This window comes from Acanthaster planci, linkage group LG07 (genome assembly GCF_054643075.1).
Source record: "Acanthaster planci isolate LZ-2023a linkage group LG07, COTS_SCS, whole genome shotgun sequence".
In the NCBI taxonomy this organism is placed as follows: Eukaryota; Metazoa; Echinodermata; class Asteroidea; order Valvatida; family Acanthasteridae; genus Acanthaster; species Acanthaster planci.
The window spans coordinates 8,999,938-9,288,295 of record NC_141783.1 but is presented as its reverse complement, the minus strand read 5'-3'; the positions used below and the strand labels follow the sequence as shown (position 1 = coordinate 9,288,295).

The window sequence follows — 288,358 nt, the reverse complement described above, 5'->3', positions numbered from 1 at the left end:
TTTCTGTGTACCTGCTTTCTTGGCATGGTCTTTCAGCACTGAGGGAAATGTTCTCACATGCGGACGGGTGGGATGTTTCTTAGAATTACCATGAGGAGAGATAGATTCCTTCAAAACCACTTCTTCATTACCAAGGTATTGTATCAAAACTAATGTGCAAACCAATGCAAAGAACCAATTCAGGAAGCATCTGAAACTGGTCTATGAAATCACCAAGTTAAGTACGTACATGTACATGTTGTATAACCAGCCAGCCCTTTAACTTCTCAAATTGCACATTGTTCCTCACCTGTGCAGTATCCTTTTTAGTGCAGCACTTGCACATTGAAAGAGGGACATTTTTGGACATTAAATCCCTGTACATCTTGTGAGGATTTCTGTGAACCTGCTTTCTTGGCATGGTCTTTCAGCACTGAGGGAAATGTTCTCACATGCGGACGGGTGGGCTGTTTCTTAGAATTACCATGAGGAGGGATGGATTCCTTCGAAACCGCTTCTTCATTACCAAGATATTGTATCAAAACTAATGTGGTTGGACCATGCACTATCTGATATGCATGCCTAGTAACAGTGTCTGGACCACCAGAAGAGTACATGTACCGGTAGGTCGTACCTACGGCCTACATGTACATACATGTATATATGTACGTGACTTTTGTAGCATTGTTGAAAATGATCAGAAAACATAAATCGGAGTGTTGCACTTTAATTGACTCTATTTAAACCATTACATGTATACATGTGATTGCTTTTTTGTGTGGAAGACTTCAAATTAGTTATAAACTATGGAAAAACTGTAATTCTGCTGTGAGCTTTGTCCAACCATAAATAACCTAAAATACGGGACTGTACATGTACATGTACATGTATTTCCCCAAGAAGATGTACAACTTGTGGCCCTTAGGAAGTGCAGACACTGACAAATTGGTATCTTTGCTAAAAACTCTATGATTCCTGAGGTCTTTTTGGGTTGAGTCTTGACTTGGTTGCCAACCATTTGGTCTTCAGTCTTCTGTTACAACCAGTGGTCTTTATTGATTAGCCTTTTTGATTACAAGATCTTGGTAAATGATTTTTTTTTTAAGTAAATGATTGAATCTACTGTAATTTTCCATTTTCTACCTAGACAGCTGTTAACAAGTTAACATCCAGCCTTTTCCTACTTATTCATCTCTTTGCCATCAACCTTTCAAGATGACATCACTAACTGATTAAGAGAAGAGTTACAATGTATGCATCCAAAAATTGGTAAGTTTGTTTCCATTTCTGGGCAGTGTAGGATTTTAATTACAGCTCATATATGAAAAGTATTCGAGTTTCATTAATGAATCCTGAAAGTTTATTTTCCCTTTGTCTCAGTCACAAAATTAAGAGGGAAAAGTTTTAATTTATTATATTTTTGGTCAGTTGCACAAATTTTCCTTTGTTCCCAATTCATCACACTTGCCTTTCTCATCTTGAGAAATGGATAACAGCTCAAATGATCTCAGAGGGATGTACTGTTTTGGCTTGTGCATCTCAACCAACCCTGTAAAATCATGCTTCTGATGTGTTAAACCGTGCTTTGTAGCATGGTTGGCTGATTTAAATCATGTTGGTTTAAATCACTGATTTTCATCACAATTTCAGTCCAGTGACTTATTTGAACAATTACTGATTTAATGCACTCTTTTGTAAATACCGGTATCTCCTTTTCCAAAGCAATTAAACCAACCGACTCCTTCTAATTGCCAAGTACAACATGTTATCGACACATTCAGATATCCTTTCATTTCATCAGCATTTGACTGAACAGAACTTTGGATTTGAACAAAGTTGATTGATATTGTCCCAGTAAATGTTTGAAGGTCATGTGATTATCTGTCAAGCCAAGTGCCTCTTGGAGAGACTGTGTATGGAGAGTGAACTGTTTACACTCAAGCATGAAATGCTACTAGTACCAAATATCTTCAGTGGTACGGCATTGAGGTATTTGTTATGGAGGAGTTTTGAGTCCTTTGAAGCCTGTACATGTACTGTTACATGTACCTACCAGTACCGGTAGACAAAGTCTATTGGGCAATTCCATATGGGAATTGAGAAAAATGACAAATGCTACAGCTGATGGAATAAAAATTAAATTTACTGTGCGTTGTCAATAAATGTACACCTGGAATGGAGCCAAAAATGTTTTTGAAAATAAGGCAAAGTAAAAAAAAAGTTTCGCATCCAGATTTTTGAAAAAAACAAAGGAAGTGGGGCTTTTTATTTCGTATTGTTTTTCGAGATAGCCGCCATTTTAAAATTTCCTGCAACCGTAAGTGTTTCCACTCTTCAAAGACATGTTAAAATGAAAGACAAGTTGGACAAAAGAACTGAACATAATATTTACAGTGTCATTTAGTGTTGGATTGGTCTACAATGAACAGGTTTAGATGCATTTGCTTTAACAGCCAAAAGTCAAGATTTATTTTGGATGAGTAATTTTACAGATAAAATCAAGCACCAAATGTCAACTCTCAAAATCTACAAGTGTAAATGCCAAGCTATAGATAAAAATGTGTTTGTGCTTTTCCATAAACATGTGAAGATTAATTGAAAATATTTGAGGTAATTTTTTTCTTTACATTTTTGTCAGTTTACTTTTGGAAGTCTTATTTTTCTACTACTGAGATTTTACCTTTGGAACATGCCCCAGAGGTTGGTTCCACAAGGTTGACTAGACATGGTCAACTTCATGTACATGTACCTTGCATTCGAATGTGGTCAGTCCAACTGTTGTTAAAGTTCTACACTTACACTGTACACGTACACGCACATGTACATGTAGATATGTTTGAGATCAAATCACTCTAGATGTCTGCATTGTAGTTGACTGCATTCCAGTTCTTGATTGTAATAATACATACTGTACATGTTGCTGCATTGACCCATACATGTACATGATTTTAGTTTGTGTAATTCCGTTACCGTGTTTAATGTACATGTACATGTATGCCGTTGGATACGTGGAACAAGTCCTACCCCACACAGTGAAGCAAGATTAAGCAGTTTGAAGCTGACAAATGTATTTGAAGCAACTGCCTTGTTTCTGATCACAACTCGGGGTTCAGAAGTTGGAAATTTCATGTTCTTTTCCAATACACCCTTGTTGCTACATGTAGGTGTAAAAATTGTAATAACTTTCAGATAGGTATACAGATGCATTGTTTTATGGTTTATGTTTAGGTATTATGGTTTATGTTAGTTAAAGCTAAAAAACATGCCCGGATTAAAAAATAAGAAAGATCGCTATTCAAGTGGTAACGGAATTACAAAAAAAGGTAACGGAATTACATATGTGAAATGTACTTGTACATGTACATTGAAAAATGCCAGTGATGGAGTATGGAATATTTGTACGTACCGGTATTGGCCCAGAGAAGTTGAGAGGACATGGGAACACAGATTTTGGGTAACAACAAATACAAATGTTATGGATTTACAGGAATTGCTATGGGGCCCCAGAAACACCTTGAACGATACACAAGTAAAGGCAACAATAATACATGTACTGTAGCTATTAGCAAAGTACACAGTGTTAACAATGTAGCACCGCTATAACGGAGAACTTCTCCATAGCGTCATGAGCAAGAGACGCCGGGTTTAACGACGCAAAGTAACGGGCAAGAAACGCCGGATCTTGTAATGCATGTGTAACGGGCAAGAGATGCTGAAACTCTAACAAATAGATAATGGGCAAGAGATGCCAAACCTTTAACTGGTGGCCAGTAACCAAGAGACTATGTATGCAGTAAGTCAACAGAATGTTTGCCCCCATCCCAACCGCCCAAGGTACGGGGGGAGAGGCCACCCCTCGACTGGGGATTTTAGGCCCAGAACAGGACATGACTTGAGCCAAACAAGTTCCGACATTAGGAACTTGCCCAACCCCCCTCCCTTTTTTGATCTCAAGCCAGTAACAACCCCCACCCCACTTACGAGGGAATAACAACATACGGACAAAGGTGCACATGCTAGGGCTTGGAAATGCGAGGTGGGTGGAGGAGGGCCTCAGGGTTGTGTTTGAAGAAGGTTATAGCGGCAACTAAGTTCTGGCAGAACAATTTGTTGCCTAGCTGTAAGCCATCTCACCAGAAGATGCAGTGTTGGCTAGGGTTGATACTGTCAGAATGAACTATGGCATGGGCCTTTCCCAGATGTCTGCACAGCCTATGAGCATATTTATTAAGGGCATTGACATTTCTCTGGCTCATTCCAGGGCGTTCCTCATTAAAGTAAAAAAGGCGCAACAGAATGTCTGACCATATGATGATAGTGTTGGGGAGCAAATGACGAATGCCTTTGAGGCCCTCCTCCATGCTCTCCCGGATCTCCTTCACTGGTGTGATAAATAGATAATTAGCCACCGCTTGGGGGTGCTGTCGCGATACATCACTGGTGCTACTTGTGCTTGAGCATGGCTCGGGCGCCCGTCGGGATGTGCCGGATTGTAGGCCGAGCAGACTCCACAAAACTCGCGACTGGGTCCTGGTTTGGCTTGAAGGCAGAGACTTCCTGCGTCCCGCTTGGTCTTCCTGGTGCTTCCTTTTCTTCCCTCGGCCTCACCTGTTAATACGGCCATGGAGGTGTCAAATTGCTGGAAATAACAGGTAGAAACTGGCAAGCGTTTTTTTTATTTCAAACTGTACACGCTCGGCGAAAGAGGAGAAGTGTGGCAAACTTGCCCAAACAACCAGCCAGCATGATGTGTGCAACGTCTGATTGGTTGCGGTGCAGCCGTTTTGGGGAATGGGCTAAACTTGAGCCGCACACGCAGCACGAGCAACTTCACTGGTATCATAAATGCTCTCACCCCTCTGACCCAAAGGGGGATCCCCGGAGACAGGCTCCTGGGAACCGTATTAATACTGTTGCGTTCCCCAAATATCATGTCGATGGCAGCATGGACTTTATCAGTGTCTACGGGGTGTGATATTTGGGGTCAACAATTTATTAAAAGGTGGACGTGAAATAAGGGCTTTGGGTAACAGTCAAACTGTATTGTTGGTTTATTGCTCTCACTTCTCACTTCTTTTCTTCAAAGTTCAATGTAGGTTTGAAGAAGGTGTAGCTTTACATAATCATTACCAGCACACTGTCGTAAAAGTTGGTACCTTAATACTTCTACACAAACACCCCTTTCACAAGGGGTTTGTGCACAAACCCTGTCAGACCGCAAGTATCTACTCCAAACCACGTTCAGTTAACTCGGCAGCCACAGGGGAGTTCAGAGTCAGTGACTGCTGAAACCGCAGAGTATGCTGAACACAGTATACAGTACATTTGTTTATGCATGCTCACAGTGCACATTGATTATGTCGGTGACCAGGATGGTATCAGAAGGCTGTTTCAATCTCTTCTCGTTTTAACCCTCCACTTTTCTGTCGGTTGTAAAAAAATGTAAATGCACGATGTTTCGTCATGGGTGTGGACAGTTACTGTTAAATAAACTTCATGCAGCGAGGATTTTCTGCCAACATTTTCACCAGCTTGATTGCCCCAACCTCGTTTGTCACAAATCATCCTGTTTGTTTTCGTTTAGTTGTATTTATAATTTACAAACCGTGATCACAGAAATTTATGAACATTATAACGCCAACTTTATTAGTTCCTTATCTCATTATCTCAAGATCTCATCTCAAGATCGAAGACGACGCAAAAAAAGGTTGGAACCAGCTTGATTGCCCCAACCTCGTTTGTCACAAATCATCCTGTTTGTTTTCGTTTAGTTGTATTTATAATTTACAAACCGTGATCACAGAAATTTATGAACATTATAACGCCAACTTTATTAGTTCCTTATCTCATTATCTCAAGATCTCATCTCAAGATCGAAGACGACGCAAAAAAAGGTTGGAACCATTTGACACTTTCAGAATCAAGGACTTGTTGCAAAGGAAAATTTTTTATTCAGGCAAGAACGCCAAAGACGAGCAATATCGCTGACAGCCTTTCTAAGATGATTGTTTGGAGGTAATTCCCTCCAGAACGATAGCAGCGTTGCAGAGTCAGAAGACGTTAAACAACGTAGAAATGCTGTAAAATCAAGATGTATACGTCTTCTTTCATTTTCAAAAGAGCCAGCAGGTAGAGACTTTAATAGCGACCACGAGACAGGCCTATGAATGATAAACCAGCCGAAAATTACACTACGCCTAACATACAAAACGAGCAAGAACAACAAGGTAGAAATGAGACTGATCAGCTGGTCACCTCCGGACAGGAGAAGCACGTGATGGTGAGCAGGCCGCAAGAGAATTCCCCGACAACAATCCCCTGCTTGCAGAAATAGAACATAATCAAGCCATTCTTGACAGCTACAGAGTTCCAAGTTGGAAATGGTGCACTTCCACCTCACATCAGAAAGCGAGGCGCAGAGAGGAAAAGCAACAAGTCATTGCATAAGACAGTTACCGGTATTGAAAAAAAAATGTGACAACCCAGATCCCCGAAACTGTGACTACCGATCCAGAGAAAATGCCAAAAGATTACGGCAGTTTAAAATGTATCAATTTAAACTCTGTTTAATTTTTAATTTAGTTTGGAAATGTAAATTCAGTAAAACCTAATGTTTAAGGCGTTCACTTTTGCTGCTCTCTCAGCCCACTCGAATCCCCCTTTTTCTCCGCCAGCCAACTCTGTCTTACACGGTCAATCCGGCAAGGCAATTCGCATTCATTTCTCAGCCCACTTGCATCCCTTTTTTTTCACCAGCAACCAGCCCCGTCTGACACGGTCAATCCGGCGAGGCAATTCGCATCCCTTTCTCAGCCCACTCGAATCCCCCTTTTTCTCCGCCAACCAGCTCTGTCTGACACGGTCAAACCGGCGAGGCAATTTGCATCCCTTTCTCAGCCCACTTGCATCCTCTTTTTTCACCGGCAACCAGCCCAGTCTGACACAGTCAATCCAGTGAGGCAATTTGAATCGCTTTCTCAGCCCACTCGCATCCCCTTTTTTCACCGCAAACCAGTTCTGTCTGACATGGTCAATCTAGCGAGGCAATTCGCATCCCTTTTTCAGCCTACTCGCATCCCCTTTTTTACCCCCAACCAGTTCTGTCTGACACGGTCAAACCGGCCAGGCAATTAGCATCCCTTTCTCAGCCCACTTGCATCCCCTTTTTTCACCGCCAACCAGGCGAGGCAATTTGCATCCCTTTCTCTGCCCACTCGCATCTTTTTTTTCACCGCCAACCATCCGAGTCTGACACAGTCAAACCGGCGAGGCAATCAGCATCGCTTTCTCAGCCCATTCGCATCCCTTTTTTCACCGGCAACCAGCCCAGTCTGACACGGTCAAACCGGCGAGGCAATTCGCATCCCTTTCTCAGCCCACTCGCATCCCTTTTTTTCACCGCCAACCAGCTCTGTCTGACGCGCTTAATCCGGCGAGGCAATTTGCACCCCTTTCTAAGCCCACTCGCATCCCCTTTTTCACCGGCAACCACACTTCAACACAATTAAACAGAAAATGGGACTTTAAAACTGTCCACAATTAAAGGAAGCCTTAATTTCTTGAAATTGGGGACCCGGTCAACTGAGTCCTATTTCAAATATATAATTTGGAACATTGTTTTGCAAGAAAAATCCCATATAGATTCCATAAATAAGGTCTTTTGAATGAATAGAAACCGAATATCAGGAGTTGTACAATAGGGAAAACCATGTGATGAATGAGAACTTGAGATGTCAAAATGTAACAAATTTGACTGCCAGTTTCAGTCCTAGTCCTTTGTAATTACAGTCTTCAATCGTCATTGCAAGATCCTAATGGAATGATGTTCTTGTAGCTCTGTGAATGAAATAAGTCCCTCTTAATTCAGAACACTTTTACATTAAAGCTTATTTGATAAATTTTTGGACCCTTCATTAAAACCTTTGACTATACAAATACATAGTTGGGGGATGAATAACTGAGGCCCATACAGCTTTATAGAATTTATGTCCCCAGCGGATTTCAAATATTTTGGTATGGCAGAAACAGAGCCTTTAGACGGCCTTTTGCGGCTTTAGATAATTGATACAAGAAAAATTTCACTTATATTCCAATCCACGAGACATGTGGGTTTGATTCTCTTTTTCCATGCAATATACCGGTAGATAGACGGTTGTTTAAAAAGTCTGTTTCCTGGCAAATTTTTCTTTCTTCCTTAGTTTAAATTAATTTCTTTCTTTGCGTAGTAATTTTTTGATAATAATTTATCACATGTACAACCCACCAACATAAGAAACGTGTTTTGCAATTAATGAACAAAATTAATGCCAGGCACGATTGTATCATCGACCAGTCATCCAAGGCTAATTAGTGAATCCGTTCTTGTATCAGTATAATTGTTGATGTTTGTTATTAAACGGCTGCCAAAGAGAAAAGGGAAAGCAGTTTATACAGGAAAAGCGACCATGTCTCGAAAAGAGTATATATTATAAATCAATGTCACACCATGTAGTATGGGGGCAATGTTCATGATAAACATTGTACATAAAATCGTCAAACAGAATAGCACATTAAAATCATGTTACAAATCAACTTTTTTGCTCATCACAAAAAAAGATGTGGCATGATTCCACGGCCCATCATCCCACCACCAAAGGTGGGGAGATATATAACCTACCCCCTCAGGATTTGTGTAAATGAGAAAAATAAATTATTGGCAACAGTACTTTCCAACATTACTTCAGTCTGAGGCCCGCCCCCAGGAAACGCTGCGTCAATACTACGGAGGTGACGTTACAACATTCTGTGTTGACCGGTCACTGCTGCTATACCCATTTCACTTTGTTAACCAATCAACTGTGGCGACTACCTGGCCGCAAACAACGTGGGCTACTGCCCAAGGCAGCCTGCAACCCAACCCCCTAGCTCTTGTGTTTTTTTATGACAAAAACCGCAAAACCCAGTATAAAGAGTAAGTTAGGGCAGGATTAAGGTACCAACTTTTACGCCAGTGTGCTGGTAATGACAACACACAAAAGGCAAAGTTGTAGAGAGGCAGAACCATTGGAAATGCAAGTGGGATGGAGTGGGCATGGTACAGTACATTGCGATTGAAAGTTAACACCAAAATGGGAAAATTGTCCCCATTTTTTCTCTTCCCAGGGAATTCCTTTTCATTTCACAAATTGTGAAAAAGTGTGCCAAAAGTGGGAAAATATTTTCACACCTCTTCACACAAGTGGGAAAATATTTTCACGGATTTTCTCTGGTAGTGGGGAAATAATTTTGCAAGCTTTCTTCATTAAGGAGTATTTGTGCATGTACATGTGGACATCCGGAAGTTTTTGTTCTCTGTGGTTTTAAACATGCCCATCTCTGAATATGGAAAGTGGAGGAAAATCAGTCTGAGAGAAAAGTTCTTCAATTCTCAGTATTATTCAGATTATTTGAGGAAGACGGCATTAAAATTTCAGCACAGTATGTTTCTTGGTTTTGAGCAAAATACAATGCGACAGGAGAAATCAAAGCTGGCTATGGTGGAGGTTGGAGACAAGCACTGAACACCGAACAGTTGAATTACAGTAGATTGCCGTTATAGCGCTCTCTTACACATCTTTACATACATGTAGCATTTACATGTAAATTAACCCACTTGGATGGATGCTCAACATGTGCACCGCGTGTGTGCACATGTACATGTATCCACATGTCGTCATGCATGTGAATTACGTTTAGATGTATTGGCAGATGTATGTACCGTGATTTCAGAATAAATGCCTTGTATCCTGTTATCTCGACGTTTTCGTGACGCCGATCAAAAAATGTTACCAAATCTCTCCAAAAACCGCCACGGGACCTGGTGCATGCTGCACCGCATCGCGAATCACACACTGCATCTACACCTACCGCGACATCCTGACTGCTACTGCTTGCCCATTCATGGACAGTCCAATCGCTGACTTTTTCCAATAACCATGTGACCACAGAAAGTAACATGTCATCAGAAACCCAAGTGAAAACAGACCCAATATGTCACACCGAACACAATTCGGCGAAAAGACGATATTTGCTACATGAAGATACACGTACAATTTAAATAGTTGATTTGATTTGTCAATCGAAAGAAACCTTCTGGTAACAAAATACTACATGTAGTAGTTCAATGTTGATTTTTTGTGTGCCAAACTACACCACGAGAATAAATAAAAAGTGGGCAAATAACCCATGTCACCACAGCAGAGCAAGTTTTAAAAGTTTGTTGTAATACACACATTTCATGTGCTTCGTGACTGTTTTTTCGCACGTCGTTTGTCCCTTTCGCATCCCATTTGCTGCAAATTCGCGAGGGGGAAAAGTTGTGGTCAAAATGCGAATGCAAATTCCTTTCACTTTTTTCCCATTCCTTTTCGCAGCGTTAACTTTCAAATGCAATCGCACAGCTAGGCTACACTCGTTGGGCCAGGCTGTGGTGGAAGCTGTCCTAGACCACCACGGTGACTAGCAAGGGCTGGACCGGGCCAGCACCGGTATGTACTGACCGAACTGCCACTCAGATTGCAATGCAATGATAAAGTCGCCACACTACATGTGTGTACCATTGGCTCAGCGTAGAGACGGGGGAACTGCGTCTAGTTAGCAAGACAAGGCTGGCGAGGGACATGGGGGTGTCTCACCCGGCAATCGGTTCGGACGTAGTGGTCACGGGCCGATACGACTCTCACTAGCACCCTGGGCTAGTTTATACAATGCTCGCATCGGTCCAAGCTAAGCTAGCTGGCCATTCATACATGTACATGTATGGTTACATTTCTTTGCCATAAGAATGGTTACTATCGCACTTTTCTCGGAAAGGGTCCAACCGCCGCACTACGTTAGGTTCCGCTCTTGCAACAAGGGTATGGTCCGCCGCACCTGACCGACGAGCTAGGGAAAATCTGCTCTATTTATAGGACTCTAGAGGCTTAGGAATTGAGCGTCGCTGAACAGCTCAACCAATGAAAATCTTCCATCTCAAAGGTCACATGACTTCCTGCTGGAGTTGTGTGCAAGAATCTAAGTGTTGTGTGTAAAAAGGTAAAATACAGAATAAGAAGTCAAGTGTACAAAATGTAGAGCTGGGTGTGTGAAAGTGCTTACCCGGTCATCTGTGGTGAATGATTGAAAGTTACATGTACAAATTCTGAGGTTTCTGAACATGAACACGTGATTACGCCAGAGTACAGCATGAATAACTTAATACAAAATTAGCGTCTCTGCTACATGTTCATAAGGCATAGCTTAGCTAAATAAGAGACCCTGAAAAATGCAAGGACTGAGAACGAGTAAAACTAGGGGGTGCGAGAATTCCATGATTCCAACAATACCCTAACACTGCTGCTACTATAAAGTTGAAGCTATAGGTAAAAGATAAATGGGTACCTGTGGCCTCTATGTTATAGATTTCATAGAATTTGTTTTAAAATTATGATAGAAAAAATGCTTCATTTACTGACATAATTCCATTACTGAAACATTCTGGGCCTTGGACCTTTCTACATGTAGGATGTCTCAATATTTTATTACTGGTTTGATGGTAGGGCTACAACCGGACCTTATTAAGTGTTTGCAATCAGGAAGGTCATACGACTAATTCATAACAGGGAAAATACATGTACACATGTAACAGTCAATTTTATTTTGAAATGTAATTCTGTTATCACAGAATTGCCTTATTACTGTACATGTATGTACATGTACATGTACATGTAGATGGATTTCTTGTGGGCGTCTTTTTCCCAGGTTTGCAGGCCCCTTGCCTGACCAGAAACTGGTTCGTGATAACACATGTCTTTATACAAAGGCCTATCGTAATGTGCTTTGGAACAAGACAAGTTGCATGTTTGCCATTAACCGAAGGATGCATGTTAGACTTGTACAGTATACATGTACATTTACATGTATTTCAGTTTTCAATATTCAAGGCGTGTGGTAAATTGGCCTGGTGTGAATTTGCTCTTCACCTAGTACCCTGAATCGTATGCAGGGTGACGAGCTAATGGCATGACCAAAATCTCAGAAAATTCCACAACAAATTTTAGAAGTTCAATAAAAATTGATCATTTCAATTCATTATTGACTCCACTCACTTACCCAACTGAAACTTGTAAAACATATTTTGGGGCGCATTTAAAAGAGTTCATTTTGCACTTCTGAAAGAAAAATTGTTCCCAAAGTTTGTAGCGGGTATATGAAATCAACATTTATGAATGACAATGGTTGAGTTTGATTAAATTTCTCCTTTTGTGAGATTGCAGGTAAAGTATATGTATTACTCCTTACACAGACGTTAAAAGCGAAAATTTGAAGTGCCCGACAGTTGGGTTCGCGCCACTTTCAGGTACTCAATCAATCTTCAAGTGTAACCGTGTAACCGTGAAGCAGCACGCGAACGAGTGTTATCATTAAACTTATACTTTCTTTAGTGTCCTTGCTGGGTGGGCCATGCAGCAGTTTGTTTTTTACAATTACCAAATGACCAGTGAATAATAAACATGGATTACACAGCCATAAAAGACAAAAACAATCCTGACACACCACATGATTTTTGAGCTGTGAACGGTGCTTACGGTACAAGTGTAAATCTGTCTGGACTGGTTTGCTGATTTCCAACATGTGAACAAGCTGAAACAAAGTCCTAAATCTAAAACGATGAGCCTTTCCTCAAGAATTGAAGAAGCCCAACAGAAAAGAAACATCACTGAGGATGGGGTGATACTCCAGAAGTTATAATTTGTGTTTTGGTGGCATCCCGGAGCTTCCTGGTGAGTCCCCTTCATATCCATATGAGAAGATCAAGGAAATTCCAGCTGAAGGGTGTGGCTTGGAACCAGAGATAGAGAATCTACACCGCTCTGGAACATCCAAGTCTCCTTCAGACAAGCCAAGACATATGCTAGGCAAAGTCATATACATGTACAGACCTGAGCGTCAGGCCATATTGCAAAGAGCCGCGTCTAACCTTGCGAGTTGTAGTATATATACATGTATCATATGAGATCTTCCCGCTGCTGACATCGAGAAGAAATCAAGCCTGAAGGATGTCATGAGGCAAGCATACCAAGCTGGCTAGAAAGTAAAATTCATCAATGGAAGGAAGCATGCCCCACCCACCTGGTCACCATAGGCTCAAGAAAGTAGAATTCATCAGTGGAAGGAAGCATGCCCCACCCACGTGGTCACCATAGGCTCACAAGTACCGGTACATGTAGCGATGATTAATAGTATTGATACATGTGGTTATTTTATGTAACAATTACTGCTACATGTACATGTACATGTAGCTTTATCTTGCGGATGCTGTACATGGACATGTACATTGTCGTAGTGTATCAGTGAGTGTCAGTCCCAAATCATGTGATCAATGTTTTCTTAATTCATTTGCTATCGTGATACATCTGGTTTTTGGTCTCTTATCTGTGTTTCGTACTGTTCTTATTGTGTTCTGTGTTTTTCTTACCCTGAGTAGGCCTATACATGTATGTTATACATGTACATGAAATGTAGTCCTTTTCCCTGTATAAAATAGTAAAGTGCATGTGTCTACATGTATATGCCTGTTAAATTTCCTTGTAGCATATGCTGTAACCCAGTGTAAAACAATCCAAACAGTATTAGGTGTGACTGCTGTAATCTCTGGACACAAATGTACTGGCCATAATCTTATTGATTTCTCCAATCTAGCAAATGATGATGGGAGCTTGTATTGTCCTCAGTGTTTGGCTTCCATTTTTCCTTTTAGTTATTTTGAGTCTCAAGAATATTATTCAGTAATTTCTGACATGAATTCTAACTACATGTACATGTGCCACCCTCTAAGTTTACAAACTTTACTGGATCTTATGAATCTCAGCTCTATTGAGCTACATGTACTAAAAAAATAAAAACGAGGAAAACTTTGATACTACAAATTTACACCCGACAATTTCATTGATTTTTTTGAAATCAAGATTTGACTGACAACTTTTCACTCCTGCATCTTCTGCATCTGATGAAGTTTAACTAAAAATTTTGACCGATTCCAATATTTCTTTCATTCTTTAAATCATAATCTTTCCGTTATACATGTAGGCCTGACTGAGACATGGTTAAAGTCAAATTCTTGTCTGAATCAATTTTGTAAGTTACCTGGTTATACCCTAGTAGTAAACGAAAAACAGAGAGGGAAGAATTGGTGGTGGAGTTGCTCTCCACATCAACTGATCTTCAATAAATCTCCAGGCCTGAGTGAAATAATGTATGTAACAGCTCTTTTGAATGCATATTTGTTGAGATCCTCACATCTCACAACATAAGGAATGTTGTCATTGGAGGATTTCAATCTACGGTATTTCTTATCTATGGTAGTTGTCCAACATCGTTCTGCCATCTTAGCAATGAAAATAAATATTGTTTTGTTTTGCATGATTTTAACTTAAATGTACTTACATGTACATGTAACTCAGATAGCAGTAGGCAATCACAAGAATTTTGGGATGTGACTTACATGTACAAGTACATGTCTAGTACTTCCTCATGTTTGTCATTAATTCATATGCAAACTAGGGTGACATCACCATCAGCTACCTTAAATGAAAATATATTCACAAATATACCAGTCCTTCCCTTACCAAAATCTGGAATAATTGTTACTGACTTACATGTATCTGATCACTTTCTGATATTCACCTCACACCCACTCAAAGTAAACCGTATTACATGTAATTTTCAATACAGTCCAGCCCGAGACTTTACATCCAACAATGTAGAGAATTTTAAAGATCATCTTTCTTCTTGTGACTGGAGGCCTGTCTTAAATGCTGAGGATGTCATTTATTCATTTTATAGATATTTTCAGTAACTGTCTTGAGAAACATCCTATTTAAGAAAGAGAATAATAAATCTAAGAAATTAACACCTAAATATCCTTGGATTACTGTTAGTTATGCAAGTCTTATTGCTGTGAAAAATAAGCTTTATGGTAAATATATTGCTTGACCTACTGACTCTAATCAAGCTCAGTATGTATGTTACAAAAATTTATTTACCATTGTCCTCCCTAACTCAAAATGCAATTGTTTACTTTACAGTTTGGGAATGTTAAAGGGAATATAATGTACAAAACACATGGAATATAATTGACAGTGTACTCCAAAATATACCTCAATCCAAAATTAGTATGATTAAAATAGATGGTGCCAATATAATTAAGCAGCAAATATACATGTACCTCAGATCTTTATTTCTGTGACTATCTACCGAACCCTAACTCAGATTCTATATGTACATGTATTTTTCTCTTTCCTGCTACAGAAGAAGAGATTATTGACATTGTAAACAACTTCTATACATACATGTACCTAATAAAACTAGTCTTGGTTTTAATTTAGTTAGCACATGTAGTTCATTACTGAAACAAATTGTGACATTGCTAGGCCCCAATACATACATGTGTATCATAAACAACTTTATACCAAGTGGTGTAGTTCCTAACGATATGAAGATTGCTAGAGTTACCCAAGCTTTAAAAATGGCGACCCAGTAATGGTACTTTCATCTTTGGAATTTCTTGACAAACATAAAGTTATAGATCTGATAATCAGTATGGCTTTCGGGCAAATCTGGCAACTATCCATGCAGTTTCTCAGTTGATAAGATAGCTACTGGCCTAGACATAGCCTCCACTACAATTGGTGTGTTTTTAGATCTTTCAAGAGCCTCCAATACTGTGGATCATGATGCTCTGCACAAACTTCAATACTATGGAATTAGGGGGATGGCCTTTGATTAGTTTAGAAGTTATCTTACCAATCAACAGCAATCTGTGGTTATTAGGGGTATTAAATCATCTTTAAATAATGTGTGGTGTTCATCAAGGCTCTAGTCTGGGCCCCTTCCTTTTTCTGTTTACATTAATGTTTTTGATACAACTTCAAATAGTCTGTCCTTTATTCTTTTCACTGATGATACATATAGGAACATATTCTATAGTCATCATGATGTACATGTACATTGTGACAGTTAATCATGAGATGAGAAAGGTATCTGATTGAATTAAAGTGAATAAATGAACATTCGATATAAACAAGACTAATTATATGTTGTTTAGCGATAACAAAGTACCACCTGCCAACTGGAATCTATAGAGGATAGAGAGATAACAAAAATTGACACAACAAAATTCTTAGGACTATACTTGTATGTACATGTATATATGACCGTTTAACTTGGAATAAATACATCAGTCATATTTCTACAGTTATTTCAAGAAATGTAGGTGTCGTCTCAAAGTTAAAACCAATCTTTCCTCACAATATAACATGATATGAAAGATGGTGGCTGAGTAAAGACGTTTCGTGCCTGAGCTCTAACTATAATGACCAAACTCTATTCATTGTAACAAGTCCACACTTGCCTAATTCTGATATATACATGTGCTCTGTCACCCCCAGCTGATTATCTACAGCTGCCTCGTATACAACTTGGGTTTCACCATGCCACGGAAAACGCTAAAATTTACTTGCGGCCATGAGTCGCCTTCGACACCATCACTGATGTTTCCAAGCCCTACCAAAGGAGCGTATGTTTCCGACACCCAGATGGATCAGTTTGAATGTTTCTCTCGACGAGCATTGAATGAGATTTGTGATGGTCAGGTGGACTTACATGTACATGTACATGTACGTAACTGAATTGAAAAGCTTGAGGAAAATATCAATGAGTCCATTGAATTCCAAGGTAAGCGCATCAATGCCTTGGAAACCAAGATGAAGCACTTCAATGGACTGTTACATGATTAGCTGCAGCTGGAAAGAGCATATCCAACCATGCCGAAGAGTTGAACAAACTTGAGCAGTTCTCTCGTGGAAATAACCTACAGGTTATCGGTTTCCCTCAGGAAAAGGGTGAAGATTGGAGGGAAACTGGTGGTTCAATGGCCCACGTCAATCTTAATCTGATGATGTGATGCCATCTCAAGGCTTCTCTACTCACCATCTCCTGTTCTCAGTCAGTTGCAGTCACCAGTAAGTAACCTTGGCATCTGCACAGGGAACTTTGTTTTCGTTTGATTTTATTTTCCTCTGATATTATTTTCAGTGGCCGAGTACCCCTTGGTTCACACTTCACGTTCAGAGGAAGTTGGAGGGGGAGCATCCATGTTTGTGAAGGACTGCCTGAACTGTCGAGTTTGGGAGGACTTAAATGTCACAGCTACGACTCTGTAGCTAATTTTCAGCAGTATTTTGACTTTGTTTGAATACTGTCGCTACGAAGAGGAAATTGTGCTACATAATGGGAGACTATAACCTGGATCTTTTGAAGTATAAGATTCACCAGCCTTCAGATGATTTTGTTAATACATGTACCTTCTGTTCCTCCGGTTTCCATCCTCTGATTAACAGACCCACTCGTACATCCCCTCATAGCAGCACTCTGATTGATAACATATTAACCAACAACAAGGAGTTTTAATACAGACAATATCTGATCATCTTCCGTTGTTTCAAATTACTCCCTCTTTTTTTTTTTAGCAGCCGGCCTTGGTCTCGGAAACTATGTTGCAAGAAACATTAATATTAACACTTAGCGTTCTTTCTCCACAGATGTTGAATCCACTGACTGGACTGCAGTTTACAAATGCCAGCATGCTGGCATGGCCTATGATACTTTTCATACACTCTTCACAGAAAAGTACAATCGACATTTCCCTCTTGTCTCTAAAAAATGTATAAGAAAAATAAAAACTAAGCAACCCTGGATCACCAAAGCTATTATCAACTCCTGTAATCACAAAGATAGGCTGTACCCACGATACATGTACTTATGCAACCCCTCCACAGCCAATGGTCGTCTGTACAGAAGCTGTCACAATCGCCTGACCTCTTCCATTCGACTCACCCAAAAAAACTACCACACACATACTTTTGAAAAAAAAATAAATATGATGTAAAAAATACTTGGCGAGTAATTAACAGAATTCTCGGGAAGGACATTAAAGCAAACATCCCAAACTGTTGCACTGATGGCCTATGTGGTTTTGGTGACATTCATGTTTCTGTAGTAAAATGTGTTGTTCCAATTATGTCCCGTCCTCTCAATCACATCTTCAATCTTTCTCTTCAAACTGGTTCTGTTCCCCTCAATCTGAAGGTTGCTAGAGTCATAGGTATGTTTGAAAGTGGTGATTCTAGTGATATTCATAACTATCAACCTATTTCGTTCTTCCCTGTTTTTCAAAAATTCTGGAGTGACTTGTCTACAACCAATTGTCTGCTTTTCTCTCTAAGTTCAGTATCCTCGTGGAACATCAGTTTGGTTTTCGTCCAAACACTCTACGGACATGGCTCTCATTCAGTTGACAGATCGCATTTCTAACTCTTTATCCCATAAACTCTTCACAGCAGGAATTTTCATTGATCTCAAAAGCCTTCGACACAATATAACCTTCTTCTCTCTAAACTAGAATTCTATGGTGTGAGAGGACAGGCTCTTGGATGGTTTTGTGACTATCTTTCCAAGAGGTCTTAGTTTACTGTTGTTGCCGGTACATCTTCTTCACGGAGAGTAATTACATGTGGAGTTCCCCAAATGTATGTTCTCTACCAAGTCTGGATCGAGGACTATTAATCCTCCCATTTACATCAACAATTCATCCATTCCCCAGGTACATTCTGTAAAATCCTTAGGAGTGACACTCAACTATCAATTGAACTGGAATGACCACATTTCTTTGATTGGAAAGATCACTTCACAGAAGACAGGTGTCTTATCCAAGCTCTGTTCTTTCCTTTACCGTTTATAATACTGTAATCCTTCCTTACTACAACTATTGTAACATTGTCTGGGCACGCTCAAGCTACGATCAACTCCACCCACTAATAACCATTCAGAAAAGAGCTATTCGGATTTGTACTCAAATCACTTCCATAAGCACACACAGCCCCTCTTTTTGCACGACTCAGGACGTACACACTGATATCAACAAACTTCAAACCGGCATTTTTATGTTCAAATACACAAACAATCTTCTCCCAAATGCCTTTTCTTCTTTCTTCACCCAGTCCACAGTGTCCGTGATCATCGCACACGGTCTCGCAATAACCTGTACCTTCCACACACCCGCCCCAGTGGGTTGGCTTGCTGGTTGCGCTGACTTTGCCATTGACGATAAGGTCCTAACGCCCACTTAATCTTCTTCATAGCCTTATCAGAAAGTCTGGAAAAAAAAAACAAAATTAGAAAGTAAGTTTTTGGTCCAAATATTAGATATGTTCAGTGCAATTGTGACCTTTGCGCAGACTCTGTACTCTCGAGTTGGGCATTTCCACGGAAACATCAACCTCTGGGCCAAAATTTCAAACTGGTCCAAATGTGACAAATTATATATCATTTTGAAGCTTATGGTGTATACTTTCATGAAACATACTTCATTTCTAACAATATTCAAGAATTTGGCTTTTATATGATACTGAAAAATTGGTTTTAAAAACCGAGAAATTGGGGGAAATATTTCCCCTCTGAAAGATTTTCTGTTTTTTAGCCTGATAGTAATTTTTTGTTCCAGTTTTGTTAACGTTTGAAGAGTGCCCCAATAAGTAAACAATGACAGAAATGAATTTTCATTTTCCTTTTGAAATTCTATGTAATGTATTATTTTATAACACTTACTTTTCTTACCGGTACGTCTGACACCAAATTTTTATCCCCTCAGTGCACTCTTCAGCAAAAGTCTGCCAAATTTACAATACAAAGCACAATGAGTTCCTTCCTCCTAGACATCAGCTTAACTCCCCCAATTGTTTTTTCAAATACTCAAAAATTGTGGAATCAGATGTGTACGTCCGACACCCTGTACATGTACTTCCAATACTGTCAAAACCGTGCATTGCTGGCAAAGCAATGCTTTTACACTGTACAGAAACCACTACCACCTCATTTGCATTGAAATTGAAATGAGGCCCCAACCTTTTGTAAAAGTACCAAATAGGCTTCACTTTTGTTTTTTACTAATTTGCATAAATTTGACTATTTGGACATACACATCCTAATAAGGTTATAATTAGGGCCCAAAGCCATTCCACATCATATGTGGATAAACATGTGCTTTGCATGTATTCAGAAGTATGTCAGTGTGAGCTTTGATGAAGACGAGTAAAGTTCTACATGTACATGTAGGTGTTGTATACGTGTACATGTAATCCACATCAAGAAAGAAGAATTGTCAAAGACTAACCAAAGGTGTGGTTTTATACCTTTGTTCAAGGTACATGTAAAATCAATTGGTTTCACTTTGTGTTGCTTTAGGAATTAAAGGGGGTGTTCCACTTGTACATGTATATGCTTTCCATGGCATATACATGTACAGTATCTATCATTAAACATACAATGTAAGACTAGTTTTAAAAGTATTATGCCATTAGTCTTAAATTTCAGTGAAAAGATTAATCTCTCAGCCTAATTGCTAGCCCATTCCTTTGATTTGGCAATCATCTAAAAGGGTATATACATCTACTTATTTAGCTTCTTTTTGGATTTTACATGTGTACTATAACCTGTGAAGTGTGAACTGGAAATCTTTAAAATTGCAGCTTAGTACACACGCAGCATTTGTCATATAAAAATGTTTAATTTCATGTTCTAAGACCAAAAGATCTTACAGGTACATGTATGCAATTGTCTTTTAATTTGATTTATTTATCTAAAGGATTGTCAACTGTAGAAAACTGTTTTTTCAGTTTGAATGTTTGACAGTACCTGACTTGTTTAAATGAGCAAAATTTGCATAAATACTTCTAGACAATATTACCCTTCATACTGTTTAATTGAATGCCCCATCATCCAATTCATTTCTAGTTGCTTTTGATGATTTTTGTATGGCTTGGCATTTTCATTTGGTTTGGAAAGTTTACTAAAGTCTTCATGAAGGTAGAAAAATGAGACAAGCTTGGGTTTGAACTGATTACATGTACCTTCTATTCTGAAAAGTCAGTTTAGACGTGTACGTCCTGCACCAAAAATGTACGTCCGACACCCATATAATAAATGCTTTATCTGAAAGTCACAACAAGATAAAAATGTGTCTTGCCATGAAGTTTATTAACAAGGGTCTGCTAAAACTAAAGACAGGAAAACTACTTCTTCAGGTCCTAGCATTTCACAGAGTTTGTGATACAAAAATGGAAACTCAAAAAATTAACTTTCTCTGAGTACGTCCGACACCATGGTGTTATGAGTCAGTTTCTACAAGGATAATAACTCTGATGAGGAATGTTGTTATTATAAATGAATGTACCAGCTAACTGATGTCTTTTATCAAAATCAAAATCTGCTTCAGGATTATAATAATAATAACACACACTGTTGAAGTGTCCAAAAATGTACGTCCGACACCGTGGAACTGTCCAGTTGTTTGCCAAAATGGGACATTCACAGATGAACCTGGAAATCGTACCGAAGGAACCTTTATACACAAAACACAAATTAATGAACGTTTCTGGCAAAAGCAAAATAAGTGGTCTAGGAAAGATTTTACCATTGTACCCAACCAAAAATGGTCATAAACCGAAAAGTCTTAGAAAAGAGCCAACTTCCCTTAATAAAGTGTCAAAATACATGGCACAACCTGTTAGTTCAAGGTTTAAGTAAAGTCTTAGAAAAATGAGTTGGAAGTAACATGCATTTTGCACACCTAGTTACTCTGCACTGTGCACAATGTCACCAAAACAATCAGTTATACACAATCTACTCTACATAGATTAACCATATAACCATTTTGGCGAAGTACATTTTTAGAATCTGTCTACGATTTAATTTACAGCTGTTTTCCATTATAAAAACAGAAAGTTAAGATTCAGTTGGAAATATGATATTAAAGAAATGGTCCACTTTGATTTTTTCTCACTTATAATACTTTGTTCCAATAAACAAGAAACAGATCACATACATGTAAAACAAAGTTAAAAAGAGAAACACTTTCTTTTTTATTTTTCTGGAGAGCGCTTACCTTCTCATTCTTAACTCATTCGTCTCCTTTCGGTGTCTCAAAACGGTTAGTTTGGATGTTTTTTTCCTCTAATGAAAGCTCATTTTGGACATGGGCTCAGTCTTTGCCATCGCTGGAGCTGCATGCTCGGAGTCTCCTCGAAAGGCTGGAACTAGCTAAGACTAAGACAGAGCCACTATAGTATCGCCGTGCGCATGCTCAAGTTTTCTTAAGCCATTCGTTGCGAGCACGCACTGCAGCCAATGAATGAAAATAGCCTCGTCCATTTTAAAATGTACAGTAGGTGTATTTTAATGTCCTGTCATTTTACGGAGGAGGGGGTTCAGGGTCAGTTTCACTGAAAATAATCATAATGCACATGCATGTGTACTAAAGCACACTGACGATTCCTGTTGTGTTAAAATTTCACTGTAAAACGGACATTCACACTATCTCACACAGCCGTCATTACGAATACATGTAGATGAGGCAAACAATAGTCACCCGTTGGCGGGATTTGGCAATATGCCAGTTTTCTGGTGGGAATTGACCTTTCGCGGTAAAATCGAGTGAGAACGTGCAAAATCCAAGACAAATACCTGATTAGTTAACTGTGAACGCATCCACACTTTCACACCCTGGATTCCAAAATTCAGGTTAATCAGAGTTAAATCTCGGTAACTTGGTGTTACAGTAAGTGGCAAACCTGTCTATGGTATGTGTCATCAAAACATTTTTGCCAAGATGTGTCTGCTGCCCTCATTGGTGGATTTTGATAAATTTGTGTGAAGAGCCCAGGCGGAGACAGAAACCAGCACACAGAAAACGCCAAGTTTTGCTGATTTTACATACGGTAAAAGAGGGGTTAATCCAGCTTAATGTTATAATTGAGCTAGTTGAAAGCTATCATATAATGTCAATTTAACCCTACATTAATTCAGTTTGAAATCAGAGGAAGAACCTATACAGAGAATCACAGTTGCTTTGGTGCTGGAAAAAGGTTCAGCTGAAACAACGAAATGCTATTTGATGGGGGACTTTAACATTGATCTTCTTTATAGTGCAACTCAAGCTGCAACTAATGGTGACAAAACTTCTTATATACTCATTTTTTCTGCCCTACAATTGATAAATCAACTAGAATAACTTGAAAATCAGCAACATTGATTGATGATTTCTTCACTTGAACTATCCTCCACTTTCATTGTTCTATTGGACTTCAGTGATCACCTTCCAATTATTCTCTTTGGCCTTGACTTTGCTTAAACTCACCAGAAACCTACATGTATATGCACACATTGCAAAGAAATACAGTACTTCATCCCGACATGTAAAGATGAATTAGTTAGGATGACTGGGATTCCGTTGCTGCCTGTGATGGAATAAATTTGCAGTATTCCCAATTCTCTTCCAAATAAGTAAACTCATCTCATTGATTAATGCATGCCTGATACAAAGTGTAGACATGATAATAAACTACCTGAAAATCCCTTGATTACTAAAGGCCTACTAAAATCTATAAGAAAGAGAACTAGACTTTATAAACTATTTCTTTGAAACCCCAGATCAATTAACTTAAATAACAGATAAAAACAAATTATCTATTGTAATTAGAGCTTTCAAGAAAATGCATTATCTTATCTTTTGAGCAACTTACCAGCTTCTTTACCCAACTGCAATCTAAGATATGTCTGTCACCATAATTGTAACCAATTTTGAATCTCGATGTACTTTAAAACTTACACCAGGAATTGCATTTTAAGCAAATTCAAACCAATCAATGTCGTAAATTCCAAGAGGAATGACGATGCTACCATGCTCTCCAGGTTGCAAAAGACCTCCTGATGTTGCCCCAGTGTGAAGCCATTGAATGATTAAACGATTAAATCCCCCTAACTAAAAGAGCATCTCTAGGTTCAGATTGAGCATTTCTAATTATTCTCGTTCTTTCATCTGAATTGTCTTCTACAAATCCTTCTTGAATAACTTCAAGGCAATGCGACTGGCTTCTACGTAAATATTGATTTTTTTTCTTGAGTTAAAAGCATTACATACATAAATGCCTTATCTTTTATTTTAGAAATTGATAATTCTTCTTCCAATAGTCTTTTTTGTTGATTCTCAAATTTGTTTTTTGTTTTTTGAGCTCATTTAATTTTTGTATAGCGTTATTATTAAATTCTTCTTAATTTCCTGTCGCGCAAGTTCGAATAAAACCGTTTATTAAGTTATAAAACAAAACCGAACTGTCTGCCTCCAATTCTGACAATGGCACTGTAAGCTCAATTAATTCTGAAAAACTCATATCGGTATCTTGTTTGTCAGGTCCGGTGTTTGTTTGAGGAAGTTGTGGTAACATCGGGTTTGGTTCTGGTGGTGGTACATCATGCTCTTCACGTCCTTCACGCTCTTTCTGCCTTGCGGGCCTCCTTTCTCTCGGTCTACCATCAATGTGAGTTAGCCAGTTGATTTCGGTAGAGGTTGTAATGTTAAAATATCCAGGGTGAAAACTTACTTTTTTAACGCTAACAGCTTTGTTGCCTTTTAAGTTATCTATGGAGTCTTGTAATTGAAACGTTTGCTTGTTTTTAGTAAAGTGAAAGGTTTGTGAAATTTTTCCATATTTTGCTACTCTATTTTCAAATCTAACAACTTAGTTTTTTCTTTTAGTTCTTAAAATTATGGGAGTTAATTTTAGTGACTTGTTTATTCTCCTTAACAAAGACAATTCGTTTTAGGCCAAGTTTCCCTACATAACTTCAGTTTATAAATTACCAAGGATAATGACAGATGAAGCCGTAAATCGTTGGCGTACAGATTCTTTGTCGTTTTTTTAAAAATCAGATAAACTTTGCAGTCTATTGTGCAACGACTGCGTGTAGTGCAGGTTTTGACTTAATTGTCGATCCCAACCCTTATACGTATCAGCTTTGTTTAATTTTCACGTGTACTTTACGGTAAGAAAGATCTTGTTTGACTGTGCTATACCTACATGTATACCAGGTGACAATATATTCAACCCGTTAGACACCAACTATGACCACAGAGCGTTGGTTGATACTTGTTGCTTGTTTAATCTCGACTAGATCTTTCAAACAAAGGCAAGATAACTTGTCAAACAGTCTCGGTACAGCTTTTTATCATGATAATAGCGGTGTTAGTGGTTATATTCCCGTTCCAGGTAAAAACTACGACACGCAAGACTTACACATGCATGGTAAATATCTATATTCCACTTACGTGGGATTTGGGGTGCCTAATCCACCAAAAGGATCTGGGCACCCAAGCACCTATATAGTGATATGGCTTGAACAAGACGATAATGTTAAAACGGCCTGGTGGGACTTCATTTTACACAAGTCTTAGCTCACTGACATCGGAATCACAAAGGTTAACAAATCTATAAGAGCTTTAATGCGTTGTTAGGAGCACAAACAAAAATCAGCGTGTTGGCTGAAGGCATCAGGTTAGACGCTCAACAACAATTTGTAACTATTGTAAATGCATTGATTAACCGCTTGCCGTCAGGGGCTCCTATAATGGAGACATATTCCTTGTATTCGTGGCCAGGGTTTCCGAAATCGGCACTTTATTAAAAAAAAAAAGTTGCTGGGCGTTTTTTTAAAAGGTTATTGCTGTCAGTTAAAAAGTTGAGGCCATCATTGGAGGTAAATAAATTAGTCTTAGGCAATAAGGGTCGCTGCAGCCAGAGAATGGGGACAATAGCCGGGGTGACCGAACTTAATTAAATTGACAGTGATGTACCCTTGGCGGTATACGGCAAGCACAAGAGAAAGTCCCCTGCACAGACTGCTGCGTCGACCAGAAGCAGTGACGCACCATTCCGGTGGACAGATGAAGACAGTACATCGCTGAAGTACGGCTTCACTGGTAATGGTGGTGCCGTCTATCCCCGCCTGCATCGCAGCTCAACCTGCAGTGAAGCCTTTGATCTGTTTTTAACAATGTTCTCTACAACAAGATAGTGCAAGAGACCAACCGGTATGCCGTGCAGAGGCCCGCTATGACATCGGCGCACATGCGATCATGGACTGATCTGAACACTAGAGAACTGAAGGCCTTTCTGGGCCTTGCATAATGACGGGCATTGCGAAGCACCCCACCCTTCATAGCTTCTGGTCCACCGACTCACTACTGAAGATGAGCCTATTCCCGTCCGTCATGCTCGTCCTTGCCATCCTGCAGTCCCTGCACTTCAACGACAACACCGCCATGCGATGACCGTCTCTTCAAAGTGCGCCCAGTCGTCGACCATCTTGCTCAGAAGTTTGCCACTGTCTACGTTCCTCGACGGGACATTTCTGTCAACGACTCCCTGTTGAAGTTCTACGGGCGTCTCCACTTTGCTACCTACAACCTCAGAAAGAGGGCCTGCTTCAGCATCAAGATGTACAAGTTGTGCCAGAGCACCGGGAATGCCGCTGGGTACTGCTATAACTTCAAAATCTACACCGGCCAAACTAAGAAAGACCTCCAAGCAACTACACAAGTGGTGATGGATCTGGTGAGCGACCTAAGCGGCAAGGGCTACAACCTTGCCCTCGACCGGGCCTTCAGCAGTCCCAATTTGTTTTGACGACTTCACAACCAGAAGTTCAACGTCGTCGGCACCGTCATGGCCAACAGAAAAGGGATGCTGAAAGACCTGCAGTCCATCAAGCCGAAGCGGGGCGAAACAGCGTTCCAGTCGGCTGACCTGGGCGTCAGCAGTTCTCTCCTGGCCATGCTATGGCGAGATAAGCGCAACATCCATATGCTCTCCACCGTGCATACAGCAGACATCCGTGGCTCCGGCAAGCAAGACAGGATGGGGGAGGAAAAGCAGAAACCGACCCGCGTCATCGAATACAACGCCCTGATGGGGGGCATTGACAAGAACGACCAACTAGCGGCAAATCATTGAGCTACTCGCAAGTCCCTGAAGTGGTAAAACAAGCTCTTCTTCTACATGCTCGACTTTACGCTGGTGAACAGCTACGCCGTGTACCTGGCCGTTGGTCACTGCCTCTCCTTCCTCGACTACCGCTTGAGTCTTGTCCGTGAGCTGCTGTTCGACAAGCCCTTGCCCGAGTACTGCCCCCAGCACGATACTCCACCAGTCACCAACTCCCACTTTGTTGGCCGACACTGCCCCGTGGACTTTGAGAGGACCAGCTATGGCGACTGCCGCTACCAGCGATGTGTCCTCTGCGCTTCCCTTAGTCAGCGAAAGAAGACACACTTGAGTGCAACACGTGCCACCAGCCCTTTGCGTCACCCCCTGCTTCAAGGAGTACCACACTGTCCACTAATTGACACTTTTAATTTAATTTTATGGACATTAGTTTTTGTGTTTTTCATGACCTGATGGCCCACTTATCTGTTTTAGGAGTTGTCATAGTTTCATTCCTTGAAAAAATGACAAAAAGACAAAGTTTCTGGAAAATTCTGCTTTGAGGATGTTGTATTTTCGTCTCTTGAAAAAGTGGCACATTTCCTTGTAATGGTTTTACTAATTGGTCATGTTTTCAACATTTGAAAAAAATGACAAAAAAGACAAAGTTTCTGGAAAGTACTGCTTTGAGGATGTTGTATTTTCATCTCTTGAAAAAGTGGCACATTTCCTTGTAATGGTTTTACTAATTGGTCATGTTTTCAACATTTGAAAAAAATGACAAAAAAGACAAAGTTTCTGGAAAGTACTGCTTTGAGGATGTTGTATTTTCATCTCTTGAAAAAAGTGGCACATTTCCTTGTAATGGTTTTACTAATTGGTCATGTTTTCAACATTTGAAAAAAATGACAAAAAAGACAAAGTCCCAGGAAAGTATTGCTTACTGATGTTGTATTTTCATCCCTTTCATTCCTTGCACCGGTGTTAGGAGTTTGCTCATTCTTGCCTTTTTTCACGAGTTTTGCTTTTTATTTGATTAGAAAGAGTGGAAATTTATTTTACTACTTTTATGAGTTCAACTATTTCAATGAGAAATGTAAAGAAAACACAAGAAGAAAATAAGAGAAAAAGATGTTCTCTCCAAATCTCTGTGTGTATTTCTATGTGTACTTGATTTTACTGCTTTCTAAGATTTTACTTGAAATTCTTGGGAAAATAAAGTTTTGGGAAGGGAAATATCCATTTTGAACTAAAACTTACACTGTGGGAGGGGAAATGAACAAGTTGGGAGATAAGATATGAGAGTGGTTTGGAGAAGATATAAGTTTTGTAGATTGGAAAATATATAACAGAAAAAAACCCAATAGCTTCAAAAAATAGCAAAAGTTATACGCAGCAGCGCCGCAAAAAACCCACACTTTTAGACCCCATTTTTTACAGCATTATTCATTTGTACGTCATGGCCGGCACTCATTGAACAGTTTACAAAGCCCAGTGCATGTGGGCACAGCTTCCCATTTACTCACTGCAAACAACATGGCAGTATAGCACTGCGCTGGGCCAGGGTCCAGAACAAAAGAGCCCTTATGTAACACTACACAATGGGGGCTCTATACAGAGCGGGCGGCGTGGCTGCAAAACTGGATGGTCAATGGAAGTTGCTTATGAGGGCTAGACTCGCCATGAGACAGTCATTTTATGTTCAGAAAAAAATGATAATGAATTTTGAAGATTTTTGAAAAATGAAAATATGAAAAAACAGCCCTTTAGCGCATATAACAGTTAAAAAATTACCCAGCAGCAAGTGGTTAACTCAGAACCAGATCTCACACAATCGATCGAACAATTTCAAGACTCGTTACAATGTGCGAAAATTCCTTTGAACTTTGTGGTGAGGCCGGGTTCATATCTAGTGCCTTCGGACATGGATTTGAGAATCGGAACATTTGAGGGACACAACAACAATTTACAAATCGCAACCAAAGACATGCACCCGGGGTATCAACCAGACGTTAAATTTTTTTTCCATAATCACAGAAACCCACTTCGTTTCTGACCAGTTCTGGTCCATTTCAATACCCTGCTTGTTTAGTGTTATCTCTTATTGTATCTAGTTTTACAAATATGCCGGGGCTTTGTACTGGTTAGCAATACTTCTTTGTATCTGCCAACAGCTTCATAAAACAGACCTTTACCTGTTCGGTATTCAAAATTTTCATAGCAGGGTCTCGGTATGTCTTTTCTATTATAATATTTATAGAAATTGTCTATTCTAGAATTATTTATAAACATCATTCTTCCTACAGTAAAAAGATAATCGATGACTCGCGTTGTCGTGTTGCTGGTAGCGACGTTTCGGCTGCTAGTGCTGCTAGCCTTCATCAGGCAACTGAAGTCTGGATGCTGCAGGGTCTGCTATATACCGCCGGACCGCGTCCTCCGCGTGTCCCCTGCCGTGTATTGCGGACGCAGTACAGGTGACCTCAGCCGGCGTCGCCCGCTCCACTTCATGGGCGTGAAGGGGCGTGTCCTCGGTATGGCTCCGTTGCGCTCCGGTGCTCCGGTGGTTGTGTTGGCAGATGGTGGGGAGCCAGAAACCGGGGATGTCGATGCCGCTGTCTCTGTTGATGTTGTGTCTATTCAGGCAGATGTGGATGGCCTCCTTGACGCGTCTTGTGTACCAATGCTGGTCTTGGTCCACGCACTGCACGCTGTCCCAATCGGGGTGGTGACCAGCTCCCCAGGTGTGCTCGGCTACCGCTGACGACTCCACACGGGAGAGTCTCACGTCGCGTTGGTGCTCCTTGATTCTCTCGCCGATTGGTCTGCCAGTTTCGCCGATGTATACCTTGCCACAGTCACCGCATGGTATCTTGTAGACCACTCCTCCGCGTCTTCCGGGTGGGATGGGGTCCTTAGGGCGCACGAGTTGGCTCCTTAAGGTGGTGGGTGATCGAAACACGGTCCGGACGCCGTGGTCTTCCAAGATCCTCTTCAGCCGTCCGGAGACACCGCGAGTCATCGATTATCTTTTTACTGTATTTGTCATCCACCGCGGTGATTATGTTTATCTCTTCTATCATTCTTCCTCTTTCTAAGGTGTCTTCTCGGGGCTTTATTGTGTCTGTCGTGTCTGTAAACGTGGTTTCTTGCTGTGGGGGATCAAGGGTATCCAAGGTATCATTCAGTGCTTCACTTGTTTCATTTCTTGCGTTGTCAACAGGATCCAATTCTGTGTCAATCCCTCCTTCTGCCATGCTTTCTTTTTAATTTAAACCAAGTTTAAAATGTTTAGCTTTTACTGATAGATTTTGTTGTATTAATGCTACCCGGAATTAGTTCTTGTGCAATCAACCACTCTTCGGTTGCTGTCGATCCAGCTATCAATGCTGACAGTTTTGTAATATCTTCAACACTCATTCCACCTAAATCAGGTGACATCCATTTCAAGATTCTTTTAACTATCATTGCATAACCCATCAATATAAGACTCACGACCCGACCATGGTAAACCATGTTGATATCTTTTATGTTTGTTGTCGTAGCCATTTGTTGTTTTAATAGTAAGAAAAACAAGTTTAATTGGTTTTAAGTTACTCCATTTCTAACATTTTTGGTGCAGATTTTGGTCAGGGTTTGGATGGTGTATTATTCGCTGTTAGCTCAGGTTTTGGCTCGGGGTTTGGTTTATGCATTGCTTTCAACACGAAAAGACCCTGCACCAAATCTTGCTAAAACCAACCAAAAATAGTTTCCCATTGTGAATAATTGTAATTAGTGTGGTGTTGCTCATGCTCATGCTCACTCTGGGTTGCTTTTAACAACGCCAAGTGTTTTTCTTTCATTTTACGATTATGTTCTGCAAGTTTTTTACCCTGAGCAATTCTTTGTGATTTTTTACTGTCATGTTTTGGTTTTGTGGGTTTGCTGGTTTTTAGTCACTTAGGTCGGACTTGCTTTGCTCGGGTTTGGTTGAGTTGGTGGGCTTGGGTTGCTTGTGATGCTCGCTTTTGCTAGATTTGCTGGGCTCGCTTGAGTCTTGCTCGCTTGTTCCATCACTTGTTGTTTTTGTTACAAAGCAAGAAAGTTTTGTTTGTTCTCTTTTGTTGAAACAAAGATGTTTGGTTGTAATTAGTGCTCCTACTAGCAGAGAAAGATAACATCCATACTTGTAACAAACCTCTGTGAGATCTTCACCCATGCTCAGACTGATAATGGGATCTTGCTCTAGATCTTTGGTTAACGTTTCCTCCGAGTCTAATGTGACGTCATGACCCATAAATTCAATCGGGAGTGCTGTTCTGAGTAAGCGAGAGTAAAGACTTAACAGACTTTCACCCACTGTAGATACGACTTCCTTGCCAAATTTAGCCAAATAACCTTGATACAGTTTTTCTTGGTCTGACGGTGGTAGAGTTTCAATTCCTTTGACTGTGTACTCCTTGCCGAGATAACGTTTAGAATCACCCGCAGCTACTAACGGGCAAAGTCAATCTTTGAAGTCAACTTGGATTTGCTGGTTTGCTGCGCTCAGTAAACTCCGTACACTCGGTTTTGTCTCAGGTTCCGGTTTTAAAATGGTTTGAAGTCTTCCATTATTAAAGGAAGTAAATAAATGTTGCTCAAACATTGCTCTAACACGTGACTGAACAAATTGGTTTTGTTTTAAAAATTTTGATTGAATCCTAAATATTCGTAGGTGTAATACATTAAATTGAGTGCTATAACTAGCTTGATAACTAGCTGAACATATTGCAACATTGCTCCTTATTACCACTTATTATTATTATTACTCGTTATTATTTATTTACAACAACCTTTTAAAAATTCTTACCACTGGCTCACAAGTGGGTTACAAATTATTACAAACACGTACATCGCCTGCGGTTTCTGCTTCTCGCATCATTTGTATCATGATACCACCCGAATAACCTATGTCCAGTGCCATGACCCATGTTGTCATTGGTTCTTCTAAAATCGAGCCACAAACTGTATTATTCTTTCAGGTAGTCAGCCATGTCAACACCCATCAAGTTGAGGTCTTTGTTGACGTGTTGTCCCGATTCTGTGTCAGAGTCTCCAAAAAACTTACAAGCTTCGTTCCAGCGTTGGTATTCGATGATCAAAAAGAAAGAAAACTCGTGTTTATGTTGGGTGGAAGTGGCCTTTGGTAAAATGGTAAAAAACTTTTTACTTCTTTTAAAAGAACAATGCAAGTGACCCAAAGTGACTCAAAGCAACTCAGAGGAGTTAATTGCAGTCCAGAGGGGTATTGAACGGAGAAGGAGCCGTGAAACAGCTACACAAAAATAGCGGTATCAATAAGAGCATAGTATTAGCCTGGTTAGCAAAATAAGCCATTTGGCAAATTTATCTGCCTGCTCCAGGGTATATACCCACACTGAGAACTTTACAAACAGAATTTGCAAAACCCAACGACACGCATCAAATGGGCGTGTTGTATTTACCTTGGTATCGCGTTCCAAAAGGTCCAAGGGGTAAAACTTACAAATATGTGTTAACGGTGGTAGACGTTGCTTCTAGATATAAAGAGGCAGAACCTTTTACGAGCAAAACGGCTGAGCAAGTAACTGACGCAATAAAACGAGTTTACGATAGGTCTCCTTTAACTTGGCCTAAAACACTTAACTTACACTCTGGTTCAGAATTTAAAGGCTAGTTTAAAAAAAACATTTGTAAACAAGGGTGTACAGGTGCAAGTGAGTGAGCCCGGTGTACATCAATCACAAGGGATTGTAGAATGATTTTACAGGACGTTGGCTGAGCATTTATTTAGTCATCAGTATGCACAAGAAAACCTAAATCCAACTGAACGAAACGTGGAATGGGTTACAAGGTTACCCCAAGTCATAAATGCTCTAAACAAAGAAAAAACACGGTTGATCTGAGAAGAGAGAAGCAATCAAGCAAGACCGAATAAAACAATTACCATCTGCACCTCCAAAAGCAGAGCAAAAATAAATCAAAAAATAAATTAGATATAACTTTCCCCAGATGCTTTTGTTCGAGATTTTTGTTCATGTATTACCCGGGTGAGCAGGAAGGTGGCATCATCAGAACAGTGACTGATCCTATTTGGAGTGTTGATGTGTATCCAATCGAAAAGCATATGAGTCAGTTCAAACGAGTCAATGGTAAAAAGGTGTTGACGGGGCCAACGCTGTGTTACCTTGCTAGCAGTGGTAGTGGTGGTGGTGGTACATGTAGTGGTGCTAGTGGTGGTGGTGGTGGTGCTATTGTTTGGTGTCGAGTGGAGACAAGCAGAATTTATTTAGAGAAATGGTGTGTATTAGGTTTTTCCATGATCAAAATTGACGTCGTTGCAAAAAGATGTGTCGATGATTAAATACAGTGTCTTTATAAGAGTCGTGGGTCAGTTGTTTTTGGTAACAACTTTGGTTACACCTTTGGCTTTTTTGAACATGATGTCGTTTTCTATCAAGATCGAATACATCTCAGTGGATAGGCATACAACTTCCGACACAAGTTTGCCGCCAAGTTCGTCTTTCATTTTGCCAATGACTTTTTTGTTTTTATCACTGTAATGTGGGTGATCTGTAGGATAGTTAGAAAAGTCAAAGAGTTCTCATTTTTGACGCAGGTAATTGTAGACGTGTGAAAAGTGTGAAAAGATGATATTACTTTCCCATTCAATGACACTTCATCTCTGATTACTTGCAATAACTCCTGGTTGGAGTATGTGAAGTCTGGCCTTTATGTCCGAGAGTTGGATTATGAGCGGACATAAGAACGAGACCAATAATTAATTTTCGTTCATTTGTCAGTTGACTGGTGGTGCAAGTAGAGGACTGTTTTTTAAATCCCCCTTGATGGTTTGGGTTTGAACGAGCAAACTGTCTGTGTCGGTGTATAGCATACAAACGTAAGCTCCAAAGTCTGCTTTTAGCATGTTGTAATATAAGTCATTCATCAATGTCAACTCGTGGACAAATCGAGCACACTCACGCCATAGTAAATCAGTTTGTTCAACACAGTTTTAACTTTATACATTTCTACTAAAGAGAGATCGCACTCGGGGAATGGGGTGATGGATTTGTAGTGAGGTTGAGAAACCAAGCGCTTAAAAAGTTTCACATCTTGTTTGTTTCGCAGTAGATGTCCATTGATTCGGTTTCTAACATTTTCCATGGTTTTACCAAAAATGGAGTTATTCATCAGTTTGAAGAAGTCTTTCTCAAAGTCTGAGGTGGCTCATTTGTGCAACTCGTTGTTTTATCTATATAGCCCACTTTTTCGTCCAAGGTGCTTGGTTAAAAGACAACATGCGGTGAACTGTCTTCAACTGTAGACCGAGTTCGAGATATTTTTGCAACGTGCTGTAGTGAACAACATACTTGTGTTTGGTTGAAACTGTAGCCACGAGTTTGACTACAGAGGTGGTCTTTTCCCAGTTTGTGTGATCAAGTCTTTTTGATAGTGAGACAAACATTCGTTAGATATCTGAATGCTTTCAGGTGCCATGGGAAAGTCGTTGTGTAGATCGTGCAAGTGTTCACCTCGAGCATGTACCCGGTACCAGAGTGAGGTGAAAGCTTTGTATGTACAGGAGTAAACTTGCTCAGGTCTCTGTCCTAGCAAAAATTACCGTAGGGCAGCGGTTGAGACATAGCCCATCCGTAGAGATTGTTAGCATCTAAATAAAGAACGTAAGACGTCGGTTGATTTGAGTCGTAGTTTTGAGACCCGGATTGTTGGCTTTGGCATGACGTTTACCACCCATGCTAGACATACATGTACCACCTCGTTCAAAAAAAGAGGTGTTTATCGAGATCTATTAAAAGCTCGAGTTGAATACCAGTTTGTTTCAACAGCGCCTCCCAAGAGAGACTTGGTGATGTGATGTGTGTTGGCTGGGTCTAAACCGTAGTTGGTCCTACAAAAGTTGCGAAAGTTTTCATAAACACCGGCTGATAACTTATTCTCAGACTGAAATAAGTCACTGCGCACACACACTTCACTTTGTCTTCTGGCCACAGCTTTGTTTTATTTCCAAGAACTCTTCCGAATATTGCCAGATACCAGAATTTTTTGGGGCAAACTGGTAACAAAATTGCATTTTCATCGCACACACCAGACCCAGCCATGAAATAGGGCACACCAGGCCCACCTTAAACACGGCCCATTAGATCGTGAAATATTCAGGGCAAACCAGACCCTACTGTTACTTGTTTTAGAGAGCTATAAAAAGCTTCTCTGGATGAAAGTTGAGTTTCATTAAAATGATCAAAACCGTCTACACATTAACAGGGAAAAATGCCTTTTTGTAAGAGCATATCTGTGCTGTTGGGAAACCGATGTTGGAGTAATTTAAACGCACCATGGGGACAGGCTTTAACCAGATTGTCTAGAGATGCAGCCATAAAATGAAACGAATCGATAAATTGCAGTTGACCCAATCTAAATAAAATATATTTTTCAGAGTTTTTAGCGATGCAGGTTAGTTTTCCTTGGTTAGATACCGAATACCTTGCATGATCAAATGAGCATCGTAGTTTTCCAAGTTGTGAATTACAACTGGAAGGTGGGTTTTGTTAGGCTTGACTTGGAGTTTGAGGTTAGAGTAATCGTGAGCTGGGCCTCTACGTGTATACTTGCCGGTGATGTGACAGTGGTCTCTGACCTTTCTAAACTTGTTAATGGGTTTTTTCACATCTCATGCAGACAAAGTCAATAATGCCTTTGGTGTTTTTAAAACTAAAATCCATGCATTACAATACCGTACATTTTTGGTTTTTTATATATAGGGCATTGATACTGATAGTCTTTGATAGGATATATGGTCTTCTCGCAAATCCAACAGATGTTGCATGCATTGTGTTGTTTTCGAAGTTCAGGCAGCCAGCATAGAGGTTTTGGGTTGGTAAACATCTGGTTAGTGTTATCTACAATATTTCTTGTGTGAGAGCCTCCATAAAGTTAGTAACAGCGTCTTCACCTCTGTAGGTCTGATCGTTTGTACAAACACCATAAAAGCGTACGACTTTGTAAGAATAACCAGACGGTCTGTGGTGTTGGGTTTTGACCGTGTTAGTTTCTTGTGTTGACGCAGGTGCTGGCACAGGTTCTAACACAGATTGGCATACTGTAGGTCACAAAGAGAGTGTCTTGCTTGTTTTTATAATTTTAACCTTGAGAAAGTTTTTGTCTTTTTTGGGTAACACTTCTTTGGAAGGAGTGACGTCTATTCCTTGACAGTCTTCGCAAAAAGTCTAGAAAAGTTTTTAATCCAAGAGTAGTGTGCATTTTTGCTGTTCCTAAACAAAAGGAGGTTGATTTATTCTTTGTTTTTGCAGTTTTTAGTCTTGTAGAGGGGGAGGGTCGAGGTGGGGTAGAGGTCCTTGTAAAGTTCTATCGATATACATAGATAAAGTGACTTTTGGATATTTGAGGGTGGGTTAATTTTTTTTGTTTGGTTTTAAAGAGTTAGCTTTACCTACAGATTTTACACTGTGACTTATATTTTTTGTGTTCACAAGAGAGATAGATCTTGAGGTATGCAATCCTTGACATTTTGCGCTATTTCTTTGGTGTGTGGTCTACATTCCCAACAATGATATTTATGTAACCCGTGTTTACAGGTGCTCCATTTTTTATTGCGTGCTATGCATTTCAAGCAACTATTAGTAAACGTTTTGTTGGTTTTGAATTTTAACTCCTTAAACTCTAACAATGGTATTTCTTTGAAGCAAGTGTTACACATTTTGGTTTCCATGTTTGATGGGTGTTGCAAATTGATTTTATTATATATCGATATTTTTTCAAGTTTTTAAAGAGATAGGGTGGTGGTGAGATGAGCGTGTGGTGAGAAAAGCGGATGGTAAGATGAGCGGGTGATGAGATGAGCGGGTGCTGAGATGAGCAGGTGCTGTGATGAGTTTGGTGGTGAGATGAGCGGGTGCCGAGATGAGTTTGGTGGTGAGATGAGCGGGTGCCGAGATGAGCGGGTGGTAAGATGATTGTGGTGCTGAGATCAGCAGATGCTGAGATGAGTGTGGTGGTGAGATGAGCAGGTGGTGAGATAAGTGGGTGGTGAGATGAGCGGGTGATGAGATGAGCAGGTGGTGAGATGAGCGGGTGCTGAGATGAGCGGGTGCTGAGATGAGTTTGGTGGTGAGATGAGCGGGTGCTGAGATGAGCGGGTGGATAGATGAGTGTGGTGGTGAAATGAGTGGGTGATGGGAGAGATAGAAGAAGTGTTGGAGAGAGGTGGGAATTTCTAAGATTTTTTTTTTCATTTTTAGGGCTTGGGTAGATACCCAGGGTAAAAACGGGGTCTTGAAATATCCTACGCCCCTGCTCAGTTGGGAGAGCGACCGCTCCTATTTCGAGTGTAGAGATATGTCAGATCAAAAAGTGTACAAGTCAGTTCAAACGGGTTAACAGTAAAAAGGTAATGACGGGTCCAATACTCTACTACCTGACTGACGGGCCCAAGTGTTCTTTTGTGCGAGAACAGCTTCAAGTGGTACCCGAAGACACTGTGTTACCGCCTGGTTCTGCTGAGACTTGAGATTGAGCTTGAGTTGTGAGTGAGCACAGCGAGCGAGTTGTTTTGTAGTGACCGTAGGCTAGGGTATCTATCCTGCCGGACAAAATGTATCGGCTTGGTATCTGGAGAGAGTGTATCTTTATAAGATTCTTGGGTTAGGTCTCTATCAGTTGCAATTTTAATGACTCCTTTGGCTGTCTTGAGTGCGTTCTCGCTGCGCTTGCTTGTGAAAATTGAATACACCTTGGGTCTGATACAGACAACTTCCCATATAAATTGCCCACCAAATTCGTCTTTAAATTTCCCAATGACTTTTTTGTTTGTTTGGTTCTCGAGCCGATGATCTTTTGGGTAGTTGCTTGTATCAAAGGATGTAGGTTTGCGGGTACACCATGTAAAAAAATCTCTTTTGGGAAGAGGTGTGGTTCTGAGAAGAACCGGTGAGTGTTCAACTCGACGTTTCGGCCAGTATGCTCTGGCCGTCCTCAGGAGAATGTGTTGCTGACTCGAGTGGATGCCGTGTAATAAAGGTTGTCTGGAGTCGGTGAGGCGTGATGTGGATTGGTGGCTTGCTAAGGGTGCACTGGAGCATGTAGGTGTTGGATCCAGTGGAGGATTAGGGGTGGAAATTTGGCAGGAAACTAGTTTGGGCGGGAAACTGGAGGACCCTACTGCCCGTGTGGTGGTGGTGGTGGTCTTGGGTGCTAGCAGTGGCCGCCAGATGTCGCTCAGCTTGAATCCGATGTCTTGTGGGACGGTGTTGTGCCGGAAGATTTCGATTGCCTCCCGGATTCTTCTTGGGTGCCAATGCTTGATGGGGGCGATGAGTTCTGCGTTGTCCCATTCGATGCGGTGGTCTGATGTGTGTGCATGTTTGATGATTGCTGATTTCTCGTAGTCTCCTCTGCGGCCGTGTGCTCGATGTTCTCATCCCTACTCACCGCGGATCTCAAGCCCACCCTGTGGCTACGCTATGTGGACGACACTTTCGTCATATGGCCCCACGGTCAAGACCAACTCCAGGAATTCCTCACATACCTCAACAAACAACACCCCACCATCAAGTTCACCATGGAACAAGAGCAAGATGGCCAACTCGCCTTTCTTGATGTCAACCTATCGAGAAACAAGGACGGTAGTCTCAACCATCGAGTCTACCGGAAACCTACCCACACCGACCGGTATCTGCATCAGCGATCCTTTCACCATCCAGCCATCAAGACGTCCGCCAACCGCACCCTTGTTCGCAGAGCCCATGAGATCTGCGACCAGGGCAACCTCAACCAAGAACTCAAGCACATCAAGACGGCTCTCCAACTCAATGGATACAAACACGTCAACCTCTCCAAACCCACCAACAGGACGATAGGGTCTCCTATACCCGAAGTCTCCCCACCACCCCCGGCGTTAGGGTCCCCTATAGCGGAAGCCCCCAAGTCCCCCATTTCCACAGTATGTTTGCCTTTCCTGGGCCCCGCATCACACCAACTCCGCAGGATCCTTCAGGCAGCCGACATCCGGGTCATTCACTCAGCGCCCAACAAACTGCAGAACCTGCTTCATACCCACAAGGACAAACAAACACCCAGCAGTCGCCCCGGTGTCTACCGCATTCCCTGTGAATGCGGCCAAGTATACATCGGGGAGACCGGCAGGAACCTCCACACCAGACTTCAAGAACATCGAGCACACGGCCGCAGAGGAGACTACGAGAAATCAGCAATCATCAAACATGCACACACATGGGTGTATTCTGATTCACTGACACTATTTTGTAAAGCTTTGCCAGACTTGTTGTGCTTGGGTGTATTCTGATTAGCTGACGCTATTTTGTAAAGCTTTGCCAGACTTGTGCTTGGGTGTATTCTGATTCACTGACGCTATTTTGTAAAGCTTTGCCAGACTTGCTGTTCTTGGGTGTATTCTGATTCACTGACACTATTTTGAAAAGCTTTGCCAGAATTGTTGTGCTTGGGTGTATTCTGATTAGCTGACGCTATTTTGTAAAGCTTTGCCAGACTTGTGCTTGGGTGTATTCTGATTCGCTGACGCTATTTTGAAAAGCTTTGCCAGAGTTGTGCTTGGTTGTATTCTGATTCACTGACGCTATTTTGAAAAGCTTTGCCAGAGTTGTTTTGCTTGGGTGTGTTCTGATTCGCTGACGCTATTTTGTAAAGCTTTGCCAGACTTGCTGTTCTTGGGTGTATTCTGATTCACTGACACTATTTTGTAAAGCTTTGCCAGAGTTGTTTTGCTTGGGTGTGTTCTGATTCGCTGACGCTATTTTGTAAAGCTTTGCCAGACTTGCTGTTCTTGGGTGTATTCTGATTCACTGACACTATTTTGTAAAGCTTTGCCAGACTTGTTGTGCTTGGGTGTATTCTGATTAGCTGACGCTATTTTGTAAAGCTTTGCCAGACTTGTGCTTGGGTGTATTCTGATTCACTGACGCTATTTTGTAAAGCTTTGCCAGACTTGCTGTTCTTGGGTGTATTCTGATTCACTGACACTATTTTGAAAAGCTTTGCCAGAATTGTTGTGCTTGGGTGTATTCTGATTAGCTGACGCTATTTTGTAAAGCTTTGCCAGACTTGTGCTTGGGTGTATTCTGATTCGCTGACGCTATTTTGAAAAGCTTTGCCAGAGTTGTGCTTGGTTGTATTCTGATTCACTGACGTTATTTTGAAAAGCTTTGCCAGAGTTGTTTTGCTTGGGTGTGTTCTGATTCGCTGACGCTATTTTGTAAAGCTTTGCCAGACTTGCTGTTCTTGGGTGTATTCTGATTCACTGACACTATTTTGTAAAGCTTTGCCAGACTTGTTGTTCTTGGGTGTATTCTGATTCGCTGATGCTATTTTGTAAAGCTTTGCCAGACTTGTGCTTGGGTGTATTCTGATTCACTGACGCTATTTTGTAAAGCTTTGCCAGACTTGTTGTTCTTGGGTGTATTCTGATTCACTGACGCTATTTTGAAAAGCTTTGCCAGAATTGTTGTGCTTGGGTGTATTCTGATTAGCTGACGCTATTTTGTAAAGCTTTGCCAGAGTTGTGCTTGGTTGTATTCTGATTCACTGACGCTATTTTGAAAAGCTTTGCCAGAGTTGTTTTGCTTGGGTGTGTTCTGATTCGCTGACGCTATTTTGTAAAGCTTTGCCAGACTTGCTGTTCTTGGGTGTATTCTGATTCACTGACACTATTTTGTAAAGCTTTGCCAGACTTGTTGTTCTTGGATGTATTCTGATTCGCTGATGCTATTTTGTAAAGCTTTGCCAGACTTGTGCTTGGGTGTATTCTGATTCACTGACGCTATTTTGTAAAGCTTTGCCAGACTTGTTGTTCTTGGGTGTATTCTGATTCACTGACGCTATTTTGAAAAGCTTTGCCAGAATTGTTGTGCTTGGGTGTATTCTGATTAGCTGACGCTAGTTTGTAAAGCTTTGCCAGACTTGTGCTTGGGTGTATTCTGATTTGCTGATGCTATTTTGAAAAGCTTTGCCAGACTTGTGCTTGGGTGTATTCTGATTCACTGACGCTATTTTGAAAAGCTTTGCCAGACTTCTTGTTCTTAGGTGTATTCTGATTCACTGACACTATTTTGTAAAGCTTTGCCAGACTTGTTGTTCTTGGGTGTATTCTGATTCGCTGATGCTATTTTGTAAAGCTTTGCCAGACTTGTGCTTGGGTGTATTCTGATTCGCTGACGGTAATTTTGAAAAGCTTTGCCAGACTTGTTGTTCTTAGGTGCATTCTGATTCACTGACGATATTTTGTAAAGCTTTACAAGACTTGTTGTGCTTTGTTGTATTCTGATTCACTGACGCTATTTTGTAAAGCTTTGCCAGACTTGTTGTTCTTGGATGTATTCTGATTCACTGACATTATTTTGTAAAGCTTTGCTAGACTCGTTCTTGGATGTACTCTGATTCACTGACACTATTTTGTAAAGCTTTGCCAGACTTGTTGTTCTTGGGTGTACATGTATTCTGATTCACTGACGCTATTTTGTAAAGCTTTGCCAGACTTGTTGTTCTTGGGTGTATTCTGATTCACTGACGCTAGTTTGTTTAGATTTGCTAGATTTGTTGTTCTTGCGTGTATTCTGATTCACTGACACTAATTTGTTTAGCATTGCCAGATTGTTGTTCTTGGGTGTATTCTGATTCACTGCCGCTAGTTTGTTTGGATTTGCTAGATTGTTGTTCATTGGTGTATTCTGATTCACTGACACTATTTTGTTTAGCTTTGCCAGATTTGTTGTTCTTGGGTGTATTCTGATTCACTGACGCTATTTTGTAAAGCTCTAGCTGCCAGACTTGTTGTGCTTGGGTGTATTCTGATTCACTGACGCTATTTTGTAAAGCTTTGCCAGGCTTGTTTTGCTTGGGTGTATTCTGATTCGCTGATGCTATTTTGTAAAGCTTTGCCAGACTTGCTGTTCTTGGGTGTATTCTGATTCACTGACACTATTTTGTAAAGCTTTGCCAGACTTGTTGTTCTTGGGTGTATTCTGATTCGCTGATGCTATTTTGTAAAGCTTTGCCAGACTTGTGCTTGGGTGTATTCTGATTCACTGACGCTATTTTGTAAAGCTTTGCCAGACTTGTTGTTCTTGGGTGTATTCTGATTCACTGACGCTATTTTGTAAAGCTTTGCCAGACTTGTTGTTCTTGGGTGTATTCTGATTCACTGACGCTATTTTGAAAAGCTTTGCCAGAATTGTTGTGCTTGGGTGTATTCTGATTAGCTGACGCTATTTTGTAAAGCTTTGCCAGACTTGTGCTTGGGTGTATTCTGATTTGCTGATGCTATTTTGAAAAGCTTTGCCAGAATAGTTGTGCTTGGGTGTATTCTGATTAGCTGACGCTAATTTGTAAAGCTTTGCCAGACTTGTGCTTGGGTGTATTCTGATTCGCTGACGCTATTTTGAAAAGCTTTGCCAGAGTTGTGCTTGGTTGTATTCTGATTCACTGACGCTATTTTGAAAAGCTTTGCCAGAGTTGTTTTGCTTGGGTGTGTTCTGATTCGCTGACGCTATTTTGTAAAGCTTTGCCAGACTTGCTGTTCTTGGGTGTATTCTGATTCACTGACACTATTTTGTAAAGCTTTGCCAGACTTGTGCTTGGGTGTATTCTGATTCACTGACGCTATTTTGTAAAGCTTTGCCAGACTTGTTGTTCTTGGGTGTATTCTGATTCACTGACGCTATTTTGAAAAGCTTTGCCAGAATTGTTGTGCTTGGGTGTATTCTGATTAGCTGACGCTATTTTGTAAAGCTTTGCCAGACTTGTGCTTGGGTGTATTCTGATTTGCTGATGCTATTTTGAAAAGCTTTGCCAGACTTGTGCTTGGGTGTATTCTGATTCACTGACGCTATTTTGAAAAGCTTTGCCAGACTTCTTGTTCTTAGGTGTATTCTGATTCACTGACACTATTTTGTAAAGCTTTGCCAGACTTGTTGTTCTTGGGTGTATTCTGATTCGCTGATGCTATTTTGTAAAGCTTTGCCAGACTTGTGCTTGGGTGTATTCTGATTCGCTGATGGTAATTTTGAAAAGCTTTGCCAGACTTGTTGTTCTTAGGTGCATTCTGATTCACTGACGATATTTTGTAAAGCTTTACAAGACTTGTTGTGCTTTGTTGTATTCTGATTCACTGACGCTATTTTGTAAAGCTTTGCCAGACTTGTTGTTCTTGGATGTATTCTGATTCACTGACATTATTTTGTAAAGCTTTGCTAGACTCGTTCTTGGATGTACTCTGATTCACTGACACTATTTTGTAAAGCTTTGCCAGACTTGTTGTTCTTGGGTGTACATGTATTCTGATTCACTGACGCTATTTTGTAAAGCTTTGCCAGACTTGTTGTTCTTGGGTGTATTCTGATTCACTGACGCTAGTTTGTTTAGATTTGCTAGATTTGTTGTTCTTGCGTGTATTCTGATTCACTGACACTAATTTGTTTAGCATTGCCAGATTGTTGTTCTTGGGTGTATTCTGATTCACTGACGCTAGTTTGTTTAGATTTGCTAGATTTGTTGTGCTTGGGTGTATTCTGATTCACTGCCGCTAGTTTGTTTGGATTTGCTAGATTGTTGTTCATTGGTGTATTCTGATTCACTGACACTATTTTGTTTAGCTTTGCCAGATTTGTTGTTCTTGGGTGTATTCTGATTCACTGACGCTATTTTGTAAAGCTCTAGCTGCCAGACTTGTTGTGCTTGGGTGTATTCTGATTCACTGACGCTATTTTGTAAAGCTTTGCCAGGCTTGTTTTGCTTGGGTGTATTCTGATTCGCTGATGCTATTTTGTAAAGCTTTGCCAGACATGTTGTTCTTGGGCTGATTCTGATTCGCTGACGCTTTTTTGTAAAGCTTTGCCAGACTTCTTGTGCTTTTTTTGTTTTTGTTTTGCTATTTTTTTAAAAACTGCTATAAAAAGCACTCGGGGTGGTAGCAGCGTTTCGTTAAACTTTTCAAACGATTCCATGTATTCGTAGAGACAGATCCCCTTTTGTAAAAGAAGGGAGCTTTGCTCACCACACGCTTGCTCTTTGGTCCATTTGAGTTTTGAGTTTGAGTTTTTTGACACGCTTTTACAAGCCTGTCTAGCGACGTTGCCATAAAATGAAACTAGTTTATAAATCGAAGCTGGCCTAGAGAAAACGAGACATACTTTTCGATGTTTTGGGGAATGCAAAAGATCTTGTCAGTTTGTTCATTACCTTGAAATAGGCTTGCACTTTGCCTAATGAGATGCGCGTCGTAATTTTCTAAATTGTGTAACACGACTGGGATTTGTGTTTCGTTGGGAGCTATTCTGAGTTGTAAGTTACAATTGGCGTGGGCTGCACCCCTAAAGGCCCCTGTCACGTGACAGCGGTCTCTCACTTTGGGGTTTTTGCTAAATTTCTTGTTACACCATAAACATCGGTTATCGTTGGGGTCCGGTGAGATCTCTGGTTTGTCGCACCAGCATTGATATTTGTTATAAAGATTTCTTTTTGCAGATCCAAAAGGTTCTAGCTTGTCTAAATTGCTGTTCTTGATCGCATGTGAGCTGTAAGGGTTCAGGGTTTGCAAAGATGTCATTGATCTTTTCGACTTCCAACATTAGTTGCTCCACAAAAACTTGAGCAGCCTTTGGACCTCTGTAGAGCTTTTGAGCAATCGTTCTTGCATCACATCTAACAACTGTGTAATAAACACCACAAGCGATGTGTTTTTGAGGGCGAGCTTTGTCACCTGTTGGCTGTAAGATCGATTCAAAATCTGCATAAATCACAAATGGTGTTTTTTGTTTGTGTTGGTAGCTAGTGAAAGACAGTGTTGAGGACCCATCTGTGGTGTCTTTTGGCATTTCAATAAAACAGGGAGGGGTATCAAGCCATTTGAACTCTTCAAAGAGTCTGTTTCGATCAGCTTCTCTGTTGTAGTGTGAATTGCAACGACTGCAACAATAGATTTTACCGTTGTGTTTGGTAATCTGTGATGACAGTAGTCTCGATTCGTCTTTGATCCAACAATAGTGAGAAACTGTTTCACCGTTCGCTTGGCTCTCTCCTGTGATATAAAACAAACTTACTCGAGATTTGTTTTTGCCCCATTTGAAAATTGTTTGAATTATACAAATAAAAAAATTCAATTTGTGTAGGTTGAAAGGGTTGAGACCTTGTATACCAAGTTTTTTTTCTGGTTCTGGATATTCATATCCAATGACGTTACTTGTCGGGTTGTTTTGTTTTTCGATACGAGGGATCTGTGATAGCGGTGTAGGAGAATCCTGAGAAGTCAAGACCGTCATCTGTGGTTTAACTCTATAAACGTTCGTAATACACTTTATAAATGGGGTTGGTGTGAAGTTGTTTTAAAACATGAGGAGAAAACTTTCTTGGAGCTGCCCTTAGACACCAGGGGTCAAAATTAACGGTGGTCCGCTGGCCCGAGACCAGTAGAAAAGTTGATGGACCAGCTGATCTAATAAGACTGGTGGTCCAGTGGAAATCTGATGTCTTTCCTGTCTTCAAAAATATCTCTCAATAACCTTTTCTCACATTACACTGCTTATTTTTATTTGTCTTCCTACTTACGTTTGCAATTAAAAAAAATGTTATTTTCACGAGTTTTCATTCGCATTTTGTTGTCGCAGTGGTGAAAACATTTTTACCCTTGCATAGACTTCTTGTTCTTTGGTTTCTTCAGGTCTAAGTAATCAATAAAACCGCACTTGCCATCGCCGTTTGGAGTTAAATTGTCGAAGACATTTTGTGTCACTGTAATTTTGTTATATATAGTACTGCGATAAAATTCCTTAAAAAAATTCAGGGTCTTGGTTAAACTATGTGGGTATAATTTCATAGTTAACAAGGTTGTTTTTAAACTTGGTGATTTCTTGCACGTTGACCTCAATAAATTTATCTAGGGTGATATATGATTGTATGGCTCGTATTTAGTAGGGTTTGAGCACCTTGTGGTTCCTACCCGTTGGAGTAACTTGCAGCCGGTGTAATTTAGCAAGTCTTTGAGATAAGATTTGTTTCTAGTGGGCCGATTTTTAAATAACCTGGTATAACGCTTGATAGCAGTAATGTAATCGAGTCTCGTGTAGTGTTCTTTGGGAGGAATAATGATTTATAAAATTTCACATTTAAGCTTTTAGCGCTGGCTTCTTCCATCTGAATACATTATAAGAAATTACGAGTTTGTCCTGAGGCAAGTTTGGTACAATTTTTATTTAGGTCTTATTTTATATAATATTATTTGTTTAAAGATATCATTTTAACCCACATTTCACTGTGAAACGTGGGTTAATTTACGTTAAATTAAATATGTCACTTTAAGCAATTTTAATACGTTTACACGTTTTACACTGTGATTTATATTTATCATGTATACAAAATCTAGCACAGTGACAAGACTCGCTTTTTTTTTTCATTTGACCACGGGGACAAGTCAGTTTACAGCTTTCACATAGATATTTATATTTACCATGTTTGCAAGTCACCCATTTGTTTCGTCTGTCTGGGCACTTTGCCACATTTTTGTATAAAAACACCACACTCAGTACTCCAAGACCTCAGTGTGTTATGACCCGGCACCCCAAGTGATATGCTGGGGGCTGGCATCGGTGACTATTCAAATCCATTGGCAGCCACCTGCTCAACTTCGCAGGGTTCTGGGGGAGAAATTACATGTACTTCAGAGGAATGGGTGCTCACTTCACTTACCAACTGCTATCTGGAATTTATGAGTCCCCCACCGTCCGATGTATCTTTCCGGCCGACTCCAGTTCCAAAAGATCAATCCCAGTAACATGCTCTGGAGTCGGAGATCTCAACGCTGCTGCAGAAGTGCACTATTGTTCTGGTGCAACCAACGGGAAACCACCAGGGCTTCATGTCAACATTCTTTCTGACCCCAAAGAAGGAACCTGGGAAGTGGAGTCCGATTCTGAACTTAAAGCCACTCACCGTTTTCATAAAAACGAAGAAGTTCAGAATGGAGACGCTGCGTACCGTCCTACGATCACTTCCCGTCCCGACTTGGGCGTAGTCCATCGACTTACAGGACGCCTACCTTCACATTGGCATTCATGTACAAGAACGACTGTTCCTCCGCTTTTCATATCGTCACCTGGTCTACGAGTTCTGCGCGCTGCCGTCTGGTCAGACGTGCTCATATTTCAGTACCTCGACCACTGGTTGATAGTCGGATGCTCCAAAGTTGAGGCTGCCTTGGCAACCAAGACAACGTACGACCTTGCATCTCACCTGGGTTTCTTAGTCAACCACAAGAAGTCCAGACTGACCCCGTTACAAACACTGACTTTCCTCGGGGCAGTTCTCGACTCGAACCATGGCATTGTTACTCGCACCGACGAGTGCGTGGACAATCTCACGCAGTGTGTATTCAGGGGACAATGCCAAGCGAACGCCAGGGCATGGCTCCACGTACTCAGTCTGACGGCCAGCCTTACCGACCTCGTCCCTTGGTGCCGGCTTTACATTCGGCCTCTACAGCTCCACCTTCTATCTTCCGGCCGAGCAGAGATTCCCTCAATTGCTATAGGTTCGTCTATCAGGCCTGATTTACCATCACCTGTCGTCGTGGTCAACCAGGGCCAATTAACCTTATTGCTGGTCTTCCCTTTGTTCCACTTCAACACGAGATAGTTATCACCACCGATGCTTCCAATCTCGCTTTGGGTGCCAGTCTCCAGTCGTATCAGATTTCCGGCTGGTGGGACTCGTCCCTAATGGGTTCCCACATCAATGTACTTGAACTTCAGGTGATTTTCGAAGCCCTCAGCCACTTCCAGCCTAGAAATAGAAAATAGAAAACAAAGGAAAGAGTTTCATATACAGATGCCACTTGACACCCTGTGCACAAACCCTATGATCGTGGTCTGAAAAATTGTCTTTTCTAGGTCAACGATTTGGTATTTTCCCTCATAAATAGAACTTTCCTGGACACATTTTTGCTTTCTGACGGCTATTAATAGAGCACTGTAGGGAATAGTTACTGGTGGCTGTATATATGGAACTCTTCCCAAAACAAAAATTGGCGGAACTAGCATTTTGCATTTTATTGGACAGACACTTTGTTGTGTTAAACATACCTGTCCATGTAGGGCCCATTTGATTTGGTGGATCCAGATCCTGATCAGTGATTTGATATTTGTTTACTGACACCAGAACCTGCTCAGTGGCTGGAGTGAACCAGTGTTAAGATTGATCTATTCAAGATCCAGATCCCGTGTGAAACAAAAAGACCCTCACATGGGTATACATTTACATGTATGTACGTGTACCGTATGTAGAGGTTGACAGTAAAGTTATTCAGTGAAGGAGTCTTACACCAAACAAGTACACACATACATGTACGTGTGTGTAGGTTGTACGTACATGTACACGAACCATACCGGTACATGTACGTACATCTACTACTGTTGTTTCAGTCTGGCAATAACCAGACCATGATGTCATACATTTCAATACACTTCCAAGCCTGTTGCTTGATACATTTCATGCAATGCAGACGTTTCTTTTAGTTAATTTTTGGCATTTTCCATTTTGACATTTTCCTCCCAGGTGCTATTCACAATTCAGCATGCAGCCGTACATGTACTGTACGTATACGTCATGTCTCAAATCATCAATTTGATGTAACTCAGGAATTGTGAAGTTTCTGTGCTCTCTGCAGTTTGGTAAGTCTCTTTCCTATCCTGAACTTGAGAAGCTCAAATTTATGAACAAGGTACCGGTAGGAAACAATTCCATAAACCCACACCACTGATTTTTCCTTGCAGTGATCTACAGTCATCTAAAAGCAAAACTGTGTCATAAAAACATCAATTTTTTTCATTGAAAATATTGTGATCCGTGTGCAACTTTTTATCACATTCGGTTCTTCTGAAGTTGGGATCATTTTGTAATGAATTTTGTGATCCACGTGCAACGGTTTATCACATTTGGTTCTTCTGAAATTGGGATCATTTTGTAATGATGTTTTTGTCCGTTGTACATGTATGAACCCAGCAGCATGAAAACTTGTATTGAGCACCATGCGACCATTCTGAATTAAACTGCCTTGTAACCTTCCACGCATACAGGTCTGATTAATACGCTCAGATCCAGCAGCATAGTGCAGCACAGGAAAATTGACATCTGTGCCGTTTTATGTCCTCCGTCTTAGATTCAGTAATAAGAAGAAATTCACTTTAAACATTACTAGTGCAAGTGCAATTTTTTGGCTAAACCTGTGCCAAAAACTGAACTTTGACACTTGGAGCTTGCTCTGTCAGTGCTGTGTACAGTACAGTAGGGCTGCATTACATGTATGTGACATGTATCAATACATGTAAAGATAATTTGGATAGGAAGATGTTGGCACATTGCTCAAGTCTTACAGTAATATTCCTTGTCACAGGGGATGGTTATTTTCATTGGATGTGTTGGGTGAAAGTACATGTAACTGTCACGTTTGATAGACATTTTAGGTATCATTTGACACTTGAAGACCAGTATGCATATTGTATGAAATGTTCCTGTTGGGAACTTTGTCAGTATTCCCCTTCCGGCCAGAGCAAAATTTGAAATAAATGAAATACAATGAATAACAAACTTACTGAACTACCAGCCCTATTTTCTTTACAATGTTTATTCAGTATTCATTGTTCTGGTCTTTGGGTTTGTTATCAACGTGCAATAAGGCCAAGACTGTCAGCGCTTTCCAATGTACATGTACTTGTGTCATGTAAACCTGTCATCGTACTAAAACCTATTCTTTGAATATTTCCTTGCTACATTCTCAGCTCAATTATGCATCTTTTCATAATTCATACAGAAAGTTTAAAGTGTATTTTAAACTTGAAAGTTTCAAGTGGTGAAAGTAAAAGTTTGGTTTTGCAGATTCTCTAGTAAAACAATAATATCTTCCTGTTTACATGTACCTTTGTTGCATAAAGGGAGAGTCAAAAAAGCACACAGGTAGACAGCCTGAAGTCGTTAGAGATTGGCTGAAGATATTGACAGGCTGAAGTTAGCATCGGTGCTTAAGTTGACAGAGGTAGACTGGCCGATGTCGGCCGAAGTGGATACGCTGACAGTAGAGGTAGACAGGATGATGTCGGCAGAAATAGATGTGCTAAGGTCGGCAGAGGTGGTCACGCTGACAGTGGAGGTATACAGGCTGACATCAGCAGAGGTGGTCACGCTGACAGTGGAGGTATACAGGCTGACATCAGCAGAGGTGGTCACGCTGACAGTGGAGGTATACAGGCTGACATCAGCAGAGGTGGTCACGCTGACAGTGGAGGTGTACAGGCTGACATCAGCAGAGGTGGTCACGCTGACAGTGGAGGTGTACAGGCTGATGTCAGCAGAGGTGGACAAGCCAATGGCAGAGGTAGACAGTCAGAGAGTTGAAGTCGTCAGAGGAAGACCAGTTGGCATTGGATATGATGATTTGTGATGACGTGTTATTATTTGAGACTTACCGGTAGAGATTTAAAAGTGCTTCCATCTTGTCATTCCTTATGTCTTGATGGATTCATCATTTTTGAGACAAATTACCTGCTGTTGTTCAAGAAGCTCCCTCTGAATACTTTTTTCAAAGTTGACCTGCATCAATGGGAATTTCCTAAATTTGTCGAAGTGTAGTTAATAGAGATTTTGTTCATTTTTGCATCAATTACTTCATGTTGCATTTTCATTAGGAATATAAATTTGTTTAAATGACTGCAGTGAACGTTATACACAAAAATTCAGCTGTTTGTTAAGTTCCAGTGCTGTAAAGTTCTTGAACAGTTTAAGTGATTCAGCCCAATACTGCTATTCTGAACACCTCTGTACCAAACATTGGGGTATACTGAACATTCTCCTTGGCTCCTGAGTTCTCCATACCGAACATTAAAAGGTTGCTTTAAAAGGAAATACATTTAGGACTGATGAGAATACTGACAAGTTTAGGAAAATCTGCCTTGCAAAAGATCAGTGCCAACACCGTCAGTATCTATGTGTTTAATTTGCTTCAGAAATTGTATTTGATGATGTTTATTCTTGTAATAATGCTGCATCATCTTCTCAAGATTTTCTTTTAAATGTACGTGTACAGGTATTACCCGGGGCGGCTTTTGGCTCCCAAATCTATTAGCCCATGCCTCATAATTAATATTTCCCCCATTCACTCCTAAAACAAGATTCAATCCTAATGTGATCAAGAGTCAAGCCCACAACTACCTATTAGACCACTTTCTCCGATCTCCTTGTAAAGACATCAGATTGTCTTGATAGTGTCATTAGAATCAATGTGTTTTATTGTACAAGGGGTTATGATTTTTAGGTTCAAGTACGTGTACCCGGTACTTACATGTACATGTATCTTAAAGGGTGTAAACTTCAACTTGAGCAGATATACTAAAATATGGTCTTCAAGATGCACTACTCACTCAATTCTGAGTTCAGCTATAAGCTATATAAGCCTGCAAATCTCAAATGCAAAGTTTGAATTTTAATTGCAACAGAAAAAGAGTAACATTTTGAATTTGTGCATTAATGCAAATTGTTTGGTTGACTGTCATCTGTTTTGGGAGCTAAGAACAACTAATTTGTCCATGGTTTTACGTGTATTTAATGGTGTCCATTCTTTGTTTTTCGTATTCATGCCAAGAAACAGAAGTGAGACTAGACGCCATCCAGTCTATGCTGCTTTCCTTAGGATGTCACAGCGATGTGAATAATACCAGTCCCCACTACACAGCTGTTTGAGAAGCTCTTCCATCTCAGTGGATGCCTTTCCGCCCATGCATTCAGTGACCGGGGAATCCCATCCTGGACAACGCACGTAACGATTTGAGTATGGCGTCTCGTGACTGATCCTCTAACCATTTGTGGATGTTTTCCTACCAACATCACTGCTCCACGGATAGTGCTGTTCTGTTGTTTCTCCACGAGGCCTTGATGCAGCCCCCTCGTAGATGCCCAACCATCCTATGTGTGTTACCTGTCTCTTGATGCCATTGATGTTATGCTCCGGCATACGCCTTGCCATTGATACCAGTTCCCGGTGGCTACTTTTCTGCAGTGGTCCCTTCTGTGTTAGTGTTGCATCTCGTGAATGTGAGTAGTGTATTTACTAAATCAAAGCTTTCCATGTTATGCTTTGCCCAAACCGTTGTCATAAAAGTTGTGAACTACGCTTGAAATTACTATTTGCAACAGAAATCCAAGAGAATACTTTATTTTCGGCTTGGTCCGCATGTGGATTGGGTTTTCAGTCCCTACCTGATTCCGTGGGTTTTACCCAGAATATTCCTCTGGGGTTTTCTTCCCACCTCTAAAAGTGTAACTGCTTCTCATTGTGTCCTCACAGCAGGTTTCTTCAGGCTTGTAAGCTACAGTGCCAAGTGTACTTTTAAGGAATCCTTGGTGTCATTATCAGAAATAAATAATAATAATAATTTCCCAAGAACCTTGTGGGTAGCCATTTCATATTCAAGAAACTATCCTTTTTCTGAATTCAGTAGAAATCTATTTGCCTTTTTAACATTTTTGTTCAAAGTTGTATGGATTTCATATTGAAATAAGCTTTTTGGTATCAACTTTGGAAAAACAAGTGAACCAAAACATCTAGAAAAGCTTTAAATTTTTAAAATTTTCTGTCCTTTTCTGAGCTGTCCAGTAAAAGTGCAGAAGACAACTGCGTGTTTTTTGGTTGACATACATTCCTTTTTTTCTGTTTTGCATTTTTACATATTCTGTCGACATATTCTGTCAGTCTTTTATTAAAGTCTCACCCTAACAGGTTAAGTTTAGTATGCCTGAATAAAAGAATAATTTGACGTTTTTGTTAAACCCTTGCTTTTACTGACCCAATTTCAAATACAGGTATTGTGTGGCTTCTCATAGCTTGCTGGCTATTGAGGGACATACATCATTGGCTTCCAGTAAACTAAGAACAGAGCAGTTGATCATCTCTGTCATCTCATCAAACAGCAGTTTCAGACGCCTTACAGATTTCACTTTTAAGGTGAGCGAGATTTCTTTTGCAATTTCAGAAGAAGCTCAGCATTTGGGCAAATAATTGTTATTTCATACACGATGTTTGTGAAGTCTGTGAACATTTATGATGTGTCAAACACGAACTTGATTGCTCTTCACAGTCTGCATTGCAGGGCATTGCCATAGAAATATTGTCAAATATTACACCACTGACTTTCAAGAGTTGGTACTTATGGCGGTGTTGAAAGTTGGTCGATAATCTTGCTTTTTCAAAAGTCAGGGTTTCCGCTGTAAATAATACCATCAAGTGGTTTTTTGGTAAAATGAAGAAGTTGCAATCTGTAGCTTCTTTGGATATTTTATCATATGATTTAACAGTTAATATAAAATTGAAAAACGACCTCCTCTTGGTGTGAGCCTTTGAATGTGGGATGGATTGGGGATGTATGTGGATGTGGGTTTTGATTCTGTTCTGAAACACAACTGCAAAAACAGCAGCTGAAAACCAAGAGATGAATGGGCAACTTTATTTGGAGGTCGACGAAAAAAGGACAGTCCCAAAATGTTACTTTATTTTCAGTTTTATTGAATATTTCCAGCAGATGAATCATTTATAATTGACCTTGCCAATTGGTATACAAGCTTAAAGACGTGAATTTCACATGGCCGTCAGATTTAGTTTATTGGACGTTTTTTGACTTTCCCTTTCTTTTGCATCATATTTCTCCAAAACACTCTTTTCCCACAAAAGGTAAAAAAACAAGTTGTATGAAAGGAATCCACATTGTGTACCACATTCCCTCCTCTATACGTCGGTCTCAGCAGGAAGTGACGTATTCCGTATAGTTGCTGCACCACAAACTGACTTATCATGTGTACAAAGTCTTATGGATGGTATGTCACTTTGTGGTGAACCCAACAAATTATGTATATTTTTGCAGTGGACTTTAATACTTAAAGTAATTTGTAAAGAACTGTTGATTATGCAGACATCCCATGTCCCCTTTATGTTACCTTTGTTGCAGGTAGAGATAGTCACCAATGCACAGAGAGATGCTGATGTCAGCAGAGGTAGATGTGCTGAAGTCGGCAGACGTGCCAAAGACGGCAGAGGCAGACAAGCTGATGTTGATTGAGGTACGTTGTGGATATGATGTTTTATATCTGTTATCCGTGATATACTGGGGACAAATTGCCTGCCATAATCCCAGGATGCTCACTCCAAACGTTAAAAACATGGACGTCAATCCTCTGAAGCTGTAGCCTAGTTATTTCAGATTTGTTTTACGTTGCATTTTTTAATGTGTGAACCCTGTTTACCGTTGTAACCAACATTGCAACTATAACTCAAAAACGGCTGTGGTAGGCTGTGTAACGTTATCAGTTTTTTTAATTACAGCGTGGAAGACACCTACATGGACATCGACAGGAGGAGAGACAGACGGAAGCGAGATGACTGTCCTGAAGGTTAGGCTTCGAATGTGTTTTTGGCTGATATACCATAATGCACAAGAGGATATAGTTTCATGAATTTATCTTTAAACTGCTGGTTTAGAATGCACTGTTTCCCAGCACTTTGGAATGATGTGGTCCATTCATACCATGGTAGATATTTTCGACAGGGCTAACCCTGAATATATGCATTTTAACATTCACTATTTGTAAAAACCCAGGTGGAAAATATCATAAACAGAGCGTGGCAAATGGAACAAAATCCTTGCAGTTTGCATAATGCCTTTATACATTGTTTATTCCAGCTTTCTGGATTGACTCATCAATGGGGAGGTAGACAGTGTAAAGGAAGGAACAGATTATAGTACCGGTAAGTTTTTTAACCCGTTTTCTTTAATGAAATGGGAATCAAAAGCTCAATAAAAGCACGTTAGATGTTCTTCACAATTTATAAACGTTAAAAAAATGCACTGTTTGTCAAATACTTTGGAATCTAGAATGTTTGTCAACTCTGCAAATATATTGTGATTTAATATGTATTTTTTCTGTTGACTACAGGTTGGGAAGATCATCTGATGCCTGAAGATGAGTGAAGTTTCTTTCAACTCGGAAGAATGAACATCAGTAAAGCCGCTAAAAATTTGTCCTTAGACTCCCTCCCACCTCCCCGTCCGCTAAAAATTTGTCCTTAGACTCCCTCCCACCTCCCCGTCCGCTAAAAATTTGTCCTTAGACTCCCTCCCACCTCCCCGTCCGCTAAAAATTTGTCCTTAGACTCCCTCCCACCTCCCCGTCCGCTAAAAATTTGTCCTTAGACTCCCTCCCACCTCCCCGTCCGCTAAAAATTTGTCCTTAGACTCCCTCCCACCTCCCCGTCCGCTAAAAATTTGTCCTTAGACTCCCTCCCACCTCCCCGTCCGCTAAAAATTTGTCCTTAGACTCCCTCCCACCTCCCCGTCCGCTAAAAATTTGTCCTTAGACTCCCTCCCACCTCCCCGTCCGCTAAAAATTTGTCCTTAGACTCCCTCCCACCTCCCCGTCCGCTAAAAATTTGTCCTTAGACTCCCTCCCACCTCCCCGTCCGCTAAAAATTTGTCCTTAGACTCCCTCCCACCTCCCCCTCCGCTAAAAATTTGTCCTTAGACTCCCTCCCACCTCCCCGTCCGCTAAAAATTTGTCCTTACACTCCCTCCCACCTCCCCGTCCGCTAAAAATTTGTCCTTAGACTCCCTCCCACCTCCCCGTCCGCTAAAAATTTGTCCTTAGACTCCCTCCCACCTCCCCGTCCGCTAAAAATTTGTCCTTAGACTCCCTCCCACCTCCCCGTCCGCTAAAAATTTGTCCTTAGACTCCCTCCCACCTCCCCGTCCGCTAAAAATTTGTCCTTAGACTCCCTCCCACCTCCCCGTCCGCTAAAAATTTGTCCTTAGACTCCCTCCCACCTCCCCGTCCGCTAAAAATTTGTCCTTAGACTCCCTCCCACCTCCCCGTCCGCTAAAAATTTGTCCTTAGACTCCCTCCCACCTCCCCGTCCGCTAAAAATTTGTCCTTAGACTCCCTCCCACCTCCCCGTCCGCTAAAAATTTGTCCTTAGACTCCCTCCCACCTCCCCGTCCGCTAAAAATTTGTCCTTAGACTCCCTCCCACCTCCCCGTCCGCTAAAAATTTGTCCTTAGACTCCCTCCCACCTCCCCGTCCGCTAAAAATTTGTCCTTAGACTCCCTCCCACCTCCCCGTCCGCTAAAAATTTGTCCTTAGACTCCCTCCCACCTCCCCGTCCGCTAAAAATTTGTCCTTAGACTCCCTCCCACCTCCCCGTCCGCTAAAAATTTGTCCTTAGACTCCCTCCCACCTCCCCGTCCGCTAAAAATTTGTCCTTAGACTCCCTCCCACCTCCCCGTCCGCTAAAAATTTGTCCTTAGACTCCCTCCCACCTCCCCGTCCGCTAAAAATTTGTCCTTAGACTCCCTCCCACCTCCCCGTCCGCTAAAAATTTGTCCTTAGACTCCCTCCCACCTCCCCGTCCGCTAAAAATTTGTCCTTAGACTCCCTCCCACCTCCCCGTCCGCTAAAAATTTGTCCTTAGACTCCCTCCCACCTCCCCGTCCGCTAAAAATTTGTCCTTAGACTCCCTCCCCACCTCCCCGTCCGCTAAAAATTTGTCCTTAGACTCCCTCCCACCTCCCCGTCCGCTAAAAATTTGTCCTTAGACTCCCTCCCACCTCCCCGTCCGCTAAAAATTTGTCCTTAGACTCCCTCCCACCTCCCCGTCCGCTAAAAATTTGTCCTTAGACTCCCTCCCACCTCCCCGTCCGCTAAAAATTTGTCCTTAGACTCCCTCCCACCTCCCCGTCCGCTAATAATTTGTCCTTAGACTCCCTCCCACCTCCCCGTCCGCTAATAATTTGTCCTTAGACTCCCTCCCACCTCCCCGTCCGCTAATAATTTGTCCTTAGACTCCCTCCCACCTCCCCGTCCGCTAATAATTTGTCCTTAGACTCCCTCCCACCTCCCCGTCCGCTAATAATTTGTCCTTAGACTCCCTCCCACCTCCCCGTCCGCTAATAATTTGTCCTTAGACTCCCTCCCACCTCCCCGTCCGCTAATAATTTGTCCTTAGACTCCCTCCCACCTCCCCCTCCGCTAATAATTTGTCCTTAGACTCCCTCCCACCTCCCCGTCCGCTAATAATTTGTCCTTTGTCCTTTGTCCTTTGTCCTTTGTCCTTTGTCCTTTGTCCTTTGTCCTTTGTCCTTTGTCCTTTGTCCTTTGTCCTTTGTCCTTTGTCCTTTGTCCTTTGTCTTTTGTCCTTTGTCCTTTGTCCTTTGTCCTTTGTCCTTTGTCCTTTGTCCTTTGTCCTTTGTCCTTTGTCCTTTGTCCTTTGTCCTTTGTCCTTTGTCCTTTGTCCTTTGTCCTTTGTCCTTTGTCCTTTGTCCTTTGTCCTTTGTCCTTTGTCCTTTGTCCTTTGTCCTTTGTCCTTTGTCCTTTGTCCTTTGTCCTTTGTCCTTTGTCCTTTGTCCTTTGTCCTTTGTCCTTTGTCCTTTGTCCTTTGTCCTTTGTCCTTTGTCCTTTGTCCTTTCTCCTGTGTCCTTTGTCCTTTGTCCTTTGTCCTTTGTCCTTTGTCCTTTGTCCTTTGTCCTTTGTCCTTTGTCCTTTGTCCTTTGTCCTTTGTCCTTTGTCCTTTGTCCTTTGTCCTTTGTCCTTTGTCCTTTGTCCTTTGTCCTTTGTCCTTTGTCCTTTGTCCTTTGTCCTTTGTCCTTTGTCCTTTGTCCTTTGTCCTTTGTCCTTTGTCCTTTGTCCTTTGTCCTTTGTCCTTTGTCCTTTGTCCTTTGTCCTTTGTCCTTTGTCCTTTGTCCTTTGTCCTTTGTCCTTTGTCCTTTGTCCTTTGTCCTTTGTCCTTTGTCCTTTGTCCTTTGTCCTTTGTCCTTTGTCCTTTGTCCTTTGTCCTTTGTCCTTTGTCCTTTGTCCTTTGTCCTTTGTCCTTTGTCCTTTGTCCTTTGTCCTTTGTCCTTTGTCCTTTGTCCTTTGTCCTTTGTCCTTTGTCCTTTGTCCTTTGTCCTTTGTCCTTTGTCCTTTGTCCTTTGTCCTTTGTCCTTTGTCCTTTGTCCTTTGTCCTTTGTCCTTTGTCCTTTGTCCTTTGTCCTTTGTCCTTTGTCCTTTGTCCTTTGTCCTTTGTCCTTTGTCCTTTGTCCTTTGTCCTTTGTCCTTTGTCCTTTGTCCTTTGTCCTTTGTCCTTTGTCCTTTGTCCTTTGTCCTTTGTCCTTTGTCCTTTGTCCTTTGTCCTTTGTCCTTTGTCACCTACCTTTTATTTCTAAGTTGTGAATAAATGCACACAAAATAACCAGATCTGCTCATTTATTATTCTTCTTGCAATTGTCAACTTAAATAAAGTTTCTAGAATTGTAATATGTATTGTTTAGCTTCTATTAATTTGTGAATAAATGCCACACAGAATAATCACATCTCATTTATTATTCCTCTTGCAATTACCAACTTAAATAAAGTTTCTAGACTTGTAACAAATTGTAATATGTATTGTTTAGCTTCTATTAATTTGTGAATAAATGCCACAGAAATTAAATTATCAAATCTGCTCGTTTATTATTCCTCTTCCAATCATCTTCAACTTAAAATAAAGTTTGTATACTTTAAACATTGTGTTGCAATTCACTTTTTTTAGAACATGGGAGTTTTAAATGCAAGGTTGCCACTAATTCTTTTTACACGGGGTTTAAAAAAATTTTAGAAGCAATTGTTCTTGCAGTTTTACTCTTAAAACATGGAGTTAGGAACAATTTCCGGCATTTTATCTACTACCTTTTAAATCGCAAGGTTGGAAAAGTTGCAAACAGGTCACTTTATTTAGAACATGGGGGTTAGAGAACAAATTTAATGTCAATTTTTAAATGCGAAGTTGCAAACAAGTCACTTTATTTAGAACATGGGGGTTAGAGAACAAATTTAATGTCAATTTTTAAATGCGAAGTTGCAAACAAGTCACTTTTTTAATTAAACATTGGGGTTAGAACAATTTTTAAATGAGAAGTTGCAAACAAGTCACTTTTTTTAGAACATGGGGGTTAGAACAAATTTAATGTCAATTTTTAAATGCGAAGTTGCAAACAATTCACTTTTTTAATTAAACATTGGGGTTAGAACAATTTTTAAATGCGAAGTTGCAAACAATTCACTTTTTTAATCAAACATTGGGTTTAGAACAATTTTAGAAGCAATTATTCATGCAGTTTTACTCTTAAAACATGTGGTAAAGAACAATTTCCGCCATTTTATCTACTACCTTTTAAAACGAGAGATTAGAACAATTTTAAATGAAAAGTTGCAAACAGGTCACTTTTTTTAGAACATGGGGGTTAGAACAAATTTAATGTCAATTTTTAAATGCTAAGTTGCAAACAATTCACTTTTTAAATTAAACATTGGGGTTAGAACAATTTTAGCAAATATACTTGTAATTTTACTTTTTTAAAACATAGTTATTCACATTTTTTACAACATGGGGGTTAGAACAATTTTAGAATCAATTATTCTTGCAATTTTACTCTTAAAACATGGGGTTAGGAACAATTTCCGCCATTTTATCTACTACCTTTTAAAATGAGAGGTTAAAACAATTTTAAATGAAAAGTTGCAAACAGGTCACTTTTTTTAGAACATGGGGGTTAGAACAAATGTAACGTCAATTTTTAAATGCTAAGTTGCAAACAATTCACTTTTTAAATTAAACATTGGGGTTAGAACAATTTTAGAATCAATTATTCTTGCAATTTTACTCTTAAAACATGGGGTTAGGAACAATTTCGGCCATTTTATCTACTACCTTTTAAAACGAGAGTTTAGAACAATTTTAAATGAAAAGTTGCGAACAGGTCACTTTTTTTTAGAACATGGGGGTTAGAACAAATTTAATGTCAATTTTTAAATGCTAAGTTGCAAACAATTCACTTTTTAAATTAAACTTTGGGGTTAGAACAATTTTAGCAAATATACTTGTAATTTTACTTTTTTAAAACATAGTTATTCACATTTTTTACAACATGGGGGTTAGAACAATTTTAGAATCAATTATTCTTGCAATTTTACTCTTAAAACATGGGGTTAGGAACAATTTCCGCCATTTTATCTACTACCTTTTAAAATGAGAGGTTAGAACAATTTTAAATGAAAAGTTGCAAACAGGTCACTTTTTTTAGAACATGGGGGTTAGAACAAATTTAATGTCAATTTTTAAATGCCAAGTTGCAAACAATTCACTTTTTAAATTAAACATTGGGGTTAGAACAATTTTAGCAAATATACTTGTAATTTTACTTTTTTAAAACATAGTTATTCACATTTTTTACAACATGGGGGTTAGAATAATTTTAGAAGCAATTATTCTTGCAATTTTATTCTAAAAACATGAGTTTTAGGAGCAATTACTTCTGTTACATGGAATCAGAAACAATTTCCACCATTTTTTCTGCAGCATTTTAAAACTTACCGTAACAAACAATTTTAATGGCAAATTTTGAATGCGAATTTGCAAACAACTCACTTTTAGATCATGGGGGGTTAAAAATAATTTTAATGGCAATTTTTAATTGCGCAGCTGCGAACAATTTATGTTTCTAACATTGGGGTTAGAGCAATTTTAGCATCAATTATTCTTGTAATTTTATTCTTTCAAACCGCAAGACATTAGAACAGTTTTAATGGCAATTTTTAATTGGGAGGTTGCAAACAATTCACTTTTTATAGAATATGGGGGTTAGAACAATTTTAGCAGCAATTATACTTGTAATTTTACTTTTTTAAAACATAGTTATTCACATTTTTTACAACATGGGGGTTAGAATAATTTTAGAAGCAATTATTCTTGCAATTTTATTCTTAAAACACGAGTTTTAGCAACAATTACTCCAGTTACATGCAATCAGAAACAATTTCCGCCATTTTTTCTGCAACATTTTAAAACGTGGGGTAACGAAGAAGTTTAACGGCAAATTTTAAATGCGAATTTGCAAAAAAAAATCACTTTTTTAGTTCATGGGGGGTTAGAACAATTTTAGCACCAAATATACTTGTAAGTTTACTTTTTTAAAACATACAGTTAAGAAAATTTTCCGCCAATTTTCTACCACTTTGAGAACATGAGAGATTAAAACAATTTTAATGTCAATATTAAATGCGAGGTTGCAAACAATTCACATTTATTTACAACATGGGGGTTAGAACCATTTTAGATTCAGTTATTCTTGCAATTTTATTCTTTCAAAGCATGAGAGGTTAGAACAATTTTAATGGCAATTTTTAAATGCAAGGTTTCAAACAATTCACTCTTATGGGTTAGAGCAATTTCAGCAACAATTATTCTTGTAATTTAAATTTTTTAAAACATAGTTATTCACATTTTTTACAACATGGGGGTTAGAATAATTTTAGAAGCAATTATTCTTGCAATTTTATTCTAAAAACATGAGTTTTAGGAGCAATTACTTCTGTTACATGGAATCAGAAACAATTTCCACCATTTTTTCTGCAGCATTTTAAAACTTACCGTAACAAACAATTTTAATGGCAAATTTTGAATGCGAATTTGCAAACAACTCACTTTTAGATCATGGGGGGTTAAAAATAATTTTAATGGCAATTTTTAATTGCGCAGCTGCGAACAATTTATGTTTCTAACATTGGGGTTAGAGCAATTTTAGCATCAATTATTCTTGTAATTTTATTCTTTCAAACCGCAAGACATTAGAACAGTTTTAATGGCAATTTTTAATTGGGAGGTTGCAAACAATTCACTTTTTATAGAATATGGGGGTTAGAACAATTTTAGCAGCAATTATACTTGTAATTTTACTTTTTTAAAACATAGTTATTCACATTTTTTACAACATGGGGGTTAGAATAAATTTAGAAGCAATTATTCTTGCAATTTTATTCTTAAAACACGAGTTTTAGCAACAATTACTCCAGTTACATGCAATCAGAAACAATTTCCGCCATTTTTTCTGCAACATTTTAAAACGTGGGGTAACGAAGAAGTTTAACGGCAAATTTTAAATGCGAATTTGCAAAAAAAATCACTTTTTTAGTTCATGGGGGGTTAGAACAATTTTAGCAGCAAATATACTTGTAAGTTTACTTTTTTAAAACATACAGTTAAGAAAATTTTCCGCCAATTTTCTACCACTTTGAGAACATGAGAGATTAAAACAATTTTAATGTCAATATTAAATGCGAGGTTGCAAACAATTCACATTTATTTACAACATGGGGGTTAGAACCATTTTAGATTCAGTTATTCTTGCAATTTTATTCTTTCAAAGCATGAGAGGTTAGAACAATTTTAATGGCAATTTTTAAATGCAAGGTTTCAAACAATTCACTCTTATGGGTTAGAGCAATTTCAGCAACAATTATTCTTGTAATTTAAATTTTTTAAAACATAGTTATTCACATTTTTTACAACATGGGGTTAGAATAATTTTAGAAGCAATTATTCTTGCAATTTTATTCTAAAAACATGAGTTTTAGGAGCAATTACTTCTGTTACATGGAATCAGAAACAATTTCCACCATTTTTTCTGCAGCATTTTAAAACTTACCGTAACAAACAATTTTAATGGCAAATTTTGAATGCGAATTTGCAAACAACTCACTTTTAGATCATGGGGGGTTAAAAATAATTTTAATGGCAATTTTTAATTGCGCAGCTGCGAACAATTTATGTTTCTAACATTGGGGTTAGAGCAATTTTAGCATCAATTATTCTTGTAATTTTATTCTTTCAAACCGCAAGACATTAGAACAGTTTTAATGGCAATTTTTAATTGGGAGGTTGCAAACAATTCACTTTTTATAGAATATGGGGGTTAGAACAATTTTAGCAGCAATTATACTTGTAATTTTACTTTTTTAAAACAGTTATTCACATTTTTTACAACATGGGGGTTAGAATAATTTTAGAAGCAATTATTCTTGCAATTTTATCCTTAAAACACGAGTTTTAGCAACAATTACTCCCGTTACATGCAATCAGAAACAATTTCCGCCATTTTTTCTGCAACATTTTAAAACGTGGGGTAACGAAGAAGTTTAACGGCAAATTTTAAATGCGAATTTGCAAAAAAAATCACTTTTTTAGTTCATGGGGGGTTAGAACAATTTTAGCAGCAAATATACTTGTAAGTTTACTTTTTTAAAACATACAGTTAAAATTTTCCGCCAATTTTCTACCACTTTGAGAACATGAGAGATTAAAACAATTTTAATGTCAATATGCGAGGTTGCAAACAATTCACATTTATTTACAACATGGGGGTTAGAACCATTTTAGATTCAGTTATTCTTGCAATTTTATTCTTTCAAAGCGTGAGAGGTTAGAACAATTTTAATGGCAATTTTTAAATGCAAGGTTTCAAACAATTCACTCTTATGGGTTAGAGCAATTTCAGCAACAATTATTCTTGTAATTTAAATTTTTTAAAACATAGTTATTCACATTTTTTACAACATGGGGTTAGAATAATTTTAGAAGCAATTATTCTTGCAATTTTATTCTTAAAACATGAGTTTTAGCAAAAATTACTCCAGTTACATGCAATCAGAAACAATTTCCGCCATTTTTCTGCAACATTTTAAAATGTGGCGTAATGAAGAATTTTAATGGCAAATTTTAAATGCAAATTTGCAAACAATTCACTTTTTTAGATCATGGGGGGTTAGAACAATTTTAGCAGCAAATATACTTGTAGGTTTACTTTTTTAAAACATACATTTAAGAAAATTTTCCGCCATTTTTCTACCACTTTTAGAACATGAGAGATTAAAACAATTTTAATGTCAATATTAAATGCGAGGTTGCAAACAATTCACATTTTTACAACATGGGGGTTAGAACAAGTTTAGCAGCAAATATACTTGTAAGTTTACTTTTTTAAAACATACATTTAAGAAAATTTTCCGCCATTTTTCTACCACTTTTAGAACATGAGAGATTAAAACAATTTTAATGTCAATATTAAATGCGAGGTTGCAAACAATTCACATTTTTACAACATGGGGGTTAGAACCATTTTAGATTCAGTTATTCTTGCAATTTTATTCTTTCAAAGCATGAGAGGTTAGAACAATTTTAATGGCAATTTTTAAATGCAAGGTTGCAAACAATTCACTTTTTTTTAGAACAGGGGGTTAGAAAAATTTTAGCAGTAATTATACTTGTAATTTTACTTTTTTAAAACATACAGTTAAAGAATACTTTCAGCCATTTTCTACCACTTTTAGAACATGAGAGATTACAACAATTTCACTTTTTTAAACATGTGGGTTAGAACAATTTTAGCAACAATTATGCTTTTAATTTTACTCTTTCAAGACATAAGGGTTAGAACAATTTTAGCCATTTTTAGGAACACTTTTAATAGCATGTTGCATGTCCTCCAAGTAATGCCATTCAATTAGAATCTGTACATTATGGTTTAATTCCAAGTTTAATTAGGGCAGAGAGATCAACATATTTCTACCTGTTTTGTTTTATTTGAAAATACTGAATTTTGAATAAATACCAGAGTAGTTGTGAAGTTCTAGTCAGTTATACTCATTTATTGGGGTTAAAATCATATTAGCAGCAATTATTTTCGCAACTTTAAAATATGTGGTTCTGAACAATTTCAGCCACTTTTTTCTACAACATTTCCAAAATATGGGATAAGGAGCTACTTTAACAATTATGTTTTACCTTGCAACTTGAGATCAATGAGTCTCTACTACTCTATTAGTCTCTACTAGTAGCCTTTTCACTGAAGGAGATTGCAGTCTACACTCTTGTTACAGTGGTGGCCTGGAACGTGGAGACGTGGTGACTGTTTCTATAGCAAAAGCAAACAAGACACACAAAAAAGACAATGAGAATTCTTTACTTTATACAAAATGATGTCATGAAAATGTCCAAATAACATCTCATGAAAATAAAAAAGCAATTCACACAAGAAGCAACAAATTGTTGTCACTGATGCTAGTGAAAAGGCAAAGTGTTTAATACACTGTATGACTTTATTATTGGAAATGCAGGCAAATTTGTTCCTTTCTGTAAATCTAATTGCATTGAAGTGTGAGAGCTTTATCTTAGTGGATCAGTCTTCTAACTTTTTCAGTTTATGCCACGTGGGAAATGCTCAAGATCAAAATTGGCTTTACTCTTCATTAATGAATGGGTTAATTAGCCTAACAAGATGGTTTCTTTTCTTGTACGGAGGCAGCTTGTGCACAAACCCCATGAGACTGGTCTGAAAAATTCCGAGTGTTTTCAAAGTAAAGACTTAGATTTTCCCTAGTCAATTTAACTGTTCCTGACACGTGTTTGCTTTCTTACAGTTAATGAGTCACTGTCCAGAATAATTAATGGCGTCCGCCTGTGGAACTCTTCTGAAGAAAATTTAACAAGGTGTTTCACAGAAAAGATCTTGGATTGCAAAAACGAATGAATCTGCTCGGAGTTCTAGTCATTCAAAGGCAACAATAAATTTGTCTCACAGCAAAAAGTGCGAAAAATGCCGTTTCTTTTTAGGGATTTTTTCTTCCAATCACATTTTCACTGTTTCGTTAACCCGAGATCGGGGGCATAACCTAACATTACTTGACGAAATCTTATTTTCCAGTCATATTTTAACCTCGACACGTTTTTCAAGAGCCTTTAGTGCCAACTACATTCCATACTAAATTCCAAAACAAAGTATATTGTTTGTCTGTTCAGAATACTAACTTATTTTCCCATGCTGGTAAGAGGTTACTCTGTTAAGTATCCGATACAATGCACTTCAGGTCCAAGAAAACGGCTATCAGGGCCTCAGCTTGCATACATAAAATAAGCTCGGTTACGTCAATTACGGGAATAGACCACAATCAACTTCATTTTGTGTTAAGGCGCTGAGCGAGTAAAATACAGCACTACTCGTGTTCGTGTTCCACAAATTAATTGCAACTTGATAACGCCCGGTCGCATTTTTGCTTTAACTTCGACAAATGGAGTAAAAAAGAAAGTAAACGGACCAGGCCTACATTGAGGAAGATGGCTTAAAAGGCTACAAAATGCGTTTTCACATTTGATACTTACAATCATTACACCTCTCTCGTTGAAACTGTTGAAAGTGACACGTTTTGGATGCTCTCGCGGGAGATGTTTCGTGACGCAAGGTCAGAGCAGCAAGTGACGAAATGTTGCAAGCTTCCTCGGCGAAATGCGCATGTCCGGTTACCACGTGCAGGCAAAGGAATTTCAAAATTTGCATAAATGCCCGCCCTACAAAACACATTCTACTCGTATATCGCATGATGCCTTTACAAATCACAACTGGACCAAATGCGGCGATTGGACGCAACAAATAATTGGAACAGCGTCAAAGAAAATCGTGCGTAACAAATGCTATTCATTCTTAAGTTCGTCTAGGGGAACGTTGAGAGAACGTATCAAAGACTAGCGTGAAGTATGCGCGTTCTTTTATTGCCGAAGTGGGGCTTTAAATCAAACAAGCCTTTTGTTAGTTCTTTTAATTCAATTTGAATTCTCCACACTAAAGACACTGCTGCTATTACTCTTGATTCGGGCAAGCTTTTGTTAGTTACATGAGAGACCCCTTGCACCAATACACTGTTTTCAATGGATAAGAAGGGCACAAATTTAAGGACTCTACATTTCAGAGACGGAGGTCGCTACGCAAAAGCTTGCCCCGAATCACGAGGTATAGCACAGTATCTTAAGTCTAGGGAATTTGAATTATGTTGATGTGCAATCAGATGACTCACTGTACCAGATTTTAATCAAATTAAACTCTTAAATGATCTTTCTCGAACTCCTTGGTACTTTTAAAGGCATCCAATAAAAGAAGCACTTGGTGAAGCCAACAGTCGCCTATAAACGTTTATATGTGATATAAATAAATATACATGGGATTTTACCTACAGTGGAATTATCCTACCGAAAAAAGTGAACACAGTAAACCTCTCTCTTTCCTAATATTATGAAACTAGGTTCTTCAAGATCCTGATTGAGACACTTCAAGAGAAAAAGCAAAAACTGCTTGAACGTTTTGGGAAAGTAAAAGAACTGCTTCTTTTGTGATTATTTTGTAAACACCAGCGAATAATTAAAAAAAAACACCAAAAAACCAAAAAAAAAAACGAAATAGGCAAATTCAAATATATCAAATTAAAAATCAACAGACAGCACACACACCTGACAGAGATTACAGTTAGAATACCTTTTATTGACATATTCTTCATGAAATATGTTGCCGGTGTGGGTCAAGGGCAAGTCAATGAAATAAAAAAGAACAAGACAGAAAATAAAACAACTTATTATAGACCTACCAAAGGTGAGGGCGGAGGAGAAAGAGGCATTTTACTGATTGAGAGAAAAACATTGGGGGTCCGTTTTATTTTCCTTCCTTCTAATAGTATATTTTAGAAAGGCCATTGAACATTGCGTGACAAAAAATAAAAATTTTATGGGTCCACCCCTCCCCCCCATAAAAACCCAAAAATTAACTGTCCCCCTTTCAAAAAAAGGTGTGCCCCAAATCTGCCCATACCCAAAGTTTACGTTTCCAGCTCCTTCTTGTGCATACTTTCCGAAGATGTACACAAAATATACATGCAGCTAGATGTTAACAGAACGTGCATTTGGTGCTGGTAAATAAACTCCACCATTTATTTGTGCAAAATAATACTGTGTATCGAAATAAAGGTTTCACAACCTTAAGTTTGTTACATGTACTCCTAATTAAACTGTGTGCTGCATAAAATACAAGCTTAACAAAGGATAAGGAAAGACCCATCACCAGTTAGTTTAAAAAATCATTAGACAGAATGTATGTAAAAATAAATGCAATCCAGTATAACTCATTAGTACATCAAAAGTATGAAGCCAAACACTGTATGGTTGCATCTGAAAGGATACCGCTAATGTATAAGTTTCCGGGTGATGCCTGACTTGCATATCTGCCATTATGGATGACTGAGCAACATAGTTTTACAGATTAATACGTAAAAACCATCCTTTTCTCTAATTGGGCTGGTGGTTCTCTGAGCTTTCTACACGTTCTGGCACTGGATTTGTGATTACAATTAACAGGCTTTCTTTGGATTTAACTATTTTTCAGAAAAAAGGATAATGATTCACCTCTTTATTCAGCAACACCTTCAACATGTCTATTATCCCCATTTACAATAAACTTCACAGCAATGGTGCATTTCTTGGACTGCTTATCACACCACTGCTGGGTTGTTACACAAGACCTTGATTTTTATTTAGAATACGGAATCACAACACAACATCATGAAGTTCATATACATAAATAAAAGGAAATAATCACTGGGTATGAGACCAGATGACCCAGGAGGCCATTCCACAGCATCATTGAGGGGAAATCACTCTGCCTTCTTTGGACTGCGATAAGACAATGACCTGAGGCACTGTCCTGTAACCGACACAGATGTCTCAAGACATCATGGCCCAGTTGTACAAGTTGCTTGAGCTTAAGCACATGAGGGAACATTTTATGTGCTTTTCATAGCTACAATATGCAGCACGTTGATAAACGTTCCTGGTTTTGCCACATTTTTACCAGTATAACTGGTACTGCAATATTTTCAGCAATTTTCCCACCCATGCACTTGCTTTTTTACGCATGAACATTTGTGCAAGAAACCAATGATGATGAAACATCAATGAAACAGAGTCCTTGGCTCTGACTCACTAGAAGCCATACTGGCTGCACATCTTCCCTGCCACTTAGAGGTAACTTTGTTGCCATCAAAGATTATACCTCTCCAAAATGGTAGGCCTGCCTTATAACATAAACAATTTCTCATGTGAATGGAGTATAACACACGTCAAATTTTGAAGTGTGAGATATCCAGTTCGATCCCTGGAATTGCTGTGAGTATGTTGTTCCTTTTTTCTGATTTTGGCTCAAGAGAAAACCTTTCAAAAGGGAAAGAAAGTCAGAAATTTCACTGCCCACAATAATTCATCATTTTGTTTCCATTCACGGGTCCAGACGATAATTGTTATAAGGGAAAGGAAGGCTCCAACTTCATAAGTCTGGTTTCAACCCCCCCCAAACATGGGAACACAATGCCAATATCATAGTGACCTGCTATTCTGCACAATGGCAAGAGCATGATGGATGTCAGTACAAAATATCCTAAGGATAAATGCACGCTTTACCCAGTGATACCTGCATGGGTTATTCACTGATGATTATGAATGAGGTCTCAATTCATGCAAAAAACATGCTGGACTTGTGTAATTTGGAGACAAGGGTGCACTTTCAAGAGACACAATATCCATGCAGTTTGAAGCAATTTCGCCACACAGGACTTGTGTTTTTAGTGCTTGTGTGAAAGGACATTCAACCACTTCCTGCGGGGACTCCGGAATCGGAGATGTATGGTTTATATGTGTGGCTGGGGTCTCCGAACTCGGACAAATAAAACAGGGCCCTGTAACAAAAGACCGTACTCTGAACAAAAGACCAGGCTGCTGGGAATTATCGATGGTGATAATCCAGCCTTGTTTTGAAACCGTATACCAGGGTTTGGGGCATTGAGAGCGAGCGGATTACCACCGGGGACAAAAGCGCTCCACCACCGCAGCGAAGAGCCACACAGCACCGCTGCACGCTAATCTGGCCCCTACTGAAAAGAGGTCAGCAGTGCACTGAGCCACGTTCGTGAAAAAAGCAAGTTACATAACACTGCACAATCTCGGCTCTTTTTACAAGGCTGCAGGCCTGGCTGCCTAAAGATTACTTCGTGCGGCTATAAACGACCATTAAATGAAATGATGAATTTTGAAGGATTTTGAAAATGGAAAAAATGATAGTCATGCCAGCCCAGCATCATCAACATTGAAAAATGCCCCGGCATGAAGTGGTTAATCAGTTTTTAAAAGAGATGAATGAAGATAAAATGTGACCAAAATTACAAGACTCAAGCGATGGCGAGCACCCCATATCAGCACCCTCCACATCGGAAGCACCATCACACTGATTAGGCTACTGGGTTGCATTCCCAGGGCAGGCTTCAGGTAACCTGACAATTCCCAAAGATTACTGTTGTATCAACCTAGAAAAACACAAGTGAAAAGAAGCAAATGTCAGATGCTAGGAAGGTAATGAAACAAGGCTACTGCTGTGGCTGTTTAATGCAGTGTGTCAATGGCAAGAATGAAAGCCATAGCCACTCAGCATTTGATTCTGACACAAGCTAAGACTTACCCTTTTCATACAGGATTGTCTCAGTCCAAACGCTGCATAGTATCTTTGATAAGTGACAATAGATTGCCTTTGATAAAACCTTGACCCAAAAATATGTAAGATTTGCTTAATTTTCTTTATGACTGGGAGAATGTGGCTCAAAATTCATAGCATCAGGTCCTTTTATTTTCCTTTCAAACAAATATTGACTGCTTTGAATGGTGCATTATAACTAACCTCTCCTGGTGATCCATCGAACATTTGATTTTCCTGAAGCAAAGCCGAGGAAAACTAGAAAATTCCACAGATCACCAAGAGAGACTAGTTTCTAACACCTCTCCCACAGATTCTCTTTGATGTAATTGATAACTGATTTATTTGATCAATACACAAATAAAAACGATATCAATTTGAAAAAACAATTAGTTGAAAATCTACCAACACTTTTCCAAACTACCTCTTCACAAAATAGTTCAACCAAACTCTTGTTGTGCACGGTCTTTGGGATGCACATAATAAGCAGTGCGCACCTCGATATGAACTGGCACACAATGCCACTGGCAATGAGTATAGTTCTTTGGTAACTGTGGGTATAGCACCTTGGTTGAATCAGGTAGACTTCTTTTGGACTGAAGAAGGCCAGATATAGATAGCAATAAAGTGAAAGCCATGTGACTGGTTCTTGGCCAATCAAGATAGAGAATCTGTGGAGGGTTTTGTCCAACCTTCTGATCGTGGCAAGCATCACCAATTTTTCTCTGCTCAAGTTAGTTCAATATCTATGCTGTGTTTGTCAAAACCACTTCAGGTCAAGGATGACACATATTCGGTCCAACCTATAGAAAAAAGGTAAAGCATATGTATCAATGACACTACTCAGTTCAACTTACAGCTGAACTACTGTAGTTGTCAATGTCAGAAAATTCCTTGGCCCTTTAAAAAAAAGTGCATGATCATTAGTTGTTAGCAAGTAAACTTGATACATGGAACTGAGCCAAAAAGAACATGAGAGGCTTACATTATCTCACAAACTTTGGGAAATGGAAATGTTTTTAGGGTGAGCAAAAAATTCAAATTCTTTGAATACTAAATATTTTCTTTGAGACTGAAATAATTTCAACAGGAGTTTACATTCAGTCACATTGATATTTTGTAAATTCACCATGCAAGGTACTTTGAAAAGGCTGACTTAAAAATAGACTGACAGAAAATTCTGAAGTACAGTCTAAAATTTTTTCAATAAATAAACAATGAAACTCACAAAAAGAACAACAGATCTTCATACCAAGAGTAACAGTCAGAGGTGGTGTCTTGACAACATCCTTGATAACTGCGCATACATCCGGAACCAGCCTAATCTCCTAGAATCAAAGAAGAAGTGAACAAAAAAATTTAGTATTCGGGAAAAAGGATCAGTTTCCAATAATAATAATAAAAATTTCAGTATTCTAATAATCTTTTGACGTCCAACCACTTCCCCTGCAGAAAGTCTGCACAATATGGAGCACCATTGCTGAGTCCAAGGACTTGTCTTTGGTGTTCTGTGACGTGCATAATTATGTGGACACTGTGCTTTGATTGTTACTGGATTAAATATTCAAAAAAGCCTCTCTGAGTGTGCCAAATGCAGGCTCTTCACTACTGAATAAATCACGGGTAATATGTGTGATTTTTCGGATGTATTGTTGGGTGCTCGATTATAAGTGAAAAGTGGAATTAACCAATCTGCAACGTAGGCTCCATACAGTAAAAACAAATCACCTAGTTCCCCAAACCTCTCACAAACCCAGTATCCAAGCATTAAATTTGATATGATTCACTCGGACTTCAAGCATTATCCTTACCATACCCATGAAACTGATGATCAGTTCTTTCAAGGAGCTGCCCTGGAAGAGACAGTGAGATCACTCGTCCATGAAGTCCAAGGCATGCTGTGAAACGTACTGTACAGTCGTGGGTGAGTTTCTGTCCAAACAAAAAAATTCCAATAAGCTTCTTGTCATGGATTGCATCTCACGGACCAAATAAAAGCACAGGCGCAATGAACCTGAATAATCTTCCAACTACTTTTTACAGCTCATTACAACTAAATATTAAGACAAAACCTTACACATTTTACCAATGCAACTTTCAACCGTGTTCAAGTTTGTTTTTTTTGTAAATTTTGTGAGAAGCTGTTGCAAAGTCCATCAAAAACAATAAATGAATCAAGACGTTTAGACTGACATAACTCAACAGCACTTTGATTTTGGCTATGTGTCACATACACCCTTCTTAAGCTCTTTACCACTTGTGGACTGTATAATTTCAGCCAAAAATTTTGACTTTTGAAAAAAAGACAAGATTTAGCGGCCTACATGTACTTTCGATATACATTTATATGTACAGCTAAAGTCGTTGTTGACTTAAGAGTCCTTAGAATAATACAGAGCAACATCACGAGAATGAACACAATAAAACAATATAACAGCATTCATGCAAAATTCCCTGAAGCGATTACCAGTTGCCCACAAATCCATTCCCCGCCCGGCCCACGCAAATGGGGGGCAACCTGCCTCACAATCTTTTCTGAATGACGATTTGGGACAAACATTTCCAATGCAAAAACTCAAGTTATGGTGAAAAGAGGTAACACTGAAATATGTGGATTTTCTTCAAGGTATGATCATCTTTCATATCTCACCTTTAGGGTAGTTTTCAGTTGAAGTCAAATCCCCCAAATGAAAAAAGGTTGGCAAGTTTTCCTTCAGTCATTTCTTCAGTCATGCTAGTATCCCTTTCTAACATGAAGCTTTAATGGATGTGTTGAGAACTATCAATTGAAAGCAAACAAAAACTATGTAATGAAGATTTCTGTAAGATAAGTGGCAAAAATTAATCTACTGGCATACGTACTTTCCACTTTGATTTTTTTACAAGGTAAAAAACTTTACCTTTGTAGTGATAACCAGCAAGCGTTTCCACATCAGCACTGCCCGTACTGCCTCCAGGTACTCGGTGGCTGGTCTACAACAGCCATCCGTTCACGCATTACACATGTGCCCATGAACGACGCAGACCGTGCTGACAGTAGTTCCTCTGAAAGTAAAAATGTCCTTAACTTTCAAGTCATTATTATTCGTCCTCGACATGTTTCTTTTATGTAAAACAAAGTTTCCATGTTTGGTAAATGTACACAAAAAATTCAGGCGCCAAGGAGTATATGTTCAGTATACCCGACTGTTATAGCAGTGTTCATTATACATGTACATGTACTGTACCAACACTGAACTGTATATTTCTTCCTGCAACCTTGTATTCTTCAACACTCAGACACACAACCAAGACGCAATATTTGCAACCAAAAGAGGCCAACAACAGTGGCTAAATGCAAGTTCAACATACACTCTACCTCCACACACTTCTCAGACTTTGTGCGCAGGCACAGATAAAACGTCAGCCAGAGTCGATGAGACGGGGCAAGCGCTGTGGCTTATCCCGTCAGATATGTCTACATATACAGATAGCCTGATCATATTTTCATATTGTCCTCTTACGTGAAGAGATTCAAGACAGTCTGTGTATTTGCACATCCAATCATTTACAGGACAATCTGCAATGCCATTATCCAAGACTTCAGGACATTCAAGCAGAAGACGTAGCCATTGACATCTTTACCTTATGTAGGTCGCTCTGATGCAGCCATTAGGGCAGACGCAGGAGAAACTCAAGTTCTTATCCATGAGGCATGTTCCAGCATTCTGTCAGGGTTGTGCTACACTTAACATGCTGTGGTGAAGGAACACAAGATAATGTGTATTTGAATAGACTCAAGGACTCAAGCACACATTAAATAAAATGTATAAAGAATAAGTCTGAAAAGATAATCTAGTTCATGCCTGAAATGATGGGAGTGTGGAAATGGCTTAGATTATATGAATACACATATGATCCCTCAACTTTTTGTTGTAAACCTCCAATGAATTTTCATTCGGTGTGATCTATGAGATCTTTCAAGACGCTGAAAGTGTTGGTATTTTCGAAATACGTGTACATTCAAGATCATACAAGAAGTCAAAGCTTGTACTGGGTCTGCCCACAGCAAAAAGAGGAAGTTTATTTTATACAAATCATGATTAAGTGAATAGGAATGTTTATACTAAAGAGAGGAGGTTAAAATACAAAATTAATGAATTTGTAATCTGACAAAATCAATAAATTACAGTGATTTTTAAAAGTGTTGTCGACAACTTAGCTCCACAGTTACATCCTCGTAATTACCAGTAACATCAACTACATACATGTAGAACAGTAGGTTTTATTATTCCTTTTGCAAGTTATACTTGACGTCAGTGGACAGAATGATCAACTTTAGTTCTATAGTATGATAGGGGTCCCTGGTATCTACAATCCCGGACAGACTTGTTGGGACACTTGGTAATAGCCATACGCTCTCCAGCCCCCTCCCCAACTCCCCCCGGTCAATGTTGTCCAGCAGGAGTGCAAACTGTGCGCACAGACCCAACATTGAACAGGGGGTCTGGAGGCCTAACGAGATTTGTCCAGGATTGTAGCAGTAGATGATGTGGCAAACTTGTAACTTTGTTGAGATGAAACTTGTTTGATGACCTAGTGCAGTGCTTGCTTAGTTAACCACCAAAAAGCCTAATATACTACGAAAACTACTATGTTTGATTGCTAGATGATAAGCAGAGGTCAGTATACAGTGCTCAAACTCACGGTCTTGAACAAAAAAATCAGGCTGTGTGCATCATGTGTGGTGATGTAACTGCGCACGCACAGAAAGTTTTATTCTACTAATCTTGATTCCAGTCATCCTAAATCTGACAGAATATTACTGCAGAGTTTTAAATCACTCCAAGATACAATGCATTATTCTGGGCAGGCACACGGTTTGTTGCCATGTAGCTTGGAGTGCAGGCGCGTGACCACCTGACTCTTTGCTGGTTGGCTGAAGGCCGATGAAAGTCAAAGCTACAGTGTTAGTATTTACACGCAAGAAAAAGGTTATACATTGTTAGAATTCTGCATTAAAATTAAAAAAACAAACTTTACCGTCCCATAATTCAATATTCCATAATCCGATCTTAACCAAACTTTGCATGTTTTCCTTTCAGACCCTAATTTATCATCACTAAAAATGTGGACGGAACAAATTTTCCTCCTTTTGATAGTTGGAGCATTAGGGGACATTGAAATGTCTCCCTAATGACCGATGTCTCCCTAATGTTGAAAAATTTACCATAAAATGTCTCCCAAGTGACCTATTTGGAAATATAATACTAAAAGGTAAGTAACATTATAGGCCTAAGTATTTTACTTACTTGTAGGCCCTGCCCCTAATCTGAGCATGTCAGGAAGCTTTTTTTAAAACAATTTTGGAGGCCTTGCAGTTACAGCGGGATAAGTCTAGCCAAATTAAAGGTACTCACTCGAACGAATTTAAACACATCAAGTGTAGGCCAAACCAAACAGTAAAAAAATAACATGAATAAATTCAAAACTAAATAATAATAAAAAAGAATAATTTCCAAAAATGAGTCACTTGGGAGACATTCCCTTAAGAACGTGCACAAACTTTACAGTCCCATAATTCAATATTCCCTAATCTAATCTGAACCAAACTTTGTATGTTTTCAATTTAGACCCTAATCTATCATCTCTCAAAATTTGGACGGTGAAATTGGGCCTCCTTCTGGTAGATGGGGCAAAAACCAAAACAAATACGAATTCGGGAAATGGGCTCAACTGTTTATTTATCTGCCCGTTCCAATCATTCAGTTCTATCCAGCAAGGCTTGTCCTAAGTACCAACCCGGCTGTTTTGCTTTATCCAACATTTGTCATAATCATACCCTTTAACCCTAACCCTCCTCAATCCTCCAACAGGTGAAGGATTGAGGAGGGTTAGGGTTAATCATAAGTGATTCTTTGAACGAATATGTCAATACTGAGGACTACGAAATATTTATTGCATGCGTTACAGCCGTCAGATCGCCACGTCTCATAGTATCATTCATGCTATGGATGAGGCCTTAGGCCTAAACATCTACTTCTGGACTGCCTCCTGATACTTCTCCAAACGAAAAGCACCTTGGTTTTCATTTGCCACATTAGTTTCCCCACGCCAACCCTGGCTATCTTATTTCGTTTGCACTGTTGGATATAAATAGCATTTTTGGAATTTCATGATAGCGGGCTCTGGGCATCTGCAGCCTTTATGTCACTTTATTTGGATTCTCTTTTTTTTGATGAATTCAATGGAGCATCACAGCCTACTTATGAGCACTTTAAGGTTCGTGTGCAGCTCGAAGTAGGCTCTCGGAGGCAATGTCCGAATTAAGACCCTTGTCATACCAGAATTCCGCGTCTGAGTTGGAGAATGATGCGACAGTAGCAAATCTGTGTGCCATGGGATTAGTCAGTCACCCTCAAGCAATATGGAAAAAACCTCTGATATAAAAAAATACACACACAAACACAAACACAAAAAAGGAAACTTGTTGATTTCACTCAACGTTGTCTGTCATGCCATCACTCAAGGAAGAACGTTTCACGTGAATGTGTGAGGTTCATGAAACTGGCTTTGGACGCACGCAGCAAGGAATGAGACGTTCCTAGCCAAAGCTCACCTATTTGCACAATTATATCATCATAACGTCAAAGTCACTTGTTCAAAAAGTTGCTTGTAGAGAGATTTAAGGTCCATTTTCCCTTTGGGTTTATTATGATCTTAGTTTTATACAAATTGAAGTGCTTTGCTCATCTATTTTCAAATAATCTCGGGTGCGCCGTATTTTTTTGCTGGGTAGCCGAAAATTGTCAATTTTAATGGCTTCTTATATTTTCAAGATGTATTTTTGCGTTGGGAGATGTTAATTTATATAACGGGTTTTGCCCTTACCCACCGTATATACCGGGTATTAGTAAACACTGTATGCTCAGTGCTTGTCCGAGAGCTTACAAAAAAAGTCACAAGCTTACTCGGGTGGGACTCGAACCCACGACCTCCTGCTTACTAGTGCAGACGTCTTAACCACTCGACCACCAAGCTTGCCGGGGATCGGCTGGCCAGTCCGAGTCAGATGAAGCAGCGGGTACCGCGAACTATTTTCAAGATGTATTTTTGCGTTGGGGAGATGTAAATGGCTTCTTATAGTTATGAAAGGTAGTCCTGAATTTAAGAACTCTCCAAGTTACAGGAACAGTGGTTCCCATGGATAACAAGTTGGTTTCACAAGTTTCTTCTGTTGCGACAATTATTGTCAGTGGGAACTTTTCTCTGTCATTTCACACTTGGCAAGGCCCATCCTAGAACCCATATTGTCTTGTATGCGGTAAATGGCTTGCTAGCGTGCCAATAATTTGGGGAGTCAGGTTAGTGTGGTAGCTCTTTCCTTGCCTTCCACCTCCGCGACCCGAGTCCGAATCCCACCTAGGTCAGCATGTGGATTGAGTTTTCATTTCCTGACACCTTGGGTTTTCTATGGTATTAATTCTCAGTTTTCCACCCACCGCTAAAGCCGACCATTTCTTTCTTGTCTTTTTACTTATCACTTCACCTTCTATAAATGAGCTGTAATGTTTGACATTTAGCAGGATTCAAGGAAAACCCACAACTCTTCGATAACTCTTGATATATAAGATATCAAAATCATGTTGTATATTACCACTCTCACTGAACAAACAATTTTCCCCCAAGGCCAACTCATCGACATATTTCCAACATCTATTATGACTGGAATCAAGTGCGCTATTTATGCAAATAAAAAAATCACCGGGCCAAGTTTAGTACCTTGGGGAACACCCCCAGACAAGGTCTGCCAGTCAGAAAAGGACTGTTTATATCTGACCCTCTGTTGACGTTCTGTAAGAAAATCAGCAATCCATTTGACAACCGATGGGGAAACTCCAAGCTTAATAAGTTTGTTTATGGCTATCATGTGGTCTATTGTATCAAATGCTTTGCTGAAGTCAGTTAATATTAACGTGCCAATGTTACCTGGTCTATTTGCACCAGAGACTAAATGATGATGGATATCAATAATACAGTGAGTGCTGGACATACCTTTTCGATTGCTAAATTGTCTGAAGTTCAATTTAGAATTAATTGAGTTGATAACCCATTTGCTTTCAGCAACCTTTGCAAGCAGAGGAGAGAGAGAGATTGGTCTGAATTTCTGCAAGGTGGGTGGTTGAACTTTCGGTATCGGAACAACATTAGCCTGCTTCAATTGGAATGGGACAACACCCTGCTTAAATGACGAATTTAAGATATTAGAAACTGGAATACTAAATTCATAAGCAAAGTCTTAAAGGATTTTCGCAGGCAGGTTGTCTGGACTGCCATTTTTACTCGCTGAAATCTTCCTAAGTTCTTTATAAATCTCCCACGGATAGATTTCAGGAGGGTCTGACATACTATGCCAATAGGCAAGTAAATTGTTCAAATTAATAGGCTCATGGGTTTGAGAAAAGTTGGCAAGATAATTATTAATGACGTTAGCAATGAGTTTAGTATTACATGAATCAATACCATCGATGTCAATAGATAAATCAATAGTCTTCATGTTAACTACATGTAGGTTACAAATTTCTTTGTGCCATCTTCAATTTTCTTTAATTTACGTACTCGACCAGCATAGTACAGCTGCTTAGCAGATCTAATTTGACAAGTAACCTGGTTTCTGAGGATATGATATCTGACTCTATCTCCATTTTTGAATGCTTTTTGTCTGCACAGTATTATTTTCTTAATTTGATCATTAAACCAGGGTTTATCGTCATGATACTTTCTAATAGTTGTAGTGGGGAAATAAAAATCAACATGTTTACTGATCATCTCATAAAAAATATCAGTTTTAACTTGACAAGAGCTGGTGCTAATTATTTCCTGCCATGTTTGATTTTGAATCCATTGAGCAAAAGATCGTACACTTGAGTCTTTCATCGGGTGAATAACAGACGTGTGATAGTGATTAGGTTTCAAGGAAATAATATCAGGTTCCCACATCACACAATTACGGTCACTTTGAGCTGCTGGTGGCAAAGTCAAAGGGTTTTTATACTGATTGTCAAAGTTCGTGATAATTAAATCCAATACAGCATTTTCTCTGGTTGGATCAGTTACGACCTGTTTCATATTGTTTCCAGAACAGATTGGATTGACATCAAACTGATTAAAGTCCCCCAAGATGACTAGGCCAATACAGTGTACATGTATGTGGCCTACAAATCAGCAATTGATCTACATGTACACATATATGGATTGTGATTTCTCTTTTGTGACAAACATCGTTCACCATACATCATGGAATGAGAAACACTCTAAGTAGGAGGACAGTGGACAATGCTCAAAGGGTTTCCACCCAAAGGAAGTCGGTACCTAAACCACAGCACCTCTCGGCTTCCGTAGTTTAAATTTCAACAGTTCCCAGCCATCTTAGCCGGAGATGAAAGCCTATTTATCGTTAAATGTAACAATCATTCAAAACTATAACATGGGACACTCCCCTGTATGAATAATTAACAATAATCCAAAACTCTGGTAATCTCCGTGCATCTTTGACACAGCTTCCTGTCATGCATGACCAGTGTAATTTGCCATGCCACACAGGGTGACAAATACGAACAGAGAAGAAAAATAATCTACCCTTTGATCCTTTCACTTACAATACATATCATTTAACTGTTGAGAACATTTATAACACAATACTCGCGTTGAAACTGCCAAAAATGGTTTGAAAATGGCCCGGTTAGGACGAGCACGTCTTTGGCGGGGCTGGCAAAAATGGCAGTTTGGCAGGCTAATAATCACGTGACCAGCATTGAAGCATTGCAACCTTATCACATCTTTTGTCGCCTACAGTAAGCCATACATTAATAAGGAATCACTATTAATCACTATTATTTTTACGCTGATTCTGCAAAGTTACAAGGAAAATTCATGCACCAACAGTTGTCATGGAAACCCTTGCCTGTCTTCACAACACGCTCCTAATCTAATCTACGGAAGCCTACCACTGACAACCACTTTACGCCATATGCCCCTTACAGTTTGATTGCACCAAGTAGTCTTTTGCTGGTTAAATTTGAATAAAACTGGTACATTGAGGTATTACACTGTGTTATTGCACGTAAAGATTAAAAAAAATTGAATTCCCCAGACTAAAGACACTGTTGCTATACATGTACCTTGTGATTCTGGGCAAGCTTTTGCATAGCGACCACCATCTCAAGAATGGACCGGCTCCTTTGTGCACTTCGTGTCCACTGAAAACAGTGTATTTATTGGTGCTGGGCATGTCTTACTGGTGTGTCACTTCTTGCCCTGAATCAAGAGGTGTAGTCTTAAGTATTGAATTCAAATTACAGTAAACTCTGGCTGAGTCAGCACTCTCAAGACTCAAGAAATTATGACGACTTACGTGAATGCCGACTTGTGCTGTGAGCCATCATTTTGCTGACTTACACGTACACATGTATTGCCTATGCACATTATGATTCCTTGCACTATTTCAATGGCTTTGATTTACCCTGGCTTATTTCTACGTCTATGGTTGATCCCAGCAAATTCGTTCTCGATTATCATCTTCATGGGCTGCAAATTCGATAATTGTTCATGTGCCCCTAAGGGCGAAGCAAGGACGGCAATCACTTGTATATCACATCATGACTAGATAGTGCAGTACCTACAAGTATGAAAGTAGACTGCATCTTTCCCATATGAAAGGGTAGCCATAATGAATTTGTCTTGGACGCAAGTTTTTTTGCGACTTGTGTATGAACACTCTTTTACACTCCCATTTGGTAAAATGCACTGAAAGGTGTACCTTTTTAAACATGCTTTCTTGGACAACTGAGGGTGGTGTTGCATAGGATTTTCTTTTCCAATCATGAATCCAAAATTAACTCACTGAAAATATTTCTGAGAAAGATTTAATGTTGGTTATTGCCATGTACGTAAACAACAATCAGCAAAAAAGAGAAAATTTAGTCAAGCAAAATCTACAAAAATGTAGGACTTTTTTATGTACAAAGCAGTGTAACATTGAGGCTTTTCTTGGATGACATGACACTTTTGCTCGTGAATATGGAAATAACTCGGCATAAATCCAAATAAGCAGTAAAAACCCTCTTAAATGTTAGAAAAACATGTTAAGTGTGTTTAAAAAAAAACAGTTTGCATCGACTTAATTTTAAATTGTAAAACTTGTGAAAATAAGTTGCCTGGAAATATTTTTGTTAATTCTGTACACATTTGATGTAACAACATTTCATTATTAAGTTTTAAATGTGGATTTTGCTTCACTTGATTTCATTTTGCATGCAGAGTATTTTGGAAATTCATATTTTCAGTGAATTGTCATCTTTCAGTCTCTCTTCCTGTACATCCATCTTGGCTGGTATGACAAGTGCACATTAAAATGACAATTTTCTCAAGTTTTCAATAACACAGTAATCAGCTTCATGAGATGAAATTGCCACAGAGAACAAATTATGGCACTGCTGCAAGCAAAATAAAATCTCCAGGATGTCACAGAAAACGTGTTACCCTAATAATGGTGTCCCCATTTTTGAGGCATTCATTGTGCACACACATTCCAAGTGCTCTACACGACTGCTACTGCATAAAGTTTTGAGCAGTATGGATGGCATGTTTTCTTTGTGATAAATTTCATTTTGAATCTTTCAAGATTTGAAAGACCTTTTTCATGTTATGACTGCCAGTGTGACAAGCAGGCATCGGCATTAAAGACCAACCCAATACACCGCCCTGTACATGTAATGTGTGTGCACGAGACAGCGAATACAAGGAAAAAACGGTGATTCAGTCTTTTCGGAACCGAATTAGGGTTTACTGTTTTTGAAAACCCAAATCGAATTTTACCACTGAGTAGAGTTTTAAGATGAAATTGTAATGGGTCTTTCTTTAAGGTTTGGGAGTGTTCTGTAACATTTTGACACTTTGTAGTCAAAGGATATGGAGTCCTTCAGAATTGTTATTCATACATGTATTTTAAGTTGTAGCTCTTCTTAGTCAGAAATAGTTCACAGAACTTAATAGTTATTGAGCACAATACCTTTAAGAAAATCTTGTTACAGGTATAAACAAGGACACACCATTTCTATAGGTAAGGGTAAAAATTGCATTACTGTAATCACTTTTGCACCAGTTCCCCCAAACAGATAGCTCAGAGTTCAACACAGTCCCTTACTCCTGTTAGAGAAATTCAATGTACTTATTGATATTCTAAGAACATTCAACTGAACATACATGTACCAAACATGAATATTCCAATTCGTAGACTAGTTGTAAGTTTTAAAAGTACAATTTGAGAAGAGCTGTCTTCTCAGCTACCTATTTGTGGGAAAAACAAAACGATTTAACTTTGCCACAAGTATGTTTGTGCAGTATGTTTTTCTTAAACATGCCAAAAGTGTTAAATGGTCCGAAGCATTTTATGAAAATTAAAGAGCTATATGTTACCCTTACTGATAGAAATTGTGTGTCCTTGTTGAATAACATTCAACATACCCATTACTCAAATCCTTTTTGTAAGAGTGGTCAATACATTTTTCATGAACTTTAAACTCCATACAGATTCCTCTACGTAAATACATTAGTGATGTCTGTCCATATATCAATAAAAATGGGGAGGGAAAAGAGCACAAAATTCGGTGAAAACATCTGAAATATCAGCCCCAAATCGGCCCCAAATCGGGAAGGGCATAAAAAGAGGGTGGAGTGGTAGGGGATTTCTATCCACCACTCCGCCCTTGCTGGGATTCGATCCCGGGTCCTCTGCTTCCCGGGCGGTGCTCTTGACCACTCCGCTATTTGGGTCCCCAATGTGTTTAAGGCTTTTCTCTTACTTAAACTTTGGTTTTTTTCAGTACATTGGAATTTAAAAAGGTGTCTCTTCCAGGATTCGAACTCGGCATCGCTTACTTTGGAGCACAACACTTTTTCACTGAGCCACCTCTCTGAAGGACACTACCTTTTTTTAAAAACTTAAGCTTTAGATTTACATTTACAACTGCAAATTGAAATTTAAAAAAGTCTCTCCAGGATTCGAACCCAGCACCCCACTTTTTCGAGCACGTCACTTCCGCACTGAGCCACAAACACTTCTCTAAACAGACAGATCTCTTTTTATACTTAACCCTTAAAATTGAATTTCTCAATTGGATGTGACAAAGAGGACTCTCCTGGATTATCCAGCATTCTACACGGCGCTTTCGCACTGGGCCACAAACATCTCAGATAGAATTCTATTTTTAATATATGATTTGAATTTAAAAAATGGAACTTAATAAAGGTGTCTTCCCGGGATTCAAATCGATCATCTCTCATCCAGGAATAAAACTAGCCTTTCCGTATTGCGCCATTAACAACTCTGGAAAATGCCAATTACATGTAATTATATTCCAACAAATGTTTGTCTTGGATTGCTAAAGAGAGGTTGAGAATATAAATGTTCTACATTATATTAACGGAATATGGGGAGATTGAGCTAAATTTCCAAAGTTTCCCTTGCACAACAAAATGGCAAAAACGCACGAATGATAATTTTTCCTGTTTACAGTTTATTGCGCTACATTCACGTATATTACTCTTTCCGGCCAAAAGAATAAATAACTTGTGCGTAATATATAGGGCCTACATAAAAAATGGCAAAGATATTGAGAGACATAAACAATACTTTAGAAAATACAATCCTACAAAAATCATAGGCTTTTTTTGTTAGAGAATTACATGTAAGTCTCTCTTGCACTCTACTCTGACAGAGCTGGTTATTGGGGACCCTCTAAACAGCCGGATGGGGGAGGATTGCTCTCCCACTTTAAAAAACTCGGCTGCAACGCACTCAATTTTCTCCAAACTTGGCATACATGTATAGACACACCCTTTATCATTACAACTGACAATTAATGAATCAGCGTCAATCAAATTTGAAGTCAATCAAAAAGATACATGTAGTTTTTCTACGGTCATTGGACTTAAATGGGAAGAGAACACGCGTGCCAACCCGCATGCATTGAGCACCACTGTGGAAACTATACATTTTGGCTGACTTTGGCGGGGAAAAAATGGCGCTGTGCAAGAGGTTCAATGTTCACAAAATTTGTGTTCAAAATGACCACAAGGAGAAAAATCTATAAACACTCCCAAAGGCTCAGTTCCTGAAAATTACAGAAATTTACAGCGGAGATATTGGGAAAAATACCGAGAAGGCCGATAAGGTTAAATGACATCTGAAAACTTTAATGATTCGTCTCGCATTATGGGCAAGACAGAGAAATGTCTGGAAAAAAAGCAAATTTACAAAAATCCATGCAATGTACATGTACTACACGTTAATCAAGCTCTGAGCTCCAGGAAAAGATGGAGCAAATAAAATTAGTGTTGATAAGTTAATGCAGACACATCGATTTATTCTTTAAGATACTTTTAAAATTTCCTTTAAAATTCTACATTGAATGTCAGATACAAACGATAACACTGAACCAGACAATTTCGACGGCATGCTCAAATTTTGCTGAAATATAGTGGTCAGTGTGATTACAGTATTATCATGACTAGAAAACGTTTTTATGTTTGACATTAAAAAGTCCAAGCGATGAATTTTTCATGGACGTAAATTACTTTCTATGCAACTTCATGCTCTTCTGAGTATGAGAACTAAACACGGCTCCGGCATTTTCACGAAAAGGTAAATTTCTGGCCGAGGAGTAAAACCTAGGTTTTGAGAAAATGGCATCTGGTCTCTTTTTTAAACGTTTATTTCCACCCAGTGCTTAGCATTTCTTTGACATACCCCACACTGCAGCATAAAAGGAGGTCTTCAATGACACAAACTACAAATTAATGTTTTAAGAAGTCAATTAAAATTGTTTATTTTTAAACAAACACGTTCGTTTAAGTTTGTGAAAACGCTAACATTAGTATAACTTTTGTCTTTTAGTGAAAACGCATGCTTGCTACAGCACGTGCCAGGTGCCAAATTTTTCATTGAATACATTTCTGGAGTCAAATATGCCTCTTCGTGAATTACAGCAAAACGAATTTACCCGTGGTTTTACCCTTTATTGCTAACGCTATAGCATGTAAGACAAATTCGCCTCTTTGTGAAAACGCAAATTGCTGTATAGTTGAATTTTGCACCAGGAAGATCATCGTAATCATTGGTTGGTTTCAGTAGAGTTGGTGAAAAAAATTACACCAAGAAATAAAAATTGCTTAGCTTAGTTGATTTTTGCTCCCCCCCAAAAAAAATAAACCCCCAGAAATTTGAAAAGAAAAATGATTTGGGGCGATGCACTTGCACATAGATCCCTTGGTGGCCGAGCACATTGAAAACTGCACCCTTCTTCGCATTTTCAAATGACAGAGAGATGGTTTGCGGGTACATGTACATGTGTACCATGTGAAATCGATCATTTCTGAGACGGGTGGTTTTGAGCTGAAACATTTCAAAATGGTTCACATTGCCCTGAACAACGGATGGTACTATTGTCGTGAGGTGCGTCAGGAAGACGCTGTTCATCATTGGTCTTTTGTTCAAACTATGATCCAAAATTTGGCTCATTTCTGAAAAATGTTTTGTCCGATGGATTTTCGCTATTAAAGTAAAAGTTTCTACTTAAACAAATGAAAGGGAAATTCAAGCAAGCAAAGTTCCAGCAATTCAGTCGTGGTGTTTTGTTACTTTCCAGTGCTAACTTCTCATTATCTTCTTTGTTGTTTTTGATTATATACTGTACATGTATGTGCCTCATATTTTTGTATTTTGTTTTTAGTGTTGTGTATTATTGGACTTTGGCGACTAATTTATAACTAATATTAATGAGTTCTTAATGATTGTTATTGCTGGGCACCTGTGGAAAACAGTACATTGACACTGATAGGTCTCCCCAGGGTAAAGAAAGAATAAATAAATAAAATAAACAAAATAAATAAATAAAATAAATTAATCAATCAATCAAGTAATTGTGCGCAAGTCATGTAACATTACACTTGTGTACCCCGAATGACATCACAGTTTGGAAAATAAATATGCAAATACTCAATAGCATACAAGCAAACAAAAATCAAAACCCTTTTTTGAAAACAAGAGCAAACAAAAGTTGAACACAAGGTAATCAAAAGACAAAGTTATATTTTCAGGGGTGTATTTCAAAATTAGCACTGTATAGACCCTTCTAAACAACACAACTCAATATGGCACTAATGTTTAGATTTCTGATCTTTACAATATAATGGACTTCTGAGAAGCTTGGTTGGTTTACAGGAAATTTTAAATTTTAAGGAAATTGCTGTCAATTACATGAACTCTCCTGGTGCTTATTGAGAAGCTCTTGGTGACAAGTTTTCTGGTTTCAGGGAACCCATCACTGTTGTCTCCTCATTATGGTGATTATTTGTCTTCATGAAGAAAAATGGAATACAAGAAAAAAATACTTTAAGTCATTCAAATGCAATTTGAATGTGGACTTTAATGAAAAGCTGCATGTGGATTGAAATAAGTGTATTTTAGGGTTGTTCAGTAATCAGGTAATCAGATCAAATAAAAAACTAACCAATTTTTGGGGTGACAACAAATGTCCGTAACTGTGGGTGTTATGTTTTCGCATTTGAAAACTTGAATCTAAATAAAAGGAGTTTGAAAGTTTGCACATGAATAATGAGAATTTCTGTCTACTCACTGGAGCTTGAAGCATACTGGTTTGGTTTTGAATTGCCCGGAGAACCAGCTTAAGGGTGATAATATGCTGAACCTGTGTAGGGAAAAAAGGAACATGTACATGTACAGTATGATGTGATTTGTCATGTTGACTACTGGAACAAGTGGTTGATCCGTTGTTTTAGGATGCATGATGATTGAATTGGATTTCAATGAGACTACAAGTGGTAGTTCTCATTATACTAGGGTGAGTAAAGTTGAAAATGGCTGCTGTCAGGAAAGGAACCAATCAGCATCGATGTCACGTGATCGAATGTAGGATCGTACAGCAATGTATTGTATGTACATGTAGTTGGATGCTTTTGTCAAGATGTAATTTTTTTTAATCTAAAAATAGTTCGCGGTACCCGCTGCTTCACCTGACTTGGACCCGCCAGCCGACGCCGGCAAGCTCAGTAGTCGAGTGGTTAAGACGTCTGCACTAGTAAGCAGGAGGTCATGGGTTCGAGTCCCACCCGAGTAAGATTGTGACTTTTTTCGCAAGCTCTCGGACAAGCACTGAGCATACAGTGTTTATTAATATATATATATACGTTGGGTAAGGGCAAAAACCTGTTATATAAATATATAGTTGGATGCTGAAGGCCATTCTACTGCATGTACATGTACTTTCAAAAGTCGCATGAAAGTGTCTCTCTGTGTAAGTACTACCTCATCTGATGGGGCCAAGATATTGGAGACACCTCCATATTTTGCGACCCACATCTACAGATGCAAAATTGACCAGGGTGGACAATTCTTAGGATGTACATACTTTATGAGGGTTTTTACAACATTCTTCTAAGCATCGGTATGCATCTGAATTATTTTTAAGAAGTCCTGTCCAACATTTGACTATCAGCTGCTTTGTTAAAGCATTACATTCTGGGATAGGCCTACTTCCCGAAGTAACCATGGTAACCATCTTGGTAGGTTGGTCATTCGGACCAGACTTGAGTAAGCAATAGAAATCATGTTACTCGGTACTGTCAAATGGAACACAGCTGTGCTTGTACGGGTAAACACAAAGACAGTAACTGAACACACTACTTTCAGACTACGGTACTAAAGGAAAAGTAGGTACATGTAGGCCTGGTCATGATGTAGGCCTGGTCATGATGTAGGCCTGGTCATGATGTAGGCCTGGTCATGATATAGGCCTGGTCATGATATAGGCCTGGTCATGATATAGTCACTGTCCACTATAATAATATATTGTTAAAGACACTGCACATCATGTAAATGTAAGGTGAGAGTTGGGTGCCATAGGTAGATTATGGCTCAACATTTGCGACAGCAGCTGGCTTACTGAGTTACTTCATGATTTGCCAATAAAACTGTTACTTATTCATTCATTTATTCATTCTTTCTTTATTTCCACTTAATTACAGAGGAACCTTGTTAATAAGAGGTCCTTTGGATTGGCAAATTACCTTGTTATAGCAGGAACTTGTATTATCAGGAATGAAAACAATGAAAAAACAAAGGATTGGGATCTAAAATTTTCCTTGTTATAAGCAGAATCTTGTCTTAACAGTGCTCTTATTAACGAGGTTCGACTATATATGCAGTAAAGATTAGCTCCACTGAAGTGGAGCGTTTAGTATTCCTCTTTTTTATGATTTTGGATGGGATCGTCATACTAACGCTCCATGCCTGTACATATAGTTAGGTGAAAATGGTTCTCAAAAATTCCAAAGACTCACCAAAAATACCTCTATCACCACCTACTGGCTTCCGTAAATGCCAACATCAAACTGTTGGGCTTCAATGATATTTCTGACTTAAAATCTGTCAAAATCTGACTGTTTTTGCTCGACACATGCACAGCACTTAAAGTTTTCACCGCCTCCTCCCATTCAAATACGAGCGTGTAGAGTTTCTGGCCAATAACTCTATGGGCAAACATGGTCCTCTAAGCAAACCACAGGAGAGGCCCATATGTAGGTATGTGACAAAACATTTAAACTTCCCCAAATTTAACAGAAATGGTTACCATTTTAAAGAGCTCAGAAAGAGCTTAAACATGATGTATAGATATCTTTCTAGCTGAAAAATTAAGAGCATCCCATTCATTATAAACCTGGGAATTGGTGGTAAAATTTCGTCCTCCAAAAACAAAGAAAAACAAAAGAAAATTTGTGACTGGTATTTTGGAGTTTTCATGACACTAACTACTTTGCTGCACTATAACTTCATTATTACCAGTCATAATCTCATCAAAATTTCACAAGATGTTGCATTGGGTATTCATTTTTATTATATGATAATTGATGTTTAATTACAATCAGTAAACACAATGATTAATTTGTCAGTTAGTGCAGTGACTATAAATGGTTTACGCACATCTATGTACTGCATGCTTTATGGCGCATTAGAACTTTCTTATTACAAGTCAGAATGTCATCAAAATTTCACATAAGACACTGCAATGAATGTTTACTCATTACAATTATGATAGATGTTCAATTTTGATTAATTTGTCAATTAGCAGGGTGACCATTTATGTTTTGCACACATCCATGTAATGCCCTTATGTTTTACCTGTACTTGGTATGGAGGTTTTAGTGTAGTATCACATCCTCAGTGATAAGGTCAGCGGCAAGGGCGTATTTTGTGATGTCGTATTCCACTGCATCATCGTAGGTATCGCTTGCAGCATCATTCCAGTATGAAATAACGTATGTCCCTCCTAGCTTCTTCTGGAGCTTTTCAATTTGGCATTGATATACAGTTTTTGCTTCCACTGTCTTCATCATACCAAATATGCAAGATCCTGCTGCCTACAAATTCCCCTGTTAGAATATCTTGAACATTTTGCTGGACACTTGCATCCAACTCAGGAAAGTCATATACCAAGTCTAGAATTGGGGTCTTTAGCTTTCGTTCAATCTTTTTCCCTTCATTTCTAGCTTAACAGCTATCCGTTTAGATATTTCGACCCTGATTTCTGTACCTCTTTTTCATGTGTTTTCTTTTTGTTTCCTTCCCAAGGTCACAGCCAGCTTAATCAATTTGGTTTTTTTTCTTTTCTTCCAGGTTGTCAAGATACACTGTTGTTCTTCTAGGCTCTAATTTTGGATGACAAATACATGTAGCTCATTGTTGCACTTGGTGCGTGATCCTTAGCAGCACCAAACATGCGTATTACTTCCTCTGCATCAATGTTATGGAGAGATGCTGACGCTGTTTCTTTCCTAAGTTGCTCAGTGATTGTGTTGAAGTGCTTTTTGTATTGTCTTTCAAGCACGCTACCAATGTTCTCCAAACAACTTTTCATCATATCAACAAATAGCTCTGCGTTAACTGGACATTGCTGAAGCTTTTCAGCTGATCATCATATTCAAGTATAATAGAAAGTAGGTTTGCAGTAGCACCATGGACGTATCTCTTTTGTGAGTATTTGAGGTTCTGAAAAGAACCAGTGGTACTCGACGTTTCGTGCATGATGCTCTGCTCGTCATCAGGAGAATGCCGTTTTTAAAAATTTTTTTAACTTCTAGGACCCATACGCAGACTAAAGGAAGAACTGGGGCAGGGTGCCAAGGGTACAGATGACCCATAAGGTGAACTAGAAGGGTTGAGGATGGGGCGCCAGATGTCACTGATGATGAGGCCTGTGTCTTGCGGAACTGTTCTGTTCTTGTGAATCTCAATTGCCTCACGAACACGGCGTGGATGCCATTGTTCTACATGTATGTTGGCAATGAGATGGCTTTGTTGCCAGTGGACTTGGTGGTCTTCAGTGCTGGAGTGTTTGATGATGGCAGATTTCTCGAGATCCCCCTGTCTTCCGTGGGCTCGTTGTTCACTGAGTCTGGTAGTGAGATCTCGCCGATATACACCTTGCCGCATTCGCAGGGGATCCTGTAGACGCCTGGCTTGGTCTTGGGGTCTTGCTTGTCCTTGTGAGACTGGAGAGCTGCTTGGATCTTGTTGGGGGCAGTATGGAAGACTTTGATGCCATGGTGTAGAAGGATGCGCTGGATTATGTGGGAGGTACTGCCTATGTAGGGGAGGGTGACAGAACTAATGTGCCTAATGGGTTGACCTTGGGTATAGGAGACCCGCTGGTCTGGAGGGGGTCTAGGGTCTTGATCTGTCTTGACTGTGATGGAGTTCCGGTTGCAGGTGGTCTTGGTCGCAGATGTTGTATGCTCGACGCACGAGGGTTCTGTGGACGGAGGCCATGATGCGGGGGTGGTGGAATGACCGGTTGTTCAGGTAGAGGTCGGTGTGTGTGTTGGCTTCCTGTACACTGTGCGGGATAGGGTGCCATCTAGTAGTCTTGAAACCTCAACATCCAAGAATGCAATGCGTCTGTCTTGTTCCTTCTCCATGGTGAACTGGATGTCGTTGTGTTGGCTGTTGAGGTGTTGAAGGAACAGCTGGAGGTCTTGTGGGCTGTGGGCTGTGTCGTCCACATACCGGATCCATACGCTAGGCTTGAGGTCCGCGGAGAAGAGGGCTGTCTGCTCAAATATTCCATGAACAGGTCTGCCAGAACCAGGGATAGAGGCGATCCCATGGAGGTTCCGGAAGACTGCTTGAAGAATTTGTCTCTCCACTGGAAGTAGGAAGATGATACGCAGCTGATCAGGAGATCATGGAATTTGATGTGGTGTGAGGTTGGTCCGGTCGCTGAGTGAGGGATCTTGAAGTAACCTATCCTTGGCGATGGTGCATGCTTCAGATGTGGGTATATTAGTGAAGAGAGAGACCACATCGAAGCTTACCATTATGTCTGTGGGGCGTAGAGACAACCCGTCGATGAACTGGGCGAACTGGTCAGAGTTCTTGATATGATGTGGGGTGTTGCCAACCAGAGGGTGAAGGATCTTGGTGAGGTGCCTGGTGGTGTTGTAGGTGGGACCGCCTCGGGAAGCTACGATGGGTCGGAGTGGGATACCGGTCTTGTGTATCTTGGGCTGGCCGAAAAATCTTGGACATCTTGTACTGGAGGGTCGAAGCTGTTGGTATAGGGCCATGGAGACTTTGTCTGACCATTGGAAGGCTAGGAGCTTAGCCTGGAATCTCTTTTGGATGGAAGGTATGGGGTTCTTGTGAAGGGGCTGGTAGGGACCTTACGGTCATAGTCAGCTTTGTCCATGACGACAGTTGCGTTCCCCTTGTCTGCAGTTAGGATGTGGATGGAGTGATCTCTTAGTAGGCTTTTGATGGCTTGCTGTTCGGTCTTGGAGATGTTGGGCTTGACGGGCTTGTGGTTCTTGAGGGCTTGGCTGATGTGGAGGCGGGCATCGTCTGCAGCGCTCTTGTTCAGGTGGCGAAGGGCTGGCTCAACGGAGTGAATGATGTCTACTATTGGAGGGGACCGCGGGACCAAGGTGAACTTCATACCGAGGGCAAGGACTCTGGATTCCGTGTGTGACAAGTGGCGGTGACTGAGGTTGACCACGGTTTGCCTTGTGAACGCAGTTCGTGAATGGAGGTGGGGCTTAGTAGGGTATGGACATGAGGATATAGAAGATCCTATAGTCCGACTGGGAATATGGGATTTACTCTGGTTCTTGGAGAGGCGACTGAATTTCTTGATCTGTCGGCAGCGAGTTGACCCGAAGACATGGCGGCAGACACTCTCTGTCATTCTCTTGATCTTGGTGAAGTCTTCAGTCGAAACCGCTGTAGCGACATGATCCTGTGCAGTGGAAAGTTGTCTGTCTAGGTGTGCCAGGGTCAATCTTGTGGCTTGGATGCGGTGTCGGAGAAGGGCTAGGCTGTACTGGTGAACAATACCCTGAGACTTCGTGTTCCGGATGGGATCTCGGACACGAAGGCCAGGAGGCAAAATGTTGGTATCATGGCATCGTTTCAGGAAGGCTAGGTTGTTAATCAATTTCGAGCGTTTGATGGAACAACGCTCAAATTCTCCTGATGACGAGCATTCTCCTGATGACGAGCAGAGCATACTGCTCATACTGCTCGAAACGTCAAGTACCACTGGTTCTTTTTAGAACCGCAAATACTCACAAAAGAGATACGTCCATGGTGCTACCGCAAACCTACTTTCTATTATACCTCTTCACCATGCAAACCCTCAAGACTTATCTATCATCTTCAAGGTTATCTCCAAAAGAAATATTTCTTGGTGGAGAGGGTATCGCTCGGGTTTAGGACATTTAGCTTGCCCTTTCCACTCTCAGCAGATTTAAGTACAGATCTTGAAGAGCTAGCAATTGTCTCAAGGGGGTGGAGGTGGCAATTCAGTTCATTTAGGCTTTTCCCCCATGTCTCTTCCAGACGAACAATGGTTGCATGATTCACGGCCACTCAGTCAGTCATAGTATTTTTAATATGACTAACCATGTTACATCGAACGGGTTCAAAGTTTGTCCCATGAAAGGCACAGTAGACCTCTGCAACACGCTTGACAGGGTCTGTGATGTGCTGCCCATAATCTGTAGCCATGCCCCCAGGCAGTGGGTCAAGAGAAATAACGTGGCAAGCTTTACCGCTGGTGACATGAATGCTACTGACATGTAGCCCTTCTTGGGTTGTTGCATCAAATCCTATAGAGGGATTCCAATACGACACTTTTAGCGTCGATCTAAGCACTTCCGGATTTGAAAACGAGGCTGTACGTGTCAGCTTCAATTCTTAATATGATCAGAGGATTGAAAGTAAGGAGTCAAGACACAAAATACATAAAGGTATGTTAAATTCAGACGTTCCAGGCTGCAAATTTTTATGGTAGAGTCTTTCAGGATGACTCGACACGTAAAATCAAAGGAAAAATAACGGCAACTAACCGCGAACTAATGTACCTGCGGTGGTCATGTATCTTGTGCAGTGCGCGTGGTTTAAACTGACGTGGCGTCACACTTACAAACCGGATACTGCATGTACTGTGTGGACTCTGCGGGCGTTCAACACAGAGAGCCTCGCTTTCGATGCAGATATGCGCAGATGGCGCTAATGTGAAATCCCTCTATTGTTAGGTTGTCTTGCTCCATAAGTACTTCAGCCACTTGGAAGTCTGATACAATACCTAACTCTCTTGCCATCATTTCCACTGTACTCCTGTGTGGTAGGCTGTCAATTTTCATGCCCATCCATTTTGCAAATGCATCAGTTAATGGTGGTATATTTCCGGTTGGTACATGGTTTACTAACGAGTCATACACAAACAGTCGCATGTTGAATGGAAACATCTTCCCCTCTCTCTGCAAAACTGTGGAACCTGTTGCTCGCAATGCCTCTGCTTCTTCCTGCAAGACAAGCTTCTCATTTTCAAGATTTCTTATCTCATCAGCCTTCAACTTCAATTGACTTCTCAATCTCACAACTTCATCCTAAGCCTCAGTAGCAATCGACTTCCTACTTTTTTGAAATCCCTTTGATCGACGATAGCTTCATCAAACCCGAGCAAGCTCGTTTTTATTTTGTATTAATTCTTCTGCAACAGTACTCAACCGAAGTTGAGTTCTCAGTTTGACAACTGTTGCCTGCTTTCTTGTTATGACCTGATTTAGGTGCTTCACTTTGCCATGAGTCAGGAGCTTTGTCTTCAACGCATTCAGACTTTCAACATGCCTCTGCTTCATTTTCTGATTTGATTTCGACAGAAATGCAAGTCTCTTCTGTAGTTTCTTTTTCCTTGGTGTGAGCACTCCTCGAGGAGATTTCCTTGCAGGGGGTGTTTGCTTAGGAGGGTCTTGAGTGGTTGATGGCCTAGGTTCTCCACACGACGGTACTTATCAGCACAGGCTCGGGAGAGGATACTTGAACATCTGGCACTTCCTTCTGATTGGGTGTCTGAAGTGAGTATTGCTTCCGACTTATCTCATCAAATTTCTTCATTTCAGCTTCATGTGACAACAGCCATTCCGTGTAAGGGTCATCATCAAACTTAAAAATTGATGTGACAAAAATAAATTTTTCTCAGTTTATTTGATAAGATGGATATTGAAACCATCTACATCTCAAAAGAACTTTTAAATCAAAGAACTTTTTATTTAGGTTACAGTCTCCTGAATATGGATGAAATTTGTGGTCAAAAAGGAGGGGCAGGGGTACAAATCACTAACTTAGAAAGTCACTGAAGCTCATTCATATGATTTTACTTTATCTGCATACATTAGGTAGCTATTACAGTCTATTTGATAAAACATCAGAAATTTTTTCAAATGCTTTTTGTATTTTCCCAGGTTTTCATCTTGAAAACTCCCTCAAAATATGTCATGCGAGTCACAAAATTTGACCATTTTTTTAGATTACTAAAAAACTAGACAGGGATTCAGCTAGTGTTTGATATTTGTAAATCATATAGTTGAGGTCTATCATTAAAAGCGTTAATGTTCTTATTTGCTTTGCGTTCCTTGTAGAAAAAACTCTGTCAAGAGTGTCACACGAGTCACACATGCACTGTACATGTATGTCAGGCGAGTCACATGCTAGGAATTGAAATTGAGTGTAATTTTCATGGTGAAAACATGAAATTGAATCAGATAATGAAATGAAAGATTTTTACCAAATAAATGATGCCGTAGCTACGTGTACATTCCCGTACAATTGCATCATTAATTGCAGCTCTTTCCTTTGTAAACTCAGTCAATTACACGTACAATACATGCAAGTATGATGATGGGCACATGTACATGTATGCACAATACATGTACATGTAGGTAAGACGGGCAAGCATATATTCAGACACCCAATCTTGGTAGCCAGTAGATGATATACATGTACTGTGCACAGTGCCACAACCCAACCTGATGAATAGGGGACAGCTGCAGTTCAATGAGGAGATCACTGAAAGTGCAAAAGAAAAAGCATTGGACAAACCAAAAATTACAACTGTTTTTCTGAAATAATCGTGGATAGTGGAATTCATGACACTCACTTCAATTAAATTCAGAGGCAGTTTTACTCAATGTCATTGTTATGAATATATGACCTGTGAGCACAAAATGAGCTGAAAGTCAGAATTTTCAAAAACTGAGATATTGGTACATGTACATGTATGTACATGGAACACTTAGGGTAAATGTATAAGATGACAATGTGGCTTTATTCTTGCAGCTTTGCGTCTTTCTTCCCGACATTGTTTCAACATTTAAGACCAGGCACAAATAATGCTATCGTCAAAATTGCTAAGAAAATGACATTTTACAATATGTGATTCTGCAAAATATTTGAAATTAAATAGGAGGTGGGTTAATCATTCCAAATATCAAAAAAACAAAAAAATTGTCCTCTACTTCAATATAAACTTTGAACCCTCAAAACAGGAAAGAGTGGGATGCGACTTTACTCTCATTTTGTTGTGACAGGTCACAGTCATGGTGTATTGCGTTAAATACCACCCCAAAATTTGCCAAAGTAAAGGAATAAATAGCAGTTTTCACCCTCTTCCATAATGTATTTGCAGGTCCATCATTTTTATTAATGTAATATTATAATTTGAATTGTTTTACTCTTATTACAGTTATAATAAAAAAGTAAAACGCTACTGTGTCATGCGAGTCACAAATTTGTGTCACGAGAGTCACATTTTCTTCAGAACGTTTCTCACAACAAGAGAGACTTGGCACAATGTAACCTTTGCATGGATTAGGTCAGAGTATTAAGTTTTTCGTTCAGTGAAAATTTACTTTAGCACACTTGTACATTCATAGGAAATGCTTATAGAATCAAAGGATATGAAAAATCCCTATTTCTATCCTGTCACGCGAGTCACGTCAAAGAAACCATGATAAAGAAAATAACAAACATTTCAAAGTGATCAAATAAAAATTAAGGGATACATTCACAATGCGAGAGAGGCTTGAGCTTTGAATGGGTACGGACGTGTTCTCTACGTTGCTGTGCGAGTGGTGAGACCTTCTCCATACGCAATCTTTTCTTTGCTTTCATGCTTGCATGACTCTGCTTGCTTTGCTGTTTCTTTTTTTTCTTGCTGCTTTTCAGACCATTTACAGTAACATCTGCAGATACTAACTACACGTACTAAAGCTACATCGTTGGGCCAACATGGCCGACGAAAGTGAGGAAGACATGACATGGGATCAGCTATCACAACAGCAGATATCAGAATATAAATCTAGGCATAGTCGAAATCAAAACAATAACCAACCACGCTCTACATTAGACATTCTCATGAGTCAAGCCCAAGATGGCCAAAATGATGACGACGATAGCAATGCAGATAGCAATAACAAAAATACTGAGCATGCCAAAGATATGGAAGCTCGGGTCAGTTCGCCAAAAACTTCATGGAGACCAATGTCCAGAAAAAGAGCGAAACCAATTAAAGCCAAGTGAAGATTCTAAAGAGTCTAACAACAGTTCCTATTCTCAATACCAAAAGAGAAGAAATGTAAATGCTTATTCGTATTCGTCCCAAGAAAATGCAAACCTACCACTGTAATCATAAATTCTCCAGATATCAAACTTGCTCAGATAAATCCCATTAAAATAGCCAAAGCTCTCAATGAAATTGGACCGAACATCATTAAAAATGTCACTAAAACCAACCAAGGTGGCATCAGTGTTAAATGACACACACCTGGTCAGGCTAACAAACTTAAAAGAATCAATACGCTTGGACAGTGGTCCGTTACAACCGAGTTTGCGAAATCAGAAACACAAAGTAAAGGTGTTATCTCTGGAGTACCACTTGAACTCTCTGATAAAGAAATCCTCAAGGAATGCAAAAAAGACGGTGTCATGGATGCACGAAGGCTCACTTTCAAAAGAAATGGACAAACTGGAAACAGCCTCTCTGCCTATGCTGGTTGCGATACCATGAGAGAAGAAAAGGAAATCCAAGAAGTTAGAGTAACCTACAACATATCCTACGCTGAGGCAGCAAAGTCTATCCGTACAGACATCACTGTCCATGCTGAAAAGCCTGACACACTTTCTCCAGCACTTAAATTGAAAACCTGGACTCCAAACAAAACATGGGCGAACACACAAAATACACAAAATGTACATGTCAGCAGTGAACAAAGAAGACAGAATCTGCAACCGTCGTCCAAATGAGAGATTTCTACTCAAACTGAAGATGTATCAGTAGCTAGCCAAACTGAACCTATCTCACCATGTTTGTTGGCAGATAACTCGCTAATAGAACTACTTATCTGGGAGTCAACTGAAAATAAAGAAAGTAGGGAATCAGAAATAAAGTCTCTCTTTAATCACTTATTCCACCAATCAACCAAAACACATCAGGCATCAGACAAAGAGAGAAAACGTAATGCTCATACACAATCCTCAAGCACTGGTGCGTCCCCGCAGGGGACACAAAGGAAATCCTCTCAGTCCAAAACCAAACACAGAGGAGCCCCTGCTAAGTCCTCACAAACTGAAACTTCAAAACAGCATTGAAAACATTCAATCGGTCAAAAGGGGAAAGTCAGCAAACATAAACATGAATCTTATCCTCATGGTCTTTATCTTTCAATGGAATGCACAATCACTTATTGCACATGGAAATGAACTCAAGCATGCTATAAATGACTGGAAGGACAAACCTGATATAATTTGTATACAAGAAACATGGCTTAAAGAAAGTAAGAATTTCAATCTTCCTGGATATAACATTTACAGATGTGACAGGAAACCTATCCTTAAATCCTCTGGCGGGGGATGTGCTATTTTTACCAAAAAAGCCCTTGTTGTTCAAAACATTTTTGACAAAGATTCCCTTTTCCAGTATCAAGTCCTTGAAGTGAATAAAAGTGATAAAAGTAAATTAAAAATTATTAATGCTTATAACTCTTGTCTTACTTTGAAGGACGATTCTTTAACTGACATCGAAAATCATATAAGTAAGAATACTATTATTTGTGAAGACTTTAACAGCCACAACTCCCTCTGGGGAAGTAAAATGACTGATGCCAATGGTAATATCATCGAAAATGTAATGGACAAACACAATCTTGTCTGTGTTAATAGTGGAAACGGTACTAGAATTAACACCTCCAATGGTACTATTACTTGCATTGACATTACTATCACCTCTCCAGATCCCGCAGCCAAGAGTAACTGGACTACCTTAGATGATACTTGGGGAAGCGACCACTACCCTATCATTATTGAATTTAACAAAAAATGCCAGTACACTTCCAAAAACAATAACTCTCGTTGGTCCACAAAAAGAACCAACTGGGATGCCTTTGAACGAGCTTGTGATAACCTTATTACTGAGCCAAGCATTAATATTAATGCTCAAGATGCTTATAATGAGTACATTGAGCAACTTACTGAGGCTTTCAATCATTCCATCCCGCGTACAGTTTCTCATAAAAAGAACAAAAAGATATATACTTCATGGTGGAATGATGACTGTAAAAAAACTGTTGAAAACCGGAAAAAAGCCCTTAAATTGTTAAGGAAAACCCATTGCCCTAAAGACCTTATAGCTTACAAACGTACCTTTGCTATTGTTCGTAAAACGTAAAACTTAAAGCTGCTAAAAGAGATGATTGGAAAAGTTTTTGTGATACCTTGAACTCCCAAACTCCTTCCAAAAAGATTTGGGACATAATTCATCATATTAACAATACGCAAACTAAGGTTAACAACTCAGTCTTAAAAGACAGTGACAAAGTGTTTATCTCTGACGAAGATAAAGCTAACTTACTTGCTCAAAGTTTTGTTTCTATCAGCAATGATCAAAATTACAGTACCTCCTTTTTAAAAACTAAACAAAATGCTGAAAATAATTTTCACCTTAATGAAGATGATAATGTTATTAATGAACCTTTTACTGTGTCTGAACAGGAAACTGCCATTGATGCAGCAAAGTGTACATGTACCTCTCCAGGTAAAGATGGTATCGGCATTGACATTATTAAACATCTCCCTCAAAAAGCACGTGAAATTATTCTCATCATTTTCAACAAGGCCTGGAGTGTTTCCCAGTGTCCTAGCCAATGGAAAGAAGCCATACTTACTCCTATTCTTAAACTTGGCAAAACTCCCATCAATCCTAAATCTTACCGGCCAATTGCGCTCACCTCCACCTTCTGCAAAATAATGGAGCACATGGCCAATAATAGACTTATCTGGTACCTGGAAGGAAAGGAAAGGGAGAAGCACCAAAGACTATATCATTCATCTTGAATCTAGCATAAACAAGGCTTTTGCCAACAGAGAAAGTACTTTGGCGGTCTTCCTGGATCTTAAAATATATGCTATGGCCCAAAGGAATTGTCATCAAATTACAATCACTTGGAATAAGTGGGCGCATTACCCGATGGATCAATGACTTTCTTACAAATCGGAAAATCCAGGTTAAAATAAATGACACTTATTCTGAATCATGTACTGTTAAAAATGGCACACCCCAAGGTAGTGTTATTAGTCCAACACTCTTTAATATTGCTGTTAATGACCTTACTCAATGTATTAATGGAGTTAATATCTGTCAATATGCAGAAGACATAGTCACATGGAAATCCAATAGAAATATTAATTTCATTACCAATAAGATCCAACAAAGACTCAATGACATTTCCTCTTGGTGTGGAAAATGGGGCTTTAAAATATCAACTCCCAAGACCTACGCTGTCCTATTTACTCATGAACGAAATGCTTCCTCTAAACTGAAGATAAATTTTCAAAATTCAGCTAAATTTCTTGGTGTCGTCTTTGACAACAAACTAACCTGGAAGGAACACACCAACTATGTCGTCAATAGAAGCAAAGCTAAACTTAACATCCTCAGATGTATTAGTGGAACTGATTGGGGATCAGCCTGTTGTATTCTCTTTCGCCTGTACAAAACTCTTATCAAACCAATTCTAGAGTACGGATGTGAAGCCTTCAACTCAGTGGTTTTAGACCACAAGCAAAAATTAGATAGTATACAATACCAGGCTCTGAGGATATGCTGTGGAGCACTGTATGGAACCTCGTTACAGAAACTGCAAGTAGAGTGTGGAGATCCTCCTCTTTATCTGAGCCGTAATTATTTTTGTAATCTATATAATATCAAACTGGATATGCATGCATTCTCATCCTAATGAATACGTCCAAATAGACTGCTGGCAGAAACACTACTTTGCTAAAAGATGGAAAACTAATCCACGCCAAGCTCCATTTAAAGCCAGAACAGGTAAACTGCATCTTAACACCTTTCCATTGCACAATCCATTTCCTTACTGGCATTATACTAAACGTGATATCTCAACAGAAATTCTGAACCATGTTAAACATATCATGGATATCAATGAAAAGGGTTCCCTTGCTACAGAGATCATACATACAACTTGGGGAAACTCACTTCACATCTATACAGATGGTTCTGTTGACCCGAATAATAACACTGTGGGATGTGGTATATAAATACCTCAACTTAATTATTCTAAGAACATCAGATTAATGGTGCAGACCACTAATTCAAGTGAGATTTTTGACCAGCTCATTAGCATTAAAAGTGCCCCCTTCCACAGCATCTTTTGAAAAAGGAGATTGTTTGGCCCCCAAAATGGTGAGATTGTGTAAATCGTTTTCAGGATCAACTCCCTGGGTCTTGGGCTTTCATATGAGAGCAGAAGGGCTAAAAACTACAGTTGAAAAATGGTCCTAAGTGCCCGAGAAAGTTGAGGGTTGCCACTTGAAAAATGGCTGCAATCAGACACCGGAAAAATCACTTTTTGGCGGGTGATTTTGTTTTGTGGGAATAATTAAAAATGTAATTGGTTAACCCACAAAAAATTGAAAAGAAATTGAAAGATAAGTGACCAGACAAGAATTTCATCTGTGTTTCAGAAATCTCAGGGATGTTGGCGTGCATGCTATTGGGCCCTGAACGGTGCTGATTTTACACTGTTTTCAATGGGGCTTGAATTAGTGGACTGGACCCTTAAACAACGAAGCCTCTATTTTTACAGCGGAACTTTTTGCCATTTTACTGGCCCTTGAATGGATTGAAGATGCCCAGCCTATGCAATCCTGTATATTCACAGATTGTCTAAATGCTATACAAGCTATATCTCGGCCTATCCCAAGAAACAAATTAACTTGTGATATTCGGCATACACTTATTAATATTCAAAATCAGGCTAAATATTTTATTTTTGAATGGACACCAGGACACTGTGAAGTTAAAGGAAACAAACAAGTTGACCAGATTGCTGAAAAGGGTACTAAAAAACTATTATTGACCATAAACTACCCCTTTCTATAACAGAAGTTAAACATCAACTCAAAAGTTGCATCAAGCAACAGTGGCAACGGGAATGGAATAATTCTAAAGCTTCTTTAATACTAAAATACAACCCATTGTTTCCCATAACATGAACACGTGGAACCTCTCACGCTGGCAAGAAGTTCAGATTCACAGACTCCGGCTTGATATGTGTAAAAATCTAAATACATGTAGCTTCTATAAAAAAAATCGGTAAACACACGAACGGATTTTGTGAAACATGCAACACGTACGACAATGCTGAGCATTTTCTCATAAACTGTAACTAATATGTTAGTGTCAGGGGAAAACTTCAAAAATCATTAACCCTTACACTCCTCAGTCCTCCAACAGGTGAAGGATTGAGGAGGGTTAGGGTTAAAATTAACTCCAGATCAAATGACACTTAGAAATGTTTTAAACTCAAAATATACCATTCCCCACTTACTGAAATACATCAAGGCTATTAACAGTAACATCTAATATGAACATGCATGCTCATACATACATGTACATTTATCCATATTTGCCCGTGCTTTCTGATGTGATACATACGTCAAACGACTGGCTGCGAACATACCGGCGGAGCACGGGCTCTTATATTGCAAGGGAGACAGCTGGCTTGCAGGACACTGTAGCATCTCCATGTCTGGAGGATCGTTGATGTCATATCACCCTCATAACATCCTTCACTTCCCAGTCACTCTACTGATTGCCTTACACGGTTTTCACATTTCATATGTAGCTCTTCTTATCTAAGCCTTGTCCAGTTTCTTTTTGCATGTATGCATGTATAATTATCTCTTTTTTATTTGGTTTCCTCCTATATATCCTACAGTACACGCCTCCTTTTTACAGAGTCATTTCTCAGTTCTTGGGTTTTCAGACTTGTCCTTTCTTTTCTTCTTAACCGTCGTTCTCAAAGTTCAAACCTGATGTCTTTACTGTGAGGAAGATTTCTTCTTGACTCAGCTACTGTATTTGAAGTTGGCACAAAGGGCACAATAGTGCCAAAGGTGCCATTAACCTCACAACAACAACATTCACAATGCCTTGTCTTAATTACCTGCTAATTTGAGTTGAATAAGTGGCATGTTAGCAACAGTAATGCATTAAAACTCAACATTTTGTTCAAATGTCACGCGAGTGACCATGGAATGGCTGACAAGTGTTTGTACTTCTTGAGTGTCGTTCGTACAAGGCTCTGCAGTTGCGCAGTAGAAAATGTAAATGATGCACCACTCTTTTCTCTGATCACCTCAACAGTTCTGACGAAAGACCGTTCATTTGTAACGAACGAGAAGAGGATGTGCCCAACTTGCAGACTGCCCTCTGGAAATGAACTGAAGTTTTCAGTCAAATACTGACACGCTATGCCAGGCTTTGCTTGAAAAATATTTCGTTTCTTCTCATGAGGCATTGTTGGTAATTACCTGAAAATAACAATGTGAAACAAAGAAAAAATAAACATCACATAAAATAACATTTTTAGCCCCCCCCTAAAGGTGGGTTAACTGGCACATCAAAACTACAAGCAGTTGTTTATAATATAGCCTAAATATAAAGCAATTATTTAAAACCACCCGGGGGAAAAGGGGAGGGTGGGGGAAGAGCGAGAGAAAAACACCAACAAATTGCACGACTGTGTGAACCGTGAAGCAGATCAAAACCACACGCAAAGTGTGCCAAAATAAAAGAAAATTTAATAAATATAAATCAGTTAGGCCTACTGAATAAAAATTCAATAAAATATTTTAATAAGTAAATGGTCTTGAATGAAATTACCCAAAACCCCTACAACACAAATATGAACTGGAAAAAAAAAAAAGATAACACAGAATTAGAAACTAGTGTGACCCAATGTACATGTAGGCCTACAAGCTTAACTGGGGGCAAAAATAATCTACATTAAATCCAGAATCATCCGCTTGATGCAAATGTTTGTTTCAATTAAGCAATGGATTATTATGAAGGAAATACATTTTGATTCATTTTAACGTTCTTTTTTCAAACAACAAATGACCTTAGCATGTTTTCTGGGAGCAATTTCCACACTTTGATTTCAACGAAAGTGCAAGGTGGCCACAATGTTTGTGTGCATGTTGACCGATGTCTTTGCAAGAAACCAATTTTCCAGACTGAAAAACAAAGTGTTCGCACCATTTAATCATCTTCAAATTTTCAGGGATCGTAGTCAAATATATAAATGTAAGATTGTATATGTTTTCAACTGAAATCTTACTCACCTTCGGGTAAAATGACATTAACTTTGTCCAATGAAATGTTCAAACGCACGAAACTCAACTTTGCCATAATGCATGTGAAAATTTGAGCACAAGGTTGTTTTTTTGTAGTGTATAATTTCCTCTATCTTGGCTCACTTAACAATAATCTCATGATGCCCCTGAACAACTGGTATCTGATGATAAATATTACAGCGCAAAAGCATAGCCAAGAGCACGGTCACCAACAATGTAGCCAAACCACGCAGTGTGCACTGACGCGCGTAGTCACGTACCTACCATACAGTGTATGGACATGATTGATCAGGAAACAGTCATTGGTAGCACTCCCGAATGTCACGATCAACAAGTCTTGTGCCCAGACCACATAAGGGCCACTCATGCATGCGCTGGGGAGGACCATGTTTGCCCATAGAGTTATTGGGCCAGAAACTCTACACTCCCGTATTTTGAATGGGAGGAAGCGGCAAAAAGTTTAAGTGCTGTGTGTGTGTCAAGCGAAAACGGTCAGATTTTGAAGTCAGAAATATCATTGAAGCTCAACTGTTTGACGTTGGCATTTACGGAAGCCAGTAGGTTGTGATAAAGGTATTTTTGGTGAGTCTTTAGAATTTTTGAGAAACGTTTTCACCTTACTCTGGTGTCAGGTCAACTCGCCCCCTGACCGACTCGCCCCTTACCAACTCTCCCCCTCGTAAACTCGCCCTGACTGACTCGCCCCTTGGCCGACTCGCCCCCTGACCGACTTGCCCCCAGGAACGTCAGGCAAGTATGGCCGGCCCAATGTGTATAAAAAACCTGAATGGTATAACCAACGACTTGACAAGAACGACTCACGGACGGTGATGGATATTTGGACATCACCACTAATCACTTATTTATTCAAACGTCTTAGTGCTTCCAACGTCCACTGTCTGATTAGGTTATTTGTACATGTACATCCAACATACCCTCAGGATCAACAACTTCAAATTAATATTTGGGTACATGTATGTGACTGAGGTCTGCAGAAGGGACGCGTCGCAGCTGGGCAGATGGCTCATACACACGACAATACCGAATTAGTTTTATCAATATTAAAAAAAAAAATTTTTACCCCAAATTCAATAGAAAGTGAACATCCATCAAGCTTTAAACAGTTTAACTTTCACAATTCTGTACTCTTGGAGTGCCCGCTGCAAACCCCCTAACCTATTTTTATGGGCAGCAATCACCAATTCCATCTCCCACTGATTGTATTTCTAAAAAAATTAAATCATGGTGAATGGGCCAGCCATATGTGCTTGGCAAACTTGGGGGGGGCGAGTTGGTCAGGGGCCGAGTCGGCAAGGGGCGAGTCGGTTAGGGGTGCAGTGAACTAATTGAAGCCCCATTGAAGACAATGTAAAATTCACCACGTTTGCAGCCCCGGTGCGGGCAACCGAAGTCCCTCAGGCCTCTCAAGCAAAAAACTAAGTGTTCTGGGGTCATTCAGCTCTCAATGGATTTTCAAATTTTAGTAGGTTAACCACTGAAATTTTAATTATCCACCCAAAACAAACTCACCTTCCAAAAAGTGAACGTTCCCAAGTCTGTCAGCGGCAATTTTTCAAATAACATACCTCCACCTTTTCAGGCTCTTGGGACAATTTTTCAGTGGCATTTTTCTATGCTTCGCCCTGGGATGGGAGCCCTTGAATCTAGGGAGTTCATTCTGGGCCATTCTTTTACAATCCCACAAATTTTTGGGCCACACAATCTCCCCTTTTCCAAATAAACTGTACTGGTACTTTTTGAGTGCCTCGGCCTGCCGAAGAATTTCCCCTGAATTGGGCAGTGCACCCTTTATATACACCCAAATTTAATTGCCTCACAGAAAAACTGCACTAAATGGTGAAGGATGAACCAAAGTCTACACATATGGGGCCCAATTTTCAAAAAAATGATCCAATGTCCATTTATGGGCCAAAATTTTCAAGGTCAGCCTACAGCAATCTACAAAGTCTATGCCAGCAAAGGCTGCCTCTCTCACTGCACTGCACACAAGCAGCAATGTTCTGTTCCAATGATGTAGCAACTTCTAGTTGCATTTTTTGGCAAATGTCTGTGATTTGTTGGGTTTGGAAGGTTATTTGGCCGCTGCAGAAGTGATTTTTAGAAGGTTTCTCTACAGTTTAATTAAGTGGAACATTTTGTTCATTAAAAATGGGGGGTGGGGGTGTTAATCCAATCTCAATTTGAAAGAAGTGTTGAAAAAAAGGTCTCATTAGTCAATTACAGTTGTGATTAAAAGGCCTTCCCTCCCCCATTAGCACAAGCACTGCTACCATCTGCATTTGAAATTATTTCTTAGTGAGAAAAGAGCCCTTGGGCTTGCCTTCATAATGTTTAGAAAGGACTGATTTGAAATGGGGGCATTTTGATGACAAATCATTCAGATTGATCCTCATAAAAGTTGCAAGCTGATCAGAATAGCACATATTTAAAAAAAATTAATGGGCAGGAATCCACTTATTGAAATGTGACCCTGGCAACACACAGAAACAATCAGGCTATTGCCCCCAGGGGAACAACAGCCTGTCCAAATGGCATACTTATAAGGAGACACACACAGAAACACTTGTGACGTATCAGGTGATCTTCACTTGGAAACTCAGATCACTCTTGGCCACTTGGAAACCAATTTAAACAAAACACCCTATCACTATGGGGCAAAATTAATAAAAGCATGATATCAGTCATTTCAAGACAAAATCATTTCAAGTGACCCGAAGAAAACCACTGAGCCAACGTTTAATATTGTCTCTGACACTATGGGTCGAGTCAGACAGGGAATTTTTAAGAAGAAAAGAACTTGGTACAAACAGAAGCATGAATTGTCACCCAACACTTTGCACTGTGCCAGTGAGGATGCAACGGAGACAGAAAAGCCTCGGTATGTTCGACCAACGTTTGAGCAGCTTGAGCTAGCTGTTTGCAGAGACGAAAGAGGGTTTTTCTGCCAGGCGCTACCAACAGCAGAGGCCAGTAGAAATGTGATGTTGCTCCGACCGAAAACTGCAGAAATTACTGCACTCGACCAGCTCCAGTCCAGGGATGGAACAAATCAATCAGGAGGATATCACTTTGTGAGTTTACGCTCAGCACTGCAGTTGGGTGCACAGGCTACACTTGACCACCAAAGACTGCATCTCGGGTGTGACAGCCAACCAGAACTCATGCCAGAGGCAGAAGAATGCAGAGGCTTGGCTGTTTCGGAAGTGATGCACTGCAAAAAGTGCGGATTCATGACACAGAGACAAAAACTGTACACCGACATACCTCAAAAGGGGCCTGGGCAACGCACTGCTACTCCAAACATGGCATTCCAGGTTGGACTCTACAATACTGGCATCGCAGCAGCAGGTGCAAGAAGGCTCCTGGCAGCTATGGACACGACTGTTACTTCAGGTAGGGGACTGCAAAAGATTGCAGACAAATGCGGTGAAATTATAACTCGGGAGAACCTGCAAGACATGGCTGCAAAGAGGAGAACTGTGAAAGACATCCACGAACTACAGGGATTCGAGAGGGAGAGTCCAGTTGCTGTTGAGATGGACAGACAGTATAACAACCCACTGAGAAATGCCCGGAAACAAACTCTCTTTGTACCAGCAACACAAACCAGAGACACGGTCTGTGAAAATGTCAACTCCTCGAAGTACATGATCATGTATCATCACGAAAGCAAACTCTGCAAGAGTCGAGATATGCAGCGAGCAAAAGGGCAGAAAACAAAGTGCACAGCTACACGCCGTCCCGAATTTAACATGGGAGACGAGAAGGAAGGGGGACTGAGATGTGCTGCGAAAATGCTACAAAGTGAGGAGTCCCTGTTAGTAAGCAGCGTGACCACCGATGCAGACGGGCATTTAAAAGTTTAAAATCCCACATGAGGACCAGAACCGACACGGACCATGTGGAGCAACTGGACTGTCCTCATTTGAATAGGTCTTTATGTTCTGCTGTCAGTAATGCCAATTTCAGAACAACTATGTTCCCCCAATGTGAATATAGAACCGAGAGACAAAAACAACAACTGAAAAATCGTTTTGGTGATGATGTAAGTCATCGGGCACAAGCTGAAGCCAGTGCAATCCTCCAAAAATGTAACGGAAATGTTGAGAAAATGAAAAAGTGTGCAGCTAAGGTTTCAAACGCCATCCCAAAATGCTATGCGGGGAATCAAAGTCTATGCCGAAAAGGTTCACAAATTTGTAAAGGCAATTATAAATTCCCTTACATGCCACGCTATGTACATGTAAGGGGAAAGCAGAAGTTGTCCAATGCCGACGAGTTCCTTCTCAAGAAACTTGTGGAAAAACGAATCGGGTACGAGGCTTAACAAAAAACAAGCTATGGTATGACTACCCAAAAGAGTGAAGCCATGAATCATGCTTTTGGGATGACCAATCCTAAAGGTACTCTCACCTTTTCAAGGAATGCTGCAGCCAGAGATCACAGCTCAGTAGACCTTGTTAATAACAGGTACGCAAACTCCATCATAAAGAAATGCAAAGCAGCTGGATGTCCAATAAGCATTGGCTCCCCAGCAGCACATGCTCTCGCTGAAATGGACAAAAAGCAAAACTATCACAGAAAGCCTGCTGAGTCAAAAGGATATCAGAAGCGTAGGGCACAATGTCGAGGGGAGAGATACCATGCTTACTTTACTGCACAGGCCATGTACAATCCAGGACAATTGAATCCCGGGCCAAACGACGAATCCAAACGCAAAGAAAATGTCCAAAATGTCTACTCAGAGCACAGTTACTGTGCAATGAATGTGTAAAGTGAACAGAGTCTGCCAACTTTTAAGTTTGACAGTGTTAGGGTTACATCACGCTAGGGGTTGAAAGCATTAGGGTTACGGTCAACTAGGGTTGAAAGTGCTAGGGATAGGGCTTGCCCTTTTCTGGATTAGTCCAGGAGCAACTTACATCAGTTACTTCAACCATGCTCCAACATGCAGGGTGGACAGTTGTCATGCCCCGTGCATGCCCCTTTCCTCTTACAGGTTTTCCGTGCATTATTAGTTGCACGGGGCTCCAGGGACAGGTGGTCACAATTCACACTCAAAGAATTGTGGCAAATATGGCTCACATCGTACCCCCGAGATGTTAAATTCTTGGTATGTACGATGTAAGCCAGTCTGTGCACACTCATCCTCATGCTTGCATTTGATCCTGTCAGTGGAAGGTGGACATTCATCCTTCCATAATTTCCACCTTTCCCCTTTTTCCCTTTAGTGTTGCCAATCCACTCCGTGCAGCCTGTTGCTGGCTCAAATAGGCTCTTTTTCGAGATTTTATTCTTTATCTTCTCACACCACATTTCAATATCGTCTTCATCCATTTTGAACGGATCAAAGAAATGAAAGCCCATGCCGGAGAGTTTGACTGGTTGAAAAGTTTGAAGGAAAAGTTTGAAAAGTTTAAAGTCTGGTTTCAGTATGTGTTACAAGGCACTGGTACAAACTGTACATAGACACTGCATACTGTAAACTCTTTATACCTGTGAAGTACTGTAAAAAAAACACCACTGAGTTTGTAACAGATCAAAAAACTGTCTACCAGAACCTCGTCCTGTCTCCAAACCCTAGTTAAGATGAATGGAAACAGCAGAAACCACTTTTAAATCTCCACCACCAAGCCCCCATGGAAGCCACCATTTTGAAATATAGGGTGCACTGAACTAATTGAAGCTCCATTGAAGACAATGTCAAATCGACCACGTTTGCAGCCCCGGTGCGGGCAACCGAAGTCCCTCAGGCCTCTCAAACAAAAACAAAGTGTTGTGGGGTCATTCAGCTCTCAATTGATTTTCAATTTTTAGTAGGTTAACCAATGAAATCTTTAATTATCCACCCAAAACAAACTCACCTTCCAAAAAGTGAACGTTCCCAAGTCTGTCAGAGGCAATTTTTCAAATGACATCCCTCCACCTTTTCAGGCTCTTGGGACAATTTTTCAATGGCGTTTTTCTATGCTTTGCCCTGGGATGGGAGCCCTTGAATCTAGGGAGTTCATTCTGGGCCATTCTTTCACAATCGCACGAATTTTTGGGCCACACAATCTCCCCTTTTCCAAATAAACTGTAGGGGTACTTTTTGAGCGCCTCGGCCTGCCAAAGAATTTCCCCTGAATTGGGCAGTGCACCCTTTAGGGGCGTGCTGGTAAGGGGCAAGTTGGCTAGGGGGCGAGTTGACCTACGATCGTGACTCTATCTAGTCTTTGTACAGGCGTGGAGCCGGAGCGTGACTGATCCTGACGATCCCGTTCAAAATCGCTCCACTCAGTAGAGCCAAGTAAAGATATAACAGGAAGGAAATGGTTATGGATGGGGTCCCATAAATGAAATGCTTGTCGAGTAGGGATGCCATTAGGAATAATACGTATACTTACGTTCACAAATCTTCCATTTGGGTACATAAAATACACTAATAAATGCTTCCTTTCCAAGGCCAAATCAACGGAGTGCTGCATGCATGAAGCATCCCTTCAATGAGGGCGCCAATTACCGAGTAAGAAACAGCGCCCTCTGTTGATTTAAGAAACAGCGCCCCTGTTGATAAAAAAGATTTGCAGTTAATAAATGGCGCCCTCTGTTGAGTCGATAAGACCGCCGATAATTTGACAAACAGCGCCCCCTATTGATGGAAAATCTCTTGATTTCAGAAAAAGCGCCCCGGCCCCATTAATATTGCTGTTGATATTTTGAAATACCGCCCTCTATCAAGCGCAAAGAAGGTTTTTAGAGGGCGCCCTCTACTTTACATTAATGAAATCTTATAGCGCCCTCTAGACCTGATTGGTGCATGATGCATGACAAACATTTAACACTTGGTGGCGCAATCTTTTCAAATCTGTGAAAAAAAAAATCACATTTGACGTGTTGAAACGTTCCGAGTTTTCCTGTATTTTGTTTCTCAAATTCATATTAAAAGGAAACATGCCTAAAGTAAAGCGATCTAGAAAAGCACCACCCGAAGGATGGGAGTTAATTGAACCAACACTCGAAGAAATTGAGCAGAAAATGAGAGAGGGTAAGCTCGCCGAACATACCGAGTCAACCGTATCGATGTGGACATTTTTGATTTAGGGTATGGGTGCGATCGGCATCGGTCGATCTGTTCGATCATGTTGATCGCCTGACATGCCTGATCACTGTACACAATTGGTGTGGTGGATGCTTTGTAAAATCTTTAGCTTTACTACCATAAGCTTGATAAGAAAGAAAAGGATATTGGCCGATAGATTGGCAGAATTGTTGACAAATTGTGCAATACAGACATGACAGAGGATTCTGTCTGACATTACTTCTCATAGTCTTTTGTTTCATCAAAACATTAAATGCACATTTTCAGAAGTAAAATATCTCATATAAAAAAGTAAACAAAAAAGTAAAAGTAAAAAGCAAAATAAAAAATGGTCCTTAACTTTTTTGGAGTAGTGTATTTATAAAGTGTCAAATCAAATCTAGTACAGCCACGGTATGGCTAGTCACGTATCATGGAGTACCCTAAATTTGCGAATACAAATATTCGTGCACTCAACTTTCTGCTCATGAAACTCTTGAATGAAATTATGCACAGACATTAATTTACTGTCAATGATCAATCATCTCTTCAACATTTTTATTTCTGCATGTATGCACGAATTAAAAGCTTTTTCAGTGAGAATTCGGGAAAATGTCTGCGGAACATAATGTTTTACTTTACAGACAAAACATTGTCTAGAAAATGAATAAATGATCACTGTTCACTGACTTAGTGTGATGACTTCGGGCAACTTTAGCCAACTACTGAGGGCGTTATCAAAAATACGGAGCCTGAAAAAGCACTGCGCACCTTATATTTTACGATTTGCATTGCCGACGATGGGCATGGATTCAGGGGCACTGTATTTTGCAATTTGTTTTTTTCAAAAATACACTCAGAGAGAGCTTTTTTTTTGTAAAAATCAGATCAGTTACTCGTATTAATGCTTATATGACTTATTTAAAGAATAAGAAGTCATGCCTCACTGTAACTTGAAATGAAATTGACAAAAATTAAAAACTAGGAGAAAGAAAAAGAGACAGTGATGGAAAATTGAGCTATGGCAAATACATGTGTTTGTTTTTTCTGAAACTGCATCACTACACCAAAGCAATTAATGCAAACAACAATTCCTCATTCGAGAGACATTAACTGGCAGCTTTTTCAGAAGTACATGTAAGGCATTACCGATACCCAGTGGATGACATTTGCAATGTACTTGTGCAAATTTTGCTGACATAAGTTTTACTACAACCGATCCAACTCTTTGGGAACGTCGTTCCTGTTGCTTTGGTTACATCTGATGTACTTGATAATACTATTCTATGTAGTATATTAGTCAAACTTTCAGCTAGCGAGATGAAGGCATAAAAAACTAGTTTATTGAAGAACAAATTGTGGTCAAAGTACATGTACTTACTGCGGGAATTATGGTGACTTTTGGTGGGGCCCCACACATAAGGCATTATTTTCCAAACAAAAAGACATTTCAGTGGGTAGTTGAAGGTAATTGACGGGACTAACGGAATGTTTGTGGACTTTGTATTATTCACACTTTCTGTCCTGCAGCTGAAACAGAGACCCATGAAGGGAAACGTAAGGTTGAATCCTTGTGGCCTGTCTTCAAGATACATCACCAGAAGTCCCGCTATGTGTACGACCTCTTCTATAAGAGAAAAGCCATTAGTCGTGGTAAGCCTGGAGTGTGTTTTGGTGCTCAAAACCAAGAATTGCTTCCCTCTGTTTGAATGGGGATGTGGGTACCACAGAAACAAGTGACTCTTGCCCAACTGAAATTCACAGACGAGACACAACCAAAACATTTATGACCACCAAAAATCTGCCCCTGCTATCTACACGTACATGTACCAATGAGTGCCTTTAACAAAGGCAGCCGATGGAAGCCCCAATCGGACTGGGTTAATTGACCTTTTATGACGAGGCAAGCAAAGCTGTTGTGCCACCTGCTGCATGCATTATTCTTTCTCTAAAGCCCGACTAGCTACCTGTACATGTACTTACTCATGTGGTTTTCGAACTTTCTCTCCTGAAAAAAAATTGCCCAGCACTAGTTCTCTTCCAGCATTTTCTACATTACTGAGGCCCCTCTACTTGCAATTTGATATATTTCCTGTAATTTGTCTTACCGTTGGCAGAGCTGTACGATTACTGCATCAAAGAGGGTTTCGCCGACAAGAACCTGATAGCCAAATGGAAGAAGCAAGGCTATGAGAACCTGTGCTGTCTGCGCTGCATTCAGGCTAGAGACACCAACTTTGGCACCAACTGCATATGCCGCGTCCCCAAGAGCAAACTGGAAGAGGTGAGAATGTCATAAGCACAAAGATCTGTTGATTTGGATCACAGAGGCCTGCATCCTTCAATTTCAATGCAACATGGACAATTGCTTCCAGCTAGAGTAGACGGAATGACAATTCTAGGCCAACTATGTTTTTTTCTAGTTATTGATGTAGCTACATGTATCAGTAACCCTCAAAGTTAGGGCAGGGCTGTGGTGAAGGTAGATTGTTACATCAGCTATTCCGAGTGCACTGTTTGGCATAATGAAGAGAATCACAAATCCTGCTCTCTGAGGGTGCAAAGGCACTTACCAAAAACTCGTAAGCCAAAAATGTCGTTTGAGTTTAGGTGTCCTTCAATATCAGTGTTGTTTGCCGCCCACATGATAATATTCTAATTGCCATGGTTGTCGTTTGTCTTTGAAGGGCCGTATTGTAGAGTGTGTTCACTGTGGCTGTAGAGGATGCTCCGGCTAGCCAACAGCCACGACAACACCCGGGAAATGGACTTGCAAGTAACTCTGAATACTCTGGACAGTTCCCACCAGGAATTGGCGAACTTGTCATCTGTGGTTGTGCTGCCCTCGGCACAGATGGCTAAGACCTGTACATCCCTCCACTGAAACTGTCTAATGTCTATAAACTACTTGGAAATATCACCGATGCCACAGATCGCAATAAACTCCTCTGTATTTTTGTGGCGACATAACTTGTAATTGTTAATAGACCTGTAACGTACGGACGTCACGCTTCATTTTACACGTACAGTTTCCCTATACCCGTGAGGTGGGATACAACCTGTCCAGCCGCCGTAGGAAAGTGCACATACAAATAAAGCGTAACTTCATTAAGTTTTGGGTCTACAGGTATGTAATAATTTGAGCATTTAAGTTACTATTTGAGTGTCTTTAAAATTGATTATACTATACTTTTTTCTAAGATTTTTTTCATGGGAAATGGCGTTGGCATTGTTACAAGTATGTACTTTACTGTTCTACCCTCAGATTAACATTGTTACTATATGTATAACAGTTAGGTCACGTGAAAGTTAACCAAAGAAATGGACAAATAAAACCAGATGTTGCTAATACATGTAGCTGCATGCAATTCACATTTATTCATAAATACTATGATTCTGTCTATGAAGAACAGAAAGTTTTTTCCCCCGACAGTTTGGGTGGTGCATAATTTCCATTTTTTACATAGGAAGTTTGGAAGTCAGTTGTATAAAAAAGTTGGTTTTGTTGGAAAGAGGCAGGTTGCCTGGATTTGTTACGACTAACATTCGGTTTAGTCCAAAAGTGACTGTGGTGCATAAATTCTGCAAAACTCCACAGAAAATATTTATATACAACGGTTCAATAAATTACAGATGAAAATACTTTCTGAAACAAAGTGTGAGGTCTGTCAATAGATGCACTCAATGAGTCAGTTTAACTGTAAAGGGGGTAATTCCAGAAATTAGAGGTCCAAAAGTATGACATTTTCGTGTCACTGTTACTTCTGACCTTTGTTATTTGACATGGAAATATCACCGGAATTGATTTCAAACTACTACTATTTGTTTGGCAGGTGATTTGCATTAATTCATCACTCTTGTAAATTAGAAAATGTGTTTTGAACTTAAAAAATCATATTTCAGATGTGACAAGGACAAAAAAAAAGGACAAACCCCTAATTTCTGGAACTACCCAAACGTAAAACGTGCAGTGATTTCGTGATGAACTGTGATGAAACGTGACCAACAAAAGTAAGGAAAATAAAACAAATCTGCTACCGGGTTAATTGAAGCTGGTAAATTTAGTGCAGTTACAATTCATAAACCCATCTTTGTGAGGTCAACTCCACTATTGCTGATGGAATCCTAAAACCAAAGTTGGAAAATGTTTACAACCTTCCTAGTGAAGCTACAGCACACAATCCATATGAACTCAGTTACACTCGGTATGCAACTCTTACCAAAAAAAAACTCCAGGTCAGTTTGAGGACTTTGAACAATCTGTTAGTTGGTACAATAATTTCAAAATTCAAAACTTACCAATTTCGGCTTAGATTGGGGAGAGTGTTTTGCATACATGCTACTGGAAATATAGAACTGTAAAAACAGGAAATGGAATGACCTTTCATGGATAAAAGCACACAGCACTGCTCGCTCTCTCTTTCACCACAATTTCTTTGAACCTAATGTGAGAATATCTCCACAACAAAAATATCTTTGGGGAGCATGACGAGTTAACAAAATCTTGTCACTCAATCTGAGCAAAAATTACATTATGGAACATCACCTGTCATCCTTTTCCTTTCAATGCAGTCCTGACGAGTAATTATGCCACATTTTCATTCACATGGATACAATGACATCAGTGTCACATAAAATTAATATCATTCCATGGTGTAACTTCATGTGCTTTTTGCAATGTGTGTTTTGCTACACATGTAGTTAACCAGTTAACCATGCAAGCCAACATATGTGCAAAATCAAAAGGGTAGTTTTTATTGAGGACCATCTAGCAGGTTAGCCAACTAGAGGCAGACAAATTAACACCTACACTGAGATACTGTATAGTCAGTCACACCACAAAGTAATGCACCCTTACTCGGGGATGCACAGAGCTCTTTCAGGGTTTGGGGGGCATGCCCCTTGCCGGCTATTTTTAAAAGAACGGCGCTGCTTCATGGAGCTATTTTTAAAAGAACGGCGCTGCTTCATGGAACTCTTTCCTGTATCCTCAGCAACAGGAAGAAAAAAGATCAAAACAAGTGAAGAGAGGTAGGATACACTGGATTGAACCTGAACTGGGTACCCCTTTTGTTGCCTCATATCAAAAGGGTTGGCAAGTATGGTAAACAAACATTTCTGTTGTGCTAAACTGTAATGTAAATAGAAAACTCTTACTTTTATCACCAAAATAAACACAGATTTAAAATCTAAATTTACATTTGACTTATTACAACTAGATCTTGTGTACACTTTGACTAAGAAATACTCGACATTTTAAATAGTTTCACTGAATTTCTTATACAATTATTTCTTTTGATATAGTTAATTCATAATTGTCTTTGGCAAATACAAGCATTATTTTGTTTATAAACAGATAATGATGGCCTTCGAGTAATTTCACCTGGATTCAAGTTTAATTTCAAAGAATCAAACTAATTACTCTGACCTCAAATTTCATAGGAGTTAACTACAGTGCCAGACAATATTGGACATTTTGTCCTCCAAACAAAAAAGAAGAAAAAAAAATACATCTCAAACGGACCTACAGTGAAAAAAAAAATGATTTCCACTCAGAAATGACATGATCTTCTCACCTCTGATGTGGGGTCAACTTCATTTACATTTACATCTGCATATACGTACTGTTTTCAGTATGTGTTGGGAGTACCTCTAGACTGGAGAAACCAGACTTCATTGATCTGTCACCATGCACACACGGCAATGTGTACGACTTTCAGAGGTTATGCAGATACTGTCTACATAAAGTATTGTGATATGAGGTCTAGTTTCCCGTCTCCAAGTCCACTGCCTTTTTTACCTTTCTATTGAAGGTTGTTTCGGAATTGACTGCCTACCACAGGCAGACAGTGACTTCCATATAGGTGCATGTGTTACATCCAGCAGCACCTATTCTCAGGCAGCCTATGTCTACAGGACTGCAAACCAGCCACCTTCACGCATAAGCTGAAAACTGCCCTCTGTAGTTTATGTTTGGTCCATGCACTGCGCTCTAACAAACTTGACTCAATCAGTGACATCACTAGGGCCAGTCGCCATGCGAACTGGTGTGATTTGTGGCATGGCATAATAAGCATTACTTGTGCGTGTGTGCACACAACTTTTCTGCATAGGCAGACGTATGTACAATACTCCTGATGTTTTCTTGGCCCCAAGTCTCTACATTGTGGAAATACCCAGACTTTTTCTCCTTTCAAGTTGGTGAAATCTGCACTGAATTTGACCGCGAACATCTGCAGCAAATGTCTAGTAACTGCATAGTTATTAACATTAATTATCAGCATGAATGAAAGTTTGGTTTGGAGTATATCAGTATGGGGAAATGAAAACTCATTTTTTCCATGTTATATAAAACAGAAAAGAAACGAGAATCAGTAGATTAAGTAGCTTGCAAGAATGTTCACAGTTGAGGGATTGGGGTCAAAGCAGAGCACAATTAGCACTTGGTGAGTATATTGAGGGTGAATTGAAAGAAAAGGTGAAAGGTCGATGAATAGAATCCTTGTGGGAAAAAGAATTCAATTCAAAATGCAATTACTTCACTTAAAATTTATAGCACAGTCATCTATACACATTGCATATTAACACAGCTGTTTACTAACTATGCATCAAGGTCTCACACACATAAACCTACATGTATGAACACAAACAGGTATGTACATGAAGATCGCCACATCTGTCATCTAAAACATGATTTCCATCTCAGGTACAACTGAGGTACAGTTACTTTCAGCTATTTAATTCACCTATTTACAACAGTGGACATGTACAAATGTACACTAGAGTCTGTAAACTACTGGTGGTTCATTTCTATAGCTACGTGTACCTAAATTACTCTCTTCCTTCGGATTTTGACTGTATATCCTTAACATTTTTCTTGGTTCATATCCAATATCCCAAAGAATTCAAGCTGTTGAAATTTTGATATTTGACTGAATTTCTTCTCCATCATTCGGAGGTGTTGGTCAGAGATCGGCTGAAAGCAGAGAAAGCTTTACCGAACTCCACCTCTCCTCGTCATTTTCCAGTCACTTTCTAAAGCATGTGCATGCCGACCCTTGTCATGACTGTGGGGTATCTTAGTTCCTGTGCTCCACTGTTCCCAGTGACTCATCAGTAAGCCTGCGGTACACCCAGACTAGCTAAGCACATGTAAAACGTCAGTAGCGTCCAGACTTAAGACAGACTAAAGACGATGTCATAGGATTGATGGGGGGAAAAAAGGACGGGAAAAAAAACCTAGACTGGCATTTCCTTGAGTGAGGACCGTTGCTCATTTCCTCCAGCGAGTGAGTTACTTGTACATAAAGTTCTTCTATGTACTCTTCCTATGTACAGATATATCAAAGTCTCTGTACATTATGTTACACTATTGTTCTTTCATCTAACAAAACAATCTACAAACATGTTGTTTACAGAACACGAGGAGTTCAGCCACTTTGCCAACCCCGTTTCCAAACATTTGTAACTACATTTTTAAGTACATCAAGATATTTACATCAATCTACAAACTGTCAGAATCGATCTGTTGCACAGTAGGGTCTTATCCCTGTCTGGCTGAAATACACTCATCACCTCTTCACATCTACAGCTTTGACTGTGTGCTTCATTGTTTCCGAGGGGAAAACCAAATAAAAGAGAAAACTCTTGAAGTGATGGCTGTGAGGATTCAATATCTTTGTTGTGCACTTTGCAGAGATCTTCTGATCTACACGTACATTCAATGGTGAGGCAGTCAGTTGCACTGTGAAGCACACCTACTTTGTGACTTTGGGGAAAAAAACACAAAAAATCCCTAAAAAACCTTTTATTTCCTCAGGTTTGAGGAAAGCAGTAGACACAACAGTTAACTGTTCAGGGGAGATTTAAGTACACGTAAAATGCCGAAATATAATTTAAACCCGTGGCACATATTATTTCTTGCAATTTAAGTCCTTCATTTTTCAATTAACAACAGGACTCTCTATCAAGATGAAAACCATAAAATGAAAAACAAATTCATAGTTTCTCAAGATCATCAACACTTAAAGCATTCAAACTGCACAACTCAAGTTCAATAGGAGCCAGTTCATCCAATTATTCCTTCAATGGCCAATTTACATATTTCAGATTCATTAGAACTTGTGACATTTATCAAAGTTATCGTTAATGTCATTAGAAAAAAATTAAACACCATCGCCAAACAAGCAATTACATATAATTCACCTACCACAAGTTTTTCTGTGATACCCATCACAAACAAAAATCTCCATTTTTGATAAAAGCATCATCTTAATTGATGTCTTTCATCCTCAATGAATCAGGTGTTGAAAGAAGAGCAAGTCTCCATTTTGACAACTTGTCTTAAGTGACCTTATCCATACTCAACTGACACACGATTCGTTGTTATTTCTGTTGGTTGTACCATACTCGAGAATTTTCTTTATTGTTAATGACAGAAAGAAAATAAAATGCTGTGAGGAAACCTGTAATTTCCCTGTTATCGTTTACCGTTGTTACAAATGGGCCATTTCGGATGTTCGCAGTTGACAATATTTTAGAGCTTGCCAGTTCACATAAAGACCGTCAGTGCAATTTAGGAGGAGCTGATAGCTTTGACCATGCTCTTCGTATTATTTTACCACATTCATGCCAACATACAGCAATGGTTAATTTTCCCAGGAATTTCCAGGAGCAAATAAGTAGATTGTGCTTACATGTAATTTCCAAACACTTATGTCGATTTATAGAAAAATGTTATTTACAAGACAATCAAAACATTTTATTAAGTTCTACATGTACATATACATGTACATGTATTTACGGCTCGGCGGGATGTTGTCTTTCTGTGCTTTATTGTAACTACCGGATGTTCATATATTAGTCCTGGTCAACCAAAAAATATGTGATGGGCTTGTCCAATGAGAGGTTTTTGCTTCTAATCTTTCAGAGATTTATCTCATACATGTATGTTACTTGAAGGGGACGAGCAACACTCCCTGCCTTCAACACAGAGTGACTTGAACATGAATGGCTTCCCCAGCAACAAATTAAACAAGTTAAATTACACAACAATGTATTTACCATCCCAACATCCCACACCAGTACATATTTCTCCTGGTCTTGTTACCATTTAAACCCCACTAGCAGAATCAAAACTCATCATCCGAACTCAGAAGGCCTGACTTCTCATTCTGGTTGGCCTTGCTGTTGAACCTGGGCAGGCGGATACCCCCTCCCAGTACACTCCCTCCGACTCCGCTCCCTCCCCCTTTGGAGTTGATGCTGCCCTTGTAGCCCCTTGGGCCCGCATCGCCGTTGCGCCGTCCTGCCGTCTCACTGTCATCCGTGGTGCCCTGCTGCATGTATGTCTGGTAGGCCGGTGAGAAGTTGTGAATGGTGTCCTGGAACATGTCCCTGGGGTTGACCGTGTCCTTCAGGTTGCTGGAGATACTCTGTGATAAACATGATTCACATGAAACACTTCAATGTTTCTGTATCTGTTTGGTTTAACATTTTCTGAAAGTTTTGAAGTTTATTACCCCCAATGAAAACATTTATATCAGAAAGATTAGTTGCTTAAAAGCAGGGTTCACAGAGAAATGTGGAAACCAATTTCCACGACTTTTCCAGTACTAAAATATGACAGTTTCCTTGACATTTAAAATGTCATTCTGTAGAGAAAGTTGTTTGGTTTTATGAACTAAAAGACTGCCACAGCTCCTACAGACTCACAAGGGTAGCTTGTAAATTTATAATAAATCTGCTATCACATCAACAGCAGCCCTTCAAAAATAACCCTGCATGATCTTTACTAGATCTAGATGAGAGGTTAATGCCACTGAAGTTTTGTGCATTCACATGAAAGTCTGAAGATGTACATGTACGTGTACGATAAGCATGATGCATTTTGAGAAGTGGGTCTGCGCATCACCCACAGGAGTCACACATCTTTACAGTATTCCTCAAATTTCAGCTTGACATGCCTTTTATGCTGAAACACTTCCATAAGATGAACCTGTCACAGTTTGAAACTAGAAAGACTTTTTCAAGTAAAACAACCCATGGAAAATTTCTCTGAAGCATTTGGACAAGACTGGTGACACAAAAGCTCAAAACGTTGGAGCCGAATTCAGCTAATACTGGATCAGAGATGCTGTGATGTGAACCAGGGTTTGATCAATCTCACCTGCATGGTTGACTGCCTACCAGGCTGGCCATCCGATAGAAGTGTGCACTGCTCGTAGGTGGAGTATGGGAATGCTAGATGGAGCCCAATGGCGGCAAAGAACATCTCCACGCAGACCAGGAAGTTCTGGTATCCGGCAGAGACAGTGCCTGCCTGGACAGTCTCCCTGCCCCCCTCCACTACCAGAGGGGTGATGGCTCCACCAAGCTCCAGAATGGCCAGGAGAACACCTGTGAGACAATTACAGGAGGACGGAGGACAGAGCATGTCAATGTTATTGCAGCTGTAAAGAATCCTCCTACATGTACAGGTGCTAGTACGTACAGTGTACTTCAGCACGACCGAATGACAATAATGTACACAGCCAGCATCCATTCCTGCAACAATTTGTGTCTGGTGCTCATTAGTCAACTTTGTTAACTACAAGACAATTAAACAGCTTAAGCATTTGAAGACGGCAGACTTCACTGGATTGATCAATATTTGTTGAGGAACAGAAGATAGTTCTGAATGATCATAGTGACAAGAAGGAGTTCCAAGATTTGGTTGTGACGGCGTGGGCAAAGCGCAATTAAACAGATCCATGCATGCTTGACGTAGTTCCACAGTTGTGCATAAACAGACCTTTTCCTACAGAGCAGTGTGCACTTCTGTTTAATTGAGCCCAATAACAACTTTTGTAGCAGTAACGTGAATTCCTCCTATTTTGAGGAATTCCACCCTCAGTGACCCTTGTCCTCACAACATCAAGCATCATGCTACCATCAGCTGCTCTCTCACTATAGAACATGTATCGGTACTGGATCAGGTACATGTAACTTCAACATTACATGTCTGAGTCTAGTAGTCACAAATGTGTACACCATATGTACATGTACTCTGAGAAAATTGCAGTCACTGTTACTTGAATGTAATGCGCATGATTCCAAGGAAATAAGCAGGCTCTGGTACCGGTAGTTCTGGCTGAAATTCCAGGTCTGCAGGAAATGTTCATGTACCGCACCTGTAAGTTATAACTCAGGCTCCGGTAGGACTTATCATCCCACTGTATTATGAAAGATGAGGTGCAACAGTACATGCTCTAAAAATGACAATAAGCTAAAGGGCTGAGGTAGAATGTCAGAGAGGAATTTGGGGCTGAGACTTAAAGCAAGAATGTATGCGCTGTAATTATTCCAGATCATGATCCCAATCCATTACTTGTTAAGTTCCAAGTTCGAATGTTACATGTGACTAGGAAAAGCTAGTAATTAACTCTGGTCTACTTTTGAAATAAAGGTAGGAACAATGTTCATGTAGACCCAAATCCCAGTAATAAAGTGGTTTTTTTCCTCCAATACAAGGCATTTGAGGTTTCGTGGAAGCCAGCTGTTGCCGTGGTAACTATTTCCACACAATAGCCTATGTTTTCAGGCTATAAATTTGCCACAAGAACTGGACTTTGAAACCAATAACATCAAACTGTTAATATCAATGGGACTTTGCTTACATACACAAGGCCAGTTCACATCTCTCAGTGAATTTTTGATGTGGATCATTCACTTCAAAGAATTATGCAGCTCTGGAATGAGAGGACTACAAATTTCCTACACTTTAAAATTTTTCAAGATTTGAAGACAGGCTGCCAATTTTGTCACAATGCCCCCCTCCCAAAAATGAAACACATATATCTTTTCAACCAATCAGTAATAAAATGACTCAGAAAAGAAATGAACTATGGTACATACACAAATACACTACTGTAGATGAATATTTGACATATAAAAAGAATATTTCTCATGCTGTCCTTGTTTTTGCCTTACAGTCCACACAGTGGTTTTGCACCTTGTGGCCAATTATTTCAACAAGACGCGTTTATGCATATGTTCATGTAACGATACATGTACATGTAACGGTACATGTACATGTACGTACAGTACATGTAAATACAAGCAAAACTGCAAAGAGCAGTCTTGCTCTTCACAGACGCAAACGCACCGTGCAAAGGCCTTCAAAAGGCCATACCTTTCATACTCAATTATTGCCATGGGAGGATGACACTCAAGGATTTAAAACTTGGTGACAGTGAAGTGTCTGGAAAGGTCACTTGTGTGCACTCCAAAAAGCCTACTGAAGATATACAGTAGCTGTACATGTACTTTTCTCATTACCGGTACTGGTTCCTCTACAAAAGCATTGAAAATATCACACTGACAACTTAATCCTGCTAGTTTCTCCAAACTTCAAGTACAGTTGTAACATAAAATCTGCAACAGAACTTTTGATGGGTACTCAGGATTGTACAGTACAGATGACACCACTCTGTGTAACATACATGTACATGTATGTACACTTTCCCAGGAGCTTCAAATCTGTCATCTTCCCCCTTCTCCCAAAGGAAAGCCTGTATGTACCCAAAGCCTAATGCCAGATCCACGTGCGTACCCAATACATATACAGTAAATCTCGATAAGTCGAAGCCCGTTAAGTCGAAACTCTGTTTACCTCGACGTCTCTCTGTATTCCCGACAAAAGAATAGGCCTTTATGTACAATAAACTATCCGTAACTCGAAACCTCAATACCACTAAAGCCGCTTATCTCAAAGTTTTGGCAGGGCAATTAAAAAAAAACACTGAAGAGTGATGAATAAAGTGATGGAAGAACACTTGTCTACATGATGAGTCATTACTGTCACGCGCATGGCTTTTCTTTGATGAGCCGAGCATGTTCACAAGGGCTGCCACTGTCACGTCGACAAGCACTGGGTGGGCATCAACCGAAACCGTAAAATAAATCAGGCACGAATGATGCGCCCTCAAGCGCTCAAAAAGGAATTACATTTTGTACATGTATCACGAGACCCAGCACGGAAACCCTGACCGACTGGCCCGCGGGCTGCATTACGCGGTAACAGCCCGATCACACAAAGCAAATGAATGAATTCTCAAGACGTAGACACAGGTACCGGTACATAACTTCATTGGTTTATTGTTTATTAATGTACCAGATAAAAACATGTTTAATGATGATGTTTGAGGAAAACTTGCACAGTAGGGATAGCCTAAAATCCACTTCATATTCGGCTCAGCTTGCAGGCCAACTGCTGTAAGCCAGTGAGCTTACAAGTGCACTGAAGCGTGTAACTTTTTGTTTTATTTAACTCTCCATAACTCGAACGTCGGATAACTCGAACTTTTCGTCCATTCCCCTGAGCTTCGACTTATCGAGATTTTACTGTACTTGTACATGGGCCCATTGGAGGTCAGAAATGAGTTAATTAGGTTTCCAGCAAACACATCGGGTTTGGCAAAGAACAATGCAGGGTTGCTTTTGTGCACTCACAAGATTTAAGCGTTAAGTCACACAACAACAAGGTGGACAATTATCATGGAGAACTACCTGGTAGATTACTCAGACAATTTAATTCATTAATGCAACCTGATTTTTCAAGATGACTTTTCCTTTTGATGCAGCTTGAGTTTTTGAAGTTACACTATATACAATATCCGTTCTGTTTTGCTCTCATTTCTTTTATGTTCATGTCATAACACATCTACATAACTAACTATGAGACCTCTTCTTGTTTTCATTAACCCCACATGTCACTCCCGAGGGTGAGTAAAAATCATAATAAAATTGGAGGATTCAGGACTGTTAGGGTTAACAGTTCTGCATCCTCAAGTAGAGTTTCAAAACACATCCCAGGAAGTTAAGGTAAAAAGAATCCATTTGAAGACTTTTCTTCACTTTTCAATACCTCCATTACAGTTTGGTGGAACAATACAAAAAAATGAGCAAACCCCAATCACGAACACCCCTTTCTCCTTCCCACCAGTAACACTGACCTTGCCAGAATGAAACAAAGATGATGGACTTGACCATGAAGAACTTGGGCACAGGCCTGAAGGCGCTGAGGAGGTCACGGGTGGCAAAGTAGAAGAGGAACATGGCGTAGAGGGCCAGGCTGACTGAAATGTTGTAGATGATGGTGATGTATAGGTAGCCATCTACCACGCTGGGTAATAGGAGGAACAATACTCAATATGAAAATGTAAGGCACCAATATATGCAAGGTAGTGAACAAGTACATGTACTCGTACATGAACAAACTGTTTGTTTGTTGTGGTGTTGGGCTGTTGGGGTGTTTGTTTGTTTATTTGTAGGGTTGTTTGATGGGTTGTTTGTCTGTTTGTTTGGTCCCAGCAAGATTTGAACAAATCCACTTTACATGTACTTGTTAGGCTTGAAAAGCCATCTGCAAGCATCTCTCAAAGGCTACCAGTAAGTACCAAAATCTGTGATGCTTCTGGAATACATGTGTACTTGTATCTTTTTGAAATAACATACGCAACTGTACAATGCAATATAACATACTATAGTGTTAATGTAACATAATGTATTATCTTCCCGCAAACTTGAATTCTCAATTCTCATTGGTCGATCCGGCCATGGCAACAAACTGTGTGACATACATGAACATGTATATGGTACATGAATAACTGTATTGCACATTCATGTCAAACCCTGCATAATGCACTATTCTAACTCAATGCAACGCGCTATTTCATGCTAAAAGCAAAATGTGTAACTGCAAAATTTACAGTAAATTCAAAGGTAAATCTTTACTGCATGTCAAGTTTGCTTGAAGATAACTTCGTTATCTCACTTGCGGTTGGGGGACACAGAATAATGTAGTGCGTCGGTGTTCTGTATTTGGCCTAGTGATAACTAATAATGTAACATTAAGCCTGGTTTCCATATTGTCGTCATTAACGCCAATGGCTCGCAAGACCTTAAGCAGACAGCTGCGGAAGCCGCAGATGCTGTGTAACATCATTCCACCAAAAGAATCAAACAAAATGGTGTCCAAAACTTGGAAATTTTTGCATACAATGCCTTTTTGAGATGGCAATAATGCCTCTTGAAGCCAAACTGATATTCCAGTTGGATGTATTTTGTTTACCATCAGCTATTTTACAGAAGATTGGGCTGCATATGCTGGTAATAAGGAGAAAATGGACAATATGAGTGGTACTAAGCGAGAGGAACATCGCTTTATGCCTATCATTTCAGCGTGTGTATTTGTATAGGTCACTCAGCGACTCAACGCAGACAGTCAGCAAAGTTGACCTGGGCTCAACTTTCCGTCTGGATCTGGTTTGTTGGCGACACTTCTGTTTGACAAGTTTCTATATGCCTATGTGGCAGTTTGCATCTTGATTGTGCTGCTCTCTGCATTTCTTAATGTACGTCATTATAGAAACCAGGCATTACATGTGCAGAATATCATTTTACATAATGTACCATGAAATATTCCCAACTGAGTCTTTGAGCATTGAGTTTTAAAGCAATTCTTACGAGTCCGTAGTACATGTACATACTGTATCCCACAGAAGCTGTGTCACTAGTAACTTCAATGAAGGATAGAGGGCTTTTAAGGCTAAGTATTAAACTACCGGTACATGAGTTGTGGTCAGAATTTTAAAACTGAACATACAGGCGACATGTACCGGTAGGTAACAGCATATTATTCATGTGTAGCACACACATACATTCCAGTACATGTACAGGTACTGCAAATCTAGTATGAATCCCTACTGTTCTCCAGCAGCACGTACACTGTACATGTACATGAGCCCACGTGGGATTAGGCAAAGGCCACAGATTTGTTCAGTCCTTCTGCAGGATTTACTCGTGACATGCAGCTCTGTTTGGCAAAGCCAGTTGCTTTTGTTGTTTTGATCAGATGCAGGCCAGGGGCAGAAAATGTCAAAAGATGAGCTGCGGCCACTTTCCTGTAGACTATGAAAGATCTATGAATATATTCACAGGCTTAGACAACTTCAAAATCAAATTTATTCCCATTTTTTGCCTTGTCAATCATGAATCTATTCAGAACTGACTTCAAATTCCCAGACATAAAAAACCTAAAAAGTAAAAAAAAGGGAAAACAAAAAAATAACAAAAATCCAAACAAAACAAGAAAGAACAAAATGCCAATGGATGCAGTCCCAAAACATTTTTAAGCAAACTTGAGTACATACATGTAAGTAAATCAAGGCCATTAGGGAGCAAATGAAATCATTCTTATTTAAATAACATGCTTTTACTGCAGTAGTAATAAAGTTTTCTTTCACTTCATTCGAATTTAATCTATGGGACTACTTTTATCTTGAATCTAGGGCAGTGCAGAATATCTGAATATTGGAATATTTGATCAATTATCGAATGTTCATTTGTTATTTTTTTGTATTCTAATATTCGAATAGAAAATCCATGAAAAAGAAGGGAGAATTTTTATGAGAAAAATCAAGCAGATTCAAGACTTAAAGGTAGCTGATATGCCGAACAGTCCAATATAGAATCCATCCTAGAATATGGAAACAGCTTTTTAACTAAAAAAATCAGGAATGTGCCAAGATACATGTAGTTTTCCTTGTAATAATGATGTATTGATACAAACTTTGTTGAAATAAAATATGATGAAACCTTCATGACAATATTTCTACTTGAAATTGAATGACTGGAGGTCCGAAGAGGAAGATAGCTCCATCTGAAGTATTCTCTTGGGGACCATAAATTGTGGTATCCGGGGGGGGGGCATTTTTTAATGCAACAATAATCTTTACTTCATGTAAATCGTGGCTGCAGATCGTCATAAAAGTGAGAAGCTACTACATGTATAGTGATTATAGTGTACAATTGTGTGCGTTGTTGCTACTGATTTTGTATACGGTTTGTTCATCAACAATCTGCTGGCCGGTACGACCAGATATTTGAATACTCGATCAAACTGAAGGTTGAATTTTCAAAGAGTCAATTATTCGAATTGACTCAGCCCTAGTTGAATCATTGTAAAGTCACAGCAAATCAAGAGCTCTTCCTACACATGATGGCATGTCTCATCTCCTTATACATTATTTATGGCCACACTTTCAACAGACACTGAGTTCAAATTTAGGGAGGAGGGGCCTGCTTTGTTATCACGATCACTGACTGGAACCTTCAATAAACATCAACCTTCAAAGTTTTAAGAACCCCTGTTTTCATAGCTTTTCAGTACATCTCAGTCCATTGGTGCATTTTTGGCTTGGTTTGTCTTGTTCCATTCTTTGTCTTTTCTGTGTGATCTATAGTTGCTTTGGTCTGGTTTTTTCTTGAAAAGATATGTCTGTATTAAATATTCCTCCATATTTGCCTCTTTTTCATTGGTATCTAACTTATCATTATTCTGGTATTGTATCAAACATCTTTCGTACATCAGCTTTGTGTAGAATTTAATAAATGTACTTTGCAAAATGGAAATAAATGTTGAGATAAAAGCAAAATAAATAAAACAAAAACAAAGGACTTACGAGAAATTTCCGTCTGAGTACTTGCCAAACGGCAGGAGTACCAGCGTGATGACCACCATGATGGGCTTGACAAAGCAGAACTGCAAGGTGGCCTGCTTGCAGAAACGCAGGAAACCGATGGAGTAAGTGCGGCCACGCAGGCAGCAGGTGCAGCAGAACCAGCTGGTGGGCCTGCAGAAGAGAGAGAAGAAGGTTAGGGGTAAAGGGACATGGACAGGTGACAAAAGGGAAAGCGGTCAATAGAAAACGAGGACATGATCATGTAACTTGTAACAATGGAGACAAGATTAGCCAGTCAGGGATTTTGAATTTGGGTTTGAGTGATCATTTTCCCATCCATTGTTCTCGCAAGGTGTCAAAAAAGCCAACTTGTGGTGGTCATAATATTACCACCATCAGATCTCTTAGGAACTATAGCATAGAGGACTTTCTGTTGTGACTGTCACATGCTGATTGGTCTCATGTATATTGAAATGATATTGATCAACCCTGGGACAATTTCAAAAACACTGTTTTGCAAATTCTCGACACTGTTGCTCTGAAAAAAGAGATCAGACTGAAGACCAGAACTGAACCTTGGTTTAATCATGAGATATCAGAAAATAGTAGGCTTAGAGATAAACCTCTTGGTAAATTAGCCAAAGATAAAAACAACACTGATCTTTATAAAACTTACTACCAAATTAGAAATAAGATCCAGAGGGATGTTCGGGTTGCCAAAGCTAATTATCTCAGTCAAAAGATTGAAGAAAATGGAAACAATCCTAAAGGACTTTGGCACCAGTTTAAATCGCTTGGGTACAGTAAAAAATGTAAGGATGAAACTAATGTTGCACTTAAAATTGATGGCGAGTTCTGTTTTGATACAAACAAAGTGGCAAATCATATAAATCATTTTTTACTACAGTTGCTTCTGATCTGGTGAACAAAATAATTTTGGGATTGAGTCTAGGGCTTTCAGGACTTTTTGAGAGCAGAGGTGTAGTCTCAAATTCCTTTAAGCTCTCTACTGTTTCGAGAGATTTCGTTTACAAAGAATTACTCAAGTTTAAACCCCAAAAAAGTACTGGTCCAGATAATATTTTAGTGAAATTCTTTAAAGATGGTGCTGCCATCCTAAAAGATCCTATTTTGTTTATAATTAACCTGTCTCCACTGTATTTCCAGTAATATTTTTCCAAATGAACTAAAGCTTGGTTAGGCCTGTATTTAAAAAAAATAGTAGATCGGATGTTGGCAATTACAGACCTATTAGCATTCTCAGTACAGTATCCAAATTGTTGGAAAAAGCTGTTTATGTTCAACTGGAAAAACATTTGACTGATAATAAACTTGTTTACAACTTTCAGTCAGGGTTTAGAAGATCATATTCTACAGATACTTGTTTAATTTATCTCACTGACAACATTCGTTGTCAGATTACCAAAGGAAATGTTACTGGTGTGGTTTTGCTGGATTTACTAAGGCTTTTGATACTGTGGATCATTTTATTTTATGTAGAAAATTACAAGCCATGGGTGTTCATTTTGATTCAGTTGATTGGTTTCAATCTTTTCTCTCAAATAGACAACAAATTGTTCGAATTAATCAAGTTGATTCTCAACCAACGAAAATAACATGTGGTGTTCCCCAGGGTAGTCTTTTAGGGCCTTTACTTTGTCTCTAAAACGACACACAAATAAGTGTTGGATCAAATCTGTTGTTGTATGCTGATGACAGTGCCATCATTATTTCCGGCAAGGACCCTCAAGCAATAGCCAATAGCTTGAGTGCAGAGCTGGAATCATGCAGACAATGGCTGATTGATAAAAAACTCTCTTTGCATGTTGGTAAAGCTGAGACTAATTCTATTTGGATCTAAACAGAAAGTCTGAAGTGTCAACAAACTCGAAGTGATTTGTGATGGGAAAATTATTAGCTTCTCAAATTGTGTAAATTACTTGGGTGTTACGCTGGATCAAAGTTTAAATTGTGAGAATGTTGCCAATTCTATCATCAAAAAGGCTAGTGCAAGAGTAAGTTTTTTTATATAGATATGCAAATTGTTTAAATGAGCGATTATAACACGTTAATTTGATTATTGTTGCTCATCCTGGTTTTCTGCACTGTCTACTAAACTAAAAAAGAGGTTGCAAATAACTCAAAATAAAATCGTCCGTTTTATTCTAAGCCTAGGTCCTACATTGTGTAGATCTCATATTGGACAAGCAGAATTGAATAGGTTGGGTTTTTTAAATGTAAATGATCGGGTAATACAGTTGAAATTGAATCAGGTTTATAAAATTTTTCATGATATGGCACCAGATTATCTTTGTGAGAATTTCAAACGAGTTTCAAATACGCACGGTTATTCCACGAAATGTTGTTGTTCCCTGTATAAAGGGGCCTGAATGCAATACTTTCTTCTATACTGGAGTACACTTTTGGAATTTGCTTCCCCATGAAGTAAAAAGTTGTAATACTTTACAAAATAAAAAAAAAACAGCCAAAATATACCTGTCATCAAAATCCGAATTTTAAAATTTAAATTTTAAATTGGTGGGTTATTTTTCAAAATCGTACACATTTCCCCCCCCCAAAAAATCTACATCTACATTTATGTTAACCACCAGTGTATTTTTTAATATTTTTAGTATTGTATAAATGTTTTTCTTTTTTTGTGAGGACCCCAATGGAAATAAGCTGTTTATTACAGCTTTCTTGGGCTATCCTTGGCTTCTGTCCTTTACTATTCTTAGTATTTTTGTACTGTGACTGTTATTATAAATTGGCTTTTTGCCAGTATAAATAAATAAACAGACATGTTCATATTGATACCGGCACCTTAATTAACCCTTCTTTAGTTTTACAGCACAAATATGCACAAGTGGCCAAGGTCACTCTCTTGCATGTTGGTGCAGTGCACAACACCACTCAGCTGTGCTTCTTTGAGGTGTTTACCAAGTGACCCAAAGAGTGACTTCAGCATAGGAGGGTTGTAATAGGTGTCGAGCAGACAGGCATGACAGGCTGTGCCGTTAGTGTGTGCATGTATGGTGTGCACCGGGAAGCAGACTTATTTCAGCTGAATGTGCACAAAGAGATTTCATCATCCTCTGTGCATACAGCAGCAGCATCAAATTCTACCTAGATGCCTATGTGATTTCTAGACATGGGACTTAAGCTTCCATAAAAACAGTCACGTTATCGTATAACCATGAGGGCATACTGGTACATGAACCAGTACAAACATCCATATGCATGCTGTCTGCACATACATGTACATGTACTAGTACATACATGTATGCAATGGCATGCAAGGAACATAAGAAGCCAAGTTGTACACGTACATGTACATGTACGTAAGTGACCAGTAAAAAAGGAAGACTGATTCTTCCCCCCTGTCAATTCAGGTTAACCTCCTCATTCTGATTCCAGAGAGAAGGAGGCAGACAAACACATACACAATAGATCATATTTGGGGACTTTGAGAAGTTTTTGCTAAATTATTTTCTTTGACTCTCTTGGGGTGAATGGGGTGATAGGGATGCAAACCATATTGCAAAGGTACCCTATGAGTAAAGTACCGGTCACCATATGGGGTAGTTTGTATGTACATGTATTGCAGGCCTCCATATGTTGACAGGTTTTCAAGAGACCATGGGAATTACCCTCCAGAAACCCATCCAGCAACCCTTGCCCCTCAGCGTGACTGTTCCATGTCCATGTACACTGTGTGGATTCTACCTTCTACAGGTACTCACGTGATGCACTTTCCTCGTATCTCAGACATGATGGAGCTCTCCCCGCCCAGATACTCATAGCAAAGGCTCAAAAAGTTGTAGATAACAAAAGCTGCAAAGAAACAATGGACAAAATTAGAATGTTTAAGTGATGTAAATGACGTAATTATAAACTGAAACTGTCTATGCAATGAGCACAAAATAAGCAGTAAGTAGACTTTTTAAACAGTACAGTATACATGTACATGCGTATACATGTACATCTCTAAACAAACTGGAACACTTGTACCGGTGTACTGAAAACAAGTGTGCTTGTAATGTTTGACAACTGAACATGTACACAAAACAAGTGCATAAATATGAACAAAATTATCAACTTGTGATGTGTTACCCGCAGTATGCAAACATGTAGGCCTACCGGTACATGTACATCATATTGAATACAAGTACATGTACATGCGTAGGTACGGCATATTGTACATGTAGGTCCCTGTTACAGCCCTCTTAATTTTTCAAGCCCTGACAAGCATGGCGTTCCTGTTAGTTGGTTCTTCTTCCAAGGTTGGCACACAGGGGTTTTCCACGTGACATACATGTACATGACCATGATGACGGGTAAGGGCATTTGAGAGACCTTGGACACTTTCATTAATGTTCAATTAGTGCAACAAATTGTCCTAATGTAGGAGTGGTGTGGTCCTGCAAGAGCTCTATTCCTCACAACGGGTGTATCAATCATTGATGGGGTGCACTCCAGCAACCCACCAATGACCACTGCTTCCAGGGGACCACCATTGCTCATGCCAAGACCATGCTGCCTCAAGTTGGACAGCCACCTCCTGCAAAGCACTCAAGACCTTATGATAACTTGCTGATCACTGACATCAGCCAAGACCATCGCCTAAAGCCTGACTGCTGTCTCCTGCCAGGAACGTAGCCAAACCCAATGGTGACCGGACTGATGTTGTCAAGGATACTAGTACATGCCTTTTGTTAATTTGAACCACCATATAATTGAATAAAAAAGCAGTATTCAAAGAGAATTACAGGAATGACATACACTTCTTATACTGGTATGACATGTACACGTGTACATGTATGTTCAGTACTAATTCTTCGATATAAAGATGCAGTCAGAAAATTTCCAACGTACCGTACATGTACTTTGTCAACTTGGGAAGAAATCTTTTGAAGAGGTTATGAAAAAATAACAATTGAATACTGACTCACTGTAGACGTACATGTACACACTAATCTAATTAGACACCATAACTGGGGTGGCACCACACTCAGGTATATACATGTATTCTTCAGCTTGATGAGCATGTATTTGGCAAATCACCTCACCCTATTGGTCCAAAAGGTACCAGTACATTATGCACATGTACAAGTACCACCTGTAAATGAGCACTGTGACACCACAGTAATTAATGGCTTCTACCGGTTCATGTAATTCTGGTTGTCAAATTACACTGCAGCGTTAAATTAAATCATACTGATAACCTACTGGTCAACAGAAAATATGGTGAAATACGGTAGGCTACAGTACCTTAAATTGGTAAGCATGTTAAAAGTTCACAAAATGTATCAGAATGCATGTCACGCATGGTCTTTATAATCTTTCCGAACTTGTAAGCTGCACCATGAATCACTTGGCCATGCCAAATCACGGTCAGATGCAGCTGAGTATGGCAGGGTACTGTATGCTGCACACTTATGTATGCATGCTCACATCGTACCACTTTACTCCAACCAATCTGGAAACATAATACCCATGTGCAGAGCAAGATCACATAAACAATACTCCTGCCATGTCTGCTGATCTACAATGCATACCGTATACAATGAATTACATGATGTACTGTACATGCATGCATGTTAAACAAGTGCAGGCAATATTAAGTACATGTACCGGTACATTGTACATGTACCTCTCCTGTACAGTGCATCGTGTACACGTACAGTATTAAAATTACATACGTGTAGAGTAAACGATGGTAAAAAAAATGCATGAGTTAAGTTTTTCTGAAAAACATGTACAGTTTCTCAGCTTTCTGCTTTGTGGAGACTCCATGAAATGAATGTGTGGTTTTATGGAATACATGTACATGCAAAGTATATGTCATGGTCCTCATTCTGATCATGCTGATACTTGGGGAAAATTTTTCACTTTTATGAGATGAATTTTTGCAGACATTTTACCTTGGTCTTGGGTTTCAAAACATTCTTTCAAAATCTTTGATTCATGAATTTAACATGATGTGCATATATATGTAATTAACCTTTCTTAATCAATTAAAGAATGATCCTAAATACATGTAGCTCAGACAGTCTCCCTATTCAACAATGTGCTACTTGACCGCAACTTGAACATTTGATAATGCCCACTGAGAAGTGATAACGCCGCTGTGTAAAACACGCGCTGGTGCATGTACCTGGAATCCTGGATACAAGACAGTTAAATCGATTCTGATTGGGTAAGACTCTTTGTGCACATGGCTCGCCACATGTGCACCAATTGGACAATTTGCACAAAGAGTATTCCATAAAATGGACGGGGGTGTCCGGGAAAAGGAAAGTAAAATTCCAGGACAAAATTGCTGGAAATCATTCATACATGTAGATGTAAAATGACTTCTTTTGATTCTCTAACTAGAAAGGTATGTAAGAATATTATGTTCTTGGCAATTAACGTTTAAGACCGGCTCAGAAGACTGAACTCCTGCGGCTGAGGCGTTAGTTGCATCCATTCTCTTGAGCCAGTCTTACATGCACGTTTAAAACTGGCCAAGCAAATAAGGGAATGAATATGTTCTTAGCCAGTCTTAAACATGCATTTAAGACCGGCTCAGGAGAATGGACGTGACTAATGCCCAAGCCGCAGGATCAGCGTTTGTTCTCCTGAGCAAGATCTTAAACGTCAGTTTAGGACCGGCTAAGCACACATTTATTCCCATTCATGAATGCGTTTTTATTCAGAGTCAAAAGAAATCAACACATGATGGATTTCCAATGATTTTGTTTTAAAAATGTATTTTCGTTCGATTGAGTGGCAAATTAGAACGAAATTAAGTTCTTGATTGTGTGATATCACTCCACAAGTGATACACAGAGTAATGTATCGTGATAAGTCGCTACAAAAGTGTAATCTGGACAGGAATTTGTCACTTTAAAAATTACAATTGTCAAATCTATTCTTAAGGAGTTGCAACTTATCAATACATTTGCAAGCTTTTTCCTGAAAAGGTTTTTTTTTCAGCCTACAAATGTAGTTGAGGAAGTTGTAATCATTTCATTAGATCCTAGCACAGTTTTTGCTATACTGCTTAATTGTAACAGTTCTAAGCAATTTGGAGATTACTGTCAATGAATTTTCATCAAGTCGGATAAGTATCTTTGATGTAAATATTGTTAATACCGTATATACATGTAGATAGCCTGATCTTTGGTCTCAACACTTTCACTGCCAAACTGAGGCTACACTGGCTGACTCCTGGTGTGAACTACATGCCATCTTGAGCCCTTATACAGACGGGATTTGCTTAACCTTTTTCCTGGACCCTGTTTTTTGGTTGTTTTTTTTTTCTCTTTCTTAATCTCGTGTTTTTTTGGGTTTTTTTATGAACGGCTTGTTTATTTTACTTGGGGTTTGTGTTTGTTTGTTTGTTTGTGCCGTTGTTGCTTGTTTTCTGGATCGTTTCTTCATCTGTACATTTGTTTGTTTGTTTGGTTGTTTGTCTTCTGTCTGTCTGGTGTGGGTGGGCGGACTGTTTGTCCATCTGTTTGCTAGTTTGTTGTCTTTCCCTTTGTCTTACTTTTTTGTTTTGTCTTGTTTGTTTTCTTTCTACTACATGTACTTGTATGTTTGGGAGGTTGTGTTTCTCCATCTGTAGGGTCATCTGTTTCTTGTCGACTGTCTCTTTGGAGTTTGTTTTGTGGGAGTTTTGTTTTTAGATTTTTAGTTACAATCAGGGTGTCTTCCTTGCTTTTCTTGTTAATATGCTGCAATACATAGAATTATCACATAAACTCAAGGATTTTGTAATACTTTGTAGGGTTATTCTCCTCGCCCTTGTGATTATGTGGTTTAAAGTGAGTCTGCAAAAACGTTTGTGATTTTGCAATTTAGGGTTTTTAGTCATGCTATGGGGGAACTACTTGATAGTGATTTAGTTCTTTTTTTAGTAATTCCGCAGGGGCGTGCAACTGTTTTGGTGTTTGGGTCTTAGTCTTTTTATAAGGTTTGATGTTATATTTTAACTTAGTCTTCTTTATGTCTATACTGTATGTAATTTTTTTCTCTACTTATTCTGTTTTATCCATTATGAATTTGACCTGCGAAATAATAAATGAAATGAAATGAATGAAAGGAAGTTAAAAGAACAGAAGAGAATAAAAAGGATTGGTCTATCCATTGGTGCGCCTGCCAGTAGGTATGCCCTCCCAAAGTTGTAACTAACTTGTGATGTGGAATGATCAAGAATTTTACTTTCATTTTCCCGAACACCCCCCCCCATCCATTTTATGGCATATTCCTTTTGAAAGTTGTCCAATAGCATCCCCTTCAATAAACATGGTGTGCGCATGGCGCGTCGCCTGCACACAGACTCCTGACCAATTAGACCCGATTAAACTGTCTTGTATCCATGTGCCAGCACATGATTTATACAGCGGGCATTTATCACTTCTCAGTGGGCACTGTCAAATGTTAATAAACGGTCACGTGATGCGTTTCGACTAATAGGAATAGAAAACCCATCCCAGGTATTTACGAATATAAAATGAATGAAATTCTCTTAAAAACTATAAATATATACCAGTAATAGGCTGAACCATGGCTATGCATATACCTTTACTGGTAATTTTTTAAACCTTTCGTCTTCAGATTTTTTCAACAGCACCTCCATACCATTGAAATACATGTACATGTACCTGTTCAATGAATTCCATTTCATTTATTACTAACTTTATGTGCATGGTAATTACAATTTACAATGTACATGTATGTGGGCATTTTAACCAGTGCCTAACCAATGTCTCCAAAGTTTTCAGGACAAACTTCAAAAGCATAACTGTTCCCCAAAAGGTTTCTGATGTTATTACTTGCACACAGTAATGTTTATCCATACTGGTACGTGGGCCTATCAGACACGGCAGACTTTCTGATTAAGTAAGCTCAGCATTAGCATCCTCAATGTCTTGACCAATCAGCTGCCTACGTCTACTTGTAAGCAGTGTTGTAGTTAAGACCAGGAAGTCTGAGACTGAGACCTCGAGATCTTGTATGTAAAATATGCAATAAAAGAATTGGAAAATAATTACAAATACAGTACATGCAAAGTACATGTATCATGTGCAACAAAGGGAAATACAACTTTTTATTGACATCAAGACAGCTTCCTTGTAGACCTAAAATATTACTGAAATTAATGACATGTAACAATGACTTTTAATCCTTGCCACGTTTATAATTTTCTCAAGGCAACCCTGCTCTGTTGTATTCAACAAAATCCAGCGCTATTGAGGTATGTAGCCAGTTCAAGTTGGAAGATCTCAGCAACTTGGCTAAAACAGCCGACTATGCTCTTAGGGACACAAATTTGAATGAATTATAAAAAATTAGAAGTTAGAATGACTCAAACTACACGTATATACTCAACTAACTGTTCATGTCAAGTTGTTCTGCTTAGGGGCCTTGTAAATGACGAACTTGGTCCCGATCTCTCTGAAATCCGTTTTGTTCAAGGACAGAATTTACACACTGCGGAGTGTTTTTTTGCCAGCTTTGCTGTCCATGTGCTCCTTGTGGTCTTTAAAACCAAAGCGTATTACGGCAAATTTATAGGACATCTCTGATTAATTGTCAGGTTTCGTGGCGATATCAATAACAGCACAATGGCACAATAATCATTGGAGCAACTCACATGAAGAAAAAAAGGGTCAAGAAAAATGGCGTCTGTATACGGAGCACACATACATGTACATGGATGAGTGCATTCCACCAAATCATTGTATTTCTGAGCGCGAGCTTATTAATATTTGGTGATCCCACAGACTTTTTACAATAAGACATGCCATAATGCGGAGGAATATTTCTATGATTCCCGAATTTGGGACTGATACATGTAGTTTGTGGTTCGGGGTATTTCTTCCACAAAAAGCCCCAAATTGCGGGCTCTATTTTGGATTGAGGCAGGCAGCTACATTCAGAGCTGAGCACGTAGTTTAACAATTTTGGGGGTATCTTCGGGGAAAGGCCCCCAAATTTTTTTGTGGCTAACCCCTACAAAATTGAAATGAAAAGTGATCTTCTGGCTACAATCTTGAATTTCCAGTGAAAAAACGGAGGCCAACCTCTTCCCGCGAGTCAACAGGCAATGCTATTTCGGTCTGATTTTGCACTGTTTTCTATGGTCAAGTATTTGGTGTAGTGCAACCATCTGCCGCTGATCGCTGCTTCATCATACAGCGCGTAATTCATGCATTTCGCTGTCTCGTTCCCGGACATGAAATCAGCGCGCAGGTTTACATGCTTAGTATTGGCATGTGTGCACAGACAAAAAAAACAAGGTTGTATCATATACTGTACGTTTATGATGACAGCAACACTACTCTACAGTGTGCGCGCGATCTCAAGTCGAGTCAAGTATAATCGATTCTGCACAATGAGTGCAAGTTCACGTTTGTATACAATATTGGTGGTCTCGATACCAAGACCAACAAATTACCAAGACCACGGGGAACGAGACCAAGACTGAGACCACTCAGGCCACAGGGTACCGAGACCAAAGACCAGGAAAAAATAGTCTCGAGACTAAGATGGTCGCGAGACCTACAATACTGCTTGAAAGGGTCAGCTGACAGCTGTTAACCATTCTACTAGTATATCCTTGGTGCCATTTCCTGATCAGCAGGTCTGACTAATGGGCATTGATGAAGGGTTGTAAAAACTTGTGCAAGCACACAAATACTGTCAAACCTCGTTAATAAGAGCACTGTTAAAATACAAGATTCTGCTTATAACAAAGACATTTTCGGGTACTTTTGTTTTTCATTGCTTTCATTCCTGATATTACAAGGTTCCCGTTATAACAAGGTAATATGCCAAGTCCGATAAAAAACCTCCTAACAAGGTTTGACGTACAAAAATTCACAATGCTCTGCTGAGTGGTAGGTCTACATGTATATGGGTAACAGACTGACATTGGATATGGGATCATATCCTGTTCTATCAGATGTAGTACAGAGTACATGTGCCTGTAGTAAGTGTAACTCAGGACTTAAGTAGTGCTGTGTCTTTGTCGGCAGTATCCTTCACAGTGATTTCTTTTGAAATTTTGGCTTTGCAAGAATCAGGTGAAGCTGTATGTACAGGCACATGTACACATTGTATCTCTGCCTTTGCAATGAGTGTCCAACCTGATCAGTCTGCCTTTGCAATGAGTGTCCAACCTGTTCACTGTCTGCCTTTGCAATGAGTGCCCGACGTGATTATTGTCTCGGAAAAAACAAAACCTGAAACCCAGGATGACATTTGCACAGAACTGCTAAGTTTTTTTTTCACTGGTACATGTACATGTACATGCATGGAGGCAAAAAAGAGGTTGAGGGGAGCTGCAGGTCACACTCCCAAAATGAAACAGGAATGAACTCAGAGATGTCTCACCCTGGTCCTACAGCGAGTAGCTGTAGAACTGTACACCTCAATGCATCAGTAATTATCCTTGGTGTAATTTGATTGGAGATCCAGGCCAAGTCTTCCAGTCATCATTCAGCCTGGTACAGCACATCCCAGGTGTCTGCATAAACTCCCCTGCACCAGATAGCCCGTGCATTTTGCCTTCATAATCAGTATTAGTGCTTTGCTTACAATGCATGACTGGATGTGTACTTGTTATACACACGTCGCACCCTAGTGTCTCCTGTCTTCTGCAAGAATACATGTACATGTATCAAAATCAATGCAGCCATTGATTTCTGCCCTTGGTAGTTTGCTGCAATCAATTTACATAAACTCCAGCCTGCAAATACTGTACAGTGTACATGTATGTACCGATACTGATGTACAGTATGCATGTTACGAATAGTTCCAGCCAAAATTATACATGTAAGATTACAAGTACTGTATGTACTGTACATGTACATGTAGGTTGGATATCACAATACTGTGCCCTGAAACTCATTTGTCCAATATTAGTACCGGTATGACAATTTTCACAATAACCTCATTATTTTGCAATTCTGCAACCCTGCCACGAGTCAACAGAAACACATGCACTTGTTACAACCATGGAGGGAATAAAAACACAACCGAGCCATGTACTGTATGATGCATTTCCTGTACAGCAACTAAGTTCAAGTGCAACATATGGTACACCTCCACGGATATCTGCATCAGAGCGTACAAACCACTAACTGAAGACTCTAGGAAATCATGAACTGGTGCAAAAGGTATACATGTACAATGTAGTTTGTAACTTGAATGGTACAGAGTTTCTAGATGCTGGTACAATGAACCATACTCATACATGTTTACATGCTCTTTGCAAAGGGAGCAATACTAAATTGGGCAACAAAACGAACATGAGTATAACTTTCCTGCAACTTTTTATACAGTTTTGTGGTGTAATGCTAGGTATACATGTACATGTATACTTGTAAATACAATACATGTATATACGCATGCCATAATATGCGGTACCTTAGAAACGCTGGAGTAAGAACTTTATGATTTCATATTACCAGTTCAAATGGATATTGACTTCATCGCTGTAAAAGCACAATGTCTTCCACTGTCCAGCCAACTTGAATTCCAGGGAGTGGCTGTCATTAACCCACATAGAGTCATTGTTTCAACTTTTAAATGTATACATATACTGTACATGTACCTGGTACATGTACAGTACATGTAAGTATGTACAATATAAAACCAGAGGATGAGTTACTAAAAGTACATCAGCCACTTCATACATGTACGAACAACCCACAACTGCTAACCCTGCAAATTCATTGTCAATTGAATTGGGCAGATTCTGATCAACCACTCAACTGGACACCTCTGAAGGCCTTTTCCAAGACAGCCAAGTCTAAGGGTTTCTATACTCTATTGGTGCTTAGGTGTTGCCCTTAGCTGTAGCTTGGAGCCTACATTAACAGCATCCACGGCCATTATGTCCTTGAGCAGGGTTCTTTACAACAATTTCTCTTCTCTGATCCAAATGACAGGCCGAGTACAGTGCCTGCAATTACAATGCGCATGGTTATGAAAGCTAAGGTTTCTTAACCACTTCCTGCCGGGGACTCCAGAATTGGAGACGTATGGTTTATATGCGTGGCCGGGGTCTCTGAACTCGGACAAAGGAAACAGGGCCCTGTCACAAAAGACCGTACTCCGAACAAAAGACCAGGCTGCTGGGCATTACCAACATTTTTCACTCTCGAAAGTGGTGATAATCCAGTCTTGTTTTGAAACCGTATACCAGGGTTTGAGGCATTGAGAGCGAACGGATTACCATCGGGGACAAAAGCGCTCCACCACCACAGCAATGGGCCACACAGCACCACTGCACGCTAATCTGGCCCCAATTGAAAAGAGGTCAGCAGTGCACTGAGCCAGGTTCGTGAACAAAAGAAAGTTATATAACACCGCACAATCTGGGCTCTGGGCCTGGCTGAAATGCTCGGGCGTCAATGAAGATCACCTGTCAACTTAGAGTAGTGCCTAAAGATTACTTCGTGCGGCTATAAACGACCGTTAAATGAAATGATGAATTTTTGAAGGAGTTTGAAAACGGAAAAAATGATAGTCATGCCGGCCCAGCATCATCAACATTGCAACATGCCCCAGCATGAAGTGGTTAACAACCTACACGTAACAATCTGGGAGTGTTGAAAACACTTTCAGTAATGTAAGTCTCAGCTACATGTACATGTACAGGTACATACATACACGTATACTGGTACATATGTACATGTATCTGCCTTGAGCAGAAGCACCCCGACATCGGTTTAAAAGAGCCATACAGGTCACAAGTGTTCATTTTGCTGGCAGCGATGTGACCGTAACACGTACAATTTCTAGTTGTGAACCAGAGAAGTTCACTTTCAACCAAAGGAGCCTATGTTTCCAAGAAAAATGCGTCCTCACTTGGTCCACCTTGGGGCTTATATCTTGGAGCACTTAGTGCTTGGTCAATGGGGATGAACAAATGACATCAAATTATGTCAAATTTCATGAGGATTCTAGATGTCTGACTTTCACTGAAACGGTGGATATCCCAACATCTGTGGAAAGCTCTTGCAGACTAGGGATATCCGAATATACATTTGGGGTGACATCAGAGAAAATGTGCCGGGGAATGTGTACCGTAAAGGTTTAGAGTAAAACTCCCTTTGCTCTGTGAGGTAACAGAAGGGCCATTCCTGTGACTGCGAAGATGATCTTCATATTAAAGAGTCAGTGAGGTCTACCATATTACTGGTCTGCAGAGGAATTTCCCTGACATACTGCAAGCGATGTGTGGCCTGATGAGCGGAAAGTATGAGTAATGCAGTTAATCATGAACCAGCGACTGATGAGTTAGCAGCTGCTTGAACCAATGACCCAGTACTCTGCCTGCATGATATCTGAGCAAGCTGAAATGAGCTGTAGGTGTGACATACACGTACGTGCATACATGAACATACATGTACTGCAATGCATTCTCAATTTGCTGCATGAAAGAGTAGCCACCTACTAATACATGTACATTTCCGCACATCTACATGTATGCTACCGCTAACGGCCAATTATCAGTAGTATGGAATGGACAACTTCATCACAGGAACTTCATCACAGGAACAGCGGCCTATCCAACGAAGTACAAATTACTTTTTTTACATGAAAATGGACACGTGTGTACATGTACATTCAGCAGTAGTGGTATGAGGACATGTACTGGTATATGGCTCTAGGTACCCAGCAGGTGAAAAAAATTCAGAAGTTACCCCTAAAACACACCCCCCCAAAAAAAAGAAAAGAAGGTTTCAACTAAGAAGGCCAAAAAAGTACTTTTCATGTTGCCATGAATAGGCATAACAATTCTTGAAAAGTTGGAGCCCAGACTGTGAAACAAATCTTTTCACGATACCGCTGAGCTGAGCAGGTGAACAATTGACAATGTACATGTATGTCAATGATTATTGTGTTGGCCTACAGAGGATGTGCAGATGGAAACACAGCTTCTCACCTGCTTACCATCACCTTCGTGAATCATTAGTTTAAACTGGCACACGCAGTCAGTGATGGTTGGGTGGGTCAACGGGCAGACGGAATCACTTACTGGTACATGTATGCATGAAGAGATATTTTTCAATGTTTTCATCCACCTGCTTTGGTGCATCATGATTGGATATTTTGGTATTTTACCATGTGTAAGGGCCAAAAAAGGTTCTACCTCCGGTTCGATCCCGACCGACCCTAATTTTTCAACGTGATCCAAAAATTACTAAGAAATTCAGAAATAATGAAACACCCCTCATTTTTTAATAAGTCAAATACCCTTGTATAAATGTTTGCCAACTTACAGTCGCAAATTTTGAGAACATTCTGATGTTTTCATTCTTTCACAAATTTCCCTTTATGGTTCACTACTGTTGTGATGAAAATGTGCACAAAACTACTCTGAAACACAATGAAGCAATGCTGTACTGGTTCCCGCCGTGCTGCATAAATGCCAAAGAAGGTATGATGGAAATGCAGCATTCAGTCTACGCATCCCGGCTAAATACATGTAGCCTCATGGCACTATACTATAACTACGGGGTACATATCAGGCCCCAACATTAACGGTTGTCCGATTGCCAGGGACAAGTAATTTCTTCTTTCAGGCAAGTAAAAAATGAAGGACAAATTGCCTGATGGACAGGTGCTTTTTTCTTGAAAATAAAAGTGTCCATTTTTCATGGCTAAGAATAGGAGTCAGTAAATTTACGTTTTATTGATTTTTTTCTCTCCACAAAAGCTTATAAAAAGTGGTAAAAAGTATACAGCTACATGTGCCGGTATGTGGTGTACAATGTTTGTTTGCATCGTTACGTACTTACGTATTTAGCAGGGCACCTTTCCACACAAGGGAAATGTGTATACAAATAAACTGTACCTTTATGTCTGGGTACCAAACCTCACTGGTTATTGCACGTGCGGCGCAGCAATGCTTTGACGGCCGGAAGCTCAAAGACTGTTATACATGTGGCTGTGACTTCAACATGAGTGAATTTTGTCTGGTGCTTGTGCGTATATGAGTGAATTTTGCCTGGTGCTTCTGCGTATACTTTTTGAATAAATGAAACCAGGCAAAATCGTCGAGTGGTTAAGAAATAGCCGTTGCCTGAACTTGTATGAATGATGCATGAGCGTCCTGCATACACACAATACTAGTGCAATAGTTGAGGGTGATCAGCCAAGAAGGAACTTACTGTCCCGGGAAGCAGTGAGAAACTAAGCCAGGGTTTGGGCATTAAAATCTTACCTCGGGCAAGTAAATTTTCAGTGCCACTTGCCCGATGGACAGGTAGTTAAAAAAAATTGATGTTGAGGCCCGAGTACACATTTACGCTGATCTACGATTGCAGGTGGTAAAACATCAACTCAGCACGAAGATTTCTGCAAGTTTCACAGAACTCAATCTCTTGTCTATGTTTTTTCTGTGTTCACGACTTTAATTTGAATTTGTTATGGAAGTGAGCATGATTCCACAAAATTTCCTACCTGAACATGAGGTTCATAGCCCACCTCACAAGATGCATCATGCATGCTTACCATGCCATATGTATGGACAATGTTGGCCAGTTTCCCATCGTGACTACAAGACTAGCATTTTGCACATGTACCGTACATGTACATGTAGTGGAATCAAATTAATGCCCATTGCTTTTAAGAATTATCAACTGCAAAATACATGTACATACATGTACATGTACTTCTTATATTGATTAAGTCTAGTTTTTGTCACTTTTTGTGGCAACTACAAATTCATATATACAATGTACATGTATATGTACATGTACAGTATGTAATACCTTTTCATTACTGTAACCATGAAACAAGCCCAAAACTTTCAGGCTTAGCAGTGCTGTAACTGGTCCTTCTGTAACTTTTCTGAACAGCCATGGGACCATTACCAGGGACTTCATGCATTATTCAACTTGTCAAGGGATCACATCACTGATGAATCCTACATGTACATGTACCAGTAAATGTATGATGCTGTCATTGAACATTCCGGATGGCCCCCATTAATGGCAAATACATGTACATGTACCAATAGCACTGTGTTGGGTTTTCCCCTACAACAGCTTTCACAATGTTTCAGATTGCAAGTGAGGGGGGCCACTGGAAATAAACAGCAAGAGCGTTACCATGGTCACTGGGTTTTGTACAGCATGTACAAGTACATTTTGTTAATGGCAAGCCCCTTTCCCCAAGCTCCTTTCCCCAAGCTCCATGCACATGTATGAGGTCAAAGTTTCGAAGGGCTTATGGTAGCATGTACATGTACATTAAAAGTGCAGATGAAGCAGGAAGATGTGCTTACATGAACATGTACAGTACGTGCTCTCATCAATGGTGTACACTCTTCATAACCTACTGTACTTTTGTGATGAATAGGCCACAATACAGGAACATATGCTGTACATGTCCCTGTACAATACACGTATATGTACGTGTTAAATAGGTGGGGCCCAATATTGCCATGGGCCACAATAAGCAATCACTTTACACCTGCATGTAGATATACATGTATGTGCATACTATATAAATGGCTAATTACGTTGCAGTTGGCTGGCTGGAGCGCACAACAAATGGCAATATGACTGCACCATTGGCTGCCTCAAAAAATCCATGAAAGTTCAGACATGAGTCAATCTGATTGACTCTGTGTAAGCACATCGATGGAACCCAACAATTTTCCCTTTTTGGGGGGAGAGGATAGAGAATTGCTGCATACCGGTACATGTACATGTACAGTCCCAAATCAGCAGAATTCTGCTACCGAGACATGTGTAAAGGCATATACATGTAGGCCTACAGTATATACGGTACATGTACAAAAAAGATAAAGTCCTATCGTACCAAACCAAGAACAAAAATTATCTTTCTGAAAATGATACGACTCACAGCTGTTGTGCTGTTCTTCTGAAAATTTGGTAAATTAAAAACTGTACTTGACGTTAACAGTAAGGTCATTTTAATAATGGCATCAACAGTTGCATAAAACATCTGCAGCATTATACGTACATGTTATGACATGCTGAAGTGCAGCCGTTATATTCAAAGCCATGTTCTGCCCACCTCACATGCCTCAGTGTCTAGACATGCTAGACAGGCAATTTCAGCTTTTACTGAACGCTTGACTTCCCAATGCTATGGAACTTGGATCAATTACATTATCTGATGATCTCCTTAGAGCAAATTTGCATTTGACCACCATATCTGTCCCTAGGTGTACATATATAAGTGCTGTTCATGTAATGGCACATAAATCTATGTGCATGCAGGGCAGATGGGAGGGGGGATAAACGGGAGCCATGCCCCCCCTCAAAAAAAAAGAGGTTTTTTAATCAAGAAATAGAACTTTAAGACATGAAGTGTCTTAAATGGAGGTTGTTTTGTGTGGAAAGGGCCATTTCGTTCAGGTACAATGTACAAGTAATTGTTTCTCTGCTTAACTGTGACTAGTACATTAATGCGAGAGTGCAGCAGGGATGCCGCTTACTTGTTCCCACTGGGAATAAACAGCAAGAGCGTTACCATGGTCACTGGGTTTTGTACAACATGTACAAGTACATTTTGTTAATGGCAAGCCCCTTTCCCCAAGCTCCTTTCCCCAAGCTCCATGCACATGTATGAGGTCAAAGTTTCGAAGGGCTTATGGTAGCATGTACATTAAAAGTGCAGATGAAGCAGGAAGATGTGCTTACATGAACATGTACGTGCTCTCACCAGTAGTGTACACTCTTCATAACCTACTGTACTTTTGTGATGAATAGGCCACAATACAGGAACATATGCAGTAAATGTCCCTGTACAATACACGTATATGTACGTGTTAAATAGGTGGGGCCCAATATTGCCACGGGCCCCCCTCAAAAAAAAAAAAAAAGAGGTTTTTTAATCAAGAAATAGAACTTTAAGACATGAAGTATCTTAAATGGAGGTTGTTTTGTGTGGAAAGGGCCATTTCGTCATGTAATTGTTTCTCTGCTTAATTGTGACTAGTACATTAATGCAAGAGTGCAGCGGGGACGCCCCTTACTTGTTTTGACCCCCCTCTCCCCTGTGCATAAATCCTAACATTATCCTGCAACTGAACTCAGGACTTAGGATGAGGCCTTGCTCAAAGATTGGTCTTTGCTAAGAGGCACTCTAAGATCAATTCATTAAATGAACCCTGAGCAAGATGCATTAAAACTACATGTGTACTGATTTGAACAATGGCTGTTTCATATATCGTTGGAAAGAAGAATGCAAACCTAATTTTCAGTGCTCGCATGTGCGTGTATGGAACATGCACTTTTGCCCCCCCCAAAAAATTTCCTACTTAATAAATTCATAGGTGGGTAGTTCTATGCAAAAGGGTGTGAGAATTCAGCTTTTCACCTGATTTCAACTTTTTTCTGTTTCAATTTTTACTCTGAATTTCAGTTTTTTGTGCACCTGCTTGGGGCAAAATAATAAATTGAAAACATAAACTTTTCTAGCTTTTTTCAGCTTTTTTGGTATGTGGCCACTCACTTCACACGTACCCGTGTGCACAAGATACGATTAAGATTTACATGTATGATCCCCATTATTTAGTTTGAAAATGAATAAGTGTTGGCATAAATACATGTACCAGTAAGCTACATGTAGTTTTTACATGTACTTTTATTAAAACAACCATATCAGAAATCTTTCGATATCTGTTTCTACAGTGGTTTCCTTTTGGAAACTGTTAACTCTAGGATGACGCTCATCTTTAATAGCAATGACGTCCAGACAATACACAAATTAATGCATGCAGCATTAAGGAGATAATACTGTATGACACTTGGCCTGATTTTAAGATGAGACAAATTCAGTAGCGCTGCTAAGGAAGTTGGGACGTGCTCTTTGCATCTTCAGTTTGGGGAAATCAATTCTACATGTGTAGGTACTGGTACCGGGTAGAGTCATGAGTTAAGGCGAGTCACCCTTCCTTAAGACATGTCTTAGCGTTTTGTGAATCGACCCCTGGCTCTACACTTTATGCATTCCTGGCTCCTTCTGAGACCTGGGGATGAAGTGAAATCCAGCCAGTAGAGAGACACATCCTGAAGAGAAGTTGTATGTTGAAGTTGAATCTGTTAGATCAGGGGCCTTCCAGATGACTGCCCTCACGACCACATTATCATCTTGCTACCAGTAGTCTTGGTTTTGTTTGTGCATGTACAAACTGCTGGGAAGTACTGGAGCGAAGTGACCTGACTGAGTGAACATCAAGAATTCCACATTTTTTGGAGTCAAAGCACCTAAAATCTGGACAAATTACTCATGAATGGCACCCATGATACATGTAGGCAAGAGGCTGGTCTGTATGCTTCCCTAGTCCTGTACACTCCTCCCTTACCAAGTGCTACAAGTACACGTACATTTTGAAGGAGCTTGAAAGGTAACAACTTTAAAAAGAAATAACAGCAAGCACTTTTTTTTTTACTCTCATAGCTGTTTTTCAGATCTATCTCGAAAACACTTCAAACTGGGATGAAATATGAATTATCACAGCCTGGACAGGATGAAGAAAAAAACAGAAGCTGAGCCCACCTTCATAAATATCTCTGACGCTGTCAAAATAGACGTAGTAATGGTCCTGGCTGAAGAAGAGCAGGCTGAGCCAAGAGTCAAATGCGTAGATGGGAACGATGAAGAGGATGCGGACTATCCAGCGTTGTTCCCCTGGGCAGGTGTAGTGCCGAAGATGCATGTAAATCTGTGGAGAGTGGACACAGTCAGAGACTGGCCAGTTAATATTGGGAGTGGACAATTTATGGCTCTGCCCGCTAATGGAGACACGCAATTGAATTGGGTCATTGCAAGAAGTGGCTATATATTTCTGGTTCAAGATATTATACCAGTGAAGTAATAACGCCGATGCTGTTGATTTATCTTTGGGACAACATGATGTCAAAAGTGTGTTCAAGATCATTTTCAGGGTTTTCAGAATAATGTTGGTTCCCAGTAGCAGACTGTGGATCCCAAAGTTTGTACAGTAATTTCTTTATGATTCCTTTTCCAAACAAGCATACAAGTGTGCATGTATACACCACCATTTGTACATGTACATGTCATTGAAATTGAGAAATTTGATCAACTTCAATAATTCCATATTCAAACATCTGAATTTCATTCATTTCTATATTTACCAGTTCAAATATTTGGGTTGAATGCAAAAACACACTAAAAATTCATGCCCAAAAAAACAAGCAAAAAAAACCCCTGCAAACTGTAATTATTACAAATATAATTCCCCTTTTTTTACAGGGCTTGGACATCAACCCCCCCTTCCCCCGTATTGCACTTGCACACATGTATACGTATGAACTGGTCTCCCCCACCACAGACTACACAGTATAAATGTACAAATGTACAGTGCATCCAAAAACAATAGCACACAATTTCAGAAGGGATTGGCATTCATTAACATTGAAATGTTACATGCACACATACTGTACTTGGCTTGGGCGGTCGAATACCGCGGTTTTGTTTTTAATACCGAACAATACCGACTAACAATCCATGAATACCGGAATACCGACTTATTCAGTATTGAAGTTCAATACCGCGGTATTCTGGCTAATTTGTTCAGAATGTTCCCACAACCCTCATAAAATGAAAGCAGACAATTATACAAGTCACAACAGTGACTGCATACTTAGCGGTTTCAGTCATCCAGCATCACGTTTGTATTGTCTCTTTTGGTGAAGAGATAAGACGTAATGTGATACTTCAGCATGCAGCCATCAACCTGCCTGTCAGAAGGTTTTGTTTCCCTATCGCCGCCGTCAAGTTTGCGGTTTTGGAATAGCTTGTAGGCAGTGCTTCTAGTATTACTCGTTGGCACATGTACACACGTACATGTATCACAGCCCTACAGATTGGGAGTTAAAAATCAGCTGGTCTTCCGTGTCCGCGCTGGACTTTATTTTCCGCAGATTTTTATTGGCGGATCAGAAAATGCGAATGCTACTTGTGCTAGCCTTGTGCTCTCTTTGGGTCTTTTTTTGTCCTTTATATACAACATGTACAAGTATTGTGTGAAAATCTATCTAACCGAAGCCAGGAATGTGTGTTATAAACTATAAAATGATTCCATAAATCTGCATCTATTCGACATCCATGGCAATCAACGATCTTTTTAACCACACGAAAAGAGAAGCAAAACCCGATTCCTCACTTGTCACTGCTTGTATTTCAGTTTTTCTGGAATATAAAATTAGGACAACGTGGTTGATCAAAAAGATCTCTCGGTTATGATTAATCAAATACCTTGTGATGTGTTTAGAATAATAAATTTCACTGTCATAGGACAACATGTTTAATGTGCATGTGAAATTTAAAAAAGCAAATACATGTGAAAGCATCAATCCAGGGATTTTTAAAAGTCTTTCAATCGCACTGGATGACGACGAAGCCAACAGTAACTAACCTGCATGCACATGTAGGCCTGGATGTACCCGCAAGAATGTGAAGGCTCATCAACTAAAGCCCCCATCCATGTAAGTAGTCTTTCCAACACAAATTGTGTCACGAAGAGACATTTTTTGTTTAATTTTTTGCACCTCTTTTGATTTTTGACACAAGCTGCATGACACGATTGATTGGTAATCCGAGATCACTCGCCCACTGCGGCACGGTCGCCCGCACGTGAGATGGTCACTGAATAAGCATGTCATGAACGAGTACTACGATTGGATAGCTGTGTCTTGCCAAATGTACGACATGAAAGCGCACAGTCTCATTGGCGGGCACGCTAGATCTCTTTGCAGCAATATAAATAATTCAGTGTTGGGCAATTAGTTGGACTCTTGAGGTACGAGAATAGTCATGCAAACTTATTTGGGGCATATTTTATCGGAAATGGGATGGGAATTTTTGTTTTGGCGTTTGTGTAATGAATGTAAAATATCATGGATTTTTTAATCGTGCACTATGCGTGTCATGACAACAGGAATCTGGCAACCGATGTCTGTATATCGCGTTGTAAGCGTGCGTGCGATAAGCCTTGTGTTGCACGACTGGAAATTTTGTGGAAGCACGCTTGCTTGAGTAAAAGCAGTACAACCTCAAATTAAATTCATAAGCACAGAAAACACAAACATAGACATGAGATCATTTTTTTGTGAATGAACCTGCAGAAAAATTTGTGACGGCAGTGTTTTTCGACTTGCAACTATAGAGTTGCATTCGATGTAGTGGAACGTACGACCCTTTTTTGGCAGAGCCTGTACATTGACTGCTTGCCGCATTTCCATCATGCCTTCATTGGCAACGGTGCAATGCTTTATAAATGGGTCATCAAGAATGGTTTTTCAGGCAACGGAGTCACGAAAACCTTTCGTTGTACCAGGAATTTCGTACAATGCTATTTCGCTGTAACATATTTTCTCCCCATAGAAATATGCACGTTTTCACTGGGACCACAGATTTGTGCTTGTTGTAATTGGAATTTTGTTACAACTGATTTCGTAATAAGAGTCGACTGCCGCATCGCAGAGTTTTTTGAAAGCCACCTTACCACTGCACACGCGCAGTGTTAGGGCGCAGCTAAGAGAAGCAGCCACTATTGGCCCGCACGTAATCATTACAATAACTGTCTCAGCGAGTACCAACTTGACTGCAGCACATGTGCAGATTTTGACACCGTACGAGCATGGAAGAATAAAACATGTACGAGTGACCACACAGATATAGGAATCGCGGAGCAACAAATCGGTATTTAAAGCACCGTCCCTTTTTTAAAAAATAATTTTTATTTGACATCAAATGGAGAGAAAAATTAAAATAGTTATCAAGTTTAGGGGGTTTTGTGACGTTAACCCTTTTTTATGCTGGCCCCTAGTGTTGTTTGTGGTTTGCCATTGAATGCCAGCATCGATGCTGCTTTTTGATGACGTCATTGCCTTCTGCAACAAATACCGCGGTATTAGTAAATAACGCAGCATTTTTTTCATGGATACCGCGGTATCGAAAAAGGCAATACCGCCCAAGCCTATATTGAAAATAACAATTTAAACCATATGTCACAGCCTACATGAGGCCACGACCCTGTGTCCCTGGCCTCCTCATCCACTGTTTTGGAATTCCGCCCGCAGCTAGAAACACCGCAAAACGTGTGAATTTTAATATTGCAGACCTCTTTTATTCCTTACTGAAAGGCACATGTAAAGCATCAGTATTCTACGCTCGCCTGCCTCCGTGCACTCAGAGCTGAGCAGGCACTGCAGTGACGTTCGCTGATTTACTGCACAAGAGGATGATGCAGTCTAAGTGTATTAAGGAAGATGCAAATCAGTCATTTTTACCATATGGTGCACAGAAATTTCTTCAAGGAAAACAAAAATGATGATTTGTACCCCAGGGGGATCTTGGTACATTTGATAAATATATGCCAGAAATACGTGCATCCTGGGAAATCAATTTGCTTGAGGCATTAGATCTTTGGTGCCAATTACACCTTGTATGGACAATGCAGTCACGATTCAATGCAGAGCACATCCATTATGCTTCACTATAAAATTTCTTTCTGTTCTTTGGTTGAAACATTCCGAAAGTCTACCACTGTACGTGTAGTACATTGTACATACAGTACCCATCATGTGTGGCACTCAACAAAAATCTTAAGAAAATATCAATCACAATTGTTGCAATGCTGTGATGCAAGATGAAACAAAAGTTACAAAAACTTGGGAAGATTTTCCTCAGAAATCTGGTGAGTAGAAGTAACTACAAGTACATGTGTTTCACACAAATTGCCCATTTAGATAAAATAACACATCATTATCGAAAACATAAACTCCACTACATGCTCCATTTGAAACCTGAAGAGCCAACAAAATCAATATTCATACAGTAAATATGGGAAAGCACAGTTTAAGGCTACAAATGTTATTGACATGTATTTTTGAAATGATACAATGTAAATGTACCATGTACAGTACGTATAAAAAAGGAATACATAGGTTATTACTAGTACCTCTGTAAAAATTCTTGATTACAGTGTATGCAAGTGCCCAAAATTCATCACTTCAAAAGGACCGGGGTACTGTAATATTAAGCCTCTCTCCAAAATACATGTACTTAGTTCTCCTTGATTTGGTACAAAACAGGAAAACCCTAAAATAAAATACCTGTGCATGCGAATCAGTGACTTGGGTGTAACACTGCTCAATCAATATTGAATTTTTGAAGTTAGTATATTGTGACTTGCACCTGCCACTGGCATACAGGCAGTACAAGTGCAGTCTGTAGGGTAATGTTAAATGAAAATCCAATTTCACAAACCAAATCCCAGATCAAAAACTGAAGTACTATCTGGAGTCTACCTGAAATCAACGCTGACGTACATGTACATGTACTACATGGCGAGTATACTGGTGACAGAGTGCACACACCGGGTACCCTATGAACCAACCCTGATCCTGCAAGGCGGTAAGGGTTATGTTTAAATGAGAGCCAATACATGAAGATAGAGATGAGGATCTTAATGAATGATCGTTTAATGGCAATTTTGCAAGTGTGAGGACTATGTGGGTGAGTTTAAGAGCTTGCAAATATGTGATGCAATAAATACATGTAAGCTGCATGTCAGCATGTGGTGCACTGTTGGACAAATTTACTCAAAGGTTGATGAGTGAGAGACCCAGAAATCAAAAGTACATGTACACATATACAAATTATAAATACATACACGTACATGTAGCTCACTTGTCAGAATATCACATGTGCAGAGCTGTATTCATTGCATGTTACACATGTACATGTACCAGTACAATAATGTGCATGTTGTACATTTGTACATGAACATGTACACATGTAGAGTACATGTAAATGTATACATGTCCCGCACATTAAATTGATTTGAGGAACATTTGTTGGCAAAGAGCCTGGTATTCCTGGTAAAGGTGGGACGTTTACACATTTAAACGAGAAAAGTTCCAAACCCATGATTTACAGATTTTCCCAAACGTTTCAATGGAACTTGTCCCATTTAGAGGTTTGATTGACGCAATCTGCTGTTCACTTTCATTGTAAACGCTGCCTGTAAAATGTAAGTTGATTTTCGGAACACTTTACTGCTCAGTCACATCAAAATAATTCCATGAATTCATCCCCACGGAACTTTGTGTTAACTACATGTATTAACACTGTATACAATTTGTTGTGATTACAGTTTTCAATGACACTGTGGTAAGGGTGGGACGTTTTCACATTTAAAAGTTTGAACGGTATGGGAAAATTTTCGAAACGTTTTTCAAATTAAACGTCAATTCCCAACCTTAATTCCTAGGGTCATCCAGAAAAGGGGTTCCGCTGGAGGTGCTAATGAGCATGAGGTGGCAAAACATATGAGGAGGAAATCAAAGTGCTCACAGCTGAACGTGAGCATTGCTGACCACTTCAACGGGGCCTAAAACACTTTCCCAAATCTCTCTGTGGGCCCCATTGCCAGTCAAAACAAATACCGGTAATTTTCTTAGACTTTGGTAAATAATTTTTTTCTTTGGTTGTTTTACATACGGGTGAGGTGTCTACATGTGCATGTACTGTACATGTACATGTATGTACTGTATGCGTAAGATACATGTGGAAAAAGCTGATGTGGCCAGTGGTAAAATGACAGAGGTGGACCGTCTCAAAGTTGAATGGGAAGGGGCAAACCTGTCCACTAAATTTTCAATTTACATGTAACTATGACACTTCTACAATGTTTCAGTGCATTTTGAAATTAGTCAACATGTCTTTACAAAAAGGGGTTAATGATTGCTTTGAACAATGCCAGGACTGACACACTGAGAAACTCCATCACTACCAGCGTGCACAAGTGGTGCGCCCAAGGCAATTTAAATTCATTTACTGTAAGTTTTAAATCATTCCCTCAGTTTCCTTGAGCGGTGTATTTGATTATTGAGGCAAGAGCAAAACAGAAAACCTTGCAGGTAGTTCAAACAAATTAGATGCGTAACTTACTTTGTACATTAAAGTTCAGTATATCTCTCACATATGGGTCATTCTATAAACAAAGAGTCCAGTTGGAAAATCTCAGTTTTCAGACTTTTGAAGTGATTTTGGGGAAAGTGCACATGCACACAGCTATTATTTTGTAGTGTGATTATGTCTCATAATCAGTTACTGTAAATGGAAACATGCCTTCAAGGTTTTTGACATTTTTTCCCCCAAGGCTAAAAAAGAGGTTGTAAACCTTTGATTTTGTAATAAAAAGGGGAACAAATTTTTTTACCTGCATGTGTGCAGTATTTCCAAATGTCTGGTGTTCTAAATATTATAATTTTCTAATTAGAAAGATTGAGAAAGGTATCTTCTTAATCCATAAAGATGTTGAAACAAGTTTGGTACTACCACTTTAATTTCAACCCTTGGCCTATCTTGGGTATCACACCATAACATTTTGTGTCCCAGGCTTTTATGTGAGGAACAATGTACTGTTTGGGCGATTAACAGCAGAGTAAAACAATGTCTGTAAAGTTCGTGCACGCATGATGCTAGATGATCCCCATGTTTTGAGAATTCAGAAAAACAGCGCTATCGACTAAGATATGGAAATGTTCTAATTCCTCATTCATAATCAGTCATCAATATTTATGGTTTTGTGTCTTTTGGAATTGTTAAAGTGTGAAAACCGAAGATGTAGCAAAATGACGCAATAGAAAAATTGGCATGAAACGCTCCCTGGACACGCGTCAGCCAACTGGCGATCCATGCCAACTGTTTACGGCCGCCCCGTTTGTAGCCCGAGTGATGGAGGATCATTTTGGGAACGTCACTTGTCACGGTGTTATTTAAGTTACGGTGTACATGTACATGTACATGTAAGTATCATCTCTGTACCTCTCTCAGTAAAAGTTCTGTAATCCTTGTTCTCTTGCTGTGGATAAATGAAATAAACCACTTGTGTCTGAAAAAACCTAGACTGCCGAAATGGTGTACGGTGTACTCATACTCACTCAAACTCTATTTGATCCATCAGGTGCCGCAGCATATTACTTTCAGCTTAATTAAAGGGTTGTGCTAGGAGTGTTACAATTGATAAGTTCTTTTTTCAAGTGTACGTGTATGTTTCAAATAGCCTTGGGTAATCATTTGAATTATGTTATGTTGGATATAGTTTCATTAAGTTACATGCACGTACATGTACATGTACATTGTTCCAAGTGCCATCACTTTTATTGTGGTGTGTGTTTAGATCAGTAGAATAGTTACACTGTAGTAATAAAGGAAGTTTTTTCAGTGAAGTTTGTGGTGCAGAAAGCTGTGCAGTCATGATAAACACACTTGAGAAAAATGCTTCTGGTGAAACAGTTCACCCACATACATGTACACGTGCATGTACAGTACATGGCTGTACATTACATTTTTTAAAATAAGTCCAGTGGTACATGTATGGTGGCAGATTAGAATGACCATTTGACTCTGCAAGTGTTTCACCTCTGGTTAATAATCCTCACCAGAACTAACCAAGGAGACGACTCAGTGTCTGCTTCTATTATGAAATTGCTTTTCAGGGAATGATACAATGTCTACCAGTACATGTACATGTACATATTGTGTACAACCGGCGATTGACAAGCACAGGGTTTCAAACATTTGATGTGTAACTGGGACACCATGTCTCTGTTACATGCATGGGAAACCTTACGTTCATTGGCCTGATACTTTACTTAACAATACTTTCTTGCATTAGATGGGTTATTTTCAACAATTAAGTGTCTGACTTGGCATACATGTACTGTAAGTGTTTTATTTTTTCTTGATTTTACCTTTCTTCAAGACTGACTGAAACAAGGAAACAATTGTGAGGGTATGCACTCTGAAACTTTGCCCGAGTTGAGAATCCTGTTCCAGTGACATGCCATAGATCTCTCCCAGTCTGGCACTTGTGTCGCTTAAATGTTCATTTCTCTATATTGCCAGGTTTATTTAATTGATACCTACATGTAGGTGCCCTGGTTGGATGTATATCATTTTGTGTTTGGGATATTAATAAATTATTGACAAGTTGTTTGGTGTCCCAGTTACGTGTGAAATTTGATGTTTCTATATTTTTGGCCCTGCAACTTGCTACCACTAAGTACCGTAACTAGTTGCATGATTTTTGTCTTTCTTTCAATTTCAGATGTTGGGCGACATACATGTAAATGTGCTGGAATAGAATGAAGTTGTTTTGAAATTTTGACTTCTATGTTCCACTTTGGACCCCTTATTTATAGAAAAGTTTTTTTAACCCTAACCATTCTGAACCCAACATGATTATGTACTGTCTTGCTTGCCAATCAAATTTATAGTGTGTTCTTAGATTGTTATAATATGTACTGGTACAAGTACAGTCACAGAACTGGTGACCTGTTATGGCCTTATTCCCATGCCTTGCTTCGGCACTTTGGCATCTGTTTGTTGCAATTAATTACGATCCAATATTTCAAATTACATGTACTGACACAAACCAGTTTAGCTAACTCAGTTTTACCAGCAGACTAAGTTGGGGTACATGTAAAAAAAATTTCACCAGTGCGCTTCCTACCTTAATCCAGTTGCATAACAAATATGGGAAGGAATGCCCTCTAATAAGTTCTCTAGGTAGAAACATTTGGATTGTGCTCCTCTTAAGAAATGTCCTCTATTAAAGGTTTTTTTTACATGGGTGTGAAATTTTAAAGGTAAGATGTGACTGAAATTTTTAAGATCACAATAATTTCATCTTTGAAGTGTAAATTGCAACGGATGTGTTTAAGTAGTGTTCCTACATGTATATATGCGTGTTGGTCATTAGTCATGTTATATGTTTTATTTTTTGTGAGTGTAAACTGTAATGGTAAATGTTGTATATTTTTGTAAATATTTAATTATGATTTTTTTAAAATTCTTATTTTAATTGCTTAATCTTTTTTTATTATTTGATTGTTAAATCCATTGCAATTCAGTTTTTTTTAACTGCGAAAATGGATTTTAATAAACCAATATGAAATGAAATGAAAATGTATGTGTAATTACCAGTACAGACGCAAACCGGTTTAGCTAACTCAGTTTTACCAGCAGACTAGGTTGGGTTACATGTATGTGTAATTACCAGTACAGACGCAAACCGGTTTAGCTAACTCAGTTTTACCAGCAGACTAGGTTGGGTTTCATGTATGTGTAATTACCAGTACAGACGCAAACCGGTTTAGCTACATGTAACTCAGTTTTACCAGCAGACTAGGTTGGGTTACATGTATGTCTAATTACCAGTACAGACGCAAACTGGTTTAGCTCCTCAGTTTTACCAGCAGACTAGGTTGGGTTACATGTATGTCTAATTACCAGTACAGACGCAAACTGGTTTAGCTCCTCAGTTTTACGAGCAGACTACGGTAGGTTGGGTTACATGTACATGTATGTGTACCGGTATTTTGACCAAAAGGCACTATCCTTTGGAGCAGTTTCTCCTGAATTTAGAGTCAAGAAAAAAGTGCAAAGTTCTCAAAATTGTATAGGATCTTACTGAGACTTCTAATTGATTATTTCTTTTGTTTAGAACTGTTTTCAGAGTTGTTTGTTTCTGTTCAGCTTGTAAATAAATGTGAGCCTACAGTGCCAAACTACACTGTACATATATGACCCTGAATGGCAGCGTCCATTGAAGCTGTTCTTCCTGTGCACCAGCTGGTGCTGTTTTTCCAAAATACATGCCTCAGATCTCATCCGTCACAAAAAATCTGTCAAGAGACACTTATTTTAAGGTGATGCACACAATGTCAGGAATTAAAAGATTTGCTGAAATACAGTTCCGTGGCAAATGAACCATCTAGAAAACCTGTGCATAGTGAGGGACATGTGTGGGCCTAGCGTATTAGGCTCCACGTACTTATCATGTGACAACTGGCCTTTACCGTTGTGTTCTTATCAAAACCTTTTCACAGTGGCTCCAAACACACGGCCCTTCTGGCAAGAATGCATCCTCTGTTCTTCCCCCAACTACCTAAAAGTACAATTTGGAAACTTACAGTGATTGCCTTGTTCAGTGCAACAATCTGTCATTGACTAGGTCACTAGGGTTTACGCTCAAGGATGTCAGCGTTGTCATGTCAACAATGAAACTCTGGCTTGCAAATATACTAGTGTATAATTTACAATGTACATGTACATACCGTACACCATGTACATTGTATGTATGTACCCTCAGTCCTCCAAAAATCTTGCACTCTTCAACAGAATGCATTCCTTGGAAGGTAACAACTGCCTCAATCCTTCAAAATCTTTCAACAAATTCCTATCATTATCTTAAGGTACCGGTAGTGCGAATGATATACTGGAGCAGAGTGGATGATTTAGATGTACATTTGTAACTTCACCAGTGTGTAGCTGACTATAATCTAGCCCCACCCTTTGCCATCAGCCACATGATTTGTCACTCAGCCTCAATCCTCCATGAATAATGTGGAGAAGTGAATGAAACCAAGTACATGTACATGTACATGTACACGGTATCACACATGATTTCGAAGGAAATTCAAATAAGTATTACGGATTAACTGATCCATAACAAGTGCAATTACAGAAGGAAAAGCCTTTCTACAGAGGGCAGAGTGTACATTGAGATTTATGTAAACTGTGACTGAAATGTGAGTGATGGGAGCAGGCCCATCCCGAAATATTTTCAACTACACAACACTGCATCCTTAGATCCTACTACATGTACTAGAACTATGGAACTCCTTGCTTTGTCTGAATTTCGTATTGGACCATCATAATTTTGGAATGTCATAAAAGCCGAATTCTTTTTTCCTTCTTTTTTTAAATCAAGCCTTTTCCCCTTGGGTAATGTAGGCCCTATGCTACTAATGTTTTCCAGCAGTGACCCATAAGCCATCTGCAAGCAATGTCCTAAATAGTCAAATTTAGCAGTGAAAATATTAAGGTATTCACTTAAAAAACAAGATTTTTTAAACCACTCTTACAGGGTTTGTGCAAAGGGTGTCACATGGTGTCCACATATTGAGTTATTTCCTGTCTTAAGCCCCTTTTCCCACTAAAATCCCTCTAAAAGAGCAACTTGACAGTATAATTCAGTTTGCCTTTTTTGCAATCCTGCTGGGGTGTTGCTACATGTACACGTATCTCTCTTTCCTGTCAACTTTTGTATGTTTGTTTGTGACTTTTAACTGCAGAAATTAATAAATGAAATGAAATAAACACGTGTCATTAATGTTGATGCAAATCCACTATTGTGATGGCATCATATCAGTAGCATTGACCCTAACCCTACACAATACTACAAATTATTACTTGTAGTAAAATGTAGTACTAAGCGCTGTCGCTTGTAAGAGGACATGACCTTATTGTTTTGTGAAGCCATAAGATACAATAGAAAAGACAATGTACCATACAGTGCTGTGGCACTATGAATGCATGGCTTTATTGTTCTCTGTATGAGTAACAATGGAAGTAACCTAGCCAGAAGTGGTAATCTGTAGCGCTAGGTTCTTCAGGCTCAGACTATTACTTAATATTTTGTAGTACTGTGTAGTGTAAGCCAAACAATATGCTTGCCGGTTAGGGTTAAAGAAATATTACAAAAAATGCAAAGAATTTCATCCAACATTTTCACTTTAATTTTAAATAGTACAAAACAGTAAGAAAGTATGGTAACATACAGCCATGTAACAACAAAAAACACATCAACAAAATAAAGCCTGGTGAGTTGAGGCTGCAAAGATAATGGGGCAGTGCGGACATCTGGGAGTTTTGCAAAATGGGGGATAGCAAACACACTGCGCCGATGAAAACAACTGCAATGAACATGCGAGTACATACTTATCAAGGAAATGATTGTGTAATCGGATCCTCTGACTGGCTGGTATATGCATAAGTTGCCATGGTTGCTGTTTTCATCAGTTAGGCCCTACTACCTGCCATTTTGAGTCCCTGATGTCCGCACGGCCCCATTTGAACAGTTATTGGTTACCATACATGCAGTTTAGTTACACATGTTACAATGTACTGTAAGAACAAAGGTTTTAATTTAAGAAATTAAGAAAATGAGAAAAAACGTGCAGAGGTCCTAAAGGTGAGGTGTAACTTTTTTGTTTCTACATTACCTGGTGGCAAGTGACAAGAATGGATGCGAAGGCAAACACACCAGCGATTCCTTGCGCTGCCGCCGTCTGCAGGAAAATTTTTGTGTACACCGGGGCAGCAGTAGTTGTGTCATTTCCTGACATCTCCGTGGCATTCTGGCTGGCAGCAGTGTGTAAAAGTGTTGTCAACACTGGAACCGAGGACTCCGAGGTGGCGATCACCAGAGCGGAACCGCCAGCTGATGTGACCGGTGGAGCAGGCGGTTCCGTCGGCCTAGCGGAGGAAGTCATTCCCGCTACCGCCGTGGTTCCCAGCGTGGCTAAAAGAGCCGCCGCTGTTGACAAAATTCTCGGCGATTCCGCCATAATAACTCACAAAAACCACACTAACGGGATGAAAAATGGTTGCCTATACTTAAAAGATACATGTCGAAACTAAATCGCGGAAAAATAACGTCAAAATATGGATTCAAATTGTAACTCGTATATCGTGACGACCGAGATCAAAAGAATCGTGTAAATATTTTATCAGCCGGTAAGTCTTCACCCTGCACCAATTTCCCTCAGTTATCACATACCACCTAAAGGGGACCCGACTAGAAGCCCATGCACATGATTACGCAGGCGCAGATATTATGCATGTAGCGAATCACACGTCATCTCCGTTGACGTGGTTTTGGAGATATAACTGTCACACCATGGAGGGTACACACTTCGTCTGCTTTTCTTTCCAAAGTCAATGGCTGTTCTAAAAAAGCAGTTCCAAGAGGCTCCTCAACAATAATTGCATTACCAATTAACAGTTTGCGCAAGTTGCAGGCAGTGCCTCAGCCTTTTTCAGACTGTTACACCACACATTTATTTCGCTTCAAGTTGGTGTGATGTTTCCCGATGGAGGCTTTGCCGACTTTACGATTCAGATCTTCATATGTCATAATTTTAAAAAGGACATGATCTCCGCGTGAATGATTATGAGTCACATATGTACTGAACACAATATTTTTCAGTCAGCCACTAGCAGCTTTTAAATTGAGTGCAGTGTATGAGACCTCTTAGAAAGCAACAAGAAACATTACACAGAGAACAGGTAAATGGATTTCTTCAAAAGATCTTGGGTATATACAAACCTTAGAATTTGAAAAGAAATGCAGTGTGTGGCTCTGCACATTAATAGAACGTATTATAAGGCCCAAGCAGTACATTTTTTTAAAGGAACCCTTGAGATACACCTGTTTAAGTTCATTTTCAATCTGAAAATTTATCTTTCATTTTTCTTTTTTAAAGGGTGAGCAGTGGCGTCACGTATCCTGTCCGGGGAGCACACATTTTGTTCAAAGGGGCACAAGAAAACAAGCTAAAGCTGCATTTTCACGGAAATTACTCACATAAAATGGGGAAGTGGCACCCGCGAGGCACCGGCATCTGCAAGGGGGCACATACTCCCCCCTCTCCCCACTGTGGGTGAGTTTGCTGTTGTTTTTGCTTTTTGTTCTTTGCAAGAACAAATCTCTAGGTTTGTAACAAAATTATTGTCGTTATTGTCTGTTACAGCTGTTTAATACTAAACAATTTTGTTTTGTTCAGAGTGTTTTGTTCACACGTCAGTCGAGTACACTGCGTTCAGAGCTGATAGCTCCATTAAAGCAAGTATTCCACGAGCTCCGATATAAAGGGAAAAGAACGACAAGGTGATAAAGTGGGGGAAGGCTGCATGGGGATCGGGGGAGGGGTGAAATCAAGAAGGAAAAGGGGGGAGCAAAAGAAATGAAAACAAAGAGATGAAGGGATGAAAATCAAGTTGCTTAAAAAAAGGACCAAACAAATGAAACCCCTTCCACTGTTCATGGATTATTACTTTATGGCTGATGTCCTCCTGCCTTGCTGATGCCCCCTGCTTTGTCACTGCCCCCCCCCCCGGATTTCTCCCACTGGAAGAAAAGTGGCTGCCCCCCCCCCAAAAAAAATCCTGGCAATGCCCATGCCTGGCTGTACGAAGGCCGTCTCAAGCATGGGTGCCATGGGGAGGGGTAGAGATAAAAATGGGGAAAAAATAAGGAGAGGAGGAAACATTAACAGGGACAGAGAACAAAAAGAAGCAAGGATATAAAAATCATCAGCTGTGCGTGAAAATACCTCAGGGAGGCCCTCCTTCAACTGGTATTTCATCGATCTGCTACAGGTGAGTGCCCCACTTGAAAACAGAGCTCTGCCCCACCCCTTCCTGGAGATGTCCCTGATCATACATTAATCTATTCAACTTCACTGCGATAGAGATATTTTTTTCTGCTAGTCTTCAGTCATTTCTTATCTCCTGTTGTCTGCGATCCATCTTTTACTTTTACTCGTGATCATATTTACTGACTTGCAATGAGCTTGCGACTGACTTGTGTCTGCTTGGATTTACAACTCTGATGAAAGCAGGCTCTCTATTCCCGTTTTCCGAGGAAAGGGCACATTTTTTCTGTCCATTTTGCCTGGCCTCACAACAGTTAACTTTGTGAAAACAAAGAACAAGGTGAATTAAAGCGATTAAATCCAGCCTTTTAAACAAACAATCAACACTTCACATTTACAAGGTGATTTTTTTATTACAATTAAACAAAAAAAAAACTTAATCCCAAATATTGGTCTATACCGTTTGGTTTACATTTCCTATCCCGGTGTTCTCTTTCTATTACATCATAATTTGATAACTTCAATTTATGTACAATTACAATACAAATATATTAACTGAGCCAAGCCAGCCAGAACAGTCTACACGTATGTGCATCACACTCCTGTCATCGGACTTTCATCTGACAGTGGATTAAATAATTACCAAATGTGCAATATAAAAAAGAGCTAATGTAATCTAAATCAAACCATATTTAGAACAAAAATAGTATACACATATACATACACACACAAATTATGTATATATACATGTATAATGCTTTGCCTTGTGTGCACTCTGCTTGTGTTTCATGCGCATACCTTTGTCACAGACAAGAGATCATTATTTTTCTGGGGAGCTTGCTAGGTAGGTGCACTGAAAAAAAAATCACAAGCGAGAATAAAAAGACTGGCAATTTACAGCCCATTTGTTTACTATGCGCACTTTTCTCTGTCGTGGGGGGGGCAGGGGAGATTAAAGAAAATCACTACACAACTGTGTTGCAATGCTGTAAGAAGCTGGAACCTTGGTTACATCGCACACCTACTAAGGCATTCTAGAAGATCCCTCGTCCCATTTGATAAACAGAAAAGCCGGTGCCAAGAAAATTTTTTTTCAGATTCGCGGCACTCCAATGGCTTGGCCGACATCCTTTCTAACATTGGTTCCTTTCCTGCATGAGTTTTAAAAAAGCAGCATTTATATTTATGATCATGAGGAAATTGCCATTTTAAAGAAAAAAGCATTGCGGTATTAACACAATAACATACATTTTGACACACACAAGCTTTTTGACAATTTAGCGTTAGCCATGCTTTCCGAGAAGGTCAAAGTTTGTTGTAGCTTAGTACTACGTCAGACCTTTGACCTCTCGGCAGCCAAATCAGGTGGATTAGTCCAACATCATTTTTAACATACCGGTAATAATCCAGTAAATATAATCAATTTTCAAGGGGGGGGCAAGTTTTGTTTTACACAAGTTTATAACATGGAACTAGGCTAAGCAAAAATAAAATTGTACATTTTGGTTGAAACAAAATGGTCAAAATGCACAGGGCTCTGGAAGAAAAGTCAACTTCAAATGACAGATTTTTTTCGAGCCACTTCCTTCCCCCAAGAAAAAAATAAGTCAAAAGTGCCCTACAGAATGAAAGGGGCATGCAGAAACATGAAACATGTTTCAGTTAAAATGTTGACTTTGAAACTAGCAATGGCAAATATGAAGAAACCTTTCTTTGCTGTTTAAACCAAATTAAAACAAGACATCAATCTCATGTGACCAGTAGGTAGACAAACACAGACTACATTTCTATTTCAAGTTCCTCCCCCCCCCCTTGATTTGGGGCTTGTTCATCATCGCCTCGATTCCCTCCTGTTCAAGAAAAGTGGAATCTTTTCATGTATTCTTAGGGGTATCTTTCCAATGATGTTATAGCCAAAGAATGGAAATTAAGTAAACAAAAGCAGTGGAAAAAGAAACTGGAGAAACGGGGCAGCCGAAGTATTGTTTCTTTCTTTGACTTTATGATGCTACATTGGGACCTTTCTAAAAACAGGCATTCAGAAGTAACTACACCTAATCTCCAAATTGAACATAAAAGCAGAAACATCTGAAAAATGTCCAATTCAGACATCGACTGTCCTTTGGCTTAAAATCACAGTTTGAGTACAGGTAAATAACGGGAGAAAGGTCCAAAAATGAAGTTCACTCGTTACTATTCAGTTTTTCAATTCTAAAAATAGCTCATGCCACTTTGGTTGCGCAAGTTATACGGTTAAAAAGCTCATTTAGTCATTACCAGTCGGCATCATCAACATGATACGAAAATGAAAGTGAAACTGATTTTTGGAACACCTTTTTGTGAGGCGACTAAAACTGTTACCAGCAAACTGGAAAAAAAAAAAGTGGAAAAGGTATCGGTAGAAATGGAAATGATTGTGGATCAATTTCTGCTTGCAAAAAGGTTTTGTATGCTTGTGTGTTAGCGATTTCTTTAGGAGTGTTTAATTTCATTTAATAAGAAGTTATATGTATGATTATACAAGATCACCAAGCAACTTTCCCCAGAATTTAGACTTAAATGGTGCAGCAGGTGTGTTCCCTGGAAATGAGTTGGCTTTTATTTACGCCTCATGTCACTTTGATTACTATTAAATACAATAACAAGGGAATACTGGCCCACACCGAGAATTGTTTTTATATTTAAAAAAATCTACACGTTATATATACATACAACCTATTTTGCTGCTGAGATTTCCAGGAAAATTTTTTTCCCGATCTCTTTTTCTTTAGCTTTTTCTTTTTGGCAAACAATAATGGTGGCGCAATCAGTACAAATATCAACCCCACAATTATAAACAAATGGGTTTCCTAATGGCTGAAATAACTCAGTTACCGTGGGCCGGCAGTTATGTACACAGAATAAAACAAACAACAGGGCTTTATTCATTGCAAATTACCAAACGCAATTATCTAAAATGCTTACCCTCTTGCCCTCACACATGGGAAGTCTTACCAACACTTAGCTTCTTCTCCATTTACGGCTTTGTCTGATTTGAAACCTAACTTTGAAAGTGTTAGCTCAATAATAAGTCACACCAACAACAAAACATTTAAACTACCCGCAGGTTGATCAAATACCTAAGTTTTCCTTTTCAACTTGAATACTGTTGGCCTAAAAGCGTGGTAATGATTTCAGAGACGAAACCTCAGACAGAGAAGAAGCCAGACATTGGAAATCACCCTCCCCCATGATTTTTACATGCTTGATTTCATGGACTCTTCAAGCTGAAGCTGGAGAGATTGCAAGGCACTGCTGGCTTGTGGAGCAGGTGCCGCATGCTCGAAGTTGCCAACATTTTGAATGCGACTGTATCTGTATCAGGTTATCAACTGGCTGCGACTGGGAGAAACATAGACGCCTACAGACCTCTATCATGGGGCAGCCAGCTTGCTTTTCTACCATGCAAAGTCATGTAACCAAACTGAGGCTGGAAGCAAAAATAGTCTGTTCCCTTGCCTCAACATGGAAAGTTGTATCACAACTGCCAATGGGTCTATGGGGAACAAGACAAACATGGCAGCACCACAATAAAGGTCTATAGCAAGAGGCCTCAGCAGCTAGACAGTGACTTCCATAGGACCCTGTGTTATTTGTAGTTACAGCCGTAATATTTCAGACACAACCTTGTACTGTTGAATCAGAGGCACACCCTGAGGGTAAATCATGACTATCCTCAGAAATGAGACAAGTATCCACGTATCAACACTTGTGATCGGTACTTTTCAAATTGCATCAAAATACCATTACAAGAAAAAGAACTGAAAATGCTGTTCAGGTTCTTTTTTTACTCATTATGGTTTTCTGCATCAGCTATCGTGATGTGCCAATCAAAGGAGTTTGAAATACAGATCATTATTTGTTCCATATGTATATTTGACTTGAGATTCTACTCTCCTTTTACATCTAGCTATCATTTACAAAAAAATAAATAGTGACTTGCATCCGGCTTTTGATTGGCTCTTTCTGAGATTTAAACTTGGAGTCCGGTATATAGAGGGCTGTCATCACACGTCCAGGCACAAAGCCTTCCTTCCTAAAATGTTATTAGAATCTGCAAGCACCTAATTTGAAGCCTGATCATTCTGTGTGGAGTAAACTTGGTTTCTCTTTTCCCAAAATCATAACAAGATCTGGGAACAAAGAAATCTTCTGTGCTACAAATCGAAATACCTGCCTCTTGCCATCTTTCCTTTGCATGTCTCTGTCTGCGCCCGAGTGACCAACACGGCGACAGACACTGAGACAATTGACTGACAAATCTGCTTGAGCTGACCAAAAATTGGCCATCTTGGCCTGGCACCCAATGGACGTCTAGTGATCACCTTTAGTATGGACCATCAAAACACTGGTACCAGTCCATCTGGACACATTCCTCTATTCAAGCCCATCTGATACATGGGCTTATCACTGCAATGCGCTCAAGTCATAGTACAATTTTTATGAACAACTTGTCCAAAACCAACACAAAGATTTCCTATCTTTGGCAAGAAAACCAACCAATGCACATGTACATATTATATTACAGCTTGCAACAGCTTAAAAATGAATACTTAACCCATCTGTGTTTGTCTTTTGTTCAGAATAATTGCACATAGACTGTTTGAAATCTCAATGAGAATTTCCATTCTTTTTGCCCGTCTTGCTAACGTATGAGAACAGTTTGTTCAAAATAAGGAGATCGATGATTGGTACTGTTCAGCATGTGAACTGGAGCCCCGTGTTTGCAAGTTTGCTGCATTATTCAGGCTTTCAAATGAAATCTCCATGTAGCATTAGCTCATTCTGTGACCAATGATAGATTGTTCCGTCTGAACGTGAAAATATCAGATGTCGTTAGACTACTCACAAATCATGCTAACCTGTGCGCTGTACATTAGCATACGATGTTTAGTGATAGTTCAATGATTAAATCTGCGTAACGATTTATTTTTGCGAGTACAAATGCAAGAATTTCTTTTCCAAATTTTCAACATGAAAAAAAGTTCAGGCAAGTAGGTTGAAAAAAAAACTGGATTACTTTCTTCCCTTTTCATAAAAACGTGTCGCTACAATGAGGATGGAAATTTATATATTGCGAATGCTGTTTTTTTTTCGATTCTAGGAGGTTATAATACCTTGAAACTGGTAGGGTGGGGAGGGAGAGTTCCAGTAAAGCTACGCTGGGATGTACTCAAGCTGGGGGGGTGTTTCAGAACTAATTCAGGATCTTGATTGCTTTCTCAAAGTAGTTGAATCGAGGCTTCTTGTTCTTGTTCATGTGGTCAAGGCCCAGCCACGGCCTGGGTTGTGCTGTACCACCTGCAGAGTGGGAAACAGACGCTGTCACTACTGGTCAGAGGCTGGCTCCGAAAGTGGTGCCGGGACACATCTTTTTTTTTTGCCCTCACTTTTTGTTCTTAGAAATACATGCACATGTATATGTGCTTGTACCAACAGTGAAATAGACTGGCCCCCTCACTATTTACTGTCTAAAAGGATTTTCAGCTTGTAGATGTACACAGGACATACAACCACCTCCTTTGTGTGGTTCCCAGATGTAATGTATAAACCAGAAATGGCACCATCTGAAAAAGACTGCCCAACTAAACGTATGGGGGTCTAGAGGGACGCTTTGCTGTACATCTTACTCAACCATACCCATCAAAAACACATTAAAATTACACAGTATCAGGATTTCAGTAGATCAAGCAAGTTTGGCAGCTTTTGGACATTGTATTATACCAAATAAAACTGTATAGTTTTGCGGATGTGCAGGTCTACGGCGACGCGCACACCGACCAGAAACCAGAAATTTTTTTAGGCCTAATATAACTTTTTACTATCCAAGAGCAACTGATACTCTGGGGGTATCCACTGAACAAACTCTTAAGCAGTAAATAATTAAGCCCAGTACAGGCAATTCACAGTACAGCACACCTACAAGAGGTGGCCACGGAAAGGCCATTTTTTTCTGTGCATTGTGGGAAATGGTTGACAACTTTCATTCACTGACTGCACGTGGGAACTTGAATTATACCTGATGCTTGTTGGCCAAGGAAGAAGGTTCCTAAAGAGTATTTTTTTAAGTGGCAGCTTCAATTCCTTCTTCTGTCTATTCCAAGGAATGTACCAAGGAATGAGTGACATATCCTCAAAAGCAAATTGCGGCAAGGCTTTGGTCAATCGTAAACTTGAAAAATAGCCTCTCCGTGGCAACGTCTTAGTGGCGCACTGTACTGTGAGTTGCCCCTAGTCAAGTTGCTGTTGAATCTACTGAAATGATGGCAACCAAGTGTTGTGCTCAAGAGAGTTTGTGGTGGAAGTGAAAAAGGAAGAGCACTTACTGCTGTGTATCTGTGGCTGGAAATCCTTGAGGTTCACTCTGACATCACTCTCTGAGAAAATAATTAAAAAAAAAAATCAAGAGATGTCAAAGTAAACCTGACGACAGTCTGGAAACTCAGGGATACTAGTTTTCAGCGCTACCAGCAAAGTCCATGAGGCAAGAACAGTGGGAAATGTTGGGACTAATCAACCCCTTGAAACAAGTACCCCCAAGCAGGACGAATAGAACAAGGTCTGAAGGACATTTAAAAGGGGCTGTACATTAACCACTTCCTGCCGGGTGGAATTTGCATGTGCGGGATGAGTTTCCAGGGCATTTTCAAGATTTTCCATTTTCAAAAGCCTTCAAAATTTCACAACTTCATTTACTGGACGCTTACACCCACACAGTGTGCAGTGTTGGGTAATTTCCTTTGTTCTCGAAATTGACCCAGTGCGTTGCTGAATGGCAGTGGCGTTTTTTCAAATGCGGCCAGATTAGCCTGCAGTGGTACTGTGCCGCTCATCGCTGGAGTACTTTTGTCCGCGCTGACAATCCGCGGGCGCTGAATGCCACAAACAGAGGTATACCATTTCAAAACAATGACGGATTACCTCTGCTAATGCCTGCTGAAGAGTAATGGTAATTCCCAGCACAGGTCTTTTGTTCCGAGTACGGTCTTTTGTTACAAGGCCCAACTTCTTTGTCCGATTTCGGGCAGCGCGAGTGGTAATAATTACATACAAAACACTGACAACTACTAGACCTCCCCTACCCTTCTGTACTTATGTCATGCACAGTGGCTTTGATCACTCTCCCCCCGTGCCACACCAGTGGTACTGGTAACGGTTAGATCCACATGGTGTCAGTGGAAGGTAAGGTGTTACAAAGATTTTTTCCTATAGGAAAGCTGGTCGCAGTAGATACAAATAGGCAAAACTGCACTAATTTCAAGTCACTTTATCCAAAGATGTTTCACTGCATGTAATGCCCACACCCACCCTCCAATTTGGACTTGCTCGTAACCAGAACAGGAAAACAGGTCAATAACATTTTGGAAACAGTTCAAGAAGACTTTTGGGCATCAAAAAGAATCAACTTATTTTCATTCTTAAATGATTCATGAACCAACTGTCCACAATGAGTCAATCGCTTTCTTACCTTCTGAGATATATGTTGGCCTGCCCATGACAACTATTGCAAACTTGATCTGCAATTATATGAAAGAAATATTTCTTTCCATTATTTCAGTTTTCACTCTTTTTTGGAGTAGAAGATGGATTCTGATGGAACAGTAGTATCCTTGTTTGTTTCCAACGCTGCAAATGGGGAAAAACAACCACACTGGGCAATTCATTGAAGGGCTAAGGAAAGAAAATGAAAAAAAAATATGTTTTAAAAATGAACCTACCTTTTCCAGTTCCTTCTCCGATATATCTAGGATCTCCCTCACTCTCTCTTTGACATCAGAGAATAATTCACCCTAAAGGGAAGGAATTATCCATCATTACTTTTTCTGCACGAATTTTACTCTTGACACCAATATAAAAATGAACACTTTCTCTTTTGGTCTGAAAATTTCTAGAAGATAGCACTTGGTTCAAGGAGATGTAGTTGCCTAGCACATACACCTGTATGGAATCCCCTCATGGCCATGCACAGAGTGAAGAAATATCCTCTCTCTGAAATGTGTTTACTTTGAGAGACTGTTACTGTTAGACCCTTCCTGATGATGAAACCATGGTGTATAAACAAGTGTACAAATGAAAAGCCTGAGAGAAGAAGAAATGTTCAGTGTTTGATGTCAGACAAAACCCTGAAAATATATTAGGGCATCTGTAACTACTCCCACTGTTCTCATGCTTTGTAGACTTTGAGGCAGGGTCAGTGTATTGAGGAAAACGGGTAAATAACCATGATGCCCTGATAAGGCAAACCCATTAAATATTGCAGGACAAGCAACCTAGTCCACTTGTCGTTATGAGTGGGGAAGGGGTTGGACCTTGGTCGCAAAGGTTGAAGGCAAGGGGAGAAAAAGGTCACGATTCAAGACCTCGGAGAAGTCATTCCAAGTGTGCCACCAAATCTTGTCAGATGAAGCGAAACAAGATTTTAACAGGGCATTTGAAGCCTATCCCCAAACGAACACAGACATCAATATCTCCAAGTAGGTTAGACCTACCTCTTTGATTCTAAGCAGGAAGGGCACGCCGAAAGTGCTGAAGAGATCCTTGTGGTAGTGAGCAGCACAGACAAGCATCTCACTGTCCCCTAGGTTGAGTTGGTCTGTGGGAATCTCCTGCAGGTTCAAAAGAAATGGCCAAGCACATGGTCGACAAAGTGGACTCTGAATTGGGACAGAACTAAGCAAACCCCTGACAAACTTTGGCAGTGCCGAATGTAATCGGGATGATGACACGTCGGCAATGGGCAGAAGTTGTTGAACTAGATATTTCTGATTGGAAATGTAGCATATCTGATGAACTGTCAAAAGGTACTGTGTGCTTAACCCCTTCTCGACGGGAATATCTTTCCGAAAGCCGACTCCAAGAATTTCAGCCTCGCTTCGCCACGAAGGCCACCTGCCAAACTGCAAATTCTCGGTTTGTGGCCCAGCATGCTCTGCACGCTTTGAATTACACAGTGAAAATGCTGATTGTTCGTCGGCATGCGGCTCTACTTAACCTTCAACATTCCCGTTGCCTCTTTTCAAAGTGGGGACTATTGTGAAGCTGGTTATTATGATGCAAATTCGGTCTTTTCATTTCTGGGCTACACACAAAGGCCAATCACCATATATACAAGAGCCAGGGTCTGCCTTCTTTCACCGTGTTCACTCGAGGACTGATAAGGTTAACATGCACTTTTCCATGAAGCCGGTGGGGACCACTCAGCACCCTACATGTAGGACTGCATATGCATAAAGCATGGTGTCATCAATAGAGAGGTTTCTTATGAAAACATCTGACTCAACTCTTTCCACTCTGCAAATTCTGCAGAAGAAAATGCATTACTGTAAACCATCTTAAAAAGTAACATTCTTTACCTAAGTGATTTCTGCTGATTAGAGAATCGGTGGGTTGTTGCATGCTTGGGTATAAACAGCTATGTTCTATTTGCTAAAAGAGTACAGGGGCAATACATCATGTACAATCATGTGTCGTTAGGCATTAATGCAAAATCCAGTGCCTGAACCAACACGCTCCATTTCTTTGCACTACACTTTCCGTTCAAAATGACGTCACAATTCGGTCCTCTGTAGCGAACATATATTTATTTCCGACATATTAAAATTCAATTTCCATGAGACAATACATTTCCTTGTAGGAAACTTACATTCTGCCTGGTTTAAAGAACAAATGGTGGGTTAAACCGACCGGAATAATTTGTAAAAGAAAATCTTACCTCTATTCTATAGGTTTTGCTACCAGCTGGGTTGAGATGATCTAGGAGGGTGTCCTCCTTATGCTCCTGGTAAATCTTGTTGCTGATCACGTCCAGTAACCTGCCAACAGGCAGAATTACCCACATTTAAAATGTACAACAGAGACTTGCATGATTATGTCGCATGTTTCTGTTTAATGCAGAGATTTTCCAACCTCTGTTTCAGCTCCTGTTTCAACTTCCCTACGTTTGCTTCTCCAGTTCCTCTAGCTTGAGATCCTTTGACGTGGTGCTGATCAATTTTTTTGTACTGCAGACACATCAAGTCACTGAAACTCGGAACCTCGCCTCGTTTGGGCGCACTGCAAGTTTCTTTATCACACGGCCACATTTTTCATTTGGTCCTCACAGTAAACACATGAACGTGATTCTGAAACATGCAGTAAAGTCTCACCTAGAGATGAAAGGGGGCCATGTGCAAACTGGCCAGGGCGTTTTGAGATAAAACTGCTTACAAATGGCAATCACGACACTAATAGTCATTAGGTGCAAAATAGCGATAATGTCTTGGAAGCCTGGGGAAAGACATGACATTTTGGTCAGCTTACCTGAGCTTGCCAGTGCCGCTTTCAGCTAACATGACGTATTTCTTAGCTTCTGTTAGTAGATCCCTTACGGTGTCTGTTTTGTTTGGGTACAAGACCAACTCCTGAAATTAGAAGGGAAAAAGGGCAGGAAAGTTTTAAAGGGTCTTTCACTTGCTTATGTATGCCTTCCGATATTGACGTATAACATCCGATTTACGAGCCCATGGATGGCAAAACAAAGCAGCCGCACGACTTTTTTGCATACATGTACAAGTACATACAGGTTACTGTTTTCCCCTTTTCAAGGGAGTTGGAATGTTAGGATTAGCAGTCTGTAAACGAAAAAATCGGGATAATTTGGGTTAAATTGGAACAATCGGCAGGTATGCTTATATATCAGAGGTAATGTGATGGCCGGCCGCTTTATTCATTCCCAAATGGCAAACTGAATATCTTTTTGCAAACGTTGTTTATTATGAATTACATGTAGGCTCATTAAATCCAAACAAGTTGACATCATTAGAGCAGTAATATAACAAAATTGCTTGATCCTTCCCCTATGTGTTCTGCACTTTCAGTCATCCCCCCCCCTTTTCCAACCAAAACCCCGCCCATGTATACTCACCTCTTCTTTGAGCTTGGCGTTGACAAAGTAGCACTTGAATTGTCTCTTGTTTTCCAGCTCGTTGATCTTTATACTCAGCTGTGAGAACAAATTCAATGAAGAAGATCAGCTTTCAGCTTTCATATACCAATTTGTGACTGTCAACTTCTTAATGGAACAGAACTCAGGAACAGTCTGAAATAGCCGAAACGAAACAGCAGCAAGTGGAACCATGGTTTTGCCTGTTGGGCAATGGTGAACTCACGGTCGTATAATTCAATTTCAAGCTACTGCTGGGGTGATTTCCAACTAATGCAAGTAAATTAACTAATACCAAATCAGTTATTGTTTTATTCTGACTGGCAGTATGGCATTCAAGACATAGAAAGAATTCCAAATTCTGTTAGACCCAAACTGAAGAAGGGGTGCTTTTCCAGGTATGATTGCAGACAATGTGCCGGCACAGCTATTTTCTAGGGCCAACTATTTCCCATACTCTTCACCCAAGAAAGTGAGGGTTGCAGAGCAACAGTCCCCATGAGAGACCGGTTAAAGTTTGTGACTGGAGGGATAGACAACTATCACACCTTCTGGTAGTACAGCTTCTTGGGTTGTCTGGGCTTGAGAGTTGAAAGTAAATCTCTCAGAGTCCCGTCGTATGTACAGCGTAGTGGGTGACCTGGACCATCCCTGTGCCTGGATATTTTCAGAATTAAAACCAAGATACACTCAAAGCTAACAACCACTAACTGTGCTGCGCATTAGAGAATGATCTTAGCAAAGATGAAGGGACATTATCATTTATTACGTGAAATACAAATGCTGTCAATCTTGTTTTATTAGGCAGTCATGAAGTTACTTGTAACTGGCGAATGGACAACAAAATACTTTCACTGGAACACAGTGTCTTGTTACTGACAAAGTAAACCGCTACTGGTCCTGTGGTTACATCTTTGACTTATGACCCAACCTTCGGCTTTTAATCGCAAGAAACCTTTCTCCCTTTTTCAAATGGCAAAAACCACTACTATTTGACAACTTTATGACATATTGAAACCTTTGCGTGATTCTTCGAAAGGTTAACTTATACGTGAACCAAGTAATTGGCATGAACACAATGGTTCATTAGCTATGATTAATTCTTCATGATGGCTGCTCCTTTGTGAAAATGAAAATTCCCATTTCTCTCCATTTACACCCCTCAGGTCAATGTGTTTTCCCATGGTGAAGGGGAGTGCATGTTGATGTGCATGAAACTTTTTGTACAAATGAAACTCTCAGCTGACCTATTTTAATACCTTTTAGGGCAACGCACTTTGTACAGGCATATTTGCGACCTTTGTGAAAATGAAGAATGCAGTTACTGAGATGCTATGCAGAAGCAAGTCAAAGTGGTTAAGTGAGATGTTTATAAAGCAAAATAGTGAGAGAAAAAAGGCGGAATTCGAATAAACTGTCATTTTTAGCATGCTTGTCCATCTGTGACAATGATGACGAACTAGCCCATGATCAAGAAAAAGAGGGAGATTTTAATTTCAAATACTGTTTAAACCCAAGCACTTCTTTTACTGAAAACTCCGTTGGCATCATGGACGGTGCGTTCACTCACCCCTGACTCTTGAAAAACTGCAGCAACATTGGGTCTGTGTCTAGCTGAGCTGCTACTGCCTTGGCAATCTAGTGGAAATCAATTACAGGAGAGAAAAAGGAAAAATAAAACTGACATTCCCATTGTCACAGAAAACTACGCATGCAGACAGCAGAGATAGCGGAGTCATGATGGCTACAAAGGCACTCAAATTTGAAACTGGAGATGAAGAATGCATATACATATACCCTTAATATTACAATTGTGCAATCAATTTGGGGAGACAATCCGGCAAACCGGGGCCAAATGATTTTTTGAAGGTTATCTCTGAACCTGGAAGTAGTTCATCTTCTGGGAGAGCATCAGCGTGAAACCGGGGTCGGTGGAGTTGTTCTTGTCGTAGAAAGTCACGTCAACCCGATAGAAGAGATCTCTGAAGTACTCTCTCGCTGTGGGCAGCTCGTACTGGGAAATCTCTGGGTCGTCTCTGAGGACCAATCAAGAAGACTCAGGTTGACAATGGTCATGTCAGGGGAAGGGTTGTGGCCTTCCCCAGAAGATAAAACTCAAACCCCGGCAGTACATTGGGCCCAACGAACAGGGCATGTTTGGAGTGAAAAATACAGTTCACCATAATCTAACCGAGGTCACTTGAGCGGTGAATTGTTGGACCATTTTGTGCGGTTGTACTATTTCTGAATGGGCATCACAGCATGAACATCTTTTGGTCTGAAGACTTCAACTTGAAATTTGTTAAATAAAGAGGATATAAAAGACAGTATTCTAATTGAGCTCAGACCCAAATGATTGTTCAAAAACTCCAAAATGCAAGCTGGGCCTACCTCTGGAAGACGATTATATCACCGTCCATTAACTCATCCAAGGCCTTGTCGAGCGGTAACGATAGGTCAGGAATCTTCTCTGTTAGGTTGGGCTTTACCTCCTGAAAATAAAGCACATTGATGAAACACCAGGCGAACTTGTGCAGTGTACCTGGAATGTCTTCACCACATTAGATCCTGACTGCTCCAGTGAAAAAAGTGTTGGTCACAAAAATATCATTAACATCATCTTCCCGCAAAAACATGACACTTTTCTGCCATATTGAACTGAACTTGATGTGACTAACTGCTCAGGAAAGTTTAAACACAGATCAGTCCTTCGGGTCTGATTTTCAGTGCAAAGCTCAAACTAACAAGAAAACAACTTTAACCACTTCGTGCCGGAGCATTTTTCAACGTTGAGGATGCTAGGCCAGCATGACTATCATTTTTTCTGTTTTCAAAATCCTTCAACAATTCATCATTCCATTTAACAGTCGTTTATAGCCACACGGAGTAATCTTAAGGCACTACTCTAAGTTGACAGGTGACCTTCATTGACGCCCGAATATTTCAGCGAGGCCTGCAGCCTTGTAAACAGAGCCCAGATTGTACAACTGTCTTTTGTTCACGAACCTGGCTCAGTGCACTGCTGACCTCTTTTCAATAGGGGCCAGATTAGCATGCAGCGGTGCTGTGTGGCTCATCGCTGCGGTGGTGGAGAGCTTTTGTCCCCGGTGGTAATCCGCTTGCTCTAAATACCCCAAACCCTGGTATACGGTTTCAAAATAACGCTGGATTATCACCACTTTTGAGAGTGAAAAATGCCGGTAATGCCCAGCAGCCTGGTCTTTTGTTCGGAGTACGGTCTTTTGTTATAGGGCCCTGTTTCCTTTGTCCGAGTTCGGAGACCCCGGCCACACATATAAACCATACGGCTCCGATTTCGGAGTCCCCGGCTGGTAGTGGTTAACAAACCCTCGGTGGATGCTCAGGGTTCAGAAGGCCTGATTTTCGAGGAAACCAGGACTTTTATCTCACCTCATACAGTACTAGTGGAGTTCCTTGTGGTAAGCCTGCCCTTTCGCACATGGCTGGCAGCAATTCACCTGCAAAAAACAAGTCCAGATATAAGAAGTCTACAACCATTCTTGGTTTTCCGAAAACAAAAGCGCAATAATACAGAGGTTGTAATTCACCGAAACAACATCGTTTCAATCAATATAATATTCTAAAAATCCAGATTTGCATCGTCTTTAACTTCCAATATTAGTTATTGAAAAAAAACTGGTTTGGGGAAAGATTTGTGTCTCAGCTTTCACGCCAGAAGTGACAACACATGTTCGGGGTTTTACCCGAGCAAAAGGTTGCTGCAAAATCACATTACAATATGCACCTCTGGCCAGATACTTACTGACTTTTGTGCTGATGGGTGGGTAGATATGCCCACAAAATGATATTCTCTTCAGTTTGGGGTCGTACATTTTCAGAAACAACAGGACATCACCTATCAGAAGAATGGAGAGAAAAACATGTGAAGGTTATTTTGCTACATATCACGTATATCCACCTCAAATTAGTGAGGCTGAAAAAGTAACAAACCAAAAAAACCACATCAAAAACCAAAAAACATTACAAAAATTGTGAGTTTAAGTGAGGTACTGTCAACAATGTGGTTGTGAAGACTGTGACTCAAGCAAAAAATAACATCACATCACAGAACATGTTGAAATGACGGCACAAGCTGCACTGATACTATGCCCAGCGGATCTGGACAGATTCCCGTCTTGATCACACAGTTTCTTTGCTCAACCAAAATATCAATTTCGCAATATAAACAGCATTACAAATTCAAAGACGACCCCACCAAAGAAACTGTTTATATATATATATAAAACCCTCTCCATCGTAAAATGGAACAGCAATTCTGCCAGATCAAGTCATCATGTACACCAGTCTAAAACTTGGCACAAACGCTTTGGATATCATTATTGTCCAACTTCCTGCAAGCTGGGGCCATTTATGTTTGCACTCACTGTCTTTGTCGAAACTAGGCAGGCTGGCATTGGGGAACTCGGCGAGCTGTGTCTCTAGGAAGACCGTCCACACAATGTCACCATCCGCTATGTCGTGTATCTGAAGTCCAGGTAAAAAAAAGGAAAAAAAGCCTCCCGTATTGATTTCTGAAAGACTATGACATCTTCATGCAGACACATGCATGACAGGCCTCAACTGCCTCAACTAAAACAAACATTGCTTTGCCACCTTTTTCCTTCATGGTGATGTCTGAAATAATGGTGATGTCTGATGTCATAGTGATATCTGAATTAATGCTGAATTAATGCTTGAAACAGTCACAATTTTTTACTTCATTTTTTGATCAGTACATTAGCCGATAACCTTCAGGTGACGTAAATCGCATGGAATCCTTGTTTAGCTTGGTATGATTGGCGCTAATAGACAGTATGATATTGCTCCTGCTTGGAAAATGGGCAAGCTGTTTGGCTCATCGGTTAATCTCCGGTTTCCTTTGCATGAAATGGCTAAGAATATGCTTATTCCCCCAGACGGGGTGCTAGTCCATCGCAGGTAGGTTCCCCACCTAATGCCAATACCAACTGATATTCCTGGGAAGCGCTAGGCAGGCAGAGACTGAAATGGCTCGCCCAATGCCACAACATATAGCTAGCAGCTGGATTCAAACCCCTAACCATCTGGGGCCAATTCCATAGAGCTGCATGAAAAAACCTTGCTTGACAATTCAGGTTACCAGCCAAATCTCCATGTGATGTATATAAGTTTGGAATGGTATTCACCTGTCTTTTGGTTAGCATGACAATCACATAGATTTTGAGCTGGTCACCTTTGTTTTTTAAGCAAGGTTTTTTTGCACTTGAGCTAATTTTGTGCTTAAGCAGCTCTATGAAATTGGTCCTTGCACCCCTACGATAGACTAAAAGCACTTTTAGGATAACACATTTGCACTGGAAGAGCTTCTTTCCTGGTGGCAGCATACCGTTTTGTTAGGATTGTCCAGATCCAGCACGGTGGGTCGGTACGTTTGGTTAGTGCGACTAATGAAGGGCCATATCCTCATCTGGTCCTCGGGGTAACCCATCGCCTGCGACAGCAAGGACATCACGTCCCGGTAGGTTGACATCTTCAGAATACGGAACTCTCTTTGAAGAGGATGAAAATACAAAACTTTTTGAGAAGCAGTTTACCTCTTTCTCGTTTTAAACTACAAATACTCCACCACGCTTCAACTTCCTCTTTGATATGGCAGTCAGGTGACTTCCCACTCTCCCATTTAAGAAAGACGGTCAAAAGTTGGATGACTGGGGGAATCAAGAACCAATCTCTTTGTAATGGCACTTTCACCCTTTGGCTAAAACTAGAAGAAGCTTCTTTCAGTTTGGGATTATCTGCAATTTCATAAAGTCGATATTTATCTCCCATTTCCTTGGCAAGGCATTACTGAGACTTTTCTAGTACTTCACTGAATGTCATTTCCATGTGTTATTGTAGAGTCAAGGCTGGGCTCACACATTCCTAAATCATTAACACAAATACTTCAATCTAGCCCCAAAACAACTTCTTGATGGTATCCGAAGAAATTAGCCCCAATTCACTGTTTATGAGAATGTATCAAAAATGCAACAACGATCATCAAGAACAGGATACAAACTGGAAGCCGAATTAGACCAAATGAAGCTGAAAGGCTGTCATTTTGAGCAGAATAAAGCCAAATTATTGCAATTTTGTCAAGAATAATACACAAGTAACTTCAAAGTAATCAAGAATGACCCGGAATTATGAATTAATTTCAAATCTGCGTACATTGGTAAGTTATTACAATATTTGTCCCGTTCTTGATACATTCATTGCATTGTTGTGATTCAGGACACCACGAGTAATTCTCTAAAATTTTAAAGAACGCCATAAGAATATCTAGAACTAGTATGAATATAAGAAGTAAAAAACCAAGAATTGCAATTTGTTCCTGATTCACCCCAACAAGAATTCAAAATTGTCAGGGCACTTCCCGACCTTCAAAAGTATTTCACCAAACTACTGGAATCATCCAAAGGCAACCAAGAACCTATCCCTGATTTACTCAAGAAATGCTATTCATGGTGATTGAGCTTGATGTTGGCATCAGTTCACATTCCCAAGCAGGGACAGCCCATCACTCGTACGGGTGCAAAGCAGCATCCCTCCCACCATCTCGAGTCACAACTCCCAACCACTGGTTCTTCCCCATGAATCGCGTCACTCCAACCCCCAAGATTACCTGAATTTCATTTTGTCATAGTCACACAGGTCGTTGCCTTGGTGACCGTACAGCTGGTCCTCCGTGGCAACCTGCAGGGTCATGTACAGGTGGGCCTCTGTCCGCTCCTTGCGCTTTTGGGCTTCTACTCTCCTGCAAGATCACCGAGAAGAGGAGACGGCATAAGTTGCCAATACCTTTTAAAATCTCGAGGGACACACAGCCCCCTAAGGCAAAGCCGAGGGTGCTATGCGTACCTGACAGTGTTCAAAATGTCATGTCACACATCACAGCAGTCAAAAATTGTTTTGTCATATCTCTGCCGGGATATTTTTCCCTTTTTTTCTGCCTTTTTTCACATGAGGGAAATCAAGGGTGATAAAGGAATCTTTGAACATTAGCGGTAAGCGGTCTCAGCATCATCCTGTACACTGCCGGGGAGAATGTCTGCCTGCATGCACGCAATATCATACAACGCTGGCTAAGGCGATGTCTATCGGTGTGTGCGACATGCAGTTATGACACCCTGTCATGTGAAAATTCTGGGTTAATGAAAGAAAAACTAGCCTTCAAGACAGAGGTGTGACAGGTGTAATTCATCACTGACTCTCTCTGTTTCCATAATGTACAGTGGCTGTGGTAAAATATATCCCGGAAATATTCCATCATTACTACTATAATTTGACACTAGAACACAGCGTGGCTACTACCAAACTACCCAAACCTTGCTACACTACCACCTTGATACACCTACTAGGTCTAAAGTGCCAGTGGGACAAACAAGAACTCGGGGGTGCTGCACAGTTTGAAAATAACAAGCCGAGTACAACTAAAGTCCTTCACATGTCAATCAGATGTCATTTTGTCTCAACTCAATTCACAAACTGTTTCAGCAAATGGACCAAAGACTGACTGCCTAATCCTGTGACTTCAATACTGACAACCTGCCCTGTGGTTTACTTGTGTTTCAACAGCAACTAACAGACAGAGGCTCTGAAAATCACAAAAATGCCTAGTGACCTCTGTTTTTACAATTTTCTGGTGCCACTTTGATCAAAGGCGAGAAATCACAACAACAACAACACTGCAAGAGAACGCAGGAACTTCAAGGATGAAAGGCTAATGAAAGCCATGACCAAACAAACATCCCCCTCCCAGTTTTGGTTCTTTTATCTGAGAGCCAGCAAGAACAACCACCCATAAAGAAATGATCACAGGAGTCTCCAATCAGTCCCAAAAGCTCCAGATCTCCAAGTGCCAACCTACTTTTCTTCTAGTAGTCGCCTCTTTAATGTCTCGGGAATATCTTCGTCTGTGACTTGTTGAAGCAGGTCAGCTGGAAGGAAAGACACCAAAAAAAATGGTTGTGAGCCTGCCTATTACCTTAATGATTATTAACCACTTTGAAGTCCAAGGCGAGGATACTTCGCATTTGTTTTTGCACCACTCACCTTTACAGCTGTCCCTCATGTACACCAACATGTAGGCGTTGGTGCAATGTCTAACTGACAAATCATCTTCGTGGCCACCGTAGTTATTATCAATGGCTTCCGTCTTTGTACATCTTGAGACGACATCGTCATCAAATTTACACCACTGAGGGGAAGAGGCAGGACAAACGGAGAACAAGAAAGCAGGACTTTAGTCTCACTTATCATAGGTCTGATCTTGAACACAGAAAAACAAGTGCTCCAAATAGACTGGGTGGCTTAACACCACCTGAACTACCACATTTGCCCAAATCTCCCCGGACATTCACACTGCTTTCACCCAACCGGCAACTGACTGCTGCGATGTGGGACATGGATATTTTTTACACTCCGGGATGACATGGCACCCGAAGCAAAGCTGGAGACACTGTGCACTCTCCTTGTTGTGGCTGGTTTCAGGACTGTTCTAGGAAAGTTATCCACAGCGTGATTTATCAACTGTGCTTGTAATGTTTCCACTGAGTATTACTGTGGAATCACTTCCTAAAGACAAATGCAGAGCATAAGCGCCTGTAACTCCTGATTGTTATAATAGTTTTGGTATAAAAGATGAGACAAAGCAGATTATCAGCTTGAAAGGCAGAAAGACAAGGCAACTCTGACGTTTAATTTGACTGACCTTTCCATCGCCGTTTGGGTTGATGAAGCCCACATAGTGACCGCCGTGGTTGTCCCCACTATGTACAAGCACCGAGTGCAACGTGTAGTCAGCCGGTGTGGGCTCTGGCTCCTTCAAAAACGGGTCAAGATTTAACTTGAAAGGAAACTCGTACCTGAAACCAAACACAGAATTCCATGATAAGAACCAAATTGAGCAACATTATAGACCAAAGAAGAACTACTCAAGTGATATCTTAAAGTCGGTTTCACAATTATTTACTTTTCGCAACTCAAGTTTTAGGACAAATAGGACATGAGAATAATCTTGCTTAAATGCACTGAGTTTACTGAGTACTGTATCTTTGTAAGTTTCCAACAGCGCTGGAAAAAGACACAATAACCAGTCAACAAAAAACTTGTAATGGTGTGGTTTGGAGAACACTTACTGTGCTTAAAAGATATTAAACTTAGCTTCCAACTTCAGCATATAGCAATGCCACAAGGCAGCTCCTTAAGGTTAATATGAAGTAAACGGCAACTAAACTAAAGCAAGAATTTTCAGTATCTTATTGATAACAATCTTTTTTTGCACATTTTCTCAAGAGAAAGCACAATCTAGCTATGAAAGTGCCCAGGATTCACAGAGGTCGTTTGTTTCCACAGACCTGTCGTTGATTTTGACGTTGGAGTCGGTGACTGGGTCGTACTGAAATCGCATGAGCTGCAGATGGAGTACGGGAGGGAACTTGTGGAATATCACCCCCTTCTCTGCTTCCTGGAGATTAAAAGAAAAAGAAATCAAGCTCTTATTGCATTTCATTCAAGCTACCTGGCCTCTTCTAATAGGAACTTTCAACAGTCCTGCAAGCATGTACTCTATGGCACCTTCTTTGCAGTTTTTACTGCATGGAGCATTGAGTCCAATGTAAAGTAATAGTGGGTAGGCTCTACCTGTACATGTACCTTCCTAAATCCTACAAACTCCATGAGTATTTTGAAGGATGAGGGACTAAGGCCTATACTGTTTAACACAGAAGACAAAGCTGTTGTCACATGGCCTAAATTAAAAAAACAGAGTGTCCGTGTTGCTGAGGTTTTCGTGCTTCTACATGCATTTCTATGACTAAGCAAGGCATTCCAAAATGGCCAACAGGGAGTCCACAAGAAGCCCAGACACCCCCTCTGGCTGAAACTGTGGATCACAAGGTGTAGGCTGGGAGTGGGTGGGTCTTAGCAGTGGATGTCAACAAAAGTTGGACTTGCTGCATACAAAATGTTTGGACACATGGCCACCAATCCCTTGGCAGTGGAAGTGTTTCGTGTGTATAATTCACAAAATCTCTGAATAATTACAATTTGGCGAAAGAAGACATTCCCAGACTGGACTTTTTACTTTATGATGGTTCTTTAAGAGGAACTGAATATTCAAAAATATTACCAACTGCTTTATTACAGTGATAAGAAGAAAAAAAGCAACTTTGGCAGGCCTACCTGTAAACCATGCTCGCCAGCATCGTACTTGTTCTCGCCGTCCAATATCTCCTTGGCAACGTAGTCTTTGAAAGATTCATAAACTGAACACGAGGGGAAAATACACATTGTTACCGAATGAATTTCAAACGACTTCAGCACAGGGTCGTTTTGAATCTAACAAACATCACCAGTGATTAAACGTGCTCTGATATCTATGGATTGTCAGCAGAGTTTTCGGAACGCGTTGTGATACACTTAACTTAAATGACAACACATTTAACAATAACTGTAAGTCAATTAATGTAACAAAGGTTCTCATCACAGTGTTTTTACAGTGGGCTTTGCTTTAACCTTGGAATCAATCAAAGGATCTGAAATCACAAGCAAAATGTTCCAATTCCTGCATTCCAGCCTCAGTGTGCTGTGCATCTCCCTGCCAGATCTTGCAGCCATTGGAAAATACAAACGACACTCACCATTCTTCTTGCCCTTGATGTTGAGCTGAATGTCGTAGAAAGGCTCGTTTCTGACGGACTCGTAGTCAATGTCTTTACATTTGATGTACGACTGCAGAGAACAGGGAATAAACCCCCCAAACAATATTCACCACTGCAACTATCCGTGTATTTGAACAAGCAGTAACGTCCTGTAATCCAATAAATTAACTGTGTCCATGTACATCAGACGCTGTGCCATTAAAACCGGACTTAACTGCACCACTTCAGAACTGACACCAGGTGACTGCAAAGCTGACTGCAAGTCATTAATTACTGTTGACGGCAGCTGTACCTGTCATCATCCACTTTAGTACATGTACATGCTTTACTCAGACAAAGTCCAATTACAAGGATTAAATTCACTCTTACTTGATTGTACAGTTAAACTTCATTATTAACAAGAGGTCCCTCCGACTTTGCAGACGACCTCGTCAACACAGGAAGCGTGTATTTAAATATCAGGAATGGAAATAATGAAGAACAAGGGATTGGGACCTGAAGATTTCTTTGTTACAAGCAGAATGGTGTATGAACAGTGTTCTTCTTAACAAGGTTTGACAGGACAGCGTCTGGAGGAAAAGATTTTATTCAAATATAATTACATGCATTGGCAGATATTTCTCATGTAATGCGTAAAAAACCCTGATCCTACACAGTAGAATGAGGCTGAATAGCTTACATGCATCTTCCCTTCAAACAGCTCGGGTATGGTGCCTTCAACGCACGTGCCTTTCATCTTGATTTCTATGTTGTCCAGAAGCTGCCAGACACAAACGGAAAGAAACAATGCATGTTTTAGCAATGCCAGTCCCAAACAAATTGGTGCAAAGTGGCTCTGAGAGAGCAGATCAACTCTTGCTCTATGTTGATGGATGCAGTAGAGCCTAGTTGTGATGACTTTGCGTACAGCTACTATACAAATGCAGCATGGTTTAGTTCGGGGACGTAGGGAGAATTACTGGAAGCGAAAGGAGGTAGTCAAACTGACTTTCACCTCGTGACCAGTAATTCCCACGACTTCTCCGAAATAAACCATGCTGTATTTGTTTTACTACACTTCAGAAATATTCAAACAGAAATCTCACGTTACTTGTACTCACAGACGCCGTTGCTGTTTTTCAGCTGCTAACTTTCCATATAATGATAGTGGAGTGCAGATGTGCATAGAAACAGGGCTTCAATAGTCTGGTGCTGACATATATTTTGGGTCTTCACTGTAATAGTTATTAGGATACAACTCCAGACTGGTTCCGTAAAGATTACATGACACAGACTACATATTTACGCGGCGGGGTGAACAAAAGAAAACTTCTGTTTGATTCTCCCGCCCCCTAAAAAATCCCAAAGCCAAAGTCCCCCCAGGAAACTAATCAAAATTGTGTTCTGTAACCAAACACCTGGCCTAAAAAACTGTCCACCCCCGTCCAAAAAAATTTTTACCCACTCCCCACCGTAGCATGAGAATATCGCCTCTTCCGATTTTGACATTTTTATAAATTCTAAATTTTACGGAATCATGACTAAACCATGGTTTTCAGTCCAAAAAGTTTAAGAAATTAATCATAAGTTTTGAAAAAAAAAGCGTATCCCTTGCTAATAATTTTTCACCAAACCCAAACGCCTCTCTGAAGTAAAATCCGATATTTGCCCAGTACTGTCCACACCAGCAATAGCTGGTTTCCTCCCATTTTTATGTGCATCATGTACAGCTCTGGTGTTGGTTACCAACTAAAATGTCAATTCTCTATTTCAAGTCTTTATTCATTAAACTGTATCTCACTTTCATTAACAAATTTTTTTAAATCAGATTCATATAACAAAACATACGTGCCTTTAAACAAAAATTTATGCATAACTTGTGCACATGTACGCTTTACCTATGGTCGATTGGTGATATATAAGTCGAGCAGGACGGCAGCTTTTGCGTAAGACAAGGTCTGGATAATACGAGCTAATTTAGTAAGTCCCAAGGCCCTAGTATTAACGAGAGTCCACTGTCCAAGGAATTCAGGTAACTGATAAAGAGAGAAGACTTTTACTTGCAGCATGTTCTACCAGTCTTTTGTTGTGTACTTCAACTTGGGTGTTGTTGTTTTGTCCATGCTTTGCTTCACTAGATAATGCTTAAAAGGTTTGCACGGTGGATCTTTGATAGGTAGGTTTACAGAGACACCATGTGGATTATCTCTTTTGTGAATATGTGTGGTTCTGAAAACAACTGCACATATTTTGACTACTTGATTGGCTTGACTACATGAAGAACTGTACTTTTTGTTACCACTGGCCCCAAAACCTGTGTACATTTATGTCCTTTCTTAATTCCACATATTCTTGATGAGAGCATGTGCAGCAGGAAGTTCCAGACTGGCTTATTTTATGAGATGACATTACTGGCAGCATTTGGACATCGGAGGTGATTTTTAGGGCCTGTTCGTTTTACATTAAGCCAAATCTCGGTCAGTAACCCATCACTGGTTTACTGACACCAGAAGCCGCCTAATGGATGGAGTGAACCGGTACTGGGACCGCTGATAGAGACCCAGATCAGCACAAAACAAACAGGGCCTCGGGGAAGCTTGTACTTACCACTCTGCACAGCTCTTGGACGTCGTGTTGCATAAAAGAATCTAAGGTCTCCCAGCTGCAATAAACAGAGAGAAGGGAGTCAGTAATTTGGACAAACTGAATGCTCCGCATCTGTGTCAATCTTAAGGCAGTGCTAGTTGGATTGGAAAGGGCACAGATATTTCAAAATAAATAGGCATGAACCATGATCAGTTGAATTTTACGATACCGCCTAGGACAGGCCATGGTGTTTCCTAATGCTCCTGTAATAACACTCTCCCATAGATTCAGCATAGGCTCTGACAGCGAAGGACAAAGGATAGACTAAGGAACAGGGAAACAGCTGTTCCCACTGTGTTGTGTCATCGGTTGGCGGGGACTGAAAGTGGACCACTACCGTTCTCAAGCTTGACTTTGACTCCTGAGTTCTGACACGCCTCCCTTACCCAAATGACTTGGTGAGTTTCTTGGTACCCACAGCCTTCTCGCTGTGTTGGAGCTCATAGAAGACCCTTTGCAATGCCAGGGGGACGCTCTTGGCGGAGTCGTCGCTCTCTGTGGGCATCAAATACACGGCCTGCAGTGCACAGAAAAAAACAAACAAACAAGTGAACATTATAACGCTGGTCCTGTCTTGGCTACAATAAAGTATTGTGAAATAAAATCCGTGTGGGAATGACCAAAGGCGCGCATTGACATACCTACAACACCACCCTTTTCATGGGGACACACACCTCATGCACACGCACAGGAGCATGAGTGCGTGGTGCGGGCCATGCTGAGCATGCGCAATCCACTTTTGCTGGAATGTAGTCTCTGCATCTACACGCGTTTTGAGAGCTGCATAAAGACACGGCACAGGTTGCGATCAACTGCGACAGACTGAAAACGTGGTCAAGTCTAAACAGGCGCAAATGCTGACCTTCCTGAGTTGGTTTGTGAAGAAGAGACACTGGAGGAGTGAGTTCATGTAGCAGGTTGCGCCTTGGTTCTTCAGACCCACGTAACCTGTTAACTTCTTGGAGTCCCAGCTGCGGAGTAGACAACCGACAGGAGAAAAATTAAAACAGTTCACTGATGTTTGACTGTTTTGGAAAACAAGTGGGAAAGAAACCAGTTTTGCAGCAAAAAGCAGGTGCATCTATTCAACAGTACTTTTGAAAGTGCCTGCGAAGCTGCAGTACACTGCGACTGAAACTTGAAGCTGCGAATGGGGCATTCTTTTGACACTCTCTTCCCAGGGAATTATTTTCATTTCGCAAAAATATTGAAACAATTTTTTAGTGGGAAGAAACTTTCATACCTTTCCACACAAGAAGAAACATTTCCATGACTTCTCATACAAGTAGGGAAAATATTTTCACACCTCGTGGAATGTGATCACGAACATGAGTGTGAATTCTTGTCACAAATTCCCTGTTCAGTTTTAACCGTAAATTACAATGTTCTGTAAAATCGTTCCATGAAAACCATGCAAAGAGTAACAATTTCATTAATGTTTTGGACCATGCAGCTGTCACAGATAGAATTTAGATTTAAATAACAGTGACCGGGTATAGGCAAACACAAGCCACGCAAGCAACACATGGACTACGGCGCATGGTAATACACAGAATTAACAGAAAAGGAATTAAGTTTTAATTCCATCAAATGCCAATTAAATGGAAAATAAACGCAGCAGAACGTTATACTAGTTTGTGCTACAGAGCAACATCGTGCACATTTTGACTTGGTCTTCATTTTTTTTCCCCCAACCAAATCGAATTTATTACACACCACTGACCTGACTCCATGCGGTGCATCAGCAATGACCTTGACTTCCAAGACAATGCTGTCGTCCTTCATGTAACCCTTCTCTGGATCTAATAAATCCTATTAAGAACAGCCGAGGAATTGTAGCGACAAATGACAAAAAGGTGAGCATTACAGAAGTGCAGGACAACTTAATTCCCCCAAAGTAAAGAAGGGTTCATCTAAGAACATTCTGCAATAAATTTGGCTTATCTTTTTAGTGGAGGGAGGATTTGCTTTAAATCTTCCTAAAAACGGTCAAATATACGATTCCAGTTCGAAGATTTCAAACAATAGCTGACAACTTTTAGCTGCATCTTGTCGACTGCTCAGAATTACAGCCCAAATTTTTAAATGTTTACCATTTTGTGAAAATGCCGACTGACAGCTGGAATAATTTAGCACAGAAGACTCTTGACAGCAATTCTCCAAAGCACAACAATGCTTCAAATAAACACACTCTTGAGAGCTGCATCCTGAAAGTCTTACAACTCATGGGCTAAGAACGTTGTGAGAACTTGGCAGGCAAGGAGAGGATCACAGTAAGAGACAAACCAGACTCACCGACATTGCTATGAAATTACTGAATCCCCAGTCATTTTCTTTGCTGTAGAATAAGTGTGTGATTCCTGCAAGATAAGGGAAAAATAGATGAAGACTGATTACATGCTGACACAGTAATTTTAAACTTTAGATCTTGGACATCAATTTCATTCCAGAATTTGTTCTGAACAATGTGTTGATTGATAAATTAAGGAGAAGCATTAATGAGGAAAATCTGGGTGGCCTTGTTTATATACCTGAATGGCTTTTCTTCGAGGTGTGCACATAATGCACAGACTAAGTTAAAAATTGAAATTAAGACACCAAATCATTCCATTCTTTTTATAAGCCAAGGCAGGTCTTCAAGAACATCGCCGCACGTACGGGATACATGTACCTCGCTTGTTGGGGGACATTTCCTGTCCATGTTACATCAAGTTTGATATTCCTCGTCTTAGGAAGTTTAGAGTAGAAATGCCTGCTTACGTTTTGAGTAATCCATCCCGTCTCTCTGGTTCAACAATCGGAGCTCAGCTGAGGCCTGGCAAGACCACGTCCTTGAAGGACAGAAACAGACAGTGAGAAAGCCCAGCTGAGCATCAACCAGCAAGTTATTAACTTACATGTACTTCCCAGTCTAATCTGGGGTGGTGCTGATCAGTCCACAGTTTTACAAGTGGACGATTTCCGGCTAAAGAAGTGGACTAAAAAAAAAAAAAGAATTCTCTGAAATGCCTGGAGGCTCAGTTGACATACACTCTTATGTAAAAGTTGCCAGGGTGGAGATAAAACAAAGCAAAGATTCACATAAATTAGGCAGAGCAGTGACAAATATACATGTATATTCAACCCTCAGAGCAATTCTATCTCCGACAGAACTTGGGCAGAAGATTTCATCTGGGTCATTCAGTTCAATTTTAGGCCCAGTTTCCTGTCCCTGTTACATCTGTCAAATGATTTTTTTAAAAATTTAGAACACCTTCTATAATTTCTAAGAGTGTTTTAGTAAGCAAATTACCGTAGTGACATCTTAACATCAAACATGTGAAAAATCCCATCCAATATCAGTCTGTTTGATACCCAATGAATTACCCTACTAATATTTTACCCACTGGGCTACGGGGCCCCATGTGCTGGTCTCTGAATGATAGACCTTTTTCACCCATGTGACTAAATGTAAACAATACCATCACGTGTGGACCGCCTTGGCCACGGTGATCGCATATATTCCTACGGGCAGCTTCAACCATGTACAAGCGCACGTGCGAATGCTGCATGCTTGAAGAGTTTATCTTGAATAGGTAGATTACCTTCACAACACTATCCAGCATGATCATGACATCACTGGAGAAAGGTCTATTGTTCTGGTACTTTTGAAACAAAGGGGAGTGGGCCAAGTCACATACCCACAACAGGATTCTGAAGTGTGATGGCGTTTTCAACCAGGGAGTGGAGTGCAAACAAATGGAATACCTGCACATGTGGGTTCATGCACAGGTTCTTGCACTAATGCCTTTTACGCACATAGCTGTGCATGTGATGTAGTCACTTCGGTACACTCTATCATAGTCAGAAAAAATCTTTGCAATGCAGAGCTTATACGTTAGATTTTCTTACTGTGATTTCATTTTCAACCAGGGAGTGGAGTGCAAACAAATGGAATACCTGCACATGTGGGTTCATGCACAGGTTCTTGCAGTAATGCCTTTTACGCACATAGTTGTGCATGTGATGTAGTCACTTCGGTACACTCTATCATAGTCAGAAAAAATCTTTGCAATGCAGAGCTTATACGTTAGATTTTCTTACTGTGATTCCGACTCGGCGTTGCACTGCAGGAAGAAACCCAGTGTCTTCATAGCGCGCTCCCCACTGTTTGACGTCCTCGGCATCGCCATGATTTTCCTGTGCAAATGAAAAAGAATCCGCCACAATGCCCAGGTGTAATCTATTCTTCGCCAAGCACTGTGCGATTTCAATGCCCACACTGATAACCTTCAACCAACTTGGGGTATGTGAGTTTGTTTTTGCATTCAAATGGGGACCCTGAACAATAGAGGACAAAAAGGTTCCTGATTGACGGAGGGTCCCCGATTGGCAACCGTGTACAAAACATAAGGGTGGTCATCTAAAAAAGTACAAACAAAAGAGGAACAATAGGGGGTCCCAAGTTGCAGGCAAATACACACTTGGATGTGTGGGTTTACACAAGCATATGCATCATATCACCGGGCACATGTGAATATGCCGCAAATTCAGCACACCAGATGTGTGACCAAGTTTCATGTCCTGAAATTTGTGACACCCAAGTCTTTTTAAAAATCTGTATCACTGGACAGCTGCAATGCTGGTGGTTTCAATGCAGCTCTGCTGGCATGTAAGATGGGAAGGGAAAAAGCACAGCTGTTTCACTAATAACCAAATCCCCTTGGATGCCTGAAAACAAACTTGTGTAAAAATGTAATGATTGCAGGCTGTTGGAGTTATGGACAAAACAAGAAAATTTTACCACTGACTTGTTCTGGCAGGCAGAAGGGAGATGGGGAAGGAGAGGGGAAGTGTCCCTTACCATGGTAAGTTCCGTACAATCACAGCTGGGCTGAGTGATGACTCCTTGAACTTGCTGATGCCCTGCACTGTGTACTTAAATGTGGCCTCTGAACGACTACCGTCTGCTTGGTTACAAACAAAACAGGAAAATTGGTGGCATGAAAGTGCAACGAGTATGGTGTGAAACTGATGTCTAAACCAGTAGACAACTGGACATCAATGTTATTAAACACATTTCCACAGGTGCAAAAGATATGCTTGCTGGACAATAGTCCAATTAGCATCACTGGCCAATATGTGGCTCGTAGGAACAGGTTTCAGAGAGGCGCACTGTACACAACACAAATTAGTCTTGCAGCACAAAAGTTGGACTCCTTTGGGTCATTACTGCAATACACACAAGTGGCATGCATCTGCATGCACATGTACCTTCTTCAGCATTCTCTTCCGGTAACGTCTGGTCCCCTTCTCCTTCCATTGCAATATCCCCGTTAATGGCAACGTGGTCCTCTGCATCTTTCCGGCCCTCATCCTTTTTGGCACCGTCTGTGTTGTTGACCTCAGTGGCCTGGACTTCGGGGACCAAAGAGTCGTCTGGTGCTACATGTAAGAGAGAAACAGACGAGAAAATGGCAATTTGCTTGTGAGGAACCAATTTGTGACATACGAACATGTGCATTGTGAAGATCACAATTTGAGATTGGCTGCTGTCCATGTTGTGTGTCCTTAAGCAGGGCATTTTACCTACACTGTTCTTATTGTTGCATGTAAAGTTGCCATAAACAGGTATCACTTGTGATATGACCTCATAGGATTTACATCTAAAACCAGGCGGACCTTAATTTCTCTACCTGGAATATAACCACTCTAGGGTACATGTATGTACACAGTCCTTCAAGGGGTGCGATCGCGTAGACACTCCTACTGCACTCCTCAGCATTCCTGAAGGAGCGTAAAAAATTGCACCCCAAAGGAAATTTAAGGGCACTTAACAAATAACGAACGATATGACAAACACAATGGACACCAAACACTAAAAAAGGACTATGATTCATTTGTAACTTACGATTTCCCATTTATCCCACTGCGACTTTCATACGTAGGCCTATAATTATCATGCGAATATATTACAATCATTGCATCGCGAGTGCGGCCTGCTTTCAGCTGCCAGCCTACCCTGCACGCACGTGTAGCATGTACACTGTACATATGCTGGCATGTGTATGTATGTCGTGCACAGTTTCACCGTACATGGTACAATCTGTTAAGTGTTTTTATTGGTCAGTTTAGGTGTTCAGCAGTGTTGTAGTACTCATACTCGAGTACCGTTTTCAGAGTACTCGTACTTGTACTTGGACGTCCAAGTACTCGTACTCGAACTACAGTTCTTGTACTCCGGCTACAAAATACTCGGAACTCGACATCCAAAAATTGTACTCGAGCATCAAAGTACTCGTACTCGATTAACAGTACTCCATAAAAAAAATCCTTCAAGTTAACTTACCACAGCCGTTAAAATAAGGTACAAAAATATCTACTCCAACGACCCGATATTCGATACAGTTCTGACAAAGAGAAGGCCGAACGTGGGACCATTAACGTCTGTGTGCGTACTTAACCAATCACGTATGCAAATTATATTGTGGTACTTCAGAATGGTCCTGCGATTTACTTGGGCATTGGTAGTCTGGTTCCTGGACCCGAAAATTCTAACAACGAACCCAGCATACAGAAAATCACAGGCATGTGAATAATTGAGTCTGGAAAATAGACTTCGCCGCGCCATGCACGTTGTGTCAACTGCTGCAATGCATGTGTAGTGACCGTGGCATTGCTAGCCAGATCACTTGTTCTTGTAGCCATGTCATGTGCATTCGGTGTTTCTTTTACACAGTGGCAGGTCTTGGAGTGTCTAATTTAAGATAAAACTACTCTTGAATTAGAAGTACTTGTACTCGTACTCATACTCGGAATTAGAAGTACTTGTACTTGTACTCATACTCGGAAGTGCAAGTACTTGTACTCGGAAACCAGTACTTGTACTCGGCTGGCAAAGTACTCGCCCTGTCTTTGTACTCGGCAGTCAAAGTACTCGGCAGTACTTGGTACTCAGAAAAAAGTACTCGACTACAACACTGGTGTTCAGTGACGAAAAGAGCCAATCAGTATCGATCTTCTTTACGAGGCGCTTCGGCAGAAAACCCAGTGTGCCGTGAGCTTTTGGACGTCATGAAAACGCTGCTCTGTGCATACATACATGTACATTGTACATGTACATGTTCATCGCGTGCGCTCATTGAATACACGCAGGAAACCCCTCAGCGTGTCGGACCGTAAACATTGGGTGTTCGCATGTGTGCGCATGCGTTGGTTTGGCGTTTTCCTGTTTTGATTGAGGTGGGTTTGTTACCGTCTACATAAGCTGAACAAAGCTGAAGTGCAGTTTAAACTTTCCAACCCCCTTCAGGTTTTATTTTAAAGGAATGCTAAAATCAGGAGGAAAAAGGTTCACTTCCACTTTCATTTAAATTAAAGGCACACGTACATGACGTACAACTGTGTTGAATTGTAGGTTGAAACTTACATGTGACGTTAGTCTGTTAGTTAGTCAGGTCTATACAGTGTGTGTTTAATTCCTAAGTATAACAATGCTGGTTCAAATAAAAAAACAAAAAACAAGCAACAAGATGATGTATGTATTGTAAACCCATTTCTAACTGAACTAAACTAAATTAATTAATTTTAAAATTGCCCAAAGAACATTATGATTCATCAGAGAAAGTGGAAACAATATAGACCCCCAAAGTACAAAGAATCGTTTTGCTCTCCTGAGAGATTTGAGGAGAGCGATTTATAGCTCTCCTGGATTTCCTTAAAATGAAGGACTGTGTACATTTACCAGTAAATTATCCCAGACTGCACAGCCACAATAGTGTAACACATGAAGTATTTGAGGAAACAACGTTGACAATTTCTGTGTGGACCCAGGACTGGTGTTGATCACTCTATAGTTTCTCAAAACACATGCTCATAAGCAAAGGACCAATAACATGCAAGTTAAGTACATGTGCTCTGCACATGACCACCTTTACATGCACATGTACATGTACCTTACCAACTTACTGTAGATCACACAGTAACACAATGCACACACAGTAATATGACATTACACATGCAAAGCAGAAGTAATGTGTCAAGAGAGAAGGTCATATCTACATGTACGTGCAAATCATTTACATGTATGCATGGGAAAAGCACAAACTCTAAATGACAACTTAATATTAACAGACACATCTTGCACAGCCTCAGGGGTGTGAATTTACACCGTCTAAATAGTACTCTTGATGTGTGGTGGCGACACCATCAAAATATACAAGGACGGGCGGATTCCACTCCTCTCCCCCTTCAGCTTTTTCAGGGTGAATGGAAAATGGTAGATTTGACTTAAATGCCCGACTGTTAATAATGTACATGTACAGCTAACATGTACATGTACATGTGCTCATCTTGTACATGAGGCCTGGAACACCTCTACAGGCAGTCCAGACAATGTGCCAACTTCCTTGGTGTTTTGCAATACATACCCTCGAACCCTTCCCTGGGCAAGTGGATTTCCCAACAGCAGGTACCTAGATGGAGGGATGATTACCTTGCCCTTCACTGACCAAAGAAATCCAAACTCTGACGGCTACCGTTACCTCAGCTCCTACTGTATGACAGCCATGTCTGAATGTACATGAAGCGGCTAGAGCTGCTATCAAATGACTTCCGAGTGTCATTCTTAGCCAAAGCCAGAGAAAGTGAATGGCTGATGCATCACTGTCCTTACGACCTCCAATGTGGAAGAAGGGGCAACTTCATGTGAATACTGAAATCTAACCCCTCTAATCAATGCTCCGAAATTGGAAAGTGGTGAGTGAGGCCAACAAACATACATGTACCATACAGTACATTACATTTAAAAGTTAACGCTGCAAAAAGGAATGGGAAAAAATGCAAAAGGAATTCACATTCGCATTTTGACTACAACTTTCCCCCCTGCGAATTCACAGCGAATTCACAGCGAATTGGGTGCCAAAGGGGAGAACGAAGTGCGAAAACAGAGCAAAAATTGTACCAAAACAGTGCAAATCTTTTGTGAACACAGCGTGAATCATTTGCGAAAACATTGAGAAAAAAACAGTGTACGAAAACAGTGTGAGCATTTTGCGAAAGCGGTGTGAAAGGTTCCGAAAATCATGAAGAAACTTGCGAAAACGAGAAGCATAGTGCAGTGAAAATGTTCAACACTTGCCATACGCGCACCACTTTTATGCAGTGAAGAGTCCATTACCCAGGCTGCGCTGCACTTGCGGCCAGTCGGGGCCAACTCACCACCGTGGAGTGTGCTGTTGTAGTCTAGTAGCGATTTCCTCGGCCAAGCCGTTCGGTCCATGCAGCGCAATCGCAGGGACGTGCTCACCACGACGCGCCGCGCCCGCGTGGCACAGTTGTTTTCTTGGATTACCATTAATAAACACTCGTCAATGTCGGAGAATAATTGTTTAAAACGTTGTCTGGATGTTGAGTGATTAAACGGGAGTCCCCGAGTCCTGAAGTCATGAAGCTCATGAAATGTGTGTATTACAACAAACTTAACTTGCTCTGCTGTGGCGACATGGGTTATTTGCCCATTTTTTATTTATTCTCGTGGTATAGTTTGGCACACAAACAAATCACCAATGAAATACTACATGTAGTATTTTGTTACCCAAAGGTTTCTTTCAATCGACAAATAAAATCAACTGCTTAAATTGTACATGTATCTTCATGTAGCAAATCTTGTCGTTTCGCCAATTGTGTTTGGTGTGACATATCGGGTCTGTTTTCACTTGGGTTTCTGATGACATGTTACTTTCTGTGGTCACATGGTTCTTGGAAAAAGTCAGTGATTGTCACATATTTGTTAAAGAATGTCTCAGTTCTTTTATCAGCGACCCTGCTCTACTTTTACCCTGGTCTGGTCATTTTAAACCCGAGTGTCCCTAATGATATGATGTAAATATCAAAACAAAGATCCTTAGTCTGTTTTTGTAAGCAAAATACTGAAAAACAAATATCCAAAAAAGACGTACCGTAACGAAACTACTAAAACAACATGCATCACATACATGACGGAATGAAAGCTGACACACAGACTGGTTCCCGTCCCGGCCCTACATTCAGCAGGAAACTACACAGGGAACAAGAACCAGTCTAGTGTGTGAATTCCGCTACTCACAACCTCATTCCATCTCCATGGTGTCAAGCAGCATGGCTACTCTGGATTGGAAATAAAGTAGCAACTTGGGACAAGGTTGCATCATGCTGCATTGACTAGTCTTCATTCCAGCATCGATTTCAGTGTTTATTGCAAAAAAACTGAACATTACTGTGTTGTATTTATATCAGTGGTTGAAGATTTGACTCAAGCGGAAGAAATTTTGCCTTTTGCAACCACGTCCATGCGTGGTAGATAGGTGCACATTTTGTTATGGTCTCGACTGGTCTCAAGGGGAGACCCGAGACTATGGCATTCGAGACCAAGACTGGCACTTTCGAGACTGATACCGGCCCTCCCAAGACTGAGGCTTTGACAGGGCGAGACTGAGACAGCAAAAAAGGTCTCAAGCATTTTGAGACGGTCTCGAGACCTACAACACCGGCACAGAGGCAAACAGAAGTCATAAATCATGTAAACACTGATAAATAATGACCACGATGACTTGATTATCGACCGGCTTGATGCATGTCAAGCATTCATTGATTCAAAATGTCAAAGGTATGAATGAAAGTCAGGCCTAAAGTAAAACCATACAAAAATTACAAGCAGGGTAACTAAAGATTTAAGTGACCCAGGCCTCACCCTCCTGCGTTTCCATCTCCTCTGGCTCACTTTGCGGTCGCTCTTGTTCATCGCAGTGATTCATGTTGTTGATCGGACTTTTGTTGTTCGACCTCTTTAAAAATTTACGCTCAGACTTGTCCGCGACCGACCCCCGTTCACTGCCGGGCGATGAGGGAGTTTTCCGGGACGCTGTCGGCACCTTGACGTGCTTACTCGCGATGCGCCCAATCTCGGCGGCCTTAACCCCTCCGTAAAGGGGTGCTCATCAAGAAACCAACTTCAGAATTTCTCTATGTGCGAAAACAAACAGTAACTGGTCGAGAAACTGTGAAATACACGCAGAGTTTCATGCCTTCTCATTGCTGCTATCAAAACCCATTGAAGAAACAAGTAACATGGCCTCTAAAAAATATGTTGCATTGTGGGTACATACAGTCGATGTCCTCAGCGAAAAAAGAAGTAAATATTCCCTCTCTCTGATGCCACATTTGAAAATTTAATTTTCCTTTTCTATGACCTTAAAATTTTTTGCTTGTTCTCCAGAAAGATGGGCAATAATAATAAGTAGAGTTTGTAATGATTAACATTTTTAATTAATTAACATGAAATATATGGGGAAATGACGTACGGCGCTTGCGCAGAACTCACTCGCCCACAATTCATTGCGTGATCACTGCGACATTCGACGTTATTCGCAGGGCGTATTGACGAATTGTTCCCCAAATTATCGACATGTTTTAGGGCCAAGAATCTCATCTTAATAGTATATTTAGGGCAAACTACCTCTCAGCTCCTACCATGAGTGAACAGAAGGAGCGAGGAGACGACTCTGGCGGGGAACTTTGGGCGTCAAGTTGGGAGCAGCAGTGTCTGGAAGAGTTCGATAGCGAACCCAACTTAGACGAGAGGCTGCCCCAAGAACGACAGGTCGCTGCCGACCAGCTGTGGCACAGCTTTCAAGCCTGCGCCAGCGCCGTCACGCATCTTTATAAACTCGGTCAGATTTACAAGGGAACAAAGAGGGATATCGTGATCGTGATGTAGTTTAGAATTGTTATTAAATCATTTACAGTCTGCAAACATGGCAAATGGTTTGTGATGTACATGTGTAGGCTACAGTCATTCATTATTCCTGTTCATGTCAAAAAAGTAAACAAATATAAAAACGTAATTTAATAAAGTGGTTTTCTATGCTTCTGATGTATTTTCATGTATTTTTTGGCCTATTAGGCTAGTAATTATCTTTTCTTGATAGAAATGAAAGGGTTTTACTGTTGGAAAATTATTTACATGTATTTGTGATATTTGGCGGAAACAGTTGATATTTTGGGGAGATAAATGGCAAAACTCAAGTAACTAAGAAATGGAAAAAAATAGGCTTCCACTAAAAATGGAAGAAGAGAGGAAGTACTAAAGTGAAGCCTAGTTATTTTAAGTTATGTGATTAGTTATATCCTAATTTACAAACATATAATTGTCCCCTCTTTTACTGATTGCTTTACCTTTTTGTGCATTTTACTGTATCATTTTGTCAGTGTGTCTGCACCATTACAAAAGGAACTTCTTGGACTTTGGCATGATAAAGTTGCATATAAGAGGTTTTTAATTTTGTTATCCTGTTCATAAAAGACGTAATATTTTTTGCTTCTCCTTGCAGAACGTCTGTGTAATCCATCCAATGCCCTACCTCTTTGGCTTGCGTTTCAGAACGCTGCTAGTTCAGTCACCAGATTGTATAAAGGTACGGTATGTCCCCACTATAAACTCTGTGTGGCATGAGCACATTGCAGTTTGATCCTACTGTTGTGTGGGGACACACATACTGTGAACTGGTTTGCCCACATACTGTGGAGTGTGCTCAACCAGTTCTCACTGGAATGTGCACAATCTCATGTGGCATCTTTGCCAAGAAGGCTGTACACATCAGAGCATAGACCCTATGAAGTAAAGATTATGAAGGGCCAGTCACTCTCCTTTTATTTCTGATGAGGGAGTCCTTATTCACAGGGTCCAATCAGTGGCCCGTTGCAAAACACAAGACTAACCCTAAGAAGGGCTTGTTGCTCTTCTCCAAGATGTCTTGAGTTTTTTAGGGGGAGACTTCACGTGAATGACTAGAATAGAGCCCAACTAGTATCGGGTGTATTACTCTACATTAGACCTGTTTTTCTCTGTGAAGTAACAGTAACATGCCATTGGTTTACTGTGTAGTGGTGGACTTGAGGATGTAGGGAAGTTCCAGAATGTCAGTGGTGGTGCTTTTCATCTTCGGTTTAAAAGCCGTTATGAAGTCTGTTCTGGGTTGGCCCCATCCACTGTATCCCTCACCTTTAATTGGTGAATTTGGACAGACTTTGGCTGTAATCCTGAGCACACGGGAAGAAAAGGTTTTGTATCTAGCTTATCATTTACATGGTCATGTAGCAACGCATCAAAAGTAAATGGCTCCAAAATTGTGCATTCAGCTAAAACCTCAGCTTGATTTAAAATTTTGCCAGCTGGAACCTAGAAAATACAGAAAGCATTCGGGTAACAAATACTATTCAGGACCTTAGTTGATGAGTAGCATTTCAGATAAGTTGCTAGTTACACAAATGAGTGACAATTTTCAATCAGGGAAGACTGTTGACGGTGCATTTTATTACAGACAGCCTAGAAGCACACCGGAGGACCAGTGAGTTTGGCACGCAGATCGGGCACCAGCGCCGCACCAGGGACGTTGTGGGCTGGGTCAAGAAGCGCCGGCGCTACATCAAGCGGGAGGACCTCCTGGCATTCCTGTGCGGCAAGGCACCCCCGCCCCGGATTCGGCCCAGCCCCGGGGGCCGGGGTGTGTCGGAGCGTTCCTCGCCGCGGACCCATGCCCAGTCGCACGACGTCGGGCATGCAGTGGAAACGACGGATGATCTGCAGCCCTTCAGAGAAGCATTAGCTTTACAAGGTGAAACAAATGCTCACAGAATACTACGTTTAGTAATATGCTTGAGGTGGATACTGATTATTTCTATTTTGGGCGTCAATTTCCCATAATATTGGGACAAAAATACATTTATTAACCTATTTATAAACAATGCTTAAAGTTATTAAGTGAAAATAAAAGATATCTTTTTAAATGTCGGACAATTAAATCCATCGATTTGACACCACTTGATTGGATTTGGGTGAAAGAATGGTCATATTTACTTTGTCAGGTGTTTCCTTTTTTGTACTTCTGTTGGGCAAGCTTATTCATCCACTTGTTTTACATTTGTGCTAGGTTTAAATGGAGCTATGGCAAATGTGGGTGTCTCCCAATCTCCCCCGCACCACTCCCATTCGCGCCGTCGCCATGGAAACGTACTAGATCTCTTCCCTGATGAACTCTTTGCCCATCCCGACTCGCGGAAGAGAAACCCTTCCCCGAGTGACGTGCACATGGACTCGCCCTCTCATAAACGCAACCGACTACTATGAAGAAAACAGGAGTGTTGCTTTCAGTAGGTGTACAAACTTAGAAGAAAAAAAATTGAAAAAAACAGAAAATGAATCTCAAAAGAAAGTAAAAACGTTAATATATTAAGGTGTTATTGGCTGATCTTCAAAAGCCACTGGGAAAAGCATCATATTTTGCACAGCGTTCGGAGTAGGAGCATGTCAGGTGGGCAGAGATCAGCATGTGCATTGTTTTGCCAACGAGAAAAGACCCACGACGTCAAGGTGCCAATCGTCATCCGGTTTACATGTTTTATTTTTGGCATTCTGGAAAGTTGTGCCATGTGTGGGGGTGTTACAGAGCATTATTCAGTGGGCTAGAAGTTCTTCTTCCAATCTACCCATATGACTACTGCACTGGTTGGTATTTGCCATGCACACTGGTAATGTAGGCCAAGGTCCGTAGAAGATAAGTACCCTGTATTGTGAAAAAGAGATTTGATCGGTAATTACTGAAAGTGGGTAGGATTTCATCTCCTTACAAAAGATGTGATAACATTAAACTTGGTATACTTTAATCAAATACAAATAGTGTTTATTCTCAAGTCTGACCAAAATATTTTCCATGGCAGCAAAAGTTTCAGTAAGGTTTGTGTGAACTGACCCTGACACCTTAAGCATTTCTGATGTAGTTACTTCAATTAAATAGCTAAAATCTGGCAAACAGTAACCACGGAACACATTCTTTGTACTTGGAACAGAATTCACGCTTGAAGCCCCACATTAACTAATGGTGCAGGGGGGCCCATCAGACCTGAGTCCAACCAGGTCTAGCAAGAGCAGTTTGCGGAGTCGTATTAGTGTACCAATTTACAGTCAGGTAAACAAGGTGTGGGCATGCTAAAGCTTGTGTTGGCAGACCTAATAAAGACATTAGTACTGAACCAGTGATAAACTTTAGATGTTAGTCTGATTAGTTGCAGTTTTCTTGGTAAAGTGAAGAATAAGGGGGTTGGAAATTCAAGTCCAAAATTTGTCAAGCACAAACTTCTAACTACCCGGAAAGCACCAAGTTACATGTGCACCCAAAATTGTGCATTAATAACAATGAATGACACGTCCTCATATTGCATATTGTCATATAGCAAAATTAAACAGGAAGTACGTGTCTGTGGGATATAATTTTGTCACTCGCTCCAAGTATTGTCATTGTGCTAATACAAAGCATTACCACCTGCATCATTGGATGTCGGTCACTGATATGCATTGCACCAAAGAAATACACTGGCAAGTGGAAAGAAAAAAACATGGAGACTTTCATAGATGTGCACTGGGCATTGTTAATGCGTTCATGGCAGGCTTCAGCTAAAACTGAGCTGTGCAGTTGTACACCTTCATGATGGGCAACTGTTGTGCACGTAAATGTACATCGTAGATTGAGACAGTGATCTCATAATGCCATGCTTCAGCAGCCGTAGTGTTCACAGCGCTGTGGTTACAGGCATACCATTCCACAATTGTGGTGTAGTTCAAGATGCACGTATTATTGAGTCTAGATAAGACCTACACCTAGAGACATACCAAGGCAACAGAGGCTAATAGCCCTGGGGTCTGATGCCCAGGTTATGACATCACTTGGTGCCCTTTGGCATTCAGATGTTTCCATTGGATGTGCCGTTTTTATCAGGAAGATGGCCCTACCTGTGAGAACCAAATATTCGGGCTTGCCGTTTGTAAGGGTTTCAGATGAGGGGGACAGGTCAATGCGGGTGTGATACTTTTGTAAACAATGTTCTAACATGCTTTCATGTTGTTTAAAGTGTGTGAGCCGTCATGTACAAACTATGTGTACATCAACTAATACAGTTATTGTACGTTGCATATAATGTATTTGTAATAACTCGAAGACTGTGTGTATGCACTTGTAAATACCGTAAACCGTTTGCTCATGAATGCTCATTAATTGAGCTCGAGTTTGCCACACATTTTACATGTTTTTGTCTTGCAAGAGAAGTTTACTGCTTGTCCTTTACAGTTTCCTTTTCTCTATCCTCCATATTTTCCCCCAAAAGTCACAAACTGTACTCAATCTTATCTTTTTTGCATTAAGTTCAAAGCAGTTGGCATAGTAATAGCATTGCAACCAAATGGTTAAGAAATCTGCGCCCTGTATAGATGCTCAGTCACAAAACCCACACTACTAGCACCGTCTGATTTCAGACATATAATGTGCCATTTGAAGGTCTGTCTTTTGTAGAGCATGGAGGTACCCGTCAGCGTTCTATCCGAGACCTTTATATCCGAGACTGAGACCAAAGCATACAAGACTAAGACTGCCAAAAAAAGGTCTAGAGACGGTCTCGAGACTGAGACCAGGTCTCCAAGGAGATGCCATACATGTACCAGTGTACCAGTCCAGTAAACGTTGTGGCACCACATTCTTGCTTGTGTTTGTAAACCTGACGCACGCGCGTTTTGGCAAGTCACAGCACCGTATTGGCTGAAAAGAGACATTCAACACACGGTGGTTCCACCGCTGTAATTGGCTTACACCATTCTTTTATTGCTCTGCAGCAGTACGTGTGAACAAACGTTGTACATGCATGGAACAAAATCATACATGTAACACACTAAAGTGGACCGAGGAGAAAACCTATTCTATGTTGGTTTATTTAAGCATAGATTTGTGGGGATTTTCTAAATGATTTAAGTGTAAGATATTTGTTTAAGAGGTGAAAGTTGTTTTTCACAGGATTTTCCTGATTTCAGGATTTTGCAAAAGCATTTTGTTAAAATGGGGGAAATTCCGAGTTTTCAGTCAAGGTTTTTTTACATATAAAAGTTGATACAGAGTTGATACTCAAGAAATAGGTGTTTTAAGGGCCGCTCTTAGGCCAACACAAATGTACGCCTCAGACCCGACACCGCTGTAGGGCCCTCTAAACCTCGGGTCATTTTTTCCTGGATATTTCATCTTCCTCTAATCTCAAACCTGTTGTTTAGAGAATCAAAATACAAATATCTGTTCACTCTGGTAACTGTCTGTTATTTGGCACATACTTATAGCTTGGTTACAAATTTGCCATGTGAAACCAGTACATTATTTGAGAGACGAGCAGTGCACACTTCCATGTCAGGCATTGCGCATGCAGGCACAACGGAAGTGTGTGGTGGGAATCTCGGACACAAACCGAATGTTTCCTGCTAGGCTCTCTGTGTTTCACCCATTGAGGGGGCTCTGGTGCTCAGGCAACAGAGCCATTTACAGTGGACTGTCGTTATAAAGAACACCATTATAACAATATACTGTTATAAAGAACAAATTTTGAGGATTCCACTTTCTTGAATTCTTATGTTTCTCTTTGCTTTTTCACTCCTCTTATAACAAAGTCCTTTGTGTAACAAAGTAATTTGTCTGCAACTTTGTTATAACGAGAGTCAACTGTATAGAGAGAGTGGCGACATGAGTGTTTGAATTGTTGGAACCAAAATGGTGGATGATGAGTCGGTGCACCTGGACAATTAGCACGCAATAGCTGCATGCAGTACTGCACACAAAAATGAACAGTAATGTTGGTTCCAGAGTCTTTTAAGTTGGCGCTACTGTCGCTATATACAGCTCTGCAGGGCAGTGCGTTGTAGTTGAATCCATCCCAAGTCTAGTCACAAGTCCTCTCGCGAGGCCAGTCATAAGTAACAGGGTGGACCGTGACCAAAGAATGCTCTTGTCACAGTCTGTATATTGTACATTGAACATTTCCATACCTATCAACAGTAGGTTATGACTTGGCTTAAGATGAGACGACTTGTGACGGACTCACAGAGACTGGTAATGGACTTGATTACCACCATGACACTGAGCCCATAAAGAAGGCACATTAGAGTTAGTATTCCGGGGGGGGGGTGCTTCAGCCACATGTATCAATGTTATATTTACTAAGTTACACATAATGCACATACTGTTTCACGGATGATAAAAAAAAGGAAAGAACTTGTTAGGAATGCAGCTGTGTTTGCTTGCAGTTTGGTCTTTTCCATGTCAGGCACCAGACCTTATATTAGTTTGTATCACAGCCAGGTAGAAGTTTATCGTACATGGAACATTTCCATACCTATCAATAGCAGCTTGTACGATGCATACATGTACTTAGCAACAGACTGACATATTTTTCATGGACCAAATGCCAGTAAATGCATACTCCCAGCAACAGGAAAATTTATGGGGGTAATTTTATGGGCATTGTTCATTTGTGGTCTGTTTTAATTAACTCCTGTGCATGTATTACTGTACTAAAAATAACCAGCTGCCTCATACGAGACTACAGACACATGGCTGTACATCCAGACTTGTGTCACCCATGTGTGCTACACTCATCCATCATGTTTTAAGTTCATGATTCGTATGGATTCGGGAATTTTTGGAGGGAGCTTGGATGAGTAGTTCGAAAGAGGGACACAAACTAAGATCTGCAGAAATGTATGATGCCATTTTGGAAAGAGAAACATTTGATTTGTTTGCCTGATAAAAAGATAGCCGAGCCATTTTGATGAGACATGGAGCAAATTGGCCCATCGGAGTACAGTTGTAACAAAAACTGTCTCACACCCCACACCTTACCTTCTCTGTATCATGATGACCTTGTGAACAGTGGCAGCTTGAATATTTTTCTTTCATTTGAATCCCTGCTCTGTGAGAGTAATAAGAGGAAATACAACAAGTTGTGTTAAAACAGAATGTGGGCCTTATCCTGTTTCCTGAATGTTGAGCTAAAGACGAACACACTGTGCACGAACAAACCCGGCATGTGAAAAAGACACAAGGGTGCATAACGTATTTCTGTTTGAATTCAGAGTGTGACAGCCTGCATAATTATCCCTTGGTTGCACATTGACCTTCGTCTGATAGTCATCTATGCTGTGGTTGGTCCATTACAAAGCAGTGAACTCCAATCAGGTGATCAATGCCTATAAATGCCATTTCATTCTCTGTCAAGACAGCTCCCTGCTAATTAATTAACGTTTGGTCTCTGTGCCAGCAAAAGTTTTGTATTACATCACCATGCTGTTTTTCTTATGATTAAGTAATCTTCGTAACTCTTCTGATATGTGCACATGCTTTGTCACTTGGTTGAATTGATTGTAAAGGTGATGTTTGAATATGTCAGAGGAGATTACATGAATAAAAATTTAATCCTGAAAAAATTCTGCTTTTGTAATTTCTATAGGTAGACAAGAGAAAAAAATGGTGGCAAATAAAGAAGACCATATTGGATAAAGTTAAGTCGACTAAAGTCAACTGGTATAAATGTACAGATTAAGAATTTGTAAAGGAATTTGAGACCCAGTGAAGAACTGTTGTTAAAGGAATAAAAACAACAAGTTTGGTTTCGAACCTTTCTGAAACCGGTTTCATGGCTTCATAACTACACTGGCTGTTGGAAATAGCTTTGTATTCTATTTCAGAAACAAAATTTGGAGATTTTGAGCTGATACAATATGGCCATCTGACAGGTTTTGCACTCGGTTTTGAACTAAAATGCACAAGGGCAATTACATGTGACTTCACATTCTTCATACCTTTTTTTCTTTTTCCTTTTCTTGTTTTTTTTTCCTGTAACTTAAAACAATATTTGAATGTCGTCTTTAACAGTAAATGTGAATTTGAAGAGAAATACTGTAATGAACAGCTTTCATTTGTTCAAGTGTTACACTCACCACACGAATTTCACTTATAGGCCCTACAATTGTATTTATACTGGAACTTTTTGTTGTTAAAGTCCTGTTGTTTTTACAAAAAGTTTAATAAATTATCAGTCGGTATAGAAAGAAAAGAAATAGAAAAATCACACACACATGTTTTTTCCCGAACGTGATTGTTAAACTGACGTACACAGTAGAGACGCGCAATTACAGTGGGACTAGGATCAAGTTTATAGATCAGGCAGAGGGCGCACTTTACGTTCTCTAGCAGGAAATGTGTATGCTTTTTGGGCGTGATTGATCGACGCGCCACGAAGATCGCTCGATCTTTGCGCGATCAGTCAGTCTCATCGGACGATTCTCAGAAAATTCCTTCATTATGCAGTCGCCTTTTCTTTTCTTTTTTACAGTTGTGAAAATTTTTCCAAAGAGAGAAGTAAAGGTGGAAATGTCACGCATGATCGACTAAGACGTGCAGATCGACAGGTGCCGATCGCTCACAACATACTACATGACATAAACATGTATACTTCTAATCGTAATATTAACTAAATTAACAAATTATGAACAAGCTAACTTTTCCAGCGGTGACGGGATTTGGCTAAGGTGCAAGTGATTTGGAAATGGAAAACATTATACGTGTATGCACATCTCCACAAAAATATGTCGGATGGGGCATATCTGGTGATATCGGCGAAGCTATACGTTGGCTACGATTTGGAAGTGATAATGTTCATCGTAAAACTAACTGACACATTTGAAAATCAGTTTTTAGTGAAATACGGTTGATCATGGTTCTAAATTTCTGGTCTAGATGGGCTCAATGAAACAAAAAGACTTCACAAATTTCTTTCGTCCCAGGCGCACGGGGGAAAAGGAAATCAACAGTACTCCCTTTTACATTAGCCGCTTGTAAACAAACCGTGCGATTTGGGTGCCGTGCACCATTCTTGCGCTAAATGATCAGAGCCTGAAAGTAGACTCCTTGTAGCCTGCTAATGGAAACCCTTCAACAGGAAAAAATGCACAAAATTTTAGAATTTGCTATTACCTTTCATTGACTTACATCTCCACTTAAAACGGCACCTCCAAAAAAGGTATTGATCTCTAAAAAAGGTTGCAGGCCAGTATATTGGCCCAAATTTACCTGTGCGGACCAAACACGATTTGCATGCTGTCAAATTATCTCCCAGTTAGAGCATTTTTTTGTGGCGCGTGGACTTTGATGATTTGTATGAAAAAAGGATGGAATCGACCTACCAGCTGGACTGCCAGCTTGCATTTCTAAAAAATATTGGACAAAACAGGGTTCTCCACAGTTGTACTATTTCACATTGGAGAGGGCGTATCCATTTTTAAATAGCGATGGGCTTCACACGACTTTTGGTTTTGAGGGCTGATCATCTCTGGTTAAAAATATCTTTAAAAGTCATTGATTAGGTCACTTAAAATGAAGGAAAATGAAGGATGAGAAAATAAGGTTGAAGTTCATGTGTGTCTTTAACACCTGAGAAATTTGTATTTTTCCCCATTGATTTTATGTAGTGAGGTCTATGGCAACTTATTGGTCTGAAACCATTCAGTACCGCCTATCATGCCTCATGACCTTTAAACTGTATGTAATTCACCTTTTGTACATCTTTTGTGCGCCCAGTACACGGGAAAAACTTGCGCACCGGTATCATTAATTTTAGAGTTTTACAATGAAAGTCCTACTCCTGAAAGCCAAGCGAGGACATATGATCCGAGCAAGATGGGCTGTAGTCGAGAAGGAGGCTAAGAAGCAACACTTCAAGCGTACTAAAAGCTGAGATTCGAAACAACAAAGCCTAGAAACTGGTGGTAGGCTACGAGAAGTTTGCCGGCAATGAAATGGGGCACTCTAGCTCTAAAAGAGGACGGCAGTCCCATTCTGAATCTAGTTAAAATGCTTAAGTCCATTGCAATCTCTTGGCCCAGAGTGTACAACCACGAATACTACCGAGCAAGCTCCTCTTGTTCGGTCCCTTTGCCTCACAGGCTCATCATTGATCTTTGTGAAATTTCCTCCACGTGACTGATTTCAGACACGAGTTTCAATAGTTGGATATCACAAAGCTATACAGGTCCACATGGAATTGGCAACAGCGTACTGCGAGAATGTGCTGCCGTGCTGGTCACACCTAAGGAGATCTCTTCCCCTTCTGTTTGAGTCATGGAAACGTCCTCTGTGTAGGTATCGAAGTTGTTCATCAGTCTCGGAAGACTGTGGGTTTGCGCTCTGGGTAGAGGCTCCTGTTCAGAATCGGGAGTGGATGAAAAGGCTGCAGAGCTGGACTCAATGCTGGTCTGTCTGTCTGGCCCTGGACTTTCTCCTCAGCCTCCTCGTCTTGGTCTGATGGGCAAGCGCCTGCTCATACTCAATGGGGCCCAAGCGGGACCAAGAGAAGGCGCAATTTTCCTAGCAACAGAGGCTCCTTTGGTGGGAACTGCACTTCGCTGGTTCACAATCAACAATGAAATGCATGCGTTACGGTCACGTCGCTACGAACAAAATGAAAACTCCCCACCAACATGGCTCTTTCAACCGATAAGGGGGTGGAAAAAAGCTAAACATAGTTCCAATTCACGAGAGCATTCACTTTCTGGTCCTGCTAATTACCGCGCAATTGCCTCTTGAGTAACGTATTAGACCATGGAATCCGTTCCCAACAAGCAGCTTCAACACCTCCTCTTCTCCAGAAGCCTAGCCCCACATACAGTTCGGTTTCAGACCTAACCACTCAGCTCAAAACCTGCTGACCTATCTGAGCTACGAGTTGCTAACGTCATTTCTATTGACATAAAAGCAGCCTTTGATAGGCTGTGGCCTACGTTAGGCTGTGCTATTCTGGAGGTCAAGGGAATTCAAGGAAGGCTGTTGTCACGGCTAGCTGGCTACCTCCCATCCAGTGGTAGGAGGTCCGACTTCACAACAGCAAAGCATCAATTCTTCAATTCTCCGGGGTATCATCCTAGCTGGGACCCACATTATGTTTCTAGTGTACATTGGTGGCACGGACAACTTGAGAGATTCTAGCAGTCTCCATGCAGACGACAGCGCACAATGTATGGAGATTCAATTCAGTCGGCTGTAACTCTTAAGGCTGATCTTGCTCAAAATCCACCACCTAGGCTATGGGCAGTGCCCACTCAAATGGAAGGTCGTCTTTGCCCAAGAGACTCAAGGTGATGTCCATGGTAATTAGATGAAACCATTAGTGCAACCTTCTTGATCCTCCAGCTTAAAATCTTAGTAGTCAAGTTAATGAAACAACTTTCAGTCCCCTTTCAACTCCTTGATAAGAGAGTCAATGCACCGTCCAGAACGTTGTATCCAACCTGTAACTTATGTAACTTAGGCTATTAGGAGCACCATGGAATAGCTCTCTTGCATGGATGTCTGCATGTGAATTGCAGCTTGAGAAGCTGGAGGACATCCAGAACAGCATTGAAGACCAGGAACGCTCCTCCAGGATCTCGAACAGTTGATCCCCTCAGAAGAACCATATCAAGAGTCTTGGTCTTGTCTATAAGATGTACACATTCGACTCACCTGAGCTCGTTCAATATATGCTACCTCCTCAACTCAGACCAATCAATGCAACTAGGAGCAGACAGAATATGGGCATCCATGCCGTACAAGAGGAAGGGCATGCAACAACCGACCACAAGCGCCTTTAACAATAAGAACGATCAGGCAACGATGTGGCTATAAGCGTCCAAAGTGGACATCACTCCATCTGTGATGTAATGTTTATCCTTAAAAAAAATGACCGAGTGTATCGACACCGAAAAAGGGTTTTTTTTCAAAGAAAACAATCACCTCAGTATTCGTTATGTCGTTTTGGTTTTAAGAATCGGTACTAAATGACAAATTGACATAATAGGAGCATTTTTGGAGCAATTCCAAATAAAACAACAATTTCTCGGTGGATTCAAATTAATGCATGAAATTTGATTTGTATTTATTTTTTTCTGTATTTTTTTTTGTATTTTTCTTTCAAATATTATGTATGATTAACGTGCAACATTTTGCTATATTGATGTACTTCGTTATTAGAAAGGGATGTTAATATTCACTGTTACTTCTCAATCTTATAACGAATAGAGGAAAAAATGTGTGTTTGGAATGTCTCCTTTTAGATTTCCTTTTCGGACACGGAAATTCATTACTTGTGCCCTAAATGTGCCCCTGCCCCTTCTGCGGGAAAACTCCTGCCAGCATTATCGTTTGTTCGCACAGAAAAAAACGTTTGTGTCTGCTTAAAAACGAAGCGCGAATGTGCACTTGTAGCGAGCGTTATCTTAGTGGGGCATGGACATATTTGTGTGCTGTCCAAAGTTATCGCGCGCCATTTGCCGTCCTTGTGTCCTGCTAAACCGCAGAAAGTTTGTCGAACCTGTTTTCTTGCTATTCCCAGACCCGTGACCACGTGCATGACTTAGATTGTAATATTGCATCAGAGGTTGAGTACCGCTTGGCAGGGATCCAAAAACCGAACGGAGACAGGGTCGTTAGTGATTGTCGTGTGAAACTCGTATCTGTCCTGAGACGGCTCAGGCACAATGAACGTAGGGCAGGGGTACGGGTGGGAATGTTTGTTGGCGCACACTAATCTATGATGAACCGCACATCCAGAAGAGACTCTGCAAACTAAGGACATTAGTCGTTAACTGCGACGGATTATGTAACACAATTCCTCAACTAGAGACCCTTATTGACTCCCACCAACCTGATTTCATCATGGCAACAGAGTTACCTCTGAAGTTCCTCCCTAGGCTTTGTAACATAGGAAAAGAAGGGACTCAAAGAAGAAAAGGTGGGGGCTTTGTTGTGATCAAAGAGCTTATGATATAGCCACCGAATATAAAAATTGTTGTGGATTTAAATACACATGACCATTAATAACAGACCACCCAACTCTGCTGCAAGTAATTTGGTTAACCTTGTATCCTTGGCTGATATCCATGCTAAATTTAAGAATGCAGTGGTTATACATGTAATTGATTTTAACTTTCCACAAATAAACTTGCCAACTTTGCTGTAAAGCCATACACAGTCGAATCATCAAAATGTGCAATCGTCCTTGATCTGTGTAATGACTTCTTTCTTAACCAAATGGAACATAAGAGATTATGAGGCAATCACCTTTACTTTAAATTTTAAGTCAGACTTCAACAGGAAGATCCCACGGAAAGTGTTCATGTATGGTAAAGCGGACATATCCAGTATGAGGAGCTGTATGGCGGACTTCCAACAGTCTTTTTTGGAGAGGCAATCCAACCTCAAGAACAGAGGCTGTACAACAAGGCGAAGGCAACTCAGAAACCGAGTGACAGGAATGCATTCAAAGAATACAGGAAATCAACACATTGAAAGTTCTCCAGAAATTAAGTTTTTTCAAACTAAGATGTTGAATAATTCAGAAGACAAATCTAACAAAGCCGTCTTGACTCATAAAATCTGAGAAGCATGATTTCACTGGTGTCTCCTCAATATAACAATGGCCTACGGTAACTTTTGAGGATACCACTGATCTTCCCTTATTTGATATCCAGGACTATCCAGCAATTTATAAGATCACTGTAACCATAGTGTTCTGGAGCCTCGTAAACTTAAACCCGGACACTAACAAGGCTACTAGTGCGGACCTGATACCCGCAAGAATTTTGAAATACTTAGCCGCTGAGATCTCTCCAATCCTAAACTGTATTTTTCAACTGCATGTCATTAAATACAGGATGTGTACCCCTGGCGTGCGGAATTGCTAACATATCTCCCATCTATAAGAAACTAAGGTGACAGGAGCCCACCATCCAACTACAGCCCTGTGCCCATCACGCCCAGCTGTAGCGAAATCATTGAACATATAATTTTCAATCAAATAATGGATCATTTCGACGATCGCCATATTCTCACAGATGCCCAACATCGTTTCTGACCCGGACGCTCATGTGAGGCACAAGTTTTTATCACCGTCACAAGACATTGCTAAAGCTCTTGATGATCGTGGCCATGTTGATGGAATACTCTTAGATTATTTAAAGGCTTTGACCGAGTACCGCACCTGGGTCTCCTAAAACAACACCATTATGACATAGATGGAAACTTCTTGACCAAGCGATCACAAAGAATTGTCATAGAAGGCAGCTCCTCTGATTGGGCACCGGTAACGTCAGGCGTGCCTCAAGGGACAGGTCTCGACCCTCTCCTGCTTTTGTCATTTATAAACGACCTTCCATCAGGCATTTCTTCCAATATGCACCTCTTTGCAGATGACTGTCTACTTTACAGAATTATCAACATACCCCAAGATACCGCAATTCTTCAACAAGATCTGGATCGCCTCCTCCAATGATCCATCACTCGGCAGATGCTGTACAACACCAATAAATGCCATTCCATTAAACTCTCTCTCCGTCGCAATACCATCAAAAGCAATCTTAGAAATAGCACTCTCACACCAGTAAAAGACCACCCATACCTTGGAGGGCTCTCACCACTAACGTGTCCTGGTCTAAACATACCAACTTCAGCCATCAGAATCCTGGGTTTAATAAGACGCAACTTGGGGGTGGGGGCGCCCGTAAGATTAAAGAACAAGCCTACTTCTCCCTGGTTCGTCCCCATCTTGAGTATTGTTGCACCATTATGAAATCCGTACTGTCTCCAAGAAGGCCATCTCTAGAACTGAAAACATTAAGCGCCAAGAAGACATCAGTATCAAGATAGTGTAAAACCATGTTAAAGGAACTCCAATGGTCATTTCTAGAAGAAAGATGTAAATTATTTAGTCTACATATTTTATCCAAGATCCAAACACCAGATTGTCGCTGTCAACCCTGACCTTGGTTCCTTCATCTTTTAGATCATATCATCCAAATAAGTACCAAAAGATACCGGCCCAACTACAGCTCTATCGTTATTCTCTCTTCCTTCGCACTGTCACTTGGTGGAACGCCCTCCCCGGAAGCACCTTATCGTCACTATCATAATGAGGTGTTTAGAGGTGCAGTAGGAGCAGCCAACCTATAAACTTCATGGTTCCTTTTTACTTGCACTTAAGTTTCTTCCTTAGTAGTGAATTGCACCTACAATGCACATGAACATCAAGTTTCCTCGGCATAACATACAGACTTATGGACCTTGCCGAGCATAATAGTATTAGAAAGTAGAAGTCTATTTCACCGCTTTAACGTTTCTGAACAAAATAACAAAAGTGATAGGTACCCACCAATACTGTACCAAAAATATGACCAAAACTATGTGTGAGGACTTTATGACTTCGGCTGACATCCAGTTTTTCTTCAACACGTTCTCGATGACATTCGGAACTGTTTCCTCGATGCTCGGAAGCTGAGCTGGAGGAGAGTATGAAGATGGACAGAGAGTGCGTCTGAGAAAAATTCATCGCATGGACCCTTTGATGACAAACTGTTAGACATCCCCCCAATACAGTCGTGTTTTTCCATCAGCTTAGCCAAAAGTGACCAGCGCAGCGCAGTGTAAGACGAATTAAAATCATTGGCTGTAGGTTACGAAGTGCCGTGCACATACGTATGGTGACAAAGCAACATTTGAGTTGAAAATTGATTGTGTTTAACTTTTGCTCAGCACGAATGCTTGATCTGACGTCACACCGTGGCGTGCGTTTGTTTTCTCGCCATTGTATGTACACCAGCTTTGAAGCACAGCTTACACATAATTCTGTCTGCACTTACATACACTTTCCAAGCATGAAAACTGCTTGGCATCTCTATTAGGTTTAATGTATGGAAAAGTTCAAAATTCAAAACTTCTCCTGCTTTCCTAGATTATTGGGGGCGCTGCTGCTGTGATGTCATGCGGGGAAGACATGGTTCAGTGCATAGGTTTCTATGTCCAGATTGTGAACCCAGTATTTACTCACTGAAAACATTTTTGAGAAGGAGGTGATTGTTTGCTTACTGCAATGCATTTACACATCAATGAATTACAAATGGAGAGAGAATTCGAGCCAGCAAAATCCAAACAAGGAGGATTTTTTTACGCACAAACCACGCATTGAGGTTTTCTTCCTGGGATGACAGTAGATTTGTTCATAAATAAGGAAATACTCGTGAGCATAGACAACAAACGGAACTTGGAAGCAAAACACCCTTTGAAATATTAAACAAAAGTCGAAATTGAGGTTTACAGAGACTCAAATGTGCATTTTGAGATTTGTAATTTACAATAAGAACCATTGCAGCTTCTCGCGCTGGGCCAAAACTTAGCGCTGCGCGTATCTGTCGTGGTATCGTGTAACGACCAGCTAGCGAAGCAGAGATTTAGCCTCTGATGACCCCCCTACCCAAATGCCCCAAAATGTTCCGCAGCGGCTAGGGGTCACTAGCGCCCCCACATACCCACACTACCCCTCGCCCCATGTGCCATCACGAGTCGATTCATGTGATGCAATGGGTGGCAATATGGACTGTAACTTTTTGTTTGTTTTCTCTTCGTTTGTCTGTCTTTGTTAAATATGTGCAGGAATGACATACCTGCGGCCAGGGTTAAAGATGTAAAGTTTACTTTTGCTTTCCCCGACGCACGTTTTGTGTGTTATATACAATTATAACTCTGTATGTTTTTGACCATTTTCTCGAGCTCAGTATTGTTCCCCATCCTGTCCTATCATTGGTTTATGCTCATTTTTATAATGATTTTTACGTGAGTGCTTTTATCTTCCGGTTAATTCTAACTTGTTAGGATGTTGTCCACGACAAATAAATAATAGTAAAACTTGTCTCAGCAATAGTAACCAAAGTTGCAGATTTTCTCATTAGACAGCAAGGAAAAACTATACATCGTCATGCAAGCGATTTTGATTTTTTCTGATGACCTCTTTGAAAGCAGGGCGGACCACTCTCCTCCTAACTGCATTGCCCTTGAAACCAACACCTAATTTCCGGCGACTGCCCGCGCTTACATGCATCGCCTAGATCAATTAGGTCTCCAGACAGCTCGTAATACAGTGACAATTTGTTTGTCAAGTGTGCCTTAAATTAGATTGGGGCCACTAGTTGCAGACACAACACTACAAAACTACCACCGCCAGGCAGGCTTGGACTCTCTGTATACCTACACGCGAAATGGCTGTTTGCCCGGGTTCATAGTAACGACCTACATTGTTTGCTGAGAGGGGGTCCGTCCATTTTTTATTTTCCCACGACTGAGTGCGCTGGAGCCGCTTGAAGTATTCGTCTGAGCCGCTGTAGTTGAGGGAATGCAGGTTTTACACTCGCCACCTCCCTCCTTCAAAGGTATACTAGGTCTCTCAGGGGTGCAGCATCGTTACCTGGAGTTGTGTAACGGACACTCCTCTCCCCAGTTCCTGTTGTGGGTCTAATATATTATTATTTTTTTATTCAGCGGTGATCTAGAAGTCACTAGCCGAGCAACGGAAATGGGGAGAGATAATAAATAGAGCGTCAGGGAGTGTTTTGTTTGGCTGTTGGTGGTCCCGTTACCAAACACCGAGCTTAGGACATCACCCCCGGGGGCACCTTTCTTATTGGGTAGCGGGACTGCGGAGGCCGGGGGGGTGGCTTACCCGGCCGGTTCGTCTCAAGTGTGCCGGCGTGTCCTTGTGTGGAAAGCTGTTGTAATTATTGAGCTTCAAATTAAACGCTAGTAGAGTGAGCCCGCGGGCACACTTCACGACAGGTTCGAGAATGCCCTGAAGTTGTGCAATCCCATTAGAGCATGCCATGTGAAGCCGGCCGGCCGGGCGTTTTCTCTTTGGGCCGAGCTGCTGGCGTTTCAAAAGTTCACAAACTTTTTCTCACAGGGTACAAATGACTTTCGTGGAAAACCGCAAGATACCAGAGCACCATGACTACCCGATAATCCACTTACTCTTTAAATACTACAAAACTTTCTACGCAGTCGGTGGCACTAAACTCAAAGCTAGCGCCGACCAAGTACGTGGTTGACCGGAGATTGGCCCCCGTGCCCAGCTTGGCTGACTCACGCGAGTTCAACCGGTCGACGTGATGGGCATGTACACACGTACATGTACATGTACATGTATATAGGAGTACTTCCATGCATATTTGTCTTTTGAGGTCCCTCGGTGCTAGCTAGCGCCTACGTGCATGACAGCGTGCCCATCACGTGAATGTCAGTCGACTCAAGTTAGCTGCCCCATGGGTGCCCTGTATACTGTCACATGAAATATGACGGTTCCAGAAACATATCTAAAAGCAATAAAAAGCAGAAAGATTCTTGAGCCGAACTTTCCCCCCGATAAAAAAAATACGCGAATATTTTGTACACTCTTAGCTTTCCACTTGTGCATCACCAGCCTATGTATCGGTCAACCCAACCTGGAGCACATAACATTATTTTGAGCGAATTTCTGGTAGATCCAGGGTTCCAATTTGTCGTATTTTCGAGTTAACAATCTTAAATCAAAAGCCAGACGATCCCTGTAGAAACTATCCAGTATCTTTATATGCGTGCGAGTGGAAATGATGCAACATGGACAAATGATGGCTTGTAGGCATCCCGGTGCGCCAGTGGGTAATTCCAAAATATAGATAAAAACTCATGTCGCCTATGTTCCTAACAAACATTTTGTTTTCAACTGTAGCAAACGTAGACCGAAGCAAATCAAGGGAAGTGGATTCACGACCCCCTCCCCTCTTTTTGGACGAATTCATTTCTCAGGGGGGCCTATAACAGTGCAATACACATTGTACAAATGTCTCTTTTTGCCTTGTGGCTTTTGAAAGCATTTTGGGGGTGAAAATTATGAGGGTTCAAGACATTCTCTCTCAGAGAGAAAAATACGAACGTTTGCGACAAATAGAAAGAAACGTACAGAGAGGACACAAACAAACAGGATTCACCATGGCCATGGAGATCTGAGCCAGCGACTAAACGGATCAAGGAGAAGGGAAAGAAGACACCGGAGAGATTCGGGGTAGCATCGGGTAGAGACCCTGACAAAATCCCCTGTTGGTTCCAGAAGGACGGTACTTCTTTAGTGCCATGCAGGTAGATGTGCAAAACCAATTCAACAATCAACTCTTTGGTTACGCGCAATCTGACCAAACGCAGCTATTGCGATAGAAATGACTTGTAAGAATACCTGGGTAACTCACACAATTAATTAACACCCTGGATCACCCTGTCGTTAAAAGTTAAGCTTGCAGATTGAAGTTTTGAAGATGCTGCTTTGGTTACACAGATTTTGATCAATTCTGGCCACGCGGAATAGAGTCAAGTACATTGCATAACAACCAAGACTGGGGTTACTTTGACGTCATGATGGCGTCTGTGTCTTAACTGTCCGTGTGCGTCATGTCTTCGGAAGGAAAAATCCCAGCAATTTTTTCGTGGAGCAGTGCGGAGTCAACACGTGTCACAAAATTTATAATGATGACTCTTCATCTGACGGTCCAAATGTCGGTGTTGTTACCCGAATTGTGCACTGGACAAAAGGTTTCGTATACAGCGACAGTCTGAATAATCTTCATCAAAATGACGAATTTGTAAAATTCTTTGGGAGAGAGACGCAGGAATTTCTGGTTATCTTGGGGATTTTAAAATGTTGTTTACCTCAGCGTTTTTCGCCAAAATGCGCGACACATTTTTCGACAAATATCCTCACAAGGGGAGGGGCTCAAAAGGAAGAATGAAGCAGACTGAATTTTATGTTCTTTTTTGTTAGTTTTCAGTGAAATGCGCATCATGAAAACTGGTGGTTAAAGAAAGAAAACAACGAATCTGAGGTTACAGCTACAGGTAGTATTTAGTCTTCTTTTTTCCGGTACTTTAATAAAATTACAATTTTCTGTAAGAGGTAACTTTGTTTCCGTTTTTACGCCAGAGACAACACTCGGGAGCTTGTTGGAATTCCCTGAGGAAAGGAGCGACCAACCCCCCGCCTCGTACCCAGCTGGGCAGTTAACCCAGTTTAACCCCACGAGGACACGCCGCGCCGCAGGCTCACGCTAACGAGCTGTGGAATGTGCCGGGCCCACACTCCGAGCCCGAGACGGGCAAGGTCGACCGTTATTACGGCGGGAGATCCAGAAGATTACGGTGCTTCGCATGGACTTACTCTCTCCCAATGCCAATACAAGTCACTGGCCTGCTTTTGGTCGGTCACAGACTGATCTTCCAGGTCGTGAAGGACCCAGTTGGTCGGCATAGCATAACTCTGGGTTCATTACCCTCTGGAGGATGTGAAAAAATACAGGGGAGTGGCGAGGGAGGGTTCGAGTTTCTTTCACTGAAGCTCAGGCTTAATAGTGGGCTTATTATACATGCTTGAGTATGATGGAGAGGAAAGGTGCCCAGATTATGAAATAACTGCAAACTCGCTGGTGGGAGCACAATTCTCCACTACATTAAATAAATTTGGAGACCACTAAATAACTTGCTTCGTAGCAAGCGATGCAGGGGGAACAATGTAGCGAACGCTTATTTCACATTTTATATTTTCTGTGTCAATTTCTATGGGCAGAAAGAAATACCCATCCAAAAAGATGTTCGCACCCGTAAATAGTTGTGAAAATTGATGCCTCAAACAACAAAGCTACGGCATGCCTTTCAGAGGGCCCCATTTTGTCCAAATATCAAGAAATCAAGAAAAAAAAACGAGCAGTCCTGTTGGTGGCTTCCACCTTTTTCTTTTTCTTCAAACACTCCAGTTCACTGGCGAGAAGATGCTGTAAAGGAATTAAACCGTGATTTGGTCCATGTAAGCTACTCCGTGCCTGGCATGTCACCTCTACGTTGGTCTGTACATCTAGCTCTGAGAGTCATTCCTCTGACCAAGGCTTGCAGGGTTAGGTTCGAGCCTTCAAGTGCACGCCACCTGTACAGGCGACAGCTGAGCTACTCATGCAGGCGCCATGAAGTGCAAAGTGCAGCCTCGTTTTTGTTTTTTTACTCCTGGGTCCAAACATACGGGCAAACGGGTCATCATTCTGAATAGCCCGTCAAACTGGTGCCCATGTTGCATGTATGGTAGCTAAATATCTTAGAAGAATCCACCCAGGTTGCCTGTTAACGCGTGCACGCATCAGTGTTTGGTTGGTACCGGTTTCAAATTATGCATAACACAACAATGCAAGTTCAACGCCAGTCATCCAAACACGGAAAATAGGCCTCGCAATCAGAATATTGCAGAATCGCAATACCGGCCCAACCTTCACTCCTTTCTCTGAAGTTCGCTAGTGCACATGATTGAGATCACTGCCTCCGGTACCGGTTGTACCTTAGGGGGTCACGGTCGGACAGAACGGGGTTGGAGCGAGGAGTTAATCCTTTGAGATCATGGCACACATAGATCACGGACGAAACACTGACGATAGGACCTGAACCCATGAATTTGGCTGGTGGACAAGCTGAAAGACTGGATCCCGAACAACATGCCACAACAACTTCTCACTTGCATGCTCTCCAAGAAATGACATCGGAAATGCACTTCCATCTAACTCATATTTCCGGATATCCGATTCGGCAGAGACATTCTTCAGATCGATTGACGTCAACAATTTTTGCGTAAAGAGGGCCATCAGATGTCCTGCTTTCCCCGAAAAGTAGCAAATCACTTTCGTAAAAGCAAATCTGAGAAAGTGCAACGCAACTCTAATAAAACGACAGTTTTGATGGGGACAAAATAAAAGGATTAGGATGGGCTTGGTGAAGGCCTACGAGGAGGCTCGAAAGGTTGCCTGCTTTCTGAAAGTAGGTCAGACCGTGTAGGAATGAAAACAGACTTTGAATTAAGTACGTTTTGTGAGTGATTATAAAAGAAAATGTTTCAACGTGTCGTGGACGCGTCATGGTCGGTGAACCATTTTTTCATTTCTCTTTCCGGAGGGCAACGAAATGGGTTCACTATTTAAGTCACCTCGTCGGTAAAAACACAGTTCCTCGTTACAATATGAAAAATGATGCAAATATTTTGGTACGTTTATGTACGTTTTTCCACCATTTAAGCATCGATGCACTCGTGCTATTCTTTACAACCAGGTACCTTAACAACAAGGGATACTCTGCGGGACAATTATTTGTGCATGGCGTTCGTCGACCGTATGCCATAGCGTTCGGCCTAAGATGACATCACTCTTTGGCTAATGAACACGAAAACCATCAGCACAAAACAAACAAGACCTTAATACGGCTAATACTGGAGCAAAGATAAGTGCGAGGTGCAAATCAAAGATTTCATTGAAAATCCTTATCACTTGCTCTTTCAAACAAACTGGACTACTGCTAAAATCGTACTGGGCTTTTAAACAATGGCTCCGTCAATGAATCAGTTGATAAATTATCTTATTCATTGACAACATCCGACAGCAGAAGGACCGCCAGTGTCGAAATGTAGGTCCTAGACTGGTTTAATCTTTCTAATGACTGACCACCCCCCCCCGGGCCCTCCAAAATAGCTTTTGGAGTCTAACTGTGTTGTTGGTTAGGCCAACAATCTCATGCTTTCCGTAAAAAATACCAGAATCCTTGGACTCAGTGCACGGGATAAACTGGGGTCCTTTCGATCTCAAAAACGTGTAAGGCCCTCTTTAACTCATGTTTACCCCGAAATCCCTCTGGGGTCTGTTTTGATATGTGTCCAAGTCTTGGAATAATGGATTTGGGGGATTTCATGCCCAAAAAGAATACTGTACTGTTGTCAAGTTGTCGAACAACCCTTTCTCATAGTCCTTGATACAGTCAGCCTAGGGTCAGAGCGATCAATCGCACTGGGGGTCTAGGGTGCGACTAATTTGTCAAAATGCGGTTGCCCGAAAATAAACAAGGAGCTAAATTTAACTGATATGTTCCGTGATATGAAAGTGTTTGTTTTTCATTTTCCCCTCCACACGAAAAGGACTACCACTGTACCAGCGTTTCCATGGTAATAACGGTGGTAGGAGCCTCGCTTTGTTCGGGAAAATGAATTATGCCAGGCCCTACAAAATGAATAACTTCGAAGAATTTTTTGGTTTTTTGAGAGACTGTTCTCTCTATAAAGAGATGTTTCCCTAATCGATTGGAAGACGTATACGCTCAAACAGACGTAAACTGATGTACATGTACACGGACATTCCCACGTAAAAGGCTTTCACAAACCTACACGACTGGGGACCAGAATGAGTGGTTTCTGAGTATCTCCCTAAGCGCCACATTGACTGCATGGGGGCCTCGTGGGCGTTGTATTGATCCTTTAGCTAGAAATGACACATCCCTGCATACTTACTGCATGTCTCTCAAAGGTTTTGCACTTGGATTTATGGCATGCATACAAGGCAAAAAAAATCTTACACGGGGGCCTTCACTCCAAGTTAATATCTTGACTTATGTTGGTCAAACACCAACGACAGGTTAACAAGCTCAAAACGCTGTGTATAGGTTGGTCAAATTTTTGCCCTCGCTATTAATCAATAATATTTTGTACTCGGTTAGAAATCCTTCATCTTGACTTTGCTTGATTCACCTTTAACCTTGCATTCACTACTATTTCCGGATGTGGAGTGCTTTAAAGTCCGAATCTGAAGTGTTGTGCTGTCTGATTCCACGCACACGTTTTTCCATCCAGAAGAATCTTTATCAAGATCATATCAGAAAAATAAATGAATTGGTGTCCTGCACCGTGAACAAACAGAAACATTTCGGACAACCAGGCTACTAGTACACTCAACACGCGGGTACCCCAATTAAGTGAATGGAAATAAAAATCGAAGCCATTATAATTCCATTCAGAGTGTTTCCAAGGATGTCTCTGTCCGTTAGGTTTCACCGGAAGGAAAGATTGGGCACAATCGGTGAACTACTGATGCTGGACAAATTATGTAACAAAGCAAAAGAACTAATTATCTCTGCGCTTTGGCCGGACGGAACGGATCGATCATTGGGCCAACATACCTGGCATACCTTTATGAATTTCCAATTATACCTCCTTTGCTGCCCGGCAAAAGTCTTTGGGGACATGTTGAGAGCCGTAGTCTTTAAATAAAAAAGGTCAGACGTGTGCGACAATCATTGGGTAATTAGGACTCAAATCTATTTATAAAACACAAGGGGGCGATTGTGTAAAACGTCTCTGTCCAGAAGTTACCAGACCGGAAGTAATTTGGCGGAGTCTTCGCGATGTTGTGTGACCGTCTAGGCCAGCGCGGCCACGGCAAGCCGGCAGGGTCGAGCAGGCTCGCGGTGGATGGACGGCTATTGCTAGCTGGTCGGCCGAGGGCACTGCCCTCTCGTTTACTTGCGAAACCGAGCGGCCCCGAAATCACGCAGGTTGAAGGCCGCGCGGCATTACGGACCTACCGGTACTAGATTTAATCTGAAAGACCCCGGTTTGTTCTTTCTTTTCCCAGCATTGCACGCACCCTTTAACGTTGTCAATTTGGTCCAATTCTCTTTACTATTAGACCAAGAAATGTAAGACTTACCGCAACCCGATCCTACCCCATCGTAAGATAGATGTTTTTTTCCCCTTCCTCTGCCTTTGAACAACCTCCCAAGACAGGCTGGTCCCTTTCACACGACAGCACAAGGATGCACTCGAATGCACGCTCGACACAAACGTAAAACGCAAACAACCTGCTGATCAGGGTACTAGGCTACGGGAGGGCATTCTATACGGTGTGTTTTTTTTGCTCTGCGTCGATTTTTCGGAGAATTTCTCATCTGCAATTATCCCGTCCCGTATCAAGTCAATTACTCATATTACTCTTCATTTGCGATCGGAAATATTGTCTCAGCATTTCTCTTAGTTTTTTATAAAGCTGTGAAGTGTGGCCGGATGCTGCACTTGACGTACACTTCCCTAAATTTGCACTTAATTCTAATGAAGGCCTAATGAGTTCCATCTCCCGACAGGAGCGGTCTGAGTATATAGGACGATGCGTGGGTTGGGACCGCAGCGACAAATCGAAAACGGCGACGACGTAGCGGCAGAGTGTATCTAAACGAGGAATCGTCCGTTTGTTTCATATTCAAACCTCTGGGCTTGGTTGTTTCACGTGAGGAGTGAAATATAGAAAAGAAGTAAAGATAATATACTGTAATTCCAGTGCATTTTCACCACCAAATAAAAGTTTCACGTATTAAAGTGAACATGCTTCCAAACTCATTTGAAAAGTTTAATGCTAGTCTTTAGCATTAGTTTGTAATACCTCCGTGTGATTTAACCATACTGCAAGATTTTAGCTTTGTACCTTCATTTAATATTATTAGCTGGGTGAGGCTTGCAGTTGATGACTCATATTAACGTTTACACCCTGTGACTTTTAAAAATGTGGGTTCAATTTAACCCAATACTGAAGCACGAGAAGTATGGGCCTTGAGCTGGACGAAGAGAGGGTGCAGTTTTTTCTTAAGCAATGGAGGCTCCGTTGGTCGGAACCACTAATCTTTGGTCGGAACTGAACTTCGCTGGTTCACGAACGACTAGGAAATGCACGCGTCACGGTCGCATCGCAAATTAACATCCCGACAATTGAGGCTCTTTTCAACCGATGAGGGGGCGCTTCTGCTCGAGGCAGACAGAGACTTGTTACCAAAACGATACAAAAACTAGGCTATAGGTGTCAAAACGATACAAAAACTATTTTCAATCAGACAGAATCAGACGTTACTATTTCTGTTACCGCCTGTTACCGATAGACGCGTTTTTAATGCGCGTCGGGGTCCGTCAGGGTTAGAAGGGGCGGATCAAGGAAGATTTCCGGGGGGGGTCTCAGATACTTTGTTTAAAGGCTCGGCTATTGCGGACATTGACACATGACTGTTGCATTATTACACTGTAACCGATTACAGATAATAAACCTTACAGAATGTCATCTATTTATCCTTCTTGGTAGAATGTCATCTATCCATCCTTCTTGGTGGAGGGTTGGGGGTTGCAATGACCCCAACCTTTTCCCCATGGATCCACACGTTGCGCCAAGCGTTGCGTATCTGTCAAAATCGCTCCCAGGACGATTTTGACGGCCGAACGCAACGCACACGTGTGCTATGTTAATGGAAATCGATTTCTGTTTCCCTGAAAGTGACACGTATGAATGCATCGTGTACGCAACGCACTCAAAAAACGTACATGCACATAAATGGAAAGGGTAAAACAATTTTGACGGATAGTGCTGAGCGCATAAGGAAAGACGTCTTTAAGTAGCGGTATGAGAATGCGCACACGAAACGGAAAATAAAACGAATCGAAAGGCACCCTGAAGGCCGATTCCTACTTGGTGCGAAAGCAATTACGGACGCGACATTGTGACGTCAGATCAATATTGATATTCGTGCTGCGAATTCGCAACAGTTTAACACGTTGCAACTCGAGCAAATTTGGCGCAAACGTTTCGTGAAATCAAGTTTCCCTTACACGTTTGCCCGAAGTATGAACCGGCCTTCGCGCAGGAAAGCAACTCATACAAACCCCCAAAATATGACAACAACGTCGACCCCCCTTAAGATTCTTATGGGTAAGATGTTGGCGCCGATGGACTCCGAGCAAATTGGCTATGGGATGATTGGAAAGTAAGACGAAGATCACGAGTCTCTGGCAAAGGTTAAGAGTGCAAGGATAAGGAAATGTAATGCTTAATCACTGTTTCCCTTTTGTTTTCACTTCAAGTATATAGCATCACCTCTGTCCCACTCGCTGTTTCTTCATTTCACCGCCATCCACCATCAATGATCACGGCAGTGACAGTGAAATTGGTCAGGTGACGTATCGAGCTGGACTGAACACACCTGTTTGATTTGCTTGATCATATACTGTTCCCGCGAAATTTCAAAGTAAAGGAGGCTTAAAACTATTGCTTCTGACGTTGATTTAGCAGGTTTTCCTTTCGTGAGTGCATGGCAAGTTGGTGCCACGAGCATTTCGCGTTAGTAGAACACGCCATTATGAGTAGTAGGCTATCCTTGAGTTAGGTAAGCATCGCGCTTACTCTGTCCCAGTTGGCAATTTTCCAGTGAGAAAAGTGCAGCGGTGCGCTGGAGAGCCGCCAAGAGTCGTTGGTATTCCGGAAACGACGGATGCAATCGCACCCCTCCCCTCGACGGGAACGTGCACGGCACGGGATATAGCCTGAGGGTACCGACCAGTTCAGCTAACCGGTATCGTGTCGGTGATTTACCTTTTACTATACCGTGGAAAAAATTAGCAAAAAACGACGCCGTTCAACATGCGAGCATACACATCCATTATAATTATGTTCAGAAATTGACAACGTGAAACTATTTCGATACATGCCCGTCTCATTTTTTATGATCAATGAGAATCCGCAAAGCCGATGAACGAATTCAATGTCCGGTTGTGTTATGTAAGGTTATTTAGGCAGACAATTAGGTGTAAACAAGGGTTTCCCCAGTCTTCAAACGGTCTTCTAAGGTCTTCAAACGTTAAATTAACTCATGCGTTCACAGTGTAATAAGAAAAACGCAAATCTCCAACTAATTAACAGAAACACTCCAGTGTCATTATTTCAAAATTTAAGGGACCATGTCATATTATTATTTTGTGTAAACTGATTTTATTTTCCACTTTTGGTTTGCTTTTTGAATCTGTATCTTTTTGGTTATGGTAATGAAAGTTTGCATAGGCCCTATTCATGTGCAAAACTGTGACGTTGCACTAATTTATGCGCAAGAAACAGCTGGATTTCTTGTATTTATCACTGCAATTTCCGTTTATTTGCACTTAATTGTTGTGTAACTAAATATGCACACATATGCACAAATTTGGGGGAAAAATTTGAACGTAAATATAAGTAAAGTAAAACGAACAGATTCTTTCGGATTTATATCATAGATACACTGAGCGCCCTCACTCTTTTGGTAAAGCTTGGAGAATTTGTTCGAAAATGTTTTAAAAAGTGCACTTCCAAAACACCTAACTCCAAACGGATTTTAAAAAGTTTTGACACATTTAAAAAGAGTATATAGATCCATAAAAAAAGTGAGTCAGGGAAAACAATCATAAATGGTTCCTTTAATTCATTTCGACTAAAATATCTTTGACTCCTCCAATAATAATAAAACCGGAAATTGTGATATACCTGGCCTAACATGGTGGTTGTCGCTTATCAGATTCGACGTATATTAATGAGACTTCGTGGACCCATTTATTATCAAAAGTTGACCGTTATCATAAAACGGATACCAAAGTAACGTGTGCTTATTAAATCCCCATCGGGGGTTCAGAATGGTGTTCCATGGTCTGCGTGAGTCTCGAAGCCCAAATACAGCTACGAAAAAGCACCAATTCTACCCTCCGCCTAAAGAGCAATGTCTGGCCCCTCCCCTAAACAGAGAGCACAGCAGAGGTTTTTCGCAAGGTCTCCAGCGATGCTGCTCAAAAAGATATACAGCTGTATGTTGAGCATTCAACCCAGTGTTTCTCAGTGCCCTCCACACTCCCTCAATGAACTCGTTTCAGGCAGAACCGAGAGTCTTTGGAAGTATTTAAGATCCCACTGCATGTATAAAGATACCCAAGTTTTCCAGGTCATGTTTAAAGTGGGCTTGGAGAAAAAAAAGGTTTGTGCGTGCTATCTCATACTCGCTTATGAGCAGGAAAATTGACGACTATTTTGCCTGAATGTAGAAACAACATGGGCGCAGATCACTGTTCCGTCGCAGGGCTTGTAATATTACCTCCCCCCCGCACGGAGTCTATGCGTCCAGCATAATATTTTTCCCTCTTCGCCGTTGATTTCAACGACAGTCAACGGTGAAGAAAGGTGGAGACGTCTCTAGTTTTTAAGAGACTTCGTTGGAACTTTCAGAATTTTATTTTCAAGCTTGGACATGCACTCGGCTGGAAACATTTAGAGTATACTATATTTATCTAAAGCATAAAAGCCTGTGATATTAAAGCAATCGGGAAAATGAACTAGCTTAAACCCCTGAGGTCCTCAGTACATGTAGAGTGACAAAGTGTGCTGTAACGATAAAGAACATGCAAGCAACTAGAATTCCAATTTATTCCGTATCTTACAATACGAACATTCGGTGGAAAGAATGTTCGAAAGCGTGGATTTAATTTTCGGCCCGGAAATTCCTCAAAATAATTACAGCTAGTTCCTGACAATGCAGGAGGCCGGTTGTTTACATCCAAAGCTTTTTACAGCCAACATCGCTATTGAGTTATGACTATGTTCACAGCGTAAACATTCAGGGCAACCTTGCGAATGATTGGGCGTGTTGCTCGTTAAGCTCATGCGCTGCTGGTGAATGTACGTCATTATTTATTCATAGCTCCTTTTCGTGGGAATGTTCCTGCTGTCTGATCCTTGGTAATCGTCCAGGCGACGGTCCCAGTGGCCAAATTACTGATGTCGTCTCCATCGTCTGACTTGAAGGGATGGAAAGTTCACCTCAGCTATTTGTTTGGCAGCCTGCCAAAGTCTTCGCTTACGCAGACAGTCACTGACTGAACGATGTGGCCTTCTGGTGAACGTACGATGCGGACGATTAGATTTCCCTACGGGTAGTGTTTACATTCTCGAACGGAGGGACGGTATCATACAAAAGGGGAACAGTTTTAAGAATTGCCAATTTAGTGTATGATAAAACTTATCTCTGACAAAGACAGTTTCACTCATACGTCGCTAATATTGAAATTAGCACAGATCACACCCAAAATGTACCTCGATTTACTTTGATTTTTTTGAAAGGCTCCTGTGATGTTTTGCTCATGAACTAGCCCATTTCCCGCTACCGATGGCGATCTTTGATTGGTTCTCCCCTAGTTCATTGAGAGAGGTGTTTTACTATTCTGTTTGTAAACGCCGGGTACACGTGCGCGCCCGGAGCCGGCGACTTTCTCACCTGCATAAATAAGGAAGCCCGGTGCGGCACTAAGGTAGTCTGGAAAACGGCGACAACAGAAGTGGTCCGGAAGAGGCACAGTGCTTTTCCTTGACATCATTTCAACCACGTCCGAGGCTTGCTTGTCTGTTTTTGAGCAATTTTGCAACAGTGGAAATTGGTTGTTTTGTCTCGTCGTCCGAAGGCAAGGTCCGCCCAAAGTGATCTGAGTCGCGAAGCTCTGCAGCTGTCAGCTTATAGACCGCCCTTTCACGTAAGTCTAACCCTTTTCACCTAATAAATATGTCGTAAAGGTTTATACAGTTGGAAAAAAATTGGATCTCAGCCTTGTGGTTTTTGGCTAATAATCACAGCCTTCTGCATCACGTTCGAAGATCTGTTTGACCAACATTTCCAGCCTATGAGAAGTCCATCACGAGTGAAACCACAGGTCAAAATTTACCAGTCTGGTCAGGGATGACTGGGATGAAGGGTTCCTCTACTCGATTGCAGACCTGGCGAACTTGTGAGGATATCTTGACACAAATACACAAAAAGCGTTCTCTACCCAGATTCTCCACCAGAATGAACCGATCGTACATTTTTCCCCTCTGCATAAATTCACGCAGTCCAGATTTTTAAGTTGCTTGCAATGCTGTGTAACATCCTTCAAGTTGACAGGATCACGGCCAGAGATTGACCGTGCCTAGCTATGAGTAGCGACAGAACACAAAGTACATGTAGGAATTTTGTCACCTTTTCCACCACTAGCAGTGTAGTCTTTATCCCAGACCGCAATTTTCGCGATCCCCAAGCCCCATGGTTCAACAGACACCTATAGGAGGAGTAGGGAATGCTGATCAGCCTCAATAAGCACGGGTAGATACAGAACTCTGCAGCCTGTGGCGAATGAGCATGAAGATCAGTTCCCACCCTCCAGCAGGGTCTACTGAACTCTAGGGCCAAAGGGTATAGAGCGCAAGTTCTGTTGCACGTGAGAGCGCGAAACCCGTCGAAGTAGTTAACCGCAGAGCTGCAGGTAGATTAGTTGCCACGGTTACCCACCAATAACCCCTTGTGGGGCCAGACGTTGCATTAGTGGGTCTGAAACGCGAGTAGGGCGAAAAAGTCGTTTCTGTGTATTATTTTGCTTTTTAAATATGCCATTTGGGGCAAGTTGGGTCACTACTGCATACATGGCAAAATTCAGTATAACGTATTCGATTTGTCCCAACATCCTTAGTTTTTGTTATCAAGAACGTGGGAGTATCGCTTGCCGTATAATTAGCCTCAATATCAGCCGCTAGCTTTCAACCTGGCAATTGAACAAATATTGAAACCAAATATTTTAAGGTACAACAAGATTGCAAATGCGACAAAAAGCAGATGTCTCCGTATATAGTGGAATTTACATGGGCAGCATTCTTACCTTGTTATATTTCTTCTGACGTCTATTTTGAGGTTTTCATGAGGTGTTGCTAGTCTTAGTTCTACGTGTCGAAAACCTGAAACAAAAAAGAGTACCCGCGCACTTTTAGGTATTATAAGAAAATGTGACGCGATACCCATGTTTTGTCTTACACCGTGGAATTCCAACCGATCAGATAAACAGCCATCACCTGACAGTGCCTCCCGATCCCCACAATGCATACAATATTTTCCCGTGCAGAGCATTTCGTTTGATCATTGTCGCGAAGCACGGATACCAAGTGATGAACCACTGATCAATTCACCACTGATGTGATTTCTAATTAAAAACAGGCTCGAAATTTGGAATTTTGTGAAAGCTTGCTTTCGAAGAATTATCGGAACGAGAAATGGCTTAGTTTCTATGTACGAAGGGAATGAAGAGGATTTGTGGGCGCTTTTATCCAATACCAGTCAAGCTTGAGAGCTTCCTTTTAGCCCCCTCCCCAAAAGGTAAAAGCAAAACAAAAGAAAAAAATTCCGATGTTTTCGGAAAACCGTGAAAGTGAAAATCTGTTGAATATTTTGCAAGGGCGTCCACTCGTTTTATTGTAGCACCTGCTACGGGAAAATATTTGTGTCGAATGAATTCGAACAAGCGTGTTTGTTTCTGTAAAGTCCATGGGCAAATCACTTCAGTGCCGACTGCTTCGTAATCAGTACTTCATTCTTTCTTTTTCAACCACAGCAGATTGTCAGACCGCGATACATTCCGACACTATGCTGTCGATACACCTCCCTGGTAACAATGCCACGCCCCTCTTTGTCCTACTGGCCTGCTGTTTAAGCGTGGCCTGCACAGGCGCAATACCCTTGAACTACAAGGGACCGGACGCCGACCCGCAGCCCTCCAAGGCACACGGCGACCGCCCGACAACGCGGGCAGAGGTCGACGTCGACCAGTCTCGGCAGAAGACGGTGTTGGTGAAAGGCGAGAGAATGCAGGAAGTACCTGCCGAGGTATCTGGCTGGGTCTCAGACAACGGAACGGTTAGTAGTACTTTTTTCGCTGCCCATCTTTTTTTCCCCTTTGTTCCTGAAGGTTATCCAAAGGCTAAGACCGAGATAAGAGGGCATCACCCCATTTTAGATTGTCTGAAGAATTCCGAGGCAGATGGGACTACAGATAATAATTGGGAAAAAAAGAGCTATCGATCTGAGATAACATCAATACTGAAATATCTAGGTAACCCGGTCAGCCTGCAGACAGTAATTATTTGGGGGAATTCTCAACACTCTCAACATACCAGTAGGTTATTATTTGGTACCAACAGCTTAAGTGCTTCTTTTTGACTACACAAAACAGCAAAGAGTTAGTTCTTGTTTGTGTTATTACATGTTGGCCAAGAGCGTGTAATAAATCAGAGATGTTAAATTAATTACAATATTAATCAATTAGAATGGCTGAATTTAAAAAAAAATGTCAGTCGTATGCCAGAATAAATAAATTATAGTTTGGGAAGCAGAGGAAAATGTTTTAAAAATCATTCAGTATTGTAAAAACAATAATGCATAATGATTATTGTTAGATCTTAATTTTTCTAAGTTGTTTCCCTTTTTCGTGTTACGCAGGTGAGCCAACAGCGCATGGTAAAACGATCCGCCTCCTCGGGCAGATACTGTCAGGTTGAGGAGGTTGTGGTGATCCAGCACGACGGGCAGTGTATCCAGGTTGGTACCATGTCGGCCTGCGAGACGAGCACCTTCTTGGACCTTGGGAACGCCCACTGCACCATTACGCGATAGCACCATCAGCGACGACGGCAGCACCCTTTTTTTTGTTAGCCTATCGCCCATCCCCAGCTGTACTGGTGTTGGGCCAACACTGAATCGGCAGACTAGTGCAAAATCAGCCAGTTTAAAGTTGTAGCATGTTGTTTAAAAGAAAACATACACAAACTGTCAAGGTTTGCACTGTTGACAATGATAACTGTGTTTTGAATTACAGATTGTTTGCATTGATGTCATATATTATGTCCTGGCCCCCTCTTTGCCAGGTTTGAAATCCTAGACGTTGATGGCTACGGCTTTATCATTTTAATCATGGTGTATTGCTCAAATTACACAAATTTGTAGCCATAGCCGGAGAATTCCCGCTTCAGACACGGCTGCAGGAGAGATGGCGATCCACTGAGAATTGTGGGAGATGTGACGTGCAGTGCAAAGGATGTACTTGATGCAACGAAATGAAATGACGTTAAAACAATGGTTATATTGCATGCAAACAACACACGCTTGCAAAAAGTCCTAATCATTTGTATTCTGGTCGCGATTTTGGATACAATTATACGGCATTCCTGACTGTAACCAGCTGACTTCTTGAAAAACACATACTGTAATATAAACAACCTGCACTATTTATTCCGTATTGTACGCGTTTATTATGTATATTTACTACTCTTTCGCTCGATTACAGAAGATGCATTGTAATTATTACTATATTTGTAAATATTATAAAACAAAATGGTTGTACATAAATTGGTTATGTATGATGCCTTATATAATGCTAAGGAAGTACTCCGACCTACGTTGTGTAAGGAGCGTCCCCACCCCTTTTGAACAGAGCTTTCGCGATTTGCAAGGAGTCTAAGCACCTGATGTCTCAAACTTGGTGTGCTTCTTCACAGGTTGCAAAGAGGCCTGTGTAGGAACATGATAACAATCATTACAGACGTCACCGTGGCTCTGAAAGCCCGTATGAGAGTTTGGACCTGACCTTCTAATAAGTATCAAGATAGAAGTTCAATTGTCTTTATCAAAACCCTTGAGCAAGAATGCACCCTCTGTTTACCTTTCGTGAACCCCCACGTATTTGTAAATCAACAGCAATGGAACAATGCCATTTTCCCCGCGAACAAGTTGAATTCGAAGAGACGAAGTATGAGACGGCAAGGGTTTTGTCTTTTTTTTTATAAACAAAAATACGAGACGATGGGGGAGTTATTTCATGTAGCTAAAACTGTGTTTGCCGAGCATGTACTAAGGCCTATACGCGTATAAACTGAAGGGTGTTCGCTACAGATGCGTGAAATCAACGTCCATTAAAAGTAAAACACGTAGTTACCATGCTGAATTCTCTTCAGTGCCCTGCGGTCTACTGTAAAACTTGGTGTTGTATTTATTATACAAATATGTGAATTAGAGGATGCTGCAACGGCAGATGCGATTTTAGATTGTACTCTTTATCCCGTAGACAGGAAATATTCCTCCTGAAAAATGGCAGTATTTTAAAGAAAATTCCTCGTTTTTGGTTTGCTGTTTCATTTTAATTAAAAAGTGAAAAGGTCAGAATTTCCTCCAAAAAAAGTTCTCGAACATTTCTGTCAAGCTCTTTGATCTATACAGATCTGAAGAAATATCACCAACTCTGGGACATATTTTTTGTGGGATTAAGGAAAAAAGAATGAATTCATGTCCATTTTGCAGCATGTCTTTTGACAAAGATTTCATAATAAATCTTGCTTGACATTCTTCCCTTTTATTCGCTCTAGGTAAGGCTGTGCTATATGCTAACTGAATTTATTTATCGAATTCCATTATTTATATTTTGTAATATTTATTGTTGTGAGGTGATAAATGACACAATAAATAAACTATTCAGTGATACGTAAACAGTGAACACATCTGTGCAGTAATTTAACTGAAATTTCAGAGGCGAAATTTTGATGTGGCTGAGACTGGTATATTAGAAGTGGTTCCCGAGAATGGTAAAGGATTTCGGATGGATCAGCCAGAAATAAATGCATATCACACAGCCATTTTAGTTGGTAAGATCCCATAAACATCGTGGAGTCCTATAGATTTTAGCCTGGCTTTGCTTGAACCCATCGCCGTTTAACAAGGGATTCTGGCGGCTTTTTTAAAACCAAGCTTCCAACGGAATCACTTCTGACTGCTTGACCAACAAGGACCCCTTGAGCATGGCATAATGAGAACCAGCATTACGTGGCAAGATTGTACTCATGTGAACGAATTCGCACTATGCGTAAGCACGGAAGATTATGTTCATTGATCGGGACTGAATCCCGCCCAAAATAGTTTGTATTTACCGTACACAACTTCAAAACAAAACAAAGATGAGCAGTCCACAGTGCCGAAGAGTAGAATGGGATGTTGGATACTAGTGAAATGTGATTGATAGAGGGCGCTCAGCCAATATGGAAGATAGTCTAATCACAGATGTCACAACAGAAGCCATGGACTCGCAACGCTCTCTTGTCGACTGAAGCCACTGGCGTCCATCTTACCATGTCGAATACAAAGGTGATTGTTTACTCACATGAAACTGTAACTATTGTTGCCACGAAAGATTTGATTATCAGCGAGGAGCAAGTCTTTGCACGACCTTCGTATTTGGCACGGTAAGATGGCCGCCGGTGGATTCAATCATTTGGGTATTGCGAGTCCAGACTTTTGGGTCGCAATCAGTGATCTGTCGTTGGTTTACTGACAACGGAATCCGCTTAATGGATAGTGCAAACCTGCAGCTTTGATATCACTGATCTCGATCCAGATCCGTGTGAAACAAACAGCCCTCATATTATGTCCTTGGGTCTAATGCAATCATTTTTCGCAATGATCGAAAACATACTGTACTTACTTTGGAACCGAACGGCTCAGAGCCATCTAAACGGCTGATTTCACTTAGCCTAAGATGGATTTAACTTTTATCCACTTCTTTGATTTCCTCTTACTTTAAAGCAAAGAAAGGTTGTAATTTATGTTTTCCATTTCTTACAATTTAATGACATTTTCTTCGCTAGAAAGTTGTTTTTTCTTTATCTGTGCACCTACCACTCATTAGGATATAATCATGCAATTCTGCACATAAATGGGCAAAGCAGGCGCATGCAAGCCCTGACCTATACCGTGGCTGGAAGGGGGCAGTCAAACAAAGAGCCGTATCGTTAATACCAAGCTTTAACATGTGTTTTTTCCAACTCATTGTTTTCTCGTGACGTACGTTCAAAAAAAACCACTGGAATTTAAAAAGGCATGTCTTTGCCACTAGAGTTCCCTGAAGTTGATACTGCTGAGTAATTATAGCGTTTCTAAAGGATTGCTTACAGACTCACAAATGTTTTGACATAGATCATTTTTCAATTTCTCTCACCAGTCAAAGCATGCAAAGATCTTGGTCAGTTGCGTGATGGTTAGTTACGATTTGTCCATCCATCTTAGGCACAGGTTGCAACATAGACAAGAGGTACGCGTGCTACATGTATGTCTGTTTGAAACAGAACATACTAGGTAGAGCTTTTCCGCATTCCTGCGGTTTTGAAAAGTGAGTCTGCCAAACATGCATGCGTGCTGTATGATATGTACAATTTTATTTTAAGAAATATACAAGACTGAGGTTTGCAGAAAAAGTTTAAGTATATAGCAGAATGACATCATCATGACGTCATCACGAGGTCAGCATTGACAAAAACAGCATCTGGAGCAGCTAAGAAATGTTGTGAAATAGACACATTTCGCGATCAAAAAGTCTCACCTGTTGCGATGGGAGCACGTTACACGGTAAGAGGCCGAAACGCTGTGCTCGGGGCGAATCGCTCCAAGGAGTAGTTGTAACGCCATTCATGCACAAGAAGTCGCCCACAAATTACGAGCGCTAACTCTCGTTTGGGGGACACAAATATGGGTGGAAATTGATATTATAAATTCCTAACATCAATGATGTCGCCTTGCCTTCCCAACAAATAATTTTAAACTTAATGGGGTAGCGTGCTTGAGTCCTATCAAACGCCTTGCACCTAGACAGGTGTTATGAATGAATGCGGACCCTATTTAATACAAACTAATGTGGGTGTGCTAGAGTACATGTACACGGAAAAGGTTGTGTCCCTCAACTACTAATAAAAATAAAAGTATCGGTGTTCAGGTTTGGCATACCCACGGAGGAATAAGTGTGTTCTTATTCCCCCATGAGTGCACTGTGTTGACTATAGTTCGAGAAAGTGTTGACGAAAATAGGGGCAACATTCTATTATCTTCAATATAATAATACTATATCACTTTGAAGATACTGGATTCTAACTCCAATTCAGCCCAATGGCGCTCTGTTTAGATAACTAGTGACCCGTCACATCGCCATTGCCGAGTCAATTATTCTCCCCTACTTTGATTATTGTGACAAAGCTAAAATGCTGACAAACTCCTCAAAAGGGCGCGTTGGATTGGTTTGAACGCACCAAACAGGACACTCACTACTGAAATATTTAATCAGTTTTGTTGGACATCATTACACTCCTGTAGAGAAGTGCATCTTCATACCATGGCTTTTAAATTTTTGACTGGAATATTTCCTAGCATCTGACTGACAAACTCATCAGGGTCTATGAACGGCACTCTTATCGCACAAGATCAAGTTCTATTAAGGTGAATATTGTTTTGCCACGGCCCCAAACTGAAGCTGACAGGAAAACCTTCCATTACCGGAGTGCCTAAGCCAAGAACAACCTTCCAGATAGACCCTTACAACCGTCCAGTCCGTTGTCAATCATTTTAATTCGTAACTCGTTACATGATTCAGTTTAACAATGTTTTTCAGAGTACATTTATAATCACTGTGAAATCCTAGCTGCTGGTTTTACTAACATCTTGATAATAATCAATTACTGATCGGTGATGAAATATTTTTATGCTGTTTTTATCCATTTTAACGTGACCTGGTCTATTCTTTGTGGCTGCTGTTCCTTTTAAGCTTTTAATGTTCATAATAAGTGTCAATTAAATTTTATCCTTGGTTCTCTACTGTTAGAAGATATGTATGCGTAATAACACAAATTCTTGTATCAAGGTAATGTTAATTTGTAAATCGGGTTTATTGTTTTACTGTATATTCCCCTCTACTGGGACTGATGGGAGATCAGTTCTTTTAATTAAACTGAATGGGAAACCTGGTATAAAGAAGAAATAAAGTGAAAATAAATAAAATTTAGATTAAATTTTATGAAGATGTGTAAAATACTCCGGATTTAACGAAAAATATATTATTCGTTGAACAATGTTTGATCTCGTGGAGAAAAGTAGCACCCATGGAGTTCTGTCAGAGGTTATGTGTGCATGTACCTAAACAAAACAACAGACTTTCCTATAGACTTCACTGTTAGACTCGAGGCACGAAAAAATTGTAAGCCCTCTCTTGCTAACAAATGGACAGAAATGACAAATGATTCTGTGCGCGAGTGAAAGGGCCCTGATTTAATATTCTGCTTAGTGTCCCCCTGATAAAACATAACGGCATTAGAAGTTGATTACTTTGGGACTAACGTCAAGCTTCAAATCATCCTGCCACAGCAAACTTTTTCAAAACACCTCACGATTTAGAACGGAAGTGGCTGATATTTCGTTTGTTTACTTGTCCCTTTTGTCTGGAATTACACGTGTGGTTTATAATTAGTAAACATGTTACCGTCTACGCTTCCCTCGTGCGAATCCCAAACGAACGGTGTGGAGACTCACACGCGAACAAGCAAGCGCGAAATGATTCCTAGACCAAAAGATATAGGCTTATAGCATCTTTTTGGAGCATTATTTAATGCGGCAGGAAACCAACTTAAAGGAACCAGGAAACAGAAACATTTTTATTAATTTTACTAAAAACCCTTGAAATTGCATCTTTGGGTTTCAATTAACCTGATATGAATTTTTTGTTGCGCAATTTAACCCATGTTTGATGCCTTTTTTGGTTTTAAACTAAGCATATTTGTATAGTCATGAGCAGAACTATGATGTCATCCAAGGCACTGAATCTCATCAATGTTGCACTGATTTGTGCACAGAAAATTTCTAGATTTTTTTAACCACTGCTATGGCGGATTTTATTTTCTTTGGCAATTTATTGCTGTGTAAGCATATGGCAATAATCTAGCAAAAATTCTTTTTATAGAAATGTTCCCAGATATCAAATTTGGCGTTCACAATTCGAACCCGAAAACATGCAACCTGAACCATGTCTTTCTGGATTTACGTCAAAGCAAAAGCACCCTCACCTGTCCAGAAATGCTTGGTCAATTTTTAATGTTTGAAAAAGTGCACCGTCAAGTTCACATAAACTCAAAAAAAGATGTCAAACAGTCTTCGTACATGGAAGAAGAGTACAGAGATACACAAAAAGTGATTCTAAGAAAAATTCATTTCCTGGATCCTTTAAGTTGTAAGTCTTAACACTGGAGGTTACTTTGAGATGTTTACGACAGAACCTTGGAACTGTGAAATGATCATGTTTAAACTCTTTCTCCAATTAATTTTACATATTTGAAATTTGAAAAAAAATTCTTTAGCAGAATTCCTTGGATTTGTTTGGGTTCGGGAAGACAACCAGTTTTCTTTGCTTCTTAGGACTAATGAAACAAGCCATTCTCAAACAATATCAGAAATTTCTGCTGTTACGTAGACTACAATACATGTCATTAGATTTGATGACCCACATAGTTTCTTGACTGTCTTATTTTCTTTAGAAGAGGGTAACAGTTGATTAGCATTGTCCTTGTAATCTTAATTACTTTCTTTTTCAACGCAGAAATAAATGCCGAGTTTAGGTATGTAGAACACTTTTCAAAGGGTTTTGTCTGATTTCTTTTGTTTTAATTAAACTTGAGCCAGTTTGTTGAAACGGTAAACTGAACAGATTCCACACACAACAGTTTTGACAGAAACAGAGCAGACTTTGTTCGGTTGTGTATAATTCTGCCTCTTAATAACTTCCAGATGGTGCCAACATGGAGCCATTACAAAGCTTAAAGGGTGTACCGTCCCAATTCAAGAAAAATTCTCGGTCAGACCAAAGCACTTAGAAATTACCCCTTCAGATTCTGTCGAAAAGAAGAGTCTGTGTGGGCCGGGAAATTGTGGGATTGTGTAAGTATGGTCCAGGATCATCTATATAGATTTAGGGGCTCTCATCTGGGAGCAAAGCAGACAAATAATATGTTATTGAAAAAATTGTCAGACATGAATATCTACTAAAATTTGAAATCAAATGAAATCTGAAAGACCAAACAACACGTTTTTTGTTTGTTTGAGAGGCCTCAGGGATTTCGGTTGCCCGCGATGGGGCTCCAAACTTTGTTGATTTTACACTGTTTTCAGTGGAGCTTGAATTAGAACAGTGCACCCCCATATGTGACAGGCAGTCGCGAATGTGAATTGCAACGGCGCCGTCTAATTCTTGCCGGCCTATCAGTAGATAATATGTGAAATTTGTTGTGCGTGCTTTTGACAGGGAAACTGAGACAGCCCAAGCCCGGTAAGCCTGGTGCGAGAAGCATTTAAAATAACCGCGGCTTATTTTGGAAACTTTGATGCCAGCTAGACTGTATAGAGGTCCTACACTAGTTACACTCCTCCTTATGTGTCGTTAGTACACTACAGCATGGCTACAGTGACTGAAACGCAAGTGTCAATTAATTAATAGAACATCTGTCACCATGTTCATGTTACACTCTAAAGAGGGCGCTGTAACAAAAACTTAGTGGCGCAATTTACAAGTTTTTTGTTGCAAAAAGTCTTCACCGGGACGCATTTATTAGGTCAACGAAGTTTAAACGGGGGCTGCATGTAGATATCTATCCTTGCTCACACAAAAACTCGTTTTTGGTTTAAAATGAACTTACCGTTGATGACGTGGTGTCAATGGTGTCCAGTACCCAGCACCGATCAAAGGTATAATCCCAAGAAAATTTACCACATTGTGCAGCATAGTAAAGGATGCACTTTATCCAAGGACAGCTCTGATGACGAATCCATGGTGCTAGAGGGCCATATGTCCACACTCGTCGGAATCAGTGCAGACAGTTGATACAACTACTTCATCTGCTAGCCCATTTATCCCAGGGGCCAAGTCTGTTAATTCAATCCAAAGTCTCGTGGCCCGAATCCCCTATCTAGGCATTCGGCCAAGCTTCATTAGTGTCTCCAGCCTTGTCCGAGCATCTAGTCCTAACTCCAGTGAACGATCCATCAGTTAAAGCCACTGGACTTTCAAGCGTGTCTGCTCACGCCACTCTGGATCAAGCCAGTCCGGAGGCAGGGCAGTCACCGTCTTATCCTAGCCAGGAGCAAGTCTTGAGTCTGCCCACCTAGTTCTGTTCCTTATTAAACACGATGACTCCAGACCTCTCCCAGTCCACCCATGGTCCACCTATTAAACCCATACCTTGAGCAGACCTTCCTCCGGTTACAGTGTTATGGTTCCATCGTATACGTCTTGTCTCTGGCCAATAAAAGAACCAATCTCTTACATGGGCTATAGCCCCCATGGTATACACTTGGTGTCTTGCCATTTGACAGACAATGAAAGGAATGTGCTGTCTTGTCTGCTATTATAGCCATTGATGAGCGGCCAATCCTCACGCCAAGGGCCCAGCTTTAAGAACTCACAGAATATGAAGGACCAGCGTTGCTCTATCCATGCTTTTACCAGCCTGATCCATCTACACCTATCCAGTCCACCAGATACAATGAATAGAAAAGACCTTTTGTCCGTCTAAAATTTCTGACCGAGACTAAAATGCATTGATGACAACGTGCTTTTTGATGCAGTATTTGTAGTGGGCATTTATTGACAGCGTCAGCCTGGAGAGTCGGATTTCTATATAATTATGAAGCAAGTGGGACGGAGAGCAGTCCCACACCTTTGTGTTGATAGGAATCTCAGGAATTCTTTAAAGACGTCGAGGGGGATATGGTAGGTGACAATACTCTGGGATGTGTACATGTATAGGGATTGGACAAGTAGGGGTACCCTTCCATCTCATATCTTGTTGGGTATAGGATTTGTAATCGGTGCATAGGTCAGTATGGTGGCCCCACATTTCTTGTCTCCTGCGTCTTATTTTTATGTAAATTTCCACCAACCATCCTCGCCAAAGTGTCGATGGAACATCGAGCACCAGTGATGTTTTTGCTTCACCAGAAACCGCAACAGTTGTGGCACATACAAAGCATGAAATACATTGCATTCGTAAACACGAAAAAATCTCACATGTGCAATTTCCATTTCACTTTCAATGACAAAGTAATTAAAGATTTGACGACAAACTTTTTTTGAACCAACTTACGAAGACCTGACTCTTTTTTACTTTCAAAAATCATTCCTAAAAATCAGAAATGCCCCGTACTGCTATCAACTTAATGCAATATTTTTACATAAATATTCGTAATTTGGTGAATTTGTCAATTACCTAGTGAACATTATAAAATTTTGAATTAGATTCTTATATCAAAAACATGAATAGGAAATTTCTTTAACATAAAACTGAGTTTGTAGAAGAGAGCTGTCTTTTTTTCAAAACAAACTGTGAACCTTTCACTTGCTGAATTTATAAATGCTGAAAAAGAAAGTCTAGAAAAATTCGATTAACTATGAAAATAATGACATATTCAAAACGAACCAAGTTACAACGAAAGGGCATGGATCGATCGGTCTATGCTTATTTATTGGTATATCTCGCTTTGAAGACCTCTTTGGGAATATCACGGTTCCAGTTCGCCTCCCCAGTGATCATGTCGGCTCCCATCCTCCCCATTTCCTCGGCCATGGTCGCTCCCAGGCTGTTTCCACCAACAAGAACCCCGAGGCCGGGCGATACCATGTCACAGTAGGGGAGCCTCGTGGGTGTGTCCAAATCGGCACAGGTGTAGTATATCTCAGATAACGGCTTGACCCCTTTTTCGGGGAAAGAAAAAAATAAATAAAACTTTGATTGAGTACTGAAATTGTAACAAGCTAATCATCGAATGAAACCCACTGCATTCAGTGCAACAAGAATTCAAAATTCTATCGATGTTCCAGTTGGAGATTGCAATGTGATGCTTCAGTTCAAGTGGAATCACTTTGTTCAGAGAATATAAACTTTATCCACTTTTCGTTCTGATTTTCTGAATCTACTATATTCAACGTAACCTGTTCAATGGGGGTTGTGCCAGACTACCTGTATTTTGGGTTCCAAAGCCTCACTTTCAGCGTTTGTAAATGTGTCTTTAAACATTTAGATATATCTAAAATTTGAACTTTTCCTAAACGTATACTGGCGTGAATTTTTAAACGAACTTTTATTTCGCTGCTGTTATTTTGCTCTCAGGTTCCCAAAATGGAAAATTAACCTCACTTTCCATTAAAAATGGACACAGTCTCGTGAGGCTGCTGATGCAAAGCAAAGAGTCTTAGTGTCATCATTATGATCTATTGTAATGTATTACCCATCCAAATGACCAGACCTTGCCAGGAAAGCCTCTATTTCAACTTAACAGCGGAAACAGTACCAGCACGTACTTCGTCGTGGAATGGAGAAAACATATTATTTTAACACTATTAATAGCTACAGCATCTAATCTAATCAACACCAGAATCCTCCCACCTCCAAATCGCTCAAAAAGTCAAGTGTTCCTTATCATGCATATAGATAGTTGTCGCGTTACTGTATTCTAAAAATTGGGCTGCCTGGGGTTGCAATTGGGGCCCCACTCTTTGAATTTTGATCAAAATATCTGCCTCGAGCAGAAGTACCTCCTTATCGGTTGAAAAGAGCCACGTTGATCGGGAGTGTTCACTTTTAATTTTGGATTTTTGTATGCCCCCAAGGCTTGTGAAAATACACCACAAGCGTACTTGGGTGGGACTCGAACCCACGACCTCCAGCTTACCAGTCGGCAGATGCAATGCGACCGCGACCAGCGAAGTTCAGTTGGGACCACAGGGTTGTTGAGAAAATTGCGCCCTCTCTTGGTCCAGCTAGCAGACAGTAGACTGGGCCCATATTCATTAAAGCCTGCTAAACTAGCAGCCAACTAGGCTTTAGTAAGCTGCTAAATGCCTAGTTGACTGCTTCATAGTTTCCTGCTATTTTTGTATTCATAAAACCCTACTAAGGACATTCCAGGAAGTAGTCAACTAGGATTTAATTAGTTGTCAACTTAGTGGTTGGTAATGTCCCAAACTGCAAATTACAATATGTGTCAGTTTCACTTTCAATAGGATTGGTATGTTTATGTGGCTAAACAATAGAGTTGTGCATGCACGAATTGCTGTGTGTGTCTATATAATGCAACGTACAAACTGTTCCGTGTTCTCCACATCGTGAACACACATGTTCAAAATGGACGATACATGAGTAGGCAACAGAAAGAAAAGAAAAATCTAATTATTCTTAGGAAGAGAATTTATTTATAGCTTAAAAGTATAATGAATACAAAGATGTCAACGACAGTAAACATAAAGATGCAAACACCAACCGGAAGAAAGCCGATGCTTGGCAGAGCCAAACATAAAAATGAAAGATTTAGTTATCAACTAGTGACTTAGAGGTACCCGAGACCACCTCTAAAGTTAGCAGACAACTTAGCAGTCAATTAATCTTAGCAGCGTTTTATGAACAACACTTAGGATCTAAATAGGCTTAGTTGGCAGTTAGAGGCCAATTTAGTTGCCGACTAGGCTGAGCAGGGTTTTATGAATATGGACCCTGGCCATTATCTCCCAGTAAATCTTGCTTTATCCTTATTTCACATTCTGACCTCAGCGGGGTACTATTATTAGCATTTAAACACGAACAGAAGAGGAATTTGAAACAACATTTCCCACCAAAAAAGGCGATAACCCGTGAAACAAACAGACAGACAGACAGGCAGACAGGCAGGCAGACAGAGAGAGAGACAGAGACAGGCAGGCAGGCAGTTAGGCAGACAGACAGACAGACAGACAGACAGGCAGACAGACAGACAAAAAAAACACCCCAAAAAACAAACACCCCAACGAACAAACAAAAACAAAACAAAAAACCTGATGAAAATCGGTCTGTGCTTAATGCACTTGGATGCACGAACCTACCTTGAACAACGCTGTGGAATATGTCCTTTAGTATATCTACCACCTTGGCGTCTGCTTCGTCGATGTACCAGCGTCGCACTTCTTCGTGCGTGTCGAGTGTGGTGTCCACAAACTGCCCGTGACCTATCTTGATATACACCTTGGCTGGAAGAGAGTTGGAACAGTGTATATGTATTGGGAAAAATAGCAGACTGAGTGGTTTCGCACTGAGTTTGAATTTCACTCGTGCCCCAGCGCCCTGTAAAGGTGGTGGGAGGGCAAATGCACTTCACAAATGTTTGAGATACGTCACAGCTAAAGACGCGCAAAGCATTGTGTCTTGTCCTTATCCGTGCATGCATGTACATGTACTTCATGGAGCTATATAAAAACTAAAGCGCTGACTCATATACAAAGTGATGCCTGCTTGGTGCATCCATGTTTGTGCACAAACCTATGGAAAACTCGAATTTTGTACGACTTTTGTACAACTATTTGCATACGTATTTGCATATATCACTTAACACTGACTGAATTAAGGGAACGACTTTTACAATTTAGCCCAACTTATTCATCGAAAGTTAGCTATCGAAAAACATGCATACGAAATCGGACGACCTTGCTCGAATGTTAGGGAATCATTCGTTTTAAAATTATCAGCTATGGATGTAAATAACCACGTGCAATTGCCCTGTACATGTCCACCTTATTCAAAGGAAGTGCTGACATTTGCGTGTGTTGTACTTGAACGTTGCATTTAGAATGTATAATTCAAAATCCATTCTGTCTGATTTTGAATGTTCTACAAGCACGCACATGGTTTCAAAATGTCTGCGCCCAGGACAGCATCAAATTTTCTCCGAGAGGAGAATGAGAAGTTAGAGCTCTATTTAGCTCTATACGTACTTTCAGCGCACACGTGTCGTGCGCACGTGGAAGAGTTGACCCGTGTTATTGTTCAAATGAACTCTATCCAATGAGTGCTCGATGAAAAAAAGACGTCAAACATTACAACCTTCCTTTTCCAGCGCCCTGTCCTTTGGCGGTGGGTGACGAGCTCGAGCGAAAGTTTGAACATGTTTGAGGTTGCCCTGACCGACTGGATGGCTGTCTGTAGTCAATACCACTTGAGCGACAGAACTGAACATTAATGCAACCATCACACATTTGTATATTGTTTTGATACTAGTAATGGCATGGTAAACGTGTTGAACTTCGAAATGGCTTGTATTTAATTACTTCTTCTAAACTCCATTCCCACTTAGGAACACGAGCTTTGTAAAGTAGCTGCCTTTCAGAATAATAGCGACCTCAAATTAGCCATGTCTAAAGGGTGTTGCTTACCATCGGGATACCTAATTGGTGGGAGGATGTAGCACTCCCTCGGGGATGGTTTGCTGAATTCTGAGGTCAAGCAGGGCATGTCGTGCAGTCTCTTTATATCTTCATCGTCGAGCTCAAATCGGATGGTAATATCGGAGGTGACCGTCGCATCCAGCTGGAGACCTGGAGGCAGTAGATCTTTAAACGGCGTGAAGGCGCCGGTACAAAGCAGGACTTTCCGTGCCATGATACACCTCCCTGATTCCGTCTTGACCTGCATACCCCCGCTGACCGATTGGTCGTCCTCGGTCACGAGGGACACAACAGCATTGATGATGTCACAACCCTGGCGACGAGCGACGAGTAGCTGTGCTTGCACATACTTGCGGGCATTGAGGTAGCCGGAGTTGCGCTTAGCGAAGATGGCGGTCGGCCCATCCATTCCAGTGTCAAGGTACGGATAGCGGCCTCGAATACTGACTGCCGTTTCGAGTGAAAGACCTTCGGGGATACTATCGTAGAAAGCATCGACCTCGCCAAAAAATATAAAGCCACACTCCTCATGGAAACTGATACCTGCAAGGTATAAAGTGGATTTTCAACGCTGAAACACTGGAATATTATTGCTTGTGAATACTACAACTGATTCCAGCTAAATCGATTCGACATTAATGTGAGTAAAGTACTACCAACCCATCTGTCAACGACGCTTTTGAAACATTTAACTCATAGTGAAAAGTAGCATTAAATTGCGGTTGGTCCACTGAAGACTTTGAAGCAGTCAGCCCCTAAGCCAAATTCGTTCCCGCTGTTAACCCAAGTAATTCTCACAAAGATGCCGACAACAAAGGTCGGCTTTTTGTTTCCCTCGATTAAAGTACATCTTGAAATCTCTCGATTAAGTTTTTGAATTGCTGTTTTTTTTAGTTTTCGATTCACACGTGTAAACAGTCAAGCATTTTGAGAATAGTGCTTGATCGGGCAACCTCGACTCCATGGGCTGCGTGCGCGTTCCTTCACTAGTTTTCACAAGGCATGGTGGGAACCAACATGGTACGGCAAGATCGTACCCGTGGCAACGAGGTAGCCGGTCGGGCACTTTCCGCCATAATTTACGCGCGTTTTATCTACATGTAGTTCATGCGTGTCCAGTTTATGCTGACGCAAATTCCATGCACTAGTCACAGCGATTATGGTAGAGGTGACAGGCCTTTTATGCGACGCACTTTTTGCCCCAGAACTGGGCAACGTGCTGTTCGATTACAATGCCATGTTAACGCGCGCGGGCATCGTTGCAGTCTATGAGGTTGCCCCGTGTCCCCTGTAGTTCTATTCATGATCTCAAAGGCACTAGCATATCCACCCTGAGTTGAAGTGCACCCTCTCCGGCAAAGGAGAGACTGGCAGTCGGAAAGGTTTTCAACTGAGCGCACTCTCGACGCACACGTTAAGACCATAGGCCTACACTCCCGCATAAATTGACAGCGCGAACTCAGCGCGCTCTGTCACAAAAGCGCTAAAACCTATGTGCTCACTTGGCGACTTCTACCAAAGGACCGTTGTTTTTACGTTAAAACACGCCCTCTCTAGTTTGCACTCCGAGCGGATAGCGCGTTCGACTATACCCATTTATGATTACTTGGGGAAGTATACCACAATGCAACGCAAAACGCGGCTCAGTTGAACGATACGAAGGAAAACTGGTGCCGTTGAAGGCCCTGTAAGTAGTTAAGAGAACTTGATTTGTGTAGGTAAATTGGCTCAAGTCAGGCAAGTTATGTGAAATAAAGGCCCGATAATGTGTGTTTGGATGCGCCCGTTGCTTTTAACATTTCGAAGTCATATTAAAAGTTTACCTTTTGACGCCGGCATCCTAAGGGTAATAGCCCATTGTAGCTGCTTTGATAATATATTGTAGCAGTAGATGCCAAAGCGGTTTGGCACCTCTGCTAGCCCAAGATCGTTCGTTTCCCATTTACATGTAATGCGCATGGTCGCCTAAACCTCCAGCGCCATCATGGGTAAACGAAAGAGGAAGTAATTGAAGGCGCTGTTAGTGAACCGCACTTGACCTTGTCTCAGCCAACTCTAATAAAGAAGCAGCAAGGGGTGTGTTATAAGAGTACTTTTTGAACGGCAGCCTGATACCCACACACATCACTTTATTCTATTATGAAGTGGCTACCCTTACCTGACAGTTCCTCAACTTCAGCGAAACGTTCCATGGAGCGTTGACTGACCAACCCCCGTATGCGGCCGATGGTATCACTACCTTGGACCGTGGTGTAAATACGCCCGGCATCGTAGTGCGCGCCAAAGACCTCGCTGTCTGCAAATTCCTACATGTATACAAAGACCCAATGGCGAATGTGAAACAATAAAGTAATGCGTTATGGCCTCCAAAACGGGAGGAATAGCGAGACGATGGAAAACTGCAGAAACCTGTGTCAAGAACAGGCCCCCCATGGTTCTACGGACATTTGGGGCACGTTCACGCGGCTACTCCAGTTAGCCAGAGTAGGATGCGTGCGCACTTTAATACCCAGGTGCAGGAGTACACTTCCTAGGTAGCGAGAGTATACTCTCGTTGACCCACGGGTCGTACTCCAGCCGTTCGAATGCCCTGGAGTATTGTGTTAACACGAATAGCTCGCTCGAACGCACCCCCTGCATCTGCTCTAGTATGAAAAGAGCAACATCAACAATCGATGATTTGTTCTTTCTCATGGACAATCCGTACTATAGGCCAAACGTCCTTTTATGGTCCTTAAACTTACGATGACACCTTGATTTTCGTAATGTCATGCTTAGCTTTCCTCGATTACTGTTTCATGGGAAATCACCTGCGCTGCTCACTCAACGGTGCATTCGCCTGTACGCCCTGCTGGTCAGCAAGAGTGTACTCTCGCTAACAGGCGAGTTTACTCGTGCACCTGGGTATAATGCCCACGCACTCACTCTTGTTAACTCGAACGTGCCCCCAAATGCCCGTAGAGCTACATGTATAGCGTTATTTCGCAAAGTTACAGTTTGCAATGTTATTGTGTTTAATTTCGCAAAGCTATGGCGTTATTTCGCAATGTTATCGTGTTATTTCGCAATGCAAATATTTTTGTATAGTTCAAATTGGCACTAACGGGCTTCCGTAAAAAACTATTTTCGACGCGAGAGCGGAAACAGAGAGGAGGAAATGAGTGTTCAGGCCAGATTAAAACAAAGTTGAACTACGGAACTCATGCTAGTGCTGCTGCCAGTCTGGCTGCATCAGTGCTGGTACGAACGGGAGCGTAAATTCCCCCTTTCTCCAAAAACAATCCTATTTCATCGTTTTTCCTATTAGTTTCTAATTTACGCGGGATGTTTAGTGCTTTGTAAAAAGACTTAACAGTCGTGATTTTTTTCTGTGCGCACGAGATTAAGCGGAAAAAATTCCGCTTAGACTAGAAAGGAATAGCAAAAACGAACAAAGAAAAAATGAATAAAGCCAGAAAACCTGAGAGAAAATGATCGAAATCGCACCCCTGTACATTTTCAATGGACCTTGCCGCCAGGGCCATTTTTGCGCTTGTATGCAAATTATGAATTTATTAGTGAAAAAGTCTATTATCAAAAATTAATACACGGTCACATGACGCGTTGACTAGGGAAACTGTTTGAGATATTTATCAATGTTAGTTAACTGTGGCATCGGGTTGTAAATGAAGTGAATAATTATAACAATTGTTTTTAAGAATCGACGTGACTTGAACCCAGACATGCCATAAAGATATGACTGAACTTTTCAATACGTTCTAATCTCAGGAGTTAAACATGACTAGCGCTCAACTGTGGCAATGAGTCGTTCTAATTGATATATATTTTTACAATGTTTTTATTTAAACAACATGATTTGTGCTTATCCTCGTATGTATTACAGTCAGATGCATTTACCATAAATCACCGAAACCTTTCTAGGAAACTACGTAAAACATTGACTCTCATATTCCTCTGTTAAGCCTGGCTGCTCAGTTTGTGTATGAAGTGTTCTGGATAAAAAAGGTCCTTACTAAATTTGTTTTAACTGAGAGTAGCCTTTGTTACCGAATTCAACCTTGAAATAATTCTGTTGTAAATGGGCGAGCATTTATGTCGTTTAAGTGTCACGTAAAATATTTCAAAGTCTTTATTGATTGTGTCTGACTTGCAAACTCTGACATTTTCAATCTTAATTACAGGTTTTGCCCTTAATCCGACATACATATGTTTATAAACCACTGTTGCGAAAAAAATTCACAAGCTTACTCAGGATGGACTCAAACCAATAACCCTCTTGCTTACTAATGTAGACGTCTCAACCACTCGACCACCGAGCTTGCCGGGGTCATCTGGCCGGCCCGGCGAGTCAGAGGCAGCAGCGGGTTCTGCAAACTATTTTCAATCTTGCTTAATAGATACATGTAGATAGGCCTAAGTGAAAACCAACATACAGAAACATGATAAATTTTAAGAAGTTATCATGCCATGCCACTGGACATTCACGTTGCTTATATTATGTACTGAAAGTCTCAAAAGATGCATTGTTCTGGGTTTTAATATGTCAAATGCCTCCATATTTGAGGCAGGTAACCAAAAATACATAGTTTTGCCGTTCAGTGATTGCGTGAAAAAAATGATTATAAAATAAACAGGAAAACGATGTTTCTGTTAAACATAATTGTAGCCTCTTAACCATCCATGTCAAAAAAACCAAAAGTTTTCACTTTTCCAGATAATACTTCTCACGAAATGCCTCTGAAATTTCAACAAGACTGCATTCATAATTCAAAACGACAACCGCCTTAAGTTTGAAGTCGTTTTTCCCAAATGGTCATTTTCAAGTTACATAATTTGGCCTTGAGAGTGTACAGCGGGCAGGTATGTACCAAGCGGTGCTGTGCTCAGATTATGTGTTTGTACATGTTTTATGAGACGACAGAAATAATGTCGTATACTTTGTCACTGATTCTGCATATAATCCATTAAAAGGAGCTATGCAATGCAGCAACAAAATACAACCCATGAAAATGTACACGCACCTTTGTGTTTCAATCATCCTTATTTCGGGGGGCAGTTTGTAATTTTAAAGAGAATTTTGGTCTTTTTGGTTTTAACCCTGATGTAAATTTCCATACTCATGACCAAAACTGCGAAGGAGTCTCAGGGAGAATGCCGCAATGTTGACATTTTGCTGCTCTGAATTTCTTGGATGGTGCATGAGCAACCATTTTTCTCAGAGATGTGTTTTAGAGGCAAATTTGGCTTCACAACTTGAACACAAAACCCTCAATGACATCAAAGCAACAGAAAGGTTTCTGGAACGGCATTGGCGATCAAGGCTACAGAATGGTTTTTTCCTATTCCGTGAAGAATGTAATTTTGCGTAAAAGTGCGAGCAGTTTATCGCCCGGACCCTTAGCATCAACCTCGATGGACATAAACCATGTCATTAGTAGTTTTGGGGGTTATCCCTAGCTTTGTAATTTCATCAATGTGCACTAAGGACTTTTTTGACTAGTTCTACACCCAATTTCATATTCACATTTGGATCCTGTTTCATATAGGCAGTGGCAAGTTGCATGTCGAAACGATCCACACTTGTCGTCTTTGTATCTGACCGATGGGAAATATTTGCCTTTCTAGGCACCTCCGTGCAAACACAGATCCCCGGGTTTCTCGTGGCAGGTTTCTATTTATTCCATCCTTCATGGTCGGCTTAACATAACGCGATTAATCATTTCACGACCACAAAATAATATCTGTTGGCAGAGTCTAACACGAATGGCTACAGGTTTTGGGATCTATATATAATGAGCCTTTTCACTGATGAGTTTCACGAATGCATGCGGTGAACTAATTCAAGTGAAAATATCTCCAGCTCATTAGCATAAAAAGCGCCGAAAACATGGAGGGATTGAGGAAATACGGGTAGACGGGGACAAAGGACACATAGAAAAATGTGCGCTACATGAATATTATGCCCAGGACTCATAAAATACGAACTGTATACTCTTGAGCACCATATGCATATGGCACACGTTCTGCGTGCCCTCTTTTTCCGTCTACCGGAAATATGGACCAGAATCAATTCCTGGGTTTGGGGACTTCCATCCGAGGGCAGACTTGACTATCCTCAGTGCCCGGCAACGAAAGTAGACGGAAGCCATTTGAGTTTGTTTTGCGTGACTAATTAAAAAATGAAATGGAAAAGACACAGACAGACTGGGGCCAAGTCACTAATTTAATTTTTGTTAGAGACTCTCCAGTAATGTCGACTTGCATGTTTTTCAGCCCTGAAATTTGTTGATTGTACATCGTTTTCAATGGTTGACTGCACGGAAACCATGGAGGTTGGAAGCAAAAGAGAGGCTTACATGTACTTTATTGTTGCGAATGCACTTCCCACGCCGCGTTACACACACAGGTCACACGCATCAAATTTCAACGAGACAAAACGCAATGAGCTCTTTTATGGTGTAGACAGACCCCTTTTCAGGCATGCTACATTCTCTCAGCCCAGGTTGAACTCAAACCCTGGGTGAGATGGCCGCCCAATCGGATTTTCAACCCTGCATCTGTTCATCTTCCTTGCTCTATTGTTACTATGATTTAACCAAGCATTGTTTCACCCTTGTTCCGTGTGAATTGAGCTAAACGGGGTGAGTTCAACCACTTCAAACCGAAAATGGGCACCCGGGTTGAAAATCTCAACCCTGATCCGCGGGAGCAAGGTTGAGCTCAACCCGGGTTGAAGTCAATCTTGGGGTTGACGCAGCGTTCAATCAAGTTGGTGCAGGGTTGAAGATTTTGAAGTGTGAATCGCCGCCAATTTTCAACGCTGCTTCAACCCTGCGTCAACCCCGAGATTTGTCTGGTGTGAAAAGGCCTTATGTTATTGTAGGTAGCCTACCTGTAACGTGGGTTCTTCTGGTCCAACCACACACACCTTTAATCCCGTCTGTTTGGAGGCGTGGCGGGCAGCAGTCGCCCCCCACATGCCTGCCCCCACAATGCACACATCGTACATCCTGCTATTACTCATCCAGAATGCGAGTACATGTACAGTACATAATATCAGCAGTAGCGCAGAGCGAGGAAATGGTGGCACATCCAGCGAGCTGAGAGTGAGACACAGATGTTGCACATAACAGTTCCACTGACCATATCATGACGTAACAGCGGGTAGTAGCAGTGTGTGCATGCAAGCTGACGTTGCTCGACCACGGTTACGCTGCATGATCGAACAACTCAACCATGGCTCTGTCAGATAAATGAGATTCCTTCACTCTTTGGACCACCTTCATTCCCATTGTTCGCATGAGCGGCCAAAGTTTGCAGAATTATCGCCCTTGGTTGCCGTAGTACTGTGACGGAACCGTACTGCTGCCAACAGGAAGAAATGTTTCAACTCGTCTTAACGCTATACTTAATTTTCTCGTTTAAACCACGGACGTGTATAATAAAATCTGGACTCACAATACTTACAGAGTCATTGAATCCACTCGCGGCAAGTTTACCGAGCCGAATACAAAGCTTTCCTGGCAATGCCCGTCTTTGTTCTTCCTGACGTCAATAGACGGGAGCCAAACCACGCATTTGTATTCGACTCGGTAAAATGGCCGCCGGTTAGCTTCTTTTTCATACAAAGGCGTTGCAAGTCCAGGTTTTTATATACGCCCGTGGTTTAAACGACTTAGTTGTAACATGGAGGAAGGACATGGTTATAAACGAGTTTACTGAGTCTAAATGCCAGTGTAGGCACTGAGGACTGCAACGCACGACGTTCACTAAAGCGACTAACCTCAAGTACTTGCAGGTGCACATTTTGTATCTTGCGACCTTGACCCTTATGCATCATATGTGCACAACTCTATGGGACCGTAGCGAATATTAGGTGCGGAAAAAATCATTGCGCCCTGTCCGCACTGGACTTTTGGTGAAACTTAGTCGATGGTTACGTTTTCCATTTCAGGTCCCCAGTGTGGATATCCCTGGAAATTGTCCTCAATGTTACTTTCACCCAGTCGCGCGGTTATTTTACAACGCCTACCCAGAAAAATTTCCAGGTCACTTTTCTAGAGATGGAAAGTCCAGTGCCGATAGCCCTGGTCAGTAAACTATAGAGCTACAAAGGTAAAACCACAGAATTATGATGCTTTTGTATTTTGCCCGAGCACGATGGCGTGATCCACAATTGGAAAGTACGCATGCGCGTCGAACGTTTCACTGATGTGTACGTGCGGCACGTGTACTACTAACACGTGGGCACGTGGACTATTTTCCATTTTACCAACCTTCGGGGAAACAAAAGATCAGTGCGAACAGGGCTTTTAAGCCTCCGTGCTGGAGGCGTGTCAAGCAGTGGAGTTCGATGAGACCGACCCACCAAGCCTTGCCCTTTAGCTTAAATAGTCCGACATGCTGGATTTACACTTGCAAACACTTGCAAAGTAAACTTGTAAATTTCAAATGGACAAAAAAGTGGGTTGTGTTACTTGATTATGTCCCGCAACGCAGCAAGAGTTTGAAATGATTTGTCAGTATAAGTAGAAAATACAATAAACTTTAATAGAATACCAGAAAAGTCAACCATTTGGAGAACTAAATGTTACTTCCGGGTAGCGTCTTTTGTGGGAATACTTCATAGAACGGTTGTGGAAGCCAAGCCCTAGAGCTGGGACCATTTTCTCAAAACACAGAAGTTCAGAAATTCTACCCAATGTGAACACTTTCCTATAAGATCGACATGTTTAAGACGCAACGTTGTATGCAACCTATTTTGCGTCCGGAATGACTTGTGTATCGTGATCATTCGTTCTAAAGGAAAACTGTGTAATGTCAGACATTTGCGGACGGCAGTGCCCTCAACTCGGTAATGTCATTACGTCAGCATCGGGATCGTCATCATTTTAAACTTCTTGCTGGACATTCCACGTAACAGTGAAATGAAGACAACGTTTATGTAATATAGAAATACAGTTGTTTATTAGAACATAACACTCTCTTATTAGAAGCGAGAGGTATTGGATTAAATCGCGACAAATCGAGTATAAACGCTTTCATATCGCGAGCATCCCTAATAAAATCTGAGCAGATCCAGCTTTATGTTGCTAATTTCGAGAATATCCTAGAATTTGTCCGATAACAATTGAGATACATGAAAAGATTAAAAACTGCATTATTTGTTTTCTTGTAAATGCTTCTAATGATAAAATCATACTTTTTTGGGTAATAGATTTTCAAGCCTATAATTGCCACTGTTAATGATTTTGTACTTTGTAATTTATAAAAGCCATTTACAGATGAAAAAAACACAAATAAATTTGTTTAGAAGTGTCCCCTTGAACGATGTTCACGGAAAACATTCAGTCTTTTATTTTAAAGGGATTATCTCGCCAGAATAATTTGAATTTTTCTTTAATTTGGGCCATGTTCACTATCACAACTGATAAACATAATCCAGTTAATGCCATCGGGTAGTATATTGCAGACTTTTTGTCCTATTTTCATTGAGAACCCCGTTGTTTGGACGGCCACTTTTTTATTGCACTTTCCAATATAGGCCTACAGTGGTGTGCAAAATTATTTCAACACTTCGTATTAGGTTCTTCAGTATGAAATGGCAATCCATATACCATCAAATGTTTTGTATAGATGGAAATTATTTGATAACTTGGCACATTTGAGACTGAAATTGCTTGTCGTGAAATATACCGGTTATCTGATGTTTTCAAATTTAAGGACGTAGAATCCAGCTAACTCTAGTAACCAGCTATTCGTTCACTTCTTGCTCATCATTATGCAGTTTGTTTGTTTGTTTGTTTTCCGAATCGGTAGCAATGTTCTTTCCATGCATTAGTTAAGATTTCAAGTTCTTCATGGTGGAGGTGGCAAGTAGAGGTAACAGGTTTGCGGTAGCACCACGCAAAATATCCTGTTGTGAGTACATGTATGTGTAGCTCTGATAGGAACCATGCAGAGGGCACTTTCGGGTAATATGCTCTGTCTGTCAACTGGAGACTGGCTGACAAGCTTTGACAGGCTTTGGTGATCATCAGCAGCAACAACCGTTCGTCAACAAAGTATGCATAAAATTTTTGAACACATTTTGAAAATCCCCTATTAGCAGAACGAGTATATAAGGCCATCCAAACTAACCCAGAGCACAGATCACCACAGCTTGAACGGGAAAAGGGCAAAGAAGGAACTTACAACCTAGCAAAGGGCACAAATAAAGGCCCTTTCTGTTGCCGGATGGAGTAACCGATCAATAACCACAGACAAAAGTTGCAGCCCAAGCTCTGTAAAACACACTTTGGATAGGTGTATGGACACCAATTTATACCAACACCATGAGGGGAAAGGGTGGAAGCAGAAACTTCAGAGAGACATTACTCTAAGTATTGGAGACCGGAGAAACAGCTCAAGGTAGCTTCGAGATGACATCAACAGCATGCTGACTGATGGTGTGACACTTTCTTCTTTGACATGTGCATCGGAGGTTGACTTGTTGACAGATTAGCAGCTAAGAAGCCATCGTTGAAGGAGACCTATAGAGTGAAGTGCCTGAATTTTGCGAATACAAACATTAGACAAAGGATGATTGGTCTAAAGTCCTTTAGATTAATGTATCCAAGTTTGAACAGCTGAGAACCAAACGGAGAATGTGCGTATGCAGAATGTCAGAATGTTCGAATAATTTTGCCCATGTACATGTATTCAAGCACTAATGTTGAAAACAATTTCATGGATAGATTCACTGCACTGAATGCCATTTCATCAAGGGAACTAAAATGCATGTACGTTTACACTGTAGGCCTACCTAAAATATGCCGTATTCAAGTAATTTTGCACACCACTGTATTCAACCGTAGAAAAGCAACCGTTTCAATTTCCACCAGTGAGGTTTAAGAGGGTCTCGTTTTCATGTTGAACTTCCCATTTCATGATGGCCAACTGTAGCTGGCAGCGTGCAGTGGTGTAAAACTGCCTTGAACTTTTGAAATAAACGCAACTGATACCACGAAGCAGTTCATTCGCCTTTAACAATTTCCCCTTTGAACAAAATGGTGTTTGTATCCTGGGTATTCACAGAAAGTTCAACCCCAATTAACGTACACTTAGACTGTGACAGCAAAAAAGTTTCACACAAAGGAAATAAACGTCGTATTAAGTGTAATACATTATCGTCTGTAGCTATTCTGTTCCCTATAAATGATACTACTGAGGATCAATAATTATTACAAAACAGGATTATAGGCATTTGAAATGGCTTGCATAATTGTTTTAATGTAAAAGGACTGCCATAAAATTTTTCATTCGGACTTTGTCCGCGACGAGGATTAATCACTGGCAATCTCAAGATATATTATGTAATATAAAGTATTACTCAAACATTAAACTGATGAGGATGGTGAAGTGTACAATTGTTCACGAAGTAATTACTGGTTTACAAGGAGGTTTAATATCTGTATTAAGTAATGGTCATTAGGAGGCACTGCATTTTCACGTCAAACCGGACCCGCGGCTACACGTTTGTGTTCATGCTCTGTGATTTGTCCAAAGTAAGTCTCTGTCAACCAGACCTCACATATAGAACGATCATGTTAGCACAGCGTTATACACACTTTGTATACAATAAAAACCCAGACTGAAGGTTTGTACAACTTTACATGATAAACGTGACAAAATCGTGCATAGATGATAGATCGGTATTTACAACTAAATACAGATATACGTACTTATCGCAGATATACACGTATATAGATTAGTAAGATAACTGTTACCAGTAATCCGAAATGGAAAGATTAATCGAGGACAGAATGAATCAGCAGACGTGATTAAAAGGAAAGATTGCCGTCGATGTCTTTTCTCATTTGTTGCATAATAAATTTGAAATATAAATATTTAAAACTTACGACCGTTGAGACCTGGATCAGTTACATTGAGAAAGGAACAGAAATATATTGAAGGAAAGGTGGAAAAGGCACTACAAAGAAAACATTAATTATTCGGTCCAAGACTTGTGTACCATGGGCTTGGTGGTATGGGACAGCACTACATGGACGCCGTTTAGGACTATTCACTAGAGGCACTGTAGACTTTTAACATGTTTGTAATGATCCTGCAAAAAATTAATTTCTTGGGCGCTGGCGCGCACCATGCGCGAGATATGTTGTTCGATTGTCTACCGTTCATGTTTCTATCGCACAATGAAGATGCGCATGTACTGTACATGTACTTGAGAACAGTGGCTGTAATAGCACGGTCTTTGACTGGCAGACGGTGGAAAAGGAACAGCTGGTCGTTCCGCGGTGTGATCCGACAGCAATGCGCACGCAACGTTTCCTGCACTGTTCCCCGTCTCTACTTTTAGGGACTGGTAGCTCGCGGCGATTTAACGTGCTTGATTAGGCCTGTCAATTCGGGTGCTGAATATTTAAGTTTTTGTCAGGTCAATCCGGTTCGTAAGTGACTTCGTCACAAAGGTGGACGCGCCACGATTTGCAGGCTCCTATTGGACGATTGCGCTGGTTTTCTGGCTTTGTTCATTTTTTTCCTTCCGAAAATCCCATTAAATCGTTTTTACTATTAGTTTCTAATCTAATCGTGAGTTTTCCTGCTTGCACGAGATTAAGTGGGAAAAATCCTGCTTAGATTAAAAACTCATGTCAAAAACGATTTAACGGGGTTTTCTGAAGAAAAAACTTAACAAAGCCAGAAAATCTAAGAGAAAATAATTAAAATCGCACCCCTGTACATTTTCAATGGCCCTTGCCGCCGAGGCCATTTTTGCACATGCGTGCATTATTATGAATTTATTTGTGAAAAGGTCTGTAGCAATGCTTTAACATGAATGACATTTCAACGCGACGGCGAATAAAACACGAGTGCCTATCCACCCTCTATTGATCACAGTGCGGTAATTCATTTTTCAATAATTATCATCGATAAATCATACACTGCAATTTATTTCAATCAGCGGTTATTGTGTTCAATTTTAGATAAATGAACAATTTACGGTGGAGGTATTTTCGGCAACGAAGAAGAAAAGCAAAATATGCTATCAGCTTGATTTGTGAATTGAGTGGGCATCGTTTCCTCATTTACATACACCGGGCGGAAGGCCGGATTTTTAAAACTGCTACCGGTCCCTATGTTTGGAGGACGTCAATAAGACGTCTGGAACCAGTCAAGGGCGAGTATCGAAATTTGCATGAGTGGACGCAGCCAAAGTGAACAGTTTGCATAATGGTAAGGCGACCGCCGGACCAGCAAATAAGCATTTCCCACTTTATTCTCTGGCTGTGAAATTCAACAACGCCATCTTTAGTTCACGCCTGAAGCGCAGTGGCAGGCACTTTGGAAACTAAATGGTGTCGTGATATATTTTTTAATACCAAACGCGTCTTTAGAAAATTGCAGAGTCCTGTATTGCGTTTATTCCTTAAAAAACCAAAATCAAACCGTTAATCCAACAAATTGCTGACGGTTACTACGCTGCGTCTGAACACCGTGAGTGGTCGCACGGTAAACCAGCTTCACTCATGTTCACGGAGGCCGTGAGTGGACACTTCCCAAGTTCCTATGGCAGTGATGTGCCGGCACACGTTCTGTAGTAAATGTTGCGGCATGAGTTATGTCCGTCATAAGCATCCGATCAATGTTAAATTCTACTCGTCAGATGGTGAGTTTGTGAAGATTGTGACTCTACTTTACACTACTGCAACATAAACGTGATAAAGGTTAGATGGATAGCATTCAGAACTGTAACTGAGTTATATGAGGCTGTACTCTGTTTTAAATCCATGACTTAAATAACCATCACGTGTATTCCATCCGAAGATTGGTACGTCATCGTGCTCTCCTCTTCCTTAAAAATGTAAAAGACGCTGGAGTGGTGTGAACGACAGATGGCGCCCCATTCATATGCTGGAGCCGAGGTTGACAGGCGGCGGCCGGTTGGCGTACTTGACGCGAGAGGGCGTCCCCGTGAGTTCCTCGGACATCTTTCGGAAGTTGCGGTACACAACACAGTTTATGGTTCCAGACACAAGACACATACAGAAGGACAACCAGGCAACGATGAAGGACCAGCCGTAGTACCAGCTATTCTCGTTGGTCCCGTCGTTATTGGCCTTGTGGATACTGAGCATCATCACGTGGCCGACTAGCATGAACAGTCCTGAAAAAGCATAGAAACTAGTGCCACAGTAACTATCAGAGAATACATGCAGTGGATCTCCAGCTCAACTTATTTTCAAGCATATTAAATCCTTCAAAAGTAATCCTCCAAAATAACCCAACGACCATTCAAGTTGTGAAGGAATACTGGCCACCACTTTAGCAATAAGAGCAACACGTAAAGTCTCTCGATAATATAAACAAGAGGAGAAAACTGTAATACCTACATGTCATTGCACAAAACTACAGACACACTCCTGTTCTGCTTTAAATGACATCACACCTTAATCATGAATATGGAAATAATCATAAAATAAAACATAAAATCGAAATGGTTGAAACCTCTCCAGTTCACTGCTGTAAAGGAGGTGGGAAGTCATCGTAACATGTAAAACACTATACTCCATGGTTTCAAGTCGTAAAAATCCCCTTATACGGTTCCTTCATCCTTTTGTCTCAGACAGGAGGTGCAGGTCGTATACACATAGGTCACGACTGCATAAGACGTTTACACACAACCGGGGCATAGGAACCTGACTTTTCAATTTTCATGAGTTTAGACAATGAAGTGATTTTCATAGTTACCTGCGAAAAACATGGTGAATGCGGCAACCAGCACAGCAAGTGGTTGTTGTTTGTAAATGGCGACTGTCGCTATGCAGCTGCCGGCCAGTGTTGCCGCCACGCTGATCAATTCAAACGCCAACATAGACTGAAAATAGACTGTTTAAGAACAAAAACACTGAGAAAAAGGCTACGTAGTCTCTTTGATATTTTACAGATCCGGCAAACCAACAAAATCCATCGTCAAACAAGCCTTAAAGAACGAATAAGAGCGAAACAACAGCAAAGTGGTTTAAGAACGGACTGCCGGAAGTTTCGCTTACTAAACTCACAATAAGAAAAAAGAGAAGTAACTTGATATATCACCACATTTATAAATACGATTGGATCCCTTCTCACGGTGACATTTTGGAAGAAACCAGGAGTTGGCATCACACACCAGAAGGAAAGAAGGGTTGACCCTCAGAGGACTCCGTATGGCAAATGGAGAGCGCTGTGTGTTTATATATTTTTTTATGCAGAATCCCCTGGTTTCAGCACCAGAAACAAAGAACTTAATAAATACGAACACAATAGCGAAAAACGCCAAGGATACGTGAAGCAGCGTGCGCTCCTGCTGATACAAGCTGTCTCAGCCATTTCGTTTTCATACGATAACGATAATTGCACAGTACTACTTTCATAAGTCATCTCCAATAATATAGAACTGTCACGTTGGTAAGTGAAGATTTGTTGATGTATGGAGTAGCAGCGATTGATTCTTGTAAGGTGAACCACATAATATAAACACAACTCGTTGTTGGACTAAAATAAAAATAAAGTAGGGTATGAGACAACCTTTGATAAAAACAGGCAAACGAAAATGCTCCCGCCAGGCTGCACGGCAAGTGGATTGGGAGATACAATAGCACAAGTGCACTGAAAGTGAAAAGAAATCTTTCATGCTTCACGATCTTGAAAAAAAGAGAAAATATCGAGTTTCTGGGTGCATTTCATTCAAACGTGATAAGAACTATTCTACGGTGGAAAGATAGGGGTGAGCGAAAAGTGCGTGCATGTAGGTGGGTGTAGGCAGAGGCAAGGACAATTTGCGGCCTTTCGTGAAAAATCAGTCAAGATATTCTTACAGATATTTAGTTCTTTCAAAATATATTATTCTCGTAATGAATGTTAATGAATGCTTATTTCCCGGTGTCTGCTGGTCAGTATATAGAAAGTAAAGGAGGAAAAGTTGCGAGGACGAAAATAATGTAGTGCTTGAAGGTTGTGTGAGCGTAATTTGTTCTGGGTACAGCATATTAACGATGAACATCTTTTTGTGAAGACTGTGTAGGGAATATTGAGGTCTATCAAGTAACATTAACATGAAACAGAAAGTTAATTCCACAGAGACTGCTGTCTGTTGATAATGCTGGTAGTTCGACTGACAATGATATTCGTTGATGCATGAGCTTTGCGGTGATGTAATTATTGACTGTACATAGCTTTGGCTGATGATAATGCAATTACTATCCGTTTTGTTTGGTGAGTTGAAATTTCAACCTTGATGCCAATGCTGTTCTATGCAGTGTTCTGTGGAGGGTTGTTAGGGATGGTCCAGAGAGTGATGAGTGTACACGGTGATGAAGTTTACGACACCGATTGATGTTGATGCTGCTTATGACGATATGGCAAGAGGGAGGGGTAGATGATGATGTTATTTTTTTGCCTAGGCTGTCATGGTAACAGCCCTGCTGGTAATGAGGACTGCATTCACAAGCCTGGGGCGTAGCCATTGATGTTTCTATTAATGACAGCGTTGTAGCCAAATTCTAATTTGATGGTGAGCAGATATCTCTCGTGAGGGTGCCTACTGCTTTCAGCGTGCAACATCAGGGACGTTAGGGTGAACATGTGCGGCAAAATTAATCTGGCTAGAAAAGTACACAGTAAGCAGGGGAAATGGCAGAAAAAATGTTGTGTATGAGGTACGTTCACGTACTGCGCCTACCGGCTAGCCGAGATCTGTGGCCGTGTCCGAAACGCATGTTTTCGCCCACGGCTACGGTTGTTCACTGTTGCATTTTAATGTCCAAAACCATAGCCGTAGCCACAAAACAGCTGATTCGGACGCGGGCAGAGTCGAATGTGGACTAACCTTCTGACGTCTCTATGTATACTGTTAAGTCAGATTGTGGTCCGACAGTGACAGATGATTCGAGGTCCGCTGATCGTGCCTTCAGAATCTCTGTATGTTATCATATCAGGTTTAGTAAATAATTATATTTTTGTAAGCAATTATGGCAAAGTTTTTCATTTTGATTTGGAATTTTCTTTTTAAATTTCTGTGGGGAAGGGACTCGGGTGGGCTTGGGTACAGGGAAATCTAATCAAAAACGGGGCATTTAAACCAATGTATGCAAAGGCCCGGTTCTGAGAGCAAACATAAGTTTTGAGGGGCAAGGCGGGAAACATGCCGACTTCAAAGAGGGGATATTAAATAACAAGACACTTGAATACACCATGTGGGACATATCCAATGAGCTGTGCCCACTAACCGTGTGGACCATGATCTTTTTCCAGCCGCACGTTCCGTATGCGTGCGTCGCAAGGGCTTGCACACATTTACGAGACTACTGTGCACGCATGCTCGATGTAATTCATGAACGTGATTGGTTAGAGTTCTCTGGCGCTGGACTTGTCAGTTTCTCTGCCGTTGGAATACTACAGCAGATCTCACAAACATCTTCGCTGGTACATTTCAATTGCACATTTTAGTTCGCGCACGTGCAGCAGATTTGTCCTCCACGGGACGTCGTTGATGGAGTGTAGAAAAGTTTAGCAAAATCAGACTTTCTATCTTTTAAATCCATCCATTTTTGTTCCACATGACATTACTGATTAACAAAACTTCGTACTTTCCAACATGTACCGTCAGGTGTCATTCAGAAGTGAGCACACCAACGTATCACAAAGTAAAACAATGAACAAAAGACCCATGTATGTTCACCCCTTCCATTTATTTTGTGCGCATGCGCTAATAATCGGCAAAGTCGTGGTTCGATCATTCGCTCATTCTCTTTCCAGATATGAATGGGCTTATCATTTTGGTCAGCAAACTTTCAGATTTGAGGGTCAGTAATTTTAAATTTTAAGTCTTGAATTCGGGAGAGACTGGGTAATATCAGGTAGAAAGTGAAACAGGGATAGAGGGAGCTCCAATGCTAGGTTATTCGCTTGTAACCAACGCCCCAAGCGCGCCGGAACCTTGGGATGTTTCCTGGGGTCTCACTGGGTAGATTTAATTTACCCAGGTGACCTGGGGGCAACAATATTGCGTGTGCGCACAATATACGCGGGCATTGATCATGATAGTAAGTTACCTACAACACTTTGCATCATGCGTCATCCACTTTCCTCGCAGAATTTGATGGGAATGAATATTAATACCGGAAGCCAGTGGGTTTTACGTGGGGGCGGCGAGTACGAGTGAATAGACCGTATTAGCAGGGGACCAAATTTTAGTCAGATTCCCCTACGTAGTGTATTCATTTGAAAACGTTATTTTTATAGAACCAGACTCTCTTCTACGATTTCATTCCAACCTGCCAAAATCACCTGGTACCATCCCATTAAGGTTTAAATGGATACAAGACGTTCAGGAATACGTCTGAAATTGGGTCTCCCGCGAATACGGTCTTTTTCAAGGGCAACGGGATGAGCCTGCAATAAGGGTAAAGTGAGGAGAAACAGTGGGAAACGTTGAGGCGCTCGGTGACGGCAAACATACCTGGCCTTTTTATTTTTCACTTGTTCTCGTCACAAATTTATTTTGAGCTAATGTGTGCATGTTCAAATTAATGCAACCAAAACCGGACTACTCACGTGGGACAGGTGCGTTTGCCACCACTGGGCGCCTCAAAAAGCTCGCAATTGCAGGTGAAATGGGTAGCAAGTAAAAAAAGGTCAGCAGAGGGAACAGTACAACTTGCATGGCTAGGGCGATACTGGGGCTGTAAGGGGGAATATAGGGACAGGATCTCGAGCGAGATAGAGTCGATCAGGTCCATGACAAAACAGCATGGGGATCCACAAGCAAAGAAAAGGAAAGTCGAGGTCTTACTCAGGTGTTTCGAACTTTGCATCAAAGCAAGGCTGCCAATGATGTTCGAACACAGCCATTCTACGAACAAAAAACAAAAACGAAAGAATTAAATCACAACATACACAAACTTGGGATTTGTCAGAGGGCGCTATAATAGTGAAAAGACTTGGCTTAAAAAAGTGATTTTCTAAAAACGAAATTGGTATAAAAACGTTCGTTGGTTGCCACCTCAACGGGTTTTCATTGAACTGACTCTGATAACAAAGTGCCGCATGGGGGGGGGTTATGACGGTAATTTACAGATTAAAAAAATACTCAATTTCGGAAAAAAACACCTTTTGTCCCCCAGGACCTCCAAAAATACCAAAATACCCCATGAAATCTCTAAGGCTCACTGCATTAAGTCTTTCTTTCAACAATCTCTTCATCAAAACTTCTGTGTGATCACGTTTAGATTTAAAATGCCTTTTTCTTTAAACATTTGATTTTAACACCTTAAACATACAAAGCGTCTTTGCATATCAAATCGTTAATGCGATTGGAAATAATTTCCTATCTTGTTTATACCTTATCTAAACCTTAACAAGAAGAAAGCGACAGTCAATGGCATTGCTGCTGGTTGTTTATGAAGAAAATACCCATCTGAATAATCGATGATTCTGTTATACAGTAATTTGGTCTTTGCTAGTCAAGTTGCAGCCTTGGTACTAAGATATGGAGGAAAATTGGCAGGAAGTCATCCGTAAACAGCATCGGCTGTTGTCATGGAGGCCCGACTGACACGCCGAGTATTTTCTGCTCGATCCACGGGAGGGGAATTCTGGTTGCCACAGCAACTGGGTCATCAGCCTCGTGGAGAAATTACACAGCAGAAAAAGGGGGGGGGGAGGGGGAGATGGTACCTTTCCACTCGGTTCAAGATACATTCAGATGATTTGAGGAGTTTCGACACGATGCCTACACGAGACATTTGCCCCATTTTATGCCTTAACCATCCTGGGCACTTCTCGCTTAAAGAGTTCTCAATCACATCTTATGCAGTAGTAGAGTAAATAAAATATTAACTGATACCAAAGTCAATTTAAACATCCTATGACTTAGAACAAAATGTCTAAGACTTAGAAACCTGTTGAAAGCAATGAATCGACCTTACACGTTGTTCATGCTAAGGCCATTTAGATTATCTTCTGGTCAGTGTTGTACTTCCATCAACCAAACCACTTGCCACTGTGATTTGACTCCCATGTAAATTTTATAAACATGACAAGCAAGACATGGAGTTTCATTAAAAAAAGACTAAGTTCAGATTTTTACCACAGACCTCGACAGGGCCTGCTTACAAAGCTGGTGCTTATCTCCGCACAGAGCAGCTGCTTCAGGGATGAGAGGTTATGAAAAGGTACATACGCAAGAATCGTATCCCTTCGTCGTTCATTGGCTGGCAGACATTTCAGCATGGTTTGGATGTGAGCCAAGTTAAGTCAAGATGCACATTTCTCACAAGGAGCAAAGCGTACTGAACTGTGTTGCTGCCAGAAGGATTATCAAGCTCTATTCGATCGGGTGATCAGCCATTTATATCTACATATACCGTTATTGTCTGCCACGTACTTTAACCAGCCTTCTTAAATCATTGATGAAATAATGAACCGATGGTTTATGGTAGTTTGGTGACTGCGTCTGTTACCTTCAGGTCAAGGGACGTGACTGGTACCCTGTCATTTTAAATCTCCCCAACTTGCAAGACATAAGCACAAACTATGTGACGAGACATCACTGTACCTCAGGACAGCCCAAGTGATAGGGGGAGCGCTATACAAGGTTTGTACCAAATATCTGGCCCTTGACGGGTTTTTTTAAACACTTTTCGGCACAATGCTTCCGTAACTGCCACTTCTATGGTCTTTTTGCTGGAGCGTAAAACGACTGGTCGATCACATGACTGGATTTATTAAAGTAACGTTAGATGAAACCTGTACGGGTTGGTACATAGAGTTATGACCATTTTTTTTTATATATATCAAAGACAGGCTGTGAACCATTGGGGAAGTCAAATAAACAAGCGTGAAGGGGGGGGACGCCCTCTATTCTGTGGTGAAGCTGCATTTTGAACTACATTCATTGTGATTTAGCTGTTCCACAGATGCCACTTGAAACGTCCTGGCGGTACATAGCAGGCATCTCTGCCTGTGTCTATGTTGTACACAGCACGCAGGGTGACTGCCTTGATGGGCCTCATATCAGAGCTTATCTGCCCACATCTTGCCTGCTCAAGTTATCTCGAGAGCCATCTGCTTTACGTCAATAACATTTAAATTAATGGAATAAAGTCGCATGTTCTCATAATATGATATTCAGACCCCCACAACAAACCGGATAAATGCCTGGGAAGCTGACAAACAGCTTCAAACTCAGGCGAAAGCAGAAAAGACTATGCAAATCACAACCCACACATATATATATATACATGTATATATATATTTATCTACTTTACCAGTTCCACGGACCTTGAACGATAAGACAGTGTATGGCATGGGGAAGAAAAACGCATGTGAAATTTGGCCGATCGCGCACAACAGGGATGGCCTTATTAGATGTCACGTCACGTCGTTCCGTGATGATTTCTTCATATTGAATTTTTGGCAGTCTCCCAGCAACGGAAATCGGGAATTTATTGGACGCGGTGCCTTTTCTTCTCCAGAATGGTTAGTCACGTCTTGTCTATGAATGGTTGTCATTATCTTTTACGCATAGCTGAATATTTGTTACCTCAAATGTTAGATGCAAAATGCAATTTGTCTGGACGATGTTTCAAGCTATTTTTTTCGAAATTTCCTTTTTTTGACTGTGGGATGGAAAAAATAGATGAATTTGGTGGAAACTAAACAAGATATGTGTTTGAAGTAGATCCCTCCGAGAAAATGAGGTCTTTATGAACTCTGCCTCCCACTTTCCCCATGCCATCAAATACAACAATCTGTGTGCGGTTTAAGCAAAGCAGAGGAAAGTAACACGACACATCACGACGAGACGAGACGCGAACCATACCGAAAATTGTGTCGCAAGGGGTGCCTCGTTACAGCCCCACTCGCGATATTTAACCAGTATTACTCTCTATAATGACATGTCACAAGCTCAGTGAGGCAACCAAGATATGACAGCAGATACTCGTGTCGTGTGACGAGCGAGCGATCGCAAGAAAATGACAGTGCCTATCGAGTCAAGTGCTCCCTGACATCCCTTGTACGTTAAGGTCGAGAGTATAAGAGCGTGAGTCGCCGTAGATAACGATCACCACTGTCTCCAGTATACACGTGGTTTCGATCCAAAAAGTCAGCAGCCTTCCGGGCAGGCAAGACATGCAATAGTCGTTCAGAGTTGCAAATTGACGTTTACGCCGATTCCACAACGGCTATTTGTTTGTAAAGTCATTTTACTTCAAACATCAGGCCTACTGCTAAGACAAAGACAAAAGGGGTAAGACAAATGTGAGAAGATAAAATGTAAGGATGCCTAACAAAAGGATTAAAAATACTTGGAAGGACACGCTAACAATAGAATGGGTAAAGTTGAATGACAGCTTGTTTTAGATTAGGCATTGCAGTAAACAAGACCTTCCTGAAAACATTGATCCCCTTGTACCAGGATTGTTTCAAATGGACACTCGCTCGATCGAGAGTCACAGAGCAGAACTACACGTAGTGCAGAACTGAAAACGTAGCCTCAATAGCATTCATGTCTTTTATCAATGATTAAACGTCGATAAAAACTACATTTTTTGCTATAACTTCATTAAGTTGTCAAAGTGTGGCCGCAATGAATTTTTCTTTCGACACAAAAGCTGCATCTTTTTACTTTTGTTCAATTCATGAAAGCTCTTACACTCGCCTATTTGGTTAAATGCACTGAAATGTGCACACTTTTAAACAATCAAATTACCCATGTTTTCCTGGACAACTGAGGGCGCTGTGGCTGTAAAGTCATCTAAGGAAGACATGGTTCAGTGCATAGGTATTTCTATTGAAATGGCAAACCCAGAATTTACTAACTACAAACATTTTTGAGAGAGGGATTGATGATTTTTACTGCTATGCACACAAACACCAATGAATCAGCAAAGAAGGAAAAAAATTAGTCCAGGGAAATCTACAAAAACGCAGGACTTCTTTTGTGTACAAACTAATGTAATATTGAAATACTCATTAGCATAAATAACCAAAAAAGCATTAAAATACCCTTTGAAATTGTGAAACCAAAGTTGAAAATAAGGTTTAATGTGGCACAAAGGTGCATTTTACATGTTTGTAATAAAAACCATTGATTGCAGCTACCCTTTACAGACCAAGTAGGCCTATGCTTTGCCATGCCAAGAGACAACAGATCGAGTGACAAGGGGTCTGGTTTTGTCTTGGCTATGCTCTTTTGTTTTAAGGCTTCATTTCTCTTGCACGACGGCCCTGAATGTCACTATCAATAATGCACAACATCCATCAGCCAAGAGAAAAAAAATCTCTTCAATTTTTAACATTATGCTAAGCGGCATTGCACACTCCAAGTCATCACGCCACTTGAGTCTGGAGCCGAACCCCCGAGGGTTTTCCGTGATAGCATTATGTAATGTGGAGTCCAGGTATAATCCCATTCCCTGCGATGTTATCCATACACCTTCGTCTCATTTTGCCTTCATAATCACAGCGATCAATCTGACAGTTGCCAAGCACAACCCGTGTCTTTCAATCCACCACAAAAAACCCAGGATGTTGTGTTGAATGTCGTGTCATATTAGTGCTGCACAGTGAATGCTACCTCTTTTCATTGCTAAAAAGATCATATCCACAAAAGGCCTTGACGAAAAACAAGACGGCCGTTACATGTCGCAAAATGCTTGATTATTGGTGAACTTTTACTATCATTAATAAAAAAGTCTTGCTTGAACAGTTTTGTAGTCTAGTGATCTACTTGTGACTTTTGATCGGGTATTAAACTAAACAACCATAATGAAAGCAAAATTGAGTCATTTGGTTTCCAAATGTCAGCTACAACATGCTTTCAGAATGTGACAATACATGTTTGAATTTTTTTCGTCCTGGCCTATTGCATAAAAGTCCACTGCGGCCTGTGAAAAAGTATAATAGCAATTTCAACTTTACAGAGCGTGAGTGCTCAAAAGATCCATTCAATAACAAGGCAAACAGAGAACAAGAGAAGGGTAACTGTACTCAGCCTGCACTAAACCTACAGACATCCGGGGATCAAGAGAGATACCGCTCATAAAACAGCTTACAACACACATAAGTGCCATCAACGATGCGAGCATCACGTTGCCATGGTGATGCACTCCGGCGCATCATATGTGGTGGAGATCAGTGTCGTATATATTTACTCCGAATCTTCCGCAGCGGGGAATTTTTCCCAGCACTAATAAACGACCTCGTTCAGCAATTTGTCATCATTTCTGGTCTTGACAGACCAGGATTAGGCTGGCGACAATGGGGGATCCATTCACGCCTGTTGTTCTCCCGCCTCCAATCAAAAGAATAGGAGATGTTTATAAGAAATCGGCTGAGGACAGATAGGTCTGGACACTTTCTTAACTGCGAGGTCTTTTTCTACGACATAATACGCCTGTGCGTTTTTAAAATCGTGTGTCTTGTTCACGCGACACCGATTTATCACGTGGAAGAGCAAACCGGTTCTATGGTTATCACTGGAAATAATGATGCATACATGTATTATAAAGTGAAAATAGAATTTTCAGTAAAGCATGTTGGTTTAAAGGAAGGAGCCAGACGAGTCAAGACCGGCGGTTCTGCATGGCTGCGTTGTTTTGCGGAGGGTACGCGCACGAATGCCGCTGGCAAAAGTCATAGGGCACGTCGTCTACAGGGCGTGCAACGTCAGGTTCTGTTTTTATGTACAACGCATTCAGACGAGTTGGTATCAAACTATGGCCGGGTGGAGTAACCACATCATTGTAAAATATCACACTTAATCCCCACAAACAATTTTACTTTTTTCTAGTTTGCATATTATCATAAAAGGTGAATACCGCAGGTTTATTTGGAGTGATTGACAGATTGCAACTGCCGAAAACGTATTCCATTTTTCCATTTCACAAAATGAACAATCGCTCCAGTCGAATACCCTAGACGCAAAATTAAACACTGATTTGAGATACTGTGAGAGAACCAGATCGGTCCGTACCCTAATGCCTAAGAAATTCGGATACTTTTTACCACAGCTGGGTCAGAGAGCAGCTCGTAAAGCAGCGTACCGGTCGATGTTACATGGACAAGTGGACCCAACATGGGAAAGACTCCGACCTTTTTATTAACATCATTTAACGATATCATTACGATTTCTAATAACGCACGTTGCTGTGTATGGCTTTCAAGTGTCTTCAGTGAATTATGACTGTCTGCAGTTAGACATTAACTGGTGTACATTAAAACGCTGCCTTCGTTTCACTATCTGTATTTCCAGCTGCCGTGGTCATTGAGCCAAATGTCCTTATCTGAAGCCAATCGCAAATGGGAAATTGGTCTTTAAGAGCCAATGTCGTCTCCAGGGGCTCGAAAAAATCCCTACAAATATAAAAGTCTTCTGGTGTTTTGGGCCTGGGATTGCACGAGAGGATTTATAGACACAGCTGGCTAGAGGCTAATTAATAGAGTTGCCCGGAAACCATCACCTAATACATCCCGACCTTTGTCAACCATGCATTACACCCGTATATACGGAAATACAAGCAGAACTATCATCTGAGTGCCTGCCATAAAGCTCAAGTACTCAGCCTTATACTCTCAAGTTCGGTACCAGGTCTGAACTTTAACTGTTCATTCGCAAATTCGCTGCACACCACGATGTTTTTTGGCTGGCACGCTGGACAGATCAACGGTTTCGCACGGAATTTAGCCTACAAAAGCCTCTTCCGGTACCAACCGTTATCAAAGACATCACATAATCCTGCCTGTTACCTAAGTTTACAACGTCAAAGGCTCAAGAAAATATTGCGTTATGATGGCACAATGTTTTGGGGGTGAGGTCTGTAGGCAAGATATTATTTGCTATTCAGATTCTTTCGGGCCTTGAAACTAATTCCATGTGTAAAAATAATAATCATGATGTTTGCACAACTGTTTGAGAATTAAAGAACAAGTTACGGAATCTTTTAGGTACGTTTTACGGAACAGTTGTCGGAGTGGAGCTACCACGAAACAGGTTCAGAGCGTGAATTACAGAGGGCGCTTCGTTACCTAGCAGCAAACTCTCCTTAGAGCTGACGTTCATGGCCGATATTTACCTTTCACTGGTTTACACATGGCGCTCCTCATGTAGTTCAATGTGCGCATAGTAGGGAAGTTATATTGAATTTTCGAATTCCCTTTCTGTTTTATTGACTATTAAAAACGCTAACCCCCAAGGGTGTGAGCAAAATCGTATTGAAATCGGAGGATTTGGGACTTAGGGCTAGGCTGCGCCCCAGTCACTTTGCTGTGGCTAGAAATTACACACAACTAAATGAGAACTGCGGCCAGTGCCATAGAATTGAGGGTAATTTTAGGCCGAAACCAAGTAATTTGGACACGCCCACATTAACCACATTAGGCCCCAAAATTTGTGCTTCCGATTACATGCTTTTCAACAATAGGGTCGATAAGTAGGAAAAGAATTTCTTTTGGTCATATTTTGTGCTGATTGAATGGCATGACTGGGGACGAATGGGGACGAAAGCCGCCACAAATTGCCACAAAAAGTGCTAAAAACTTGCCTTAACCTATGTTCCTACAGTGGACAATTTTTATTTTATGGACAATTTATACCACTAAGGTAATCGCGACGGCAAACTGGCCAACCATGTCCGTGCGTCGCTTTGTAAGTGTACATGATTCATCCGGACGGGCGGGCGATAAACCTCGTGCCGCAGAAAGAAATGTTTTGGAAGCACGCTCGGTTCAAGTACGAGCAAAACAACCTCAAATGAAACTCGTGAACATAAAAAATACACACATCTAACAAGAGACTAAGTTCAGTGAATTAAGGCTTGCAGAAATCTCCTTACAACATCGATGCTTTTCGACGTGCAGCTGTAAGGTTGCGTGCATTTACGGCCAATGTAGTGTAACAACGTTTCCAACACACGTTGTTTTGCATACGAGCGGCGTGGCGGGAACCAGCGCAGCATTGCTTTAATGCATTGAGCTTTGTGCACGTGTTTTCCTCAAGGCGACAACGAAAAGCGGGGGACTCGTGAAAATAACGAAGTTTCTTTCGAAAGGTTGCAGATGTAAGTATAAAAACATACAAATTAAAACGTTTTAAGAAATAAGGCCTAAAAATACTTCTGCTTCCAGTTTCCCACTCGACCCTTTTTTCTAACTCGGCAAGTTAGAAAAATAAATTCAAAAAATGAAATAGATAATTCCTGTTGCCTTTTCTGTCTTTACAAAACACCTCTGAACGACCTTTTTTCGCGTTAAAGATCAGCACGGGGATCCGTCCGTGGCTAGACTAGTCAGTGTCTGGCACCTGAACGTTCACATTAAAGTACCTGTTGAGTTAACACCCTAAAATTCTCTGGGTTTTTTTTAGAGCGTACTCCATGTATAGGTGGATTACAGGTAACGACGCCTCCTTGTTCGTGCATTGCTCTATTGCTTCTTATGTCATTCGTGTTTTACGTATGCAAGTTTAATTTCTAACAACACGCACGTTGACTAATTTAATGAAGTAAGCTCAACATACCCAATATGGACCCATTCCCGAAATGTTGTGGCATTAGATCCCGTGCTGTTGAGTCTTAATTTAGCATCTCGTTTGGGCAACGGTTTATGTTTACTCGTTTCTGCAATACTGCAGTACGTGTTAAAAGTTTAAAAAAGTGTAGGCCACCTTGCCACATTAATTCTGCATGCATTTTCATTTTGTCCAAGTCGTGAGTTAGTGCATGTATACATGGTTGAAAGTCGTTCAGTGTGATAAGATTTAGTTTTCACTTGAATATTTATGTCTGTCCAGATATCAATCGTCAAAAATTGACGTTAGGTACGGAGTGCATTAAAATCCCGTAGTGGGAAGACGCGAGTGCAATTCTTCTCGTCATCTCCAGGGCCTAAACACCATCAATCTCCCGGGTAGAAACACCTGTATCATTTCCCCTGTAGCCAGGTCTAGTCGGTTTATCCGACAGTGGCAGAGATTACGAGCAGCGACACGGCATTGAACCGGTTAGACTGAATCATTATTTTATTTTGGAGTTATTATCCTACCTAATGAAATATTTCCACAGTCTCTGTGTAAACCACGTTGATCCTTTTTCTCCTTTTTTTCATGTAAAAGAGACATAACAAGTATACAAACACGGCAGAATACACAAGCCAACTTGTTAGCGACGCGAGCACCGAAATATTTCTGTCCGATCTATTTTATTTCAATGTATATCTGAGTCATGATTTTAGTCAATGGGTCTCTCCATGAAACCTTTGTTTGGACTGCGTTTCCTCCAAAGGGCGAGTGCTTAATTTACCTTCTTTTTTTTAACAAAAGAAGCTGACACGTTTATATTTATTTTAGTTGTATATCTCCTATTGCTCCCATTCAAATCAACCTAACTTCAAACTGGTCTCCATAGCAACTGTCGTTTGTAAGCTCTCTGTTTTCCGAACCACAAGTCAGACATTTCTATTTACACGCTAGTGGTTGTTCATTCAAATTTTAATGCTTGGTTACAAGAATAAAGGTCACGTATACATAGCATTGTTTGCTGCACGGCGATTGTGCAGGTCGCCTCGTAATTGGTTTAGATACCAACCGTGCTTTTCCTTTGCGATCTAAAAATATCACCAGATTTCTATGGTCTCAAACCGCAGCCAAATATCCACCGGTGGCCGGGCCTGCGCAAAATGCGAGTCCATAACAAATTAGGCAAGAATCGTAGGGAGGACCTGGCTGACACCTGAGGAAAATGTGATGTGATAAGGGATCTTCTTCTCTATCTTTTACAATATTGTAGAGGCGACAAGACCCTAACACTACTATATCTGTATTCCTGCGGGGGCCTCACACGCTATTAGGGATGTCGAAATGATGACTTGGGCCGACTATACGCTCTCAGTAATGGGCCCACGGGAGGTACACGTTATGCGAGTCCATTGGGCAATTTCCTCCAATGCCTACCAAAAAAACAAAAGAAAAAGAGAGAAAAAAGAAAAAACACGAAGAAAAAAAAGAAAAAAAGGAAGAAGCACTGGGCATGAAAGTCAGCCCTCAGGCTGGGGAGGCCACAACGATTGGCAAAACAGTAATGTGACTCAAAGAATCCCGCACCTGAAAGAGGTAAAAGCATGAAAACATGATGTGACCATAATGGTCCTAAATAGAGACTGAGAAAAACTACGACGGAGCGAAAAGTATCATACTAACGGGGAGGGGGGGGAGAAAACGTTGCCAGTGATCCTATGCGACTTTTCTCGTAACCGTTAAGACCTTTATTGAGATGCTGCCATGTCTGTCGTATTCCCCGTAGACTCATTGACAATGGTAACACAACCACACAAATTGATAAAAGGGAACAGACTATTTTTCCAGCCTCAGTTTGGTGACATGGTTTTGAATGGTAGAGAAGCAAGAGGGCTAAACGATAGAGCTTAGACATTTTAAGTGCACATTGTTAGCATGTATATACGGTAGCAACCAAGTATCTATCGTGAACTTAAAAAAACACTTTTGTCAATGTACACGTCATATAATTAACACTTGGATATACTTTGTACGTACTACGTAGAAGATATCATTGCTATGTACATTCCGTTCAGATGGCAGCGCCTATGCTGTCGTCTTCACGTGAAGCAGAACAATGGACAATCTTCATCGACGACGTCACGTCCAGGTGTTTGAGAAATATGGACAAAATTATATGCTGCCTGTTTCTTTTAATTTTAATTTTATATCTGTCGAACAATTTTGAAGCAATGTCCTAAAACTCATTTGACTTTTTAGTTACTGCAATGTGAAGATTTACAGACAACAATGGACTCGAAATGGCGGCCGACGAAAAAAAGAGGGGGAACGTCCCTGTAGACAGTTCGTAGTACGCTCATCCTCTACTCGTGCGATCGATTCGTGTGACCGATAATGAAATCAGAATTTGCTTTCCGGGAAAGGTTTGTTTCCACTCCAGACTATCTAATCGAATTCACTTAAAAACACAACCTGTCAAATATTTGACAGTGACAAGTGTCGATATCAATACATCCAGTGAAGGAGCCGGTTCACGACGGTGGCTTGACACGTTCAAAATGTCTCGAGCCAGGTTTGTACACTCCATACCACACTGCAAGTGCTGTGTAAACACGGCGCGGTTTGCGCCAAAGCACAGCGCCCCAGAGGGACCACGAGCATGCTTCATTTTGCATGGGAGAAAAATCTTCACGTGAAAGTCTGGCTTTGTAACGCCCACAAAGGAAAGGGAATCGATCCACAGTTACAAAAATACATTCGGAAAGTGAAACGAAACATAAAAACACCCACAAAATAAATCAACCAAAGGCTTTCTGATCGAAGACCTTAATTCAAGGTGAGCAGGACAATTTATGAGATGTATCCATGTGTGGAAAGTAGACAAAACACTTTTAAGTTACCGGGCTGCAAGGGCTAGACCCGATTGCATGAAAGCAAAAAATGCAGTTGAAGTAAATTGAGCAGTTAAAGCGACATGCCCACCCCTTTCCCACTCAAGAATTGTACTTTTTCTTGACTACTGTATGCTGGGAATAGACAAGAAAGACCGTTGCTTGTAGTACTTGAAACTCTCATCAAACCCTTTAGGGTCTTTTTCTATAGAATGAATCCCCTCAGCCCACCCCTTTGAAATAATCAATTGTGCCTGCTAAGTCACGTGACCTACAGTGGGTATTAAATATCAACAACATGGCGTCTATCAGAAGCAAAGTGTTTCATCTGTATCATTTACTGCAAAAAAAGCCGACAATATAGGTACCGTACTCAGCCTACTGATGTGCTGGGTACTATACCGTAACTTAGTTGTATTGTTCGTAAACAACCCTCAAACCACGTCGCTATGGGGTTGATACCCGCTATCCATTCCGAGGTGTACTCACCGCACAGGCGCGCCATTAGGCGCGCAAGAATATGCGCGTTTTACGCGGAGCACACTGAGTACGCGTAAATAATTTATTCAGGTATGTATGGTCTTTGCGTATACGCAGAACGTGTGCAAGAACCCGCTTGTAACCACATGTCTTTCTCTCGCCGATTGGGGGTGCACTTCAGCTCGGGGAGCATAGATCCATGTTACGACACTAATGTGACGCGCATGCTCACTGAGTGCTTATATATGTGAGCATTTTTAATTTCATTCACTTAAATGCACGTAAGTCCTGACCAGCGCGTGCCTCATGCACCCAAACGTCGGGCGGAGCACCGCAAATTTAATTCAAATTGTCAGTTTTTATAAAATCATCGCCTTATATCAAAACAGGTATAATTTGAGTGCCTCCTTTTTGGGGGGGGGTTAGGGGGGCAGGAGAATTTATAATTTTTTATGTTTAAAGCTTTTATGGATTTTGTGAGGGGTACGGCTGCATTTTTAAAAAGCTTTTTACGGTTTTTTTCAGGAAAGAAAAGGAAGAAGACGCCCAAAATCATTTCGATCATTATTTTGTAATAAAGGATTTGGGGGCCTCTTTTGTTTAGCTCCCCACTCGATCCTGGGGAAAGGTGTGTAGGGGGTCAGTTTACTTTTTTAGAAAATTATATGATTGTATGTATAGTTTCGGATGAAGCATGGCTTCTAACTAGGATTCCCCTTAAAGGTAAGAACTACAAACGGAAGAAAGACAAAATGTGCTGAGATACGACGTTTTAGCGAGAACAAAGGTGCGTAATAAAGATACGACGTTTAAACATTCACTTGTACGTCATAATTACGCTATATTTTTTGTGAAGGGTAAGGTCGCATTTTGGAGCTTTTTACGCGCTTTCTGGAGGAAAGAAAGGGCAAAAGACCCCCAAAAGCATTTTGATCATTATTTTGTAAAAATTAATTTTGGGGCTTCCGTTGGTAAAGGTAAATTACAGGTATATTTCAATGAAATGTACCTGTTATAATCTTTAGGAAAATTAGGAACCAAAACTCACAAAAACCTGCATTTGACAAAATATGCAGTTATGGCGTTTTTGCACTGACCCTACGATATGCTTAGACGGCACTCAGATGCAGCTGACCAGGGAGGTTACCTACGAAATATAATGAAGCTTTAATTATGAATTAGATGACACGTTGAGTTGTCCAGATTTCAATTATTTATGCCTTTCAAAATCAGACACGTCATAAAGAGAACATCACATTTAACGATGTCGACGGCAGTCTTTTGATCAAGCCGATGAAGAATTCATGATCCGCCAGCAAGTTTACCTTTGCCCCATTTCGCATGCGGAGCCGGAGATTTGATTTTTTTTTTTCAAACGGTGCATCGTTTGCCGAAGGAAAGGGGCAGGCATCGTGACATCGCCCGGTGTCAATACCCCCTTCATTTGGGAGATTACAAAACTACAGTTGAAATAAAGGGGCGTTGGCTACGTCATTATGACGTCACCAGGTGGAGCTCAAGAACGGTGCCTGGTATGAAACGCATCGATGAGGTGCAATCAAATTTGTCGCTTTGCATGGCCGACATGCTCTTCGGAAAATAATCCATTTGTATTACGCTACAACCAAGAGGCAAGAGGGATTATTTCTTTGTTTTTAAGTTTTTTTCGCGGATTTTAAAACTAATTTATCAGCATTTTTGCAAGTACAGGAGACGCGTTGTTCGCAATCCCCACGGCCTGAAATTATCAAGGCAACCAACGAACAGACCGTGTGGAGTACAAGGGGTAAAAACCTGTCGAGGGATCGATCAAATGCCCGGCTCGACACAAGTCACGTTGAGACGGCGTGTTAGATTTCCATTTCGGGCACACCTCGCCAGGAGTGAAGTCGACAAAATGGAAATAGATATTCTCACAGCCTGCGGGAGCCGGTGCGCGTACCGCAAAAAAGGGAAAACAGTGCGAAACGAGTGCAGCGGATCTTTACCGGATAGTGCCATTTTTCTGCAACACGCACGTGTACATGCAGGGTCAATTTCCAGGAATGGCATTTGGGCCTGTAGCTTTGATATGCCAAGGTACGACTTTCCATGTAAATATCAAGTGTCGCGTCATGTTTAAAAAACTGACCGTATATGCACAACAAAACTGTGTACTATACATTTTGTCAGTTCTTCTTCATAGAAATTAAAGAGACCGTACAATAGAATTATTTTACAACAAACTTTGAATTTGCACCTTTGTGTTTTAATGCGGGCGATTCCAAAGAGTGCGCCGCCAAGAGTTTGCACTGCGGTTGCCCCTGTACGCAATGCGCGTTTGAATGGGTTGACAACATTGATCTCCATTATGGAAATCAGTAGTTGACAAGTCCGCACGTGTCGGATGTCGATCTCAGCAAGTTCTGCAAATTCCAGTTGTGAGCGTGGTACTCAGTGCAATTCCTTCCCATGATTCAACGCATGACACAGCAGTTTACCAAACCAACGCAGATCAGTTTGTTAAAACAGAATCCCAACACATGTTGCGTCTGAAGCTTCACGTCGGCAGGGAAAACATGCAAATGACAGAAATTAACAGATGAAATTCAGTTTGCGAGAACAGATATTTCCGAAGCCCACGAGTCTCATGAAAAATGCACAGAACCCAAGGCAAGCTGCATTCTGACAATGCTTTATTAATGTGAATGAGGCTTGAATTTGTGAGCGGTTTATACACAACAACGTGCCGGGCTTTTACGGTTCGAGTGTATCCTTACTGCGTGCCTGCTCCGCAATCTATTATAAAAGAATCTTACAATAGGCGGGCCAGACAAATCGATTTCTTGAGTTTCAGTTTGATTTATTATCATTTTTTGAGTGCACAGTTTTCAGTTTCCCTTAGGGACAAAACTGTGACTTTCGAGAGGCACTGCGAAGCATGAAATTTTATTCCATTATTTGAAATTTACAAGAGAATGACCGATTGAGATCGGAGCTATGCCTAAACAACACCTTTTAAAGGTGGAAATCTGGTTCAAGTGTATTTAGTAAAGGGGATTATTTGGGCTATAGAAACCCTCGAGTTGAACAACAGTTTCATTTGCTGAATGAACTGACGGAGATACCGCTCCGGAGCAATGAGAACATACAGAATTTATTTGGTTCTATTCCTGTACAGAGCGCATAAAAAACTACCAAATTCAGGGCCCTAATTATTGCAGCGTCTAAAACTTGGTCTCAAGCCCACTGTGGCCCATTGTCCAAAAAGAACTATATCTCAACCATTCAGAACCGTGTGCAAATAAATAATATACATCTATCACTGAAAAAGGGGGATCTGTGGCTTTCAAGTTCTACGAGGCATTTTGGTTTTGCGTTTTATTTAAAGGCTATGTGCATCCCAGTGAACGGAAAACGAGGTACTTTATTAGATACGGTAAGTCTTGTGACGTTCGTGGGATACCGGGACTGTGCAGTATACACCGTGATATGGTACCAAGACTCAGGCCTCATATCAATGACGTTTGAAATCCCATGGATTTATTGGAAATGAATACCTTTCTTCAGAGAGTGGTAGTGTCGGCCTAATACAAGGACTTGAACTTGTAAGTGGGCCAACCAAAACTCAAGCTTTTAGCAGGTGGCTGGGGTAAGGCTTGATGAGCGTTTTCGTATTGTCCAGTTCTTATTGCACAAAAAACCCCAATGTTATGTAGGTTCCCATCCCTCGGACTAGGCTGGTTTGGGGGTGGTGAAACTACAAATTTCAGTATCGAGCTGTAACATTTCCCTACAGACGAATAATGCTACTGAATCTGTAAAATGTGCAGACATGCTCACTTACCTCCCACGACAACTCCATCCTGTATCTTCGCTTGGCATACGTGCCAAAGACCACTGGTAGCTATCACTGTGATTATTTGGAGTTCAGCAGTGGTCACGTTTTCACCAGCGTCCGACGGAGACATTGTCCCCGTTGATCGCATCCATGCATCGGTCGCGGTTTGGCCTGTTGTCGCGGTGAGTTCCGTTGTTCTAGCAGTAGTGACGGTACCAGTGGTGGTGGTGTTTTCGGTGTTGTTCCTGCTCCAGTCGGACAGGTTGCCCGGAGCCACCGAGCTGCCGAGGTCATCCGGGACCGTGTCGTCCGGGAATTGCATGGTTGGAACCTCCCCCTGGGACAGCAGCCAGGACCCGGTGGAGATGGCGAGGGTACCCAGGACGAAGGAGATGATGCTGGCGACAACCCCGGTGATACAGATGAGGCGGAAGCAGCGCAGGATGACCATGGTGAAGGCTGGGGGCCTCAACCGCTTCCTCAGCGGCCGCGGCTGCGGGGGAGGGCCGGCAGGAATCGCCGGTGCGTGGTTGGAGTTGGTCGACGCCACTCTTGAACTTGGCTGCGGAGGCTTTGCGCCACAAACAATCTCAACGAGTTAACAAGTGCGAAAATGCCCGAAACGGACCCGAGTTCCGACCAGTCCCGGCTTTGTTTGGGCAAAGTGGGAGATGGTACAAAAAGGGACAGGTTTTGTCTTCTGCCGGGCAGCAACGTGGAATTTCTGCGTGACCATCACATTGGTAACGTTTATTTTGTCAAATGGAGCGGCTCAAAGTAAATGGGCCTATTAGGCGATACTCACGGGAGCAATTCTTGAATCTGGAGTAAACGTCGTCTTGAACTCGACTCGGGTGTTATCCAATCCATCGTCAGTTGGTTGAATTCGGCAGCGACCTCCTGAAAGGGTCAACGGATAACAATGTCAAGGCAAGGTCAGGGGAACCAGACTAAAACAGGGCGTTCAACTGACGGACCGGTGCGGGGCGGGCACAACACTCCTCCCCGTCAGAGCAAGCTGAGCCTTTCCGCCTGGCAGCCGCTGCAGTGGAGTCGCGACTCGGCCTCATCATCCCGTCAAGCACGGCCGGCCACGCGCGCTGCATTGACGTCGCGAGAGCAGCGTTGCATAACCCACAGCGACGCTCCCAAATTATCACCGACGTTTCTAGTGTTTAGTCCGTTGCCCTGTCCATTACACCGTGCCGTGCAGCTTGCGAACAGTGTGGCAGTCCTGCCTGACTTGATACATGAAAGTCCACACAGAGAGACATCTTTTAACGATGACGGTTCACAGCGGCACCACTCTTTTCCACCAGTAAATGTATCTGCGATCGATAGAGAAAGTGTCAGGTAAAAACCACCGTGTTCGCGCGCGCGCTGTTTCACAGCATGGAGCTGTTAAACAGCGGGCAGAATATTTCACCCGTGTGCAACCGTTACGGCTTCATGATGCGTTATGCGACGACTGTTCCATGAATGCAGCGTCTACGAAGCCGCGGTGACGGCATCATGTTTTGGTCGTCAAGCACCGATGCCTAGTTTACTGACGTGCACACGGACAACGGTTTACCGTCGTTGCCCAACAATCCCACTACGCGGTTTCTAATTCATTTCTAACGGGGGAGAGGCATATTGGCTTAATGAAACCCACTGATCTGAAAAACCATTACGCCAATCTTGGATTCACAAAAATTCACCATCAGTCATTCCGTTTGATTCAGACACAACGACAGCTAAATGAAAAGTAAAAAATTTCTTATACTAATATTGAAAGTGCATGCGTGATGACCGATGTATGTATAACGTTTTCAGTTATTAACGTGGCATTAGTATTTATAAATTAATAAATACTAGATAGGCCTACGATACATAATACAGTGGACACTCAACTGGATTATTTCTGGTTGCCGCACAAGTTAATGGACGGAGTTTCAGTGGTACTTAAGGACATCTACGTCTGCGCCGACCGTGCATCATTTCAGAAGCGTCTATCAAAACGTCGCATCAAAGACGCTTGCAGCCCGAGCGTCAATGACGTACACGACAGGCATATTTGCGTGCAATGTGCCACTGTTTGCCCTATCAATTCCTGCTAATTAAACGCTACGGTAGCGTTGATATTGATTGTTATTGATCACGAAGGGCGGGTAAAAACAATACCGGTTCATGAGAAAGACGGAGAGAGATCACTCCAGTGTTTGGAACGCTAAGATCCTTGTATGTCTAGCACTTACCGATGTGCGTCCCCAGGGATTTAACAATATTGCTCCAAGCCTCAGACGACGAGTGCTTGTGGATATATTTAGTTCTGTCAGTTTGTGTTATTTGCCCTTTGTTTGATTTTCTCTTCTCCTCAGGGAAAACATATCCACTCTTCTTTGTCATCAGAGATAGCGGGGCTTTGAGAAGCATTGGATAGAGTGTTTAAAAACCACCGGGAGGGAATTCCCAAGCGCCGGTACTAGTAATAATATATTCTCCTTTCGCCATTTCGCAACAACTCGGGTTGGTCTCGTGACGGGACTAGACAAGTGGTCCCCCTGCAACATTTTCAATTCTGGGAATATATTTAGAAAGAAGGTGGAATTTAAGTTTGAATCGAGGTTCTTGTTGACGTTGTACATGAGCTCATCTCGGTATCTCTCGCTGTCGGTTCTGCAAGGGCCGAACTGGGCTGCTCCGCAAAAGGGGGCGGGAAGGGCAGTTACGTTCACCCCTTGGAAGGTTCACCTTGTATGTGGCAGTGGTCAAGTGCTTTTCCGAATCCAAAATCTTATTGGAATTGTGAGGAGTATGGAAGAGTGGATGCTTTGTCGACTGGATGCTTTTGCGTGAAAACAGGATGTGGGGTGTTTGTATGCAAGCATGCGAAAAACATTCAAAAGGATTCCTCTTGGACCCATCAAACAGCGAGTTCACGGTCCTGTTCAGTGCGGAGAGCCTTCAGTTTTTATGGAAAATCGAATGTGTATGTGTGGGGGGGGCAAATGCCAGTGCCAAACCACAGGATGCTGGTCCGCAACCACGACACAGCACGCAAAAAAGAAGGCATCTGAGTGGCATGCATTATCATGAAGGAAGCATTGCTTACCGGCTGGGATAAGCCGCAATATTATGTCAATTCCCTAGGAAAAACTGTCGGCTATAGGAATAACCAGGAAAGATTGTGACCATTTACAATGTGAGAGGAGGGGGCTGTGCCAGGTAAAACATAACACATGTAACGCCATTTCAACCAATGATTCGACCTTGAAAGAATACCGTGTGTTCACTGGGCCATACTTTTTCTCTCCATATCCAAGTGCATCTGCAAATTATTCCAAAAATCTTTTATACATGTACTTTGGTAGGCCTAACATTGTCAACGTTTACCGAAGCGTTAGGCTGCATGCTAATCTGCATGCAGTCTGCAGCTAGGTACCGGTTTCCACACGTTCGAAATGTGTGGAGACACGATGAATATAGTCGTAGCCGCAGCTCTCGAGCCCTGCTTCGGACATGGCTGTAATGTTTGTCAAAATACCCGTATGAAAGTCAATGTCGGCTTACATGCATGCTCAAATGAGTCAGGACAGTCCCATTGGTCCACGTCGCCCTGTCTACCCCGAATTCAATCCCTTCCCTCAACGTGAACGGCCCGACGCTGGCAATTTCAATCAGTTTTACATTAGATGGGCCTATACGTGGAAAAGACGTGCGGTGAAATGGACTAGAATTCTGGGAGGAAATTGGGTCTGATGTGGGGTTCCTTTGTGCCTTTTCTCGTTACGTGTCCGTAATAAAAACCGATTGTTGATGCTGCCCTTTGCTTTAACGGGACGCGTACTCTCATGTTGTTGCAGATCGGGGAAATGATCGCTTAAATGTTGATTGACTGATATACTAATGGCTGGATCCTGTAGGATTTCGTTGTGAATTTAATCTGCAACACGTATATTGTCAGTGGGAAAAGTTGACTCCGGAGCAAACACACAGGTCGAGTTCGGGTGGCTTGTTCTTGACACGCGTTTCTTGCTCTCGCACTCGAACGGCAGGAACATGACCCCAAAACACTGTTCTCAGAACAGGATCACACACTACCTCCTCGTCTTATTTCACAAACACACGGAAAAAGTCGTGAGAGTTTGAACGGCCGCAAAAATAGCGAGCTGGCTTACCGTATAAAGTCGGAGACAATAGAACGTTTTGCAAAACTGATATTGATAGTGTTCTGTAGTACAGAAATTAAGTTCATTTTTAAACTGAAAAGAATGCAGCCCATTTATCCAACCATTAACCCTCGTCGCCATGTTGCATGTTGCTTTCTACTAACTACCAGCAACACCCGGCTGTACGCTCCCAGCGTTCGAGCGGCCGACCCACGAACAACAAATCGAGCTGTTCATGGACACACGAGAACAAGCCGCCCAAACTCAGCCACAGTTTTTCTTCAAACAGATTTTGCAGTGTTTTTTTTGTCTAAGCTAGTTTTATCTGATCACATACCGTCCACTTACCCCTGTTAGCAAGACCCAGAAAACATAAATATTAACCAAATCAGACAAACTAAACTTGAAATCTGAACCCAAGCTGTAGTGTTTTATGTATATACACGAGCCGGCATTATATTTACAACTTTGCATGATTATTGACCGAAGAAGATGCAAAGGGCAAAAATCAGACATCGGACATTTGTTATTGTTTTAATATTCGAAGCTTATTTTTTATAATAACAACTTTCCCCATCGTTTGACCACAGAGCTATAGCTTGACAGACTAAAAACGCTTATAACTTGAATTCGTGAAATGCTCAGATGATTTTTCTACTGTCAATTGTTTGTGGGTTGACTGGCATCGTTTACTTATGTTGTCGTGTATGTTTCCCTGTTTAATTCATAATAATGGTAAAATAAAGGGAGAATGCTAGCAGGTTAGTATGTTAGGACATACGGGAATACAGATGTCCAATCTTCAAACAAGAACTTTAGTAAAAGAGGCGCGTATTCCTTTATCTCCTCACTATTCAGAGGTAAGTCCATTTAAAAACTTAATTCCAACAGATTTTGAATATGGTATCCGTCTCGAGCAAAAGCACCCCCTTATTTCATGGAACTGCCAGGCAGAGAGTGCTGCTTAGCAAAGTTTGTTGCCAATATAGCTTATATTTGCAGAGTGCCTGCAGCCAACAACGATACACATGGCATGAGACTTACATGGATAGCGCGCCCCACAGAGCATGCGTTGTCCCAGAATAATCAAAAACCAAGACGCCAGCCTTGTCCAATATGAGTCAAGTAGCGCTCAACCAAAAGCTGTTTTACTGAATGTTTAAATGGTCCGAACCCTGGGGACGAGATCCGATCTGCCTTGGCAACGCAATCGTGTAGTTTCCTGTGAAACGGTTTGCTGCCTCACATTAAGTGGGGGTGGCAAAAGTTGAAAATTTTCTGGAGCATAGTGCTTCGCTATCAGCTAATATCATCAAAACAAAGTAAGCACCCGGCGCAAGCGACTCGGGGCCGGCTCAGCTCCCACAGGGAAGATGCGCTTGAGAAACGGGCCGCAACCAATAGATTTACCAAAAGGGCCGCAACACCCACCAGGTTGCAAAATTCCCTATGTACATAATAATCAAATATCAAAAAGATCGACCGAAACTGTTTTCGACAGCTGGCTAGATGAATTTAAAAAAATCCCTTTAGGTGCGACAAAACTTTAGAAATTGAGAAAGAGAAACCGTAATGTTGGCCCAAATACACGTACCAGAACCTTGAAGCTTTACGTCGATCCAACTTGGTCTCGGAAGACTGAACTCCAATAACAATTCAGTGTTATTCTTTCACGTCACCTACATGCACATAACGGGGAAACATACTGGCTCAGAAGAGCTAAGAAGTACGTGCACATTCTGTTGGCGTTACTCTTTATTTGTTCAAGACATCCAAGGGCCTCTTACGGCGTGCTTTTGAAAAACGTTGGAATGGTGTTGGATCTGCTACTTTCATCCATCAGATCCAACCCATAATAGACGTGATATCCTGAACTTAATCAAAGGAGTCGAGTCCTATGACTGCATCCGATTCACTTGGCACCAACTGGCGATACAACACACACGGTAATGGAAGTAACAGAACCCACTTACCTTTTCAAGTTCCTGCCCCGCAGCCAACAGTATATATCTCCATGCTACACTCCTGCAGGCCTGTTCTACACGGCAGATATTTCTTAACGTCACGCTGTTGCGCTAAGCTCGGCTTGCTGTCCTTAACACTCACAACACCCCTATCCAAAGGTGTTGAAACCTATCTACGTGCTGCCCCTTGGGACATCCTAACGTGCATTTAGCCTCAAGAGGATTCTCTATATTTTCGTGGTATCCCCTTATTTTGTATGCCCTGTAACGTTGCTCCTCTACAGCCCTCGATGCTCAGCTTTGAAGGCTTCACACTTGGTACATTCCATTCAAAGACACCAAACCTTAGTGTATGCCGGCAACTCTTGATTGTGTGTATTCTAGAAACTGACAATGACGCGTCTTAATAATGAAAGCCATAAATGCGTAATGAAGGGCGCACCTGAACGCCGATTAAAGTGCAGGCATTTCAAAGGTATGTCTGCAAACCCGTCGTTGAGTGCGCGGTCGCCCATTTTACTGGAACAACTCACGCCCCAGAGGAAGGAAACGATACAACGCCTAAAGCCGACAGCGTGAATACCAATTTGAACAAGCAAATTTATTGTGAGCAAAAGGGTGGCAATTTTCACACCAACCGAAGATCGCCCGCTTAAATAATTTAGTTTTAATAGGTTACATCAACCTTTGCTTTAGTTTGGAGTCGACGCCATAGGAGTAAAGTTAATTGTACAGAAGCACGCCCTGAGGAGGGCGCTCGGGAAGGGTTGATGGCTTGGCACTATGATTGGCTACATTGCACATGACCTGTGACCTTGAGGTTATCTCCTCCTGTGAGCGAATCGTTATCTAAATTTTTTGGTTCGCCAATGGCAATGCTTTGGCA

The 288,358-nt window shown here is 40.8% G+C and overlaps 9 protein-coding genes and 3 long non-coding RNA genes across 56 annotated transcripts in view; 6 read left to right on the top strand and 6 right to left on the bottom strand.

The window, feature by feature from the left end:
- The window catches only part of LOC110990166 (uncharacterized), a 117,246-nt gene extending 62,153 nt beyond the window's left edge, over positions 1 to 55,093 (top strand). For 2 of the 18 annotated variants that reach the window (XM_087139156.1, XM_087139155.1), the window contains 9 exons: positions 1,127 to 1,248; positions 24,281 to 24,407; positions 48,468 to 48,583; positions 49,844 to 51,995; positions 52,764 to 52,905; positions 53,903 to 54,014; positions 54,277 to 54,344; positions 54,635 to 54,699; positions 54,888 to 55,090. In XM_087139156.1, the coding sequence (XP_086995282.1) occupies positions 49,957 to 50,349 (393 nt within the window). In that variant the 5' untranslated portion in view covers positions 1,127 to 1,248; positions 24,281 to 24,407; positions 48,468 to 48,583; positions 49,844 to 49,956 and the 3' untranslated portion in view covers positions 50,350 to 51,995; positions 52,764 to 52,905; positions 53,903 to 54,014; ... (1 more) ...; positions 54,635 to 54,699; positions 54,888 to 55,090. Of the gene's footprint in view, positions 1 to 116; positions 136 to 1,126; positions 1,249 to 10,370; positions 10,485 to 16,870; positions 16,998 to 24,280; positions 24,408 to 25,136; positions 25,173 to 43,048; positions 47,666 to 48,467; positions 48,584 to 49,843; positions 51,996 to 52,763; positions 52,906 to 53,902; positions 54,015 to 54,276; positions 54,345 to 54,634; positions 54,700 to 54,887 lie in introns of those variants that run through there. The other 16 variants (XR_015425949.1, XR_015425946.1, XM_087139159.1 and 13 more) reach the window with 16 other exon arrangements.
- Positions 55,094 to 58,303: 3,210 nt separating this feature from the next.
- On the bottom strand, positions 58,304 to 58,994 carry LOC147798621 (uncharacterized). The gene is made up of 2 exons (XR_015425849.1): positions 58,891 to 58,994; positions 58,304 to 58,685 (listed from the first exon to the last, which is right to left on the bottom strand). It is a non-coding gene; the product is annotated as an uncharacterized LOC147798621 (long non-coding RNA).
- LOC147798620 (uncharacterized) lies at positions 58,692 to 64,417 on the top strand. The gene is made up of 2 exons (XR_015425848.1): positions 58,692 to 58,925; positions 58,986 to 64,417. It is a non-coding gene; the product is annotated as an uncharacterized LOC147798620 (long non-coding RNA).
- A 2,652-nt stretch (positions 64,418 to 67,069) lies between these two features.
- LOC110990573 (uncharacterized) lies at positions 67,070 to 110,778 on the bottom strand. 15 transcript variants are annotated; one of them, XR_015425838.1, is made up of 9 exons: positions 110,642 to 110,778; positions 108,669 to 108,805; positions 107,520 to 107,656; positions 99,740 to 99,857; positions 73,751 to 73,861; positions 72,777 to 73,171; positions 71,943 to 72,058; positions 71,379 to 71,454; positions 67,070 to 70,929 (listed from the first exon to the last, which is right to left on the bottom strand). XR_015425838.1 is itself a non-coding variant. In XM_087138845.1 (3 exons), exon 1 carries the CDS (start codon positions 92,752 to 92,754, stop codon positions 91,834 to 91,836), a length of 921 nt encoding a protein of 306 aa, XP_086994971.1. In that variant the 5' UTR covers positions 92,755 to 93,705; the 3' UTR covers positions 81,096 to 86,521; positions 86,803 to 86,874; positions 89,364 to 91,833. The 15 variants fall into 15 exon arrangements, 1 of the variants encoding a protein (XP_086994971.1); XR_015425837.1 differs by lacking the exon at positions 99,740 to 99,857 and having other exon boundaries at positions 67,070 to 69,962; positions 70,819 to 70,929; XR_015425836.1 differs by lacking the exon at positions 99,740 to 99,857 and having other exon boundaries at positions 72,777 to 72,905; positions 73,027 to 73,171.
- A 288-nt stretch (positions 110,779 to 111,066) lies between these two features.
- bud31 (BUD31 homolog) lies at positions 111,067 to 114,957 on the top strand. Its single transcript, XM_022255627.2, has 4 exons — positions 111,067 to 111,282; positions 112,846 to 112,968; positions 113,433 to 113,599; positions 114,003 to 114,957. Exons 1-4 carry the CDS (start codon positions 111,189 to 111,191, stop codon positions 114,051 to 114,053), a joined length of 435 nt encoding a protein of 144 aa, XP_022111319.1. The 5' UTR covers positions 111,067 to 111,188; the 3' UTR covers positions 114,054 to 114,957.
- LOC110990571 (transmembrane protein 184B-like) lies at positions 114,658 to 162,438 on the bottom strand. The gene is made up of 7 exons (XM_087138913.1): positions 161,912 to 162,438; positions 149,364 to 149,529; positions 132,563 to 132,653; positions 128,820 to 128,990; positions 125,310 to 125,479; positions 121,484 to 121,713; positions 114,658 to 120,749 (listed from the first exon to the last, which is right to left on the bottom strand). Exons 1-7 carry the CDS (start codon positions 162,254 to 162,256, stop codon positions 120,447 to 120,449), a joined length of 1,476 nt encoding a protein of 491 aa, XP_086995039.1. The 5' UTR covers positions 162,257 to 162,438; the 3' UTR covers positions 114,658 to 120,446.
- On the top strand, positions 152,868 to 159,412 carry LOC147798619 (uncharacterized). The gene is made up of 3 exons (XR_015425864.1): positions 152,868 to 154,247; positions 155,107 to 155,283; positions 156,449 to 159,412. It is a non-coding gene; the product is annotated as an uncharacterized LOC147798619 (long non-coding RNA).
- A 2,009-nt stretch (positions 162,439 to 164,447) lies between the features above and the next one.
- LOC110986042 (ubiquitin C-terminal hydrolase 7-like) lies at positions 164,448 to 199,486 on the bottom strand. Its single transcript, XM_022247633.2, has 34 exons — positions 199,062 to 199,486; positions 193,607 to 193,777; positions 193,197 to 193,299; positions 192,437 to 192,532; positions 191,114 to 191,184; positions 190,649 to 190,713; positions 190,077 to 190,165; positions 189,216 to 189,324; positions 188,740 to 188,870; positions 188,315 to 188,369; positions 186,408 to 186,488; positions 185,708 to 185,798; positions 185,250 to 185,332; positions 184,424 to 184,533; positions 183,778 to 183,931; positions 183,120 to 183,264; positions 182,935 to 183,004; positions 181,690 to 181,821; positions 180,412 to 180,574; positions 179,432 to 179,531; positions 178,810 to 178,902; positions 178,437 to 178,504; positions 177,417 to 177,517; positions 176,908 to 177,061; positions 176,596 to 176,663; positions 175,574 to 175,682; positions 175,008 to 175,085; positions 174,404 to 174,504; positions 173,817 to 173,916; positions 172,594 to 172,710; positions 171,823 to 171,894; positions 171,573 to 171,621; positions 170,431 to 170,481; positions 164,448 to 169,405 (listed from the first exon to the last, which is right to left on the bottom strand). Exons 1-34 carry the CDS (start codon positions 199,123 to 199,125, stop codon positions 169,302 to 169,304), a joined length of 3,348 nt encoding a protein of 1,115 aa, XP_022103325.2. The 5' UTR covers positions 199,126 to 199,486; the 3' UTR covers positions 164,448 to 169,301.
- Positions 199,487 to 199,691: 205 nt separating this feature from the next.
- On the top strand, positions 199,692 to 207,857 carry LOC110986043 (HUWE1-associated protein modifying stress responses-like). Its single transcript, XM_022247634.2, has 4 exons — positions 199,692 to 200,040; positions 200,701 to 200,784; positions 201,691 to 201,984; positions 202,300 to 207,857. Exons 1-4 carry the CDS (start codon positions 199,842 to 199,844, stop codon positions 202,494 to 202,496), a joined length of 774 nt encoding a protein of 257 aa, XP_022103326.1. The 5' UTR covers positions 199,692 to 199,841; the 3' UTR covers positions 202,497 to 207,857.
- Positions 207,858 to 230,009: 22,152 nt separating this feature from the next.
- On the top strand, positions 230,010 to 235,061 carry LOC110986038 (uncharacterized). Of its 2 annotated transcripts, none has more exons than XM_022247628.2 (3): positions 230,010 to 230,251; positions 232,136 to 232,434; positions 233,017 to 235,061. In XM_022247628.2, the coding sequence occupies exons 2-3, from the start codon at positions 232,165 to 232,167 to the stop codon at positions 233,188 to 233,190; spliced, it is 444 nt and encodes a 147-aa protein (XP_022103320.2). In that variant the 5' UTR covers positions 230,010 to 230,251; positions 232,136 to 232,164; the 3' UTR covers positions 233,191 to 235,061. The 2 variants fall into 2 exon arrangements, with proteins under 2 accessions (XP_022103320.2, XP_022103319.2); XM_022247627.2 differs by having other exon boundaries at positions 230,011 to 230,251; positions 232,133 to 232,434.
- Positions 235,062 to 241,916: 6,855 nt separating this feature from the next.
- LOC110986037 (uncharacterized) lies at positions 241,917 to 254,706 on the bottom strand. Of its 6 annotated transcripts, none has more exons than XM_087139107.1 (6): positions 253,506 to 254,359; positions 250,898 to 251,026; positions 248,772 to 248,919; positions 246,602 to 247,156; positions 245,279 to 245,422; positions 241,917 to 243,118 (listed from the first exon to the last, which is right to left on the bottom strand). In XM_087139107.1, exons 3-6 carry the CDS (start codon positions 248,803 to 248,805, stop codon positions 242,883 to 242,885), a joined length of 969 nt encoding a protein of 322 aa, XP_086995233.1. In that variant the 5' UTR covers positions 248,806 to 248,919; positions 250,898 to 251,026; positions 253,506 to 254,359; the 3' UTR covers positions 241,917 to 242,882. The 6 variants fall into 6 exon arrangements, with proteins under 6 accessions (XP_086995233.1, XP_022103317.2, XP_086995231.1 ...); XM_022247625.2 differs by lacking the exon at positions 250,898 to 251,026 and adding an exon at positions 254,397 to 254,706 and having other exon boundaries at positions 241,925 to 243,118; positions 253,506 to 253,978; XM_087139105.1 differs by lacking the exon at positions 250,898 to 251,026 and adding an exon at positions 254,397 to 254,706 and having other exon boundaries at positions 241,925 to 243,118; positions 253,506 to 253,975.
- A 2,196-nt stretch (positions 254,707 to 256,902) lies between these two features.
- On the bottom strand, positions 256,903 to 288,001 carry LOC110986056 (uncharacterized). Of its 8 annotated transcripts, none has more exons than XM_022247652.2 (7): positions 287,482 to 288,001; positions 287,103 to 287,187; positions 281,364 to 282,685; positions 265,446 to 265,505; positions 263,481 to 263,570; positions 261,365 to 261,502; positions 256,903 to 260,780 (listed from the first exon to the last, which is right to left on the bottom strand). In XM_022247652.2, the coding sequence occupies exons 3-7, from the start codon at positions 281,806 to 281,808 to the stop codon at positions 260,521 to 260,523; spliced, it is 993 nt and encodes a 330-aa protein (XP_022103344.1). In that variant the 5' UTR covers positions 281,809 to 282,685; positions 287,103 to 287,187; positions 287,482 to 288,001; the 3' UTR covers positions 256,903 to 260,520. The 8 variants fall into 8 exon arrangements, with proteins under 8 accessions (XP_022103344.1, XP_022103345.1, XP_022103346.1 ...); XM_022247653.2 differs by having other exon boundaries at positions 281,364 to 282,257; XM_022247654.2 differs by lacking the exon at positions 287,103 to 287,187.
- Between the last annotated feature and the right edge of the window lie 357 nt (positions 288,002 to 288,358).

Coding starts and splice junctions, on each gene's coding strand:
- LOC110986038 (XM_022247628.2), top strand. CDS start 232,165: ATGCTGTCGATACACCTCCCTGGTAACAATGCCACGCCCCTCTTTGTC. Junction 232,435..233,016: donor GGGTCTCAGACAACGGAACG/GTTAGTAGTACT, acceptor CGTGTTACGCAG/GTGAGCCAACAGCGCATGGT.
- LOC110986056 (XM_022247652.2), bottom strand. CDS start 281,808: ATGGTCATCCTGCGCTGCTTCCGCCTCATCTGTATCACCGGGGTTGTC. Junction 263,571..265,445: donor GCAAAGTTCGAAACACCTGA/GTAAGACCTCGA, acceptor GATAACATACAG/AGATTCTGAAGGCACGATCA. Junction 260,781..261,364: donor ATTCACCATGTTTTTCGCAG/GTAACTATGAAA, acceptor ATGCTTTTTCAG/GACTGTTCATGCTAGTCGGC.
- LOC110986043 (XM_022247634.2), top strand. CDS start 199,842: ATGAGTGAACAGAAGGAGCGAGGAGACGACTCTGGCGGGGAACTTTGG. Junction 200,041..200,700: donor CACGCATCTTTATAAACTCG/GTCAGATTTACA, acceptor TTCTCCTTGCAG/AACGTCTGTGTAATCCATCC. Junction 200,785..201,690: donor AGTCACCAGATTGTATAAAG/GTACGGTATGTC, acceptor ATTTTATTACAG/ACAGCCTAGAAGCACACCGG.
- LOC110990573 (XM_087138845.1), bottom strand. CDS start 92,754: ATGAGCAGTATGCTCTGCTCGTCATCAGGAGAATGCTCGTCATCAGGA.
- bud31 (XM_022255627.2), top strand. CDS start 111,189: ATGCCTAAAGTAAAGCGATCTAGAAAAGCACCACCCGAAGGATGGGAG. Junction 111,283..112,845: donor TGAGCAGAAAATGAGAGAGG/GTAAGCTCGCCG, acceptor TCTGTCCTGCAG/CTGAAACAGAGACCCATGAA. Junction 113,600..114,002: donor CCAAGAGCAAACTGGAAGAG/GTGAGAATGTCA, acceptor TTGTCTTTGAAG/GGCCGTATTGTAGAGTGTGT.
- LOC110990571 (XM_087138913.1), bottom strand. CDS start 162,256: ATGGCGGAATCGCCGAGAATTTTGTCAACAGCGGCGGCTCTTTTAGCC. Junction 149,530..161,911: donor TTCTTGTCACTTGCCACCAG/GTAATGTAGAAA, acceptor CACTCTCCACAG/ATTTACATGCATCTTCGGCA. Junction 128,991..132,562: donor ATACGAGGAAAGTGCATCAC/GTGAGTACCTGT, acceptor TCTCTTCTGCAG/GCCCACCAGCTGGTTCTGCT.
- LOC110986037 (XM_022247625.2), bottom strand. CDS start 253,637: ATGAGTAATAGCAGGATGTACGATGTGTGCATTGTGGGGGCAGGCATG. Junction 248,920..253,505: donor CAGAAGAACCCACGTTACAG/GTAGGCTACCTA, acceptor GTATACATGTAG/GAATTTGCAGACAGCGAGGT. Junction 243,119..245,278: donor ATTCCACAGCGTTGTTCAAG/GTAGGTTCGTGC, acceptor TCCCCGAAAAAG/GGGTCAAGCCGTTATCTGAG.
- LOC110986042 (XM_022247633.2), bottom strand. CDS start 199,125: ATGAATCACTGCGATGAACAAGAGCGACCGCAAAGTGAGCCAGAGGAG. Junction 192,533..193,196: donor ATTGTACGGAACTTACCATG/GTAAGGGACACT, acceptor TCATTTGCACAG/GAAAATCATGGCGATGCCGA. Junction 188,871..189,215: donor TCACAAACCAACTCAGGAAG/GTCAGCATTTGC, acceptor TGTGCACTGCAG/GCCGTGTATTTGATGCCCAC.